We start from the raw sequence: 220,440 nt of genomic DNA on the forward strand, positions 1-220,440 counted from the left end.
TTACAAGTTAATCACTAAAGGGATGTTGCCTATAAGCTTAAATTATACATAATGGCCCCTCTCTGAGAACCCTGCCTCCCAGGTAATGACATTAAGCTCAAATACCTTTGTTTAGCTCACAGGAAACATCCTGACCAGGCCTACCCGTGAATGACTCCAGAGGCTGACTGGAGCCAGGAAATGTTTGACTTTACTCCCTCCCCTTTTAGTATAAAAGAAGCCTGAATTCTAACTCAGGCAAGATGGTTCTTTAGGACACGAGTCCACCACCTTCTTGGTCTGCTGGCTTTCCGAATAAAGTCGCTATTCCTGGCCCCAACGACTTGTCTCTTGATTTATTGTCCTGTCATGCAGTAAGCAGTACCAGCTTGGACTTGGTAACACTTGGATCTGGGATTTGAACTGGGGAGTTACAAAGCTCACTGTCTTCCCACTATCCCACCACCCGACTTGAATTCCTTGAGAGTAGGGATTGTTCCTTCCTGTTCCTTTGTGGACACCAAGAAGGCAGGGAATTCTATCATAGAACCACTGAATTTTGGGGGAATTGAAAGGTCCTGGGAGATTGCTATTCCAACCCCTCACTCTTCAGCTGGGAAGGCTGAGGCCCAGAGAGGGGCGATTCACACTTGAGTGAGTGGCAGGACAGAAACAGGTGTCACAAGCCCTGGGCCTTGACCCTGTGTCCTACTGGCTCCCCCAGAGGCATCTCTCTAGCTGCTCGCCACCCTCTTATCTGACCCATGGCATGGCTGGGCACAGGGAGGCGGATCTGGACTCCAGGTCAGGTGACCAATGTCTGGGTCACAGGGGATGAGCTGTGCCTCCCCAAAGCCTCCTCCAAAACAGACGTCAATCCTGCCTGTGGGCCAGGTGGTTTGAACCTCCCTGACAGGTAGGCGTGGTGGCTAACCTTGAATGGGACCACCAGAGGAGGGCGGGGATCTGGAGGCTCCTGACAACTGGCCAGACTAGCTCTTTCCCCCAGACAACCCCAGTCGTTGTCTCCAAAGGAGACCAGAAGGTCCCGAGGATGGATTCCAGCCCAATGGCAGAGGCTTGCCTCGGCGGCACGGGAGGTGGGGACCGTCTGACTTTGGTAGACCAGGGGATAAAGGGAGGGGTCTGTCCATCCACCATATCGGGGGTGTACAAGTCAAAGGGACAGACTGTGGGGTTAGAGAAAGAATATGGGTTTTGGCTTTTTATGGCCCGAGTTGCAATACTGTCTGGACCACAAATTAGCTGTGTGACGTTTGCAAGTCATTTGAGCTTCCTGGGCCTTGATTTCCTCATCTGTAAAATGGGGATGTGAGCATGTGCTCATAGCATCACATGAGGATTAAATGATTGCCTGTGTGAATAAAGCTGAGGGAAGTAAGTGCCTGATCTTTAACAAGTGCTTGGCAAGGTGAGCTATACTTAATCACCATTTTCTGCCTGATCTTCAGCTGCTCACATTGGGCTGGGAGAAGAGCTAAATGTTAGAGTTATGCCCGAGGTGACCTTTCCTCCCAGTTTAGGCTCTCCTGGGAGAGGTTCTTCCCCTTCCCTCCAAAGCCCCTCTGACCCCTGATTCTCCATCTCTCACTGTTATCTGTGACACCATCACCTTCCTCTTTGCAAAAGGTCGGCAGATGGAAACCAGTGGTGTTCCTGCTCCTGCTGGGGATGTTTTCATTTCAAGAGGTCCTTTAAAACCCCTAACAGCAAGGATCAGGCTCTGATGACTTCGGAAGTCTTTGCAGTGCAAAATAATATTAATAACAATAATGGCCGCTTATGAACCACCTACCATGTGAATCCCTTATGTGCTTTCCCTTATTTAATTGTGCCAACAAAGCATGAGGTTGGGACTTTTATTGTCACCCCACTTTATAGATGAAGAAAGTAAGGCACAGAGAACTTAAGTACGTTTTCCCATGTCACACAGTAAGTGGCAGAGAAGGGGCGCAAACCCAGGCAGCCTGACTTCAGAGCCCACTACAGCCTCTATTTAACCGAGCACTCAGTGTACACCAGGCGTGTTTTCAAGATCCTTTATACACATGATTGTCTCTACTTCCTCTGTCTGGCAATACGTTGGATTTCTCTTTTAACCCTCACACCAGCCCTATGATGTTGGTATTATTGCCTCTGATTTAAAGGTGGGAAAATGGAGGCCTGGAGAGAGAATTGCTTTCTGTTGCCTCTCCTGCTGTTGCGATATTACTTTATAAAGCAAGTTTAGAATCAGAAGCTGCTTTGTCCTGAACACCCCTCCCAGCCAGGAATGGTGGGAGTGTCAGAAGTGGGAGAGAAGGCATTGGCTTTAGAGCCAGAGGTTAGGATCCCATCTCCACTATTGCTAGCTTCACAGCTCTGGGAAAGTCCCAGAGCCTTGTAGAGGCTGGATATTTTCGTGAGTACAACGGCAGAAGTTATGCCCGCCTCAAGGGCCATTGTGAGCCCAAAATGAGATAAGATGCTCAGAAGAGAAGGCACATGGTAGGTGCTAACCAAATTGTTTTGTTGCCCCTGAAGCTACATCTTTTGCTCCGTGTCCTCATAACACTTTGCTTGGTGCCTCTCTTGGTCCCACTTACTAGAGGTGAACTAGTGTCTAGTTATTCAGGGACCTGGGGCTGGAACCTTCTTGATGTCAAAGGCCACATCCCACGCATCTTTAGATCTTCCACCTGGCCCAGTGCCTTTTATGTTATGCAATAACTTTTTTTTCAAAGGAAAATACCTTTTCTATTTTTCTCCTTTTAAAAGTAATAAGTGCTCATTTTAAAATGGGGAAAGAGGGTTTCCCTGATGGCGCAGTGGTTGGGAGTCCGCCTGCCATTGCACGGGACATGGGTTCGTACCCCGGTCTGGGAGGATCCCACGTGCCGCGGAGCGGCTGGGCCTGTGAGCCATGGCCGTTGAGCCTGCGCGTCCAGAGCCCGTGCTCTGCAAGCAGGGGTGGCCACAACAGTGAGAGGCCCACATAACGAAAAAAAAAAAAATGGGGAAAGAATTTGGCTTTGTCAAATGATGTGAGGCTTAAATGAGGTGATGGTGGTGTCGTCCTTACCATTGTGGCTTGCAACTGTTATTACATATGTTTTTTATATATACATATATATATATATGTTATTATTATTCAGAAAACACAGAAAGGTAGGTAAAAGAACAAAAACCATCAGCTGACCTTTTGCATGTCCTTACAGATTTTTTTCCTGTGTCTATACACGTAGACAAACCCACAGACATAAGACGAATACTTAAAAAGTGGGGTTTTATAGCTTTTTCGTTTTCTAACTGAAGTATAGTTGATGTACAATATTACACAAGTTACAGGTGTATAACATAGCGATTCACAGTTTTTAAAGGTTACAGTTACTACAAAATACTGGCTGTATTCCCATGCTGTAGCTTACTTATTTTATACATAATAGTTTATACCTGTTACTCCCCTACACCTGTCTTGTCCCTCCCCGCTTCCCTCTCCCCCACTGGCAGCCACTAGTTTGTTTTCTGTGTCTGTGAGTCTGTTTATTTTTTGTTATATTCACTAGTTTGTTTTATTTTTTAGATTCCACATATAAGTGATACGGTTTTACAGTCTGCTTTTTCACTTCAGTGGTAACTGGAGGACCTCTCTCTAAGCCAATAAAGATAAGTGGGTATTATCCTTAGGATCGCTTGAGTATGACTTCTTATGGATGTGCCATGACATACGTAGTCAATCCCCAGTTGCTGGACACCGAGGTGTTGCCTATCATCTAAGTTGGGCTGGAAGGTGCAGGGCAGGTGTAGACCGAGGAAGCCTCTGGCTGGCTGAGGTCTCTGCAGTTACGAAATAGCCATCGGGGGAGTCACCAAGAAGGCTGACGTGGTGACTTCTGTGGCGAATAATTTCAAACTTGCGTTAAGGACAATTAGGGAGCTGGTCCTGTTACCAGAGCCTGGGATAAGTTCAGACGTATTCCTCCTTTTCATGGCGCTGGAAGTGGCAGGCCTACTGGGAATAAGGGCTTTGACTCACTCCTTGCTGACAGCCGCCTCCTGGGAGGCGGGAGGTGTCCCCACTGCTGGGATGTCTGTTTCAGCAGAAATAGGACCACGAGGTCACAGAGGACCTGCCTGCCTTCCTCTGAGGGATTTCCCTGACACGTGAAAGTCTGTTTGCAAACCAGAAATCAGAGGTAAGGTACGTGGGGATTTACCTAGCTCACCTCCTAATGGAAGCAAAGCAAGCCAGTAGAGAAGCAGAAGCGTCCCCACGGGGTAAGGACTCCCCTGTCAGGCCTGCCTTGTGGTTTCTGGAACTCCCAGGGCCTCCCTGGCAACAATCCACACATCCTGGTCCCTCATGAAGCTGCAGGGCCCTCTCTCACCCTGAGGTTGGTGTGGATTTTGCTGTATCCAAGCAGGACCTGGCTTAAGGTTTTGGACCTTGGATCTCCAGGCCTTGGAACCGGGCAAAGAATCTAGCTTCTCCTCTCCAAGCTTCAGTTTCTCCATCTGTAAAAGGGGAATGAGGTCCTTCCGTCAAATTGACGAGGTTTGGATAGAGTGAGATGATCCACGTGTAGCACTTATACGATGCCTGGCACACAAACTACATCTGCTGGAACTGATCTGAGCAGGACAACGTGAGGAATAAGTGAAATGCCACATGTGAAGCAGAGCGAAGACTCTCAGTACCTGTTGGTTCTTGAGGTCAGGGGCCCATCTCTTTGGACAGAGATGGACATGTCGCATCACGCAGCTGAGCCCTTTGTAGAGCTTTCCGACGAGGAGAAGAATGAGGCCTGAGAGGTCATCTCCTCTGAGAGAGGGCTGTGGGCTTTAGAGTGACCTCAGAGAGCCATCCCCCTCTGCCAGGCTCCCTCCCAGGAACTTAATAGCATTTCACTTAGCCCCTACCACAACCCTATAGGGCAGAGGTTTCATTCCTATTTTATAGATGGGGAAACTGAGGCGCAGAGAGGTCCTGTATCACACATCCAGTAAGGAGTCATCTTGTTAAGCTCTGGGCTCGAAATGGATTAGGGCACATCAAAGAGAGGGGCCGTGCATCCTTGGGGCTGGTCTTCTGGCTACACTGGCAGAGGGTGAGTGGCCTGGGACTGGGGCGACAGGATATTGCTTCTCCTTCCCAAGGAGCTCCGGGTCAGATAGATGGTGTCCTTCCCTCCCGCAAGGAGCCCTCCCTTCTTGAGATGAGGGAGACAAGGAATTGGTGGGAATGCTACAGACAGATGAATCTACAACGGGGAAGAGCAAGAGGCCCCTAGCTATCCTGGTTTTGGGGGTGCAGAGTGGTTCTAGGGGTAAGTGCTACCCTTCACCCTAATCCTAACCCTAACCCTTAAAATAAAAAAGGACTGACTATGCTAAATATTTTTTCTAATGGAAGTATAGTTGATTTACAATATTGTGTTCGTTTCAGGTGTACAGCAATGTGATTTTTTAATGTATTTTTTTCAGATTATTTTCCATTATAGGTTATTACAAGTTATTGAATAGAGTTCCCTGTGTTATTCAGTAAATCCTACTTGTTTATCTCTGACTGTACTAAATATTAGCTGGGATTTGGAGCAATCAGAACTCTCATACGCTGCTGAGGGGGGTGTACATTTACAGAGCCAACCTGGAAAAGTGTTTGGCAGGATCTACTAACTCTAAACATACACATAGCCCGCGACACAGCAATCCCGTCGCTTGATTTCCACCCAAGAAGAACAAGTGTTATGTTCACCTAAAGACAGAGATGAGAAGGCTCACAGCAGCTATACTCCAAATAGCCCCAAACTAGAAACCACCCAAATGTCCAACCGTGGTAGAATGGACAAATACATTGTGACATGTTCATAGCATGTGTTATTACCCAGCAAAGAAGAAGAATACAATGCTGCCACACTCAACGACATGGATGGATCTCTTACAGAGAAGATTGAGCAAAAGAAGTAAAAAAACTTGCTGTCTGATTCTGTGTACATGAGGCTAGAAAGGAATCCATGGTGAGAAGAGTCAGAACCGGATAACCTTTGGGAGGTGTCTCTGAATGGGGTCACCAGGGAGCCTTCTGTGTGTGGGAAATGAGCTGGGTGTGGAGTACCCTGGGGTGTGCATACACAGAAATTCGTTGAGCCATGCACAGAATATTTGCTGAACGTACATTATCCCTTAATGCAAAGTCAAAACAAGACAGCAAATGAAGAAGGAGACTGCTACCAAAACCAAGATCTGGAGGATAAGTAAGTGCTAGCTAGTGAGAAGGGGACCAGTGTCCCTGGAGGCAGAGCCAGCATGTGCAAAGGCCCAGAGGCAGGGTTGCATGGTGTTGCTTCTCATCGTGGCTCTGGGCTCATCTGATGAAGCTCCTGCCCCTCGCTTCTCTGTGCCCCTTTCTACTCACTCGAAGGCCGTCACTGTGGAACAGGGTGGCAGAACTCACTTCAGCGGCTCACTTCTCAGATCAATATCTGACTGTTCCATCTCCGGGTTGTTGAGGAAGAGGCTGGAGCTGGAGCAGGTCGGATGGGACTTGGACTTAAAAGTTGGGTTCAAAGCTCAACTGTGCCATTGATTGTGTGTTTTGGGGTAGGCCCTTCACCCCCTAAGCCTCAGGCTCCCCATCTGTAAGACGGATCTTTAACAGGTAGGGTTTCAGTGACAGAGTCAGGGTAGAGAAGATGTTTAACAGATGCCAGTCATGTGGAAATGAAGGAATAAGGCCTGAAAGCAAGGGCCTCCCCAAATTTGTGGCTCCCCCTAAAATGATCCTGCATGACCCTGCTTAGGCTTCTGCAACCCTCCGCCTTGACTTCCTGCCTCGTGGAGCTCAAACCACTCCCTAGAACGGTGCCTGGCAGGGTGCTGGGGAATGTTGACTCATGACAGCTGGTGCTTGATACACGTCAGGTGCTGCTTTCAGCTCTGTGGACTTGTTTCACCCTCAGGGTAACCCCATGAACTACTACCATCCCATTTTACAGAGGGAGAAACTGAGGCACAGAGCAGTTGAGTAACTTGCCCACAGTCACACAGTTAACTGATTGAGCCTGGACCTGCATCCTCTGCTCGTAACCACACTGCCATACAGCCCAGCTGGCCTTCATGAGAGAGGCCTGCGGAGGCCTGGAGAAGGTGCTGGAAGCCACCAGGGCTCCCCCAAGGCTGCTGACCAAGATCAGGGTTGTCCAGGCAGCCAGGACACTCTGGTGCCCTGACATCAGTGAAACCCACACCCTTTACGAGGAAGGCAAACCTACCCAGAATAATTGTTGAGCCAACAGGCAGCTTAAGCTGTAAGCCTGCAGATGTCCAGGAGGGATGAGGCTGGGCAACATGCTGCCGAAGTCGCCCTTTCTGCCAGAGTTTTTTTTTTTGACTGTTTTTATTGTCATTGTTGTTTTTAGGGAGGTGAGATGGGCCATCTAGAGAATTTCCCTGTGCCTTGTAAGGGATTAATCTTCACCTGTAGCATCATGTGGGACTAATAACCACTCCCTTTCCTCTGTGCCATCATGTTTTATTGCTTTCTTTCATTTCACCATGAAGAAACCTGATGGGAGTATTCTAGAAACTGCAGCCTGGAGTTGGGGATGGGGGACTCAGGGGGAGGGCAGTTCATTCTCCCTGGCAGTAGGACTGGGCTCAGATGCCAGAGAGGGCCACTGGGTGTGGGATCATGGGAGACGCTTATTTTTTCCCCTGCTTCTTAAGACATTTATGGGCTTTTCACACTGGCATAAGCAAAATGAATGAAAAAAAATTATGGTGATAATAGCTAATATTTATTGAGCATTTACTTCATGCTGACTTTATATGCATTAACTCATTTAACCCTTACAACCCCCCACCGGGGTAACTACTCTTATTAGTCCTATTTCCAGATGAGGAACTGATATGCAGAAAAGTAAAGTAAATAAGGTAATGAAAAATTCAAACTACCGAAATTTTAAAAGAGATTGGCAATAGGAAGCAAGGCCCTACCAATGCCATAATGTGGATGAACTTCAAAAACATGATGCTTAGTGAAAGAAGCCAGACACGAGGGATCACATATTGTATGATTCCATTTATAGGGAATGTCCACAAAAGGCAAATCTAAAGAGACAGAAAGTAGATTAGTGGTTGCCCAGGGCAGGAGGTGGAAACAAGGAGTAACAGTAAATGGCGTGAGGGAGAGATCATACTGGGAGAGGTGACATATTCTAAAACTGATTTATAGTGATAGCTGTGCAACTTGGTTAATGCACTAAAAACCGTTGAAGTGGGTGGATTGTATGATATGTAAAAAAATGCCTCAATAAAGTTGTCAAACCAAGAAATGTAATTAAAAAGTGAAAATCTAACCCTTATTGAACACCTCTTAGGCACTTTACAGGAATTTTTTCCAGTGCCAACAGCTCATTCAGTTGTTTACCTAAACTCATCTTTGTTGAGCACCTATTATGTGCCAGGCACCATGCCAGAACATGGGGGTACAGTAGTGAACTGGACCTGTCTTGTTCAAGATCCCTGCCCTGCTGGAAATCACGGTCTAGCAGGTGTTGGGGGGTAGGGCGGGGGTGGGGTGGAGATGACAATGAAAAAGCCAGCAATGGCAAGAGAGTGTATCTGGGGCTGTCATGTTGTAGGCATGGTGCTGGTATAGCCCAGAGGAAGCAACCCCATTCAGACCTGGCAGGTGCTGGGAGGACAGGGAGGCTGGGACCTGAAGGATGAGGGGGTAGTTAGCTGGTGAAATGGCAGAGGGCTAGAGTAGGGAAAATGAAAGTTGTTTGACTATTCTTTCTTTCTTCTTTCTTTCTATCTTTTTCTTTCTCTCTTTCTCTCTTTTTCTTTCTCTCTCTTTCTCTTTCTTTCTTTCTTTCCTTTCTTTCTTTCTTTCTTTCTTTTGTTCATTCATTCAGTAACTGTTTATTGACAGTCTGCCAGGGGCCTGGCACTTTGACAGGGCAGGTGGCAGAGGCAGAGGGTATAAGGGCCTTGTGGGTGAAGTCATACGCATTTCACTGATGGGCCTCAGAGAGGTCAAGTGACTTGCCAGTTTACACAGCTGGAGCAGAGATACAAACCTAAGCCAACTTTTGTTCAAAAGCCCATCTCTGGAAGAAGAGGCCAGGCAGGTCAGACACACTGCTGTGAATCTGAGGGCCATGGGTAGGTATCCTGCTAAGAAAACCCATCCTTGGTCAGCAAGTGGAGGCTGGCATCCTTCCTGGGGATATTCCTTTGTCTGTTGGAACAACTCCTCCCTCCACCTGGTGAGGACCCATCTGTAGCCCCTTTGGATTATTGATGGGGGAGGTGAGGGTACCCAGGGCTGAAGGGAAGGGACCACTGATTTCACTGTCTGGCTTGGGGTGGTACTGAGTATTGGAGAGGGAGTGGGGGCCAGAATTCTAGACCAGGCTTTGCCACTAATTATCTGGGGCTAGTTCCCACCCCTCTCTGGGCTTCAATTCTCTTGTCTCTAAAATGGGAGCATTGGGCTTGCTGCACTCTAAGCTCTGTCTGGCTGACATTGATGACCATGACTTCTGGCTATAGGAGTCTCAGGAACTACATGGGCTGGAAGAAGAGTGACCAACTCATCCCGGTTTGCCTGGAACTTTCTGGGTTTTAGCATTGAAAGCCCCACATCCAGGAAAACTCCTCGATCCTGGGCACATGGGGACAGTTGGTCGCTCTAGCTGCAAGGGCATTAGGCTGGCCTCCCCTCTCATCTCGCCCACAAAGAGCAAGATACCTAGCATCTCGCTTTTGCACCTATGTGGCCACAGAACTACTTTCTAGCCATTTTGTTTGCACAAATCATGCTTCTAGAAAAGCCCTTCAAGTCCAGGTACCACTGCGTCCATTTCCTTTGGATCTCCTGGCCTTGCGCAGCCGTCTCTTCCTGGTCAGGCTTCCCTCCGCTGCACTTCGGCCCCCGTCTCAGGATGGTCCGTTGGGTTGTCTGTCTCCATTAGCTCCCCCAGGGCTCCTGGAGCTCTTGTATTGCTCACGGCTGTTTCTCTAGTGTTAGGGCAGGGTCTGTGCTAAAGCAGGAGCTCAAAAAATAATCTTGGAATGTCTGCATCTCTCCAGGCCCAGGACAGGGCTGGGTGCCTCCCACCCCACCCCGCCCCTCCAGGAGGGCTTCACACTCCAATTCCAGGGCAATGCTGTTGTCAGGGCAGATCCTTCAGAGAAAAGACAGCAGGGAACCACTCCCCAGGTGTGGCTTCTTAACCCTTTCTGTGGGTTGAGGCCCCTTAGGCATCTGGTGAAGCCTGTGGATCCACCTCATAATAAAGGTTTAAAAATTGCATTCGGACAACAGTGAAAACAATTTTACTAAAATACAACTATCAAAGTACTAAAAAAATTTGTGATATAGTAACATGTGTTAATACATTAAGTAAGATTTAGTGGTGAGTCGAATACGATCTTAATTTCAGAGCGTGGTAGCTTAAGTGATACTTTGAGATATATAGAAACTGAAGGTGATGTGAAAATACCTGTGATTTCTATTAGTGACAAAATCACAGGGACTTCTACTTGTTGCCTGCATTCATGATCAAGGGAGGTGCTGAATGCCATTTAGGGATTAATGAAAATAAAGATATAATTTTTGTCCATGGCATGGACCTCTCAGAATTCTATCCTCATCCCCCCCAGGGTCCGTGAACTCCTGTTTTAAGGCAAAGGGTTTTGATTCTTTAGGTTAAACAAGAAAATCACCAAGAGAGGAGAGAACAAAGAGTGAAGAGCAGTGACCACATTGGGTTGGATTAAAAAGAGAAATGTTTCAAGACAGGTGAGTTTCAGCTCTGAGTGTTGGAAAGGTGAGCCTATTTTCAGAAGGGAGCAAGGAACTGGGGGTTGAGGGAAGGAAACTGGGGAGGGTTTGCTCCTGTGACTAAACAGCCGACTAACATCACAGCCACGACCTCACCCCAGAGTATGCCTGTGTCTCCTTTGTGTCTCTTCTGTCACTGAGAACACCAAGCCATTGTCCCTGTGAGACAGGGTACCTGCCCGCAAACTTACACACAAAGAAATGGAACAAACACAAAAATTAATAACAAGACAAAAATTAAATTGCAATTCAAAAAATGCAGCCTGAAGAATGTGGAACATGCCACATATCTGGTTATGTGCACACGGTGCAAGCCGCAGGTGTTCAAAGGTACGGGTTACCTCCCCTCTGAGGTTTTTTTTTTTAGACATCTTTATTGGAGTATAATTGCTTTACAATGGTGTGTTAGTTTCTGCTTTATAACAAAGTGAATCAGTTATACATATACATATGTTCCCATATCTCTTCCCTCTTGCATCTCCCTCACTCCCACCCTCCCTATCCCACCCGTCTAGGTGGTCACAAACCACCGAGCTGATCTCCCTGTGCTATGCGGCTGCTTCCCACTAGCTATCTATTTTACATTTGGTAGTGTATGTATGTCCATGCCACTCTCTCATTTTGTCACAGTTTACCCTTCCTCCTCCCCACATCCTCAAGTCCATGCTCTAGTAGGTCTGTGTCTTTATTCCCGTCTTACCCCTAGGTTCTTCATGACTTTTTTTTTCTTAGATTCCATATATATGTGTTAGCATACGGTATTTGTTTTTCTCTTTCTGACTTACTTCACGCTGTATGACTGACTCTAGGTCCATCTACCTCACTACAAATAGCTCAATTTCGTTTCTTTTTATGGCTGAGTAATATTCCATTGTATATATGTGCCACATCTTCTTTATCCATTCATCCGATGATGGACACTTAGGTTGCTTCCATGTCCTGGCTATTGTAAACAGAGCTGCAATAAACATTTTGGTACATGACTCTTTTTGAATTATGGTTTTCTCAGGGTATGTGCCCAGTAGTGGGATTGCTGGGTCATATGGTAGCTCTATTTTTAGTTTTTTAAGGAACCTCCATACTGTTCTCCATAGTGGCTGTACCAATTTACATTCCCACCAGCAGTGCAAGAGTGTTCCCTTTTCTCCACACCCTCTCCAGCATTTATTGTTTCTAGATTTTTTGATGATGGCCCTCTGAGGTTTGTGGTGAGGATCCAACGGGGAAATGGACAAGAGGCCAGCAGCATCGGTAGGCGGGTTAGAGCATGTGTTTGGGATGGATCGCTGTTTCTCTGGTCTCAGCGACCTCTGTAAAATCGGGATAACAACTATGGCACCTGACGTATACTTAGCACTCAATAATGGGAACTACTATTAGCGTTCAAAAAATTACCATAGATGTTTGCAAACTGGTTTAAGAGACACCAGGAGACTGGAGAACTTCGTCTTTACGGTGGTAAATATGAAAACAGATTTGAATGAATGAGTGAATGAATGAATGAATGCGTCCTCTGGTGGGCTCCGCCCTCTATACCTGTTCTGCCCTCAAGCTGCCCCCCAAGCAGTTCGATGGCCCGCTCTGGGGTCAGCTGCATCTCAGCATATGAGTGTGCGGTGGTGGGGAGGTGGTCATTCAGGGCGGGGGCGCGGCAGCAGCCCAGGCGGAGCTTGCGGGTGTCACATTCCGGGAGGGTCTTCGCTCAGTCTCCCCACTCCTGTCCCCACCATCCGTGCGGCACATCTTTGGACCCGAGGACCAGCGGGCTCGGCATTGCCCAGGCCAGTCTCGGGACGACGAGGCCCGCAGTTAGAGGCGGGGGCAAGCGGTAGAGGAGCGCTCCCGGGTCCACCGCGTGGGGGACCTGCCGCTGGAAACGCTGCCTTATCTTGGGAAGGTCGAACTAGGCCGCCCCAGGCTGGAGTGGGGGTGGGGTGCGGATACACCTTCGGAGGCTCTGGTCCCCCGGCTCTTCCAGGCCGAGGTCTCCCTCACCTCGTGGTAATCTGGGGCCGGGGAGTTGGGGTGGGGTGGAAGAGAAGCGGGGTCTCCTTGACAGAGGACGTGGGGGAGGGGACCTCCTAAAGGGGGAAACGAGCGCTGCCGTGGCTGCTTGTCCCTTTAAGAGGCCGGGCTGGCTCTGCGGCGGTTCCACCTAACCGCGTGCCTGGTGCAGCTCTGCGGTCTGTGTCCCCGGGCAAAGAATCCGAGCCTGGCTGGAGGGCTGGACCCGGCGCAGGGGAGGGAGTGGTCCAGCCCGGAGCTGGGCGGAGCCAAAGCTGCAGACAGCAAGTCCACCGAGCCGAGAAAACGGTGGAGCCCGGGAATGGGAGGAGCCACGGGGCCGTAGGCGGGGCCCGGCGCTGCGGGCCTCGGGGACCCTGCCTCCAGCTTTGGGAGCGCCGCAGAGGAGGGCGGGGTGGGCGGGGCGAGCTTGGGAGCGGGGCCTGTGTCTGCAGTGGGCGGGGCCCGCCGCAGAGGGGCAGTGCAGGCTGAGAGTCTTCTGCGCGCTAATACCGCGGAGGCTCCACAGCGTCTCTGACAGCCCCGGCGCCGGTACCAGCGATCCTCGATACCTCGCGCAAGCCGCCGCGGCCTCCACCACGACCGAAGTCCAGTCCCTCGCCTCGGCGCCCACATCCGGGGGCGGTCCGGCTCGCTGTCTCTGCGGAGGCCGCATCTGGCGCGCATCTGGAACCGACCGGCAGGTCGCGCTGGATCCTGCGCCCTCCCTGGCCCGGCCGCGCCGGGATCCCTGCCTGGAGCTGGAGCCGCACTTGGAGCCGCGGGCTCGGGTCCCTGAGCCGCGTAGCTGGCGCATGGTGAACTCGCTGATATTCGGGGAGATGGCCTTGGCCTCCGGCTGCCCGCCGAGCGGCTCCGGGGGGACCTGCCCTGGCGCGGGTGGCGGCGGCGGGGCCGGGCCAGGGCCATCGCCGGTGACGGCGGCGCTGCGGGACGACCTGGGCTCCAACATCCACCTACTGAAGGGGCTCAACGTGCGCTTCCGCTGCTTCCTGGCCAAAGTGCACGAGCTGGAGCGGCGCAACCGGCTGCTGGAGAAGCAGCTGGAGCAGCAGCAGAGCGAGCGCGAGCGGAGGCTGCGCTACAAGACCTTCTCCCGCGAGCAGGCCGTGCAGACCGGGCCCGAACTGCTGCAGCCACCCGCGCCCGGCGGCGGGCACGGCAGCGGCGCGGCGGCCGGAGCCAACGCCAACGCCGCGGCTCTGGGCGGCCTGCCCCCCGGTGGCGGCTCGCAGCCGCAGCACTACGGCCGCCTGCCCGGGACCATCTGGAGCTACACGCAGGTGCGGCGCACGGGCGGCGGCGGCGTGGAGACCGTGCAGGGCCCTGGCGTGTCGTGGGTGCACCCCGACGGCGTGGGCGTGCAGATCGACACCATCACGCCCGAGATCCGCGCGCTCTACAACGTGCTGGCCAAGGTGAAGCGCGAGCGCGACGAGTACAAGCGGAGGTGAGTGGGGCCCCGCTCCTGCCCCCGCACTCCCGGCCGGGGGGGTCTTCCCTGTCTCCGCGGCCAAGGAATGTGTGCGTTCGGGAGGGGCCGGGGGCGGCAGCTGGTCCTGGCAGGTGGGCTGGAAGCTGTATTTGCAGAACGCCCTACACACGCTTGGAAAACTCAGTTATCTAGTTCCAAGAATGGGAGCGGGTGCTAACTATGGTGGGGGACACCTCCGCTCCGTCACTGGACCAGGCACATTGTTTTCTAGGTGACATAGTGACTATTGGTGTTTTCCGTGATCTCATCTAATCCTCATGGCAACGCAAAGTGTGGGGCATTCTTATCCTTATTTTGTAGATGAGAGAACCGAGGCACAGAGATGCAAGTGACTTGCCTAAGATGGCTTGGCTAATAGGTGGTGAAGCCAGGATGTGAACTACTACCTGGCTAGTCTGTCTTCCAGCTTAGGTATTTTCCCAAGGATGTAGGAGGTGGGCTCTCCTCTGTCAATGGATGAAAAGAAATAACTCTTAAGTAATCCACTGGCTTCTTGTTCCTTGAATTAAAAAGTCATGTGTTTAAGAATGGTCGGATCTGTCCACTGAGGCCAGGGTCTGCTGTCTTGCTCCAGCTCTGTAAGGTCCAGCTGGCTGGGCTGGATAACCAGACCTACATCAGACTGGCCACGAGCTTTTAGAAACAGCTACCTTCACCTCTCTTCTCCCCACCCCCAATTCTCATGGTTTTTTGGACCCCAACAAACTCAGCCCTAAAGGCCCACAGAAGGAGATAACCTTAGGCTGGAAGACTGGGCACCGAATGGACCCAGACCACTGTCTCTGCTGGACTATGGCACAGACTGCCTGCTGAACTGGCTGGCACCTTTCTGCCCAGCCCAGATTCCCTAGCTGGGAAACTGACATTGCTTCCTGCCTGCAGCCTGGCTGACAGTATTGTCAAATCGGCCTTCTGATAAGTGTAGAGGGGTCTGTCTGTAGCATCTCAGGCCTGGATAGGGGCAGGGCCCTCTGCCGTCCCAGGCATGGGCAGCTCTGCCTTGGGAGCTGTGGCTCTGAACTTCAGGGCTTGGAGGATGCACTGAGAAGCTTCTTTCCTCCATTCCTCGAGTCCTAGTGCTCACATGAGCACAGAGAGCTGGGCATGGGTCTCCTTCCTTTTCCTCTACTGGCAGGCTGGCCACTGGGCGGGATTCAAGTTCCAGCTCCATTAGCTGCCTGTGAGAACCACTGGCTGAACCACGTGGTCACGGAACCACTCGGAAGCCTGTTTACTTATCAGAGAAATGGGAATAATAAAATCCATCCACAGTTGCCCAAGGGGTAGGTAGGCTGGTGGTGCTTTTTGGAAGGTATACAGTAATCAACTTGACATTATTAAAGATGATCAGCTCTGTCAAGCTGTCAGGGAGCAGTTGCCTGGAGTCTCAGGTCTCTCATGCAGGGCCTGGCTTCCTGGGGGTAGGTCTTGGACCCTGCGGGGAGCAAGCTACTCTTCTGGGCTGGTTGTTTCTCCTGAGGACTTGAGAATGGCCTGGCGCCTCGCCATGCGGAGGCCACCTCTCTGCCCCTGGTGGGCAGCTTCCTCGGGGTGGGGCAGAGAAACAGGCGCTTGGTCTTGATGGTGAAACTTGGAGGGATGGGCCCTTCTGTCTGCCACTGTTGATTGTGTCGTCATGCCCCAGGCTTGCGCTGTGTTTGTTTTATTGTGTGTGTGCTTTGGGGATCTGGCTACTAAGGAGATGAAAAAACTGTGCCCAGTCTTAGAGGGAGATGGGTCGGCATTGAGCAATGCCCTGTTCAAGTTGCACCCAGGGTGTGGGGTGTGATGTCAGCTTCTGGCACTGGCCTGGAGTGACATGGGCGCTGCTGAGACAGGTGGAGTGTGGGTGTCTCTCTTCCCGCCCTTCTGGGGTGAGTGTGTACCTTCTCTTTCCCCATCTTTTTTCTTTTTTTTGTGAACTGGGGAGATGCATCTTTTCTGAAGTTGATTCAGGGCTCAAGTTGGATTTTTTCAAAGCAAGTTTACTCCCGTCTTTGAGCCTCAGTTTCCCTATCTGTAAAAGCGAGAGGAGGGTGGTCTAGAACTGTCCCTGAAGCCCCAGGCTGCCTCAGAGATACCTTAGGCAGTTCCTTGAATATTAAATAAAAGTTAATATTTTAAAAATGTTAAAATGGTCATAAAAGTGTGCTCAGTCACTTTTAAGTTCTTACTGTTAACTCATGGAAGTCTACTTAACATTGATTTGTTAGTACTTGGCCTCAAGTTAGAGCCTTCCCCTGCCTTCTCTTTGTCAGAAGAGAACTCTGAGATTACAAAGCAAACTGCTTAAAGCTGGTCCCGTTTGTAGCTACTAATCTGTGTGAGTCAGGATTTTCTTAATACTCTGTAGCCAAAACCAGAGATAGAATTAAAGCGAAGGTGGACCTGTCATCCATAATCCCAGTTCTAAATGTTAATGGATCAAAATAGCCTCATCAACCTCATGGATTGAATTTAGAATAGGTAACTGTTATATCATTGAGCCTACAATATAAATTTATACAAGTAACATTCTGTTTTTACTTGTTTCTGTATTTGGGTTTATCATAAGAATTTTCTTTTGGGAAGAGGGCAGGCATATGATCATCTTTTTGAAAAGCTTAAGAACCACTGGGTTAGATGATCTCAAAGGGTCTTCCCAGCCTTGACAATATGTAAATCTGAGTTTGAACTCCCTGCGCACTTCTGATCTCCTGTTCATAAGAGAATGAGACCAAGGTGTTTACCTGGGCTCTTGGCCACTGAAGGCTTCAGATCGTTCCAGGATGTCTAGCATGGAGCCCCAAGCAGTGGCCAACAGAAGGAGCCTGTGCCGGGAAAGGAAAGGTTCCAGGGTTTCCTCTGGTCCACCTGGAGGAACTCGCAGCCTTGGAGATGTTCATTCTGCGTCTCCAAAGGGCAACTTGGGTTGTGTAGCTCAGTGTTCTCCAAGCTGGGGACTTTTGGGGTTCCACCTCCATGAACTGTGGCCATATTCATGTACCACCATCCATATTATTTCTTACGTAAAATATTTTATATAGCCTTATGGGGTATAATTTACATATCATAAAATTCTCCCATTTTACGTGTACAATTCAATGATTTTTAGCCAGTCCACTGAGTTGTGCAACTATCAGCACGATCCAGTTCTAGAACCCTTGCAACACTTCTGCCCTTTTGCAGTGAATCCCTGTTCCCACCCCAGACCAGGCACCACTGATATGCTTCCTATTTCTATAGATTTGCCTTTCCTGGGCATTTCATATAAATGGAGTCATACGGTATGTAGTCTTTTGTGTCTGGCTTCTTTCACTTAGATGATGCTTGTGCAATCCATCCATGCTGTAGCTTATATCAGCAGTACATTCCTTTATAATGCTGCATAATATTCCACTGTATGGGTAGACTACATTTTGTATATCCATTCACATACATAGTCAATAAAATGTAAATTTAACAAGTCACCTGTGTGCTACGTCACATCATCTTGTGTGCTGTCAGCGCTACAGGATCCGTGCTTTGGAAATACCAACCCAAACCAGAGCCCCTGGCCTGGGGGTGACTGGGCCCTGGCCCCGATCACTCCTGCTTTGGTTTCCTTTTGGTCCAATCAGCTCTGAGCTCTTTACCATGAGGGAAATGTGGTCACTGAAACTGTAGCCGACAAGGTTGTCAAGCATTGATTTGAAAACCAAAACAAACATCTCTACCCTGTCACCATGCAGTGCTACCAAAATACCCTGCTCTGAGTTTGCAAGCTGGGGGGCCTTTCCCTGGGAGATTCCTGCTGAAACTAGATAAACTTTAGACAGGCAGAGAGTTTTCTAAATGGGCATCCTAGAGACCCAGACTCCAGGTCTGGCTCTACCATTAGGCGCTGTGTGACTTCAGGCCAATTCCTGCCCTTTCTGAGCCTTAGGTCCCCTACCTATACACAACAGGTTTCCTTTAGGTGATCCCTGCCAGCTCGCTCTACATTTCGGTCTGTGATTTGGAGGGGCCCAGTTCAGGGCTGCTCTTTCTGCCTCCTGAGATGACAGTGTGGCCTTTCTCTTTTCCGGGCCTCCCCCTCTCCTGCCTCAGGCCCCGTGTGGTTTGGAACCAGCTGGTTTTGTTGCCTCCCCTTGCGAGTTGCTGAGTGTCTGTGCCCCTGACTCCAGTCAGCCTGAAAGTCTTGGTTTGTTTTCCCTAGAGATTTGTTTGAGAGCCAGGATGACCACAGTGATCATTTAGCCTAGTGGTTTGCAAGTGGACTCTTTGGAGCCCTGGAGTCTAGAAGAGGGTGATTCTGGGGACAGTCTGGGGGGCTGACCACCTAGGATTCGGCCAACATCAAACACAGCAGCTCCACTTTCATGATTCTCAGATTAATATTCTGAGGGAGATTTGATTGGAAACCAGGGTTTTACAGTTTAGAAGAAAAGAAAGCAAGAAATCGCTGATCCAGCTAAATACTTTCATTTTAGAGTTGGGGAAACTGAGGCCCAGAGGGAGCTGACCCACAAAGCCGAGCCAGGCAGAACTTCTGTCTGCCGTTGAGAGCTTTCTTCCCTGCCCTGAGGGGATGCCCGCATCATTTGCCTTCCACTGGGGCTTGGCAGAATTCTCTCCACCTTTTTATGTGTCTGCCTTTAAGCATTTTTTAAAAAGCCACTTTCAGGGATAGGCGGGACTTTTGTCACGGCTATTTCTGATCATGAGCCGGAAGCGGCTGGGCCCGAATGGAGGGCTCCAAAAAGGGCTGGTGGGTGAGCCAGCTGGAGCGTCCCTTGCCTTTTCCCGTCATGTGCTGGGAGGCCCTTGAGCAGGTGGGTGCTGGCCCCTAAGTGCCCCAAAGCCACAAGACTGCCCCGGAAAGCTGGTCAGAGGGCTCCGTTCCCTGCCACTTCCATTGTTTCCGAAGCTGCTGATACGGATTCTTTATTTCCGATTTTCCTGGGAGGCAGGCTGGGATGGTGGAAAAAGGGATTGAATCCCGGTTCTGCCACTCTCTGTGGGACTATGGGCAATTGCTTGGCCTCTCTGAGCTGCCTGAGACACTGCTTTCTGTAAAAGAGGGAGAATAACTCCCCTAGGGACCGGAAAGGAGTAAATAAGCTCATGTGTTAAGGCACATGAAGCTCCCGGGACGTCCCCCATCCCAGAGCCCTCCCCCCGCCCCTGCAATATCTGTTCCCTTCATTTACAAGGATTTCTCAGCACAGTGCTGGACTGACACATCCATTTCAGGACCCATCGTCGCTCTCTGTCCTGTGGAAGGCGCCAGAGATGGTGCTGGGGGCAGAGGGAGAAAGGGCTACTTCTTTGTCCAGCATCTAAGGAGGCTGTTCTTCCTACTCTTAGTGGTTGATTTGTGCCTCCGGGAATCTCTGGCCACCCTCTGCCCTTTCTCCCAACCTCCTTTAAAAGAAACACGCCCCCCCCGCCCCCAACCCCAACCCCGCCTTCATTTAGCTCCTCAGTATTCCAAGTCTCTTGGGTTAGGCTGGCAGACTCTTTGGGAACAAATTTGGGAGGGCTTTTCAGAGCCTCATGCTAGAAGGAGGGGAATGAGGTCCCAGAAAAGAAAAGGAAACAGGAAGCAGGAAGCAGGGATACAGCTGACACTGAAGATTCCTTCTCCCAGGAATTTGAGGCGGGGCTTTTGCCTTGGCCACCGGATACAGGCCCCTGGGCCCCACCAGCTTACATACACACACACACAGACGCACACACACACACGCACGCACGCACAAGCGCGCTCTCAGACTCTCTCTCCAAGCCCGTGGCTGCATCCCCACACGTGTCGGTATTTGAAAGACATAGAAGGGTAGACCCAGAACCTGCACACATCCTTTGCTGCTAAGAGATGCATGGACTTCCAAGGGAATTGATTTGAACCATGCCATGTGTCAGTGATACCGGAGGCTGCGGACTTTGCATGTGGAGTCCTGGCTTTCGATCACGTTGATGAGATTCAACCGGGTTGGTGCTCCGTTTATTTCCCAGGTCATAGATGGCAGGAGGTCCACAGCAGGGAAGGAGGCAGTCCTATTGTAACCTCAGGGTCAGGATATGTTGCTCTCCCCTGACTTTCTTGCATCGGGCATTCCTGAGCACCCACTGCCTCCCCATCACAGGACCGTACACCCTGAATTGTAATTGCCTGGGATGTATCTGCCCCCTCCACTGACTGTAAGCTCTGTGGGGGCCGGCTCCAGGTCTGTATTCTTCGCCGTGTACACAGAGAACCCATCCAGGGCCTGGGCAGAGTCCATGCTGAGCAAGTATTTGTGCAGTGAGGGGCGCTCTGTGCCCGGCTGCTGCGTGCTGGTAGGCCCCAGTGAGGCTGGGTTGACACAATAACTGACACGCATGGACTCTACATCCGGCGGACTCACAGCGTGTGGAGGGCAGGGTCTGGACCTGGAGTCAGGAGACACGCGCTCCAGTCCTGACACATCAGTTCAACAAATTTGAATGAATACCTGTCTCCTGGTGCCACATGCTGGGCCGCCAGTGCAGGAGTTAAAAGCTGAATGAGCTTGGGCTATCACTTTGCCTCTCTGAGCCTCAGTTTCCTCATCTGGAAAAAGGGGATGCTGAGATCTGTGTCCCAACATTGTGAGAGCAGTAAATGGGCTCACAGAGCTACAGTATGTTGTAGGTGGTGAAGTTCCAAGAGTTACACAGCCAGATTTCACAGGGCAGAAGGGGTGAGCCGTGCTGGCTTTGTGAGTTGGGCAGAAGTCAAGAACGGGGCTTGAACCTGGGGAGAGGATAGTCCATGACCTTGCTGGCAGCATCTGGGGGTTGTGAAGCCTCTTGGCAGGACTGGTGCTTAGAAGATTCCAGGCCAGGTGGGAGGCTGGTGAATACTTCTGATGCTGCCGCCTGCCTGCCAGGGCAGTGCCCTCCCAACCCCAGTGGGCACCCATGCTTGGCTTCCTGGGCAGGATGTAGTTTCTTGCTCTAGTTCTTGGTACAAGAGTAGTTGTCACCCAATAGTAAATCTGGCAAATGCCTCAGGTTCCCTTGAGGGCCTGTGGCCTGGCTGAGCCCCCTGGGGTGTAGCAGGGGCCAGTTAGAGCCCTGTGGAGTCCAGGTCGTGGTCCTGGCTTGCCTGGGGTGTTGCCCACCTGGGCGTGAGGACACTGGGAAGATGGGCTCGCCCAGTGCCCTAGGAACAGTGTTGTCTCTATAACTCTATTGGAGTGATCTGCATTCTGTGCATGCCGTTTAATCTCTTGCACCTTGATGTGTTGCTCTGTAAAGTGGGGATAAGTTTTCTTATGCGTTCTGCTCCCCAGTGTTGTTATAAGAATCAGTTGAGGGGCTTCCCTGGTGGTGCAGTGGTTGAGAATCCGCCTGCCAGTGCAGGGGACACGGGTTCGATCCCTGGTCCGGGAAGATCCCCCATGCTGCGGAGCAACTAAGCCCGTGCACCACAACTACTGAGCCTGTGCTCTAGAGCCTGTGAGCCACAACTACTGAGCCTGCTTGCCAAAACTACTGAAGCCCTGCGAGCCTAGAGCCCGTGCTCCACAACAAGAGAAGCCACCGTGATAACAAGCCTGCGCGCCGTAACTAGGGAAAGCCCGTGCACAGCAACAAAGAAAGACCCAACACAGCCAAAAATAAATAATAAAATAAAATAAATTCATTAAAAAATAATAATAAAGTAAATCATAGTGAGTTCATAGCCACCATTAATTGAGTACCTACTACGTGCTAAGCTCTGTGATGAATTCTTTAAATAAGTGAGATTTAATTATTAGAGCAATTCCAAGAGGTAGGATTGATTCTGTTCATTTTACAGATGAGAGTTTCAGAAGGGTGAAGAACTCTGCCCCAGATCTCCCAACGAGTCCAGCCTGGGTCTCCAGACCCCAAGTTCAGTGCTCTGCCTGGCAGAGGCGCAGGCTGGCTTCGTCTCATGCGGCCTGGAGGCTGGGTGGAGGAAGCAGACGGGAGGCAGGCTGAGGTGTGGGTCTCCCCGGCACCTGTCACAATATTGCCGGGGCGGGTGGCGGAACGGGAGGTGGCCACCATGCAGGGAAGACTTCCTGCTGTGACTTTAGAGTACTTCTGGTGAAGCCGATGAATCACTGGCAATGCAGGCAGATGAGCCTCCTGGGCTGCCATAGAGGGCAGGCCAGCCCCCCTGATCTCTGAGGATTGAGCTCTGGGGAGGGGGAGTTCCTGGGTTGGCAAATCTAGGCTGGGAGACCTGGGGGTGAGGGTGGGGGAAGGGATGGCGAGCTAGGAACACTAATCGTTACCTGTCAGGCACTTTCCATGTGATCTGATTTAAACCTTGTGACAACCCTGCACGATGGAAACCGAGGCTCAGAGAGGAAAATTAACTTGCCCCAAGTCACACAGCAAAGCCAGGACTGGATGTGGGTCTCAGACTCTAAGTTTCAATGCTCCTTTTCACGCCCAGCTCCTGAGCACTCCCAGGGCAGTGGTCAGGGGCTCTCACTGCCTGATGACGAGCAGGAGAGAGCAGTGGACATTCTGGTGGCCAGAGGGAAGCTGGGCTCAGGTCTGACTTTTGCTTTCGGTTGGTGCTGTGAACTTTGCCAGGGTATAGGGAACTTGTTACAGTCATTCTGTGCCTCTTGTTGGGGAAGATGAGGTTGCTGGGTGTGGGTGTCTGAGAAACCAAGGTTCTGTTCTCTGGACAGTGGCTGGGCACCCACCGTGTGCCAGGCCCCATGCTGGGCACCGGGGTGAAGCAGACACAGCCCCTGCCCTCAGGAGCTCAGTGTCTGGGGACACAGACAAATGGGACAATGTCACGTGACAAGTACCTGCCCAAATAGTGCATATGCATACTAGAGGCACAATAAATAGTAATTAATTTTAAAAATATTTATATACCATGTACCCTTTGCCAGGCTCCATTGAAAGCAGTTTACAAATATTTAATTTATATGACCTCATAACAACTCTATGAGTTGGATACTATCATTAGCCCATTTTAGAGATGCTGAAACTGAGCCATAGAGACATTGAGGGAAGCCAGGCCAAGACAGGAAGTGGCGAGCCAAGATTCGAACCCAGGAAGTCAGGCTCCAGATCCAACCTTTTATCCTGTGTGGTACCCGGGAAGGGGCATGTGCATTGCAAGCAGCTTTCCTGCTCTGAGCCTCAGTTTTCCCTTCTGTGTAATGGGGGTAATAAATCTGGCCTCATGAGGCCGTTTGGAAGATTAAACGAAGTGATGCCTGTGGAAGCATCTTATAAACTGTTGAGTGCTGTGCCCATGGTGACTAAGTGATCGGAAGCCCTGGGCCACACCCACACTGCTGTTTCTTCTCCAACTTCTCATGCAACCTGGGGCTACTTGAAGTTCCATGAAAGGTCTTGTCCTCCCCTTGCCTTTATATCACATCTCCCCTAGATCCCAAGTCAAAGGACAAAAACCTTTGGAACTAAACAGCTCGGAGCAGAGCGTTTGTGTGGAACTTGGAAGCTGGGAAGAGAGGAGTCCAAGAGTGTTTCCACTGCTTATCAGCTCTGTGACCTTGAGAGAGTCGTTGCTTCCTTACCTGCAACATGGGGATGGATAGGCATATTGCATGGGTGGCATGAGAAAGGGACTGAGGTGACGGCCCTCAGACACTGGCAGCTGCTGTGATGATTTTTAAATTAATTTTTATTGGAGTATAGTGGCTTTACAATGTTGTGTTAGTTGCTACTGTACAGCAGAGTGAATCAGCTATATGTATACATATATATCCCCTCTTTTTTGGATTTCCTTCCCATTTAGGTCACCACAGAGCCTTGAGTAGAGTTCCCTGAGCTATACAGTAGGTTCTCATTAGTTATCTATTTTATACGTAGTAGTGTATATATGTGCCATGATGATTCTTCAGTGAGGCTGGGGGTCCTGGGGAGAGAAGCAAGGGGGCACTCCGGTGGCACTGGGGCCCTGGCCTGGGCTGTGCTGGGTCGGGGCCGTCTCCAGGGCGGCTCTGAGATGCTTGCTCAGCGCTCTCTGGCCTGCGTGCTCTGACTGCAGGATGTGCAGGTGCACACAGCCCCCTGCTCATCTGCTGCGCGACGGAGAGACGCCCCCACAGTGGAGACACTGCCTTCCACCCTCTTAATTGGCATTTTTATTACTTGGGTTATTTAAGGAGTTTCTTGGCTCGCTGCCACCTGTTTGCCATCTAGGGGGAGGGGAAGAGCTGGGTCTAAGTGGACCTTGTGAAATTCCCCAGCAGACAGGCCTCTCTCTGGGCAGAGTCGGTACATCTTCCCGGGGCCCACTGGCGCCCCCGTTTTGTCCCCGCCTGCTGTGGTTAAATGGGCAGAAGGCCATCCGGGGGCAGGGTGTGGGTGGAGACTGAGACTGGAATAGATGTGGGGAAAGCTTGTTGCAAAGTCAGAACACTGGACCAGAGAGAGAGCCTTGGAGCACTAGGCGGGACCCTGGTGGGACCCTGTAGTGCCTGAAATCCAGGGATTCTGGAAGACAGCTGAGCCAGCTTAGGGCCAGTCAAGGAAGGCTTCCTGGAGGAGATATCAGCTGAGTTGTGTTTTGAAGGTCCAGTAAGAGTGGAAGAGAAGGGGGAAGGGTGCTGCCGGTAGAGAGAACAGCTTGTGCAAAGACCTGTAGCTGAGATTGCCATGCTGGTGCACAGCCCAGGCCCGGGCTGGAGTCAGGACACAGCCAGAACCTGGCCTGCCTGCTCTTTCTTCTCCACCGTTCTGGCCTGCTTCCCTCCTCATGGCCTTCTTGGCTCTCTTTGCTCTGTTTTGCTGTCTCTCCTCCTCTCTCCTTTCCCTCTTTCCCTTCTTTCTTGTTTTGGTCTCTGTTCCCTATGGCTGGAGGCAGGGGAGGGCTGTGAGGGGTCTCTGTCCTCCACCCCCGCCCAATGCCAGGCCTTGGTGGGGGGCTTTTTGTTTGCTGCTGGGCGTTGTGAGCCCGTGCGTGAGCCCATGGGTGTGCGCGTGTGTCTGTGAGTATGGGGCCGAGAGCCTCTTTCTACCCGCTGTGGACTTGGAGGACCTGGGGTCAGGACCCCACCTCTGTCCAAGGCAGACCCCTTGTACTATGGGCCTGGGGTCTTGACATCAGTTTGGGTGACAGGGGAGGTTGCCTGGTGAAAGGGATAGCTGCCAGGTTAGAGGTCAAAGCCGTCATGGGGGCCTCAGCCTCCCCCGCCCCTATCAAGGTCTAGGCCTGTGATTAGACACCGGTTGGGGAGTGAGCTGGGGAGGCTAGGCTGCTCACCTTACCTCTCCCACCTGACTGCCCCACCTGCCCCTTCTCCCTCACACCTGTGCCTTCTTCATACCCTCTGGTGGGCCCAGAGGGTTTGAGGCTCTCTCTGAGGTCATTTAATCTATCCCCCTGCTTCTAGGAGACGTCGTTCCCCTGTCATCCCAGATGACTAAATGTGCCTGGTGTCTTTTGAAGAAGACCTTCTGAGAGTCCGTCCCTCAGTGTTTTATCTTTTTCTCTCTACCCCCACCCACATACCCATGACCATTTTACAGATGAGAAAACTGAGGCCCAGAGAAGGAGAGCAGCTCCCTTGAGGTCACACAGCACAGTAGGGGCTAGAACCCAGGTCCCCTAAACAGGATTCCTTTGAAACCCTTGGGCTAAGGGATCCTTCTGGAGGCTGCTGGTCCTTTAAGGAGGGCTTTGGAAAACTTGCAGAGGCCAGAGAACGTAGAGTGAAGAGGCCTCAGAGCCTGTCAAAGTGGAGCCCACACAGACCGATCCGTGCCCCTTGACCAGACATCTGGGTCCTCAGTGCTGCAGATGAGGCTCTCTTGGCCTACAAAAGAGACACCTGAGGTCACCTTGGGTTTGTCTCCTCGTAACCAGAGGCAGTTTCCTGAGATAGGCCTGGCGTTGGCATCTTGGGGTGTTGACTGAGTGGCCGACTGACCTACTGTCCCTGTCTGCCAGCCGTGTGCTCAGCTGTGCATTTCTCTGTGCCTTGGTTTCCTCTTGTATAAAATGGGATGACGAGACCCACAGGGTTGTTGATGAGCCTGGCCCACTGAGGGCCATTCCCATCCCCTTTTCTCTGGGGTGAGCCCTGGAGTTGGAGGTCTGAGAACTTTGCCCACAGTGAGGAGTTGGGTGAACCACAAAGGCTGATCCCCCAGTCTTTACAAAGACCATGTTTCTTGAGTCCCCAGCCTGGGGCTGGGCCCTAACAAATAGTAGGTTTGGATCTGTACACAGTTTTCTATGGAAAGTCTTGATATTACATTGCAACTGGTTTGACACTTGCCTTTAAAGAAAGCGTTGATGTTTAAAACATCAGGACTTACTCAAGTTGGGAAAACTGGGGTCAGAGCTCACCAGGCTACTGACAGAGCCACGATTAACCTGATGCTGAGTTCAGGGAAGCCCCAACGTGTAGGTTGTTCCTTTCTGGGCCTTAAGGCATAATACATCCATGGGGAAATTAAAAAGAAATTATTTGTTCACTCTTCCTCGGCTGCATTGTCAGCCTGCGATCGGGGCCTTCACTTGGGTGGGAGCTCTGATCCTGGAGTGAGATCGCCTGGGTTCCCATCACCACCCCAGGGATGGGTGTAAAATGGGGATGACATCTGTAAAATGTCTGTAAAATGGGGATGACAGCCTTAGCTCACGGGTAGTAAAGAGGGTTCAGTGCGATGGTGCATGCCGAGGGCTAAGTGGGGTGCCGGCCCCTGAGTTGTTATTGCTCTGTCCCTTCTGTCCCAGCCTGGCCCTCACCAGCCCCCAAGGCCCCACACAGTGAGAACTGCCTCTTCCCTCCCCGTTCCAGCTGCAGAGTGGCCTTTGTGTTCAGAGCACTTCCTTTCCCCAGCAGAGCTGCCTGCTTGGCTGGCAAGGAGGAGGTCACATCCTCTGTCCTCCCCAGCAGACTGTCAGCGCAGGATCACTGGTAGGGCAAGACCTAGCATTCGAGGCTGTGGCCAGCACAGTGTGTCACCTGCAGCCTGTGGCTTCCAGTGGCCTTGCTGGAGAGCGGTCTTGAATGGGGAGTCTGTCTGTGTCCCTGCCTCCCTGGGGAGGGGCCCCCTGAGTCCCAGCATCCTTGTGCGGATACGGAGGCAGCCTTGGGACCCATCCCTGGCCTGAGGTCTCACTGTGAGGCCAGGGCAGAGCTGGGATTTGAACCTGAATCTGGTGGACTCTTCCAGAATAATTCCGGCCACACTCCCAGGCTCAGTCTTTCAGGTTGAGGAATGGGCTGCACGTTCCTGGCCCTGGCCCTTGGGCTGAGATACAGGAGTTCAAGTCCTATCTTACACCTCAGGGATCACCGGGGCAGCTCTTATTCCTGAAGGCCATGGGAATATGGCTCCCGGGTTCTTGTCCAGCCCACTGACTATCGCTGCAAGGCTTTGTGGGTGAAGCACCCGCTCCCAGACCTTGGCAGAGAGGTGACGGACGTTGAAGGCTGTCCTGGCATTGTTTTTCCAGAGTTGATGTCAAGGCAGCTGGTTTAGGGTTTCGCCTCTGAGACAAAGGCTGTTTTGTAGCTTCTGTTGGGTTTTAAGTCCAGGCATGTCACCCTCCCAAGGTGGGAAATGAGGTGGAAGGGATTGCAGAGAAACTCTGGGAGGCTTCACTCACCCTCACCTCCTCCAGGAAGGAAGCCAGGATCTCATAACCCCATTATACTCCTCTAGCCGTTCCCCGAGCACATCCCATGTGCCTGTTGCTGTTCAAAACTTCACGGATGTTTTGAACTGCACAAGACTCTTGAACCTCGCAAGACTCTTGAAGGGTAGCTGTGGTTAATGCCCACTGTACAGATGAGGACACAGTCTCGGCAGGTGAAATGACTTGTTACTTGTCATGGCCAGAAAGTGGCAGAGCTGGCATGTGAACTTGGGTCTTAAAAGATCGTCACTGGGGTTCCATTACTGTCCAGTCTCATTTCAAACCCAGCTTTGGGAGGGTGCTTCAGGAGGTTGAGGCGCCCCAGGGAAAGGCTGGAGCAGATAGCTGATGGGATCCATAGCTTCCCTTCTCAGGATGTTGGGTCACGGTGCTTGGAGCATGTGTTGCATATTTAAGAATGTGTGTATGGGTGTGAGCACAAGTTAGAGAAGGGGGCTGGACGCTGGAAGGTCTATAGTCATGGAAAGGTGATTCCAGGGAGCCCTTGAGGGCAAGTGTAAGGAATCATCCCAGGGGACACCTAGGACCTTCTGCTCTTCTTTTTCAGGAATTACTCCGCTTGATCATTCATTCATCCATCCATCCATCCATCCATCCATCTATTCACTCATTCACCCATCCATCCACCCATCCATCCCTCATTTTTAGGGTGCTTGTGCTTGGCCCTATGCTTGGGCCCTGGGGATGATGCTGCGTGGACTGGAAAGGCAGACTCCTATCCCTAGGCAGCTTGCCAAATGACTGTGAAATCAGACTTGCAAGAGTCCTTAGAGATGTTTGATTTCTCCCCCAGCACACACTTTTCAGAGGAGTAGTGACTTGCTAAAGGTTACACAGCAAGTTGGTGGAAAACCTAGGACTCACAGCCAGGTCTGTGGATCCCAGCCCCGTGTTCTTGCGTCTCTGCTGTGCTGACAGACGGCTCCACTCCTGGCTGGCAGCCCTCTCACCTGGCCCTTCCTTCCTTGGCTATTTTGATGTGTTCTCGGGCTTTTCTGGAGTCCTCTGCAGCCTCTCTCCTGAGAGACATCCAGAGATCCTGGTTGGACCAGCGTACAGGCCCCAGGCTGGAACTGGGCCTGGCTGTGCTGTACCCTGAGATGACACCGTTGTCCACTTGGAATGTCAGGTTGGCTGGGCACCCGAGTGCAGAGACTCTGAGGCCCTGCTTTGCTTGTGGACTCCAGCTTGCTGTCCCCAGAGGGTCTCCAGGGGTCATCTGTTCCTCCCTTGCCTTGAGGGTAGGACCTCTGCAAATCCCACTTAAAGGTTTTACTGCCTGGGAAGGACATTCCAGGGCCTTCTAGTATCCTTGTAGGCTTTCCCATTGGGAAATGCTTCCTGGTCTCTAGCCATAATCCCATACGCTGCATTTCCCCTTGCTTATAGCCTTCCATTGAGTAGGGAAATGGGTGGGCACTGCCTGGTGAAGACCCTTCCTGAGTTCTCCAGGCAGCATCCGTCCCCCACTGAATCTCAGAAGCTTACCTTTTTCCTGCCTGAAGTTCCTCTCGACTCATGCATGCTCTCGTTGGAACATGCTTTTTGTGTAGAAAGGATCTGGCTGGTCCCTCTAGGATTCCACAAGTTCCTGGGGGAGCCGGGGGCGGGGCATGGGGAGGAGGTACATTTCTTCTCCTGGAGTCATGGAGCCCTCTGAGTCGGAAGTGGCCCTGGAGCCCAGGGATCGCCCTGGCCCCACCTTTCCTGATGGGGAAACTGAGGCCCAGAGAGGTGGAGCAAGCATGTCTGCGGCCATTCAGACAGCCTTCACAGGGCAGTGCTGTTTCTGGGGTTTGGGTCGGGGAGTGGGTTTTCCAGCCTGCTAAAGGTAGCTGGTGGCCTTCAGACCTGGCAGTCCCTGCCCCAGATGGGTGTCCTGGAAGCGAGGCAGCTGGCTTCACTGTGCTCCGCGGCCAGGAACCAGTACCCACCCCGCTCACTCTCTGGGTTGGCAGATTCCTGGCGGGCCAGGCCTCCCCTCAGAGCCGGGCAGTGGCACCTCCTCCACTCCCACATGCTCCGTGGTTCCCTCTCACCCCACTGCCTCGCTGACTCCCTTTTGGCCCCTGGGAGGCCTCTTACCTCCAAGGGTGGAGGGCAGGAGGCCTGAGTGTTACGACAGTAAGTAAGTTGCCAGGGGGATGCTAGCTCCCGTGCTGGGGCAGGAAGGGGTTAAGCAGCTCTGTGTGCTGGGGCAGGAGTCCCAGCTGGTGTCCTGGCCCCTCAGGCCAACCAGGCCATCTGGCTTGGCAGACGTCACACCGAGTTTCATCTCTCCCAAGGCAAAGTCACCAGGAGGAAGCCGCCTGCTCCCTTTGTGGGCCTGCTGGGGTGGGCGTGGACCAGCCGTCTGTCCCTAGGAGGCCAGGCAGGTTGGGAAAGGGCCCACCACTGGCAGGCTGCCCAGGGGGGTGGCTGGTGGAGGGAGAGTCTGAGCTCCCAGGGATGGTCAGAGCTTCCTCGTGCAGATGGGTCCCGGGACGGGCTGGAACGCAGGCAGAGCGGGACTTGCACCCGGGCCCTGCTAGCTGCTCCTCCCTGGGGCTTCAGCCCCCAAGCTCATCCATTCGTCCAGTGCATAAATACCAGTTGAGGGCCTGCATGTGCTGGGTACTCGGTATCCAAGAGTACCAGACAGCGCCCCAGTCCCAGTGTGGGCGAGAGGGACGCAGAGAATGAAGCCTCTGAGGGGCAAAATGGCATATCTCAGCCAAGCCCAGGACCCTGGACCCTGGACCCTGGACCAACCCCCTAGCGCCAGCAGCTGGAAGTGGGATCTGCTCACTAAGGTGAGCAGAGTAACATCAGATGCTTGGTACTCATGATCTTGTATAATCTTCACAACCCAGTGAGGTAGGTACTGTTATCCCATTTTACAGATGAGGAAACTGAGACTCAGAGAGGTAAAGTCGCTTTTACCAGGTCACCAGCTGGGGCATGGCCATGGCTGAGTCGCTCTCTCTGACTTACACATCTTTTGAGATAAAGAGGCAGCAGTGGGGCCGTGTGAGTGGCCTCACCCCTTCCCCCAGGCTTCTCCTTCTCATCCCTCTGTCTTGGACCATCTCCTTTTTGGCTTCTTGCTGAGTCCAGGCCAGGGGTTGTGTGGCTGGAGGACCAAGTCTCAGGGGGAGAGAGGCCCCGATTGGGTTTGAGTTGAGAAGGGAATCTGTGCTGGTCCCTTGGCGGGGCTGGGATTGGTGATCGTCTGCCTCCTCCCCCTGGGCTGGGCACCTGGCAGGATCCAGGCAGCTTGGGGACCTTTAGTGTCCGCAGGAAGCCCTGCCCATCTGAGGGTCCTCGGGGCTGGGCCAGGCCTAGGAGAACCTCACTTCAGCAACCCCTCTGTCGGGGCCTCGTGGGGCCCAGGGTAGGGCCTCTGGGCTTCGCTCTTACAGTTTGGAGGTGATGCCACTTGGGGTCTATTCTGACCCCAGGAGACTGAGGTACATGCTCCCTGACCTTCTCCATCATGACGCCACCTGGCACAGAGAAAAGGAGCCTAGGCTTTGGGGTCAGAGAGACCCGTGTTCTACTGCAGCATCTGCTGCTGCATATGGAGAGCAGAGGCAGGCGAGTCTGGTGGTTATGAGTTTGGGCTCTGGAGCCAGACTGCCTGGCTTTAAGTCCTGGCTCCACCACTTCTGAGCTCTGTGACCTTGCGCACGTTGCTTCACTTCCCTGGGCCTCAGTTTCCTCATCTGTAAAATGGGCATAATAATAGCACCTACCTCATAAGGCTGTTGTGAGGATTAAATGAGTTGATAGTGCCTATCACATCCTAACATTTCATATTGTTAACTATTATGATTAGGGAACCTGGACAAGTTGCCTTACCTCTGTGAGCCTCAGTTTCCCCATTGGCAGAATGGGGGTGAGGAAACTAGAGGCTCCAATAAGGTGCGCTGCCAGGGGTGTTACTGTCGCAGAAGGTTCTCTGAGAGTCTGCTATTTTTGACCTCTCTGTCCTCTAGAGGTGTACCCCAGCCCTGTGGATGCATGGGAGGAGCGCTGTGTGTGTGTGTGTGTGTGTGTGTGTGAAGTGCCCTTCCCACTGGTTCACATCATGTTGAATGTCAGGGCTGCATGGTGGCAGGAGGCTGGTATTAAGTCATGAGTCCATCCCCTTGAGCTGTGTGTAGCCACTAATCCCGCTTGGTGCGGTGACCGCATTCTAACTACCTGTCCGGGCTGTGCCTGCAGCCTTCCCAGCCAGTTATGACACTGATGGCGCTCCACATGCAGGTGGTGGCGCCATGACCCGTCCCTTGTTGCACCAGCTGCACATGTAATTGGTTCCTGGGGTCCTTGTCACTCTTCCCTCCTTCCTTCCTGGTGACTGCTCAGGGCTGTCCTCCTCCCTCAGCAGCAGCATGGCAGGACACATACAGGCTCTGGGTTGCAGTCCCTGCTCTGCCGCTGCCTGGCTGTGTGACCTTGGGCACGTCACTTCACCCCTCTGCGCTTCGGGCTTCTCATTTACAAATGGCCTGGGCTTCTGAGCATCCCCTTCTGAGGTCCTGAGGGCTCATGTTCTGTGATTTTTTTCCCCCCGTTACGCCTGGAGCCTGATGTACTTGCCAATCCTCATTTAATCCAAGAGGGGGGTCATTCTCCCCCATTTCACAGGTGAGGAGACTGAGGCACAGACAGGTGACCTGGGGAGGTTTAAACCCAGGATGAGGTGTGTGCCAACCCTTGCCTGGTGGGGTCTGCTTGGTTGCCGACCCCTCATTGGTCCAGGCGTGCTTAGCTCGGAGTGAGTGACATGGCTGTGATGGGGAGATGGCGTCGAGCTGCAGACCCGCAGTGTCGTGCATTTACCTGCAGGACGGCACGGTCACTTGAAATAAACAACAGAGAGATCCAAAGTGCACATTAGGTTTCCAAAATAGCCTTGGGAGTTGCTGTTTTTCCTCAAAGCTATAAACATATCCTTGGGTGGGGCTCCCCCAGCCTCCTGGGCACAGAGCCCCTGGGCCTCCAGCTTCTTGGCCTGGTGTCCAGACCCCCTCCTGGCTTCTGGATTTGAACAAGAGATGGAGTCCCAGAGGCTGAGAGCTGCTGACACCAGGGATGGGGGTTGGGTGGAGGGTCCCTGGGGGCTCGGCCAGGCCTGGGCAGAGAGGCTGAGTCCTGGGGTCGGAGAGCTGTGAGCACTAACCTGCCCATCGGGGGCCCCACGGGAGGCAGGCGCGGGTGTCAAGGTGAGGGAAGGAGATTGTTGGAGGAGATTAGAAGAGCTGGCAGGGACTGTGGAGGTTGTCTGGGAAACTGAGGCTGACGGGGAGGGGCGGGGTGGGCAGGGAGGTCATGTTCAAGGCCACACAGTGAGTTAGTGCTACACTGACTCCAGATAGGGTCTCCTAAGGAAGGCCCTGGAGGGGATATTCCATGGGCCCTTTATCCAGCGAACATTTATTTAGTTTCTACTGTGTACCAGGATCTATACTGCACTCTGGAGTTGCAGCTGGGAGCCAGAGATGGGTCTCATCTTACAAGGGCTGAGTTAAGTAGAGGAAACGAACAGGTGAACAGATAACCTCAGTAGCAAATGACCAGTGCCTTTGGAGTACAGAAGAGGGGCGTTTGACCCTGACTGAGGAGCCAGGGAAGGCTTCCTGGAGGAGGGGTATACAAACTGAGGCCTGAAGTTGGCATAAGCTTCAGAAAAAGCTTCAGAGAAAGAAATGACAAAGTGGCATGTAGAGGGAGCCTTCCAGGCAGAGTATACAGCACAGGCAAAGGCTTGGAGGTGTGATGCAGCTTGTCCGGCCGGGCTGGAGGTGCCCTAGGGGACGCTGTTTTATCTTGCCCCACCCTAGCACGTGGCCACTTGCTCCGGGGCTCATCACACACCAGGTGGGAATGTCTGCCCTTTTGGAAGAGAGGTGACGGGGCCCATTTCTCATATAAGCCTGATCGCACAGCCCTTGCTCCTTGGAGAAGGCAGAGTGCCACCCAATGAGGAAGGACAGTATTTATGGTGGGGTCTTCCTCCACCCATGGGAGAGGCAGCCTTTTGACTAATGGGGAAACTGAGGCACAAAACAATGTTGCTGCTGAGCTGGAGTCAGGACCCAGGGACCCTGCTTTTCCTTGGCTCGCTGGGCGGCTGCTGAGCCCCACGAGAGTACAGCTTTGTCACATCCAGAGCTTTTGAGGTTCACAGAAGCCTCTTCCATGTCCATACCCTTGAGACAGCAACCCACTCCATGGAGGTAACTAGACAAATATGCAGATATGTGTGTACTAAGATCCTCTTACAGTGTTGATTAGATTGCCAGGACTTGGGAATGACACTGCAGGACCCGTTAGATCAGTGGTGCCACGGCCACCCGCTGTATCACCTGCTGGGAAGGGTGCTTGCTGTGTGTTGTTAAGTGGGAAAAGCACACTTGAAAATCGCACATGGTCTGATCCCACTTTCACTCTTAAAAGATCTCACACGAGAACAAAAAAATCTCATAAGAAAGCATTGGGAAGGATGTGCAGCCAGTGTTAATGGCGATTCTCTCAGGGATGGAGGACTGGGTGGGTTTTTCCATTCTTTTTTTGTTTGTTTGGCTTACCTGATTTTTTTTTTTTCTGTTTCTTGTGTAATCGTAAAATACTCAGGCAATTTAAAATAAGGGGAAAACGAATGGGTATTTTTGTCTTAATGGCTTTGGTTTTTTTGACTAGGAGATACATTACATGATTCGAAATTTAAATGATACGGAAGAAATTTGGATGCCTGCTACAACAGGGATGAACCTTGGGGACATTATGCTAAGTGCGATAAGCCGGTCACAAAAAGACGAGTACTGTATGATTTCACTTATAGGAGGAGCCCAGAGCAGTCAGATTTCTGGAGACAGAAAGTATATAGAATGGTGGTTTCCAGGGGCTGGCGGGGAGGGGGAATGGGAAGTTACTGTTTAACGGGGACAGAGTTTCAGCTTTGCAAGATGAAGAGTTCTGGAGTTGGGTGGGGTTTCCATAACAGTGTAAACGTACTTAATGCCACTGAATTGTACACTTAAAAATGGTTAAAATGACACATTTTATATTATGAGAATTTTACTACAATTTAGAAAATGGTACAGAAGGGGACAGAGTAACGAGTCTCCCTCCCACCCTGTCCTCAGCCACAAGGCTCTCCCTCTGGAGGCAACCACTGTTTTCAGTGTCATGGTGGAGACTGCTTGCTTTCCTCCCTCCTGCCCTGGGTACCTTGGGCAGGGGCAACTCGGATGAGGCCCCTTCACTGATGAGCAGAGCAAAGATGCCTTCCACTCCAAGAGCCTGGGATGAGCACCCCCTCCCATCCCCACTTCCAGGGCACGAGGCAGCGGTGCCCAGAGCTTCTAGCCCTGTTGGGTTGGGGGATTGAGGACCGGAGGCTGGGAGGTGGGGCAGAGGTCCTGCCTGGGGAAAGCCCCGGCACTCGCTGTCCCTCTCGCAGTGGGAGGAGAGTGTTCTTAATTCAGTCCTGTGCTTCTAAGTGGGCACTTGGGAAATGTTTGTTGAATCTGTCGTGGGAGAAAGAAGATAGAATCTAAGCCAACAGCCAGAGGGGTTGGGCTGCGGTGGACGCTGAGGCTGCTGGGCTGGGCATCCCAGAAACACCCCACACTCACTTGCTGGGGTGTCCTCGGTGCTGGGTCTCATGCCAGCGCTGGAATGTGGCGCTGGATTGGACACGATGGGGGAGAGACATCCTCCTGAGGTGAGACAAGCCTCCAAAGACTTGTCTGACGGCCCCATGTGTCACCAGGCGTTGAGAGCAGGGAGTCTGGTTTGGTACCCGGGGATGCTGCCTGGTGCCTGGGGCCCTGACCGTCCACTCAGCAGAGCTGCCCCCCCGAGCTGAGCTGCCCATCCTCCATGGCAGGAGAGACAACATAAAGACCACGTTCCGTGGCTAACCGGTGTCCATCTATTGAGCGTTCCTAGGAGCTGAGCTCTGTGCTGAGCGCATAGCGGATGCTGACTCATTGAATACACCAGCCCCACAAGGCAGGTGCTTCCACTGGCCCCCACCGTAAAGATGGGAATCAGGAGCACAGGAGGTTCAGCGCTTTGCCGCAGCCACGTAGGGGTGGGACGGGTGGCAGGGCTGTGGGCAGGTGTGTCTTGGCCAGTGGAGGTGGAACGCTAGGGCGTTTCTCCACCTGGGTTCTGGGGCCCAGGAAGTGAGTAAACAGGCAAAGCAAATGCCTGGCTAAGCGGCTCTCTTCCAAGTCAGTGACTGTGATCCAGGGGTACACATCGGTGCTGACCCTGGCAGGGTAATTTGGGGGTGTTTCCTGAGCAGCGTACTGGGAGGCATGGTAGGCAGTGGGGTTTATGGAACCGATGAGATGCTCTGACTACTGCGAGGCTGCTCAGACATGGGAGTCAGATGGACCTGGGCCTGGAGCAAGTCATTTCACCTGGGCCTCAGTTTTCTCACCCGTAAAGTGGGAAGGATAACGCCTGGTTCACAGAGCTATGGTCGGAGTAAAGTGACTAGACTAGCACAAAATAAGCATTTTACAGTGAAAGCAAGTCCTCCCTTTCTCCAGGAGAGTAGAGTCTGGTGAGAGAGGCAGAGAAGTGAATATTTAACAGCACCTGAATGCCGTGAGGAAGGCATATGCTGGGGCTGGAAATACTAGGATGGGTGTAGTGACTCATCCTGGGGAAGTCCTGAAGGGCTTCCTGGAGGAGGTGATGAAGGTGTCGCAAGCCTAGAAGAGGTTGGAAATGGTGCCCCAGAAACTTCACGGTGGCCTGCACTTTGGGACACAGATTCCTCCTCACCATGAGATGCTCATTGAGCCACTTTCCTTCTCGGAGCGGCCTGCTTGGTGGGGGACAGTGCCCACTTGGGTGTGGTTTCTAGACAGACGCACTGGAAGGACAGCAACCTAACCCTCCCCCCTCCCCGCCCAGAGTTCTGGGTTACCAGCATCCACGGAGCTGCCGGGTCTCCAAAGGGGCTCTCAATAAATGACACCAAAGTGGGAGTGATGCTATGCACCTGGGCAGGTATGGACACTGGGTAACTGGAACGGAAGACTGGTGTAAACAGCTGGAACCTCGGATTGGCATTGGGACAGGCGACCAGGGGCACCTGTTGGCCGGGAGAATGGCCTTCAATGCCTTGTGCCTGCTGGGGTGGCCCCATGAGAACAGCTGGGCTCTGGCTGGAGGGACCCCTCCTGCCTCAGTCTCATCTGCTGTCATGGCAGCCCTTGTCAGGACAGACTTCAAAGCCTGAGCACGTGCCCATTCATTCTTGGGGCACGTGTGGGGGCATGGCGGGCAGAAGCAGGACACTTGCTGGGTTTTGCTGGCAGTGGAATCGGGGGTGTCAGCATCTGGCTTCCTTGGCCACCCCCAGCCCCCTGTGCCCCTGGTCCCCCAGCCAGGTGATGGTGGCATCTAGATCTTTCCCCTCATCATCATCAACATGATGGTTTTGGCAGCATAGAGGCTGTGGGGTCAGCCAGTCCTGGGTTCAGGTCTGGCCCTGTCACTTGCAGTGTGGTCCAGGACCATCTGCCGTTGGGAGGTCACGGGGTTGAGAATGATGTCACTGACTGCACCTGTCATACACGAGTCCACTGACTCTTTGCAAAAACCCCTGTGAGATGGGTGGTCTTACCGAGGCTCAGAGAGGGTTGGCAGCTTGCACCAGGTCACAGAGCTGCAAGATGTACAGTTGGGGTTTGACCCCAGGACCTTGAGGCTCCAGAGCCCCTGCCCATCCCTCCACTACACACACTGGTTGGAACCCAAAGGCTGGTGTCCCAGCTGGCTTTGGCACTCTGTGGTTTATCAGATAGCTTTGCCGTCAGCATGGGGTGTTAATCACACTGTTTATCCAATTTGACACCATTGCATTAAGAATGGGAAAGTGATGCTAGAAGAGGGGAAGGGACTTGCCCGAGGTCGCACAGCAAGTTAGGGGCAGAGACAGGACCAGATACAGGGCTGCCTGCCCAGCGCAGGCTGCCTCGTTGCCTGAGGGCGTGTGGGTCTGGGGAATGCGGTCCAGGGACAGGCTTGCCAGTCTCTCCCTCCCTCCTCTCTCAAGGCCTGGTGGCTCCCCGCAGAGAGCCCCAGAGGCCAGCCAGTTGCCCTGTAAAGGGTACCGGTGGTCACTGAAACAGGTAGGGAGCGTGAGGATTACTCCACGCAGCTCAGCACCGCGGTCCATTGGCCAGACTTGCAATCACCAACTTGCTGGGAAAATTCATTCGCCACCTCTCTCAGTTGCTCCTAGATCCCCAGAGGGTCAGGGCAGGATGGAGAAGTGTCCCTGCTTAGGTGGTCCAGGCCTGACGCACCCACCTGTCCCTGCCTCCCCCAGAAAGGCGTAGGCAGGGCAATGCCAGTGAAGAGAATGGCCATCCAGCAAGGGCACCTGTGTACCTTTGCTCGAGCTCGTTTAATGTCCGTGAGCCCTACAAGGTAGGATTGCTACCCCCGTTTCACAGAGGAGGAAATTGAGGTTTCTAGCTAGTGGTAAGCAGGCCTTCCAGGGACCACACAGTGGCAGACGGCTTTCTCAGTTTCCTGCCCTTCTCAGTGGGGCTGGTAGAGACTCCCGTAGCCTTTGATTCTGTCAGGCCCGAGCAGCTCGTGGCAAGTGCTGCAGAACCAATCATGGAATGAGTGAGTGGACAAACGTTGAATCAGTGCATGCTGCCATCCCACCCCCTGCCTGCTGGTCACTGGTGATGAGGGCAGGGGCCAGCGGCCTGATGCTGTTACCCAGGGTATCTCTGGATGGCGGTGACGTCCCTGAGGCTGTCTCCTCTTTTGGGCTCCAAGGAAGGGCCACATCCAGGGTCTGCACATCATATCCAGAGGGACTCTTAGAGATCATATTACAGATGGGGAGACTGAGGCCCACGTGGAGAAGGGTCTTGCTGGGGTCGTGCAGTGAATTAGCAACAGAGCCAGGACTTGAACCAGGATCTCCTGCCCCCTCGCCCAGAACCCTCTTCCCCACTGGGTACTTCCCCATGGACCCTAGACCCCCACCCACCCCGAGTATCCTTGCACAGACGTCTCCGCTGGGATCCCTGGAGGCGCCTGGTGTTTCAGGTTGAGAGCAAGTCCGCGTGCGTGTGCGCGTGCGTGTGTGTGTGCGCGCGGTGGCAGCATGCGGGGAGAGGTGCCCACCTGATATGGTGGCTGCTCAGCCCGGCCCATCACCAGCTCCCAGCCTGTGCTCTGGCCTGCCCGGGCTGTTACTGCCCGCCTGTAATGGAATCAGCTGGCCTGGTTAAGTGTTCACATTAAATTAATACCTCCTCTGCAGAGACAATCAGCTGACATTTAATTTGTGTTTCCTTCCGAGCAGCAGAGTACAGCTGGGCAGCTGGGCCTCGGATCGGCACGTCTGGGAGGAGTCCCTTGCCCGGATGAGGGGCTGGGTGCCAGTGGGAGCACCAGAGTCCACAGGGAGGGGGCCGGGAGGTACCCGTGAGGGCGGGGCTCGGGGGGATGGAGGGCCTCTCGGCTCACAGGCTGGGCGGCCCGGCCCTCTTTTGACTGGAGAGAGAAGATGCAGCAAAGCAGATGAGAGGAGACAGTCAGGAGATGAGGCTCCACGTGTTTCAGCACTGGGCTGCCCGGAAGGAGGATCTCCCTGAGAAAAGTGGGTTCTCACCGTGTATCCCTGGCTCCACCCCACTCCCACTGCCCTCTTGCTCATCTGTATTTTTTTTTTTTCTGCCACAAACATGAATTGTTTGTGATTTTCAACGAGGGTGGTGGCGTGGAATGAGGAAGTTGACCCAGTTGTGATTTTTAAGCTCTCTAGGGGGGCTCAGCAGAAGCTAAGGGGTGGGGGCCCGCCGCGTGCCCACTCTGATCTGTTACCCATCGGCTTCTGCAAAACTGCATTTGAAGAAGGGTCCCCCTGGTCTGCCTCATCCTCCAGCTCGGATGTAAGTCTAGAGAAGGACCTGCCAGTCAGGGCCCCAGCTCAGCCCCAGCTCTGCAGCGAGGGTGGCTCAAGGCACATCCACGCGGGGAGGGGAAAGGCACCTCTGCACCTGTGGGTGGGCTCGCACAAAAGCCAGGGGCAGCGCAGAGCCCTGGGGACAGGTGCGCGCAGTGGCTCCGGCACACCCCCGGCAGCCTGCAGCCGGCTGTGCTGCTGTGGGGTGAGCTCCCCGTGCCCGGGTGAAAATTACCCTCCGCGCATCTGCCCTCCGCCAGAGGCAAGGCCCATGCTTGGCTCAGAATGAAGTTTTCCACTGACAGCTCTGGCCTAGCCTCACCTGGGTTTGCTTTCCATCACCTGAGTGGGTCGGCCTGGGCGTGCCGGCGGCTGACCTTCCTTGGAAGTGTGCGGCCCATCCCTGTGAGGGCCTCCCAGCTCTCTGTGGTCTGGCCACTGGAGCCAGCTGTGGGAGCATCAGTTGTCTGCTAGGTGCCAGAGGTGGGACTGGGTGTTTTCACCCACACCACCCCACTTCATGTAGTTCTCACAACCCACCCTCGAAAGGGGTGGTGTGCTTCCCATCTCACAGATGAGGCAACTGAGGCCCAGAGAGGGTAATTAATTGACTTTCTCCAAGTCACACAGGGAAGCGGCAGGGGCAGTATTCGAACCCAGTCTCTTGCTGCCCAGGAGTCTCTAGGACTTTCTTTTCAGAAGCCCCAGGGCTATCCCAGGAGCCTAAGTTGTTTTCCTGGGGCTGCAACCACTTTCCTCTGGAGCTAGAGCCCCGGAGCCTCTTTCTGTGAGTGCACAGGAAGTGCAAAATCTGTGAGTCAGTCCCGCTGCCAGTGACTTCAGCTTGGCTTTCCGCCCCTCAGTAGGCCAGGCTTTGTGGCCCCTTTCCGGTGGGTCTGTGTGTCATCCTGAGCTGATGGGGGAGGGGAGACACTGGCCCTGAGTGTCAGCTGGGGGTGGGGACTGGCATTGAAGCTGCCAGTCCCCTCCCCCCAGTGGCTTGCTGAGACTTCCCGTCCATCACGTGGTCCAGCGGTGGTTCCTCAGGAATGCGGGGAGACCACATCTGGCTGAGGCGGGGCAGCTACCTCCCCCTCCTGGCCACCTCTCACACATGTGCTCCTTCTGCTAAGATGGTGACTGAGCCCCGCCGAGATCTCAGCAGCGGTGTAGGGCTGGGGAGTCATTTCCTCTCCCCGCTCATTGCCCTGACATCCCTGCTTTCCCATCCCGGGCCTGGAGCTGTGGGAAGTGGGAGAGGGAAGCTTTCTCCTTCTCCCTGCCCACTTCCTGCCCTGGCCCACCCTCCCGCTGGCCTGGCCTCTCCCAGGGGAAGCTCAGGAGCCAGTGGACAGAGCAGCCGAGTCCCCAAGCTGGGGCTGTGCAGATTGAGGATGTCCAAGGGGCCCTGGCTGGGGAGGGGCAAGCAGTGGGGCTGAGGAGTGATTGCGGCTGGGATCATTCATTCATTCAACAAATCCATTCAATAACTCTTTGACTCCTTACCAAGTGTGGGTGGGTTTAGGTGCAGGGAGAACAGCAGTGAGCACAGAAATGATAATTATAACCAGTTCTCCGGCTGGGGGAGTGGGCAGACCCCCAGCTTTAGACCCGACTCCTCCGATGACTTGTATAGTGGCAGCCCTCCTGTGCCCCTTTTCCCACCTAGAACAGGTGTCTCCCCCATGATTCCTCTGTGCTCCAACAGGCCAGGGCACCTGGCCTGGGCACCAGGGTGCTACCTGTACCCACATTCACATTCCCGATTTGTGGGCTCCCCAGTCTGAGCCCCTGCTTGTCCTTTGCATTGGCACAGAGGCCCCCCAGGACTAACCCTCATCCAGCACTGCCGTGTTGTGGATCACACCCAGTGGGGTTGGACACTGGTAAGCAGGGGGATTGGAGTGACTGAGTCCAGGGGCAGGAGGCTGGGCTGGGGCTGGGAGATGGGCCCTGGGGTCCAGTCCAGCCAGAACCAGCCCGTGACTGGGGGCCAGTCACATGACCGTCAGAGAGTGTGGGAACAGAGTGGCTTTTCTGGAGCGAGCCTGGGGTGTGCTGGGCTCACACTGTGTCTCACTGACAGATGGAGAGATAGAGGCTCTGAGTGGGGGAGGCAGAGCTGGGGTCCAGACTCGTGTCCTTCCACCTCGCTCCTCATGAGCGCCGCTTGGGCTGGGGGAGGGGAGGGCACTCTGCTGTCCACTCCCTGGGCGACCTGCACCTCAGTGTCCTTATCTGTACACTCAGAGGCGTGGCCTAGGGGAACTCTGGTCCCCTTTTCAGCCTCGGCTTCTGGAGCTTCTCTGAGTCTCTCGTTTCTGTAAAATAGAAACAACCCCCCCTTGCTGGCTGTGTGATTTGGGGGGAGGTGCTTCGTGCTTTTGGACTTTAGCTTCTTCATCAACGACACGGAGAAAATAATAACCCGACTTAGAGGTTACTGTGAAACGAAAATGAGGCTCTGCCTGTGAAGCCCCTGAGGACGGTGCCAGGCACATCGTAAGCACTCGGTCTGTGTGAGCTGCCCCATCACATCATCATCATCCTGAGCGTCAAGCAGCGTCAGTATCACCACCGCCATCATCCATCCCACCTGCTTCAGAGGCTGGCGTGAGCGTCCACAGCCTGAGAGCGTTTTGAGGAGCTGGCATGCCTACAAGGCCGTTGTTGAAGGGTGTCTGCAGATGGGGGGAGAGTGAGAGGATGCTGGGGGGAGATGCTGGGGGCGAGAGAAGGTCCCTGTGATGTGGTCGGGGCAGGAGCTAGATCTGGGGCCTGAGCACTCTTTGGAGGTGGAGAAGATGAAGGGTGGTCCATCGCGGTCCCTGGCATCGTGGGCCGGCTCTTTGGGTGAGAGCCATGCTTGAAGACACGCCACAGCCAAGCCGCCTGGGAAAGATGGCCTCCTGAGGTCTGCTGCCTCAAGCCTGAGCTCAAGGAGGGAGAACAATGGAGGTGGCTGCGGAGGCTCCGGGAAGAGATGACATTTGAGACAAGCCTGGGAGAATGGATAGATTTCAGAAGGCTGAAGAGGAGGGAGGGAAAGGGGAATCGAGTTACCTCTGATTCTCTGTTTCCTCATCTGCAAAATGGGGACCATCCTTAGGGGAGGATTAAGTGATATTTTATCTTTTTTTATTATTAATTAATTTATTTATTTTTGGCTGCGTTGGGTCTTCGTTGCTGCGCACGGGCTTTCTCTAGTTGCGGTGAGCAGGGGCTACCCTTCGTTGCGGTGCGCGGGCTTCTCAATGCAGTGGCTTCCGTTTGTTGCGGAGAACCGGCTCTAGGTGCGTGGACTTCAGTAGTTGTGGCACATGGGCTCAGAAGTTGTGGCTCACGGGCTCTAGAGTGCAGGCTCAGTAGTTGTGGCACACGGGCTTAGTAGTTGTGGCTCACGGGCTCTAGAGCGCAGGCTCAGTAGTTGTGGCGCACGGGCTTAGTTGCTCCGCGACATGTGGGATCTTCCCGGACCAGCAAACGAACCCATGTCCCCTGCATTGGCAGGCAGATTCTTAACCACTGCGCCACCAGGAAGTCCCTTATCTTTTATTATGTATATGAAGGCCCAACATGGTGTACACCACCAAGAAGGTGACCAATAAATGTCCCTCTCTCCACTCCCTTCGAGAGAAAAGAATCTGGGGACTTCCCTGGTGGCGCCCACCACCAGGGAAGCCCTCACACCACAATGAGGAGTAGCCCCCGCTCGCCACAACTAGAGAAAGCCCATGCGCAGCAGCAAAGACCTAATGCAGCCAAAAATTAAAAAATAAATTTACAAAGAAAGAAAAGAATTTGGAAGTTTTATGAGCCGGTGGGTCAGGGCGGGCAGGGGTGGATCTAAGTGATTCAGGCTGTCTTGGCCTTGGCTAGAGTTTTCTGTGTGCACTGGGCCTTCATTTTCCCACCTGTAAAATGGGGAGGAGGTTTCTCTGCAGCTTCACAGCTCACTGTGTGAGCTCCTGTGCTCAGCAGTGGGCCACACATGAAAGTCAGGAGGGCAAAGGCTTAAATGACATGACATCCACCAGCCCCTGACCCATAGTAGGTGTGTCCCCTCTTGGTGGCAGCTGGCTACTCCCTGGCCTTCCTGCTGGCCCGTCTTTGCTTATGTTGGTCCTGCTGCCTGAAACTTCCATCCTGCTGAAACCTTACTCCTGTGGGCAGATCCAGGTCAGGAGAGGGGGCTGTGCCTGGGAAGCAGGTTTTGGGATGTCAGAGCCCACAACTTGGTTGACCAGTTTTTGGTTAAGCTGCATGCTCCCTCTCTCTGGGCTGAGTTGCAGTAAATGCAGGGCATCTGGGGTGCCTTAAGAAATATCACTCAACCATCCTTTCACCCCGGTCAGCCAGAGCAGCTGAAGGGCAAAGCTTTTCTGCACTGTCAACATTGAAGCCGGCAAAGCCAAGCTTTCCCGCTGCGGCCGGGAGGGGAGGTCAGCGTAGGCAGCAGGTTTGGTCTGTCAAGCCAGCTGCTGTCAGCACACAGGGGTCCTTCTTGGGTCTGCTGGGGGCAGGTGCACCGGCTGCCCACCTATCCAGCTCTGGTAATAAAAGGCCCATGAAGTCATCTGTGCAAGCTCCACTGGGGTGCAGCTTAGGCGAGGGGGCCACCGAAGTGCCTTCTGCAGAGGAGCTCATTAGAAATGAGCCCCACACCAGACCTGCGGGATCTGGGTCTGCACGTGAACAAGCTCCCTGGGTGATTCCCGTGCATATCACGGCTGGAAACTGGATGCTTTAGAGCATGAGCTTGGCTTGAGTCCCATCCTTGCTTACTAGCTGTGTGACCCTGGACAAGTTACCTCACCTCTCTGAACCTCAGCTCTCTCATCTACAAAATGGGTTTGGGGAAAATTTCTTTACCCGAGAGTGTTAATAATTCGCATGAAAGCCGATGAGATGTGTACAAGGCACTGAGCCCAGTGCGTGGGACTCGGACTGTGCTTACCAATCAGTGGCTGCTGCTATAGCTAATGTGTCTGGAGATCCAAAGACGTGGCTTAAGTTCTCGCTCTGAGTTGACTTGAGACAAGTTGCTTTCCTCTGCTGGGCCTCATTTTTCCCGTCTGTTCAATGGGTCTGTTGACCCCTGCCCCACCTTCCTCACAAGAAGTTTGCGTAAAGGAAAAGTGAGGAGGGGCTGGGCCTTATCCCCAAAAGCCTGTCTTGGAAATGAGTGTGTGTGGAGGAGAGATGTCCCTGGGTGCCCGCATCTTCAACTCACTGCCCACTCCTCTGCTGCCCCTGGCGTTGCTGCAAGATGCAGTAGTGAGACTGGCCTCAGGAGCCAGGCTGCAGCCAGTGCCACACCGGGCTCTCCCTTGTCCCTGCTCTGCTCAGCGGCTTTGGAATTGAGCCCCCTGCCCCCCTCAGGACAGCGTGGCCAGTAGAGATGATTCAGCTTGGGACCTGTGTTCTGGGCCTTGGCCTCCCTTGAGGGGAGCCCCAGATGCCCCATGCTGCTGGGCGAGGTGAGGGCAGCCTTGAACTTCTTCCCACCTGGGATTCCTGTTCCCCACACTGGGCCTGGGGCTGGACTCAGTTTTCCTATTTGTACAACAAGGGTGTTCAGTGAGATGATCCCACCTGGGTTAGACCCTTAGATTCTCTTGCTGCCCCTCCTTAGCTTCCTCTGTGTTCCTCATCCCTGCCAGGACCCCTATCCCAGCCCCACTGCCCACTGGGTTCTGAACTCTGCAGCCCACAGAAGATCTAGGCCTGGCCAGCACCACTGGGGGCTGGTAAAGACCGAGGGGAACGGGGGATGGGGGGTGAGTGGCGAGTGTGTCCTCTGGGAGCCCTGGCCGGGGCCGTCGTGTCTCATGTGGGAAAGAGGAGGAATTTTCCTCTGTGTGTGCAAACAGTATCCGTTTTCTCTTGTTTCCAAAAGCTGGTGACGTAACCCACTCTTCAGCCATCCCTCCCCTCTGGCCTATTTTTAGCTGGCCCCGACAGCATCCTAAAAGGCTTCCAGACCTGCCTGCTCTGAGGCCATGTAGGGAGGCAGCCGTAGGGTGAAGAAAGAGAGAAACTCCTGGTCGGTCTGTCCCAGGATGGGGGTGGGGGGAGAAGGACCTGTCCCTCTGGGGAAGGAGGGGCATCTGGGTGGGGAGCGGGTCAGGGCTCTGATGGGTCCTGGGTCTACAGGAAGCCTGACAGGGTTACAAGCGCTCAATCTGGAGTCTCCAGCCTGGGTTTGAGTCCTGGCCCCACCTGTCCTCACCCTGACCTTGGGTACCTGACTCTTCCTTGCTTCCCCTGTAACGTGGGGATCATGGTGGCACCTAGGCTAGAGGGTTGTTTTGAGGATTGAATTACATCACGTAGAATGGTGTCTGGTACAAAGTAAGCACTCAGTTAAGGTGGGCTGGGGTTGTTGTGGTAACTCTATCATCATCCTGTCCTGCCTCTGGTTAATGCTGGGGGTACACTCAGAGCCCCCATGTGCCTTCTCCCCTTTGTCCTTTCCTGTTCAACTTCAGCCCACAACTATACAAACGAGATGACGTATGTAACACCCCTGGAATAGAGCCTGGCACTTAATAAGCATTAAATAAGGGAGAGTTATATTTATTTTTTTTCTAATGTAGTGAAACAGACCTGGGTTTGAAGTCCAGCCCCACCCCCTAACTAGCTGTCTTTGGGCAAGGTGTTTAACCTCTCTGAGCCTCAGTTTTCTCATCTGTAAGATAGGGATGATAACAGCTAGGTAGGAGATGTCTTTGTTGGTTAGGGTAGGTTGTAGGACAAATGGACTCCGAGATTGCGATGGTTGGCACAATCAAATTTATTTCTTGTGGTTGCAAAGGAGAGCCTGAAAGTGGTGCTGGCTGCAGCCTTGCCCCTGAGCGCAGCTTCAGTACCATGTCTTACAGGAACGGAAGGAGCAGTAGCATTTGTACAGTGCTTTACAGTTTGTGTGGGGGGCTGGCGGTCCCTCCTGCCGTCATCTCCCAGTGGTGCTGTGCTCATGCCCGGAGCCTGGCACCCGTCACCACCACCTGGTATCATGGGTCACCTGGCTGTCCCACACATCTAGCTCCCTAGACTGGGAGCTCCCGAGGGGCAGGCAAGGATAGAGTCGCTGCTGCACCTTCCTTGCCCAGCCCGGGGACAGGCCCAGGGTGGGTGCTGGCATTGTGTCTGAGGCTGGACTGGCCTGGGGAGGCCGCCCTCTGACCACCTGTCCCTCTTGTCTCTTGCAGATGGGAGGAGGAGCTCGCCAAGCGCATGAACCTACAGACCATGGTGGACACGCTGCAGGAGGTGAGAGGTCCCGACCAGGAGAGGCTCACAGGAGAACCACGTGGCCAAGGGGCAAAGCCGGGGGCAGTTCCCAGCACAGCCTCTGTGCTCTGCTACCTCCTGCTGCCTCAGTCTCTCCTCGATGGAGCCGGAGGCCTCTCCCGCCTCCCCTCCTTGGGGCTGGGAAGGCACCAGCACAAGAGTTGCAGAAAAGCTTGGGCACGGGAATCCTGGTGCTGCCCCTGGCGTGCAGGAACAGACTCGGGGCTGAGTGCCCTGCAGAGGGCGGGTGGCCACATCATCAGGTGGGCTCCCAGCCCTGGCAGGTGCTCAGCAGCGGGCATGAGGACATTCTTCTGCTCTTCTGGCTCGGTGGCTCTGTGTTCTGGGTGGGCCTGCTTCTCACTCGCCTGCTGTGTACGCTGGGCAACAAACTTTACCTTCTCGGCCTCTGTTTTCCTCTCGGCCAAATGGGCACAAGAATGGCAACCCCATGAGAAGGCATGGAAGGCTCTTTAACTGCCTTCTGATATCTAAAGTGCTGATCCTCTGAATAAATAAATAATAACCAAAAAAAAAAGAAAGAAAGAAGAAAGAAAGAAAATAAACACTGATCTTCTAAGGAAGTTAGAGACAGATTAAAATAATGTCAATATGCAGAAGGAAAAGGATGAACGTCCCCCCACCCCGCTTTCTTTTATAAGAAAAGTACTTTTTGCTTTATACACATAACATGCTCATGGTCAAATACCTGGAAAATTCAGAAAAGCACAGAGAAGAAAATAAAACTCACCTCCAGTTCTCCCTGCTCCACTGTGGATAGATTGGTGTGTGACCTTCTGGTCTTTTCTGTGCAGACACACACAAGCCCGAGGTGCGCATGCTCAGTTAGGGTGGCACGTGTGACGTTGCCACTCTGGAGATCGGAGATGGTCAGATGTTTTGGCATTTTCACGTGAATTGACCTACTACTGGGATCCCTTTTACATCCACTTTTTCTCTTAACGTCTGCCATGGATTTTTCCATACAATAAATAATCCTTGGAGAAGTGTTTTAGGCTGAGCGATGTCCTGTGCTGAGCGAGGGCTGAGTGGGGACCCAGGCTGGGATGAGGTCCTTGGCACCCCTTTCTTCCCTGGCACAAAGGCACCCGGCTTGGTTGGATGTCAGGTGTCCGGGGCTCTGGACCCAGGTGTCCATCCCCTCCCCTCCAACAGGGAGACCAGCCCCCCTAAAACCTCCCCCATCTTCATCCCCCGTAGGCAGCGCAGGAAGCAGAAGCCATCCAGGAGGAGATGAATGAGAAGATTGAGCGTCTCAAGGCCGAGCTGGTGGTGTTTAAGGGGCTCATGAGTGACGTAAGTGCCACCGACCACCACCCCCAGGCATCATGACTTCCCCCCACAGCCATCATGCAAAACGCTTCATTCACTCCGAGGCTCCAGAGCTCGGCTTCTAGTTAGAATCCTGGCTGGCTGCGTTTGACCCGTGAGGATGACGGATGCATCGGAGACCAGGCCCCCCTCCCTGTCCCCTCCCCACTTCTGCTTCCCTTGGTCTGAGTAGAGATGCATTAATCCGCTGCTTTAACCCATCCCGCCCTCCCTGGGGCTCTTCTGATGGTCTGTGTGTGTTTGCTTCATCTCCTGCCAGCTCACCACGGTGAGGGCGGGTGGTGGCCATGGGCCTCTGTGTCTGGGCGCAGTGGCGGCCAATGGCAGGTTGAAGGAGACCCCGGGTCTGATCTGCGCCGGCCTGAGAGGCTCCCCGGGCCAGCGGCCTTCAGCAGGGTTTGCTTTGTAAAGTCGGGACAGGCCAGTGTGCACATCCTTGGGACGATCGGAGCCCCTCTGAGTAACCATGGGCAGGGGCAGCTGGTGGCAGCAAGGGCCTTCTTCCTACTGGGGACCTGGTTTCCTGCCACCTTCAAGCAGCGGCTAGTATGTAGAGAGAGTCTCCACAAAGGAGAAGGAGCCCAGTCCAGGTGACTCAGCCTGGAGCAGTTCTGGTCCCGAGAGGCGTGGAGCTGGGGTGGCTGGAAGAGGCCATGTGGCTTCCCCTCACCGGGGTCCAGTGGACCCCCCATCCTAGGCAGCCCCAACCATCAGCCGTAGGAGGAATCTCTGTGTGGGGTACAGGTGGAGCAGGCCCGGTGGGAAAGCAGGGGGGTCTTTCAGCAGTGGGACTTGTCTTTCTTTTTTCTCTGCTCTGACAAAATAAACACTGACGCTGTATCTGCTGATAGGATGCCTTCCAGCCCTTAGGGTGACCAGCAAACACACTGTCCACTCGGCGCCGAAGCCCTAGGCTCCCACAGTCCCTCCGCCCCCTGCCCTGAACCCAAGCAGCTGGCCCGACCCTTCAAGTCCAAAAAAGGCTCAAGGACCCCCTCGGACTGCGGGGCCTCCCGCCCGACACCTGGGGGTCTCCCCAACCCTCTGTCCAGTCGGAGCCTGGGAGTGCCTCCCGACCCCCATGCTTGCTCCATCCCTCGCTCACGTAACCCCCTGCTGTCCTCCCTGCAGCCCATGACAGACCTGGACACAAAGATCCAAGAAAAGGCCATGAAGGTGGACATGGACATCTGCCGCCGAATCGATATCACGGCCAAGCTGTGCGATGTCGCACAGCAGCGGAACTCGGAAGACGTGTCCAAGATCTTCCAGGTGACTAGGGCTGCCCTGCTCACCAGCTGCCACTCCCAGCCGCCCACCGCCCTCCGCCCCTGCCTGGCCGCCCACCCCCCGTTTTCCTCGCACCCTGCCCACGCCCCTTCCCCCCGAGGTAGCGTTTGCCCAACCCTCTGGCCTCCCCAGGAGAACGTAGAATCAGGGACGCATAGACTCATAGGCACGTCTGACTCCATCATCAAGGCTGACCGCTTCATCCTATGGCTGAGGACGCCGCTCCCCCGGGCGGGTGGTGGGCGTGACAGGCTCCAGGACGGACATGGCAGAGCTGGGAGTAGGACTCAGGTCTCTGGACCCTCCAGGGCTCAGTCCATCCGTCCACCCTGCGTCCACCGCCCTGCTTCCTGCCTCTTCCTCTGGGAGCCGGAGCTGGCTACAAATGCCATGGTCGGGGAGCCCTGGCCAGGCTATGGGAGCACTGGGTGAGCTGGCCTGAGCCCTGGTCCACGAGCCTCAGAATTCAGAAGAGGAGCTGTTGACTGTTGACTCTTTCAGTCCCACATTGAGACTCACTCCGTACCGTCCCCCCCACCCCGCCTCCAACCGGCAAGGGACTGGGTGTGTCCCAAGGGAAGGCAATGGGTTAGCACTGGCAAATGTCCTCCAGGGAGGGCTTGGGGGCCGGTCCAGCTGCTCAAAGGGCGTGCGTCATTCTCTGAAGGCTGCTGCTTGAGTTTTGGGTTGTGGTTTGGCTTTTGCTTGAGCCCAGGGCAGTATGGCGTGTTGTCGCTTTAAGTATGTGACTTTGGATGTAGTGGGGTGAGGTCTGGGCTTCCCTGGGGCCCATTGTCCACCTCGTGCCTTCTTGCCGCCCCTTTGTGGGGAAGCAAGGGACCATTTCAGCCTTCGTCTGGTTTGTCGTGTCTTGTCTGCTTGGAGTGGAGGGAGCTTGTTGAACCTGGGGCTGCCTGCCTGTCAACTTTGCATGTGAACAGGAGGGCTCTGGGAAGCGCGGAGCCATCTGCGCCTCTGTAAGGGCTTCTCCGTCTCTCTGGCTGCCTCTGAGACATACCAGGCGACTCAGTGCCCCAGTCTGGCCTGCTCTTCACCCCAAATGATGGGGCTGCCTCTCTGGTGAAGGGGTGAGCTGAGCTAGCCCAACCGCCAGGCCTCCCAGGGCAGGGAAGGGTCCAGGCCATCTGCCCCTCCATCCTGCATGCCTCCCCACCTCACGCTTCCTGCGAGCGCCGCCTGCTTCTTAGAGGACCCGGCATCAAGCAGTGGCCGCACCAGCCATGCTCCATCCATCCTATGGGACACCGGCTCCCTTCCCAGTCCACCCCGCCCTCCATCCCAGCAGAGCCTCCCAGTGACCTTGATCTTTTCCTTTCCGGGTCAGGTGGTCCCCAAAAAGAAAGAGCGTAAGGTGGCTTCGGATGATGACATCTCTGAGCAGGACGGGGAGGCGAACCGGTTCTCAGATGACGAGGTCGGCTCCATGAACATCACAGACGAGATGAAACGCATGTTTAACCAGCTGTGAGTATCCCTGCTGCCTGGGGCCTCCTCTCCGTTTCCCCAGGTTGGGCAGGGCAGGGGTGGCAAACCGGAAGTAGCCTGCAGATGTTTTCTCTGGCCAGCACGTGGTCTGAAAGAATTTGGATTCGGAGTTTCACGTTTTCAGAAAGGGTCAAATTGGTAATGGTGGTCCTATTTGTGGGCAGTTCTTTTTTTTTTTTTGTATTGAGATAATATGACTGACGTGTAACATTCTGTTAGTTTCAGATAGGCAACATCATGTTTTGGTATTTGTATATGTTGTAAAATGCTCACCACAATAAGTCTAGTTAACATCCATCACCATACAGAGTTACAATTTTGTTTTCCCTTGGGATGAGCTGCTGCCCGGGTTAGTGGCAGAGTTGGGCTGGGTATTGTCAGTGGTGGGCTGGAGCTGGCTTGTACCAGCTTGTAAAAGCTGACTGTATGCATGTCTGCCCTCTCCAGGTTTAGCGATGGCATATTAGTAGCTTAACATTTGCCACGATGGGAAATGGTCAGGGGCTACCAGTCTGGGCAGCCCTCTCCCACCCCTGTGGACAGCTGACTTACTAGAACCTGGCTGCGTACAGTCATCCGGGGCAGGGATGCATTGTAGCCTTGGTGTACCCAGTGCTATACTTGCAATCCTGATCCATCTTTGGCTCTAATCCGTAGAGTATCCCGGTGTGGGCTTGGGGAGGGTAGGGGTGCAGCTGTGGGCATTGGCTGACTCACCTAAGGGCCTTGAGTCAGAGAGCAGGCTGGGACTGGGTCTCTGGCGTCCACCTTTCCCCCTGCCCCACTGGCCTGCTCTTGCCTGCTCTCTCCCCTGAGCCCTGGGAACTCAGCTTTTGCCCAGGACTGGAGTCCTCCCTCCCCACCCCTCCCTCCCCCACCCCTTGCGTCTGAGTCTCAGGGCCCAGCACACTTTCTGGCCTGATGTCCGTTCTCTGGAGTCCTGAGCTTCCAGCCGCGGGGCTGGCTGGATTCGAGTGCTTGCCTCTGATGAGCCATCACCGACCTTCCAGCCCCTCCAGGAGGGCACCTCCTCTCAGCAGGCGCTCCTGCCATCGTACTTATTTCCAAAGCCAGGGGCACAGGCCTCTCCTAATGCTTCCTGCAATGCTGGAGGCTGGCCTAGCATGGTAGAGTCCCAAGATCGCTCTGCCCAGCCCCTTCATTGCACAGATGAGGCTCAGAGAGGGCCGGGCAAGTCGGGACAGAGCCGGGCCCCTGACTCCCGGTCCAGCACTGTCTTCGTGCTCAGAAGAGATTTCCTCTTCTGTTTCCTTGCCACACCATCCCCACCCTGGTGACTTGTCAGGAAGACGGGAATCGGACCTGGGTGGGATGGGTGTGCCCAGCACTTACCTATACTTGCTGTTCCCTTGAAACAACATGGAGATGGGGCTGTGTTTGGGGCTTTGCTGTTTTGAGGGTGACAAGGAGATTCCTAGACCCTCGATTCATCTTTCACCATCTCCCCCCACACCCAGTTCTCATAGTTTCATCTTTCGCTGATGAGAGGGGCTTTGGAAGAGAACCCTTGGTCGGGTCTAGGTTTTCTGAACGTTGCTGTGGGCATTTCTGAGTGTAGGGCAGGGCTGTATGCCCCAGAGACCCAGGCTGGGTTCATTTGGTTGAATTAAAGGGCTGCTTTGAAGAAAGTGTTGTCCCTGGTTTTCATAAAGTCACCAGGAATCCATAGACTGCCCAGGAAGTGGCGTGAGCTAAAAAGCGGTGCTCCCAGGTGTATGAAAGAGCTTTCTTTCCAATGCTGCTAAAATGGGCACCTGAGCGTTGACAGGTCTGAACTGGGTTCAGTATCCAATTAGGTTGATCTGGTTGTAAAGTTGCCTAGTTCAAAAAAAAAAAAAAACGGCCAACGTCTGATCACCCCTCCACCCTTGTAGTTCTAGCCAATGCCACGCAGAAGGCACCAGGGCAGGGCCCTGGCCCCCTCCCGCCGACATCTCCACGGGCTGCGGGCTGAGACCCAAGCTAGAGCCCCCACTGCCCCGGGCCGGCTCCTCTGAACTCCTTGAATAATGAATGCACCCGTGTCAGGGCTGTTTTGTTTTGATCAAAATCAGTTGCTTGGGCTTCAGGCCCAGGAGAAGGGGAGAAATTTGCTACTTTCTCTGCACTGTGGCCGGCCTTCCTGCTCAGCCCCGCCCTCCAGATCTGGGGGGAGGGGGGCGCCTCTTCCCAGCCCTTTCTCTTGTGCAGGCGGCTTCCTATCCTTTCTAGTTCCCCATTACTCAGCTGGGGTTTCCTTCTTGTCCCAGCTGCTGGGAAGGAAGTGAGGTCAGCAGTCTAGTATGTGAGGTGGCGATGGGTCGACGACGCTCGACCCAGGGGCTCGCCCCGAGCTGTCTTGCTGTGGGGGGCGGGGTGTGGGCAGCGCCTCACCCTGCAGCCCTGCCCCAGCTCTGGTCCTTGGCTGCAGGGAGCCACCTGCAGGCTCCCGCAGGAACCGCTTCTTGGTGGGGAACCTGGCTCCCGGGGGTGCTCTTGGGCTCTGCCCGGTGGTTCCAGCCTGGTCCATTGTCAGCAGGCTGGGAGCAGTGCCCTGTAGGATCCAGAAAGTAGTTGAAGGAGTGAGTGTAGGCAGTGGGGAGAGCCCTGGGATGGGAATCAGGACTTGGGACCCACATCTTCCTCTGCAGCTGATTCACCAGGTCAAGCAATTTAACTCCTGCAGGCCTCAGCCTTCCCATCTGGATAATGGGCATATTGGGCTGAATGATTTTTACAGTCCCCTCCAGTTGGGGTAACCAGTACACCTCCAGAACCCCTTCAGTCCCAGGCACACCTGTATGGTCCATCACCTTACTTCCAGTTCTAGTGAATAGGGAAGGCCAGAAATCGCTCAGGCTTTGCATTCAAGTCTGATTTCCAGCATGTATTATTCTAGAAGTCCACCTAATCCCTCTGAGCCTCAATTTCCTTACCTGTAAAATGGGACTAACAGTCATGCTCACCTCACAGGATTGTTGTGAGGATGGAATGAATTGCATTTTAATACATGCATGGTGGCCTGTCCCGTGCCCAGCACATAATAGGTGCTTGGTGATGTTTTGATGGGCAGGAAGAAGCCGTAGGAAACAGAAAGATCTGGCTTTCAGCCCTAGGTTCCTTTTTTTTGTTTAATTTTTTATCAGAGTATAGTTGATTTACAATGTTGTGTTAGTTTCAGGTACACAGCAAAGTGAATCTGTTATACGTATATCCACTCTTTTAGATTCTTTTCCCATGTAGGCCATTACGAGGTATTGAGTAGAGTTCCCTGTGCTATACAGTAGGTTCTTATTAATGATCTATTTTATATATAGTAGTGTGTATATGTCAATCCCAATCTTCCAATTTATCTCTCCCTCCCTTACCCCCGGTGACCATAGTTTGTTTTCTACATCTGTGACTCTATTTCTGTTTTGTAGAGAAGTCCATTTGTACCCTTTTTTTAGATTCCACATATAAGTGATATCACAGGATATTTGTCTTTCTCTGACTTACTTTACTCAGTATGACAATCTCTAGGTCCATCCATGTTGCTGCAAATGGCATTATTTTGTTCTTTTTTATCAGTCCTAGCTTCTGGTACAGCCTAGCTTAGTGTGGCTTTGGACAAGGGAATTATTCTTTCTGAGCTGCAGTTTCCTCATCTGTAAAATGGGAATAATAATAATACCCACCTTTTCAAGTTGCAGAAAAGGTTATATGAATCACCTCAGGCAGAGCAGGGGCTCCAGGAATGAGTTATTAAATGAAAGGAAAACAGTCACAAGATTGGACTTGGGAGGAAAATATCTTTACTCTCCATTAATGAAAGCCTGGCATCTTTAGGAATATACATTTTAAATTGTATAAATAATATGTAAATACACTCTGCATTTGAAAAGAGTTAAACTCCAAGGAGAAGGCATGCGTCCCCTTTGGCCACCGCCCCTGCCTTTTTGGATGGCCACCTGACAGGAGCCCAGTCATCAGGGCAGTGTCCCTTGCTCTCCCCTGTCCAGGCCTCTGGAGCCTGGCTTTGTTCACTCATGCCCTCCTGTGTCCCCCCCAACAGGCGGGAGACCTTTGATTTCGATGATGACTGTGACAGCCTGACGTGGGAGGAGAACGAAGATACGCTTCTGCTCTGGGAGGACTTCACTAACTGCAATCCGAGCATTGACCTGCAGGGCGAGGTGAGCCGGGCATGGCTTCTTAGAGGCTGGGAGGTAGGCATTGGGAGCACTTCCTTTCCACGATCCCGCATCCCCCGCTCTTTCCCTGCAGCCCTTACCACCCAGCTAAGTTGTTCCCTCTGTTCTGTTTCCCCAGCAAGAGGAAAACCTGGGCAACTTGATCCATGAGACTGAATCCTTCTTCAAGACGAGAGACAAGGAGTACCAGGAGACCATAGGCCAGATCGAGGTGAGGCGTTAGCTGGTTCACATCACCCGGTTGTGACCCCCGAGACTCACGGTGATTAGGTGCCCGTGTGGACAGGGGCTGGGAGAGCGAGGCAGATGCAGGATCGGAAGTCAGGACATCTGCTGATTCCCTGCCTAGTGTTGGGCAAGTCACACCCCTCTTAGGGCCTCAGTTTCCTAATCTGTGAAATGGGGGTGGTGATCCATGTTGGCCCCAGAGAAGTTTTTTTTTTAAGTTATTGACTGAGATGATGATCTCAAAATAATGAGAACTGACATTTGAGTGACATCAAGCGACACTGGGCACTCAGCCCTTTAAAAATACACCCTCCCTGGTATCTGCATACCTTATGTACGTACCTAGAGGGACCTGGGTGCCTCCACGCTATGCAGTACGTACTGTGTGCCCCATTTTACAGAGGAGGAGTTGAGGTTAAAAGAGACCAAGTGACTTGCCCAAGGCCCCCCAGCCAGGAAGCAGCCTGTAAGCCCAGTTCTCCCAGCTCTGGAGCCTGTGTGCTGGGCCACATCTGTCAGTGAGAGTCACTGCTGTTGTCACGCTGGAGAAGGAGAAGGCCAGCTCCTTTCCTGGGGGATGTATCACTTGGTAGAGGAGAAGGGTCAGAAACACGAGGGGCTTCAGGACTTTTCTAATCCAGTCCACAGAAAGGACTGCAGGGATGCTGGACAGGGTGGAGTTGCTAGGGCTGCCCCAGTAGTTGCTAAGCAACCATTCACCTTCCACCAGAAGTGGTTCTAGGGGCCCTGCACCAGTATGTAGAGAGCAGAGAGCGGAGGGAGGGCCCTGAGGGCGTGGTGTCCTGGGGTGGCCCCGATGCTGCCACCACCACTGAGGACGGGAGGTTGCTGAGTGGTCTGCTATGGGGGAGGATGACTTGGCCTCCCCTTTATGCCATGTTGGTTCCTCTCAGCTGGAGCTGGCCACGGCCAAGAGCGACATGAACCGACACTTGCATGAGTACATGGAGATGTGCAGCATGAAGCGGGGCCTGGACGTGCAGATGGAGACCTGCCGCCGGCTCATCAAAGGCTCTGCAGACAGGTACCTGGCCTTGTCCTCCCTGGCAATGCAGTGGTGGCATCCTCGGGGTGGGTGGCGGGATTTGTGGGGCTGCAACTTATAGCCTGGTGGTTTCACCTGCCCAGGCCATTGGTCCATCCGTCCGTCCACCTGTCCATGCATCCGATGACTGTTAGCCTCCTACTATGTGTCAGTGCCTCACACATCTAATCTCACGTGACCACTCACGACAACCCTGCCCCCATTGATTCAACAGCTACTGTTGAAGGCTGGCTCTGTGCAAAGCCATGGGGATACAGTGATGAGCAGAACATTCGCAGCCCTGGCCCTCCTGGAGCCCACGCCCCACTTCCTGCTGAGCTGGTGGGTGGAGGTGGTGGCCGGGGCTCACATGTGTCCTTAGGAAGCCATTTTCCTTCCTTTCCCGTCTTCCGACCCGAGGCCATGTGGGTCTGTCCCCGGGAGACTGACATGCATCAGGCCTCTTTTATTTGCTGGGGGACACCAGAACCAAGACAGAGCCCCTGCCCTCAAGGAACACGCAGCCTTTCGGGGAAGACAGACATGCTAATAATAAAATGAGATAATACACATAAAATGCGTGGCATCAAGCACAGACATATTAATTATAATTGTTCTCTTATCATGACGACATTCTTGCAGGCCGTTGTTTGGGCTGTAAGAGAGGGAGAGGCAGGGGGAGGTTGCGTGTGTGTGGCCCTGGGCTTATTAGCATGTCACCTTTAGCTCATTGATTCCCAGAAGCCACTGTTGTTATTTCCATTGTTGGGATGGAGGAGCGCCCCGTAGGCAGGGAAAATAGCTTGTGCCAGGCCCCCCAGCTCAGCAGTGATAGAGTGAGGATTCAAAACCACTGTCCTGTGTGGCCTCCCTTTGGGCTCTGAGTTAATTGTCCAGACGTGTGTTAGGTGATGGGAGTGTAAAAACTGAGCTTGACCCGTGGTTTCTGCTCCCAAGGAGCTCTCAGGACCAAGCAATTACAGAGGCGGGTGCAGGGCGTCCCAATAGGTCTCTATAGCCATGTTCAGCTCCTGGGCTTTGAAGATTCTAAGGCAAGTGGTGCAAGGGCGGGCCTCGGGGCAGGATCCCCCTCTGAGGCTAGGTTTTCTAGGAATGGCTGCTCCATCTTTCCAGCTCTTTGAATCCCTTCAGAGGTCCTCAGGCTGCCCTCTGATGTCCCCCATTCTCTTGTGCCTTCCAGGAATTCACCGTCGCCTAGCTCCATGGCCAGCAGCGACTCAGGAAGTACAGACGAGATCCAGGATGAGTTTGAGCGGGAGGCGGATGTGGAGCCCATGGTCAGCTGATGACTGAGGTCCCCCAGCCCGTGCCTGGTGGTCTTGGTGATGGGGCCTCTGCCCGCCTCTCCCCACGGGGCCAGGAAGTGGGGCTCCAGCCCTCGCCACGCAGACTTCCTATGCCCTCCCTTCTCTGGAGGCCCCAAGGGACCGCTGCTTCCTTCCTTCCTTCCGCCTACCACCAACCAGTGCCCCTCCTCCATCCACCCACCCAAGGAATGGTGCTGTCAATTTCTATTGTTCTCCACATTACAGATACAGACTTCTGTCCGGACGATGCAGTGTTAACTGTGCCTTTTCCCTTAAGCTGAGCCACTTTGAGCTCCAAAGAATTATTCCTAGCAGGTGTTTTTATACAAAACTCTAAGGTGAGGGCGGGGGGGGGGGGGGGGGGGCCCTGGAGTGGTACAATGCCGTTTTCTACCCTCCCACCTGCTCCTCTGATTGGCCAGAAGCTCTGCCCTCCCTCCTCTGCTGGAGTTGGACTTGGGATGGCCCACCTCCCCCCAGGAAGGAGCTGTTGGCCTTTGCGAGCTCTCCAGGCCTGGGAGCTGAAAGAGAGAAAAGATGGAAGGAGGGAGGGAAGACAAATTTTTCTTTTCTTTCTGGATCGAGTGGCAAAGCAGAGGGACAAGGCACTGTGGGGGAAGGCGGAACCTCACTGTGTTTAAACTACTATGCAAAAAACAAAACAAAACAAAAAAAAGCAGCTTGCCTTATACCATTGTGGAAGGTAGGCCCTCTCCTAGATCCCTGGTTTTCCCCTGGAGCTGGGAGGGAGGAAGCTGGGGCGATCTCTCTCGCAACCTCTGGGGGTGAGCACTGACTTGGGAGGGAGTTTGGTCAAGGTCGTTAGTGAGGCCTGGGCCCCGTAAGGCCCTCGGCCACCTGACTGCTTGCTTTCTTGGGACCTCTGTGGGTTGGGGTTGGGGAGCGGGTCTCTTATTGCCCTGATGACTTGATGTTTTCCCCAGGCAACAGTAAGGGGTTATCGATCTGTAATTTCTCTGTGAGAAAGTCTGGAGGGGGCCAGGCCTGGTATCTAGCCCCTCCACCTCGGAGCTGGGTCGGTACCGTCCGCCGCCATCTTGCTTCTCCACGGTGCCCGCAGTGGCCCACTCTTTGGCCACTGGCAGGCATTGGGAAGGGAAGGGGAGGGAGCTAGCGGGGGCTGCTGGCAGAGGAGGTGGTGAGAGGAGGAGCTCGAGTGAGAGCCGTCCTTGTTCTGCTCATGGACATAAGCTCACCTTTTTCCATAATTCACTGATTGACCAGTTGGGGAGTTCAGCTGAGCCATATCTCCCCAGACTTGAGAGGGCCTGAGTCAAAGGGCACTGTGTGGCGGCCACCCCCAGATCTCAGCTTGGGGCCAGCAGAGCCAGCTTTGCTCGTTTTTTAAATTTCTTTTTGGACCCACTACTGTGGGTGTGATTGCTGATTTTTGTTTTTGTTGGCCCAGGAGCTCCCCCTGGAGGTCAGAGGAGCAAAATGTGCCCAAGGACCAGAGCTCCTTGCTACCCACTGCTTGTGTCTGCAGGCAGAGGGGGAAATCTGGCCTTGTGTAGATCAGGCCCGCTGTCTTTTCTCTCCCAGGGTACCAGTGATCTGTAAGGACTTCCTCTCTCTTCCGTTTTCCCCCACCTGTTTTTCAGTCTTAAAATCGTTGTACATAATATTCATATTATATAAATATATATATATGGAGAGAGAGGAGATTGTTAGTGATTGTGTGTAATTTTATTTATCAGAACTTGGTGGCCTTTATTGTGAGTTTTTTCCTTTTTTGTTGTTGTTGTTGTGGAGGAACCTCCTGCTCTTTCCCTGTGAAAGTCTGGCTGAAAGTCTTCCATTCCCAGAATCTCTTATTAGCCAAATAGTCCCTTGTTGGGTACGTGGAGGGACGAGGTTTCGGAGGAGAGATCACCCCTTCCCCTCCTCCTCACTGACACTTGTTCTCAAGGTTACAGGGTTCAAACATATCAGATTATTATTGTCATTATTGTTATTGTTGTTTTAGTTTTAGTTTTAGTTTAACCAAAGGTTATCAGAGCCAGTTGGGCTTGGACCTCAGCTGCTGAAAAGATTTTCCGTTTCTGGGAGGCTGGGAAACTGGCCGCCTCTCAGGCCTCCTCTGCCCAGGGTGAGGGAGGCATTGAATTCCATGGACAGGTAGGCAGAGTGGAGGCCTGCCCCGGGTTTTTCCTCAAGGTGGTGGGAGGGTGACAGACCTATCTTTAGAGTTAAGACAGTTAGGCAACAATGTAAGTATTGGGAGGTAACTAAGGTTACCATGGTGATTGCTGTCCAATGGTATTATTTTTGCTTTCCCCCTTGGATACATAGGATATTTGTCTTTGGGGACTAGCGTACTCTGAATTTATCTGGGGAGTATGGAAATGGCAGGAGCCAGAGTCAGATGTTGGCCAGAAAGATCCATCTTGCTGGTTTTCAATAGCTGTTCTCACTGGGGAGCAAGGACTTGGGGCTGGTGGATGGGGGGACAACAAGAGTGTTAGTGACCTGCCTTCAGGGTGCGATCCTGGTTTTGGCCTGGCTGCCTCCCTCCCCACCAAGTTCTTTTTTGAGTTAGTTGCCAGTGGGCCCCGCTTGTACCCTTGCCATGGGCCCACAGCTTGCCGAGAAAGACCCCAACGCTCGCTGGGGCAGCACCAGGTCCAGTTGGGATGAACTGGTCCATCCTTTGTAAAGATGTAAATACGTAATTTTGGTTTTCTATTTCTCAGCCCAGTGTCATATTGACATTGGTATTTTAGAATTGGTCTCAGATGGGCTCTCCTGTGCTGCCCTCTCTCACTCTCCTATTTTGGGGGGTTTTATAAAAAGAGAGGATTGGGGAGGGACAGGGAGAGTAGCTTCCTTTGGGCTCCCTGGTTGTGGAGCACACACACACACACACATACACATACTTCTCTGAGACTCTGAACAGGGAAAAAAATGATTTGCAAGTAAACACATTTTGTTTTCTTGTGGCAGTATGTCTAGAGGTATCTGACGGGCCTGTCCATCATGGATTTAGCTCTGTGGATGTAGCTCATATGACCTGTGGAGAATCAGACCACTTTGGCTTGGGATGGGGGAGAGGGTGTGGGGCAGGGGATCATATAAGGTGTAACTTAAGCTAAATGTAATCTATTTATAAAGGAAGAGACTCTCATCTATTTTTATGAACTTTTTTTTAAAATCTAGGGTAGGCAGTTATGGTAGCCCAGCATTTTTCTGTGGACAAGATGCATGTTGCTGCTGGATTTAATATAATCAGTACCCCTCACCTGTCTCCGCATCATCACCACCTACTCATCCACACCCACGAGTGGCTTCAGCAGAGTGTAGGTCACCCCTCACCTCATTTCCTTCTCCCTTGATCCCCCAGCTCCTTGGTCCTTGGAAGTCCAGGGGGCTGGGCACTTGTGGGAGTGGGTGGACAGTGGGGAATTCAGAACGGAGGTGGGTGGTGGGAGGGAAGGGGGGCACTAGGTAGGGGACAAGCTCTGCTTCAGAAGGTGGGCTCCGATTAGTTGCTCAAACTCTGGTCTGCCAAGATCCATTGCCAGGTCGGCTGTATTTGGAGAGAGCTGAGAAGCAGTAGGGTGTGGGTGGCAATGGGCTGTTGGTTCACGGAGCCCACAGCTTCCTTGGGGCCTGGGCCTCCGTGGGTCCAAGGTTGTCAGGCAGCTGGAGCAGGAGTGCAAATGCCATGAGATGCCTACAGCCCAGCCCTGGCTGTGCCAACCCCAGGCCAAGGCCTGGGATGCAGTCCTTGCTGTGCTCTTCCAGGGACCTGGATGAGGAACTAGGGTGCTGGGAGCTTCCTGGGTCCTCCACCTTGAGACACCAAGCTCTGGTTCTAGAGGGCACTCTCCTAGAGTGGGGAGTCTGGAAGCAGCCAGGTGGGTGTCAGTAAAGGCAGATTCTCTCTGGAAGGGAATTTTCCATGAGTGGAAGATTTCCAGGCTCTGGGTGGGCTGCTTGTTAGTCTCAGGCTAAATCCCTCACCATTCCCTCTGCCAAGCCCTCAAAGAGATGAGGCAAAGGCAACCCCACCCACAGACCCCTTCGTGGACATTTTAGCATCTACCTGATTTTTAGCCCCATCCAGGGAGACTTTCTATCCTGAAGTCCCATCCTACCCCACTGTTGCTGTTTGTCTGCCAGCTGGGTCTAGCGTCAAGGGGAACGGGGGGTTTATATTCATTGAAAGACTACTGATCCTACCGGAAACCAACCTGTTTACTGTACTGTTGTAAATATCATGCCCTTTATATCCTGTATATTGGCTTCTTTTAAATAAAGTGAAATGTCTTAGAATTGATGGTGCCTTTATTTTTTAAATTAAGGATAAAAAAAATTAAGGATAAAGAGGTGATGGGGAGGGGCAAGAGGATGGGCCACATAACCACTAAAGTAATTAGCTGATTAGTGATCAAATAGGGAAGTTTCACATCACCTGTTATATTTGCATCTCACAATAAAATCTTCGCAAGTAGTTAAAGCAGAAATTATTATACATATTTTACAGAAGGGGAAGAGAGACAGAGAGATCACAGACTGAATAACTGGCATAGCCTGGTTTGGAGTTGAGGTCCTGTTAATCAATCGACCCCATTTCATAAACCTCCTCACAGTGCCCTTGAAAGGCTACCTCCTAGGCTCTGGATTTGACACTGTCCAATATTCTAGTTTCTTTCTGTTAATGGCTGAATTCAGGGAGACATTGACCTGTGTGAACTGGGCCCATGACTAGGGTTTTCTTCAAGGATGAAGAAAAACAGCCACTGCCAATTCCAATTAACTTTTTACCATCTCTAAGACTTGTGCTTAATGTACAAATGGCTCTCCAAACCTGCAAGTTTCTCATCCTTGGAGAGGGAAGGCTGACTGTACTGTGCCACCTTATGTAAGAGACGTGAGCATCGTGAATTTGGTATCTGCGGGGGCTCCTGGAACCAAGGCCCCACCAAGACCGAGAGACGACTGTAGTTTCCTTTCCCACTCCCCATTCTGTTTAAATTCTCCAAAGTGCCTTAAAGAGTGTGCCCTCCTGGAGAAAGGAGTAGCATGAAATAATGAGGGCGTTCTAAGGTGGGTATTATTATCCCCACTTTACAGGCTTGGAAACTGAAGCCCAGGAAAAATTACGTATTTCGCCCTTGTCATAGGGAGAAACCATGATCAGCAACTGAACTCTGACTCCTAAGCAAGTTCTCGGTACACGCTGCTAGAGGAAATATAAACAGATATATTAGAAGGGAGCGTTAGAAAAGCTGTAACAGTACTTTAGGAATCGAATGGGTCCCTAAGATTCCATCCTCTGGAAGACTTCAGAAACCGAGTTTTAAATAACGTTCACGTGTTCATCAGGCAGAAAACTTCCCCGAAAATTCAAATTTTGGTGCGGGGCGCAAAAATAAAGCACAGGAGCAACTGGTTCCGCGTCCATAGGCTTTGAAGGAAAGCCTGAGCATAGACTGGCTCCGGTTTTATCTTTTATTGATCGTAATCTGCAAAGAAGCAGGCTGATTTATCTAAGCGGTAGGCCTCAGGAAGCTGGGTGGCCCCGCGCCAGGCCGGGAGGTGGAGGGCGGCTGAGTCCCAACCAGGAGGCTAGAGCCAGGGGCAGCAGGCTCATTCCAGGGGCTGCAGCCCCCGAGTTGAGGTGGGGGGCTGGCCGCTATGCAGCCCTGCACGGTCGAATAGTCTAGCAGCCACTGGCCAAAGACAGCGAGAGTGGTAGGGCTGGTACTCTAGCTGTCCCTGACTGGCAGACCCGCTGTCCTTCCGCGCCGCCTCACACGTGCCCTATTCCCGCTCTCTTATTGGCTGCTTCAGCCCCTCTATCCCGGCCTAAGGAGACTGCTACATGACCGCCCCTCTGATTGGTCCAGGAGCTTCCATGTATCATTCTGATTGGTCGATGGAGCTCACTCCCTTTTGCCCTCGGCCCCCTTTGGAGGGCGACTGGGTCATACCATAAAGAGAGGAGGGGGAAGTGTGTACATTTCAAGGCTTCTCTTTCGGGCAATTTTGCCCTATGTCACATAACGTCCTTTATCATGCCCTAAAAAGGTAATTATTTTATTAGCAGAAGGTAAATACAGAGGCGTTTCGGTTGAGCCTGGCTTGGAGGACGGATGGGGTGACGTGTTCCCCCCTCCAGCCGAGGTGGTACGCTCAGGGCGGGGCAGCGCAGTAGAGCCGCTCTGGGGGCGAACGGTCCAGCAAACAGCAGTGCCGAAAGCTCAAGATGCTGCTGCTGTCGCCGCCCGCGCTCCGCCGCGCCCTGCTGACTCGCCCGTGGAGGGCTGCCGGGTGAGTGAGTACCAGGCCTGGGGAGGCCCCTCGCGGCGCCTGCTGCCCCGGGGTCCCGGGAGTCGTTGGGCGCTCCCTCGCCCCCGAGCCGGACTCCCTCCCTGCCAGACCCTCGCCGGGTTTCCTAGGGGCTCCCCTCCGCCGGGGGTCACTTCCTCTGATGCCGCCCGACCCCCACGCAGGCCTTCCTCCCATTGCTATACCCTCGTCTCCCAAAGTTCTTCCTTCAGCTAGGGGGACCCCCTTCCCGAATCCTGCTGCGGGGTGGGGGTGTCTCGGTGCCCTGTTGGCTCCCACGCTTAGAATTAGCCGCTTAATCACTTCTCCTTCTCCTGATGCTGGATCTTCGAAATTTGCCCACCGCCGGAGTGCAGTGCCTTCCTCCCAGGACACCTCTATTTTTAGCACACCCCGCTTCTCACCTCCCCACCCTCGGTCTCACATTCAGGACCCTCCCTGGGTCTTCCCTCTCTTTTGTCTACCGGCATTTCTATTTCTCTCTTTTCTCCTTCCCCTTTTTAAAAGTTGTGTTGGGCAGAGAAAAGGACCCCTTTCTTCTGATAGGTGGAATAATAATACTTACGGAGTGCGTAGAACGTGCCAAACCTGTGCTACGCACTTGGGGTATGTGCCTTATTGTGATGATTAATAAATAAGTTGCTACATGTAAAATGCGTTGAACAGTGCCTGGCACATAGGCAGTGCCCAGTTACTATTAATCATGACCATCATTATCACTCTTATTTAAACTTCTCCTGGGGTAGCTGTTATTCCAAATTACAGATGAAGACACCAAGGTGCAGTTTCAGAGCGGAGCTGCCCTGCAAACCCAGATTTGCAAACCCCCGCACTGTGGAGTTGGGTTCCTGGACCCTTGCCCACTCAGCGACAAATGTTCTCAGAGCCCCTTTCTGCCTCTGGGCTTGGTGGAGAAGGTAGGTAGCACACAGATCCTGCCCCAGAGGGGCTCACAGTCTGGTGAGGCTGCACCCCTATGGACCCGTGTTTCTGTCTATCTCCCTTTCAGAGCTGGGCAGCCCCTGCCCCCAGTGTTTGCCTGACCTCTAGGACTCACCAGTTACGTCTCGCCTGCTGAGCTATGCCCTTTCTGAGTTAATCAGTGTCCTAAGGGATGGTGCAGGGGTGCCCTGGGCATGGATGAGTCCCAGCGCTGCTGTGTATTCTCTATGGGGGAGTGGGACAGGGAAGAGGACATGGCCAGGAAGGGCTCTTTTTCCAAACTGAGGACGGGGGCCATGCTCACTACACCCTCAGCGTGGTCCTGTTTGCAGGCCTCTCCCTGCACTCTGAGACCATCCCTCTCACACCCTAGATGGAAGCCACATAGATTTACCTGTTTACTGAGTACCTGCCGTGTGCACGTGCTTTGCTAAACGCTGCGGGCCGGCGGGGGGGTGGGGGGGTGTACCCAGGGGATTTACACGTGGATGGGAGCCTTCCAAGAGTTTTCAGTGTAATGGGGAAGAAAGCCTTAAACATTAAAAAAACACAAAAACCCCTCTAATATCTGGTAGAAAGAAATCCCTATTCTGAAAAAAAAAAAAAAAGCTCATAACAGCAATAGCTATCAAGCAATCAAGTACCATAGGCCTGATTGTGCAGATAAGCCCTGTATTATTACCATTTTACAGATGGGAAACTTATCTGCCTGTTCAGACAAATGTGAGACTAAAATCGCAGTCAGTCTGACTCCAGACTCATGCTCTTAATTACAAAGCCTCCTGAGCGGAGAAAAAGCATTTTGCAATCCGAGAAAGCGTTTTGCAACCAGATCTGCCAGTTCAGGTTACTTCTTCAGATACAGCAGCTGGCCCGCTGCCCCAGACCGGGTTTCCCACCTCGGCAGTGTTAACATTTGAGTCTGATAATGCTTTGCTGTGGGAGCTGCCCTATCCATTGCAGGGTGTTTAGCAGCGTCTCTGGCCTCCACCCACCAGATGCCAGGGCATCCCCCAGTCGTGACAACAAAATAATGTCTCCAGACATTGCCAGCTGTCACCTGGGGGGCAAAATCACTCCTAGTTGAGAGCCATGGTTCTAGAAGAACAGTTTCGGTGTTTGGTCACTTGTTCATTTAGTCGACAGATACTTAGAACACTCCTGTGGCATGCCGTGTCTGCATGTACGGAGAGACAGCTTCAGGACATGTTTAGTGATATCTCTCAGTGTCCTGTACATGAAGCTGAGAAAAACCATCTCTTGGGGAAGTGGGATGGGTGCTGTTCTCTAGTGTTTCCCTTTCTGCCTGGAGTGCCAGGAATCTCAACCAATTTTTAAACATACTCTTGATTGTACATTTTCTTTTTATTGAATTAGTAGGTGTCCATTGTACAAAGTACAGATAAAGCAAAAAAGGGTTACAAAAAATTGCCTGGCAGCTCACCACACAGAGGTAACCACTGCTGTCACTTTGATTACTAGCCTTTTAATATTCCAGGAGTATATATGCTTTAGAAAAATAACATAAAAATGGGCTCCCCTGCAAATCCATTTTTGTAGCTTGCTTTTTCACTTGAGACTTCTCTACCTTATTATATGTCCCCAGGGCCTAGAACTGTGACTGCCACCTGGTAACCCTCAGCAAACGTTTGGTGAATGAAAGAACGATCACGTGATTCCTTACTTGCCAACAGAGATTTATCACAACCAGTCTGGGAGACAATCATGACAAACACCTGGCCTTTACGGATGGCCCAGGAATGGTCACTACGGGCTACCATTTACCTTTTACGTGGATGATGTTACTTAGCTCCTCAGCAACCTATGATGTGGGTGTTACTATCCCCACTTCACGGATTAAACGGCTGAGGCCTGTGGAAGTTAAGGAAAACTTGTCCAAGGCCTTAAGCTGGTAAACACCAGACCTCCCAATTGATTGCCTTTTGTCTCCTTTGGCCCTGACCTGCCTGCCCTTTTCTCTATTTCATTAACTTTTTCATGGGTGTCCTCTGCAAATTCTCTTTGGAAACAGCCAAGATGCACATTTATATATAAATTTAATAAATAAAAGAACTAACCCGGGGGGCTTCCCTGGTGGCGCAGTGGTTGAGAGAGTCCGCCTGCCGATGCAGGGGACACAGGTTCGTGCCCCGGTCCGGGAAGATCCCACATGCCGTGGAGCGGCTGGGCCCGTGAGCCATGGCCGCTGAGCCTGCACTTCCGGAGGCTGTGCTCTGCAACGGGAGAGGCCACAACAGCGAGAGGCCTGCGTACTGCAAAAAAAAAAAAAAAAAAAAAAAAAAAAAAGAACTAAACCGGGCTCATAGGAAGCTTCCAATAAATGTTAATTTTTGTCCCTTACATACTCTTGTATCAGACCTCGCTGGGTGCCGGGGTCCAGAGGTGACTCCAGTTCAGCACCCCCCCAGTGTCAGGGGGCTTGCGGGCTGGAATTCCCCTGCAGAAATCCTGGTAACTTTGGACCCCTCTCAGCCCACCAGCCTGTCTAATTTTCCCCATTTCAAAACCCCCCAGTGCTTGTCCCAGCCTGCCCGCCCCTGGGATGGGCAGAGGCTGTGCAGGGCGGGGGCCTGGTACCTCCCACCATTCCCTGGACAGACTCTGCCCTTTCACTCCTCCAAGCGGTGGCCAGGGCAGTGCCTCTTGCCTGGAATGTCCTCCCCTGGTGAGCGCATGCTCACCCAGCACTTTGTGGCCGTGCCAAGGCAGCTCTCCTTTGGCCCTTCAATGCCCTGTCTGTAAAATGGGAATAATCCTATTAACAGGCATGGAGCACAAGGGTTAGAGATGACGTGACAAGTGGCTTGGTGGGGGCCTGGGACTCTGTGCGCTCTGTGAATAAGTTGAGTAAAAGAATAAGTAGAACCTACAATGATCATAATACTTGCTTCTAAAGGTGTCAGAATCCCCACTCAGGCAGCAGTCGGCACCAGCACACGGACCCTGGGGAACTTGGCTTCCGGTGCCCAGCACCTGTTTGGGCACACAGCAGGTGCTGAACAGTTGCTGTTGGAATGGCCCACAGGAGAGCCCGGGTGGATCCTGGCTCTACCTCTTAGCAGCTGTGTGGCCCTGGGCAGGTTGCTCAACCTCTCTGTGCTGCCTCTTGTTCCCGCGTGGAAAAGAAAGATAATAGTGGAATTGTCTTGGAGAATAAACGAATTCATATGCGAAAACCACTTTGAAGAGTGGCCAGCACCTAGAACACGTAATGTGTTGCTTCAAGCATTATTTTGATCCCCTCCCCCACTAGCGGGCATTGTTATGCAGTGAAAGCCCTGAGCTTCCCTCCCCACCTCAGGGTGGCCTCTTTGCTCCAGTGGGAAGAGAGGAGGTGCCAGCTGGGCGGTTAGGAGGATGAACCTGTCCCATCGGCAGAGGCCAAAGGTGTCTGAGATGCCCCCCATGCTTCTGCCAAAGCGTGTCTCCTAAGTGAGGGAACCTGGCTTCCGATCCTGCGCCGTCACTCCACCAGCTGTGACCATGAGCCCTTAATCTCTGAACCTCAGCGTCCTCCCTGTACAATAGGTGTAATAAGAGTTTGCAGGGTAATATATTTGTAGGGTGGATTCAATGCGCTCATTACTTAGCACTATGCCAGAGGCATGCCGTAAATGCTTCAGAAAAGTTCTTTGAAGTTTTCCAGGGCAGCTCAGCCTGGGCTTCAGGCCCCTCCCTTCTGGCCCTGCCCTGGGCTCTGTACTTTCTCTCAGCTCACCTCCATCACTGGTGCCTTATCTCAGTGATAAGGAGAATTGGTCTTATCAGGTCCCAGATAACAGCCTGGAAGCTGAATGAAGCAAAGACAATTTCCTTTCTAGTCCTCTCCTTGGCCTTGGCTGCCCTGACCCCAGCCGCTGGGGACCTGCATCCAGCAAAAGAACATTGCCTGGGAGTCCCGTCAGTCCCGGGGGCCTGGCGTCCACTTGTGTGTTAATTGTTTTAAAGGTATTTCTCATATGCTTACTGTGGTCTGGGCAGTGTGGGAGCACAGACAATCAGAGCTCTGTAATGAGGGTTGTCACCTGTGAGATGATCTGATAGGGGTCCCATCCAGGCAGGGTGAGGCTGGTATCCCCTGCAGAGGGAGATGGGAGTGGGGTGGAGTGGGGAGACCAGGGTGGCAGGATTGCAGCAGATGAGGTGGGAGGGGGTGGGGGGTGATGGGAAATGAGTCTGGAGGCCTCAGTAAGGATTCTGATTCTTTTCTTTTTTTGGCCGTGCCACGTGGCATGCGGGATCTTAGTTCCCGGACTAGGGATTGAACCTGTGCCCCCTGCAATGGAAGCGCGGGGTCCTAACCACGGGACCGCCAGGGAAGTCCCAGGATTCTGATTCTTTATTGTAGAAGAAAATGGGAAGCCACTAAGTTACGAGCCGAGCACTTACCCTCCGTCTCTCTGTGTTGATCATGTTTTCATGTTAAGACTATGAAAACCAGTAGCTGCTACCTTTTGACCTTCTGCCCTGGGTGGGACGCAGGACTAAGTTTATTCCAGCAGTTTTGAGAGGAGCTTGGAGTCAGTGGAGCCGGAATGACTGTTGTAGTTGTCCAGGCAAAAGCTGATGGTGCCTTGGACCAGGGTGGAGGCCGAGGGGTGGCCTGGGAGCTCAGCCCCTGGCAGCTCAGCCCCTGGCAGCAGCCCCCTCAGTTTTCCCCTTTGTAAATTTCAGAGCTTGCAGGCTCTAAATTTCACCCACTGCAGGCTATGTTTTGGTGTTGCAGCCTACGTTTTGGCGTTGCAGCCTTTTTAGCTCAGATCCTGGTACCTGCCGAGGGTGAGGAGGGGCAGCTGGGGTCTCAGGCCCAGGCCGTGAAGTCCTCAGGTGAGCAGAAGGGGCACCCCGGGTTGTTAGGGGAAACTGAGTCAAATTCAGACTCTGCTGTATGCTTCTTTCCTGAAGCGGGAGGGCTGAGAGCTGCCCTAAGAAGGTTGGGTTGGATTCACCTCTGTGTCCCAGAGCCAGGCACCTGCCAGGTGTGATGAACACATGGTTTGGGTGAGCTGTTTGACCTCATCTGAGCTATCTCTGCATCCTTGCCATGGGGGATAGATATGTGCTGACTGACTGACTGAATGAATGAATGGGAATACAGTCCTGCCTAGAAGGGCCTCGCAGATCCTTGTAGAGGCCCCAAGTCCTGCAAGTGGTTCACGCTGCCTTTCCCTGAGCCAGTGGAAGGGTGCTCATGTTATCCCAAAGGGCACATGAGCCAAAAAAAAAAAAAAAAAAGAAAGTTTGTCAGGCATCTTTGGATTATTTTTGGCTCTAGTTGACTCAGGCTGATCTTTGAACTAGTCTCTGTTCCCTAAGCTACGTTCAGACTGATGGACAGTGGGGCCGGGGCCTGGAGACTTGCCAGGCAGAGAGAAAGCCACGGGGGCATGTGATCCTGAGGTCACAGTGGACCTCTGCCCTGGGGAAGGTCGGGGGAGACCTGTAGGATTTCTGGTTCTGACGTTGCTTGGGAGGGAACAGGGAGAGGAGGGCTGGTAGCTGCTACCTTTTGAACTTCTGCCCTGGTGGGACACGGGGCTACGTTTATTCCAGCAGTGTTTGCTGAGCCCCCAGGCCAGCCCCTGATCCTCGGAGGGTGTCTGGGAACCATTTTGCCTTTGAAAGCCTGGCCTGGTGGAGTAAACATTCTGGAAGACCTTTACAGTTTCTTAGGAAAACCTAAGAGCAGGAAGGGTGAGGAGAGGCAAGGCTTGTCATCCTTACAGTGACCCTGTGCGGAACATGGTGTCACCCATTCTTCAGGTGAGGAAACAGAGGCCTGTGGAGTTTGTAATAATGTGCTGAGGTCTCGAGCAGGTGTGGGGGTCCATCCGGGCTCTGTCTGCTTCCAGAGCCTTTGCTTTTCACACCCGCCAGGACTTGGGGTCAAGAGGGGGCTTGGGTGGCCCCGCTTCTGGCTCCCAGCCCAGCACGCAGGGGCTCTCTCCTGGCTTGAAGAGGACCAGGTGATATCTGATTCACTGCTTTGTGGTGGTGCGCTGCTACTGAGGCCCAGAGAGAGGCATCTGGAACCTTCCAGGTGGTGGGGGGTGGAGGAGTAGACGCCACCCTCCCCTTTCCTGCCGGGCTGTTGAGACCTGTGGCCGCTGACATTTTCTGGCCTCTGCATTCTTCCCCACCGCAGTAGGTGGAAGGGGGCCGTGTGGATTTTCAGGTTTGGGGCACACGTGTAGCTTTGCATTATTATTTCTTCAGATCTCCAGAATAACCCCAGGAGATGGGTGTCTCCGTGTTATACCGAGGAATCCAGCTGAAGGTCACACAGCTCCACAGAGGGCGAAGGAGCCTCACATTTCTTCCTCTGTTTGGGGAAGGGTGGGGCCTGAGGCTTGCTGGCTTCCTTGGGTGTGGTGGGTAGGGCTGGGGTGTACCTGGAGGGAGGGGCAGGAGAAAGCCCCAAGGCTCAGTTTGCCCTCCTGGGCACCCGGCCCCGCGCCCCACCCCGTCTGTTCCCTCCCCTTCTGCTGCACAGGCCCCTTTCTGCTCTTCCTGACTCATGCTCCCTGTTCTGGGCCTTTCCCCTTGCTTGTCCCTCTGTCTGGAACGCTCTTTCCAGCTCTTTTCAGACCTTCTTCAGGTCTCTGACGGAGGTCGTCTCCTCCGAGAGGCCCTCCCTGACCACCCCCGCTGAAGCAGCCCTGCCCTTCCCGTTCCTCATTTTCCCGTCCCCTTGGTCACCGCTGTGTTCCTTTCTTACCCGCGTCCCCCACTGGAGGTCAGCTGCATGCAACCACAGGCCTTGCTGTCTTGGTCACCGCTGTTGTCTCCAGAGACGGAGCAGGTGCCCAGTAGTAACCTTGTAGAATCAATGAAGGATCTGCCCTCACGGCCCCTGGTTTTGTGTCCTTCCTCCTGGCCTCCCAGGCTGGGTCTTTGAGCCCCCAGACCCGGTCTCAGTGAGTAAGAAAAAAAAGTGACCAGTACTCGTAGCCGTTGTGTTTGGATCTCTTGGGCATAAACAACCTCGCAGAAACCCAGCCTCAGACAAGGTCACCGGAGGCCATGATGAAGTGGACAGAACAGGCCCTCTATAGTTTTGTCTAAGCACAGAGGTCACCATGCCACCCCCAAAGTACCAGGCATCCCCCCCCTCGCCAAGTGAGGAACTGCTACTCTTTCACCCCACCGTAGAATTGCCGAGCTTCCTGATCCAGAGCCAGCCCCAGCTTGCTTAACCCTCCCCAAATTACCCTTCTATAACCCAAATCCTATGACAGGTTCTTTCCAACACCTTCATGTCTGGAGGTCCTATGGTCCCCCAGGTGTGTGTCCTCCCTACCTCGGCGACCAGTTATCCGACTCGTCCACCCACGGGTGCTGCCCGTGGGGTGTTGACACCAGGGGAGATAGATCTGGGTTTTTCTGGATTCAAATCCAGGTTTCTCTTGATCTTAATCTAGTCTTTTTACTTATAGGATCAAAATTACCTGATTTCTATCACCGTGCCACTGGCGAGGCCCTTGGGATGCCACGATGGTGTTATCAAATCTCATGTGCCCCCTGTGCCCTAGGTGGGCTTTGTCCTCACTGTTGTCCTCATTTACAGATGGGCAGACTGAGGCCTGGAGGGGAAGTCCCACCACTGGGGTTCCTCCAGCTCTGGAATGCCTGACTCTTTTGTTTTGTTTTTGAAAAATTTTAAGGCTGTACTTACCACTCTTTTCATTTAAGTGTATGTTATTTTGTTTATATACCGTTTTCACCAGTATTAAGACAATAGAATACTGTGTGGCTTATTTGGGACCACTTGTGAACAATAATTCTTCATTAACAAAAAAATTTTTTAATTGAAGCATTGTTGATTTAGAGTGTTGTGTTAATTTCTGCTGTACAGCAAAGTGATTCAGTTATACATATATATACTTTCTTTTCTTAAATATTCTTTTCCATTATGGTTTATCACAGGATATTGAATATAGTTCCCTGTGCTCTACAGTAGGACCTTGCTATTGTTTATCCGTATATCCGTACGGTAGCTCACATCTAATCCCAACCTCCCACTGCATCCCTCCCTCAACCCCCTCCCCCTTGGCAACCACAAGTCTGTTCTCTACCTCCGTGAGTGGAATGACTGATTCTTACCCACCTGTCCTCCCACTCTGGGACCTCCAGACACATTAGGGGTGGAGGCCACTGGTGGGCACTAATCAGTGAGGTCATACAGGTTAAGGTTGAATGGCATCTGCAGAACAAGTTCTTGGAGCTCAGTACCCAGGAATCAGAGCCCATACCCCAACAGCAGCTCTCCCTGTGTCTGTGAACCGAGCTCAGAGTACTCCTCCAAGTTCACGGCCCACCTCTTGGCCCTTCTTGCCCACCCGGAGCTCAGCTCTTTGTGCCAAGGGAGTCTCAGCTGTTTCACATTCTGATGAGACCGAGCTCTGGAATGCCCTGACTTTCCTGCTGAGAGAAAGAAGTAACTCGGGTCTGTTTGGAAGAAAGTCTGCATTGTGGGGAAATAAAGGGAGAATAAGACTTCTCTATGTGCAAAACACTAAGCCATGGTTTTGCACCTATGAATTTAAACTTCAGGCAACCAGGGACTTCTCTGGTGGTCCAGTGGTTAGGACTCTGCGCTTCCATTGCAGGGGGCACAGGTTCAACCCCGGGTCGCAGAACTAAGATCCCATGTGATGGGCAGTGCGGCCGGGAAACAAAACAAAACAAAAGAAAAGAAAACAAAAAAAACTTCAGGCAACCATGTGAGTTTCTATGATGATTCTCACTTGATAGGTGGAGAAATAGGCTCAGAGGACGCAGGTCACATGCCCGAGGACACAAAGTGACAGGATCTGGACTTGAACTTGGGTTTTGGATCCCAAGGCTGGTTCTCGTCCCCCAGTTCTATAGTTGCCCTGGATTTCAAGATGCTGGGCCAACCTAGGACCCCCTGTCGGAGACAGAAGGGCTGGGGCTGGTGGTGGCCGCTGCTGACCTGTCCACCTCTGTTCCCCACCCTCGCTCCCCAGGCTGTGTTGGAAGCACGTCTCTTCCCTGAAGGTGGCCAATGAGCCCGTCTTGGCATTCACGCAGGGCAGCCCTGAGCGAGAGGCACTGCAGAAGGTAATGGGAGGGTGGGGGGCACCCAGTGGTGTAGGGCCTGGGGCAGAGACGGCCTTCAGCAGCCCCCATGATACCTCTCCGTGCCGACAGCCACCCACGCCCTCCTGCCTCTGCTCCCAGCCACGGGAGGAATCTGGGGAGAGCTGTGCATCTGGAGGGGGGTGGGGGACCTAGGAGCAGCAGAGTGGCAACCTGGGTCTCTTTGGGGTGCCAGGTCAGGGGTCATAAGTCCACAGATATTTTATGCCTAAACACATTTTCCCGGGAATTCCCTGGCAGTCCAGTGGTTAGGACTCTGCGCCTTCACTGATGAGGGCGTGTGTTCAGTCCCTGGTCAGGGAGCTAAGATCCCACAAGACGCAAAGCCGCAAGGTGTGGCCAAAAAAAAAAAAAAAAGAATTCTCCCGTTAATTGCCAGTGTTCTAAAATTGTGAGATTTCACATAAATTTCAGACACGGGTTTTTAAATCTTTTCTGTAATGGGAAGACCTGGCAACACTGGCCTTACCTTCCTGCAGGACAGGAAGTGACAGTGTGGGAGCCGAGTCTGCCCCCGCCCCTGGGGAGCAATCACAGCGTCTCTGACCACAGACCCCGCCCAGCCCCCTCCTCATTTCCATTCCTTCCTGGGCATCCGCCTTGGCAGACTCTGCATCGGTGTTTTAGGCGGGGAGTAGAGGCGAAGGAAGTGCTCATCTGACCTCTCCTCCTCTCCCCAGGCCTTGAAGGAGCTGAAGGGCCGGACGGAAGCCATCCCGTGCGTGGTGGGGGACGAGGAGGTGTGGACTTCGGACGTGCGGTACCAGGTGTCTGTAAGTCCAGTGGGTGGGCAGGGCTCAGCCTCTCCCCTGAATCTGGGGTCTGTCTCGGGCAGCACATAAGCAGGCAACATGGGGTCTCTGCCTCCAAAAGGACTTAGAGTCCCTGCAAGATTTTGAATTCCGTGCACCGGTATAAAACTTCCAAAGGCAGTCTTAGGGGACTCGCGTAAAAGGTGCCAACATTGCGCCTGCCAAGAAGTTAAAAACTGCAGCTGCTCCCAGCTTTGCCATCGCTTTGGAAAAGTTGACCCGCTCACCAGCCTAGGGAGTAGGAAGCAAGGATAGAATGTCAGAATCAAAGAGAATCCTTCCGTCAACAGGTACACACTACTATATATACAGTAGATAAGCAGCAAGGATTCACTGTCTAACACAGGGAACAATATTCAATACCTTGTAATAGCCTGTAATGGAAAATAACCTGAAAAAAAATATGTATAACTGAATCACTTTGCTGTACACCTGAAACTAACACAATATTGTAAATCAACTATACTTTAAAAAAAAAAAAAAAAGATAATCCTTCCAAAGAAAGACAGTCACCAAAGTCCTGGTCTGTATTTGGGAACCAGTGGTCTAGCTGACAATGAGCTCAGCAGAGGTAAGCACCCAGGGCGTGGCCAGGTGTCACCTCCTCCTAGAAGCCCTCCTGTTGGAGCCCAGACTCCAACCACAGACACATCTGTTGAGACCCTGTCCCCTCTGCACAAGCTCCTCCCTCAGTCCCTGCCAACCCCCTTGGAGGCTGGAAGAGCAGGAGGTTAGCTGCCCATTTTGCAGATCAGGGGAGAAGCTCAGAGACAATCAGTGACCCTCCTGGGGTGGCACAGTTAGATACGGAACAGGGACGATGGATGCAGTTTCCCCAGAACCATATCCCCTTGATTCTGATTCAAGTGAATTCATTCACACCCTGACTTTGTCTAAAGGGGATTTCAAAGCAGAGTGTTAATTAGTATATGGCAGGAGGATAATATTCTTGCTGTGACCTGCTGGTCACAAAATCCTGAGGCCCTAGGCACTTGCTGGAGATGGCCACAGACTTGCCTTTAGGCCTCCTGGTCTCCAGTGGAGAGGAGAACACATCATTTGCCCTAGTCAGAGTGTTCCTGAAATAAATCCCCCACTGTGTGGTAGGAGACGCACAGCCATTTCTGATACTGGGCCCAGAGAGAAATTTCTCCTGAAAGTGTCAGAAGGACACAGTGACGTGACAGATCCCCGCAAGAGTCACACGTCTCACGCACGGATGTTTCGTGGGGCTGCTTCTCACACACTGTCGTGTGGGCTGAGGATGTCACCAAAGCCCAGTGCCTGAGGATGCCCAGAGGTCGCCCTGCAGGCCCCATGTCCACTGCTGGGGTGGGCTTTCCATCCAGAGCTCAGGCTGCAAATCGATAGCTGGTAGCTTTGTTTCCAAAACCTAAACATGGGGCGATTTCATGTACAAATTCAAATGTCTGGCTTCTCTTGAGAGAAGGAAGATGTGGCCACACAAGTGGCCTTCCTGTGAGCCCGCATGTGGGGTGACCCTCTAGCGGCTCCAGTCCCCAGCCCAGCCCTCTCCACTCATCCCTCTTGCCTCTCTGGCCCTGGCAGGTCTCTCAGAGCTCCGGCCAGAGCAGTAGCTGGTCTGCGTGTCCCTCCTGCATTCTCCTTAAGTCTTTCTCTCCGCGGGGATTTTGCTGGATAATGGGACAGTGATAAGACAGCCTGCCTTTCCTAGCAAGTCGCTGGGAGGCATCTAGTCTGGCTTGACAGTTAAGAAATGGCACGCATACTGCTGCCAGTCTGTTCAAGAGTGAGACTGGCATTCTTTGGTGACAGTTGGGGATCTTGACGAGGACTCACGGCTGAATGGAAGTCTGTGGTGCTTCCCTACAAGGTGGCCTGAGGGTGAACCCCTGGGTCTGCTCCAACCCCAGGCAGAGGCACCACCCCATCCCTTTTTATCCCTTGTTATGGTCATGACAGTTTTAGCCCAGAAAGGCTTAAAGCAAATAGGCACCTTGGCTATGAACGAAAGGGAAGTGTATGTGTGTCTTTGTGTGTGTACACACATATATACGTTTGTTTTTTTTTTAATTAATTAATTTATTTATTTTTGGCTGTGTTGGGTCTTTGTTGCTGCACACAGGCTTCCTCTAGTTGCAGCGAGCGGGGGCTACTCTTCTTTGCGGTGCAGTCTTCTCACTGCGGTGGCTTCTCTTGTTGCGGAGCATGGGCTCTAGGCGCGTGGGTTTCAGTAGTTGCGACACGCGGGCTCAGTAGTTGTGGCTCACGGGCTCTAGAGCGCAGGCTCAATAGTTGTGGCGCATGGGCTTAATTGCTCTGTGGCATGTGGGATCTTCCCAGACCAGGGATCGAACCCGTGTCCCCTGCATTGGCAGGAGGATTCTCAGCCACTGGGCCGCCAGAGAAGCCCTATATATACGTTTTGATTTTATGGATACATAGGGAGTTTCCAGCTTTGTGCAAATGGAACCAGTTGCAAAATAAATGCCACGGTATGTAAACGAAGTGGTTTACTCTATGGCATTATTAGCTAGAAACCTGTTTGAAGTTGGAAAACAGTTTCCAAAAGGCTGACTTTAGCTCTTTCTAGGAGGCGTACTTGTAAATCATGATAATAAAACCCACCCATCCATCCATTCATCCATCCAAGCCTCCTCGGCCCCAGACCTAGGGCTGGGACACAGCGGTGAGCATGGCACATGGCTCTGCCCTCACGGTGCTGACCTAGGGGAGAGTGAGATTGGTGTACATGTCAGCAAAGAAACAAACAATTCCAGATGGTGAGAGGGGCTGTGGAAGGCACAGGTGAGGGGCTGGAGATGCGAGGCCACGTAAGACGAGGTGGTCCACAGGCCTCTCTGAGGAGGTGACATCTGAGTTGAACCCCAGGGATGAAGATGGGCTGGGGACTCATCGCCAGCAGAGGGGTCTGCGGGTGCAGAGTCAGGAGGGGGCTTGGTGAGCTGCAGAACAGAGAGGAAGCCAGTGGGGCCAGGGGATTTGGGTGTGGTTCTTTTATTTATTTATTTATGTGTTTATTTTTGCCTGCGTCAGTGAGTCAGAGAGCGGGAACTACTCTTTGTTGCAGTGCATGGGCTTCTCACTGTGGTGGCTTCTCTTGTTGCAGAGCACAGGCTCTAGGCTCGTGGGCTTCAGTAGTTGCAGTGCGCGGGCTTCAGTAGTTGCAGCACGCAGGCTCAGTAGTTGTGGCTTGCGGGCTCCAGAGCGCAGGCTCAGTAGTTGTGGTGCACGGGCTTAGTTGCTCCGTGGCATGTGGGATCTTCCCGGACCAGGGCCCGAACCCATGTCCCCGGCATTGGCAGGCGGATTCTTAACCACTGTGCCACCAGGGAAGTCCCACGTGTGGTTCTTGTTGGCTGTGGTTAAGAGCCCAGGGCTAAGGGTTAAGAGCCTGGGCTTCCAAGAGCCCAGGGAGCCATTGGAGGGTGTTAAGGAGGGTGAGACTTTCCGGAAAAGCCCATTGCTCGCTGGAATGCTTTCTGATTTCAGGACAGAGGAGGGATTAGGAGTGTGGGCTTGGCAGAAGAAGTGAGTCCGAACATAGATGTTTGGAGGGCCTGGTTCCCCTGGGCAGCCAGGGAGCTGGGATGGGAAGGTGGGTGGAGGGCCACGATGAGGAGCCCACAGCAGGTGGGTGGCCTGGGAGGCCGGGGAAGGCGTCGTGTACGAAGCCGTGGGAACAGCTTGGAACAAAGCACTGAGGGTTCCATGCGAGGTAGAGAGGCGCAGTGGGCGTCTGGGGGGGCCGTGTCTGCTCAAATTGATGAGCTCCTCGCCTGCCCCCATGCGGTGAGCCAGGGCAACCTTTGAAATCGTGTGGTGCTGCTACCTGAGGGATGCTGGGTCCAGGGATGGGCACCTGACCCCAGCTGGGCCAGTTGGAATTACCTGCCCTGGAAACTTGGAACCAGCCACAAGCATCTTTCTTTGCAGGGCTGGGAGCTGTGGGGAGGGCATTGAACACCTCCCCACAGAGGATGAGAGAAACTAAGGAAGCGGGTCTGTTGAAAGATGCAGGACCCCAACTCTCAGAGGAGCAGAGGCAAAGGAGAAGCCTCAGGGTTTTCAGGCTGGGCCTCTCGGATCTTCCTAAGACCCAGCTGCATCCCACCCTAGTCACCGTGAGGAGGCCCCTTTCTGCCCACTTGCTGGTTATGTATCTTGGAGCTGTTTGACCTCTCTGTGCCTCAGCTTTCTCATATGTAAAATGGGGTAACAATCATGCCACGGAGGGATGTCGTCAGGGTTCAACGGATTAATCCGTGTCAAACACTTGGTGCCTTTGCATGTGGGAAACTGACTAATGTTAGCTTTGACAGTAACTATCAGTGTTCCTTAACCAGGGGCCTGCAGCTAGTTCATGTAAAAAAGAGCTAGTTAAGGGCTTCCCTGGTGGCGCAGTGGTTGAGAGCCCGCCTGCCGATGCAGGGGACACGGGTTCGTGCCCCGGTCCGGGAAGATCCCACATGCCGCGGAGCGGCTGGGCCTGTGAGCCATGGCCGCTGAGCCTGCGCGTCCGGAGCCTGTGCTCCTCAACGGGAGAGGCCACAGCAGTGAGAGGCCCGCATACCGCAAAAAAAAAAAAAAAAAGAGCTAATTAAAAAGAAGTGAGAGGCAGAACTGTTTTTAACCACTGGAAGTTGTTCACTACCTTGTCAAGAGACTTTCTGCTAACCCACCCCAGTTCTCACGCAGGTGCCATGTGGGGTTTTGTGATATCACTGAGTCCTGTCCACAGGCAGGAAAGATCCTGAGGGGTCCACACAGCATCTTCCGTTATTCCTGATGGATTTCTCCACAAGGCGGTTTAGGGGCTAACGGTGGGCTAGGGTGGGAAGCTGGGCTCCAAGCCCCATGATGACGTTGGCCTAAGAAACCCACCTGCTTGGAGTTTATGAAGCCAGGAACTGGCATGTGCTTTGGACGGATCAGGAAACTCACAGGTCTCTGATTTAGGGGAGTGAAGGGCTGGCCCTTTTGCAAATGGGCTGAGCACACATCTGTCCAGATGGAGCTCTGAGCAGCATGTTCAGGGTTAAGGGGGCGGGCCCAGGGCCCCTACTCTGACGGTTCCGAAGATGGCCTGGGGCAGGGGTCACCCACAGAGGCATCCTAGAGCCCCTGCAGCTGGATCAGCAACCAGAGGGCCCACACCTGGAGTGTCAGCACAGCCTGGGGTCTGCAGGCCCTGCAGGTCTGCATGGGTGTGTGCCAGGTGTCAGCCCAGAGCGGCTCCCACGGCCTCGCTCACCTGGTCTCTGTAACTGCCCAGAGCCCGACCTCACCTGCAGCTCCGCCGGCCTCCATGGCCACTGCAGCACCTGAGTATTTTTCCAGACACTGGGATTTTGATAACGCCCTGGTGGGCACTTCCGGTTTTCGTTTCCCAGACCACCTCACTGACCTGGCCACGTGTCATCCTTGGAGCCCTGGCATTTGGGGCCGTGGCGGCGTGAGGGCAGGAGCTCTGTTACCGGGATGTATTGCTGACTTGGGGTGTCCGCAGTCCACTGGGATTGGATGTGCTGAATAGAAGGGCCCGGGTCCCCAGCTTCTCGGCCCCTGAGGCTCACAGGCCAATCTCAGGTATAGACAGGATACAGGTGACCATGCCGGGGAGGCCACTTTGCACTCAGACCAGAGACCAGTGCTGCCCAGTAGAACGTTCTGAGATGACGGTGGAAATGTTCTGAATCTGCTCTGTCCTCTTCGGCAGCCACCGGCCCCACGTGGTTATTGAGCACATGAAACCTGGCTTGTGCCACGTGAGTTGAAGTTCCAGTAGGCATGTGTGACTAGCGGCTGCCTTATTAGACTGGAAGGCCCTAAACAGTCCATTGGAAGACTTATAGGTGGTGAAAGTGCTGATAATTATGGTGTAAAAAATAGCTCGGGAAAGAAGTGGTGTTTCCCCCGCCTTGTTGCCCAGGCTGACATTCAGCACTGCCGGGTTGTTTGTAAACGTCTGTTGGGGTTTCATCCCTTTTAGACGAGTTAATCTGGGTCCCAAGCACGGGGCTCGAGAAGCAGTTGCTCTGTTCCTTTAGGGCCTTGGGGGGGTGGCAGAAATCCTGAGTGTTTCACAACGCAGTGCATCGCCTAGGGCCTCCCGTGGTGACAGCCCACCACCGAGCCTCACGCCAGACCCAGGTGTAAGGGCAGGAGCTATGTTGGAGGACTTTTCACCTGTGACCCCATTTGGTCCTCCTCTCCGTGCTTTCCCTGATGGGGAGACTTGGAGAAGGAAAGTCAGCTTACAGAAAGCTGCACAGCTAGTAGGGGGCAGAGCCGGGATTCGAACCTATGTCTGACCCAAACGTCCATGCTTTCCCTCAAAGACTGTTCTGTTCATACCTTTCTCCTGCACCGTGAACCTTCCAGAGCTCATCAAACAGCAGGTGCCCACTCTCAAGGTGGAGAGGTCAGCATGGACCTGGGCGATTGGAGAAGGCATCATGGGGATTGGAGGGCAGAGAGCAAGTGGCCTGGAATGCCAGCTCTGAGCCCGGCTCCATCCCCACCTGCCCTGGCACCTCCCTCCCGGACAGCGACCTCACTCTTCTCTCTTCTTTCAGCCCTTTAACCATGGACACAAGGTGGCCAAGTTCTGCTATGCAGACAAGGTGAGTCCCTGGCGACTTTGGGGTTGGGGTGCTACCCTGTCTTGTCCGGTTAGTTGCTGCCATGGGGGTAGAGGTCAGTCACTGCTCCCCTCTCGAGCCATGGAGGGTGGGGGTGTCCGGGGGGCGGCTGGCACTGAGGGCGTCCCCGGGCACGTGTCTTTGACTGGGCCAGGCGTGCCGGGGTTAACTTGCGCCTGATGAGAGCTGCCTTGGCCAGGGCTGGGACATCCCCGCACATGCCCCTTGGAGGCTACCCTGATTTAGGGAGGGGGAGGGGGTGCTGGAAGGCTGAGTCAGGGAAATTGGAGGCATCGTGGACGGGAAGCCAGGCAGAGAATTGGCATCAGGGAGGGCCAGCGAGAGGCCACGGGGTCAAGGTGTCACGTGGTGATGAGGGCAGTTGGCAGCTGGGATGCCAGCGGCAGGTGTCTGTCTCTGGCTGCAGTTCTGGCCTGGCAAGGGCAAGGTCAGGCCCGGACCTCAAGGGCTGGAGGCTCTGGACAGCGGGTTCAGGAGCACCAGGGCCCAGGAGTAAGAGGAGGCCCTGATGAGACCACGAGAGAGAATGGAGCAAGTCCTTGGCATGTTGCCCTACCTGGCAGGCCCCTCGGACTCCTCCAGACTGTAGCAGGGCAGGCTCGGAGCCTGGGGCAGCCCAGCTGGCCATGGGACATGGCGTCTGCCGCTGTAGGGGGAGGGGGCTGAGGGCCGAGGGAGCCAGGGGTCTTCCCTGGGTGAAGAGTGACCTCCAGATCTCTCCTCCCTCCCTCGCTCCTCTGGGACCCTTCCTGCTGCAGGAGGAAGCCCCCAACCTTTCCCTCTTCATCAGGCCCTGCTTCACAGAGCCATCGAGGCCGCCTTGGCCGCCAGGAAAGAGTGGGACCTGAAGCCTGTTGCAGACCGGGCCCAGGTCTTCCTAAAGGCAGCAGATATGCTCAGCGGGCCGCGCAGGGCAGAGGTCCTGGCCAAGACCATGGTGGGACAGGTGAGATGCCCACTGGCACAACCGGGGATGTAGGGGAGGCAGTCGTACCCCATCCAATTCAGCAGGCATCAGCTGAGTGACTTCTGGGTGTCCAGACCTGCTCTGCGTGCAGGAGCCCAGGAGGTGTCCTTGACGGACCAGGCCTCGGAGAGGGGACAGACCTATATACTTTGTAGACAAGGTGGATTGAACTACGCTTTGCGTGTCCTACTCTGGAAACGGCCCCTCTCATCCACTTCTGTCCCCGCCCTGGGCCAGGCCCTTGTCGTGCTTTGCCTGGACTGACAGTTGCCCTACGCGGTCCTCCAGGCTCCATCAGACCTCTGCAGCCCTCAGAGCGGTTTCTGTGACACCTCCAGCAGGTCACTCTAGCCTTATGAACCACTGAGATCTCTCTCTCTGGCTGAGGGTCACGTCCCAAGTCCTGAGCCAGCCCCCAGAGCCCTTCCATTCCCACCTCTGTCCAGCTCACCAGCCGCTCTGCCCGTTCCTGCCAGGCCATCCCGCCCATGATGTCACCAGCCTGGACCTAGCAAGGCTCCTGGACACCTCAAGCATCCCATCTCCTGCCTCTGCCCCGGGTCCCCTGCCTGCAATGCTCCCTGTCTTCTCTGCCTCATGAACTCTTAACTGTCAAGGTCTAGCCCAGATAGCGCCTCCTCTGTGAGGCTTCTAGAACCTTCTTAGTTCATAACGATCTGTCCTACCTCTGTGCCCGCCCCCCTTCCCCAACATGCTGTTCCTCTGTCGGTTATAGCTCAGATTCCATTGGGGTGTAATGACTTACTTTGTGTTTGTTTCCCCTTTACAAGTTTTTTGGACATTGTAATCACATGCTAGTGTTCTCTGTCTTACTGCGTCTTGCACCGTGTCTTCCTGGAGTCACAGAAGTGCCTGATAGATGTTTTTTGAGTTGAATGCCTGTTGAGCCAGGGAGTGGCATTAGCAGTTGAGAGAGGGTTAATTTCGCCTTAGGGGGTTTGGGTGACCCCAGCGCTCTTCCGGTTCGCCATCACGTAGTGAGAACGCCCTCTGCTGCACGGAGCTGGTATGACAGCTCCACACCCGGTTAAGTGTCTCCTGATTCAGCAGAGCCCCTGGGGTGGGTGTCGGGCTCCAGAGTGTCCCAGGTGAGGCACACCTGGGCAGAAAGAGGCGCACACACTCCAAGACCAGGTGAAGGTGCCTCTTTATTTGACTTAAGACTCAGGAGCTTGTAGGAAGCATGGTGGCCACACAGAGCAGGAGGCAGTGTGTCTTAGCTCAGCTTCCCCTGCTGTGCGTCCTGAGCAGGGTTAGCAGCTGCCAGTGACCCAAGGAGGGGCCGCCCGACCCGAGAAAGCCCGATTCTTGCTGCCCAGAGTCCTTTCCTCACGGCTCACGTTCGCCGTCAGGAGGAACAGACAGTCTAAGGAAATGTTTACAGTCCTCAGGTCTCCTGGTTCTTGGCCCAAATGCACCTGCAACCCAGTGTCACCATGGGCTCAGGGTCCAGTGTCAGAAGAGGGCTATTGGGAGGCACGTCCTCCACCACTGACCCCCCGGCCCTCCCGCCTCACAGGGGAAGACGGTGATCCAAGCAGAGATCGATGCCGCGGCCGAACTCATTGACTTCTTCCGATTCAACGCCAAGTTTGCCGTGGAGCTGGAGGGGGAGCAGCCCATCAGTGTGCCGCCCAGCACCAACAGCGTGGTGTACCGGGGGCTGGAGGTACCCCCAGGTGGTGGAGCGGGGGTTGGGGGCTGCTGGAAGCCCTGGGCTTGGCCTCACCACCTCCTCCCTCCCCAGGGCTTCGTGGCAGCCATCTCCCCCTTTAACTTCACTGCGATTGGCGGCAACCTGGCGGGGGCGCCGGCCTTGATGGTGAGCTGTGGGCAGCAGGCGGGCGTGGCGGGAACGGGTCATCACTCCCCTGTCAACAGACAGGAGGCCACGTCAGAGCCCCTGGGGTCCCAGCCCTCGTCGCGGGGAGAAGCACAGAAAGTGGAGGGAGCTGGGGACTGTGGAAAAGACTTGGGGGTCAGAGACTGGTCTGGGTCCCAGCTTTGCCCCACTCTGTCTGGGTGACCCCAGGCAAGCCCCGCCCTCGTCTGAGGCAGTTTCCTCACCTACAAAGTGGAAGTAAAAGAAAAGCTTACATTACAGGGTCATGAGGAGCAAAGGAGGCCACGCTTGTGACGCATCTAACGCCAGGCAGGTCTGGCCCGGCGCGGGCTTAGCGTTATACAGGGGCAGCTACTAATGATGATACTTACAGCCCACCTTTGAGTGCCTGCTCTGTGCCTGGCGACTAATTTGTCAAGGTTGCAAGGCTAGCAAATGACGGGACGGGTACGGATCTGGGCTTGGTCTGTCTCTGGGCAGGTGGTCTCGAAGTTGGTGGGCTCCACTGTCGTTATCAGGGTGAAGGTGGCCATCGGCTCCCAATCGATGGGGGAGATGCAGCCCTACCCGCGGAGGTCCTGGGTGGCTCGGGGCACAGCAGGAGGAGGGCTGACAGCTGCCGGGCAGCTGGGTGATCGGGAAGGGTGCTCGTGCACAGGGCCATCCTTGTGCATCTGCACTCAGACAGGCGCACACACACCCGGCACCCACGTGCCCTCGTCCAGGACACGTGCAGACAGAGCCCTGTGAGCACTTGCCCAGCCTCGCCCCGTGAGCACCCACCGAGTTGGAAACACCCAGAACAGACCTGCCCAAGGGGTGCTGGCAGGACCAGTGGGCACAGGCTTCCGGAGGAAGGGAGGCTTTCGTAACCAGAGTGTGGGAGCAGACAGGCAGGGTGTGAGCTCACTGACAAGGGCTTCTAAGGGCCTGGTGTGCAGCACCTGGGCACCTGTAGGAATGGGGCTGGGTAGGGGATATCCTGGCCTGCATGGGGTCCTGGTGGCTCCAGGTGAGGGATGACCATGCTTCAGGGTAGGGTGGGAGTAGGGGCTGGCGGCCCCTGACCTCATGAGTCATCACTGTGCCTCCCGGGCAGGGCAATGTGGTCCTGTGGAAGCCCAGTGACACTGCCATGCTGGCCAGCCATGCCGTCTACCGCATCCTCCGGGAGGCCGGTCTGCCCCCCAACATCATCCAGTTTGTGCCAGCTGACGGGCCCACGTTTGGGGACACTGTCGCCAGCTCGGAGCGCCTGTGTGGCATCAACTTCACAGGCAGCGTGCCGTAAGTCCCCGAGGTGCGGTGGGCAGGGTGGCCTGGGGACGCTTACCAGACCTCGTGACCTCTGTCCGGGAGCTGGGGCTGTGAGCCCAGAGGTCAGGTGCTGTGTGGCCCTGGGTGAGCCACTTCACCTCCCTGAGACTGTTTCTTCACCTGTATGACAGTAGTCATGATTTTTACCTTGCAGAGTAATCGTGAAGGCCAAACTAGTTAATGGACAGGAAGGAGTGTGACAGGCTGGAAGCGGCCTACAGTTGTTTAGTGATATGGATTTCGATGCCACTACCATCCCTGGAAAGGGCACAAGGGAGCTTGGGATAAACTGGAGGAGGAGAGTCAGGAAGGCTTCCTGGAGGAGGTGGCATCTAAGCAGACGAGTAGGCCAGGCAGAGGTGGAGGAGAGCGTTCTAGGAGGGGGAACAGCATATGCAGAGGCATAAGGCTGAAGCTGTTGGACTCTGGGCTGTGGACGTGGTCCCGTGGGGCTGGAGTGTGGAGCTGGGGGCCGAGGGTCAGAGGGTGGGGGCAGGATATGGTTCGATCACAACTGCTCATTCACTCACTCACTCACTCAGCTGGTGTTGATCGAGCCCTCATGTGTACCAGGCTCTGCCGGTGCTAAGACTGGGCAGTGAACACGTGGAGTGGGCAAGGGCCTACCTCTTGGGGGATTTAGTCTTGTGACTATAAGGCCCCATGAGCCTGCTAAAGTGTCTGGACTTTATCCTGAAGATGATGGCAGCCACGGAAAGTTACATGCAGGGGGCGTGGCTTAATCAGACTTCTTTTGTTTCAAACAGGGATTGCAGACCGTAGCTCTCCAGTTTGCCCTGGCAAGTGGCTCTGTGTTCTTTGTCTCCTAATAGGGATGGACCAACCTTGTACCATTGGGACAGTTTCATGTAAAAATCCAAATACTGGGCCTCTCTTAAGAACCTGGTCCCACTGGGCCTGCATTTCCATGTGGCACCACTGGCTGGAGGCGGGTGGGAGGTCTCTGGTTCCCCCCGTCGTGACAGGCCCTGGGCCTCTGCCTACCTGGACGGCCTCGCTCATTCTCTGTCCGGCCCCTCCGGGCCCCTGCGTGTGCAGCCTCTGATCTAGATGATCGCTCTGGCTACTCTGAGCACAGGTCTCCGGTGGGTAGAAGCAGGAGGCAGGTTAGGAGGCGTCCACGTCCGGGGAGGGATGGTGGGCGCCTAAACCCGGGTGGAGTCGTGGGAACGGGGTGAGGTGGGCTGATTCAAGTGAGGAAGTATCAGGGAGACTCGATCACCTGTCTGTGGGGTCAAGGTTGGGGGTGTTCAGTGGGAACATCCAGGCTCGGGGCAGGAGGTGGGCATCGTTCACCAAGGTGGGCAACCCAGATGGCTGGGCACCTGGGAGCCTAGGGAAGAAGATGAATCACATGGTGGTCACTTTGAGTTTGAGGTCCCCATGGGCCATCTGGGTGGAGATGTTGGGGTCTGCACTCCAGGCCTTCCAGGTATCCTAGGGATACCTGCGGTGGCTTCTCGCCCTCTCTGCCTGGCCTCAGGCTCCCTTGCAACAACAACCCCTGCTAAGGTTTGCCGGGTGGCGGTGGCAGCGTTAGAATTGCTGAGGAGGGCTGTTTTCCAAAAGGCCCGCTCTGCCAGCCACGGGCCCCATGGGTCTCTGCCTATTAGCGGGTGGAGCGGGCCTGGCCCCCATTTGCCATGCTCTGATGAGCAGCGGGCTTAAAGGTAGGAAAGTCATAAATTAGTATTAGCTACTGTGTCGCCAGCTCCCTGGTGATTAGCATTTTTATTGTTTTGTGGTGCTGAGGTTGGTCACACTTGGAGCCCAGGGAGGAGGTAGGGGTCTGAGCTGCCTCTCCCGAGACCTCTTTGGTTCTCTGGAGCCTGGGCGTGAGCTCGTGGTGCCCCTCGCAGACCATGGTGGTGCCTGTCCCCATCAGGCACCCATAGCATAGCCAGCACTGTCCCAAGCGCTTGACTCACATTAGAGCCATCACAAAACAGCCCTGCCAGGTGGAATTGTTCTTTCCAGTTCCCAGACGTGGCACGGAATTTGAGGCTCACAGAGGTTAAGCGATGGTCGCAAGATCACACAACCGTGTATGCCTGAGTCAGGACTCAAACCCGGCATCCCCTGGCCTCAAAGCCTGGCCCTTCTCTGCACTATCTTGCCGCCAGGCCTCCCCTTGCTCCCTCCTTGTAAGCCCAGAATGCAGTCCATTTCCAGCTGCTCCCACCTACTCGGTTCCCCATCCCCATCCCCATCACCACCACCACCACCACTGTGACCCCTGCCCGCCTCCTGTGGGGCTGCTGCCCCTAGCGCTCCTCCCTGGGCTTTCCAGCCTCTTCCTCTGCTAGGGCCTGCTCCCTACCCCCCAGGCCTCTCACCCTCTCAGGTGCCTGAGCCCGGCTCCCTAGTCACTGCCCTGTCCTCTGGTTTTAGCACCTTCAAACACCTGTGGAAGCAGGTGGCCCAGAACCTGGACCGGTTCCACACCTTCCCGCGCCTGGCCGGAGGTAAGGGCCCTTCTCCCCATGCCCTGCCCTACAGCCCTAGGGACCCCTCCCTGCCCTGGCCGCCATGCAAGAGAAGGAGGCGGAGGTGATGCCCCCAGAGGTGGGGCGGCCCTGCAAACGCAGAGAACTCCTTCAGGGTGGAGCCCCTGCTCTAGCACTTATACAGAGCATGTATGCCTCAGAGTGTGCAGTTTTTCTTCCATTCATCCATCCATCATTCAGCAAGTAAATTATTAAGTATGTTCACAGGTACTTTTTGGACACTGGGGATGCAAAAGATGATGAGACCCAGAGACCCAGCCGTTACGAACCTCTATTCCAACAGCGGGAGGCAGACAGTAAACAACTAGATAAATGATGTCAGGGAGTGAGAAGGGCTGTGGATAATTAAAGGAGGGCAAAGAGGTGACAGGCAGGGACCCTCAAGGGCTGGGCGTGGTGGGACTGTGACTTAGGGTGGCTGGTGGGGTGGGAGACCTCTTCAGGGAGGGAACATTTGAGCTGAAACCTGAGCAATGGAAAGAAACCAGCTTCGCAAAAGTCCGGAGGATGGGCTGTCATGGGCACCCGCACTGTCCGCTAGAACTTTCTGCAGTAATGGACATGGGCTATATCTGTGCTGTCCAATAGTATAGCCACTCGCCACGTGTGGCCGCAGGGCACTTGAAACGTGGCTGGCATGGCAGAGGAAGTGAAAGTTTTGTTTCATTTAATTTTAATTAATTTGAACTTAAATAGCCACGTGTGGCTGGTGGCTACCCTGTTGCACAGCCCAGATCTAGGCCAAGGAAATGGCAAATGCAGAGGCCATGAGGTGGGAATGAGCTTGTGTTTGAAGAAACAAGGCCAGTGTAGCTGGGGAAGGGAGGGAGGGCGGGTGGCAGGAGATGGGGCTGAGAGGTCAGCAGGGCCAGGTCTTGTCAAAATAATAATTTTCCCACAAAGAAACAGTTTCATGGTCAAGGACATTTGGCGTGCACCATGTTTAAAGTAAAACGGATTCCTCACCTGCAGGACTTCTCAGAGCCTTTAATGCATTAATATATGCATTGCTTATCTTCAAGAGCAAAGGCTGATGTGCAGTGTTTCCCAAACTCTTTGGACTACACAACCCTGTTTTGACAGAGGACCCCCTGGACCATGTTTTTCATGGAACACACTCCGGGAAGATGCTGAGACCTCTCGAGAGGGAGGGCTGTCCAGGCTCACCCAGTGCAGTAATGGCAGAGCTGGAGCTGGTGGTTCAGCATTCTTGCTCCTGGGGGTGAAGTGGGGGGTCACAGGGAGACAGGACCCCACGCCTGAGCGAGCGGGAACTTTGTAAAATTTTATTGTAGTATAGTTGATTTTATAATACTGGGTTAATTTCCACTGTACAGCAAAGTGATTCAGTTATACATATATATACATTCTTTTTCATATTCTTTTCTTTATGGTTTATCACAGGATATTGAATCTAGTTCCTTGTGCTATACAGTAGGACCTTATTGTTTATCCATCCTATATATAATAGTTTGCCTCTTAAGCTGGTGGGAGCTGTGATGGGGGTGTCAGGGCAGGTGACCCTCCTCAGGGCCAGCTGTTGCATCTCCAATTTCCAGTTCCCCAGTGTGCCCCAGTCCAGCCTTCACGAGATGGGGGACAGTGAGTCCCTTGTGTGAGCTGTCCATGCTTTTCTGTTCTGTCTCCTTCCCACCATCTCCCTGAGGGAGAGAGATCGCTACTTACTCTACCGCTTCCCCCCTTGAGTATGAGACTTTAATCTCTCTGTGCCTCAGTTTTCTTGTCTTTAAAATGGGATTATAATGCGAGGTTGCTGTGAGGCTTCAGCGAGACGGAGCTCGAAGTGCTTTGACCCGAGTCTGACAGTTAGTGCTTTGTAACGTGAGCTGCTATTAGCTGATGTTTAACCGAGTGAGGAAACCGAGGCCCGGAGGGTGGAGTGATCTGCCGAGGCTCCGTCATGCCAAGGAGATCGAGGAGGGGTGTCCCCACCGTGGATCAGGAAGAGGGGCCAGCCCTGGCCGTGGACCTGGGGTGGCCCCCTCTCCTCTCGCTGGGTGGGGGTCAGGGGAAGGCTCAAAGGAAGCCACGCCCACTGCAGGGAGCGGACCAGCTTTGGGGAGCCTTGGGTTCTGGTCCTTCCTCTGCCTTTATGTTGGGCAGCAGCCCCAGGGCTCAGTTTTCTCATGTGTGAGTTGGGGGGGCTGGTCCTGATGCCCCCTGGTGCCCTTCGCCCTTGCCTGGGCCTCCGTTTTCTCATCCCTAGGGTGGGAGGACAGGCCTGGCTGATCAGTTTCTGGGAGGTTGTCGGGCTCCGACTCTGCCTTCTTGTGCCCTTGTCCTGCCAGTAGTGGGGCTGGTCGCAGGGCCCTGCGGACGGGTGTAGGCAGTGCGTCGGGCCCCTCGCTGGCCTGGGGAGCCCACCCCCTCCTCATGCTCCTCCACCGCCCCGCCCCACCCCTGAAGAGTGTGGCGGGAAGAACTTCCACTTTGTGCACCGCTCGGCCGACGTGGACAGCGTGGTGAGCGGGACCCTGCGCTCAGCCTTCGAGTACGGCGGCCAGAAGTGCTCGGCCTGCTCCCGCCTCTACGTGCCCCGCTCGCTGTGGTCGCAGATCAAAGGGCGGCTGCTGGAGGAGCGCAGCAGGATCAAAGTGGGCAACGTGAGTGGCGCTGGCCTCCCTGCCACGGCCCAGCGGGGGGCTGATGGGATTGGAGGCTGGTGGGGGGGTGCGGGGAGGGCGCTCCCTTTGTCTCCGACTCTGTCTCCTCCCATGTCTCCCTTGCCTCCAGCCTGCAGAGGATTTTGGGAGCTTCCTCTCCGCCGTGATTGATGCCAAGGTATGAGCAGGAAGCAGGCCGTTCCCGGGGTCCCGTGCCTGGACTGGGTGGGAGGGGAAGGAACAGCTATAGGGGCGACCCAGACCTGCTGCTTCGAGCAGGGCAGCCTGATAGCCACGCATACACCCACACCACCCCTGCCAGCTCTGAAAAGGGTGGAGGCATCCGTACCCAGAGGGCAACTCGCCTCCCGCACACCCTGCCCCAGGCTCGACAAGACCCCTTTAAGTGCCTGTGTTCATACGCACACATACAAATAGGCCTGCGCACCGCATGCATCAACCCGAACGCGCACGTACATGCACAGCCGCGAGCACGTTCATTTCGATCTCTGAGCGGGAGCATGCCTGTAGATTCACCCACGTGCACACGCCCGCCCGCATGCACACATATCCTACACAGAAGCATTCGTGTACAGGTTCCCATGTGTATATAGGCGCCCTTGTGGGTCTGCACGCACAAACACATACACATAACGAACACATCCATGTAACGCAGGCATACGTGTGCCTACGTACGGAAACCTACAAGTTCATGGCCATACGTGTATATGTGTGCTTGTGATGTTTGTAGTTGTGACACACACATACACACACACACAAGCGTGCACATCTGCCCTTGTCTCTGCCCTGGTTCAGCCAGGCCCCGACTTTTGCTGTCAGGGCCCCCTCCCCCCTCCCCCCACTTCAGAATTTGGGCCCTTCAGGGGCAGGTGTTTGGGGTGAGCGTCAGGGGGCTGCTGCTGGGAATGGCCTCCAGCCAGCCCTTGATGCCCCCTACCCCACCCCACCCCCACAGTCCTTCAGCCGCATCAGGAAGTGGCTGGAGCATGCCCACTCCTCGCCCAGCCTCACCGTCCTGGCCGGGGGCCAGTGTGACGACTCCGTGGGCTACTTCGTGGAGCCCTGCATCATCGAGAGCAAGGACCCCCAGGATCCCATCATGAAGGAGGTGATGGGGCGGGCGGCCCGGGGCCGGGAGGAGGCAGCCTCTCCCCCGAGCATGGCACACGCACAGGGCCCTGGTGCTTCACGGGGCGTCACCCCATCTCACAGATGTGGAAAGCGAGGCCCTACGAGGGGACCGTCTCACACCTGGTGAGAGCAGAGCCAGGCCCTGAGCTAGGGCCTCCTGACCCCACATCCAGTGCTCTGTCTTCGACACTGCTGACCCGGGCTGGTGTCATGGCGCTTGCACTGTCCGCAGCCACCAAGGTCCCTGCGGCCGTCTCAGTGGCTGACACTTGTAGACTCTTAACTGTGGGCCGGGCATTTGACAGAGTTGAAGTGGGCATATCGTTCCCATTTTACAGATGAGAAACTGAGTCTCCGAGAGGTCAGGGGGGTCAGGAGGACAGTGCAGGGGGGGGCTCTTCCCCCAGCCCCTCGATGGCAGAGGGGACGGTGATACCATCGGGCAATTCCTGGGCCGGCTGTTGCCAGAAGTCTCTCCTTTCCAAGGGCCTGGGCCCTTGGCTCTGGGTGTGGGTCTGGCTGGCAGGGAGGCCAGAGACTCCTTGGATCTTCTGCCAGGTTGGGGTGGGCTGGGCCGGGTGGAAGCCAAGGGAACCCAGCGGGAGGCAGCGCCTGGCCCTTCCTGCAGGGGCTGAGGAGGGGGATGGGGAGAGGCGGAGGCCAGAGCAGGGAGACGGGAGGCCTCGGGGTGTTGGTCCAGGTGGGGCCTGACCCTGGGGCTTCTCTCCCAGGAGATCTTCGGGCCTGTGCTGACCGTGTACGTCTACCCGGATGACAAGTACAAAGAGACGCTGAGGCTGGTCGACAGCACCACGAGCTATGGCCTCACGGGGGCAGTATTTGCCCAGGATAAGTGAGTGGCCGCAGCCCCTCCACTCTAGTCCTGGTGTCCTGTCCCCACAGGACCCTGCTGTCCCCGGAGACTGCCTCCTGGGCGCTGATCCTAGTAATAACGCTGCCCTTGCTTCTCTCCATTCTCCTCACCTCTGCCCTGACCGGCAGGTAGACACAGGCAGTGGGCTCTTTGTTAAAATGCAGATTCCGGGGCCCCACTCTTGGCTGCTGAATGTAGGTGTCTAGGGGTGGGGCTGGGGAATCAGTGCCTTTGACCTGCTCCCCGGGTCTGATGGGGCTGCAGAGTGGAAGACAGAGGCTCGGGCCCAGGTGCACTGCTTGGCTGGCAGAGGCAGGATTCCAACTTGAGCACTGGGACACCAAACCCGAGGCTTTGCCCTTTCCTTTCTCCGTGGTACTGCCTATCTCCCCGTGTCTGCCTTTAAGAGTAGAGGCGGGGGCTTCCCTGGTGGCGCAGTGGTTAAGAATCCGCCCACCAATGAGAGGGACACAGGTTCAAGCCCTGGTCCGGGAAGATCCCACATGCCGCGGAGCAGCTAAGCCCATGTGCCACAACTACTGAGCCTGCGCTCTAGAGCCCGCGAGCCACAACTACTGAGCCCGCGTGCCACAACTACCAAAGCCCGTGTGCCTAGAGCCTGTGCTCCGCAACGAGAGAAGCCACCGCAATGAGAAGCCCGCGCACCGCAACGAAGAGTAGCCCCTGCTCGACGCAACTAGAGAAAGCCCACGTAAAGCAATGAAGACCCAGCGCAGCCAAAAATAAATAAATAAAATAAATTTAAAAAAAAAGAGAAAAAAGAAAACATTGAATTGTTTAAAAAAAAAAAAAAAGAGTGGAGGCGGGATTGGAACCTGACGGGCAGGCTGGGGGTCTGGAGGTTCCCCAGCTCCCAAAGGCAGGAAAACTGGACCGAGATGGGCCACTCCCTCGAGTACGTACAGCCTGAGCCTCATCCAGCCCTCACAGATGCCCTGCGAGGGAGGCGTGCTAACCCCCTTTTCAGAGGAGGAGGCTGAGGCTCAGAGGCTCCTGGGAGCCTGTCAAGGGCCCATAGCTGGCGGCTGGCCTCATGCTCACCAGGGTGGCCCATGTGGGCTGGGACGGGGGTGTTGGAGGTTGTCCCTGGGTCTGGAACGAGGGTGAGCTCGCCGCCCTCTTACCGCTGCCCTGCCTTGTAGGGATGTTGTCCGGGAGGCCACAGAGATGCTGAGGAACGCTGCCGGCAACTTCTACATCAATGACAAGTCCACTGGCTCGGTGGTGGGCCAGCAGCCCTTCGGGGGGGCCCGAAACTCTGGTGAGTGGGGCCCCCTTTCCAGAGGGGGGCCGAGTTCCCAGCGGGAGACCGTCGGTCCTTCATCTCAAGGGTGTTAAGAGGAACAGCAGTAGCACCATTTACTGAGCACCGTGGGCCGGGCCCTGAGCTAACTCAGTCCTGCCAACAGCCTCCTAAGCCCAGGTGCTGCCGTTCTTCTTCCCATTTTATGGAGGAGGAAACTGAGGCCCAGGGAAGTGAAGTGACTTGCCTAAGGGCACATGGCTAGAGAGTGGTGGAGCCGGGATTTGGGTCTCAGCGCCCACACCTTTTACTGTCATACTCCAGGCTACCAAAGTCCATCCCCCTCCTATTTACAAATAGGGAAACTGAGGGTCGGCGAGGGGCGGTGACTTACCAGAGTTCCCAAGGGCCGGAAACCAGGTCTCCCGACTCCCAGTCCAGTGCCCTCCACGGTGCCCCCCTGCCTCCCAGACACCTCTTGCAGGTGAGGTGCAGGGACCTGGGGAGCACGGGCGTCCTGCCTGCTCGCCAGCTTCTGCCTTGCCCGACCTCTGGCTGAGTGCCCTCCGCACAGATGCGCTTGGGAAACCCTGGCCGCTGTGACTGTGTTAGGGTTACTTTGGCAATTTGCTGCCCGTGCTCTTGCCCCATTTATTCCTCCTCCCCACTCCTTTTCCCTCTGCCCAGAGCCGTTGTATCTTTTTGGAGATAAACAGAGCTGTCTTTTCCACAGGGACTAATGACAAGCCAGGAGGGCCCCACTACATCCTGCGGTGGACGTCACCCCAGGTCATCAAGGAGACCCACAAGCCTCTGGGGGATTGGCGCTACCCATACATGCAGTGAGCCCCGCTCGGCGCCTCTGCTGTCCACCCGTCTGTCTCTCCAAACGACTGACCTCAGTGCACTGACCCCACCCCAGGCCCTCCACCCGCTCCCCACAGGACAACCCTTTTTCTAGGGCCAAGGCCTGCCCCCTGCCCCCCACTGGCCTGGCCTGTCCCACCCTTGGAGTCAGATGCCGGGCTCTGGTTTGAGATTACGCAGTGGGGAGAACAGGGCCGCCACCCTTGACCCCATCGGCTGTCCTAGAAATTCCATCTGGTAGGTGTGACCTTGGTGCCCGGCTGGTTCTCCATCTGTCCCCTTCCCTTTCCTCTACACTGTGGCCCAGTGGCTCAGGGACCTGAGGAATGGTGGTAGAGTAGCTCACGGATCTGTGGAGGAAAAGGAGGCAGCTCGGGGGCCCCTGGCAAACCTCACCACCCACAGAGGCTCCTGGCCTTGGCCCCGGCTTCTCCGGGTGTGCAGGGTCGCGTGTGGCCACAGTGGCCTACAGGGCTGGCAAGTCGTGGCTGCAGGGCATGGGAGCACCAGCTGGCCTTGCCCTCTGTAGTCCGGGCGGCTCACTAGCTCTTTGCCCAGGTGCGCCTGTACCAGCAGGTACCTGTGCCCAACCAAATGCCTTAGACCCCGTGTGCCTTGCTCCAGAGTGCCTGAGCTCACCTGAGACCCACGGATTCCTGGCTATCTCCGTTTGGGGGTCTGGGGGGACTGCTGCAGGCCACCTGCCAAGATGTGGGATGTGCTGGTCCTTCCTGTTTGGGCTGTGAGATTGGCAGACTTTGGGGGGCCCTTCCTGCTGCTTCCCTTAGCTCTCGGGTCCTGCCTCTAGAGCCTGGGGTTTCCTGCAGGAGCTCAGCACCCGCTGGCTGTGGTTGAACAGGCCCGGGTACATGTTGCTCCCACCTTCCCCAGCACCCTGAGACCTCTGCTTGGGTCCCCGTCCAGCCCAGGCTGAGACTTGCCTCTAGAATTATCCCTCCTTTGCATGTTAGTGGCTCTGTGTGGACTGGCCCCTAAGAGGCCTGTTCCTTGACGCAGCCAATCGGTGGACACTTGCAAATGCATCCTGAGTAGATTCTGGGTGGCCAGGGAATGAGAAGTGGTGACTTTGGAGGACAGCTTTTAGGGGGCCCCGAAAGGGCTGGACCCTCCTCAAGCACAGCTGGCAGGGGGCCCCCGTGGGGCTGGGGTGGCCGTTCCCCAAGTGCGCGGTCACACACCTTGGCCCCCGGTCAGGGGTGGGTCCTGATGCTGCCCGGGTTGTTTCCCGCAAGGGGCCAGCTCAGGCGGCGGGGGGCTGGAGGTGCTCCTGATTCTACTGGTCCTACACTGTGAGGTGGCAATAGGAGCTGCCTGATGCCACCTAATAAAATGCCTCTTACTTAACCAAGTCGGTGGTCTTTCTGGTGGGGTTGGTGGGGACTGGTCACCTTCTACATCCGACGGAGTTGCCAGTGTGTCATTAGGTGTCAGGAGGGCAGTGCCCTTGGTGTGATGGAAGGAAGGGTGAGCTCTGATGCCGGGAATCCCTGCTGTGGGTGGCAGGAACTCTGGCGCCGGAGGGCCTGGGTTCAAATCCCGGCTCCAAAAAGTTGTGCAATCTCTCTGACCCTCTGTCTCTTCATGTCTTAAATGGAAATAACCACACACACACACACACACACACACACACGCACGGACGCACATGTGTGCACTCACATGCACACAGGTTGTCTTGAGAATTCAATGAGTTAATTCATATAAGTGCTCAGATAGGTAATGATTCAACAATGTAACCCATTTATCCATTGTTATAACAACCACTGTTATGTACTGTGATAGTTAAGTTTATGGGTCAACTTGGCTGGGCTATGGTGCCCAGATATCTACGTAAGCATTATTCTGGATGTTTCCATGGAGGTGTTTTTTGGATGAGAATAACATTTAAATCAGTGGACTTTGAGGAAAGCAGATTACCCTCTATAATGTGAGTAGGCCACATCCAATCAGTTGAAGGCCTTAACAGAACAGAGACTGGTCTCCCCCAAGCAAGAAGGAATTCTGCCAGTGGCTGCCTTTGGACTCAACTGCAACTTCCTGCGTCTCTGGCCTGCTGGCCGGCACTACAAATTCTGAACTTACCAGCCTCCATGATCACGTGAGCTACTTCCTTACAATAAATCTCTCTCCCTGTGTCTGTCTCTCTACGCCTCATAGAGGTTCTGCTTCTCTTCAGAACCCTGAGTCATACACGTGCCAAAGACTATGCATGTTTTCTTCACTCACAAGTCTTACGAAGTGCTGCTGTGCTCCCATGTTGCAGATGAGGGTACTGGGGTGTAGAAAGGTGAAGGGACTTGCTGAGGGTATGCTATCAGTGGGGTGGAAACCCAGGTCTGTCTGATTCCAAAACCCATTCTCTCTCTTCCACCCAGATGTCCACACATGGCTCGCAAAGATCGGCTCAGTTGGCCAGGTGACATGGCAGGGAGCAACCGTGGCCAGTTAGCTTGAGCCTGGAATCTGTGGGTCTAAACCCACCTGGGCCAGCTGACTTGGAGGGGAAGACATGTGTGTCCTGACTTGTCTCCAACCACAGGTAATGTAAACAGAGCTGGTCCTGAACCACACAGACGCCACCCTGTCCGAGGGTCCATTGGTTAGGGCTGTTGGCTGGAGGCTCTCAGAGCTGTGGGGAGGGAAGGGGACTCAACCCCGGGCAGAACCCCTGCCCTGGCTCGCCCAGGGGCTGCTACTGATTTGTGCCAAAGGGAGCTTGAGTCAGGGACAAAGGGCAGCCCCCAGAGTGCTCTGGCTGGAGCTCACGGAAGGGAAGGGAGGCAACTGCCTTTTGTCGTCGGGGGATACATAGGCCTCGTTAACATTGCTGAATGGAGTGACTTACTCAAGGTCACACTGAGACAGCCGCAGAGTTGGCTGATGACTGGTAGTGTTTTACCTACCTAGTCTCAGAGCCTTGACATTGACCTAGGTAACTATTATTACAGCATTCTATGGAAGGGCTATGGAGGTCAGAGGTAGAATGACAAGCCCAAGGTCACATAGCTGGTTAGTAAAGGGCCGGGTTAGAACCCAGGGCTATGGGTGCCACAGCCCATGGTCCTTGCCACCTGCTTCATCAGTCCCCGACTCCCAGGGACCTATGCCTCCCAGGGGCTATGCCTCTACCAGTGTCACTTTATCCTGGTGCCTCTGACTCCACTGAACGAGGTCAGGGGGTGGCTCAAAGCTATCCTTCACTCCGTTCTGTCTGCCCTCCCTTGTCCCCCAGATTTGGGGCTGGTGGCTTCCAAAGGCCCAGTGCCCACCCGGGTGCCCGAGGCCTCTTTGCATGGTCACTGCAGTAAGTCCCCATGTCCACGGTGGCCCAAGGAGACTCTTCATTTCCCTGCTGTGGCCGGGGGCCCAGCCGCAGGCCTGGGCTGGAGCGTGAACCATTTGACTGAGGCTGGATGTCCCTGCCACCACGGTGCCGCCAGTGGGGTGTGCATGCTAAGGAAATGAGGGGCCACCAGTGCCCCGGTCGCCAGGCAGACCTGGAGCTCCTGGGGGGCAAGAGGAAGCAGCAGGGTGCAGACCCACACTCTTCACAGAGTCACGCCTTCATTTTCATTGATTCCCCTACCGACACATTCATTATCACAGTTCCTGTAGGTCCTCTGTCTAGAGACGGCATAGGAAATAGGAAGAGTCACCATTGCTTGAACGCAGGCTGTGTGCCGGGTGTCGTGCTAAATGCTTTAGACATCACACCCTGGATCGTCATCGCAACCCCCGAAGGTACATTCCGTTAGTCCCATTTTACAGATGAGGAGACTGAGGCACGCATGGGTGAAGTAACCAGTGCACCAGTAGGAGATGACTGCCTGGGTTTCTGTTCCTCGTGTCTGCCTGCCTGGGCACTGAGCACAGCCCTGATGTCCTGCCTTAACCCCTCTTACCTGTGCCTTGGCCTCCCCAATCTCAGAGTTGACGTTTCTGTGGGAGCTGAGGATCGAATGACATGTTTTAGAACAAAATGCCAGGTCCCGTGCCCTGCACAGAGTGAGATGCTCAGTGAATGAGAACTTAACCTTCACCCACCCTCTCAATACCCTCATCCTGGATGCCTGTGCCCAGGAAGGAGATGAAGCTGGGCTTCCCTGAGCACCTGTCCATGGGCAGGTGCTTCTGCTAATTAGCTTGGACCACACCAGCCTGGGAGGGAGGGAGTAGTATTTTGGCCCCATTTCACAGATGAGGAAACTGAGGCTTAGGGAGCCTCAGGGAGACTTGTTCAGTAAGGGGCAGGTACAGGGGCAAGAGCTGGCTCTACAAGCACCCCCTTGTCCTGGTCCCTCGAAGGAATGCAGCAGCTTCTGGGTGGGAGCCATCCAGCAGGTGGATGGGGGTAGGTGTGGCTGACACTGGCTCCAGACATAGCCAGCCTTGTCCCCCTCCCCCGGGTTGTTGACAGCCACCCTGGATGGTGGAGCAGGTACCATATGACCCTAGGTGCCGGGGTACATGAGCATTCTGTTCTGGGGCTCTGCCATGCCCTCCCTCCAGGCCCCAGGTGCCTGGCAGGTACTCCTCAGCCTCGTGAGCATGTGGCGCACAGAGGCCGGGGCGAAACGAGGGAGCTGATGTTCTGCCGGGCACCTGCTTGGTGAGGTGCGTCCGGGCAGGTGTTGTCGGAAGGAGAGTGAGGCTTGTGGAGAGATCTGAGTCGTAGGAAGGAGAGTCATACAGAATCATAGACCCTAGCCCTTTACTGGGCCCAGAACCGAGGGTCCCATGCCAGTTCCGTACTAGGACAAAAGCCATCAACACTGTGACGTCATATTCACTATCACGTATGAGGCAGGTGCTTGATGTATTCATCCCACTTAATCACCCTTGTTTGAGGTGGCTGTGCGCATTTCACAGGCGAGGAAGCTGAGCGGAGTTAGGGCCTGCTGGTCGGCCCCTGTCCAGAGCCCCACAGAACAGGACGAGCGCCCTTCCCCATCCCAGCCCTTTACGCTCCCTTTAGCGACTATCACCTTTTGGGCTCTTATTGGGCTTGTGGTCGTTTGGAATCTTCAGATCTTTTTCTGAATGAGACAAAGCTGGCTTGCGTGGATCTCTGGACTCGAGAAGGTGTCCCAACCACAGCAGAGTCCGTCCTTCAGGCCTTAGCTGACCCCTAGGTCCCCAGCTTCTAGGGGTCACCCTACCCATTACACTTTTGACATCTCAGAGGGGTGACCAATGAGGCTGGGTCCTCTGGTAACCAGCTCTGAGGCCTATCCTGTGCCCTCTTCCAAGGTGTCTCTGAACCAAGCCAGCCGGCTCAGGGGCTGTGCAGCTCCCAGACCCTCCTTGGGGAAGCCCTGCCTGCCTACCCCTGCTCTACCCTCAGCTGGATTGGAGCTAGGTTTCCAGCTGCCCAATTTTGTCCTGGAGGAGGCAGTACTGGTAGGAAAGAGACAGGGGAAATGGTGGGCGGGGGGTGGGGGGTGGGACACAGAAGCAAACAGGATGTACAAAGGTGGGGTAGGGGAGAGGAGCCGATGCAGCCCCCAGTCCCTGGGGTCATGCTACTTTTGGGGGCTCCCCCCTGCGCTCTAGGCCCTTCCAACCACCATGGCAGGGGGAGGAAGGAAGTTCAGGGCGGCCCCCTCCAGCCCAAAGCAAACATGGCCAGTTCCTTTCTGTAAGCACCCAGGGAAGCAGATGTAAGGCAAATGGGCAGCATCTCTCGGGCCCCTATTTCCATGGCTCGCCCCTGCCCCATAAACTTTGCATAAGTCTGTCATGGTTCTCCATCACCTTGGCAACCAGTAGCCACACAGGGGTGATCATGGGGACCTCGGGCGCTGGACTGGGCCTTGAGGATGGCAGTGTGTTCAGCCTGGGCCACCGTGGGGCATGTGCTCTGGGTGCAGCCCTGAAGGAGAACTGCAGGGCCTTGGTGTTCCTGGACATTTGTTCTCAGGGCAGCCAGTGCCCTAGCCTCACCCACTTGCCCTTCTTAGGTGATGTCAAGGCTAGAGGGGACCGCAGAGATCATCCAGCCCAGGGCACCTCAAGGGTCACAGACTGAGCCTTGTGTCATCCTGGATCTGGGCGCACGGCTGCATTTGTCGGTGTGTGTATTAGCGTCCAGGGTTTTCATCAGAATCTCAAAAGGATCCTTGCCCCTGAAATGTTAAGAAGCACCGAGTCCATTTTACAGGTGGGGAGACTGAGGCCCAGAGAATGGAAGCCACTTGTGTGAGGGCAGCCTTCAGGTTGGGGCAGAGCTGAACCAGAAGCCAAGCCTTCTGACTTTCTATCCAGAGCTCCTTCTTCAGATTTTAGTCTTCGGAGAAGATCATCCATCTGGACTAATAGCCCCCCTAAGCAGGGGGACCCCATCATTCCTTCCTCACTGGAGCGCCTTGGTCAACACCATTCCCATGAGCCCCCATTAGGGTCTTGGATTCCTCCAATCCACATACTTGCCATGTGGCTTTGAATAAGTTACTGTCCCTCTCTGAACCTCAGTCTCCTCATCTGAAAAATGGAGAGATGATAACAGCACCTCAAAAGGTAGTGAGAATAAAATGGGACGGCAGCCTGGCGTAGAATGAGCCCTGCAAACGTGTTAATGATAGAAATAACTTGTGCTCATTATCTCCATCCTCCTCCCATTCTTCGTGGCACAGACGCTGCCTCCCCCATGGAGCTCTTGGCTGGCCCACGCCTTCCCTCCTCCTTACCCCTTCTTGGCAGCCAGCACAGCGTGGGTCATCATAGAGCTGTCCTGACATGCTTTTGACTTGATTGGAGTCCAGGGGAAATCCACCTGCTTTTCCGGCCCTTTGGCGACTGGCCATCTCTGGGCCTCAGTTTCCCCATCTGTATAATCGGTAGGTTTGTGGAGCTCTGCAGACCCTCTCAGCTCTGATACAATACGCCACACTATGGATGGCCCTGGTGCCCCTGGCATCTTCCAGCATGTGCTGCCTTCACGAGCACATGGCCCTGATTTCTGTCTCCAGACCGCAAGCCGTATCCCTTGTGTGTCCTGGCTGTGTCCCTTGTGCCCCACCCAGCCCTGGCACATAGTGGGCTCTGCTAGTGCCCTCTGGATGCATGGCTTTCTCAGCCACTCTTGTCCTCCACAACGCCACTCCCAGGGGGCTCCAGTTAACTTAGATGCTCTTTTTCTCTACCAACCCCTTACCCCCAAGCTTTGCTAAATAATCTGACTTGACTGGGAGTCTCCAGAACATTCCAGGGCCACCCAGCAACTGGCATCTTTATTCTCCGTCTTCAAACTGACGCACACACTCATCGTGCCTGGAACTGGTCCTTCACCAACACCTTGGCCTTGAGGTGGGGCCTGCACTGGGAGAGGGCGGCACCAGTCCCCACCCCCGTGGTGGGTGTAGCGGTGACAGCTCCTGAGGGCAGAACACACCCAAATCACACAGTACAGGGTTGAGAGCTTGGCAGCCTGGGTCTAAATTCTAGTGTCATTGGGAATTCCCTGGCGGTCCAGCAGTTAGGACCCGGTGCTTTCACTGCTGTGGGCCCGGGTTCAGTCCCTCGACCGGGAACTAAGATCCCGCAAGCTGTGTGGTGCGGCCAAAAAAATTAAAATAAATAAATAAATAAATTCTAGCGTCACTCCCTATTAAATGTGTGCTTTTCGGCAAGTTGCTTAACTGTTCAGCTTCAGTTTCTTCACTTTAAAAATGAGAGTAATAGGGCTTCCCTGGTGGCGCAGTGGTTGGGAGTCCGCCTACCGATGCAGGGGACACGGGTTTGTGCCCCGGTCCGGGAAGATCCCACATGCCGCGGAGCAGCTAGGCCCGTGAGCCATGGCCGCTGAGCCTGTGGGTTCGGAGCCTGTGCTCTGCAACGGGAGAGGCCACAACAGTGAGAGGCCCACGTACCGCAAAAAAAAAAAAAAAAAAAGGAGTAATAATGGCTGCTTTGCAGGGTAGCTAAACGATATGATGCATGAAAAGTGCTTGGCACTGTGCCTGGCATATAATACATCCCAGAAAAGTGCCATTTAGTTATTGCCTTCACGACCCCCTAAGTATCTGGCAGGGCAGAGGACAGTGGTCTCGGGGGCTCCTAGAACGCCACCAGGGACCGCATTCCAAGGAGGCCAATGTGGCTGTAGTTTGGGGCACACAGCGCAGGAGAGAGCAGGCGGGGAAGGATGGGTGAGCTGGGGCCAAGCTGGGGAGGCCTTGAAAGCCAAGGCTAGCAGCTCGGCTGTGATCCTACAGCAATGGGGAGTCCCAGGGGGTGTTAGAGCCAAGGTGTGGTAGACTCAGAGCTGTCCTTCAGGGAGTTAAACTGTCAACCTGAGGCAGACGGGGAGGTCCAGACAGGAAGTTATAAGGGTCTGAGCTTGGGGTGTGGCAGAAGGGGGAGGGGTCTGGAGAGAACCGATAGACACTGTGAATTAGTGCTGGGGCTTTTGACCTGCTGACACGGACAGTGAATAAGGTCCAGAGAGGACCTCCCCATTGTACAGATGAGGAAACTGAGGTCAGGAGAGGGGAGAGCTAGGACCAGAACCCACACCTCCAGACACCCCGTGCAGGGCTCTTCCTTTCATTCTGTGGAATGGATCTCCCCACGCCCCACTGGTTTACATACACCCAGAGAGGGCCAGGGCCAGGCCCCAAATCCTGCATCTTTCCACAGCACCCAGAGGCCTCTCCCTGTTGTTTTCAATGTCTGTGGGTTGACTCCACCCCAGGGGAGGTCAGGGGCGAGGGAGGGGGTGCTCCCTCTGGAGTTGCTAAAGACACAGCCAGTATCTTTCAGGGTCACTTCGAGAAGATTTGGGCTCTTTCAGCTGGGCTCAGAGCCCGGGGTGCCCCCCGGGGCGGTTCATTTCATTACAAGAAAGGACAATCTCGCACTCTGGCAAATTCACCTTTCTCCAGGGTCTGCCCTGCACCCCGCCGTTCACACATGCCTTTTTATTTAATCCCCACACCGATCTCACGAGGCTAGAATTATTATTCCTATTTCAGTAGCAAACAGAGGCTCAGAGAGGTTAAGTAACCTGCCCATTCTCACACAGCACACAGAGCTGATGTCCAGTCCAGGCCGGCTGGAGTCATGCTGCCTCAATGTTCCTCGAGTGTAGACACACACGTCAGCAGGAGCTGGTCAATGATGTAGGTCTGTTACCAGGGGCGCAGTGCTGATACAGATGGAAGGGTCACTGCAGCGCAAAGCAGAAGCGTTCCCGTGAACTGGCACCAGGAAAGGGTTCTAGGAGGAGGTGAGGCTCCAACTGGCCCTTGGAGGAGGATCAGGGTTTGGCAGGGGCGGGCAGGGGGACAGTACTGAGTTTCCAATCCCCTTATTGTCCCTTGGAGCCTCCTCCCACCATGAGCCTGGGCCCCAGGAGCAGCATTCAAGCCTGTGACATATCCACCTAGGCTGGGCGTTTTACAGCAGGCCCCCAAGGCTCCTGCTAGGCCATATTGTTGGGGCAGGAAAGGACCAAAACAGCGTTCTGTGGACAAAGGTCTTTGCTTAAAACAGGTCCCTGATTTGCTGGAGCCGTCTCCCTCCATCCCACTCCTTGGGGGCAGTCACCTTCAACGCTAGGAATTTTCAACTTTCCTTTCTGCCAACACCCCTGCCCCTGGGTCCTGCATCCAAGGGGGGATACCTAGAGGGGGCTCCCTCTGCAGAGGTGATGGTGGATTATGGGGCTGACAGATGGCCCCCCTCCCCCACTCCCACTTCCCAATCTCTGCCGCTGCTCTGCTACTTTTACCAAAAGCAAGGTGCTCGCGATGTAATGTGGCATGGAGGTTAAGAGCCAGGCCCTGAGGTCTGGCTGTGTGATTTGAATCGCAGCTCTGCTGGTTGTGCAACCGACACTCAGTTTCTTAACTTCTCTGTGCCTCAGTTTCCTCACCTGTGAAATGGGGTTAGTAATAGTCCTAGTTACTGTGAATGTTAAATGAGATGGTGAGTGACAAGCACTCAGCGTGAGGCCTGGTTCTTAGAATCAGTGGCTGCTGTTTTGGAACAACTACTATGGGTCAGGGGCGGGACACACGACCACGTGCCAGCCCCAACGTGGTCAGGCTCTGGAGTGTGGGCGCCCTTTGCCCCCCTACTCTGTCTCCTGATGGGAGCATCTATGTCCTTTACTCCCAAATGCTTGAAACATCAGGGAGATGTGACCTGACCTCATCTAAATGGCAGAAGGTGTAGGTGTGGCCAGGTTAGCAGGACATGCTCTGTCTACTGCCAGATGGGGTTCTCCTGGACCACCCAGGCTCTGCTGTGCCCTAAGAGGGATCATCCTCATTCCAGCCTCCTCCCCTTCCTTCAGAGCCCTCAAACCTCTCTACCTGTCCCAGGTGCTTTCCTGCTCCTTGGACAGTGACAGGACCCATATGTAAATGTCTGCACAAATCCCCTGGGGTTAGATTGCCAGCTCTCCAGGGAGGCAAAGCCACCTCTGGGACCTCCACTTCACAGCCATGGGAGCCCAGGGCAGGGTGGTCTGCTCCCTGATCTTCCTGCTGCGGGCCCTGGCTGAGCTGACTGAAAATTCGGAGTTCTACTTGCTTGAGGATTACCTCCTGGGTGGCCTCTTCACCCTCCATGCCAACGTGAAGGGCACTGTCCACCTCAACTACCTGCAGGTGCCCAAGTGCAATGAGTGAGTCTCCAGTGTGAGGCTGGAAGTGATGGTGGGGGCGGGGTGGGAGCAATGAATGCGTCTCGTCATTCATGGCCAAACCCCCATCCTGGATGCACCCCACTGGCTCTCAGGGAGGCCAGGCACAGTCCGCATTATTAAAATCTATGGCGACTATGTCCTGAAATTTTGAAACCTGGTGTCTCAATGTCACGTCTCTTACTAAAGAGTTATGGGATGTTTGAGCCTAGAGGGGTCTTAGAGACCATCAAACCCAACCCCCTTCCCTCTGGCAGCAGCGGGACTCCCAATGAGTCCGTGCCAAGGCCCGGCTGTTATACCTTTGGGAGGCAGGTTCTCAGACTGGAAGGAAGGTTTATATTTCCCCAGGGCTGTGGTTGGGTGGGCAGGTGTGTTTCCAGGACTGGGGGGGCTTTCCTCTGCACTCCATCCCCTGTGAACCCACTGGGGTGGCAGCATCATTCAGAGATTGAGTGGGCCACCTTCAGGCAGGCATGAAGGCTGGGATACTGGAGCCAGCCTGGGATTATAAAATAGTGATCTTGTGCAGAGAGGGCGAGGCATTCTGAGAAAGAGAGAAGGGAAGGAAGGAGAGTGCAAAGATGATTAAAGCCTGACTATAAGAAATGAACCATTTATAAGATGTTGGGGAAGATTATATGCTGGCTTGAGAATGGTGAGGGTGATGGTACTAAGCCTGATGTTGTATATTTTGATGCTTTTGATGATGGTGGAGAGTCTAGTGAAATGATGGTGGTGATAGAAGTGCTGGTGATGTTGATAATGTTGGTAGTAGTAATACTGGTGATAAGGAAAATGGAGTACAGTAATGATGGTGGCGGCAGTGGTGATGGTGATGGTGGTGGTGGTGGTGATAGTGAAGGTGGTGGTGGTGATGATGGTGACAGTGATGGTGGTGGTGATGGTGAGAGTGATGGTGGTGATTGTGATAGTGATGGTGGTGGTGGTGATGGTGACAGTGATGGTGGTGGTGATGGTGAGAGTGATGGTGGTGATGGTGATGGTGAGAGTGATGGTGGTGATTGTGATGGTGATAGTGATGGTGGTGATGGTGATGGTGACAGTGATAGTGATGGAGGTGATGGTGATGGTGACGGTAGTGGTGGTGGTGATGATGGTAGTGGTATTGATAACGATGGTCACAGACATGGGGTGACTGTGATGGCAGTGGTGATGATACCCATAATAGGAATAGTAGGTGTTGATGGTCACAGTGATGATAGTGATGATGGAGGCTATGGTGGGTAATGGTGGTCACATTGGTGGACATTGATAGAGTGATGACGGAGGTCATAGGGACAGTAGTACTGGTGGCAGTGGTAGTGACTGATGGTGGCCACAGAGATCATAGCGTCAGAGGTGGTCATAGGGACGATGGTGATCTCAGAGCTGTGGGATGGTGAAAATGATGTAAAAATGCCAGAACCCTCTGGAGTGGTTCCTTCTTGGGCGATGCCTTGGCTTTCCTACTGCAGGCAGGAGGGACAGGCTGGCTGTCCCCTCCACTCCCCTCCCCTCACCTCCTCACTCTGGACCCGTTGCCCACTCCACCCTACTGCGGCCTCTCCAGGTACGAGATGAAGGTGCTGGGCTACAACCTCATGCAGGCCATGCGCTTTGCGGCGGAGGAAATCAACAATGACAGCAGCCTGCTGCCCAGTGTGCTGCTGGGCTACGAGATGGTGGACACCCGCTACATGTCCAACAACATCCATCCTGTGCTCTACTTCCTGTCACAGGACGACAATTTCCTGCCCATCCAGGAAGACTACAGCCACTACATACCCCGCATGGTGGCCATCACCGGCCCTGACACCTCCGAGTCCCCTGTGACCGTGGCCCACTTCCTCTCCCTCTTTCTCCTTCCACAGGTGAGGCCCCTGGGCCCTGGGAGAAGGGGCTGGGAAGGAGGGTAGCCGAGCGCTTTTCCTGAGGGCTCACCACCCCCACCCATCCCGGGGGTGTTGGATCGGGGAGCAGAAGCAAGGTCAGGACATCCACCCCAGCCCTGGCAAGGTAGCCAGCCTATTGGTTAAGAGCTCAGGCTTTGGAGGCAGAAAGACCTCAGTGTGCAACTTGCCTCTGAGTCTTGGCCAGTGTGAGGCCTTGAGCCAACCTCTTAACTTTCCCAAGCCTCAGTTTCCCCATCTCTAAAGTGGGATGATAAGAGTCCTATCCTTGGACTGTCTGAAGATTAAAGCGTTCAATTTAGAATTTTTAGTGCACAATAGGTAGTCAATAATGTTACTGTTGTTACGTGAAGCATCTCGTGCGAGGATAAAAACTCAGAAAGCGCACAATATTATCCTATATAATTGCCTAGCGCAGAATCTGCGTCACAGCAGGTCCTCAAAAAAGTGCTATAGAATTACTACTGCTATTCTAACTATTTTCACCATCATGAACAAAAAAGCGTAGTCCAGAACTGGCATAAAATATCTGCTCATTAAAGAGCAGCTAGCACAAGACTTGGCCCACAGTGGGTAGTTACAAATACTGTAATTTTTTTTTTTTTTTTTTGCGGTACACGGGCCTCTCACTGTTGTGGCCTCTCCCATTGTGGAGCACAGGCTCCGGATGCGCAGGCTCAGCGGCCATGGCTCACGGGCCCAGCCGCTCCGCGGCATGTGGGATCTTCCCGGACCGGGGCACGAACCCGTGTCCCCCGCATCGGCAGGCGGACTCTCAACCACTGCGCCACCAGGGAAGCCCCAAATACTGTAATTTTTGCTGTTGTTTTTATTATATCAAGCACCAAGGATCTGACTCAGAGTCGGTGCTCAATCGGTGTTAATATTCTTATGTGAAGAATCTAGTCCGGGACTGAAGTAATTCTTTCATTCATTTAACAAATATTTATGGAGCACCGACTGTGCCAGGTCTTGCTGTAGGTGTTGGGGATGCAGCTGGGGAAATGCACAGAAATTTGCCCTCATAGAGTTTATCTTCCAGTGGGGAGAGACAGACGATCGATGTAAATAAGTATGTGATATAGGATGATAGGAAGTGAGAAGTGAAATGGATAAAAGGAAAAGTCAAGGTTAAGGGAGGTGGGGCACGTCGGCGGGCAGGCGGAGGGGTACAGGGAGATTGGATGGAGGCTTGAAGGGGGTGAAGGAGGAAGAACAGCCTCCACGACAAGGGGTCAGCAGATGCAGAGGCTGGGAGGTGCCTGGTGTGTCCATGGAACTGGGTGAGCATAGCTGGGACTAGTGGGAGAGAAGGAGAGGAAATCAGGGCGGTAAGTGCTGGGGTCAATGATGGAGCCCCTTGGGGACCACTGACGGACTCTGGCTTTTCCTGAGTGGCATTAGGAACTGTTGGAGGGTCTTGAATATGTGACTGGTGTGTGTGTGAGGAGGGTCACCCTGGAACCACGCTAAGTGTAGATTGTAGAGGGGAGAGGGGAGAGGATATCGGGGTAACTCATAGCAGGAATGATGGTGGCTGGACTAGGATGGTGTGGGGAGGTGTAGGCACTGAATGGACACACTTTGAAGGCAGATCCAATGGGATGTGCGGATGGCTTGAAGGTGGCATGTTTGAGAGAGACAAGCCAATGAGGACTCTACAGTTTGGGCCTGAGTAACTGGAAGGATGGATTCACCATCAGGGGAGATGGGGAGATTATAGGTGAAGCAGGTTCAGGGGAGACAGGAGTTCAGTTCTGGCTACATTAAGTTTGAAATGTCAAGGAGGCAGTTGCAGGTATGAGTCTGAAATTCAGCAGACAGGTCCGGGGCAGGGCTATTGGGAGTTGTCAGCATGGATATGGTATTTAAAGCCAGGAGCCTGGATGAGATCACCAAGGGAAGGGGAGCAGATGGAGAAGACACAAGGACTAAAGACTGAGCCCTGGGGTCCTCCAGGGTCAAGAGGTCATAGAGAAGAGGAGAAGAAGCAGCCAGTGAAAGGGGAAGAAAACCGAGACTGTGCCATCCCAGAGGCTGCGGAAGGAAATGTGACTAATCTGAGGAGGAGGATGGTGAGGAGGAAAGCTTTATGCTCAGGGGCACACAGCAGGCACTCAATAAATGTTACTAGATCATGAGAATGATAATGATGGAAATCACCTAGCCTAGGGCCTGGCACACAATAGGTGGTCAACAGCGTTGCTAAAGGCCGAGGTGGGGCTGACGTCGATGAGAAGCATCTTGCCCAGGGCCTGGCATGTGGTGGGTGCCCACTAAAGGCTACCAGGCTGATGACCATCGTGAGATGGTGTACATCACTTAGCCCAGGGCATGGCACACAGTAGGTGCTTGGTAAGTGTTACTACAAGGGTAATCATGATGATGTTAACGTAAAGCACCTAGCCTAGGGCCAGGCACATGATAGATTCTTGTGAAATGTTATTTCAGTGATGACCATGGTGACGATGGAGTAAACCACCTAGTTCAGGGTCCAACACATAGTAGGTCCTCGTTCATTGTCATTACTGTGATGTCCATGATGACGGTGGAGTAAACCACTTAGCCCTGGGCGTGGCTGGCGCTATGTGCTCCTCAAATGCCATAAGGATGACGGCGGTGGGTGGAAACCCCCTGGGGGGGGGACCCTGTGAGGCCCTCGCTAATACCTGCTGGACCCTCCCCTCCGGCAGATCACCTACGGTACCATCAATGACCAGCTGCATTTCCCAGCAGTGCTGCGCATGGCGCCAGGTGTGCATCAGCAAATGGAGGCCATGGTGCCGCTGATGCGCCACTTCCGCTGGAATTGGATCCTTGTGTTGACAAGCAGCGACGACTATGGCCGCGGCAGCAGCCAGCTGCTCAGCGAGTGCCTGGCCCACCGTGACATCTGCATTGCCTTCCGGGAGACGCTGCCCAGGCCGCAGCCCGACCGGACGATGACGCAGCAGGAGCGTGAGCGCCTGGAGGCCATCATGGGCAAGCTGCAGCAGAGCATGGCGCGTGTTGTGGCCGTGTCCTCGCCAGACCTGGCCCTGTTCAACTTCTTCCGCGAGGTTCTGCGCCAGAACTCCACGGGCGCAGTGTGGGTCGCCTCCGAACCCTGGGCCATCGAGCCGGTCCTGCACCACCTCACCCAGCTGCAGCGCACAGGCACCTTCCTGGGCTTCACCACCCTGGGCATCACCACCCAGAGCAGAGCGTGCCCATCCCGGGCTTCAGCGAGTTCCGCATGCACCGCTCCCAGGTCAGCCGGCCCGCGCTCAACAGGAGCAGCCCGGGGGCCACCTGCAACCAGGAGTGTGACACCTGTATGGACACCTCTGAGTCCTTCAACACCATCCTCACGCTCTGGCGAACGCGTGGTCTACAGTGTGTACTCCGCCGTCTACGCCGTGGCTCACGCGCTGCAGAGCCTCCTGGGCTGCAACCAGACCGGCTGCCACAAGGAGGTGGTCTACCCTTGGCAGGTGAGGTCTGGCCTGTGGAGAGCCAGGGCCCCACGGAGCAGGTGCCGAGTCCGTGGTTGCCATGGAGACCGCAGAGCTGCCCACTGCTCTGCTCTATCCTCCCCTTCCCTTGGTGGGTTCTGGGCAAACGGGTGGGAGAGGCCGTGGATCACGCCCTGCCTCCAGACACACAGGAGTCCTTCGTGGTGACAAAACAAAATTCCTTTAAAAAAACAAATTAACTTAATCATCACCACCCATGATAGTCTGTCCTTGGAGATTTGGGTGAAATTCCCTAGAATGAAGCCCCACAGGCTGGAGCCCCAGTTCTCCCCGCAGCCTCTCCAGGGTGGAGGCCCTGGGGATGAGCTCGTGTATTCCCGTCAGCTCTCAGGTTCACGGTCCCAGTTCGGCATCACCTAGATTCAGGCCTGGAACTTAAAGCTGTGTTTTCCTGGTTTAGGCACAGGCGCACACACACCCTACCTCGGGCCTGCGGAAGGTGTAGAAGGTTTTACTGAGGATCCAGAGGAGAAGAGGAGATACACACCAGAGATGTGCGCTTTCTACTCAGCATTAGACATCTCTGCTTAAACACTTCACTGACTTTCCCATAGTTTGGAACCAGCTGCCTACTCTATCGCTCAGCCACCCCACATCCCCATCTTTATCCTCCCCTGATACCCGTCAGGCATCTCTGATACAGCCCATCTGTTAGGAGGCAGGTGGTGATGATCTGAGCAGAGCTTTGGAATCAGGCAGCCTGGGTTCAAGTCCCAGTTCTGCCACCACTAGCTGTGCCACTTTGGGCAAGTTATTTAATATCTCTGAGCCTCGGCTTTCTCATGTATTAAACAGAAGGAGTAATGTGTACGCTGCTGAGTTATTAGGAGGATTAATAATAATGTATGTACATTACCTGGTGCAGAGTAGAAGCTGAGTGTCTCCTCCTCTGTTTCTGACACCAGTGTCTGGCCTTAGGAGAGAGGCTGGGGCTTGGGGGTAGAGCCACTCCTGGGGTTGGAGGTGGGGTAGGTGAGGAAGGGGAAGCAAGGCTCAGACCCAGAAGGGGAGCCCGGAGAGACCCAGGCCCCTGCCAGTAATAGGCCCTGCCCTGCCTACTCAGGAGAATTACAGGGAAATGCTTTCTGGCCCCACGTATTGGACCCCTGGAATCCAGGTTCCTCAGCCCAGCTTGGCCAGCAGATGGTTTATCCCAGGATATGATCTGGGGGAACAGGAGGCTGGGGAGTATTTAACAGGGAAAGAGTCAGTATAAGGGGATGTTCTCAAGCTGGGTGCTGCTGGGAGCCACGGGATCTCAGTCTTACCTGGACCTTCTCAGAAGTCACTTTAGAGCAGTCCCCGAGGGTGGGAAGAGGATCCATTGGCTCCGTATCTCCCAGTGGTCAAGGGTTGTGCCGGGGGTATGAATTCCCTGGCGTTTCCAGGTTGCGCTCGTGTGATACCCAGCAGCTCCCTGCGGGCGTCTCACCCTGCAGCCCCTGGGCAGAGAGCGGCCAGGTTGGTCTCTGCACGAGGGGAGTCGAGTGAACCCAGCCACGGGCCCTGCTGCTGCCCTGTGCCCTGGGTGGACCTGATTCAACCTCTCTTTCTGCCACCGTCCATTCTGGATTCCTTCACCCTCAGCCACGGGCTGCTCTAGGTCATTGGCATGTGGGGTGATCCAGACATTCATCCCCAAGGTGTCAGAGGCTGTTGTCACCTTGTCCGGGCTGGCTTGTGGTCCGGTAGCTGTCTAGTAGCAGTCATCACTGGGCTAGAAACACCAAGTGCCACCTTGGGGAATCGCCTGGATCCCAGTCTTACGCCTTCCTACCCCTAGCAGCACTCTTAGCCCCTCCTGCTAATCCAGGTCATTTACCTCTCCTTTCTTGGCTTTCTCGTTCGCTGGCATGAGACCCCCTAAATGACCAGGTGGTAACCATAAAGCCCTATTGTGTCTGCTGGTGGGAGTATTCCCCCTTTGGAGACCATGCTTTATTCTAGCAGAATCTAAGGTTCTGGAGATGAGAAGCCCTGATTCTACAATGGACCTCTGCAAAGAATGATGAGTGTGGCCAATCCTTTTTCCACCCTGTGGTTGCTGGACCCACGTCTTCTAGAGTGATCAAGTTCCTTGTGGAGCCTGTCATGACAGACAGTAGCAGAGTACACAACTCTGCAACAAGGTAGTGAATGTGATTTGAGGTCTTTCTTTTTAAATGTGGGCATTGACAGCTAGACACTTCCCTCTAAGTACTGCTTTCATTGTATTTCATAAGTTTTGTTACTTGAAAAAATTATCTTTAACTATGGTAAAAAAAACCCATAAATGTTACCATCTTAAAAGATTTTTCCCAATGTTTTAATTGTGGTAAAATACACATAACATAAACTTTACCGTCTTAACCATTTTTAAGTTGACCGTTGAGTAACATTAAGTACATTTATACTGTTGTACAGCCATCACTGCCATTCATCTCCAGAATACTTTCATCTGGCAAAATTGAAACTCTGTGCCCATTAAACAGTAACTCCTCCTTCATTCCTCTCCTCCAGCCCCTAGAAAGCACCATTCTACTTTCTATCTCTGAATTTGACCGCAATAGATACCTCATATAAGTGGAATCATACAGTATTTGTCTTTTTTATTACTGGTTTATTTCACTTAGCATAAGGTCCTCAAAGTTCATCCAAAGTTCAAAGTTCATCCAAAGTTGTAACATGCATCATAATTTCCTTCCTTTTTAAGGCTGAATAATATTCCATTTTATGGATATATAATATTTTGCTCATTCATAAATGGACACTTGGGTTGCTTCCATATTTTAGCTATTGTGAAATTAATACTGTTATGAATAGGAGTATACAAATATCTCTTCAAGACTGCTTTCATTTCTTTTTAAGTATATACCCAGAAACGTAATTGCTGGATCATAGGTTAATTCTATTGTTAATTTTTTGAGGGACTACCATGTTCTCCACAGTGGCTGTACCATTTTACATTTCCAGCAGTGCACAAAAGCTCACTGTTCCAATTCCTCTACATCCTCACCAACACTTGTTATTTTCTGTCTTTTTGATAGCAGCCATCTTAATGGGTGTGAAGTGGTCTCTCATTGTGGTTTAGATTCTTACTTTCCTAATGATTACTGATATTGGGTATCTTCTCATGTGCTTATTATCCATTTGTATATCTTCTTTGAAGAAATGTTTGTTCAAGTCTATCTTTTTCTTTCTTTTTTTTGGCAGTACGCGGGCCTCTCACTGTTGCGGCCTCTCCCGTTGCGGAGCACAGGCTCTGGACGTGCAGGCTCAGTGGCCATGGCCCACGGGCCCAGCCGCTCCGTGGCATGTGGGATCCTCCCGGACCGGGGCATGAACCCATGTCCCCTGCATTGGCAGGTGGACTCTCAACCACTGCGCCACCAGGGAAGCCCCTATTTTTTTCATTTTTGAATCAGGTTGGTTTTTTGGTTGTTGTTGAGTTTTAGGAGTTCGCTGTATTCTGTGTATTAATACCTTGTATATCTTATTTGCAAATATTTTCTCCCACTCTATAGGTTGTCTTTTTACTTGGTTGATAGTATCTTTTGATGCATAAATTTAAAATTTTTCATTATGTCCAATTTGATCACTTTTTTTCTTTTGTTGCCTGTGCCTTTGGTGTCATCTCCAAGAAACCATTGCCAAAGTCAGCGTCGTGAAACTTTTGCCCTTCTAAGAGTTTTTATAGTTTTAGATCTTCCATTTGCCCTTCTAAGAGTTTTTATAGTTTTAGATCTTCCATTTAGGTCATGGATCTGTTTTCAGTTAATTTTTATATATGGTGTTAAGTACAGGCCACTTCATTCTCTTGCCTCTGGGTATCCAGTTTTCCCAGCATCATTGGCTTAAAACACTATCTTTTCCCCATTGAATGGCCTAGAAACCTTTGTCAAAATCATTTGACCAGGGCTTCCCTGGTGGTGCAGTGGTTGAGAGTCCGCCTGCCGATGCAGGGGACATGGGTTCATGCCCCGGTCCGGGAAGATCCCACATGCCGCGGAGCGGCTAGGCCCGTGAGCCATGGCTGCTGAGCCTGCGCGTCTGGAGCCTGTGCTCCACAACGGGAGAGGCCACAACAGTGAGAGGCCTGCGTAGCGCAAAAAAAAAAAAAAAAAAAATCATTTGACCATATATGTGAGGTTTTATTTTTGGACTTTATTTTATTCCATTTGTGTGTCTCTTTAGTCTGGTACCACACTGTTTGATTACTGTCACTCTGTAGAAAGTTTTGAAATCAGGAAATGTGATTCCTCCAGCTTTGCTCTTTTTCAAGATTGTTTTGGCTATTCAGGGTCCCTTGAGATTCCATATGAATTTCAGTTTTTGTATTTCTGCAAAAAAACCTCATTGGAATTTTGATAAGAACTACATTAAATCTGTAGATTGCTTTGGGTAGTATTGACATCAAAACAATATTAAGTCTGCCAATCCGTAAACATGGGATGTCTTTCCATTTATTTATGTCTTCTTTAATTTCTTTTAGAAATGTTTTGTAGTGTTCATTGTACAAGTCTTTCCCTCCTTGGTTAATTCCTAAGTATTTTATTCTTTTTGATGCTATTGTAAATAGAATTATTTTCTTAATTTCCTTTTTGAATTATTCATTGTTAGTGTGTAGAAAACAACTGATTTTTGTGTGTTGACTTTGTGTCTTGATACTTTGCAGAGTTCACTTATTGGTCCTAACAATTTTTTTGCAGAATCTTTAGGATATTTTACATATAAGATATCATCTGTGAGCAGGTAATTTTATTGATTACTTTCCAATTTAGATGACTTTTTTTTTCTTGCCTAATTGCTCTGGCGAGGACCTCCAGTACTGTGTTAATAGAAGGGGTGAAACTGCACATCTTTGCCTTGTTCCTGATTTTAGAGGAAGAGCTTTCAGTCCTCCATTGAATATGATATTCACTGTTGGCTTTTCCCATAGAGCTTTTATTATGTTGAGGTAGTTTTCCTCTACTTCTTGTTTGTTGAGTGTTTTTCTATCATGAAAGAGTCAAATACTTTTCCTTCATCAATTGAGATGATCATGTGTTTTATTAAATTTATTTATTTTTGATTGAAGTATACTTGATGTACAATATTATATAAGTTACAGGGGCACAATATAGTGATTCACAATTTTTAAAGATTATACTCCATTTATAGTTATTATAAAATATTGGCTATATTCCCTATGTTGTACAATGTTTCCTTGTAGCTTATTTTATACATAGTAGTTTGTACCTCTTAATCCCCTACCCCTATATTGACCCTCTTCTCTTCCCCTTTTCCCATTGGTAACCACTAGTTTGTTCTCTATATCTGTGAGTCTGTTTCTTTTTTGTTATATTCACTAGCTTGTTGTATTCTTTAGATTTCACATATAAGTGATACTATACAGTATTTGTCTTTGTCTGACTTATTTCACTAGCATAATACCATCCAAGTCCATCAATGTTGTTGCAAACGGCAAAATTTCATTCTTTCTTATGACTGAGGAACGTGTTTTTTTTCCCTTCATTTTGTTAATGTGGTGTATTACATTGATTGATTTTCATATGTTGAACTATCTTTGTATTACAGGAATAAGTCCCATGTGATCATGGTGTATAATCCTTTTAGTATGCTGCTGAATTCAGTCTGCTAGTATTTTGTTGAGAATTTTTGCATCGATATTCATAAGGGATATTGGTTTGTAGTTTTCTTTTCTTGAAGTCTTTTTGCCTGGCTTTGTTATCAGATTGATGCTGGCCTCATAGAATGAGTGAAGGAGAGTTCCTTCCTCTTTAGTTTTTGGTAGAATTCACCAGTGAAGCCATCAGACCCAGGACTTTTCTTTGTGGGGGGATTTTTTGATTACTGATTCAATCTCCTCATTAGTTATAGGTCTATTCAGATTTTCTATTTCTTCATGATTTAGTATTAGTAGATTTTGTGTTTCCAGGAATTTGTTTCATCTAGTTTATCCAATTTGTTGGTGTATAATTGCTTATAGTACTCTCTTATAATTGTTTTTATTTCTGTAGAATCAGTGGGAATGTCCTCACTTTCATTTCTGATTTTAGTAATTTGAATCCTCTCTTTTTTTCTTAGCCATTTTAGCTAGAGGTTTGTCAATTTTGCTGATCTTTTCAAAGAACCAACTTTTGGCTTAATCGATTTTCTCTAATATTTTTCTATTTTTTAATTCATTTCACTCTGCTTTAATCTTTATTACTTCCTTCCTTCTGCTAGTTTCAGGTTTAGTTTGATCTTCTTTTTCTAGTTCCTTAAGCTGTAAAGTTAGGTTGTTGATTTGAGATCTTTCTTGTTTTCCAATGTAAGTGTTTATAGCTTTAAATTCCCCCCTTAGCACTGCTTTGCTGTATCCCATGTTTTGGTTCATTGTGTTTTCATTTTCATTCATCTTTAAGTATTTTCTAATCCCATTTGTGAGTTCTTTGATTCGTTGGTTGTGTAAGAGCATTGTTTAATTTTCACAAATTTTCCAGTTTTCATTCTGTTATTGATTTTTAACTTCATCCTATTGTGGTCAGAGAAGATACTTTGTGTGATATCTATCTTTTTTAAATTTATTTTTATTTATTTACTTATTATTTTATTTATTTATTTATTTTTGCGGTATGCGGGTCTCTCACTGTTGTGGCCCCCCCTGCTGCGGAGCACAGGCTCCAGACGCGCAGGCTCAGCGGCCATGGCCCACGGGCCCAGCCACTCCACGGCATGCGGGACCCCCCCCCGGACCGGGGCACGAACCCGCGTCCCTTGCATTGGCAGCTGGACTCTCAACCACTGTGCCACCAGGGAAGCCTGATATCTATCTTTTAAAATGTATTCACACTTAATTCATGGTTTAACATAAGGTCTGTCCTTGTCTGGAAAATGTCCCAGGTGCACTTGAGAAGATGTATATTCTGTTGTTGTTGGGTAGAATGTCCTATGTATATCTGTTAAATCCAGTTGGTTTATTGTGTTGTTCAAGTCCTCTATTTCCTTACTTATTTTCTGTCTGGTTGTTCTATCCATTATTGAGAGTGAGGTATGGAAGTCTTCAATTATTACTGGGGAATATTATGTGTTGAATTGTCTTTTCTCCCTTTAATTCTGATGGTCTTTGCTCCATGTGTTTTGTGGCTCTCTAGTTAGGTGCATATCTGTTTATAATTATTATATCTTCTTGATCTTTTGACCCTTTTATTGTCATAAAGGTCCTTCTTTTTCCTTAGTAAACGTTTTTGTTGGTATTCCGCCCGCCCCACCGGCTTCCTTTGAGACTTTATCTTTTTTCTTTTTTTTTACATTTTGAATATTGTATACCTAAGAGTAGTTTTTTAAAAGTATTTATCCCACTTGGTGTTCTCTGAACTTCCTGGATCTGTGATTTGGCATCTGTCATTAATAATTATAAAATTCTCAGCCTATATTCCTTCAAATATTTCTTCTGTTCCTTTCTTTCTTCTCCTTTGAGTGTTCTCATTATATGTATGTTACATATTTTGCAATTGTTCTATAGCTCTTAGATATTCTGTTCTCTTTTTTTCACTTTTTTTTTCACTTTGCTTTTCACTTTGGGATGTTTCTATAGATATATCTTCAAGCTCACTGGCTTTTTCCTCAGCTATGTCCAGTCTACTGATAAGCCCATCAAAGACATTCTTTATTTCTGTTACCATAGGTTTTTTCAAAATGTGTTGCATTTCCTTTTGGTTCTTTCTTTCAGTTTCCAGTTCTCTGCTTACATTACCCATCTTTTCTTGAATGTTGTTCACTTTTTCAGTTACAGCTCTTAGCATATTAATCATAGTTATTTTAAACTTCCTGTCTGATAATTGGAAAATCTCTACCATATATGAGTCTCATTCTGATGTTTGTTTTGTCTCTTCAGACTTTTTTTTTTTTGTCTTTTAACATGCCTTGTAATTTTTTGTTGAAAGCCAGACATGATGTGTTTGTTAAAGGAACTGAGGTAAATAAATTTTAGCATGAGGTTTTATGTTTATTTGGGTAGGAGTGAGGCTATGTTTACTCTTTGCCATAGCTGTGGTGTCAGAGGCTAAAATTTCCTCTTTTGGTCTTCCCTGCTGGCTTTGGGTTTCCCTAGAGACTTCTTCTTAAACAGAATTTGAGCCTTGCAGTTCTTTTGGTTGTAAACCCCTGTTATTATACAGGAGCCTGAATGATGTGGTGGTAAGATGTGGGAGGAGGGGAAGAATTCTGGAATCATCTGTGACCAGGTTTTATTCTTTTGGTAAGCCTGTGCCCTGGGCTGTGCCCTTCACAAGTGCCTCTCAGCTCTCCCCACCTTCGGTGAGACAGGAAGGCCAGAGGGGGGCTGCAGTTGGGTACTTCCTTTCCCCTATGTCAATTCGGCTGTGGTAAAATAGTTTCCCTTGAGGGCAGGCCTTTGTTAAGGAGAACAGAATGCTCTGGGTGTATTTCAGAATGGTTGCTTTTTCCTCTCCCCTTGCTGGAGAGCAGTCTTTACCCTGAGAAGCTGGTGGGGCTCCTGAGGTTAAGGATGCACCCCTAGAGCCCTCTCTCAAGCTAGTCTGAGCTCAGTCCCAGCTCTCTAGCTGCTCCTACCAGTTGCTGCCTCCAGCAGCATTTCCTGCTCCTGCTAAGCTGTGATTCTTTGTGTGCACCTGTCTCCCCAGTTTTGGGATCTGTAGTTTGCCCCATGACCCCAATTCTCTGATGGACCTAAGAAGGGTTGTTGATTTTTAGCCTGTTCAGCCTTTTCCTTGTTGTGTGGATGGAGATGATGACTTCCAAGCTCCTTACATGCCAGACCAGAAACCAGAAGTTCCCCATTCTCTCCTGAATCTACACCAGCAAGGCTTTCCACCACATCACTCTTCTGAAACTGCTTTTGTGAAGGTCACTGATGTCTAGATATTGCCAATCCAACCATCATCATTGTAGTCAACCTGTGAACAGATGTGACACAGCTGATTACTTCCTCTCTTTGGAAACAATATCTTTACTCGAATTCTGAGCCAGTCTCTCTCTTGGTTCCCCTACAGCTATGACTACTCCTTCTAGGTCTCCTTTCCTGGTCCCTCCTTATCCCCTTGACCTTTAAACCCTGGAGGGTACAAGAGGTCAGCCAATGGACTTATTCTCTTCTCTGTCTACAGGGCTGGAAATATGATCCATAGGTTTATAACTTCCAATTTTATATCTTCAGACTGGACTTCTCCCCTCAACTTTAAGTCAAATATTCACCTGCTTATGCAAAGTTGCTCCCCCATGGTCTTCCCATTCCAGTAAAAGGCAACACCATCTTTCTGTTGTTTGACCAAAAGCATTGAGTCATCCTTGACTCCTTTCTTTCTCATCCAACCCAGCAGTAAATCTTGTCCAGCCTACTTTCAAAACACATCCAGAATCTGACCACTTCCCACCTCTTCCACGGCTCTCTCTTTAGTCAGAACCGCCACCATTTCTCAGCTGGGCTATTACAATAACAGCCTGCCTGGTCTCCTGTTGTGCCATTACCCCTCATGATCTATATTCAGACAGGGCAATCCTGTTAAAATGAAGGTCAGATCCTGTCACTCCTCTGCTTGGGATCCTCCAGTAGCTTCTCATTTCATTCAGAGTAAAAGCCAAAGTATTTTGACTCCAACTCTTTTTTTTTTTGCGGTACATGGGCCTCTCACTGTTGTGGCCTCTCCTGTTGCGGAGCACAGGCTCCGGACGCGCAGGCTCAGTGGCCATGGCTCACGGCCCCAGCCGCCCCGCGGCATGTGGGATCTTCCCGGACCGGGGCACGAACCCGTGTCCCCCGCATCGGCAGGCAGACTCTCAACCACTGCGCCACCAGGGAAGCCCGACTCCAACTCTTTGAACAGATCCACTGTTCTTCCTCTTGCTCATTCTGCTAGAGCCACGCTGGCCTTGCTGCTCCTCGACTAAGCCAAGTCTCCCAACCGCAGGACCTTTGCACATGCTGTCCCTGCTGCCTAAACAGATATCTTCATGACCTGCTCCCTCCCAGCCTTTACATCTTTACTCCAATGTCACCTGCTGGATGAGGCCTTCCTTCCCCTCTCACCCAATGTGAAAGTGAAATCAGCTCCTCCATCATTTTCCATATCCCTTGCATGGCTTTATTTTCCTTCACAATATTTATCACCATCTGTTGTATCACAGATTTATATGTGTGTTGTCTCTCTTCCCCATGAAAATATTCATTTCATAAGAACAGAGACTTTGTCTCATTTGGTTCACAGCTATATTTCCAGTGCCTGGCATCGGTATGTACTCAATACCTTTTTGAATGAATGAATGTGTGAATATCAGGTTGAGACTCCATGGGTAAGAGGTAGGATTAATTTGGTTACTTAGGGGCTCAGAGTTAGTGTAGAGATGAATTTGGAGGAGGGGGAGAATACATGGCAAGGGAGTGGTGGGGTGTAAGTCTGGATAAGGTGTGTGCGTGTGTGTGTGTGTGTGTGTGTGTGTGTTGGTGGGCATAGGCCTGCACATGTGTGTGGTCCCACAGGAGGCAGAAAAGACCACAGAGGGAAGGCTGGCAGGGGATCAGACTTAACTTGGCTGGTGGAGAGGCTCTTCCATGAGGTTTCAGGGAGCGAACAAGACATCCAGAAACATCACCTGATGCATGTGCAAGAGAGACTAGAGGGGCAGAACGGGAAAGCAGGTGATCTCTGAGAGGCCAGAAGAGAAGGGCTCTGAGGTCGAGTGGTCCTACCATGGCTCCTCTTGTCTGGCCCTTGGTCCTTTATCTGTGTACTCTTGCAACACCCTCCTCATTGGTTGTCAGAATGATTTCTATACAACCCGAATCTAATCAGGCCACTCCCCACTCAAGAGCCATGGCTGCTTCCCACCACCCCTACATTTTTAGTGTCATAGTTCAGTCTTCCACTCTCTCCCACCCTCTCCCCATGCAGCCTGATTTCAGCCAGGCTCGGACACACCCTCTTCCCAAAAATGCCATCCCCATCCTCTCCTCCACCTCATTGCTCTTACTGTTTCCTCTACTTGTAATTCATTCATTCATTTAATAAACAATCATTGGAGGCCTCCTCTTTGCTGGGCATGCTTCTAGTTTCCAGAAATATAGCAGGGACTTCCCTGGTGACACAATAGTTAAGAATCTGCCTGCCAATGCAAGGGACATGGGTTCGATCCCTGGTCTGGGAAGATCCCACATGCTGTGGAACAACTACTACTACTACTACTATTACTACTACTACATGTGCCACAACTACTGAGCCTGCACTCTAGAGCCCGCGAGCCGCAACTACTGAGCCCACGTGCCACAACTACTGAAGCCCGCGGGCCGCAATTACTGAAGCCCGCATGCTTAGAGCCCATGCTCCGCAACAAGAGAAGCCACTGCAATGAGAAAGAAGCCTGTGCACGCAATGAAGAGTAGCCCCTGCTTACCACAACTAGAGAAAGCCCGCATGCAGCAACGAAGACCCAATGCAGCCAAAAATAAATTTATTTTTAAAAAAAGAAATATAGCAGTAAAAGCAATAGACATGGCCACTGCCTACCTGCTCTTGCTCATCTGAAAACCCCTGCCCCTCCATAAAAGATGTGTTAATTAGGACTCTTGGTGGTAAGCGACAGAAAACAATATAAGCAAAAAGTTAGTTTATTGCCTCACATCATTGAAAATTCCAGGAGTTGACCTGAAGGGGAAGCTTCAGGCAAGGCTGGATCCAGGGTCTCACTCTCTCCATCTCCCAGATCCTTCCTCAGGCATGTTCTCCCCCTGGAAACCAGCGGGCTGCTAGCAGCTCCAGAGTTATATCCTATTCACTCAGCAGCCTCAGAAAGTCTCCGTCTCAACAGCTGGGTGCTGTTACCAGAAGAAGGTGGATTAGGTCTTTGCTGGGTGAAACTAAGAAGGTGCCTACAGAGGTCCAGTTCTAATGGCAATCCCAGCACCCCTCCCCCTCCCAGACAGAAGCCAGTTCCCCTCCCCTGAGCATCCTGCTGCGGATGAGTTAGAGAGGCTAAGGGAGCCCCCAGAGAGTGGGAAAGAGGACTCAGGGTCTTTTGCTCTCCTCCCTCCAGATCGCTGTGTCTGTGTGTTCCAAGGACTGCCATCCTGGGCAAAAGAAGAAGCCAGCTGGCATCCACCCGGGCTGCTTCGAGTGTATTGACTGCCTCTCTGGCACCTTCCTCAACCGAGCTGCAGGTGTGATTCATGGGCCCACATGCTTGCCTTGCCACTGCCCTGCCCTGGGAGGGGGGTGGTCTCCAGGGCCCTTCACCTTCGGCAGGTATGATTCATGGGCCCACATGCTTGCCTTGCCACTGCCCTGCCCTGGGAGGGGGGTGGTCTCCAGGGCCCTTCACCTTCGGCAGGGTCTCTGGGGTCTCCCCCATGGTACGTAAGTGTCCAAAGGCCAAGAATTATGTCTTTCCCACCAGAGGGTGAGGTCTTGGGAGGAAGGAATTATAGTTATTAGACTCTGAGTCAAGGAGTCCTCGGTTCAAATCCTGCCTCTATAACTTCCTGGCTTTGTGACTTTACCTGGCTGAGCCTCAGTTTCCTCATCTGTGAAATGGGGTTGCTGTGAGGAGTTGATGAGTCGGGGGGTGTAAGGGACTCAGTGAGCATTGGTCGCCCTTAGCTCTCTCTCTCTCTTTCTCCTGCCGTGGCCTGGCCCAATGCAGGCCCAGTGGATGTAGATGCTGAGAAGGCAGGTTCAGCTGATGGGAGTTGCTGTGGGCTCTTGCAGGTGAATTCGACTGCCAGCCCTGCCCAAGTTACGAGTGGTCCCGCAGGAAGGACACCTCCTGCTTCAAGCGGCAGCTGGCCTTCCTTGAATGGCATGAGGCACCCACCATCACTGTGGTCGTGCTGGCTGCCCTGGGCTTCCTCGGCACCCTGGCCGTCTTGATAATCTTCTGGAGGCAGTTTCAGACGCCCATGGTTCGCTCGGCCGGGGGCCCGTGTGCTTCCTGATACTGCAGCTGATGGCATACATGGTGGTCCCCGTGTATGTAGGGCCGCCCATGGTCTCCACGTGCCTCTGCCTCCAGGCCTTCCTCACGCTCTGCTTCACCGTCTGCATCTCCTGCATCACGTGCGCTCTTTCCAGATCATCTGCATCTTCAAGATGGCCAGACGCCTCCCACGGGCCTACAGCTTCTGGGTCCGCTACCATGGGCTCTGTGTCTTCGTGGCATTCATCACGGTGCTCAAGACAGTCATCGTGGGGAGCAGCATACTGACCGTGACCACCAACCCCACTGCCCGCACTGACCCCGATGACCCCAAGGTCACGACCCTGTCCTGCAACCCCAGCTACCACCGGGGGCTGCTGATCAACACCAGCCTGGACCTGCTCGTCTCCGTGCTGGGCTTCGGCTTCGCCCACATAGGCAAGGAGCTGCCCACCAACTACTACGAGGCCAAGTTCATCACCTTCTGCATGACCTTCTACTTCACCTCCTCCGTCTTCCTCTGCACCTTCGTGTCTGTCTACGAGGGGGTGCTGGTCACCACCCTGGGCCTCTTGGTCACTGTGCTCTACCTCCTGGGCATCACCCTGGGCTACTTCGGCCCCAAGTGCTACATGATCCTCTTCTACCTGGAGCGCCACACGCCAGCCTACGTCAACAGCATGATTCAGGGCTACACCGTGGGGAGGGGATAGCACTCCTATCATCTGCCCATTGGGATGAGGGCCTCAGCGTTGGGAGATGGAGGCCGGGGGCTTGCTTGTTCAACTCCAGATGTCTGCAAGGAAGCCACCCCCAACGATTACCACCATGCCCTGGTATCTGATTTGGCGTTCCTCCGAGGTTCTCTGCATCCTGGCCATTTTTACCCACCTAGCGATGGATGCCTAGAAACATTTGCCCTTCGTTCCTTTCCCTCGAGCTGTTTAGCTTGCCAGGCAATGCCACCCCATTCTAGAAAAACAATCCAAGCTGACCTATTGGTCTCCAAGGACGGAGTCCAGTTTGGCAGCCTACAGCCGCCATCTGGTGGTCACTGTGGGTACCTGCAGGTTCACGGTGAAGGGACGCCTGCTGGAGGGCTGGGCTGGGGTTGGAGGATGTGAGCTCAAATAATGCTGCCCTGCCTCATTCACTAGCTGCCCGTGTGTCCGCGTCTCATCCCCGAGATTCCCCCAGAGCACGAATCCCCGGCTTCTCTGTTGTCTCTGAGTACGGCTGAGCCCATAAATGCTCGGGAATAAACCTCGCTTGGGTGAAACGAATGAGTTTCCTTCTTGTTTTCCGGAGGTCCCCTGAGAAGATGTGGAATCGGAGACCTCGGTTTCAATCCCAGCATTGCCACTTCTGAGCTGTGTACCTTGGGCCAATTATTTACTGCCCCCGAGCCTACACTTCCGCGTCCCTAAAATGGGAACATTGAAGGATCAGAGATAAGGGGTGCAAAGTGCGTATATTAAGTACTCAGTAAATGCCAACCGTTGCAAATCCACATGTCCCTGGAACCATCAGGGGCAAAATAAGACTGTTTCCTTTTTACACCCTGATGTCCGTGGTATATCTTCTAGCCCATGGTACTAGCCTCTGTTGGAAACTGGCCCCCACCCAGTAAATACTGGGTGTTGTTATGGGGTGCTCGAGCCTCTCACGTGCTCCAGAGCCACTGTGCACCATGGCACTGCCAGACCCGGGAGAGGCTGCTCTGCTGGGTGTGGCCGTGTGCATGCCAACCACCCCCGATGGTGGGCTCCAGCTGCGGGAGGGGCCCTGTCTTCCCTGTTCAGGGGTCAGACCTGGCCTCTGACAGCTCACCAGGGAGCCACAACTTCCGTTCTGAGGCCTCCAAACTGCTGCCTGCCCAGAGAGGTTGAGTGGCCGGCTCAGGTGCACCCAGCTCCAAGTTGGGAGAGGGAGTGTCAGAGCCTCAGTGCGCTCAGGCAGGGAGATGGGGGCTCTGAAGAATCCATAACTGCGGTGACATGGTGGCCTTCTCAGAAATCCCCGGGAGTGATTGAGAGCTTGGCCAGCCCCAGCCCTGGCAGGAACAACTTCCCTAAGCTTATGTGCCGCTGGGAGGGCAGGACTGAGTCCTTGTCCTGAATTTACCTCTTTCATGCTTCAGGGTGGTGGGTGGCAGGATCTTGGCTTGAACCATCTGGGATTTGGGCCGCTTCTCCATGGACGGTCCCTGTTTCTCTTCCCTAAGCCTCTTTCTGGAGCCTGGCACAGAGCAGGTGCTCCGTGGATACTGACGAACCGCTAAGTCACTGTCGGCTTCCTCCACTATCTCCTCCACTGCCCACCGCCCCTTCCCCAAACCATCACATCGTTCATTCAGTTCATCCTTCATGGCCTGGGGTACTGGAAGGACGCAACAAATATTTGTGCTTACAATTGATGAGGACAACAGCTAACGTTTATTGCCCTCCCTAAGAACTGTACTGTAATTTTATCCATTTATTCCTCACCAAACTCTATGAGTTGGGTGCTGTTAGGGTCCTTATCTTACAGATGGGGAAAAAAAGAGACTCAAAAGGGTTATGAAACGTCCCCAGCCCCACACAGCTCACCCCAGGAACCACGGCCCTCTGTGGAGTGAGACCCAGACAGCCCTGCCTGGAAAGCTGGTGCAGGGGAATGGCAATCACGGCTGGGTGGAGGGGGTGCAGTGTCCCCGCCAGGGCCCTGTGGTGTGCTGGGGGGCTTCAGATTTTAGAGAGATGGCTGGTGGATGCAGTGACCAGGGAAGACTTTGGGGGAAGCTGGCATTTGAAAAGAGCCTTGAAGGACAGAGAAGTTTGGGAAGGCAGGAAGTATGAGTGTTTGGGGAGGAGCAGGGGTGGGGGAGGGGCTGGGTGGGTGGGACAGGCAACAGAGCAAAGGCAGAGTGGAGGGAGGCCCCAGGAGCAGGCGGCTGAGGGCGGCTGGGTTGTAGAACCGTGTGTGGAAGGATAGCTGGGGCTACATGTGGGGGACCCTGACCTAGGTATCTAGACCTTGTCTTCCCTGGTGGCCACTGTCGGCATCCCCTGCACAGACTGGCTTGTCCTGCTCCTGGGGTTGCCTGAGGTGCTGTCCCTGGATGTCCCTGACCTCTGTGACCAGCCTCCTCTCTGGCTCCATCCTCTTCCCACAGTCTTGGGTGTTGGCCTGGTGGGCTGGAGACCTGCTGGGACAAGACCCCAAGGACGGACTCTTGGTGTGACCATCCCTTTTCTGTCCCCTCCGCTTGCCTCGCAGGGGAGCCCAGAGCCTCGGCTGAGACCCCATCCAGCCCTGAGTTTCTGGGGAGCAGCTCTGTGCAGTCTGTTCCTGGATGTGCCTGTGTTCCGTGCCCCCCGCCCTTGGGACCAGCTTGTCAGAGGCTCAGGGAGTTTTAAGCTCTTAATTCTCTTTTCTTGCAAGCTTCTGATGCCTTGGTTTAAACATCTTTTTTTTAAGAGATAATGACCTCATTTTCCTGGTTCTGCCTCACAGACCACCATTAGAGAGAGAATCCAGGAATCCCACTGACCTCAGAGGCGTCTGCTCCGCACCGCCTTCTATAGCCACCCCGAGCTGAGCGCTTAATCCCTTCTTGTTCCCCTCCAGTGACAGGAGGCTCACTGAGGACAATGCCAGTTACTATGTTGATAAACTTCTTCTTAGATTGAATCAAAACCTAACTCCCCGGGGTTCTGAAACATCTGTGGCCACTAGTTTTATTTTTGGGGACCACAAATTAAATCTCATTCCTCTTTCTCATGAAGGTCTTTTATATGTAATAACAAAAAGCATATTGCCTTTGAAGGAGCACCTACTGTGTGCCATCTGCTTCATATACATGATCTCTAATCCCCATGATGACCCTGCCTGATGGGTACCTGTGACCCTCGGTGGCCACGTGCTGATACCTCCCAGCATCCCCTTCCTCCCTCCCTCCCTGGCAGCCCCTGGTCTCCCGAGGGAGATCTATGTGGTTATAGGGAAGCTGCCTCCCGTGTCCTGGCTCCAGGGGATGGAGCAGGTGACCCAGGCCAAGCCAATCCACAGACACCCCTCCTTTGGCTGCAGTGATTGGCTCAGGGGTGGGCACGTGACCTGGGTTGGTCCAATCAGAGCGACTCTCAGGATGCTTGCTGGGATAGCTTCTTTCTGAGGAACCAGCAAGGCTGTTGACCCAGGAGCTGGGGGCAGCTCTTGCAGGACCACAAGCCAAGTCAGCCTTAGAGGCAAAGTGGAAGGATGGAAAAACTGGGTCCTTGGAAACCTTTGAGATGATGGATCTTGCGGGCAGGCAGCCCCACCTCTGAAATCTCCCATTTCACGAGTCCATTAACGTCCACTATTGCCCCAGACAGTTTGACTTGGATTTTCTGCCGCTTGCAACCCAATGCATCCTTACCCTAGGGAAGAGGAAACTGAAGCTCAGAGATGCTGATTAACTTGCCCAGGGTCACCAGCTCATAAGTGAGGGAGCTAGGATGTGGGTTCAAGGGATAATTGGGGTGGGGTTCAGCTATTGTGCTCTCCTCGGATCATTTGTTTTTTTTGGTCTAAAGGTTCTCAGTTGCTCTTAGGACCTGATTGTGACCACCGACCCGGAGCTCTCCTTTGGTCCTCTCCTTACTCTCTGACCCGTAACCATCTCTCCTAGAGCACCTCTCCAGCCTTCCTCTCCAAGGCCCCTGTCATCCTGCCAGCATCTGGCCAGCTGATTGACGTCCCCTTATTCCAATCACAGTCACGGGTCTCCCCTGCTCAGAAACCTTCTGTGGCTCCCCAGGGCCTCCACGATCCTGCCCCACCCCCTTCGTGTGCCAATCAGATCCTTCAAAACCTGCACCCTGCTCGTCTCTCCAGCTTCATCTCCAGCAGCCCCCCAGCTAGTCCCCAGACACACTGCTTGGTTTCACACCTTTGCTCAGGCCCTTCTGTCTTTTCCCCAGTGGACTTACATTTGTCCCCTAAGGCCCAGTTCAAATGCCTCCTCCCCTGGGAAGACTTCCCTGCCTTAGGCCGAGGGCTTCCTTTGTGCTCCCATAGCTGCTTGGGCTTAACCTCTGTTGGTCCAGCACTTGTGACATGGCCGCTGCCTTTGTGGTCTGCTACCACCTGCGGGGGAGGGCAGGAACTGTCCTCTGTGCAGCCTTTCTCTCCCCTGTGGTCTCATCTCCAATGCTTTCGTCGCTCAAGGCATTGTTGCCTGAGCAGTGAGATGCGCGGGGCCTTACTCAGGGCTGGAGTGGACCTGGTGGGAGCTGGCTGTGATCTGGGGCCGGGCCAGGAGAGAGGTGCTGCTTTCCCCGGTGGCAGGGGCTGCGGGGGGAATGGAGAGGGTGAGAGAGGGGGGCCAGCAGGCTGGGACTGAGCCCCCCAGGCAAGCACAAATCTCTAGTGCTTCCTGGTCTCCCACAGTTTACTTACCCCAGGTATACTTCATAGAACTCTTAACTTGGAAAGAGAAAATGCCAAAGACTAAATTCTATTGTTTTAAGAAAGAAAAAGCAAATAGCTGTTCCAGTTTCACCAGGTAACCGTTTTACTCGGGAAATTTCATAGAAATAGTAGGATATCTTTCTCTAAATCTCACGTTTTGAAGAAAAAAACAAATACGGCAGCATCTCCATCACTCGGACCAGAACCCTCGGCATCGTCCCGACTTCTCTTTATCTCTCATCCCACATCCTATCTGTCAGCGAAACTGTTGGCTCTACCTTCAGACTATATCCTGGTTTAAACCTACGTTCCAGCAGCAGCCTCCTAATGGCTTCTGCCCTCGTCCCCATAGTGCCCCAAATGGTTCTCTTAAAACCTAAGTCAGTTCATCGCCTTCCTCTGCTCAGTACCCCGTGGCTCCCCAGCACCCTCAGAGGAAGAGCCAAGGTCCTTATGTGGGCGTGTGTCAGACCCACAGGGCTCCCCGCCACCTCCCTCCCACACTCCTCTGCAGCCACAGTGCCCTCCTCACCATCCCCCAGACATGTCATGTTTCTGCCTCAGGGCCTTTGCACTGGCCGTTCCCTCCTCTTTTTTTTTAATTTTACTTTAATTTTATATCTTTGGCCGCGCCGTGCAGCATGCAGGATCTTAGTTCCCCGACCAGGGATCGAATCTGGGCCCCCTGCATTGGAAGAGCAGAGTCTTAACCACTGGACCTCCCAGGAAGACCCTGTTCCCTCTTCTTGAAATGTCCTTCCTGATAGTCCCATGGTTTGTTGTCTCATGCATTTTGTCTTCCTGTTTAAGTTTTTCTCTTTAACACTGGCCACTAACACACTATATATTTTACTTCTTTGTCTTGTTCATTGTGTTTCTTCCCCAATAGACTATACATTGCACAAGGGCAGGGAGTTTTGTCTGTTTTGTTAACGGACGTATCTCAAGCATCTAGGTAAGTGTCTGGTACAGAATAGGTGCCCAACAAATGCTGGTTGAACGAGTGAGTGAAAGAAACAGAACTATAATGGGTTGTGAGGTCAGAAGCCAGAGAAGCAGGGGCAGGTCGGGAAGTGTGGGCGGTGATGGTCAGGCTGAGCAGTTCAGGTCTGTGAGTGAGGTGCATTCACTCGTGCACCCCTTCTCTCACTCCCTCGTTCATTTATTCACTCCACAAATGCTTACAAAACACCACTAGGGTCAGGCGCTGTGCGGCCCCGAGGATACACCACCCCAGACATCAGCCCCTGCTCCCAGGCACTCGTGTTCCAGTGGGGGACCCAGGACTCCATGTGACACTGTGTGAGGGGCAGGCTCCAGGTGCTGCAGGGGCACCCAGAGTAGACGCCTTGCCTTGGGAAGGGGGGGAAGATGCCCCGAGAAGGTGACATTGGGCCAAGACCTGAGGGGTGTGCAGCCGTCGGCCCCGTGAGGGGGGCTCGGAGGGCGCACCAGGCAGGGGCCAGCCTGAGCAGAGGAGGACCCGGTAGGTCCAGAAAATAGAGAGAGGGTGTGGAGCTGAGCTTGGGAGTGGGGGTGAGTTGTGGAGGGGGGAAGGGAGAGGAGGTGGGAGGGAGATGGAGAACGAGAGAGAGGGAGAGGAAACTAAGAGGATAGAAGAAAGGAAGGGAGGAAGGGAGAGAGGGAAGGAGAGAGACAGAGACAGACAGAGACAGAGAGACAGAGACAGAGGGGCAGAGAGAGAGAGAGAGAGAGAGAGAGCACACCTATCCAGCTGTGTGGCTGTGGGAGAGTGAACTCACCCCTCTGCGTTGCGGTTCCCGCTTCTGTGAAATGGGGGGTGGTCACAGGACCGCTGTGAGGATGACATGAGCTGCCCTTGTGAAGCACTCAGCAGGCTTCCTGGCACAGAGTGAGTGCCCGGCAGGGGTAAGCCGCTTGGTCCTAAGAGGGAAGTTTGAAGGCTTTCTGAAGGGAGAAAGCAGGCCGTGTGGTGTGAGACAGGAGGCGGGGAGGCCCCTTGGGCATCAGGTCCAGGTGAGTGAGGACACAGGTGTGGACCTGCGGTGGCCGTGGATGTGGGGTGGCCGTGGACCTGGGGACAGCTTGGCCCTGGAAGGAGGAGGGGGCTCCTGATTTGGGCAGCCGCTGGCTGGGGAAGCTGTCAGGTGGGTGGGTCCGGCCCACTTAAGAGTCAGAAGGGACCCCAGAGGGCATTCACACCACCCCCTTGCTTCTGGGCAGGCCTGGGGCCCAGCCTGGTGGCCAGCGCTGACCCGCTTTATAAAGGTCTCCTGGGCAGGCTTAGAGCACTAGATGCAGAGAACTGGCAGAAAGAAGCTTGTGATATCCGGGAACTTGGGACCACTTGGGTGGGTCCCCATCCTGGCTCACTGCATAACCAGAAGCAATATTTCCTCCATCTCTCTGGGAGCAGGAGATGAGGCGGATTCTCCTTGGGCCTTAGATCTCCCCCATAAGACCCCCAAAGGAGGCCCTCAGAGCACCGACCATGGGGGATGTCCAGGGTGGGCCGGGCCCCTCCTGCCCCTTCTGCAGGGAAGATGGGAGTGTGGGGTTTTCCATACAATAACGCATAGGCCCATCTGCTTCCAGTTAGCAGCTCCGGGGGAGCCTAATTGGCAGATCAAACCATTCGATGTTCCACATTAGATAAGTAGTTAGAAGAGCCCCAGCAGAGTCTGATACTTTTTGGACAGAGCCCAAGCCCTGTGTTGACCACCATGGGGCCTGGGGTGCTAACGCAAACCAGATCCTTGTGCACAGAAGTGGCAGGATATTAACAAGTGTCAAAAGGCTTTGAAGAGCCTGGGCAGATGCGGCTGTGCCTCTGCCCCTGTGCTGAGGAGGGGCGCCTGGGCTCCTGAAACTTAAGCTTGAACTTCAAGGAGGAGGGAAGGGCTCTTGGAGAGTGGCGTCCTGACCCTGGCTGTGGCAGGGATGTCCGAGAGCCAGTGGGGTCCTGCCCTGGCAAAGACACATGGTGGCAGGCTACAGGCTCAAAGAGGGGAGACCTTGGTTCTCATTCCCTGCGTGACTTGCTGTGGGCCACATGACATAAATGGACTGGCTCTAGCTGTGTGACTTTGGGCAGGTGGTGTTACCTCTCAGAGCCTCAGCTTCCCCATCTGTAAAATGGGAGAAAACCGTCTAGGCTTATTCAAGGTGGATGGATTCCATTCAGATCCCAGCTTTGCTCGTTACTACCTTGGACATGATACTTAACCTCTCAGAACTTTACTACCCTTATCTGTAAAACAGGGTTTAATAACTGGAGCCATCTTATCAGGGTTGCTGTGAGGGTCAAATGAGATTTACACGTGTAAAGTACTCAGACTTTGCCTGGCCCATGGTAACTGCTGTATAAATGTTAGCGGTTGTATCAGTCAGCATGTGCTAGGTTATGCTAGCGTGACAAACATCCCCTGGATCTCAATGGTTTACAGAAGCAAAGATTTCTTTCTTTCTTGTGTGGGCTCTCTGCAGCGCTTCTCCATGTGTCTTCTTTCCAGGATCCAGGCTGAAGGAGCTGGCCTGCCTGGAAACACCCTGCTCTCACAGCAGAGGGAACAGAGCGATGGTAAAGGCATCTCATGCCTCTGAGGCTTCTCCTTGGGGTGTCATGTCACTTGTGCTCACATTTCATGGGCCAAAGCAAGTCACATGACCTGGCTTGATGTTGATGGGCAGGGAGAGAAATCCTCTCAGGGGGTGGGGCAGTGAAAGTGAGGACAGGCAATGTGACGGATCACGGTCGTGACTATGGTTAATTCAGGGGCCATGGGGATGTGGAGGCAGGGATTGTCGTTACCCAGATGTTTTATCTCAGTTTGCTTTGAATTGTGGCAAAATGGTGAGTTTTTCAAACTTTATTGTTAGCGTGCCTCCCTTCCCTTGTTGGTACCCACACCCAACCTGTCTGATCCCTCCTGCTGAAGGGAAAACCTCACAGAATAAATTCACAAAAGGTGAAAGTCAGTATTCATCTGAGAGGAACACTGAGGGCAATGCTTGGCATGGTGGAATTAGGCATCAGCCAGAAGGAGGAGAGTTTTGCCAAGGAGGTGTCTCAGCACATGGGCAGAAGAACAAGCCTGAAGAGGATTGATCGGGCCTGGTTACACCAGGCATCTGGCCTTGGAGCTGAGCCATCAGTAACAGTGAGGCCTGATTGGAAGTGTCACCCCCTTGATTTTGCTTTGAACCATGAGCCAGACTGTCCCAACCAGAGACCTTTAAGACCTGCCTTTAGGGGGACCTCTGAAATGCACCTGTGCGTTCTGTAGCTCCTTTCCCTATGGCTGGAATCTCGGGCTCCAGGGGAGGGGCAGACTTGCCCACCCGTGGGCTCTGGACTGTGTTAGTCCTGCCCGGTGCCTGATCCCAGCCCTGGGGCTCCTGCCCAGCAGTGATGTCGGGGCAGGTTCCTTGAGCATGAGTCATGAGCCCCCACGAGTGGGGGTGTCTTGCATCCCGCCCAGCACATTTCCAGCCCCAGGGAGGATCTGGTTCATGGCTTTCTCGTGCTGGTGAACTGAAGGTGTTTGATGAAGGTAAATGGCAACCATGATGGTGACAACAGGTACCATTTATGGTGTTTCCTGTGACCCAAGAGCTGTGTGGAGCATTTTACACCCATCATCCCATTTCATCCTCATAGCCACTACCTGAGGGTTGTTATTATTCCCATTTTACAGATGGGAGAACTGAGGCTCAAGGGAGTCTTGAGTCATTCATTTGATAAAGGATGGAGTTGGGATTGGGATCCAGGTCTTCTGACTGTAAAGTAGAAGTGGAAGTGACGCTTCTAGTGGGTAGGGTGGGGATAACATTGTAGTGGGCTTTGTAATGATGCTGTGTTAACAGGTAATATAACAGCAGTACAAATCACCACCGAGGAGACAGCTCTGGATTCAGAGCTGGTGGGGAAGTGTGGAGGAGGGCAAACCTTGTATGTTAATACATGGGGTTCCTTCACACATACATCATTTTGTTTCATCCTTATGACACCCTTGCAATGTATACAAAATTATATATTATAAATTACATACTTTCTGAAGAGGAAATTGAGGTCCATAAGGGTATAGAGACATGTCCAAGGTCTTAGAGCAAGTGGGCAGCAGACCCAGGGTTGAACCTGGAGTTGAACTTGGTGTTGGTGATGGTGGACACAGTGGTTATACTGTTGTCAGAATGGTAATGTAGGTGGTTGTTACTCAATTGGGGTAAACGAGAGTAGGCTACCACAAAGAGACCCCCTGAATGCTTATACATGGCAGAAGTTGCTTCTCTGCCATGTAACAATCTGGAAGTGTGCGGGTGAGAACTGGTGGGCAACTCTGCCACACTCCACATGTGGATCCAACTCTGGGCCCAGCATGGCTGCTCCAGCTCCCACCATCACATCTGCATCGCAGCCAGTGAGAAGGTAAGTGGGAAGAGGATTACGTGCTCATTCCTTTTCAGGCACAACCTGAAAGTGGCAGACATAATTTTCTCTTACATGGCATTGGTCAGAATTTAGCCATCTAGCCACACCCTGCTACAAGGGAGGGTGGGAATGTGGTATTTAGTGGCATCTTTGGTGGACACGGAATGCATCACCCAGATCCCCTTTCAGGACTGAAGAACTTCTTCCCCCCCGCTTCTGGGAGGGCTACTGGTTGGTAGTCCTCAGTCCTTCCTAGAAATGGCTCTTGGCTGGAGAGAGCTGTCTTGCCTAAAGTTACATCCCCATCCAGTGGGGAGCTTACAGGCAACAACTGTAGGCTGTGGGAATCTCGAGGAATGTCAAGGCCAGTCTCTCAACTGTAGAAAACCATCCAATCTTCAGAGGTCCTTGTGGGATCAGCGGAGGCCTTTGCTGAGCTGCCTCTGCATCCAGCTTCTGCCTCTGCCCACTCCCATTTCTTTTGCTTCCTTTCCACAGGTGTCAACCTCGAGGGCACTCCCCAGTAAACCTGCCCACTAATCTCAGAGTCTGCTTCTGGGAGAACCCAACCTGCATCCGTCAAACATACTTGGGAGCGCTGTTGTAAGGGAAGTAGGGGAGAAGGTCTACTGATGGGCAGCAGAAATCTGCTTTGGGAACGGTGGCGTCATGGCGGGGCTAATTGTGGGTATGTGAGAGTGTCCATAGCTATGATGGTGTCATTCATGAGGCTTGTTGCCATGGTGATGGAGGTCATGGCCATGATAGAGAGTGGGAAGCCATGGTGTTACAATGTTGATATTCATTCACATGGGGGTAGGCTTACCTGCCTGCTGGACCCCAACTCTGAGAAGCTGCTCCCCCCTGGCCTTCACCTCACAAGCGGGCTCCTGTAGGGGCTGCTCTCTTCCTCTCTCTGGCGTTCCATGTAGATGACGGTCATCCTGCTTCCTGGCTCGTCAGACTCCCTAGTCCCTCTTTCTTCTAGCCAGCCTGCCCTGCCCTGGATGGGGCCCTGTCTCCTGCTTCTAATCTCCCGTCCCAGCTCTAGGCCCCTCCAGTCCTCCCAGCTCTGCTTCCCTGGTGACTAACTGAGCCGTTTGGCCCTCTCTGGGGGCTGAGACAGCCTCACTCTCTTAGCTAGATTTCTGAGTTCAGTGTCAGCTGCAGGGGATCCCCTTTCTTCCCTGGGGTAACCCAACCTAGATCTGGCTCAGTGGTGATGGTAGAAAGGTTGGTGAGGTGTGGAAGGTAGTGATGTTGATGATGGTGGTGGTAATGACAGTGATGGCAGTGATAATGTTGGCGGTGGCGCTCTTGGTGGTGATGGTGTTGACGGTGGTAGTTATGGTGATGGTTTGCTTATGATGGTGTTGTTGTTGGTGGTGGTGATGGTGTTGGTTGTATTGGTGATGCTGGTGATGGTGAAGGTAGTGAAGGTGCTGGTGGTGATGGTGGTGGTGGTGACAGTGATAAGGATGTTAATTCTGGTCCTTTCCTTTCCAGCTGAATGCCTTCATCAAGTTTCTTCTTTTGGGGGGGGTACACGGGCCTCTCACTGTTGTGGCCTCTCCCGTTGTGGAGCAACAGGTTCCGGACGTGCAGGCTCAGCGGCCATGGCTCACGGGCCCAGCTGCTCCGCGTCATGTGGGATCTTCCCGGACTGGGGCACGAACCCATGTCGCCTGCATTGGCAGGCGGACTCTCAACCACTGCGCCACCAGGGAAGCCCAAGTCTCTTTTTTTCGAGGCCAAAAGCCAAGATCACTTGTCCTTTCTTACACCAGCAATACGTAGACCTTTCTCTTTGGCAGATCTGGGTCATTAGGGGATCCATCCAGATTCTGGCTGAAGTGGAGCAGACCATGGGCTAGAATCGAGTGGGGATGGAGTCTGGAAGGTAGAGCTATTTTCCTCTTCAGCCCCTCATCGTCCACCCCCTTCTCTAGAAAAGGGTGGGCGGGTCTGACCAGGCTCCTGACCCTCTGTCACCACAGTCCTAAGGGGCAGGCCTTGGGCTTGTTGCACAATATGGGGAGAGCACTGGACAGGGAGTCAGGAGACTGGGTCTGGTTCTGACTCCCTGAGTCACTGCAACTGAGTTTGCTGCTCTGAGCCTCAGTTTCCCCACTTGCATAATGAGGGGGTTGAACAGGAGCTGAGAGTTTCAGCTGTTCTTACAGTGGCACAAGGACTGCTTCTGGGGCCTCAGTGAAGCAGGATGTCCACACCGGGGTCCCTTAGTGACCCGGCCTGGGTGGGTCCAGCTGGCCCCTCACCCTGTGTGCAGTTTCATCACCCAGGGGACCAGGTGCGAGAGCATGAATGGTTTGGTGTAGCTGACTCCTTTACAGCTGAGGGTGGGTTCGCTCACAGCGTCACGTGTGTGTGTGTGTGTGTGTGTGTGTGTGTGTGTGTGTGTGTCTATCTTCAAAACAGATCACAAATATGACCTCTTCCGGCCTGACACACCCTGATCTTACCCTGGGTTCCTGGGAAGCCCCTCCCTGGTCTCCAACCATCTGCCCACGCCGCCTCTGCGGCTTATTAACTACATATTGTCCAAAGTGCCCTTCAAAACTTAAATAAGATCTTGCCACTTCCCTGCTCAAAACGACTCCCATCCCATCAGAGGGAAAGCCACAGTCCTGCCAGGGACCCACATGGCCCTGCCCGGTCTCCTTGTTCCCTCCCTGACCTCCCCCCTCCCCCTCCCCGCTCTGCTCCCTCTGCCCCAACCACACCAGCCACCTCACTGTTTCTCCAACACATTAACCTGCATGGTCCCACCTCAGGGCCTTTGCACAGACTACTGGCTCGGCCTGGAAGACACATCCATGTACCTGGTTCCCTCACCTCCTTCAGGTCTCCGCTCAAACATTCCCTCTCAGTTACACCCCCCAAGCCTCCTTCTGTTCCTAGCCGCACCCTCCATCCCATACACACACGCTCCCTATCCTGCCTCTGTGCTCTCTTTCTCTCCACAGCCTGTACTGAAATCTGGTGAGATGTGTCTTTTGCTAATTCACCTTATTTATCTGTTTCCTCAGTAAAAGGGAGTTTTTTTGTTTTATTCTCTGCTGTATCTTCAGCATTTGGGATGATGCTTGGCCTATAGTAAGTGCTCAGTAAATACTTGTTAATGAACTCCTGGGTGTTTTCGGATCCGTGTTGCTGTGGGCCGTCAACACTGCTGAATGGATTCAAGATGCAAACACTGCCCTGGCCAGTATCTGGTAGTGGGGGCAGAGGAGAGGGGCTTGGGCTGGGGGCCACTGTCCCAGGGGTGAGACCTGGGGCAGTCGCTTGGGGGTGATGTGAAGTTGGGCAAATTAGGGCACTAAGCTGAGCCTTGTTTTCCTCATCCGTAGATGGGATAAGAAGGATCCATCCTGCAGGAGGATGGCCCCAAGCTCCTTAATGAACTGTTAATAGGGGCTTCCCTGGTGGTCAAGTGGTTAAGACTCCACGTTTCTACAGCAGGGGGCACGGGTTCAATCCCTGATTGGGGAGCTAAGATCCCACATGCTGTGTGGCGTGGCCAAAAAACCCCAGAGAAAACCATAATTCAAAAAGACACACTAGGGACTTCCCTGGTGGCGCAGTGGTTAAAAATCCACCAGGCAATTCAGGGCACATGGGTTCGAGCCCTGGTCTGGGAAGATCCCACATGCCACAGAGCAACTAAGCCCATGCACCACAGCTACTGAGCCTGCGCTCTAGAGACCGTGAGCCACAACTACTGAGCCCGTGCCTAGAGCCTGTGCTCCACAAGAGAAGCCACCGCAATGAGAAGCCTGCACACCGCAACGAAGAGTAGCCCCCGCTCACTACAACTAGAGAAAGCCTGCACAGCAACGAAGAACGAACGCAGCCAAAAAAATAGTAATAACTAATTTTAAAAAAGACACACGCACCCCAATGTTCATTGCAGCACTATTTACAATAGCCAGGACATGGAAGCAACCTAAATGTCCATCAACAGAGGAATGGATAAAGAAGATGTGGTGCATATATACAATGGAATATTACTCAGCCATAAAAAGTAAAGAAATTGGGTCATTTGTAGAGACATGGATGGACCTAGAGAGTGTCATACAGAGTGAAGTAAGTCAAAAAGAGAAAAACAAATATGACATATTAACACATACATGTGGAATCTAGAAACATGCTATAGCTGATCTTATTTGCAAAGCAGAAATAGAGACACAGACGCAGAGAACAAATGCATGGATACCAAGAAGGAAAGCGGGGAGGGTGGGATGAATGGGGAGATTGGGACTGACATATATACACGATTGATACTATGTATAAAATAGATAACTAATGAAAACATACTGTACAGCACAGGCAACTCTACTCAGTGCTCTATGGTGACCTAAATGGGAAGGAAGTCCAGAAGAGGGGATATGTATATACGTATAGCCGATTCATCTTGCCGTACAGCAGAAACTAACATGACATTGTAAAGCAACTACACTCCAATAAAAATTAATTAAAAAAAAAAATCTACCTCACTGCAAAAAAAAATAAACAGTAGCTACTAGGGTCTGACCATTACTATTATGAAGATCTATGACGTCCATCACTTAAAAGGAGGGAGGCAGGGGTAGGGGTTGGCCTAGGGCTTGGCTAAGGAACCTGGTAGAAGCCACCTTGTCCCAGGCCTCCTGCGCCTCCTGCACTGCCCTCTGCTCTGGGAGGAAGGCCTGACGGACCCTTTCAAGGCCTAACTCAGCCACATCCACCAGGGATGTGAAAAGAGCCCCCCACCTTAGAAAGGGTAATTCTGGGCCCAAGGGGATGAAGGAGCCGGCCACGGGGAAGACAGGAGTGCTGGGCTGGGACACAGAGGACCTGGAGCAATTCCTAGTTGGCCATTGGCTCCTGTGACCTCGGGGATCCCTCCTCCCTCTGGGCCTCAGTCTCCCCATCTGTAAAATCGTGGACAGGTCACCTCCACTCTGAGGCTGCTTCCCTCCTGCATTCAGCAGGTGTCCGCACGGTGGGATAGGAGCATGTTGCCAGAGCCAGCCAGGGCCACCTTCCCAGCCACCTGCGGTCTCCCTCAAGCCCTCATCCCTTTGTGGTTTCTTGCCTGGGCCTCCCCGCCTCTGCAGCCCCCTTTCACAGCGGGTCAGGTGTGGGCATTCGTGTGGGAGAACACGTGATCTGTACAGTGGGCCTTCCCATCCTGGGCAGGACTCAATGTGTCTCCCATTGCTTCACCCCAAGAATTTGAGAAAAACACTCCATTTGTGACATGGCTGTGCCCCTCTTCCTGGGGCGACAAGTGGATCTCATCACTCCCTGACCTGGGGCGCCAACTTGAGTACCAACCTTCCCAGGAGGTTCTGACCAGGAGCCCCATTCTGGACCACAGGACTGGAGTGTCCCTGGAGTCTCAGCTTGTTCTCAGGATCTCAGGTCCTTCGGGAAAGCCAGCTGAGGGCCAGGCACGCTCTCTGCGGGGCAGTTCCAGAAACCGGCGGCAGGTGGTGCTGTTGACCCCGTTACTGGGCAAGGGGAGGGCCGGGAGTCTCCCGAGCTCCCAGCTCCAGGGCCTGGCAGTGCTGCTGGGGCCTGGGGTCCCCTCTCCTAGGAGGCCGGACTCTCGGGCACACCCTCCATGGCCCATCACTTGCCCTGGGGAAGCGCAGACTCACATAGACACGTGTGCACACCAGACACTCAGAGGCACACACAGGCTGTTCACCTCTGTCTGCCTGGCACCAAATGCCCAGCCTGGCTGTCTTCACGGATCACACGTGTGCTTCCGTGTAGCCCACGTGGCTGGGGGGCCTGCCTGGCTGGGGGTGTGTGAGGGGAGGAGGGCTGCTTGTGTGGGCTCGTGTGGGTGAGCGTGAGTGCACGAGAGCGCGTGTCTGGGGTCTGTGTGTCTGCACGTGCACACGTGAAAGGTGTAGCATGTGAGTGTGGGTGCACACGTGTGTGAGTGGGTGTTGTGTGTGTGTAAGCCCCCCAGCGCCCTGTCCCTCTGGGCACGACTGTTCAGCTGTGTGTGGGGAGACGTGTGTGTCTACAGGTGCCCATACAGGTATCTGTGCACACGTGTTTGGCTGTGTGTGTGCTTGTGTGGGCGAATCTCAAACTCCTGGCAACCTCTGGGCTGGGGTGATGGATGAGAAGGAATAATAAGTGGTTTGAGGAATAGAGAGGGTATAGACAGACAGGCTGCAAAGATGAATTAACCTCTTTGTTGGTGCCCAGAGACCCTGACCCGGCGGGGAGTGAGCCAGCGGTTCTCAGGCTGGGAGCAGGCAGCGCTGCCACCATGATTAAGTGCACAGAGTTATGTGTGACGAAGTGCCAGGCTCTTTCACACACGGCCTCACCTAACACCCTCCTGATGCCCCCCTTTTACAGATGAAGAAACTGAGGATCAGCGAGGTAGAGGAATTTGCCTGTGGTCAGACAGGCCTGGTGGAGCTGGGTCTTGAGCAAAAGTCCAGCCCTAAGACTTGTCACTAAATCTCCTCTACGCCAAGTAGGCCTGGGTGATGGGCTGTGACGCTGATGAGTGTCAGGCCCCAAGCCTGGGATGGGACCGGAGGACATTTTCAGGGTCAAGGGCGAGATGAAGGAAAAGAGCCATGACTCCTGATGTCAAAGGAGGCAACTCAGACAGTGGAAAACTCCCAGCTCTGTGGCAAGAGTGGCCTGGGAGCGTTGGCCTCGGCCTGCAGCGAGGGGTCAGCCTCTGGGAGCCTCAGTTTCGCTGCGTGCTGAGCTCCGACCTGGTGCAAGAAGCCTTGTTGGGTACTGCCCGCCCCCATTCATTCAGCAAAAGTTTACTGAGTGCCTGCTATGTGCCACGCGGGGTTCTAGATGACACAGCTAGGAACGGGAAAGACATGGTCCCTGCGCTCGTGCCACGAGAGACAGGAAAAAAACCAGCATAAACGAGACCTGTTCAGACCGAGGTAAGTGCCAGGAAGAATGGAACTGGCAACGTGACAAGCAGTGGCCGGCCGCTCTGCTCTGCACAGTGTTGTCAGGGAGGGTCTCCAGGGGATGGCCCTGGGGCTGAGGCGGGGGAGGGGCCAGGAGGGGCTGAGCCGAGGCAGCAGCAGGTGCTTGACAGGGGCTGTTGGGATGGTGGCCGGAGGATGGAAAAGGCCTCGCAGGCCATGGCGAGCACTTGAGATTTTATTCTCAGAGCAACGGGGAAGCCGTGGAGGGGTTTAAGCAGGCGAGACCTGATTTGCCCTTTAAAGCTGGTCTGGATGCCATGCAGAGAATGTTCCATGGCGGCTGATGACTCTGCAGAATGGGACCTGCACAGGTGCGGCAGAGACTCCCTAACCCCTTCCCTGGGCCCTCAGGTTTGGAACACAGGAGGCCTGGGAAGTTGTGGTTTGAAATTTGTATCCTGGAGCAAGCCCTCCCCCTGCTCTCTTCCTTCCCATAGGTCCTGTGTGTCCTGTGACTTCCAGCTCTTTCCCTGAGCCGGGAATTTTCTTATGCCTGGAGATGTTTTCTTCACCACTGTGGACCCTGGGAGTGAGGTCTCCAGGTGCAGACTCTCTATCCTGCACAGAGGTCAAATGCCAGCTCGTTTCTGATTGGCAGGATGACTTTGGCCAAGTTACTTCTATGAAAGCCTCAGTCTCCTTGTCTGTAAAATGGGGATGATGATGCTTCTTAGAGTATCAGACAGTGCTGAGGCTTAGACGTGATGGAGCACGCAAAGGGTTCAGTACCGGGCCGGGCACGTGGCCGTCAGAGCTCTGTTAGTGTTCGCTGTTGCTATGGTGGTGATTACTTAGTTACCTGAATGCCTGGCGTGGGCCCCTTAACACTCTGAACTGTAGTTTCTCCACCTGTAGAATCAGACCCACTTTGAAGGTATAGCCAGAAATTCAAATGAGGTGTGGGAAAGTGCGTGGCAGACTAGGTACTTGGAAATGTGGCTTTGAGGTGCTGCCCAAGCTGGCCCAGCCTTCTTTGGGGGGCAGGCACCTGGCCAACTCTGCACATAGGTGGCTTCTGGGGACAGGGGCACGGCCAGGAGGGCTCCACGGGCCCTCCTCTGACTCACCTGGGCTCTTCCTCTATCTGCCCTCCCTCCAGCCCCCTCCTTCATCCTCTAGTGTGTCCCCGGGAGTGAGCCTTCGGCAGTCTCCCTGAGTCCCTTGCCTTCCCCCAATTTGCATGTTTAAAATATATCTGCAGACACATCTTGCAACTAAGGCCCAGCCTCCCTCCCTTCCTCCCTGCCGTGTCTCTGGGAGCTGAGCTATCTGCGTGCACAAGAGCCCAGAAAAGCATATCCACTTGCTTCTCCATGTCAGCATCTTCTGAGATGCCCTGCTTTTATTTGGGGGTGTCAGGTTTTCTTCAATCTCCCCATCTTTGCCTGCACCCGTGGGCCGTGCTCACTCATTGGCTGCTGGGTGATGCTTTCAGATCACAGGCTTGACACTTCAGTGTTTGTGTCTCTGTGCTAGGCAGGCACAAGCCCGAGCAACCGATTCTCCCTGCATAATCGCCAAGCACTGTCCATAACACTTCATCAGCCCCCATCAGCCCTTTGGGCTGCTTCCTCTGGGCCTCACGCTGGGTTGCCCATGCACTCTTTGCTGTGACTGGGTGCTCTCTTTCCAAATTCCAGAAAGAACCACCCCCCTGCTGCCTACTCCATCCTCCTTCTACTCCCCATGAGGCAAGTAGGGATGCCTCAATTTCTGGTCACCTTCACCTTCCTCTGTGTCATCTTGCACCAGCCACATTGTGTTCCCTTTAATTCCTCTAAGAGAAGGTGCCATCCCACCTCAGGGCCTTTGCACATGCTGTGCCCTTCACCAGAACTCCTTCCCAGTAGCCTCAACACAATCTCCTTTCTACCTAGGTCACTGCCACTTGGCATTCAGGTCTCAGCTTAACTGTTACTTCCTTCAGGAAGCCCTCTTGGATTTCCCAGCCTAGGTTAGGTTATTCCATTCCACTCCTTTTTACACTCAGCCCGTTTCTTTCGTGCTCTGTCCCTCCTGTAATGATTTATTTGACATCTGTCCTCCTCACTCCATTTGAGGGGGCCTGGCCTCTGTTTTGTTTGCTTGTGTATCCCTTTGGCTCACATGGTGGTGCTCAATAAATGCTGATTGAATTGAACGAATGATTGAATGAATGCTTATTGAATGCAGTCCAACAAAGGCCTGAATTTTTGGCCAAGAAAAATTTCCTTCCATAATCATGGGGAAAAGGCTGCTCTCCAGGCCATCCTTCATATAATGAGGCGGCAAGCCTGGGGCAGGAAGAAGTGGTCCTGATGATGGATGTGATCCTGGCTCCCAGGGCTTACTCCTCTGTCTTAGGCTAATGTTCCCTGAGCTGAATCTAAAAATGGTGATGTGGCTGGTGGTGATGGTAGAGTCAGTGATGGGGAGGTCAATGGCAATAGCTCTTGGCAGTGATGGTGCTGGCAATGGCAGTAATGATAAGACCCATGCTGCTGTTGGTTACTTTTTTGGTGGTGAAAACAATGACAATTTTGCTGTGGTTTTGGGGTGGTGATACAAAGCATGTTTAAGAAGATGGACTTTGGAGTGAGACAAGCCTGGATTCCTCCCTTATCTCTATCACTTTAGAGATTCAAGAAACCCTTCAGTGTCTTGGTTTCCTCATCTGTTAAATGGGTACAACAAGAGTACCTACCCCATGGGTGCAGGGCTGGTACTAGGGTCGTCATGAGGATTAACTGAGGGGATTGCATGGAAAACTCTTAGCACAGAGCTTGGCCCACGTGAGGTTTTGGGTAAACATGTGTGGAAGGAAATCACGGGGACGAAAGCTCTGTGGTGACAGCCTCTGGACTGTTGCTGTCGCTGACGATGACGATGGTAGCATTTGTGACAAAGACGATGAAGACGGCAGCGTTGGTGCCTTTCCTGCTGCCGGTGTAGTTGATGGTGGTGAGGTGATGGTGGTGGTGGTGACAGAGGGGATTACAATGTATTCATTCAACCTGTCAGTTAAAGAAACAGCGATGTGTTTAGTGCCAGCACATTTCTGGGAAAAAATTAAATAGAAGCCTTGATTTTCAGGCATCATCAATAAAGTAGCAACTATACACACACATACACGCACACGCACACGCACACACACACACCATGGTATAAAACATGTGGCCAGATGTCAAGTGGATGTTTTGCATCAGAGGAAAGCCAGGGGATGGAAGATCAGAGAAGGCACGAAGCAGGAGGTGGTTTCAGGGCAGGAAAGGTGTGGCGCTCAGAGACTCAGGGGACAGTGAGAGGCAGGGAGGAGAGGGAGTGGAGATGGAGAAAGAGAGAGGGCTGGAGAGATAAGAGCCATGGCCAAGTGTGAAGGGTGACAGTGCCTGTGTCCCCACGACATGCCAAGTGCCACGTGAGAACCCCAGTCTCTAGTCTGGAGCCCTGGTTCCAATCCCAGCTCTGCCGTGATCCTCTGTGTGATCCTGGGCCAGCTCTTTCCCTCGAAATAGTCCCTGGGTTCCCTGTGACTCCTAGGGGATTTAGCTCCCATTTTGAAGATGTACACACGAGGTGCATTTGGACTCTTGGTGTAGAAGGCAGGTGGTGACCTTGCAGAAGGCACCCTTGGGGTATCAGGACCACACGTTTCATGGCAGGGTCGAGTCAATTTGTGAGGAATGTCTCAGCATCCATCCCTTCCTCCCATTTGCATGTATGAAGTGTGTCTGCAGATGCATCTTGGGCTGCCAGCCCCCCTCCCGGCTCTGCCTGCCCCTCTGGGTGCTGACCTTTCTGCACACACACACTTCGCTCCTCCGCACCAGCGCCTCCCATTCTGATGTTCGCGTCCAAGGTGTGAGTCACAACCAGAGAGGGCAGTGTCTTGCCCAATGTCACACAGCTAGGGGAGGCAGAACAGTGGCTTAAGGGGCACAGGTGAAAGCCATTGTGTGACTCCCACCTTACCCAGGGCTCTCCCCACACTGGATTGACCACAAGGGTGGGGGGCAGGTGAGAAATGGGGAAATAGGGACGAGGGGAACTAACCGTTATCTACCAGACACTGTAGTGTAATTAAGCCTGTGGACTTTGGAGCCAGAAAGGCCTGGGTTTGAATCCCAGCTTTGAATCCCATGGACTAGCTGTGTGACAATCCACTCAGACTCTCTGTGCCTCAGTTTCCTTGTCTGTAAAATGGAGGTGATGACGATGGGACCTACCTATCTCTGAGGATTCTTGTGAGGATTAAATAAGTTTGTACATAGCCCCTAGGATGGGGCTGCCCGGTGGTGAAGGTGGCTGGCGTTATGTGCCCTGTACTTCCTAGATTCACACCTGCCTCTTTGGATGTCCCCCTCTTTGACTTACCCTCGTCTCTACTTTACAGGTGAGAAAATCGAGGCTCAGAGAAGGGAGGTGGGAGACTCGCCTGGCCAGGATTCATGCCCGGGCCTGACTGGCTCCACGCCCCCTGAGCTGCCTTGGCAGAGGGGCATGCAGGGGTGGGTCTGGAGAGCTGGTGGCGGGTGGAGGGGTCTAGAGAGGGGAGTGGGAAGCATTGAGCCTGACATAAGGCCCTCAAGAATGTAATCCACTTCCTCTGGGGTCCCTGGGAGCCTGGTAATCCTGGGGCGGCTGGGATGTGGGGAAACAGCTGTGCTGGGTAGGGTGGAGGGGGGGAAGCTCGAGGATCGTGGGCCCCGCTTCTCCGCTTTTCCTGCAGGGGTGGAGGCTACGGGACAATTTACTCTGGTAGAGCTAGAGCCAGGAGGTGGGAGAGGAAGCAGGGAGAGGAAGGCTTGAGGTGGTGGGGGAATCAGCCAGGTCTGAACTAGGCCAGTGGTGAGCTCACCCCGGGGAAGCCTGGTCCCAGGTGTGGCCAGCTGGCCCTCCCGGGGAGGCGCTGGGAGACCGAACTTCTGAGCGTGACAAAGGAGGAGGGGAACAGGCTTTTAAGAGTGTCTCAGCTGGAAGGGCCATTGGTAGTCCTCTAGCCCAATCCCCTTGCTTTACTGAAGGGGAAACTGGGGCCCAGAGAGGGACAGCAACTGGCTTCAGGTCACACAGGAGTCAGTGACTGAGCTGGGAATAGGCCCAGGGCCTCCTGGCTCCAAGCTGAGAAATTCTCTGCTGCCCAAGCGGCACCCTGTCCCTCCAACCTGCCGCGGGGCAGGAGGTTAACTGGACGGTGGACGCAGAATCCTTGGGTTCACCTGAGCTACACCAAGGGTGCCTCCTGCAGGGTCACGTGTCCACCACACTGAGCTGAGTCTAGACGGAGGGAAACGTGTGGTCCCGCGGAAGTGGGCAGGGAGGGGATTTCTGGCAGGAGGCTAGGTGAGCCCGGGCAGGGAGGCAGGGAAGAGTAGTCATGACGGTACTGAAAGTATTTTGCTGCCTTTTGATCTTATACATGGTTTCTAGTTTTTCTAGTTTCTATTTTACTGTGTTTTCTAGTTGAGCACGCCCTTCACATCCTTTGTCTCATACAGCCCTCGCCACACTCCGTGTGAGCAGACGTTCTCACTCCCGTTTTACAGGTGTGGACACTGAGCTTCAGAACGGAAGTGCTTTACTCAGTCACACGGCGACTGATAATAGCAGTGAGCCTTTATAGACACTTGCCGAACACAGGCTCGCTCCTGCGAACTCGTCCACAGACCCCGTGGCTCCCGCGGGCCGCGGGCATTTGTCCTCCGTCTCCCCTTCCCTGCGCCCTCACGTCCCATCCAGCAGCCAGGGGATGGTGCCTCCTGCACGTTTCCCAAATCTTGGCCCCGTCTCGTTAGTGCGCCGCATCCTTTCCCCTGGATGACAGCTATGCCCCCCTTGCTGGTCTCTGCCTCTATTCTTGCCCCCTGCGGTCCATCCTCCACAAAGCAGCCAGGGGCAGCTTGCCAGAGTGGGAATTCGATCCTGTTACTCGCCCCCCGCTCCTGCTACAGCCCTTCAGGACTTCCCATCCTCTTAGAAGAAACTCCATTTCCTGAACACGGTCCCCAATGCGGCCCTGCTTCCCGCTGTTCTGATCTCTGACCTCATCTCCCAGGGTTCTCCCCTTCGCTCTCGTCACCCGCTCCTTGCTTCAGACGCAGCGTCCTCCTTCCTCTTCCTTGAACCCGCCAAGGTTGTTCCCACCACAGGACCTTTGCACATGCTCGTCCTCCTGCCTGAACTGCTTTGCCCACATCCAAACATGGTTGTCTCCTTGTCAGTTCAGCCGGCCTTTGCTCACTACCCTGGCTAATGCTGATCTCCAATAGCCTCACTAGGCTTGACTTTCCTAATAGCACTTTCCAGCATCTGAAATCATCTGGCTTGTTTCTTCTGTTTTTAGGTTTATGATCTGTTTCCCTGACTTAGAATGTAAATATTCTGAGAGCAGGGACTTCATCTGTTCTGTTCACTGCTGTAACCCCGCTCCCTAGAGTAAAGCCAGCACACAGTAGGTGCTTGATAAATCCGTGATAATTGACTGACTAGGTGACCAAGGTTGTTGGGACCTGAAATGTAAGACATGTCCTCTCTATCAGCCTATCTGGCTTTCTGACCCTGATTCACTGTTGCTGTCAGAGAGCAGAGGACACTTTGGGCCCAAACCCTGGTGCACTGGGACTCATGCTTCTTTATGTAATATTCAAATTATGGACCCCTTGTTATGCACCGGGTGGCCTGCGAGGCCCAGAGGCAAAAAAGGCAAACAAAAAATAAGACCCTGGGGCTTCCCTGGTGACGCAGTGGTTGAGAGTCCGCCTGCCGATGCAGGGGACGCGGGTTCGTGACCCGGTCCGGGAAGATACCACATGCCGCGGAGCGGCTGGGCCCGTGAGCCATGGCTGCTGACCCTGCGCGTCCGGAGCCTGTGCTCCACAGCGGGAGAGGCCACAACAGTGAGAGGCCCGCGTACCGCAAAAAAAAAAAAAAAAAAAAAAAAAAAAAAAGACCCTCCCTTCAGGGAGCTTAAAACGTAAAGCATAAGATAAGAGAGGTGGACAAAGGATTCTAGCAAGCTGGAGGCCTTTAGTGAGCACGTACTATGTGGTAGGTACATTGCAAACCTTGTTACATTGAATCCTCACGGAATGAATAACTAGTTGTTCGAGGGAGGATGGGATAAATCCTCACAAAATCCCAGCACAGTGGGGACTCGCCTCCGGTGACAGCCGGGGAAGGGGAGGTATGCTGAGGATGGTGACTAGCCCAAAGTCACTCAGCTGGTGAGCGGCAGAGCTGGATTCAAATTCAACTCTACTGAAATCTACTCTGAAACCTATATCTACCAGAGAGCAGTAGGTCAAGCCTGATTGGAATGGGGAGGATGCAATTGAGCGGAGTCTAGGAGGGGAAGGTGTGGGCCAGGGGAAGTGGGCAGGCAGGGGATTTCAGGCAGGGGGCCCAGGAACTGCGGTGGGGAGGCACGGAAGAGCAGGACAGCCATAGCAAAGGGAGTGGCTTTTCTGGGGGCATTCAGGGGAGGAAGGAAGGGAGATGAGGGGGAAGGTGGCCTGGCCAGACCCTTGTCGTTTGTCTTAGCATCATGGTGGCACCGTGGGGTGACAAAGGGAGTGCAGGGTAGAAGTCGAACCCCAGCAAATTGGTCCTGAGGGTCAGATGCTGGTGTGTTGGCGGGATGTCTCCTCTAAACTCAGCTCCACTCCAGGGGTTTGGGGGGATGGGGAGGACAGGAGAGGCCAACGAGAAAACGATGTGATCGGGAGAGAATTTGAGGCTTGGATCTGTAAGGCTGGGAAGCAGTAGCCTAGCTTGGTGCTTTGAACAAGAGGTGGTGGGCGCTCTGGCTTTTGGAGTTGCCAGACCTGAGTTCTGATCCTGCCATTTCTGGACTGTGGTCTTCGTGTGCCAGACGGTCCTGAGTCTGGAATCTTCATCAAGAGAATAACAGGAATTCCCATTGCCTTGAGGACTAAAGACCTTAACAAACGTAATGTGCCCAGAACAATGGCTGGAGCAGCGTTTAAACACTCAATAAAGATTAGTTTCTAAGCCCACCCCCCATCCCCTCCCCTGCCCCGCGGAAAACCCTAAAGGGGTTGCAAACGGACTGACTTGCCTGAGGAGGCCAGGTTGCTCCTGTAAAGGGGCAAAGTGGTTGGGTGGGGCTCTGGGGAACTATGTAGCCTGAACATTTTTTTCAAGAGAGGCTAGAAATATGGATTTTAAACCTCCCACAGCTACAGTGCGAAAACCCCCTCACCTCCCGAAATAAAACACCCATGGTCCCCGAGGCTGCCAGTCTGCAAACCCTCTCTGAGCACCTGGCTGAAGAGACCTGGGGGCACCTTCTGAGATTGGGGTGGGGAGCACGGGGGGTGGGGGCTGGATCAGTCCAGGGTGTTTGAGGCATAGAGGACTGTTAACTGATGACTTAATGAGGGAGAAAAGCTTCATTGACCTGGTCAAGATCACAGTCAGAGCAAGTCACATAGTGAGATTGGGACTGAAAGATGATGAGGTCTGGGAGCAGAAAGCAGGAATCTGGCCTTGGCTCTGGACAAGATTGCTGTGTGACCTTGGGCAAGCCCCTTGCCCTCTCTGAGCTTCTGTGACATGAGCGAAGAGGCTCTATCAACCGTTCTGGCATTCTAGGCTTTGATGGGGTGGGCACCTGGTCTCTACCCCTGAGCGGATGGTAGGGGAGGACTCCGGGGTGAGAGCCCCGCCTCTCTTCTTGGGTCCTGGGAACAGCAGGAGGTCTAATCTGCTGTTGACATTCCGCTGGGTCTAGGGGCTTGGGTTTCTCCTGGCCTGTGTGATCCCCTGGCCCCTCGCAGCAGGCGAATGCTGGGATGGAGCACTTGCTCCGTGTCACTCTGGGGTGGATTAGGGACCCTGGGGCCAGGGGATTGGAGGTGCTGAGAAGAGGGGAGTTGGGGGCAGGGCTGAGGGCCAGCTGCTGGCTGGGGGCTCTTCTTCCTTCTTAGTGTGTTTGTGGGGGATGTGCTCAGGTAACCTGACGGGGCTTTGGAGATAACGATTGATCATACAAGTCAACAGATGCTAAATGAGCACCTACTATGTGCCAGGGTTAGTAGGAACTCAACAGTCCGCACCATCTCCCCATTATTATCGTCATTTGACAGAGGGAGAAAATGAGGCTCAGAGAGGGGAGATGACTCACCCAAGGTTGTTAGGTGATGGTGGGGTTTGAATCCGGGTAGCCAGGCTCTCAAGCCCACACATTTAACTCACGTGTGCTCACGCGGACCAACACCGAAGGCAGAACACAAGAGCAATGGACGCAGCCAGAGGGGCGTGGCCTGGGCTACGAGGTGGCATGTGATGGGGTGGTCGGTGTAGCTCTGAGGGGCCCCCCGGGGAAGCGGCCACTGGTGTCCTGGTGAGCTTCAGCGAGGGGTGGGGGGCACTGAGGGGTCTTCAGGGGGGTCTGGTTTAAACAGCTCTCTCCCAGCGTGGTTCCTCAGAGGCAGACCTGAGTGGGGCTGTTCTGAAAGCCAAGTCTTGCTTTTTCAGGCGCTGACCCAGGTGTCCCCATGCGGGGCTCTGAGCATCGTGGCTGACGTCTACAGGGTGAAAAGAGGACCCGCGTTGCTCTGCAAAGACAGTTTCTCCTTGGGCTGCTGAGCTCCGCGGTGTCCTCCTTTTCTCTTCCCTCCTCCTTTCTCTCTCTTCCTTTCCCTTCATCCCTCCTCTGGTCTTGGAGCTAAATGAGTGACCGGAGGGCCCAGACACAGATGGGCACCACCTCTGTCCCCAGGAAACTCATGATTAGCTGGGAGGGCAAAGACGGGGACTTCAGTTACGGGGATGCTAAGTCTCTAGCTGAGGCACGCAGGAGGCTGTGGAGGCTGCCGAATAGCCTGGGGCACGTCGCTTCCTGAGACAGTTTCTCCGCATCACACCTTCACGGTGGGAGTGAAAGGAGACGTCCTGTAGAGAGCACCTCATGCAGCGCGCACAGCACCTTCATGCGTGCACTCATTCACTCATTCATTCATTCCCATGGAGGGCCAGGCACTCTTCCAGGATCTGAGAGCATCACGGGCAACATTACTTATTTAATTACCCGATGCCAGGCATGATGTTAAGATGTTATATTCGTTACCTCACACCGGTACTCCAAGTGGCAGTACTATTTTCATGCCCATTCTATAGATGGGGCATGGAAAGGTTAGTTCCTAAGAGGCAGAGCTGGGGTTTGAGCCTAGGTCAGCCTGGAGGCAGAGCTCAAGCCCCAGTCCATGCTTCAGCCTTGACCTGGCCCTCAATCCCACATGCCCTGTGTGGGAATGAAATCTCAGAGTTGGTCTTTCCTGGGCCTCTAGATGGAAAGCTCCACGAGGCCCAGGACCATGTCTGGTTCTGCTCACCTCCGGAGGCTCTTGACCAGGTACAGTATGTACTTGAGAAATGAACGGATGGATGGATGAGTGATCGCACAGGCCAAGCCTCTCGGGAGTCCTGGAGGGAACCCTGGGGGCCATTCTCGGGGCAGGCTCTGGGCCCAGGGACCCTCTGCCTTGTGGCTTGGCTGTGGAGGACGATCTGTCTGGCCTCTCCACTCCCCAGCCTCCTGCAGGACCTACGGGGCTTGTGGATATGGGCCCGTGGCGGGATCCAGAGGGCCCCGGATAGAATATCGGTGGCTGAGCCCTTGAAAATCTGATCTCACCCCAGCCCACCTCCTCAAGGTTCCCCCAAGGCCATCAATCAGCAGCAAGACACGATCGTATTTTATAGCCAGGCCGGGGTGGGGGGGGCATGAAACCCAAGCCCCCACTCTGCCTGGGGTCCTGCTTGCCTATAAGGATCAAGGCAAACCCGGGCAGAGCCTTAACCCTTTGGGATCCTGTTCCTACCAGTGGTGGGCACAGCTCTCCCACAAACCCTGCTGAACTAGGTCCTTCGGGGTGATGGAGGGACTTAACGGAAAGCTGGGTAGGTGTTCTGGGGTCTTGGCTGCCCCCAGGGACTTGCAGGAAGGCCTCTGGATTAGAGGATGGCTTCTGGCTTAAGGTCTGCCCATTTGAAGCTGGGTGAACTCAGGTGGATTGCCTCCCCTCTCTGGGCTCACTTGTCAGCTCTAATCTGGGAATCCCAACAGCTTCCTGCTTATCTTATTAGGGGTTATCCTACTGTCTTTTTTTTTTTTTTTTTTTTTTGCGGTACGCGGGCCTCTCACTATTGTGGTCTCTCCCATTGCGGAGCCCAGGCTCCGGACGCGCAGGCTCAGCGGCCATGACTCACAGGCCCAGCCGCTCTGCAGCATGTGGTATCTTCCCGGACTGGGGCACGAACCCGTGTCCCCTGCATCGGCAGGCGGACTCTCAACCACCGCGCTGCCAGGGAAGCCCCTATCCTACTGTCTTTAACAAGGGTGAATATTGATTCTTGGTCTTGGGCCCCACGGTCTTTACAACAGGGTCCTTCCTGGACCCCTGGTGTAGTTTATCCGTAGTAAGAGACTCTTACCTCTCTCAAGGATTGGTATATCCGTTTTACAGACAGGGAAGCTGAGGCCCAGATAACAGTTTCCATTACCCCGGATCACAGCCAGTTGTACAGCTGGTGGACTTGGATTGAGGAAGTAGAGAAGCTTGAAGTTGGCCTGAAGGTGTTGCCCCAGCTCAGAACCCTCAGGAGTGACCTGGGATGAAGATCACATGGGCTTCTGTAGAACCAAGGCTGGTGGGAGAAACCCCAGGGTGAAGGGACTTGTTAACATTACGAAGGAGGTCTGGCGACACCCCCCAGCTTTAGGGTGAGCCAGTCCTCAGCTGGGAACCTTGCCGAGGTGACCTTGGAGCCTAATTTTATCGTCCTTGAATGAGAAGAATAATATCACCTTGCCTAGTTATCTTGAAACTTAAAATAATGACCACTCCCAACTGCTCCCTACTCAATGGACCCTCAGTTATCACGGGGCTACGCCAGTAGGGGCTGAGCACCCTGTCACTGAGGGGTATTCAAGCAGACTATGGTTACGAGGTAGGGAGGCATCTTGGGGAAGGGGTTGAACGAGGTGACCCTGAAGACCCCTTTCAGTCCTGATGGGGGCAGGGGTGTGAGTGGCAGGGGAGGTGTTTTCTCTGGTGTCCAGTAACCAGCTCCTGGAATTGCAGAGGTCATTTTGGCAGCAGGGGGCGGGGAGGGCTCTAGGAACAGTTTCCTCAGGTGGACGAGGCTCTGGGGACGCAAGTGTCATACCAACAGCTGGACGTGCTGGGTTGATGGATGGCTGTTAGAAAATCAATTTTCTGAAGCCCAGTCAGTGGGGTGGGCGGCTGGCCTTGGGGAGACTTGGGCTGGTGTCGGGAGGGGCTCTGTGCCCTGCAGGTGGAGTTCAGCCCCCTCTCCAGCTCCAGAGGCCCTTCTATGGGTCACCTCCCCTGCCTCTTCACTGGGCTGGGCCTCAGGCTTAGAGACCCTCCCCTGCCCCCTTTCTGGGCTCATGGGGAGGAAAAGAAACCAAGTCCTCATGGGAGGGTCAAGCCACCTGGCACCTAGTTCCAGCTCCGCCTCTGATGGGCTGTGTGAGCTCTCTGGGCCTCAGTTTCCCCATGTGTAAGTAGAGGGAATAGGGCTAAATTTCCCCCACTTCCCAGGGACCAGTAAGCCAGATCCTCCTTATGCTTCAGTCTCAGTTTAGACATCATCTCTTCATTTTAATTTAATTTTATTTTATTTTTGGCCACACCGCGCGGCATGCAGGATCTTAGCTCCCCCACCAGGGATTGAACCCACGTCCCCTGCAGTAGAAGTGCAGAGTCTTAGCCCCTGGACCACCAGGGAAGTCCCATAAACATCATCTCTTTAGAGGGATGGCCCCTCCCCTCCAACCACCCTAAGGCAACCATCCTTAGCAGCCTGCTCGCTTTTCCCTGGCTCTCAGCACAGACCCAGGGGCTTTATCCATGCCTGTCCCTCCCATGAGGAGACGAACTCCATAAGGAAAGGAGCTATGCTGGAGGAGATGCTGTTGTGTCTCCAGGGCCTACACTGTTGTGTCTGGCACATAATGGGTCCTCAATCAATGATTGTTGAAGGAATGAATCAGTGGCAGGCGCTCTGCGAAGCGCTCTGGAGGCCCAAGAAAACAATGACAAGTTTCTGTCTTCAAGGAGCTAAGATGGGGGTGGGGGGGTGTTCCCAAAGTGCTTTGATTCTGAAGCAGCGAACAGGCCAAGGAGGGAGGTGACCTGGAGCGTGGTGTGGGATGAGGGCCAAGAGCTGACGGGGATGGGCTGGGGGGGACCGCTGCTTCTCGGCCCCTCGGGTTTTACAGGAGCACGGGCATTGCGATGGCCAAGTGGAAGTTCAGCCCTGGATGCAGGGCCGGGAGTCATAGGTCCCTCCTTCTGGACCAGGCGCTCCTGGTTTTCTTCGGCGTTTGCTCAGAGCCTTTGGCATTGTTTGAGTTCCTTCTTTTGGGAGGCCGCGGGATAGGGCATAGCGTCTGGCCTGAAACGCCCAGGTTTCAATCCCACTCTGGGTGACCCTGGGGCAAGCTGTTAATTTCCCTTTTACACCCCTTCTGTGGCCCCGCAGGGGGTTGTGAACAGAGACCCAGAGATCCGTGTAAACCATGGCAGGCATTGTCTCCGGCACTTAGCACCCAGCGGTCCAGTTCTCAAGGATCAAAAGCACATTCACACCCATATCTCAGCAGGGAAAAGTGAGGCCCAGGAAGAACTCCTGCATGTATGCAATATTTACTTGAATGCCTGACTCAGTGGCACATGAGTTGGGGAAAAGCCCTCCTCCCCCGCTGCCTAATTTCTCTGCTTTTGACTCGGTTTTTCAGCAACTCCACTGGAACCCCGCATCCGCCCTTGATAAAACCAGGCTTGTAGAAAACAGACCTGGAAGGGGCCCATCTTAGAGTTCTGTGGCCCATCGATCCATTTGGCAGATGAGAAAGTAAAGCCCGGAGACTTCCGCCCGGCCAGAAGTGGACAGAGCCCGGGGGAGACAGAGCAGGTCACGATGTACCCTGAGCAGGAAGCCACCCCGGGGAGCTGTGGGTGTCTCCTGACCGTGCCTGGGGACAGGCAAATGAAGGGGGGGGGACAGGCAAACGGAACGGGGGCGGGGGCTGGACAGCACCGTGGAAGGTCTTTTCTTCTCTCTCTCTTTTGTCCTAAAAAAGAAAGAAAAATCCCAGATCTCCCACGACTTGGAAAAATGGCCTGAATCCTGTGTCTGGCTCCGGAACATTTTATGGCCCTTTCCAGCCAGGGATGTGAAGCCCCTGGTGACATGAGCTCCCTTGTTCCACAGCCCTGGCCGGGGAGGGCCCATCCATCTTCCCCAGCTGGCGGCCGCGTGTGGGAAAGGCCCCGCTGGCGGGGATGCCACCTGTTGCTCTCACTCTCCCTAAGCTGGCTGTTTCAGTCCTTCGTGGAGGCCGTGATGGGGGAGGGCCCTGGGGGGACCTCTGTCCCCGTTGCAGACTCTGAGCACCACCAGAATTGCCCGGGTGATGAGGCTGCTATGCGAGTCAAGGTCTGTCCAAGGCCCGGGCTCTTCGGCGGCTGTACCACACTGCATCCCTCCCAGAAAAGGTGGTGGGCCCTGGAGCATGCCCAGAGGGGGAGGGAGCCAGCCCTGGCCGGGTAGGGGAGGCAGACATGTCGGTGGCAGTGACAGTGCAGTGGGAAGCACAGGCAGCGAGGGAAGAGCAAGCTAGGCTGAAGGAACAGCCTCTGCGTAGGCCCAGAGACCCAGCAGGGCAGTATGTGTTTGGGGAACTTTGTACAGGGTGTGAGGCAGGGAGGGACGCAGTCTCGGCCAGGGATGTAGGAATGGCCTTGATTGTGGAGCCAGGACCATGCACTTGGACGAGTCCTGAAGACCATGGGAGTTACTGAGGGTTCTAAGAGCCGGAGAGAGACATGCTCAGATCTGCACCAAGAACTGATCTGCTTCCAGGGTGGAGGAGGGATTGAAGATGGACAACGAGGCAGAGATTGAATGGAGCCAGATGCACACGGGCTCACGCCCAGCCTGGACACCCCTAACCGTTGTCCCCTCGGCCAGCCACCTCTCCTGTTTCCCCACCATTGGAGTGAGGGGGTTGGACAGGCAAGATGTGGAAGACCTTGGACCAATGCAAGCTATCCCCCAGAGGTGCCGTCACTCGGCACTGGGAACAAGTGTCTTGACTCCCTGAGCCTCAGTTTCCCTGTTTATAAAACATCAAATTCACAAGCAAGTTGGAAGCACCAGCTCACTGATTGGAAGGTGCCTAGCACCAGGCTTGGCACATACTAGGGGATCAAGGTTGGAGGATTTCTTCTGCTTTAAGCCCCTCCCAGGTTGAAATTGCTCTATTTCTGTGATGACTGTTATTGGGGCTTTCCTAGGGAAAAAAGGCAGGGGCGTTGAAGGAAAATGGTGCCCCAGGGAGCCCTGAGTGGGGTGGAGGGAGAGGGTCGGAGCTCTGGAAGGGCCACTCAAGTTTCAGAGATCCGGGGACCTGCAGAGCTCCTAGGAATTTTCCCAGGCCAGGAGGCAGGCAGCTGGAAGCCATCCGTCCCAGGGAAGGAGAGAGGATCAGGGGTTCTGCCAAGGTCTTTCGCTGGGAACAAGAACTGGGGAGGGGAGCTGGATTCTCCCGTCCAGCCTGGAAAGACGAAACCCTTCTGCCGGGGCAGCTGCTCGTGGGGCTGCCAAAAACCCAACGGCCGGCCCCTGGGCTCTCCTGGGGCTGTGGCCGAGTTAAGGGGGCTGTTTGGAGCCCTGAAAGCCAGGGGAGCAGACCCGGAATCTGGCGCCTTCTGAGTCTGAACAGCCTCTGGCATAGACCTGGCCTGGGTGGAGGCCCAAGGACGTTGCCCCTGGGGTGCTGAGGTTTCTCTTGGGTAGCCAGGGCACCACAGAGCGGGAGATGGGGAGGTGGGAGACAGTGGGGGTGAGAGTCCCACTTTGGAGCTGGCCAAAGTGGGGAGCCCAAGTTCAAGGTCATCACAGGGTCAGTATTCTCTACTCTGCAAGGTTGTTGTGAAGATTAGAGATAATACATGGGGAGCACCAGCACATAGTAGGTGTTCAGTAGATGCTAATTATATTACTGGAGGAGATACAGACTAGTGATTAAGAGCACAGGCTGACACGGACTTTCTGCGTTCAAATCTCGCCCCTGCCACTTCCTCACTCTGTTAATCAGTTACCATCCCTGAGCCTCAATTTCCTCATGGGATGCACTTGAGACACTGCCTGGCAAGGCAGTGAGCCCTCCATAAGCACTAGCTGTTATTATTATGCTTGTTGCCGCAAACGCCCTATGAATACTTTGGGCCCAGATCTACAGAATGAGCACATTCTTTTTTTTTTTCTTGCCAACCCTAGTAACAATAACAGCTGCTACCCACACCTTGCCTTCTGGGTGCTGGGGGCCCTGCCTGATGACCTACTTACCTTATCGCAGGAGTCTGCTTACCACGCAGGGATATAATGATTTACTGTCGCATTTGGACAGGGGAGGAAAGAGAGATCTTAGGCCTGGAGAGACCCACCTAAGGTCCCACAGCCAGGAAATGCCGGGGAGAAGAGATGTCAGGCCAGCCTCACACAGTACAGGAGCAGGGAGGATTTCCAGGCACAAAGACAGTGGCAAGAGCGCTGGGCTGGGAGTCAGGAGCCAACACTCTTTTTCAAACACACCGTTAACTTTCTTAGTCTCACAGTTAAAGAAGAGGTGATAATAGTAGGTACTGCGTGGAGTCGGGATGAACATTGGCTGAAATCATGTGTGTAGAGGACCTGGCACAGTGCCTGGCACAAAGTGAGTGCTGCCAGGGGTGGCGTGTCGGTAGGGAGTTTGCATTGTTGATGTTAATGGCACTGTTGGCTTTTCTATCAGTGTTGACGTTGTTGCTGCTGGGCTGATGGAGTAGGTGTGGCTGTTGTTGGGATAATCGTCGCTGTTGTTGTTGATGGTGGAGATGGCGTTGGTGGTATAATTGGTGGTAGTGTTGGTAACGGTGACGCTCTTGTTATTGGTGTTGGAGTTGGCGGTGATGGCAGTGTTGACGATGATGGTGTTGGTGTTAATGTTGTTATCGGTGGCAGTGTTGTTAGGAATAGTACTGTTGGTGTCGGCAACATGGAATTGCTTGGTGTTGGTGCTGAGGTTGTCATTGTTGGTGGTGGTGGTGTTAATGTTCTGACTGGTGATACTGGGGTTGTAGGGACTCACTGTAGTTGTAGGTGGCGTTATTGCTATTGGTAATGTTGAAGTGGTTGGTGTTGAGGTTGTTCTTTTTGTTGTTACTGGGAGCGGTCAGGTTCATGTTGGTGATGTCGGTGCCGATGCTGTCTCTGGTGGTATTGGCGTTGTTGGTGGTGATGCCACCATGATCCCTGGTGGTGTTAGTGGCGTCGGTGCTGATGACATTATTAGTGATATTGGTGTTGGAACTGGTGTTAACACTATTGCTGGTGGTATCAGTGTGGACGATGTTAGTCTTGGTAGTGTTGATGGTGGTGATACTAACATGATCACTGGTGCTGGTGTTGGTGGTAGTGGTATTAACATTATTACTGGTGGTGTTGGTGTTGGTCCTGACATGATTTCTGGTGTTAATGGTGGTGGTACTTACGTGATTATTGGTGGTGTCAGTGTTGTTGTTGTTGGTGGTTCTAGAACGATTCCTGGTGTTTTGTTCGTACTCACATTGGTCCTGGTATTGGTGTTGGTGTTGACGATGGTAGTGCTGACATGATTACTGGTAGTGCTGGTGGTGGGATGGTGGTAGTGCTAACATGTGTATTGGTCTGGGTGGTGTTGCTGTTGGTGCTAACATTGTCACTGGTGGTGTTGGTGGTGGGATGGTGGTAGTGCTAACATTGTCACTGGTGGTGGTGGTGGTGGGATGGTGGTAGTGTTAACACGTGTATTGGTCTGGGTGGTGTTGCTGTGTTAACATTGTCACTGGTGGTGCTGGTGGTGGGATGGTGGTAGTGCTAACACGTGTATTGGTCTGGGTGGTGTTGCTGTGCTAACATTGTCACTGGTGGTGGTGGTGGTGGGATGGTGGTAGTGCTAACATGTGTGTTGGTCTGGGTGGTGTTGCTGTGCTAACACTGTCACTGGTGGTGTTGGTGGTGGGATGGTGGTAGTGCTAACATTGTCACTGGTGGTGCTGGTGGTGGGATGGTGGTAGTGCTAACACGTGTATTGGTCTGGGTGGTGTTGCTGTGTTAACATTGTCACTGGTGGTGGTGGTGGTGGGATGGTGGTAGTGCTAACACGTGTATTGGTCTGGGTGGTGTTGCTGTGCTAACATTGTCACTGGTGGTGGTGGTGGTGGGATGGTGGTAGTGCTAACACGTGTATTGGTCTAGGTGGTGTTGCTGTGCTAACATTGTCACTGGTGGTGGTGGTGGTGAGATGGTGGTAGTGCTAACATGTGTGTTGGTCTGGGTGGTGTTGCTGTGCTAACATTGTCACTGGTGGTGGTGGTGGTGGTGCTGTTTGGGGGATGCTGTTGCTTTCTGGGTCCAGCGCTCACCCAGCCAGACTGAGACAATGCCATGGCCCGTGACTCTTCCGCTGCTCCAACCAGACTTGCCTTGAGGAGTCTGTGTCCTGCAGACACACGTGTGTGCTTTGTCATCTGGCTTCCACCGCCTTTCCTTGTTTTCCTTTTGAAAAACTCCAGCCTGGACTGAAAGAGAATCGCTCACTGTTCAGTTGGGTTAGGGAGGGGATCGGGGTATCTGGCAAGGCCTGAAGGAGAAAGGGGGAACAGCGTGGGGTGGGTTTAGACTGGGGGAGGTGGGACCCACAAAGCTTCTCCTACCAGGGCTTTCCTGTTCCCCCACTCCAACCCTCAGACACTCCTTCTTTCCTTCTCTCTTTCTATCTACCCTCCTTCGTTCTCAAATTCACTTATTCAGCAAAGACTCCCTGGGGTCCCTCCATGCCAGGCCCTGGGTGGGCCCCTGATGTACCCTGATGAACAAAACACATTTTAGACCATGAGTCCTGTGAGAGCAGGGAGGCCCTCTAACTTGTTCATCACAGCGTTCCCAGCTCCTGCAGGATGAGGGAATGAATGAATGCACAGATGAATCCCCATTTCTCAGGGGGCTCACAGACTGGCAGAAGATCAGCAAGTATAGTGGGAGTGGCACCCAGGGTTCAGAGCCTGAGGGAAAGAGGGAGGGATTATTTTGCCTGGAGGGGTCTGAGGAAGCTTTACTAAGAGGTGACAATTGATCTGGGTATTAAAGGACCAATAAGATCACCAAGAGGAGGGAAGTGAGAAGCACTCCACAGTTGAAGGTGCGGCCTTTACTGGGGGCCACCCACCCTCACTTCTCTGGCCCTGCCTCCAGAGACCTGGAGGTCTTGTGCCTGACGGCCGGTGAGCTGCCCCTCTGGGATGGAGAGGGGTGGGATCGGGGCTTAGTCAAAGCCTTGCCTGTGGGTGTTAGCATGGGCCATGAGTGCCACTTGGGGATGTCTTAGAATCCTCACGGAGCCTAGAATGTCGGTGAAGGAAGGGCCCTTAGAGGACGGCCAGCCCAGTGGTTCCCAAACTGGGTTTCTTGGAACCCTGGGGTTCCACTGAAGCATCGCTGGGCATGAGAGGGGCACAGAGGGGCACTAGCCTCAGGCCCAGCAGAACTTCTTCCATCGGATCCCTCCACTTGGGTTCTGGGTAGAAACTTTTCAAAATGCGGATCGTATTCCATCTTTACCTTCAGTGGCTCCTGTTCTTAAAGATCAAAATTCTTGCCTTGACCTACAGGGTCGGTATGTTCAGCCCCTGGCATCCTTTGATCATCACCACACACCAGCTGTCCCTGTCTCACTTTGTCCTCGAAGGCGGCGTCCTCTGTCCCACCCCTGCTGCTCCATCCTCGGGACACCTGGCCACCTCCCGCTCCTCCAGGTCTCTGCTTCCCCAGGGAAGCCCGCCCTGGTCCCCAGGGGCGGTGCTGACTCCTGTCACTCGCGCCTTCTCCTCGGTCCTTTTGCTGCTGATCCCACACTTCTCACCGAACTCCTGCGATGTCTGCCTTCCCCGCAGACCGTCAGCTTCCAGAGGGCAGGGAGGGGAGGGGGCCCGTTTCCTGCACTGCTCTGTTTCTGGGGCCCAGCACACAGTAGGTGCTCAGCAAATACCGTGAAGTAAACCATCTTTCCCAACCCTCTTGGGTGGCAGATGGAGGCGTGAGAGGGCTATGCGGGACCTGGGGTCGCACAGCAGGTCAGCGGTGGAGGCTGCCTGTGTCTTCCTTCCTTGCCTGTTCCATTGTTCCCTGCGGCCTCTCCAGGGCTCTCCCCCATCCTTCCTGGCCACATCTCCCCACCCTCCCCCACCGCCCCGCCTTAATCCTCGTGCTTCCCCTGAACACTCCCTTGAACATCTGTAAACCGGGATGGGCATGGGAAGCTGGCAGTGGTCTCATCTCCTCTGTGAGGGCAGGAAGTCTCTCTCGCTGCCAGCGCTGGCTGCTTGGCCCATACCGTGCTCCTCTAAGCCCCAGCCTGGGAAAGGCACTCCTGGCCCCAGTGTGGCATTCCTGGTCCAGCCTTGCCAAGGGCCTCAGCTGGTGAAGGCCAGGATATGGGGTGGGTGGATGGCGTGCTGGCATCCAGACTCACAGCGGGGTGGGGGCATTTACGGGAACCAGCCTTCTGCCCAGCTGCCCTTCCACTTCCAGGCTTCAAATGTAAGAAGCAGTGAGAGGGGAGAGGATTTGGCCAGGAGGTGGCCAGCAGCCAGGGAAAGATGAATAACGACACCAGAGAGGCCAGACTGCTTCTGGGAAACACCCTTGAAAATTGATTCTCAGTGTGGAAAACCAATGGGTGAAGCAGGGTCTTTTGGGGTCTTTTGAGCTTGTGGGCTGTGGCCTGCTCCTCTGAGTCCTCTGGGGCCTGCCATTCCCAGAGAGGCTCCATCCTGCCGGGGTCCACCCAATTCCCAAGGCACCGCGCCCATCTGGATACACAGGGCTGCGGCCAGCTAGACTGAGACAACAACAGTAATAATCCCTGATGTTGTTTGCTTAGCTCTCTCTACCCCATCGTGCCGCAGGCCGGATTTGAGGCAGATCATTGAATCCAGGCTTTCCTTTTCAAACAACTGAGTGCTCTCACATAGTAGGTACACAGTGAGTGGTCATATTCCACTGGGGCTTCATAACAATGCTGAGAAGTGGTAAGTGTTGTTGGTTCCCATTTTGCAGATGAGAAAACTGAGGTTCCCAGGTTAAGGTCTTGCCCAGAGGCTCCTATCTGGGGCAGAGCAGACCTGGGGCTCTGTCTGCAGACCCCACTGTCTCTAATCGGGAGGTGTGTGGGGCTCAGGCCAGGGCATCCCGGGGGTGGGTCTCATTGCGCCAGTGGCCAGGACAGAGTGTCTTTGAGACAGAAATTGTAGACTTGCGGTGTCACAGGCTCCGAACAAGCAGGCAACCCACCAAGGAACACTTTCTAGTGTTTGCTTATTTTTTCTTCTGATTATTGCAGTAAGACACACTTATTAGAGAAAATAAAGAGATGTGTAAAGACGAAAATAAACCCCATCTAAGGTGGAGGCAGTGGGGGGACGTTGAAAGTCAGATATTCTGGGTTCCTATCTCCATTCTGCCCCTGGGACAGGCACTCAAATTCTCTGTGACTCAGTTTCCTCTTTGTAAGATGGGGATAAGAATCCCTTTTACTGTCATGAGAAGATTATGGGAATAAGGTAATGTCTGAGCAGTGGTCAGAGCTCATCAAGTTTACCAGCTCATAGCAGGGTGGCTCCCGCTTCCCCACAGGTATTATTCCATCATGAGGATCATGCTGTATATACTTTGAATCCTGCATTTTAAAAACCTTTCTATTTTGAAATAATTATAGATCCTCAGAAAGTTGTAAAGAGAGTACAGAGAGGTTCTGTGTACCCTTCACCCAGTCTCCCCCACTGGTTACATCTCCCATAGCTTCAGTGGAATACCAAAACCAGGAAACTGACATTGACGTTGAAACTGACACTGAATTGCCTAGTTCTCTGCCATGTTATCATGTGTAGGTGTGCGTAACCACCACTGTAATCAAGATACAGGACACAAGGGTCTCCCTTGTGCTCCACCTATTTTCTTCTCAGCCACCAGCCCTAACCTGACAGCTAGGAATCTGTTCTCCATCTCTATGATTTTGTCATTTCAAGAACGTTATATAAATGGAATCATATAGTATGTGATCTTTTGAGGTCTTTTTTTTTTTTTAAACTCAGCAAAATTCTCTAGAGGTTCATTCCAGCTGTTGAATGTATCGCTAGTTTATTCCTTTTTATCTCTAAGTAGTATTCCATGGTATGGATGTACCACTGTTTGTTTAAATATTCACTTATTGAAGGATATTTTGGTTGTTTTAAACTTTGGGCTATTACACATGAACATTCATGTGCAGGTTTTTGTGTGGACATCAATTTTTATATCTCTGGGATAAATGCTGAGGATGGTAATTGCTAGGTTGTATGGTAAGTATATGCCTAGCTTTTCTGAGAGACTGCCAAACTATTTTCCAGACTGGCTGTATCACTTTACATTCCCACATGAGAGCTCGTTTTTCCTCATCTTCACCAGCATTTGGTGTTGTCACTATTTTTTATTTTAGTTGTTTTAATAGGCACGTGGTGATATCTCATTGTGGTCTTAATTTGCATTTCTCTAATACCTGGTGCTGCTGAACTTCTTTTTATGTGCTTCTGTGCCATCCTGAACCCTGATTTTTTTTACCCAGCACTAAACGTTAGCCCTTGCTGCCTGTGTTATTGCAAACCCTTTATAAACATTATTCGTGATGACTGCATAACCCTTTATCATATTTAATTTCACCATTCTCCTATTCTCTCTGTTATAAATAATGCTGTGATGAACATCATTGTGCATAAATCATGGTCCACATAACACACCACTCACCTAGAACAGATTCCCAGAAGCAGAATTCCTGGATCAAAGAGCGTGGACCACTCTTAAGGCTTTGCTGCACATCACCGACTGTCCTAAGGGAGGTTTCTTCCCACTACCCTCCCCAATGTTCCCATAACTTCTTTGGCAACAACTAAATGTTTTAGAACACAGGGAAGCATATAACATTCTCAAAAGGAGATCATATCTTGTGGCCAGGCTTTTGGAGGTTAAATCCTGGCTCTGCCATCCACTTGTTATGTGACCTTGAGTAAGTTACTTAATTTCTCTGAGCCCCACTTGTCTCCTTTGTACGATGGGAGTAATTAAAGAATCTTCCTTTATAGGGTTATTGTGAAGGTCGAAAGGAATACTCTCATAAAGAACACAACGTAGTGCCTGGCACATAGTAGATGCTCAACAAATCGATGTTTACTACTGTTATCATCATCATCGTCGTCGTCAGGCCCTTTGCCGGGCACTGGGGACACAGAGATGAATGATGTAAAGACTGTGTTGTGCTCATAATAACAGTGAAGAGAAATGTGATGAAGTTACGTGGTTGGTGAAACAAAGTGCTCTAGGGGCCCAGAGTAGGGAGCGATTCTATGTGTCTGGATCTGGGGAGCAGAAGGAAAGCTGAGGGGAGCTGGGGAAAGCATCACAGACAAACTAAGAGTGGAGGTGCTGAGGCGCCCACAGGGAGGAGGAGGGCGTTCCTGGTGGAGGGAAGAGGGGGCACCGGTGGGTTGGTGGTGAGAGACGAGGCAGCAGAGGAGGCAGGTTTTTGACTCTGGCTGCAGGGTGGAGGCTGGGTCAGAGAGACGGGAGAAGAGTCAGGGAGATGGTGGAGGCGCCTGGACATCCAGACAAGGTGTGAATCACAGCCAGACGCAACCCCAGGATCCCTCGGCTGGGAGATCCCCTAAAATGTCCAGGGATTTCCCTCATGGCGCAGTGGTTAAGAATCCGCCTGCCAATGCAGGGGACACGGGTTCGATCCCTCGTCCGGGAAGATCTCACATGCCGCGGAGCAACTAAGCCCGTGCACCACAACTACTGAGGCCTGTGTGCCCTGGAGCCTGCACACTGCAACTACTGAAGCCCGCGCGATTTAGGGCCCGCCTGCCGTAACTACTGAGCCCGCGGGCTGCTGAAGCCTGTGCACCTAGAGCCCGTGCTCCGCAACAAGAGAAGCCACCGCAATGAGAAGCCCGTGCACCGCAACAAAGAGTAGCCCCCGCTCGCCGCAACTAGAGAAAGCCCACGCACAGCAACGAAGACCCAACGCAGCCAAAAATAAGTAAAATAAAATATAAAATAAAATAAAATAAAATATCTAGTCCTCTCACTTTGCAGTCTTGGAGGTTAGGCCCTGAGAAGGCAAGTGACCAGCCCAAGGTCACACAACATGGTGGTGGCAGAGACAGAATTACAGCAGGAAAGGGGGTGGATGAGTGAGCTGCTCACCCTGTGGCAGAAGAGTAGGCGACATCCCAGGCTGTGGACCCCACCTAGCCCCTAACCTTTGTACCCCTTCCCCACACTGCACCCAGCCTTTCCACTGGAGCCCAGACAATCACATCACAGAGACCTCCCAAGCTTCCTCCCCCACTGGCCTCTCTGGAGACCACTTTCTTGGCCATTAGCCAGACTTCGCAGCTAAAATCTGAGCGACTAATAGAAGTTGATGGCTGAAAGGCCTCTCTGCTAATTGGGGCCTAATCAGAGGTGGCTGCAGCCGCAGCTGGGCTGTGGGAAGGGTGCAGCCTGCAGTGCCGGCCCCTGGTATCCCTCCTGCCACCGTCACAGAAGAAGAGGACCAAGTCCCATGCGGCAGGGTCTTCATGGACCCCCATTCATCCATTCATTCCACAAAGATTTATTGGGGCGACTACGTGCCAGGTGCTGATGATATAGCTGCCACCAAGGAGGACATGCGGCAGGCAGCCACGCCCTGCCTTCACCGAGCTAACTGTCCAAAAGCAGAGTCAGATGAGAAGTAGGGAGATAAGACAATGTTGGCTGGTGACAAGTGCACTTGGAAAATAAAGCAGGGAAGGGGCTGGAAATTTCTGGGGAGTGGGGTGGGGCTGTGTTGGAGATGTGTGATCAGGGAAGGTGACAGTTGAACTGAAACCTGAAGGATGAGGAGAAGGGAGCCGAACAGATCTGGGGGAAGAGCATTCCAGGCAGAGGGAACAGCAGGTGCAAAAGTAGAACTTGAAACCAGAGTCAGAAATCCATGACTCGCTGGGTGGCCTTGGGTCAGGCTGTGGCTCTCCAGATAGAGTTGGGCTTGCTTATCCTTCCAAGCCTTAGCTTTTGTATAAGTGGAAACTGTGAGGGCCGCAGAGGGTGGGGGGAGGGTAGAAGAGAAGCTGGGATTTCATATGGGAGCTGGGCAGCTCTGGCAGAGGTGTGGAAAGTCCAGCCGAAGTCTGCTGGGCTGTGATTGCAGGCAGGCTGAAGGCCCCAGCTTCACTCTCCGGCTAACTGAATTAACTCTTTAGCACTTTAGCAGCCAATGCCCCCAGCTCCAGGCTTCTCACATTTGCCCAACTCTGGCAGTAATTTAGGAAAGGGTATTTAATTTCTTCAAGGCGGCTGGAGAAGGTCACCCAGCAGCTGGGGCCCCTGAGGAGGTAGACCAGATGTCTCCAGGAATGACTGGCCCTCAGAAACCGGGGCAATTAAGGACAGTCAGGTGCAAAACTGGGGTGAGAACCAGTGCTCTCCTCCTATCCTCACCCCAGAAACTACCAGAATGATGGGGAGAAATAGTCCCTGTTTTGAGGGACTCCCTGTCTGATGGGAGAGATACAGCACCTGCCCTGGGAAAATTGTCTAATGGGGGAGGCACAGCCCTGACCCCAGAAGAGTTCTTGGTCTGATTTAAAAAACAAATAAACCAACAAATGTAAAAACACATACCAAGAAACTTACAAACGAAATCAGACCTGGTTGCTGAGGACCTCAAAGGAGCACTGCAGGTGCCTTGTTTTACATGAACTTTGTGGCAGGCGTAGGGGTGCCTGGTCATTTGGGCCAGTTGCTTATGGACCTCAGATGTGGCTGGAGGTGAGAGGTGGTGGGGCGCGAGGGGTGAAGAGAGCAGGCTCCAGGGCTTTACACTTGGCTCCAGCACCTGCCACCGTGTGACCTTGAACGTGCTATCTGACCTCTTGCGTCTCAGCTTCTTTCATTTGTAAAATGGGAGGTGGTGGGACTTCCATCATTTTACACCTGTAAAGTGCTTAGACCAGGCTCATAGTAGCAAATAACTCTTATTTTGATGATTTGTATTCTCCCCATTTTGCAGCTGAGCAGACAGGCTCGGGGAGGGGTAGAGATTTGCCCAAAGTTCGTCAGTTAGCTGTGGCTGCCTGGGACTTGAACTCAGACCTCCTGACTCCCTGCTGGGTCTTCTTTCCACTGCTCCCTCAACATGGCCACATGGACAATGTCCCGGGATCCTCACAATTGCCCTGTGAAGTGGTCCAGGGAGATATGGGTGTCCCATTCTGCAGATGAGGAAACTGAGGCCCAGAGAACTTTGACCACCTGGAGGTAGGAACCACGTCTTATTCACTGGAGCATCCCCTGCCCTTGGCCCGCAGTGCATGATCAGACAACATTTGTTGAAATGAAGAAGAAAAGAGGCGGAGATTGGTGGGGCCAGTGGTTGGGAGCTTAACGTTCCCCTGGGCTGGAGCTGAGACTCCAACTCAGATCTTCTGCCTCTCGGGTCAGCGTCTCTCTCTCTCTCTCCATCTCACGGCCCATTCCAGATGCAGACATTTGAATTAGCATCCTGCCCAAGGCCCCTCTTCTGGCTTAATAAGTCTCACTTGCAGCCCATCTACTTGAGCTGGGGGAGGTCTATGTGAGGGCAGCGGTGGTGGCAGGGGCGCCTCTGGGCACAGACGCTGAGACCTCATGTCCAGGGCCTTGGGAAACCTCACACCTGGCTGGGGAAGATGACAAACATAGCAGAACAGTGTCTGTGACATCCTGTGAATTAATCTGAGCATCCTGGGCCTCGGGCAGTACAAGCAGTGGCAGCGGGGGGATCCTGTCTCCAGCCTTGATTAAATCAGAATGTTCTGCCAGCCTGTGCCTGTTAGTACACCCAGGAAGGGCAGTGAAAGTGGAGAAGATGTGGCTGACACGTGAGGGGAGAGGGCTACCAGGGCTGTGGGTGCGGGGCTGGGCCCAGGCTCTGAGCAGCCTGGAGCAGAGAAGGCTTTGGGCCTTGGAATCCCCATCTGGTCAGTGGGGTTGCTCACTCCCACACAGCCTCACCTGGTGATGTGAGCTGCCTCTGGGGCTCCCAGGGGAGCACTGGCTGAGCAGGTCCACTTGGTCTCTGTAGATCCCAGAAGTATTCATTATTCTGTGTGTGCAGAGGGCAACTCTTGAACTGGGCATTGTCGGCTGAGTAGGAGTTTTCTTGGCTCCTTTCCACTACCCTCACCTCTAATCTCCCCATCCCCTGTGGCTGGCTGATTCACGCCTCTATGCCTCTGCACATACTCCTCTCTGAGCCACCCAGCAAACTCCTGCACATGGTGGAAATAAGCAAGTCCAACCAAAGGAGAAAAACAAAGGCTATTTATTCTGACCTCGTTATAGCAAGGAGTCAGCCACTGTCACTTGTGTTTTGGCAGAGACTCAGAGGCAGGCAGAGAAGTGGGGAAGGTTTATAGCGGGAAAAAGTGAAGGCTTCAGGTGTGTCCTGATTGGAGGCCATGGGCACAGGGAATCTGCAGATGAACTAACCAGAAGCAGGGCATCCTATGTCATGGTCAGTGGAGCATATCTGGCTTTCTCTGGTTGCTCCTAAGTTGGAAATGAGGGCAAAAATGAGGGAAGCTGCCAGTTATTAATCATGTCCTGGCCATTTGGGGCCGACTGGTGTAAAGTTCTTGTTTAGTGTCGTGAATCGTCACTCAGGATGGCAGGCTGGCTTCCTGCGAGGCTGACTGATAGCAGGCTGACTTCCCGGGCTGTTTGTTGTAGATAAGGAGTTGATTTCCTGGGCAGGTTGCGGCAGGTTGTGGGTCAATGTTCTATTTTTATGTATGGTGTGGCCATTGTGCATTTGTATAATCAGTCTCTCAGCATCTTTAAGAACAAGATCAAGGGCCACCTCCTCCAGGAAGCCTTCCCTAGACTCCACCATGATCTGTGCAGATGTCCTTCCTCCATGCTTCCAGACTCCCCGACTCACATGGAGACATTGAGGCTCTTAATCCAGACAATTAAGGGTTTGAATCACTCCTTAGCCGTGTCTGCCCTGAGCAAAGTGACTTAATCTCTCAGCTTCCTCATTGGTAAAATGGAAGGTAATGATAGTATTATCAGGAAGGTGAGTTGAGATAATAAATATACAGCGTTTAGAGCACGGCTGTTGTTATTCGTAGTATTAGTATTATTATTACCTCCACTCCAGCAAGACTCAGCGCGGTGGGATCATTTGTTTATGAATCTCTCTCCCCCTTAGATTGTCATTGCCAGGTCCCCCCTCCCCTTCAACCAACCGGCTCCCAGTGCAGCCAGGCACTACGCAGGCATATTTACCTGCTGACCTCCTCCCTACTGAACTGTGAGCACCTTGAGGGCAAATCGATTTCTTATTCATCTCTGTTCTTTTTTTTTAACATCTTTATAATTGCTTTACAATGGTGTGTTAGTTTCTGCTTTATAACAAAGTGAATCAGTTATACATATACATATGTTCCCATATCTCTTCCCTCTTGCATCTCCCTCCCTCCCACCCTCCCTATCCCACCCCTCCAGGCGGTCACAAAGCACCGAGCTGATCTCCCTGTGCTATGAGGCTGCTTCCCACTAGCTGTCTACCTTACGTTTGGTAGTGTATATACGTCCATGCCTCTCTCTCGCTTTGTCCCAGCTTACCCTTCCGCCTCCCCGTGTCCTCAAGTCCATTCTCTAGTAGGTCTGTGTCTTTATTCCTGTCTTACCCCTAGGTTCTTCATAACACTTTTTTTCTTAAATTCCATATATATGTGTTAGCATATGGTATTTGTCTTTCTCTTTCTGACTTACTTCACTCTGTATGACAGACTCTAGGTCCATCCACCTCACTACAAATAGCTCAATTTCGTTTCTTTTTATGGCTGAGTAATATTTCATTGTATATATGTGCCACATCTTCTTTATCCATTCATCCAATGATGGACACATAAGTTGTTTCCATCTCCAGGCTATTGTAAACAGAGCTGCAATGAACATTTTGGTACATGACTCTTTTTGAATTATGGTTTTCTCAGGGTATATGCCCAGTAGTGGGACTGCTGGGTCATCTTTGTTCTTAATGCCTCATTCAGCGTCTAGCCAGGAACGGGAGCCCAGAGGAGGTTTGCTGAATGAGTGACTACATGAGTGAGTGAATGAACACACAACGTGGTCTCTGAAGCACTCTGCCTTCGTTTTCCCACCCACCTGCCTAAGCAAGCCCTCCTCCTCCTTGGTTCTGACAGGTGGTGTGTCTGGGGAGGTGGCTGGGACTCATGCCCCTGGGGGAGGTTTACGTTGGAGGGGGGTTGGGGAAATGGGAGGAGGATGGGGAGAAAGGTGAGGGCTTCAACCCAGGGCAGCCTTCTGACAACCAGAGCTCTGCAGTGGTCAAGCTCTCTCCAGAGGGGATGAGTTCCCACTGGGGGTGTGTAACCAGCATCAGAGGTGCTACGGATGGAGCGTTTGTTTAACTCATTCACTTACTTTTATATGCATGTTTTCACTTACTGAGCACCTCTCTATACCAGGTACTGAGGTGGGCTCTCAGGGCAGAAGGGCAAGTAACACTGGATGGAAAACATCAGATTAGTGATTCCCAAAGTGCTGGATATGTGGAATAAGAGCCCCACTTAACCTTCCTTGGCCAGAAGTGTCCACAGCTTCCCACTGACCCCACGTCACAGGACATTCCTGATGCAGCGCTCCATCTCTCTCTCTCTCTCTTAAAAACCATAGAAAAAAAAAAGAAAGCCATTCCTGGAAAAATATACCCCTAACTACAAAGAAAGCCAGGTCTCGCTAAAAACTCAGCTACTAAGAGTGTTTGGAAAAGTAGATGTCACCTCAGGGTGCCAAGGAGCTGGTGAGCTGAGCCTGGCTGTAAGTGGCCAAATTGTGACTTTAAAGTTAAAAAAAATTTTTTTTATTGACATAGGACATAAATACGGAAAAGAGCAGAATTCGTAAGCATACAGGTAAACACACCTGTGTAGCCAGCACTCAGATCAAGGAACAGAACACCACCAGCTCCCAGAAGCCCCCCTCATGCCTCTGCCAGGCACCACTCCCCCTCCCCCGAAGGTAACCACTTCATAGAAATGGAATCACACAGTGTACACCCTTTCTGTCTGGTTTCCGCAGCTGTACTCTGTTCATTCATTCTCATGGCCCTGCAGTATTCTACCCCGTTGCATGAATAGACCTCAATTTATTTATCTGCTCTACTGTTGATGGACATTTGGAGAGTTTCCAGTTTGGGGCTACTATGAACAGTATTGCCATGAGCATGCAGGCTTTTGGTGACCGTAAACACTCGTGTTGGATGGGTATCACGGAGTAGAAAGGCTGGGTCCTAGGGAAGGCATATGGTCAGCTCCATGGACACTGCCTAACAGTTTTCCAAAGTAGTTTTACCAATTTCCACCCCTGACAGCAGAGTAAGAGCGTCCCAGTTGCTCTGCATCCTCGACAAAGCTTGGTGTCTCCTCCTCACTCCCATTCTGCCCTGGAGTTTGAATTTGCGTTTCCTTAATGATTAATGACATTGAGCACTTTTTATTTCTTTTTTTTTACGGTACGCGGGCCTCTCACTGTTGTGGCCTCTCCTGTTGCGGAGCACAGGCTCCGGATACGCAGGCTCAGCGGCCATGGCTCACGGGCCCAGCCGCTCCGCGGCATGTGGGATCTTCCCGGACTGGGGCACGAACCCGTGTCCCCTGCATCGGCAGGCGGACTCTCAACTACTGCGCCACCAGGGAAGCCCCACTTTTCATATTTTTAATTTAATTTTTATTTTATATTGGAGCACAGTTGATTTACAATGTTGTGTTAGTTTGAGGTGTACAGCAAAGCAATTCAGTTATACATATACATATATCCATTCTTTTTCAGATTCTTTCCCCATATAGGTTATTACAGAATATTGAGTAGAGTTCCCTATGCTATACATTAAGTTCTTGTTGATTATCTATTTTATATATAGTAGTGTGTATACATACATATATATAAATATATACATATATATATATATATATATATATATATATATATTGGCTTTGCCGCACAGCATGTGGGATCTTAGTTCCCTGACCAGGGATTGAACCCATGCGCCTTGCATTGGAAGCGTGGATTCTTAACCACTGGACCACCACGGAAGTCCCAGTAGTGTGTATATGTTAATCCCAAACTCCTAATTTTATCCCTCCCCCCTCACATTTCCCCTTTGGTAACCGTAAATTTGTTTTCAAAAAAACAATATACACTTCCTGGTGGCCATTGCTGAAGTAGGTGTGAGTGTGTGTGTGTGTGTGTGTGTGTGTGTGTGTATGTGTGTCAGAGAGCGACAGAGAGAGAGAGAGAGGTATTGATTGGATCACACAGTGATGGGAGAGGTTGGGGGAAGTTTTCCTGGGTATTAGCCTCCCAGCGTATCTCAGGATTGTTTTTCCACTGAGTGGATTGACAGGGACTGGGTTAAGGGCTAAAGCAGGTCAGAGCTTAGCATTCCTCTTCCTGCATCTTAGCATGTGCCTTTGGTAGCAATGATGAAGTTCAGGGTGAGCACAGACCCAAGTGCTAATTTTATGTGTTTTGCTTCAGTGACACTGTCTATCACGGGGTGGGCTGCAATTACAGGAGGGCTTGGACACTTCACTTGTACTTCACGTAGCAAGCTAATGCTAATTGTCTTTGAATCAGAAACGAATGAGAACTTTTAAAAAGTCTTTAGTAGTGAAAAATATAGCATTTTAATTTAGTCTTTCTGGGAAAAAAAGCAACTACCACTGTCAGGACAGATGGATATTTTCTTTGGTGAAGTGTCTCTTCAAGTCTCTTGACCATTTTTCTATGGGTTTCTCTATTTCTTATTTATTGGTAGAAAAAAAATTTACTATTCTGGACATGAGTCTTTTGTCATATATATGCAAATACCTTCTCCCTCTCTGTGGGTTGCATTTTCACCTTTTAATGATGTCATTTGATGAACAGAAGTTCTTGATTTTAATATAGTCTAGTTTATAATTGTCTTCTTTCATGGTTAGTACTTTCTGGGAACAGTTGAAGAAATTACGTCCAAGTCACAGAGATGGTCTTCCCTTTTCCTGTAAAAGTTTTATTATTTTACCTTTCACACTTAGACCTGCCGTCCATCCAGAATGACTGGATATGGTGTGAGGAAGGGTTTAAGAATCACGTTTTTTCCATGTGGATTTCCAGTGGCCCCAGTGCTATTTATTGTTGTTGGGGAGGGTGATGTGGGTGGAGGAGATGTTTGCAGAGACAGTGGGGTTGGGGGAGCAGGGTGAGCAGGTGGGGGCATCTTTTCCCCAAATTAGCAGAGCAGTTATCTTGGGGCGTCTGTCCCATGATGTCTATCTCCTAGACCGTGGGACTTAGGATTTGTCCTCACGCTACTCCTTGTCAGAAGCCCACGCAAGAGGCTGTTCTCAAGTAGTAACTGCCCCTGCCCCTCCCACATTGGAGGAGCTTGATTGCCCAAGGCTTTGAAGCGCTAGGTGGTTGAATGTCCGCTGTGAACAAGACATGGCTTTTATTCACTCATTCACTCATTTCTTCATTAATTTATTCACCCATTTCTCCCTCCCTCCATCCTTCTCTCTTTTCGTCTCCCTTCCTTTCCTTCCCTTCCTTCCTTCATTCCTCCCTTCCTCCTTTTTTCCTTCCTTCCTTCCACGGACATCCTATGTAAGATCCCAATCTCCCAACCATAATTTCCTTCTTTAGTTTCCTCTTAGCATTGAGAACCATCTGATACCATATTTTTTTCCATACATATATATATTTTATTTATTTTTTACTGAGGCTTAATTTATATACAGTAAAATGTGCAGATCTTACATGCATGGTTGGAAATTTTTTTTTAACATCTTTATTGGAGTATAATTGCTTTACAATGGTGTGTTAGTTTCTGCTTTATACAAAGTGAATCAGTTATACATATACATATGTTCCCATATCTCTTCCCTCTTGTGTCTCCCTCTCTCCCACCCTCCCTATCCCACCCCTCTAGGTGGTCACAAAGCACCGAGCTGATCTCCCTGTGCTATGCAGCTGCTTCGCACTAGCTAGCGATTTTATATTTGGTAGTGTATATATGCCCATGCCACTCTCTCACTTTGTCACAGCTTACCCTTCCCCCTCCCCATATCCTCAAGTCCTTTCTCTAGTAGGTCTGTGTCTTTATTCCTGTCTTACCCCTAGGTTCTTCATGACATTTTTTCCCCCCTAGATTACATATATATGTGTTAGCATACAGTATTTGTCTTTCTCTTTCTGACTTACTTCACTCTGTATGACAGACTCTAGGTCCATCCACCTCACTACACCTCACCTCACCTCACTACAAATAACTCAATTTCTTTTCTTTTTATGGCTGAGTAATATTCCACTGTATATATGTGCCACATCTTCTTTATCCATTCATCCGATGATGGACACTTATGTTGCTTCCATCTCCTGGCTATTGTAAATAGAGCTGCAATGAACATTTTGGTACATGACTCTTTTTGAATTATGGTTTTCTCAGGGTATATGCCCAGTAGTGGGATTGCTGGGTCATATGGTAGTTCTATTTGTAGTTTTTTAAGGAACCTCCATACTGTTCTCCATAGTGTCTGTACCAATTCACATTCCCACCAGCAGTGCAAGAGTGTTCCCTTTTCTCCACACCCTCTCCAGCATTTATCGTTTCTAGATTTTTTGATGATGGCCATTCTTACTGGTGTGAGATGATATCTCATTGTAGTTTTGATTTGCATTTCTCTAATGATTAATGATGTTGAGCATTCTTTCATGTGTTTGTTGGCAATCTGTATATCTTCTTTGGAGAAATGTCTATTTAGGTCTTCTGCCCATTTTTGGATTGGGTTGTTGGTTTTTTTGTTATTGAGCTGCATGTGCTGCTTGTAAACTTTGGAGATTAATCCTTTGTCAGCTGCTTCATTGGCAAATATTTTCTCCCATTCTGAGGGTGGTCTTTTGGTCTTGTTTACGGTTTAATTTGCTGTGCAAAAACTTTTAAGTTTCATTAGGTCCCATTTGTTTATTTTTGCTTTTATTTCCGTTTCTCTAGGAGGTGGGTCAAAAAGGATCTTGCTTTGATTTATGTGATAGAGTGTTCTGCCTATGTTTTTGTTTGTTTGGTTGGTTTTGCGGTACGCAAGCCTCTCACTGTTGTGGCCTCTCCCGTTGCAGAGCACAGGCTCCAGACACGCGGGCTCAGTGGCCATGGCTCACGTGCCCAGCTGCTCTGCGGCATGTGGGATCTTCCCTGACCGGGGCACGAACCCATGTCCCCTTCATTGGCAGGCAGACTCTCAACCACTGCACCACTAGGGAAGTCCTCGCCTATGTTTTCCTCTAAGAGTTTGACAGTTTCTGGCCTTACATTTAGGTCTTTAATCCATTTTAAGCTTATTTTTCTGTATGGTGTTAGGGAGTGTTCTAATTTCATTCTTTTACATGTATCTGTCCAGTTTTCCCAGCACCACATATTGAAGAGGCTGTCCTTTCTCCACTATACATTCCTGCCTCCTTTATCAAAGATAAGGTGACCATATGTGCGTGGGTTTATCTCTGGGCTTTTTATCCTGTACCATTGATCTATATTTCTGTTTTTGTGCCAGTACCATACTGTCTTGATTACTGTAGCTCTGCAGTATAGTCTGAAGTCAGGGAACCTGATTCCTCCAGTTCCGTTTTTCGTTCTCAAGATTGCTTTGGCTATTCGGGGTCTTTTGTGTTTCCATAGAAATTGTGAAATTTTTTGTTGTAGTTCTGTGAAAAATGCCAGTGGTAGTTTGATAGGGATTGCACTGAATCTGTAGATTGCTTTGGGCAGTAGAGTCATTTTCACAATGTTGATTCTTCCAATACAAGAACATGGTATATCTCTCCATCTATTTGTATCATCTTTAATTTCTTTCATCAGTGTCTTATAATTTTCTGCATACAGGTCTTTTGTCTCCTTAGGTAGGTTTATTCCTAGATATTTTATTCTTCTTGTTGCAATGGTAAATGGGAGTGTTTTCTTAATTTCATTTTCAGATTTTTCATCATTAGTGTATAGGAATGCCAGAGATTTCTGTGCATTAATTTTTTATCCTGTTACTTTACCAAATTCATTGATTAGCTCTAGTAGTTTTCTGGTGGCATCCTTTGGATACTCTATGTATAGTATCATGTCATCTGCAAACAGTGACAACTTTACTTCTTTTCTGATTTGGATTCCTTTTATTTCCTTTTTTTTTGATTGCTGTGGCTAAAACTTCCAAAACTATGTTGAATAAGAGTGGTGAGAGTGGGCAACCTTGTCTTGTTCCTGATCTTAGTGGAAATACTTTCAGTTTTTCACCATTGAGGACGATGTTGGCTGTGGGTTTGTCATATATGGCCTTTATTATGTTGAGGAAGGGATCATGCCTACTTTCTGCAGGGTTTTTATCATAAATGGGTGTTGAATTTTGTTGAAAGCTTTCTCTGCATCTATTGAGATGACCATATGGTTTTTCTCCTTCAATTAGTTAATATGGTATATCACGTTGATTGATTTGCATATATTGAAGAATCCTTGCATTCCTGGAATAAACCCCACTTGATCATGGTGTATGATCGTTTTAATGTGCTGTTGGATTCTGTTTGCTAGTATTTTGTTGAGGATTTTTGCATCTATGTTCATCAGGGATATTAGCCTGTAGTTTTCTTTCTTTGTGACATCTTTGTCTGGTTTTGGTATCAGGGTGACGGTGGCCTCGTAGAATGAGTTTGGGAGCATTCCTCCCTCTGCTATATTTTGGAAGAGTTTGAGAAGGTTAGGTGTTAGCTCTTCTCTAAATGTTTGATAGAATTCGCCTGTGAAGCCATCTGGTCCTGGGCTTTTGTTTGTTGGAATATTTTTAATCACAGTTTCAATTTCAGTGCTTGTGATTGGTCTGTTCATATTTTCTATTTCTTCCTGATTCAGTCTTTGCAGGTTGTGCATTTCGAAGAATTTGTCCATTTCTTCCAGGTTGTCCATTTTATTGGCATAGAGTTGCTTGTGGTAATCTCTCATGATCTTTTGTATTTCTGCAGTGTCAGTTGTTACTTCTCCTTTTTCGTTTCTAATCCTATTGATTCGAGTCTTCTCCCTTTTTTTCTTGATGAGTCTGGCTAATGGTTTATCAATTTTGTTTATCTTCTCAAAGAACCAGCTTTTAGTTTTATTGATCTTTGCTATCGTTTCCTTCATTTCTTTTTCATTTATTTCTGATCTGATCTTTATGATTTCTTTCCTTCTGCTAACTTTGGGGTTTTTTTGTTCTTCTTTCTCTAATTGCTTTAGGTGCAAGGTTAGGTTGTTTATTTGAGATGTTTCCTGTTTCTTAAGGTAGGATTGTATTGCTATAAACTTCCCTCTTAGAACTGCTTTTGCTGCATCCCATAGGTTTTGGGTCGTCGTGTCTCCATTGTCATTTGTTTCTAGGTATTTTTTGATTTCCTCTTTGATTTCTTCAGTGATCACTTTGTTATTAAGTAGTGTATTGTTTAGCCTCCATGTGTTTGTATTTTTTACAGATCTTTTCTTATAATTGATATCTAGTCTCATAGCATTGTGGTCAGAAAAGATACTTGGCACAATTTCAATTTTCTTAAATTTACCAAGGCTTGATTTGTGACCCAAGATATGATCTATCCTGGAGACTGTTCCATGAGCACTTGAGAAAAATGTGTATTCTGTTGTTTTGGATGGAATGTCCTATAAATATCAATTAAGTCCATATTGTTTAATGTATCATTTAAAGCTGGTGTTTCCTTATTTATTTTCATTTTGGATGATCTGTCCATTGGTGAAAGTGGGGTGTTAAAGTTCCCTACTATGAATGTGTTACTGTCAATTTCCCCTTTTATGGCTGTTAGTATTTGCCTTATGTATTGAGATGCTCCTATGTTGGGTGAATAAATATTTACTATTGTTATATCTTCTTCTTGGATCGATCCCTTGATCATTATGTAGTGTCCTTCTTTGTCTCTTGTAATAGTCTTTATTTTAAAGTCTATTTTGTCTGATATGAGAATTGCTACTCCAGCTTTCTTTTGATTTCCATTTGCATGGAATATCTTTTTCCATCCCCTCACTTTCAGTCTGTATGTGTCCCTAGGTCTGAAGTGGGTCTCTTGTAGACAGCATATATATGGGTCTTGTTTTTGTATCCATTCAGCCAGTCTATGTCTTTTGGTGGGAGCATTTAATCCATTTATATTTAAGGTAATTATCGATATGTGTGTTCCTATTCACATTTTCTTAATTGTTTCGGGTTCGTTATTGCAGGTCTTTTCCTTCTCTTGTGTTTCTTGCCTAGAGAAGTTCCTTTAGCATTTGTTGTAAAGCTGGTTTGGTGGTGCTGAATTCTCTCAGCTTTTGCTTGTCTGTAAAGTTTTTAATTTCTCCATCAAATCTGAATGAGATCCTTGCTGGGTAGAGTAATCTTGGTTGTAGGTTTTTCTCCTTCATCACTTTAAATATGTCCTGCCACTCCCTTCTGGCTTGCAGAGTTTCTGCTGAAAGATCAGCTGTTAACCTTATGGGGATTCCCTTGTGTGTTATTTGTTGTTTTTCCCTTGCTGCTTTTAATATGTTTTCTTTGTATTTAATTTTTGACAGTTTGATTAATATGTGTCTTAGCATGTTTCTCCTTGGATTTATTCTGTATGGGACTCTCTGTGCTTCCTGGACTTGATTAACTATTTCCTTTCCCATATTAGGGAAGTTTTCAACTATAATTTCTTCAAATATTTTCTCAATCCCTTTCTTTTTCTCTTCTTCTTCTGGGACCCCTATAATTCGAATGTTGTGCATTTACTGTTGTCCCAGAGGTCTCTGAGACTGTCCTCAGTTCTTTTCATTCTTTTATTCTGCTCTGCAGTAGTTATTTCCACTGTTTTATCTTCCAGGTCACTTATCCGTTCTTCTGCCTCAGTTATTCTGCTATTGATCCCTTCTAGAGTATTTTTAATTTCATTTATTGTGCTGTTCATCATTGCTTGTTTCCTCTTTAGTTCTTCTAGGTCCTTGTTAAGTGTTCCTTGTATTTTCCCTATTCTATTTCCAAGATTTTGGATCATCTTTACTATCATTATTCTGAATTCTTTTTCAGGTAGACTGCCTATTTCCTCTTCATTTGTTAGGTCTGGTGGGTTTTCACCTTCGTCCTTCATCTGCTGTGTGTTTTTCTGTCTTCTCATTTTGCTTATCTTACTGTGTTTGGTGTCTCCTTTTTTTAGGCTGCAGGTTCTTAGTTCCGGTTGTTTTTGGTGTTTGCTCCCAGTGGCTAAGGTTGGTTCAGTGGGTTGTGTAGGCTTCCTGGTGGAGGGGTCTAGTGCCTGTGTTCTGGTGGATGAGGCTGGATCTTGTCTTTCTGGTGGGCAGGTCCATGTCTGGTGGTGTGTTTTGGGGTGTCTGTGGCCTTATTATGATTTTAGGCAGCCTCTCAGCTAACGGGTGGGGTTGTGTTCCTGTCTTGCTAGCTGTTTGGCATAGGGTGTCCAGCACTGTAGCTTGCTGTCATTGAGTGAAGCTGGGTGTTGGTGTTGAGATGGAGATCTCTGGGAGATTTTCGCCATTTGATATTACATGGAGCTGGGAAGTCTCTTGTAGACCAGTGTCCTGAAGTTGGCTCTCCCTCGTCAGAGGCACAGCACTGACTCCTGGCTGCAGCACCAAGAGCCTTTCATCCACACGGTAGGCCACTGGTTGATTATAAAAGGATGTAAGTCAGGAACAGGCAGATGGAAGACATGCAGAGGGCAGGTATGGGGAGAGGGTGTGGACCTTCCATGCCCTCTGCAGGAGCCACTCTCCTAGCACCTCCACGTGTTCACAACCTGGAACTGAAAAGTTTTGACAAATGTATACAATCATGTTATCACCTCCCCAGTCAAGATACATAACATTTCTATCACCCCAGAAAGCTCCCTCATGCCCCTTCCAGCCAATCCTCCCTTTAGAGGCAACCATTGTTCTGATTCCTATCGCCATAGATTAGTTTTGCCTGTTCTTGAGCTCCATATAAATGGACTCCTACAGCAACACTATGTGTTTTGCTTATCTTGTTTATTGTCTGTCTCTCTGACTAGACCTGTAGGAGTGGATTTTTGTTTGTCTTGTTCATGGCTGAATTCCCAGCTTCTAGAATAGTGCCTGGCACATACTTGGACATATTTGTTGAATAAATGTATAAATAAAGCTATAGAGTTGCCCTTTCACTCACCCATTTACTCATTTTTTCTCTAATAAGAGTCAGAATGATGTTAGGCAACAGGGCCCCAGAGACAGCCTGCACCCTGGCTCCAGCACCTATCTGCTCTCTGAACTGGGAGAAGTTGCCTCAGCTTGTTCATTTGTGAAATGGGGATACGAATGTTCCTACCTCATAGGATAGGAATCTTACCCATAGGGTAGGGTCGTAGGAGTTGATATATATAAAATGATTTAGTAAGCTTTCATTAAGTGTTAATGATTGTAATTAATTGATTAATCAACTGTTTGTTAACATACACTTAGAGGTCATCCAGGTCATTCATTCATTATTTGTTCAAGAAATATTTATCGATGACTTGACTGGTGACACACACTGGTATTATAACAGTGAATAAGTCTAAGTCCCTTCTTCATGGGAGCTGACATTTTGGTGAGAGAATATTTTAGTATTACATATTAGTATAAGCTACTAGAAAAAATAAACCCAACAATACAGTTTCTTAAACAACTTAGAAGTTTTTTGTTTATTTAATTTCTTTTCACCTTGAGTAATACTCCAGAAATAAGTGGTTCAGCCCTGCTAGGGCAACTCTGCCACACTTAGCATATGGCTTCTACCTCTGGGTCCATAATGGCTGCTGCAGCTCCTGCTATCTCATCTGCAACCCAGCAAACAGGAAGTGGGAAAGGGCAAGAGAAGTGTCTATTGTTTCCTTTTAAGGCATGACCCAGAATGTTCCTATGTCACTTTTATTCACATCCCACTGACCAGAACTTACTCATGTGACCACACCTCATCACAAGGAGGTCTGGGAAATAGAATCTCTAGCTGAAACTTCTAAGAGCTTGGGAATTAGTGGTTTGGAGCACTGACTCATATCCCCAGGTGAGCCAGACCCCTTGTGGGGTAGTTTGGGATATCTCAAAGCTAGGACTGCCAGATTTAGCAAATAAAAATACAGGATACCCAGTCAACTTGAATTTCAGATAAACTATATTTGGGACATATTTATACTAAAAAGTTATTCATTGTTTATTTGAAATACTGTATTTTATCTATCAATCCTGTTCAAAGTTCTTCCTTGGGTAGGGCCCAAACGAGTCTTCTCTGCTCTCCCAGTCCATCCTAGCTCTGCCTCCGAAGCCTATGGAACAATTAAGCCAAGACTTAACTGTGCACCTGAGGGGTGCTAAACACTGCAGAAGGATGCAGAAAACACAGCTGATGGGGCACCTTCTCCTTGGGGCATAGCCGTCAGTACAGGCAGCTGCATCTTTCCCATGAAGGTGCATTAAACAGAAGTCCATGGTTTGTGCCGTGGGGCAGCTGATCCAAGCCAGCCTAGAGGTGCCCATCCCAGGATGGGCTGAGGTCTGCCTGAGAAGGCTTCTTGGAGGAGCTGAGCTTTGAACTTGGGGTTTTCACTTGGTGCCAAGGCAAGGCCCAACTCCTAGAAGCACCCTAGCCCCGGTTCAAATCCCAGGTCTGCTCCTTCCTAGCTGTGTGACCTTGGGCAGGTCCCCTCACCTCTCCAAACCTGGGTTTTCTTTTCTTTTTTTTTTTGCAGTACGCGGGCCTCTCACTGTTGTGGCCTCTCCCATTGCGGAGCACAGGCTCCGGATGCGCAGGCCCAGCGGCCATGGCTCACGGGCCCAGCCACTCCGCGGCATGTGGGATCTTCCCGGACCGGGGCATGAACCCGTGTCCACTGCATCGGCAGGCGGACTCTCAACCACTGCGCCACCAGGGGAGCCCTAAACCTGGGTTTTCTTATCTGTAAAGTGGGGATCAAAAGAGAACCCACCTCAGAGCATGGTGGTGAAGATCAGGTGAGACAGTGTCCATGCAGTGCTCCCGGTACACATTTATCTTGCAAAATAAGATCTGGACTAATGTTCCTTGTCTGGTTGTTGTAACTACTTTCATTGAGGCTTTGAGGGAACAAAGGATTGGGATGGTTATGCAGGGGGCAGCAGGACTCTCACAGCAGGATGGGGGTGGGAGGGAGTGCAAAGGTATATAGGTAAAAGGGGTGGGGTCGTCTTCCTGGCCGCCCAAGGGGATTTGGTACCCCAGGGCTGGGCTTGGTGTCGTGGGTGACCTGGTTGGGGACGGATCAGGGCCAGCAGGACCCCGAAGGCCGGCAGCACTGTCCATCCTCTTGTCCCCAAGCCCCTGCCCCTCGGTACCCCCTCACTCAGTTCAGTGTGCCTCTGGTTCCCATGGCCCGCTGCGTCCTAGCCCACCATAGCCACGGCCACGGCCACGCTGTGGAATTTCCAATTTTCAGCTAATGTGCAGGTCGTGACAGAGGCTCAGAGGCCCTGGTTGGACATAATGGCAGAAGAATTGTAAATGTCGCCCCAGTGAATGGCAATGAGGAAGGGCGGGAAGGAGACGTTTTCCATCGGCCACGCGCAGAGCCCGGGAATACATTTGCTCTCCGAGTGTGTCGCATTAGATTTCCAGAGGTGCTGGGGCTCCAGGTACATGTCATTAGTAACAGTTTGGTTGATAATGAATCCTTTTATTTCTTTTCCTCACAGCTCATGAATACATAACGAGGCCCCGCTCAGGCGCATCTGGCCTGGGCCCCGAGCCTCTGCCACCTAATCTCGTCCTGCTCCAATATCCAAGAAGCCCAGCTGGGGCCTGCCTTAAAGGAGCCATGTGCCCTTTCCTGCCTGGGGAGGACCAGCCAGGCCGGCCGAGGGGCTGAGCCCTAGCTGAGAGTTTAGCACCACTGAATCCCAGGACGTGGAGGAGAGCCGAGCAAGGAAGGGACCCCCAGATCCTGACTCAGCTGTGAGCGTCACACAGTGCATCTAGCAGGCACTCAGCAGTGCTGCTTAGTGCAGTGCCTGCCTGGCTAGGGGTGAACTGTATGAAAGCTTTCTAGAGATCCCCTTGTTGAGCCTGGCCAGCTGTTCTATCAGGTGGGGTTGTGCGGTGGTGATCCCATTTTATAGCTAAAGAAACTGAGGCTTAGAAGGGTGGGGGGCTTCATCTTGGGCTTAGCAAGGCAGGCCAAAGCAGAGCCCAGCTCCTCCCCAGCTGGCCATAATTTAGGGAGGTTCCCAGGGAAGGACATTTTATCAAGTGATTCTTGGTTTTATAAAATGTTCCCTACCAAGAATTTGGTTTCTGTATTCATTGTAAATCTGTGTAGTTTTATCACTTAACTGAGCAAATGCTTCAAGGAAGAACAAAGGGTTAGTTTTTGTTTGTTTGTTTGTTTGTTTTGCTGTACGTGGGCCTCTCACTGTTGTGGCCTCTCCCGCTGCGGAGCACAGGCTCCGGATACGCAGGCTCAGCGGCCATGGCTCACGGGCCCAGCCGCTCCGTGGCATGTGGGATCTTCCCGGACCGGGGCACGATCCCGTGTCCCCTGCATCAGCAGGCAGACTCTCAACCACTGTGCCACCAGGGAAGCCAAGGGTTGGTTTTTTAAAATTGTTTTCCGAGATGTCTACAACGTTCTTTTCCAAAAAACTCCATCCTCCCTCCTCCCCTCTTTGGCCCACCCTATTTCCTTCACTGCACCCCGTCAGGTCCTCACATGCTCTCTTACATCTCACATTATATTTGTTTACTGTCCCATGGGGATGTGAGCCCTGTAAGAGCAGGGACTTTGTTCTCAACTGGATCTTCAGGACCAAGGACAGTGCCCACCACACAGTAGGTGATCAGCCTACAGACACAGAACAACTAACCCATTTGCACCCCAGTCATGTCACCCCAAGGCTGGGCTCTGGACTCCATTGGCTCCAGGAGGAAAGACCTCCATGGTGGCAGGCCTCCAGGTGAGTGTGTGGCCTCGCATCTGAGGCTCTCTGGGACTTTCAGGTGTGGTCAGACCTGGGTGGCCTGGGCACTGTGGAGGGTGGAGAGGCATCAGGCAAGCATGTCTCCTGGGTGCGAGGGTGTGGAGGGAAGGTTCAGACGCTGAGATGACAATGCTTTGTGATGGCCTGGGTCTCAGCTCTCTGATGGTCCCTCCTCAGGCAGGAGGCACCCGCCCCCAGAGCCAAAGGGATCTGATAATGTGAAGGTCACCCTGATGCTGGGACCCAGGCCAGGACATCCATCTACTGAGGGCTTGTTTTCTGCCAGGCAAAATTACAAACACATTAAAAACATTAAAAAACACTTTACAACTTAACTCTTCTGAGAGGCAAGTAGGTATTATCATGCATCCCATTTCCTCGTGTAAGGAAACAGAGGAAATGGGGTGTGTGAGAAACTTAGGCAACTCGCCCAAGGACACACAGCAGTAAACGGCAGAGGCAGGATCTGAACCCAAACCGTTTGGATTCTGCACGCAGGTTCTTAACGACAAGACCATTCTGCTCTTCTGATATGACGTTATCAAAAGGCAGATAGCATTATGAGGACCCTCTCTGCAAAGCCAGCCAACCCGTCTTTCTGGATCCACTGAACGCTGAGAAACTCTCTACTATTCCACTCGTAAATCTGAGCTGTGTTGGCGTGAAGTCCCTAGTGGACCAGGGCCTGGGAGGCAGTGTTACAGTGTTAGGTGTGTGGGCCCTGCCGTCAGACAGACCTGGGCTGGGACCTTGGATCTGCTACTTAGTGCTCTGTGACCTTGAGCAAGCCACTTTGCCTCTCTGTGCCTCAGCTTCCTCATCTGTAAAATGGGAGCGATACAGCACCACCTCGTAGGGATTCTGGGGGGATCAATGTGCCAATACATGTAACACTTTTAGAACAGTGCCCGTGACGCTCAAGGAGTGTTAGGGTTTTCTAGAAAAAGCTTGAGGGGGTGCAGGGGAGGCACTCTGGTTAGGGCTCCACCATGGCGTCCTCGTGGTGATCACCTGTCATGACCTCTCACCTCACCTTTCTTCCATCTTCCCATCTCTGCCTTCTGCCCCTGAACTTCCGCCCCGGCTAAGAAGCCTTCCCAGATTAAAGGACAGAGGGAGAATAAATGCCACCCCCTTGCCATCATCTGTACGCACTTGCCCATGGTCTGAGGTTTCTCTTGCTCAGACTTTGTGCCATAGCTTTCAGGGACATGCCTTAGGGCTGAGTGTCTGCTGGGCAGGCTCGGCCTAGGGAGGCTCAGGAAGGCAGGACACCGAGTGTCAGAGCCTTGGTATCCAGCCCTGCTTCTTATGGTGCCGGAGCCCTTGACCTAAACCTCACCACCAGCTTTGCCATCTCCACCATGCACTTGTGGGGAGGCAGTGTGATCTGGGGAAACTATACCCTGAGCGGAGGGAGAAGGCCTCGATCCCAGCCCCAGCTCAGCCACTTACTAGCTTTGTGACCTTCTGGCCAATGGCCCCTCTGATACTCCGTTTCCTCATTTATAAAATAGGCGCAATAATGCTACTTCCTGTGTAGATATTGCCTGTGCTTGAAACAGTGGTCGGCACTTGGAAGTGCTCGGTAAACGTCAAGCTATAATTATAAGGATTATTTTATTTCCTTCTCTTGGGATGTCTCTGTCCTGGGGCCCATTCATTCAGGGCCCTGCCTACACAGCCCTTGCTTGCCTCCCTTGCTGTGTTCAACTCTTTAACCCATTTTGTGAGAGTTGCCCTGATGAGTCTTCTGAGAACCCCTCTCTGATCATGGCAATGCCACGCCCAGGAATCTTCAGTGGCTCCCTATTGCCTCCAAGACAAAGACCAAAGCACTTACTCTGGCATTCACAGCCCTTCACACACAGTCCTCAGCCTCGCTCACAGGGCCCCAGGCAAAGCCTCCACTCCCCACAGGCACCCACCCCACATGTGGCCAGTGCTGCCTCGTTTGTTGCTGTATCCTCCTCCTGGAACGCATTCCCCCTTCCAGCTCGAGTTTCACCTCCTGCAGTAAGCGGTCCCTTCACCTGACCTCACTGAGCCTCCGTTTTCTCATCCATCAAGTGGATGTCCACCGTGCCCATTTTGGTGGAGTTTCCATGACAACCGAATGTTCTAAAAGCACAGTAAGGACTTTGAAAACTGTCACTATGGGACACCTTCTCGTGATCCCCCCCGGCCCCCTCTCCCGATTCCCCGGTACCCAGCAGGGCGTGCCGAAGCCCGAACAGCAGTGCTGCCCCTCGGATGCTGTCTGGTGAGGACTGCCACCCATGCCCTGTGCAACCTCTCCCGGCCTTGCTGTTGACTTTGGCACACAGCCCTCACCTGAGCTGCCGTGACCAGCCTGGAATTTCAAGCTGAGTTTGATTTGACCTGTTCCGCGGGTCTGGCCCCTAAACCAAACCATATTCCTGCTGAGGCCCCAGTGCCCAGTGTTCCCTAGGGAGCTGGGGATGGAGCCTGGCTGGGCTACCGCCTGGGGCCGCCTTCACCAACCCCTGCCCAGCGCTGCCTCCTGAACTAATTCCATAATCCTACCTCCTGCCTGGCCCCGGCGGCTCAGGAAGGCTTCTCTGGCAGGCTCTGATCCCACCTTCCTGCTCAGCCTGGGCTTGCAGCCCCTCGGCCCCTCGCCAGCCCACACGAGGGCCCTGCTGGGGCTCTGAAACTCATTTAGGCCCTGTGCTCTGCTGCCTTAGCACCCCGCCCTGGACCCCCAGCCAGGCCTTGTAACAGGATCCAGATGTTCCTTCCCCTGTCCCCAGGGTCCCTGGGATAATCCGTGACAGTCGGGGGGCCGGTGGGGGCAGGCACAGCTGCTGGGATAGAGGACAGAAACCGGGTATGAGGCCCAGGGCCCAGGGTCAGTGGAGGGATAAACACACACCCCAACCCAGGCACCCTCGGTCTACACAGCTCCACCCTCCTCCAGAAAGCATCCTCATCTCCCCAGCCGAGGGTGGAAGTGCTGTGTGACCTTGGGTGGCCGGTGGACCTCTCTGTGCCGCATCTGCCTCACCTGTTTGACCAGCTCTGCCCTCACAGCATCGCTCTGCGTAGGTGAAGGGCTGATTTGGTGCAGGAGCCTGGTACATAGCAGGTGCTCACCAAACGGCCTCGGGGAAGCCACCTCATCGCTCGGAACTTCCTTCCTTGCTTCTCAGTGTTTCAGGGAGAACTGGCGCAGAGCAGGGGTTCAGCAAATGGCAGGTGCTCCCCTCCCGCCTTCCAGGGTCTCCGGCCAGCACACATGTGGCAGAAGAAGGGGCCAGACATCTCCTGGAGTCTGCCTTAGAGGCTTAGACTAGCTCGGGGAGCCCCTCATCCAATGGGGAATCCAGGTCAGGAAGACCCGGCTTCCAGTCCGAGGTCCACCCCCAGGTGAGTCCCTTCCCCTGAAGGCCTCAGTTTTCCCATCTGAAACATAAGTCCTTTTCCAAACATCTTCGAAACACAGTTGATGCTCCATGAATATCTGTTGAATATCTGTTCCATCCTTTTCTCTCTTCCACAATTTCTGTGCCCACTGCTGCCCCCGCCCCCCCAAATGGCTGAGGCACCCCTGGGCCTGACCACATTTCTCAGACTTTTACAGCCACCCCTGCTCAGCAGAGGAAGGACTGAGGTCCAGGTGATGGGCCAGGAGGACAGGCCCTGGAGGGACCTCCTGGCCTTCCCAGGCTCCCTATGGAAGACGCTGGGGGGGACAGAGTGGGAGACCAAGCTTTGGGTCGAGGTTGGGGTCTCAGCAAGTCATTCAGCCCTTTTGTGTCACAAATTCTTCCTTGGAAATATAATAAGAGTAGTTACCATGACCTGAGGCATCACAGGGGTCAGGCACCGAATCAGGGCCTTTATGAGTCTGTTCTCCTCCATCCTTAATCTGGATCAGGGATGCTCAAAGTTGTTGGCAGCAGCTGGGAGCTGGTTAGAAATGCAAATTTTTCCGGCTCCATTCTAGACCCGCTGAATCTCCAACTCTGGAGGTAGGGCACAGCAGTCTGTGTTTAACAAGCTCTCCCGATGATGCTTGTTGGGGACTCAGGCAGGAGAGCCACAGATCCACATCCTCCTCCTCTTCCTCGCCCCAGGCCCTTCTTGTCCACAGTTCCTCTGAGGCATCCTTTAACAAGCCCACCCCTTCCCCAACAGGCCATAGGGAACTTCCCCTACTTCTCAGGGGCTCCAGTGTTACGAGCGTGCTCTTCTCTGGTCTGGAATCAGCGGCTTTTTGCCACACACCTGTGAGGTCCCTGCAGGCAGATGCCCTGCTCCTCCCCCAGTGCATCCCCAGCTGCACAGGTACTCCGGTCTTTGAGGTGGGTCCGCTGCCAGCCTACCTCTTTACAATCTTTTTTTTTTTTTTTTTTGGTGGTACGTGGGCCTCTCACTGTTGTGTCCTCTCCCATTGTGGAGCACAGGCTCCAGATGCGCAGGCTCAGCGGCCATGGCTCACGGGCCCAGCCGCTCCGCGGCATGTGGGATCTTCCCAGACCGGGGCACGAACCCGCGTCCCTTGCATCGGCAGGCGGACTCTCAACCACTGCGTCACCAGGGAAGCCCTTGGCCTACCTCTTTATACATGGACAAATGCCTGGCAGCCATCAACAGACCACTCACCCTGTCTCCCTGCCCCATCACTGTGACCTAGTGAAATGAAGTGATTTAAAGCACTCACAGCCTGGGTTTGAACCCTGACTCCTTCACTTCCTAGCAGTGTGTCCTCAAATTAGTTTCTTAACCTCTCTGTGTCTCATTTTCTCATATTTAAGCAGAGATAAGAATACCTATTTCTAGGATGGTTGCAAGAATTAAAGATGATAATATGGGTAACGCTTAGGACAACACCTATCATGTAGCATGTACAGTATACGTGCTAGAAATTATGGTTCACTGGGTCCTGTCCGCACCCGTCCCCCCAGGCTTACCTGCTTGTCCTTCCCTCCATGTACCAGGTTCACCAGCCAGACTGAGCTACTGTGACTCCCTGAACCTGCCGTTCTTTTCCATGCCTCCCTCTGTATACACTGTGATCTCTGTCTGGAGCGTTTCTTCCTCTTCACCTGGAATACTCCTGCTTGCCCACCCTTCCTGTTCCTGGGACCGATGCTTCTCCTTTCACAGCCTGATTGGCTTAGCTGCCTGCCCCACACCACCCCGCACCTCGGCCCCATCAACATACACTCTGATCCTTCCCTCCAAGCCCTCAGTTCCCGGATGCCTAAATGCCTAATTTGATGTTTGGCTTTTCTCCTACCATGTAAGTTCCTTGAAAGCAGAGTCTGGGTCTTATTTATCTCCATATTCTGGCTGGCTTTTAGTGGGTATTTAATAAATGTTTATGGAGTAAAAATTAGAGGTGAATTTACAAAGATGAATTAGAGTTACAGGGACTGACAAAGAAAGATCTTCAAGATATAGCAAGTGAAACTGGCAGAAAAATAACGAACGATATGATCCCATGTGATCACCCACCCCAAACTGCGTATCTGTGTATATATTGAATGCCTAGAAAGGAATCTGGAAGAGTGAACACCAAAGTGACAACAGACATGGACTTGGACAAGGAGACTAATTTCAGTGGTGGGTGAAGGGGTCTCTGTCACCTTGTCTTATCTGAACTATTACAGAGAGAATAAATTGAAGTGTTATCTGTGTCTTAAAAACAAATTAAATAGTTCTCCTCCTGTAAAATGTTGACGGAACCCTTGCCTCACTCTGCTCTAGAGTCAAACTGGACATGCCAAGCCTTTTCTGCCACAGGGCAATTGCACTTGCTGTTCCTTCTGCCCGGAATGCCCTTCCCTAGCTTCTGGGTGGTTGCCTTTTCTGGATCATTCAGGTACCTGTAAATATAGCATCCTCAGAGACATCTAATTCAGCCTGTCATCCTCTGCTCTTTCACCATGCTTAGTACACCTGCAATTATTATTTTCAATCTTTATTTGTTCAGTTGCTTACTATCTGTCTCCTCTTACTAGAACATAAGCCCTCTGAGGTCAGGAACTGTGACCATGTTGTCCCTGCCACACCCCAGTGCCCAACACAGCTCTGGGATATAGTAGGAGCTCATGTAATATTTGTTGAATGAATAAAATCCTCTTTGTCTTTTTTTTTTTGGTCCAGTGTTCTTGAGCTTTTGGGGGGCGTGTGCGTGTCTCTCTCTCTCTCTTTTCGTGTGTGTGATATGTGTCTCTTTTTTCTTAGCTTCTCTAGTTCAAACCTTGACCATCTAATACATTCCCTGCCCTTGGAATTCTGGGGCTCTCACTAACTTAGGCTCCCTTAAAGAACTGCCCAATGGTCCAAATAAGCTTTTCAAGCAACGACAGCGAGGAAATGCAAGCCTAATGCTGTGAAACCCCAAAGCTTCTCAGAAGAGATGGTTCAGAGACTGTTCTGATGAGCACATGGCTGGTGGTGACAGCATATCTGTGCTTTCAAGACCAATGCGTCCTTTGTTTTCCTTAAGTGTCAAAGTTTTTAGCTATTGACTCATACATCCACATGATTCAAAAGGACAAAGGCATCTCTCCCTGTCCCCCTTTCCACACGACGACCCATGTAACCAGCTTCTCACGGAGCTGCCAGAGGTTTTATATATGTTCAAGCAAGCACATGTATACATGTTCTGTTTTCCCTCTTTCATACACATACAAATGGTGATATACTATACATGCAGTTCTGCATTTTTTTAACCTAACTGGATCTCTTGGAGACCTTTCCGTGATTAATAACTAAAGGGCATCCACATATTTCCTCTGTCTAGTTCCAGTTTTAGTATATGTGCTGCCGAAGCGAGCACCACACATTTCCTTATGGCAGCAGAGAGACAAATGCTTTCTTACATGCAGGGGTCCAGCTGACGTTCACCAGGCTCCTGCCTAGTGAGCCGAGCCTGGTGGTAAAGGTCAAGAAACCAGGGTTTGGGGCTTCCCTGGTGGCGCAGTGGTTGAGAGTCCACCTGCCGATGCAGGGGACACGGGTTCGTGCCCCGGTCCGGGAAGATTCCCACATGCCACGGAGCGGCTGGGCCCGTGAGCCATGGCCACTGAGCCTGCGCGTCTGGAGCCTGTGCTCCGCAATGGGAAAGGCCACAACAGTGAGAGGCCTGCGTACCACAAAAAAAAGAAACCAGGGTTGGAGTCCCAGCTCTGCCATTGGCCCTTGAGTGAGCAGCTTAAGTGGAACCTCCGTGCAGATCTGCAAAGGGGACAATCCCAGCACCTGCCTCATGAGTAGTGGCCAGGATTAAGTAAGGTCATGCGTGTCGGAGTCTTAGTTCTTACACATAAGGTGCTCAATAAATGGGGGCTGCTTTGACAAGTATTATTAATTATAAAATAAGTATTATTGTTCAGTCCCAGTCGCTCAGCCAGGGGGTGAGGACTGTGCATACTGTGACATGAGTGTCCTGTTGAAACTGGAACCCTCTGTTTATTACTATTTTTTTAAAATTATTTATTTATTTATTTATGGCTGTGTTGGGTCTTCATTTCTGTGCGAGGGCTTTCTCTAGTTGTGGCAAGTGGGGGCCACTCTTCATCGTGGTGCGCGGGCCTCTCACTGTCGCCTCTCTTGTTGCGGAGCACAGGCTCCAGACATGCAGGCTCAGTAATTGTGGCTCACGGGGCTAGTTGCTCCACGGCATGTGGGATCTTCCCAGACCAGGGCTTGAACCCGTGTCCCCTGCATTGGCAGGCAGATTCTCAGTCACTGCGCCACGAGGGAAGCCCTATTACTATTTTTTTAATCGAAGTGTAGTTGATTTACAATGTTCTGTTAGTTTCTGGTGTACAGCAAAGTGATTCAGTTATACACACACACACACACATATACACACACACACACACATATTCTTTTTTCATATTCTTTTCCATTGTGGTTTATTATAAGATATCAAATATAGCTCTCTGTGCTATACAGTAGGACATTGTTGTTTATCTATTTAATATTTTATATATACTTGTGTGTGTCTGCTAATCCCAAACTTCTAATTTATCCCTCCTCCACCCCCTTGCCCCTTTGGTAACCATAAATTTGTTTTCTATGTCTGTGAGTCTGTTTCTGTTTTGTAAATAAGTTCATTTGCGTCATATTTTAGATTCCAAGTATAAGTGATATCACATGGTATTTGTCTTTCTCTGTCTGGCTTACTTCACTTAGTATGTTCCTCTCTAGGTCCATCCATGCTGCTGCAAATGGCATTATTTCATTCTTTTTTGCAGCTGAGTACCATGGACTCCTCTGTTTGGAAGAAGCCATGCTGACGGCTCATGGGAGGCGGCCTTGGTGCATCTGGGCAAGAAGGGCCCTGGAAGGCCATCCACACTCCACCCCTTTCATGTGAGAATGGGACGAGGAGCAGAGGCCACCAGCCCAGGAGTCCTCCTTGTGCATCGGGAGACAAAGGGCTGAGAGCTTTCCTTTGCAGCCTCACAGCCTTTTTTGTTTCTTAGTCACTGGACACATTTAGGCTTGAAGCTTTTTGGATTTTGTTAAATTCCTTCACTCCATTTTCCTTTCCCGTGTAGAGGCAACTTCTGCTCATTAACAAGAGGTGATAACCAGAAAGAGGGCATTTTTTTCCTCCTTTCTCCCACTTACTCGTTGTCTGTCTTTTGTTTTATGAATTTCTAGTTATCAGAGTAATAGAGCGTCTTTTGGAGAGTAAAAAGCGACTCCCCACAATCCTGTCCTCAATGGCAATTTCTATGAACAGTTTCATACTGTGCCTTCCGGTCTACCTTCTACGCACTTCAACACACTCGAGATCACATCAGAAAGCCAGTTTTCTATTCTAAATTATGTGGATCATTGTTGGGGCATCACCTTTCCCCGTGTGGTTAAAAATGTCATAAATGTCCATTGTAATGGCTACAGGATAGCTTATTGAGTGGAAATACCATATTTCCCATAATTATCTTCCTATTGTTGGACCTTTGCGTTGTTCTCGTTTTATTTCAGTTTCCTGAGCATTCACTTAAAAGAGCTTTGCCCCCATCACAGGTTTTTTTCTCTGAGGCTTGGATTCCCGGGGGTGGAATCCCTTGGCCAATGATTATGAAGGAGTTTAAGGATCTTGATTCTCCCCCATTATCCCCAATCAGTTTTATTTTAATATGTGGCTTAGCAATTCCTGCTTCCATAACAGACAGGGCTCTGATCTGAGTGACATAAATTTCACATTTGTTTCCCCGAAAGCATCTCTGAGGTCCCTGAATCCAAAACCATTAGAACTTGGTGGAAACGACTTTCCAAGGCATCCATGATGGCCCTGCCCAACTGTCAAAGCAGCTGAGTTAAGGACAGAAAATTCTGCCACGTGCAGCAGACCTGTGTTCCAACCATTCCCACCTACCACCCCATCCCTGTCACTTTGTAGCTGTGTGATTTTGCAAAAAAGCTTAGCCACTCTGAGCACCTGTCATCTTTAAAACAGAGTTAATCCTCCACTCATCTGAGTCTTAGCTGGTGATTTCCTAAGGTCACTACAGTTCTAAGAGGACTGAACATTCACTCATTCGTTTACTAAATACGTATTTAATTAATGTTGTGTCAGGCTCTGGATTTGATTCCTCATTCCCCACAGTTCCATCTATACTCATTGGGTCAACAGAGGCATGAGCTGAGGTCAGACAGTCAGCGGTGTGGTACTTGGGCAAGTCATTGAACTTCTCTGAGTATCCATTTTCTTACCTATGAACTGGGAACAATAATGGTACCTGTAAGGTGGTTGTGAGGATTAAATGATGTACTGCATGGACTTAGAAAGCATCCAGCGAATGTTAGCTATAATAACAATTGTTAACCTGCTATTACATTGCGTAAGAGCGTTTCAAACAACTTATAAGATAGTCACTTTGCTCCATATTCAGGATGACCAATTGTTTTGTTTTTTACTGTACGCGGGCCTCTCACCGTTGTGACCTCTCCCGTTGCGGAGCACAGGCTCCGGACGCGCAGGCTCAGCGGCCATGGCTCACGGGCCCAGCCGCTCCGCGGCATGTGGGATCTTCCCGGACCGGGGCACGAACCCGTGTCCCCTGCATCGGCAGGCGGACTCTCAACCACTGCGCCACCAGGGAAGTCCCAGGATGACCAATTGCCTTAACTCTGTTCCACTTGTGTGGCGGAAGAGGGAGGGGAGAGGCTGATATTGCCTGGGTACCTACCAGAAGGTTCTCCAGGGCTTGTTCATGGGGCTTGTTTGCACCGTCCCACCGAGGGTCTGGCCACCACCCTGTCCATGACAGAATCAGATACAGGTGAATTGAGGATTAGAGGGCTTCAGTGGAGACCAGACAGATTGAATGTTTGAACGAGGCAGCGCCTGCATGTTCGAATAATGTTATAATCAAGGGTGACGGTGTCATAACGTTAGGATGTTAAAATGACTCAATGTGTGGATATTATAATAACTGACAGAACGTTATACTAGAAGAACTTTGTCTTTGGAGGGGCTTATTGAAGAGGATCTTGTCTTTTGCTGAATCTGTAGATAGGCAAAGCCATAGCAAAAAGGCAGTGTAACTTTTGGGGGGCTTGGTAGTAGTAATTATAGACAGGATTGTGAGGGGAAAATTCAGAAGGGAACTGGCACCATCTTTACGTTACAGCATGCACGTGGGAACGGAATGCACACTTAGAATGCACTTTTAAAATTAGCTCTTTATTTGGTTCCACTGTGTCTTAGTTGCGGCTCACTGGCTCCTTAGTTGCGGCACTCGGGCTCCTTAGTGGTGGCATGCGAAATCTTAGCTGCGGCATGCATGTGGGATCTAGTTCCCTGACAAGGCATTGAACCCAGGCCCCTCGCATTGGGAGTGTGGAGTCTTATCCACTGTGCCACCAGAGAGGTCCCTAGAATGCATTTTTAAGATTAAAAAATGTGACCATTTAAACGAATGTTGGTTTGGGGTGGGCTGTTTGGGGTTATTCGCCTTCTCCAAATGCCCTGGGCACAGCACCCATGGTCCCTCTTCTGTACCTTGGGAGGCTTGTGGAAATATGGGCAGACCATTGATTTCAGGTCAGACCTTCATTCTACAGATGAAGATGAAGAGGCCTAGGGATACCCTGTGATCTGGTCAAGCCACATGGGAGGCTGTGCAGAACCACAAGTGGAATCTGACCTCCCCCTAACTATGCATCCCCTGTCCCCCCACACCTACTGCCTCAGCTGCTCCCTGGGTCATGGTCTGACCAGAGTGCCGCAGGGGTGCTTGGTAACACTGCCTCCTATACTAGGCATCAGTGAATTCTGTCTTGGAATAAAGCTAATTGCGCACATGTCATTCTCAACCCACTAGCTGTTGACATGCCTTTGTTTCCTGGGACAACCACAATGTTCATTGCAGCTCTATTTACAATAGCCAGGACATGGAAGCACCCTAAGTGTCCATCGACAGATGAATGGATAAAGAAGATGTGGCACATAGATACAATGGAATATTACTCAGCCGTAAAAAGAAACGAAACTGAGTTGTTTGTGGTGAGGTGGATGGCCATAGAGCCTGTCATACAGAGTGAAGTAAGTCAGAAAGAGAAAAACAAATACTGTATGCTAACACATATATATGGAATCTAAAAAAAAAACAAAGGATATTTGCTCATATCTTTTTACTGACAAAAATAAATAGTTGGGAAAATACAGTCATCTGGTCTACCTAGAACACTTGACTATGGCAGTTTTCAAGAGCCAGGTCTCCAGTTCTGCCACTTCCTAGCTGTGTGATCTTAGGCAAGTAACATAACCTCTCTGTGACTCCGTTTTTCCATTTTGTTAAATGGGGCTAAAAGTAGCCTCATAATATTTTTGTGCAGATTAAATGACAAAATGACCCTTGCTCAGTGCCTGTAACAGAGAGCAGATACTTAATAAACATTATTCTATTATAGCAATAATTTGTAATAATTTAAAATAATAATCTTTCCTTTCTGCTTCCCCTCAGCTCCTACCACCCCTCCCTGGACCTTCACACATTCATCTTTCAATACCCTGGTGTCTGCTTCACGCATAGTAACTTGACTCACTCCCAAATTCCAACATGTTTCTAAGTGATAGACATTATGGGGCTTGGGGTTTCTTGATGAACTGGAAAGATTTTTTTTTAATATCTCAAAATCCCTTAGCAAGCTGGGAGCCACTGCATGAGGGGAGGAAGTTCACACCTGCTGAAAGCCTGCCACATGCTCTCAAAGTTAGTTCTCACGGCCTCCATGTAGAAGTATCATTACCTCCATCTTCTAGGTGAGAAAACAGAGGCACAGAAACCAATTTCTTTGGCCAATGTCAGAGAGCAAGAAACAGATGGAGGTTAGATTCTGAGACTCTGAATGCTCGACCCTAAAACCCATTCTGTTTCCACTAGGACAGCCCATTCTGCTTTCTGAGCTGGAGTATGACCCAGTTTTCATCTGGCCCTGGGGTCAGAAGGTAGGTGAGTGGGTGGAGCATAAGGTAGGAGGGAGTCAGAGGGAGAGGATATGGTCCAAGTTCACAAAGCTCCATGAAGTATCTTCCAGACAAACAGCTGGAAACCATGGCAATGGGTATGGAATTGCTTTGGCAATTTCCCGCATGGGTCTAGAATACCTGGTTACTTCCCCGGTAACACACTCTGTGTGTTCCTTGTGGGTGAGGTCCTCCACGCAGGGCAGTTGCAAGATGGGATGGAGCTGAAGCAAGCGAAAGTGCTTGGAAAACAAAAGCAAACACGCTAAGAAAAAGCCAGGGGCTCTAAGCCCGGCATCTTATGATCTGGGTTTCTCCTCAGGCTCCTTTTACATCTCAAAGAGAAGGTAGAAGGCTGACCATGCTGAATGGAGGACACCCGGGCCAGGCTCTTGACTAGCCCAGGATGGACTGCTGCTGAGCCTGAAGTACCATCAAGAAGGGAAAGGCAGGACGCAGCTGGCAGAGAGAGTGAAGTGAGAACACACAACTGATAGGAACCAAGTCTTGAGGGCGGCGGCGGGGGGTTTGGGGGTGCTGAGGCCCCCACAGCAGACGATGGGTCAGGGCAGGAGGCTCAGAACCAAGACCGAGAACCAGGTGAAAGGTTGGAGGTCTGCTCTTAGGTGATTTGGATGGTCCAAGAGGTCCATCCACCCAAAGCTCAGACCAAAGGGATGGGTTGTTCAAGATGGCGGGCTTACAGACACAGGGAAAAGACGGATTAGCGTAGGAATGACCTTCATCAAAGTTACCCAGCTTGGGCATGGAACAGAGAGCCCCACCCAGGAACTAAGACCCACTGGCCGCCTGCTTCCCCCACCCCTGCTGAACCCCACAGTTCTTTATCTAACCCATGGGGGCTGGAGCAAGCCACAGGCAGCGGCTTCTCATCCTTTCGTCTTCAGCCATAAAGAGACAACAGGATGGAAAAATAATTAAAAAATAAGACTGGAGGTTGCAGAGGGGGGTGCATTGGTATGGGAGAGCGGGGGGCTGGGGAAGCGATTTCCAGAGAAGAGAGAGATGGAGGGTCGGAGTGGCTGGCGTTAAGATAACCAACAGATGCGATTCTTCAGATAAGCGTAGCAATTTAGATAAATCTCAGGCTTTGGAGCGGGTCGCCTGTGTCCCCTCTCCTCCGTCTGCCTTTTTTCAATTTTATCTCTGAGCCAAGGCAGGGGGAGGGGGAGGGCAGGGAACTCTGAGGGGTGAGGAGATGGGAGATGGGGGGGCAGCGAGGGGGGCCAACTTCATCTTCGGGGACTTTGGCTTTTCTTTTTAATGTGTTTTTCCCAGAAGGTGGGAAATGCCAACACACACTCGGAGACCTAGAAGGCGGCCTATGTTTTTTAAAAAGCGGCGGACAAAAATCAAAATATTTGAAAATGTATTTCATGGTAATTATGTCATATTTCATGGGCTGGTGCCACTACTGAAAGAGAGGCTGAATGCCTTAATTTGTATAGAAATTGTAATCATTTGTTCATTTCAAGGTGAAAATTGCATTTTTTAATTTAAATTGTATCCTGCATGATAGTCTATTATCTAGTAAAATTGTCTCCATGTCTGAATGCCTTATATGCGGCTGCAATGCTTGTTACAAATCCACTTATATTCATAAAAGCAGGTGGACATCTCAGGAAATGGAAGCCGTTGTGTGTGCGTGCGTGTGGATGTGTGTGGATGCGTGTGGATGCCGTAGCGCCTCTTGTCCATCTCACTTCTGCCCCCTCCCGCCCCCCCCGCCCCCACCTACGACTCTCATGTCAGCATTTCCAGATCTGCTTAATAAATGATAATTAATTGGAATAAATGAAGAAGCTATACAATGTGGAGGAACAAGCCCGGGACTGAGTCAGGGGGCCGGACAGGGCTCTCTCTCCACCTAACTTTGCACCCCTGAGCAGGTTGCAGCCTTGATCCCCACTCTGGGCCTCAGTTTCCCCGTCTGTAAAATCGGAAGCTTGACTTCCCCCGAGTGAAGTTTCTGTGCTCACATGGCAGCAGGGCGGTTAAGAGTCTGGTTGTCTTTGCCGGATTGTCTTTGTCACTAGCAAGCTGTGTGACCTGACACAAATTCTTTAACCTCTCTGAAACTCAGTTTCCTTATCTTTAAAATGGGATAAAAACCAAATCTACTTCATCTGGTTGTTATCAACAAACGACGGCCGGTGGACCAAATCCGTCCATCACTTGTCTACACAGCCTGCCGGCTTAGAATGGTTTCTGCATTTTTTAATGGTTGAAAAATAAATCAAAAACAGAATAATATATTGTGACATAAGATTATATAGATTCAAATTTTTGTCTATAAATAAAGTTTTACTGGAACACAGACACGCTCCTGGGTTTATGTATGGCTGCTGTCACCCTTCGTCAGATTGAGTAGTTGCGACAAAGCCCACAGGGCCTGCAAAGGCTAAAATATTTACTGTTGGCCCTTTATAGGAAAAGTTTGCCAACCCTTGAAACAGCGTAGGTAAAGCGCTCAGCCCAGTGTCTGGGGTGTCAGAAGCACCAATTCTTGGTAGCAGTTACTACAGGGTGGGAGATTTAAGGAAGTTTGGGTGTCAGGAAGAAAACCAATCAACCAGTATTTATACAATAGTTGCCAACAGTTTACCATCTGCCTTATAGACACAGAATTTCTCATTGGGGCCAAAACCATAACTGGGGCCTTGTTTTTTCAGAGGAATTTTACCCAGAGTTACCAAAAAAAAAAAAATTATATAGCATTTAAAATAAAAAACGGAAGTGTCAGAAGGGGCTCTGGACCAGAAGTTAGATGCTCTTTTCCATTCACCTACTCTGGGCCTTAATTTTCCACGTAAAATGGATCCCTTCTAGCAGAGGTACAACTTCAAGTGCCCCATGTCACGTGTAAAGGGTTAGTATGTTCCTGGGCATATAGTAGTTGCCCAGGTGGTTAATTCCTTGCTCTCCTTTCACTGGGACATATTCCTTGGTCATTGGAGGACCCTGTTTAGAAGCACCTACTCCCATCTTTTAGCCCAGCTCCTTCCCTCCCTCCCTCCTCCCCTCCCACCTTCCCTATTTTCCTCCCTCCTTCCCTTCCTTCCTTCCTTCCTTCCTTCCTTCCTTCCATCCTTCATCCAACAATTTCCAAGCATCTCTATGTTCCAGGCACTGTCTTGGAGGAGACTATATGTGGTTCCTCTTAATTCCAGGCTCCCTTTGGCAAAGGAGAAAGACACCTGCACTCAAACCCAAGCTGAGTGTCTTTGGTGAGTGACTTTGTCTCTGAACCTTGTTTCCCCAACCAGAAAATGGAACTAATAATTTCCCTCTCCCTCACAGGATTATGGGGGAGAATTCAAGGAGATTGTGTGTGTCAAAATGCGTGTCAACTGTAAAGAGTCATGCAATTGCTATTTAAGGATTTACCTTTTCTAGGACTCAGGTTGGGGATGACTTGCCCAAGGCCACACAGCTAAAAATTAACCTAGTTGGGCTTTTCATCAATGCTTCAGTTACGGACTGAACGTTTTTGTGTCCCCCCAAATTCATATGCTGAAGTCCTAACTCCCAATGTGATGGTATTTGGAGATGGGGTCTTTGGATAATTAGGGTTAGATGAGGTCATGAGGGTGGGGTCCCATGATGGGATTAGTGCCCTTATAAGTAGAGGAAGAGACCAGAGCTCCAAGTGCACAGGGGACAGGCCATGTGAGCACACATTCAGGAGGCAGCCATCTGCAAGCCAGGAAGAGAGTCCTCACCAGAACCTGACCATGCTGGCACCCTGACCTCAGACTCCCAGCTTTCGGAACTGCGTGCAAGTAAATGTCTATTGTTAAAGCCCCAGTCTATAGTAATTTGTTATAGCAGCCTGAGCAAATGAAGTCTCTTGGGCTCTCACCACCCAGCACACTTCTTCCCTGGACATTAATTTATGAAGGGAAGAGAATGCCATCCTTCTGTTTGTAGCCTGGGGGAATTTCAGGTAGGAGAGATTTAGGGTTAGAGTTCCAGGGTCTCAGTTTCCCCATTGATTGTCAATATTGGCTGTGTGACAGAATCAACTGGGGAGCTAAAAAAAAAAATCATCATAACAGCAGCAGTAGTAGTGGTAATAACGATGCCTGAGCTTCATTCCCAGAGGTCCTGATTTAGTGGGTCTGGGGGGGCCTAGACATTGGTATGTTTTGTCACCCCACCCCACTCACCCATCCCTCTGTGATCCACACAGAATAGTTGTTGGGTGGAGGCCCTTCCCCAAGCAGCAGCCGTCTGAACATATGATGATCCTCATACTCTCTCATCGGCCCAGGGGAAGTGAACAGGTGCTGGGGTGGTGGGACCTGTTCGCATGGCAAGTCCATCCATGCCTCATACACACCCAGAATTCCTGTAGGGCTCCCAACGCTCTGTGCCAACTCCTGGGAGTCCGAGAATGTTGAAATGATTCAACCAGAGTGGATCCCGGGGCTGGAGGGCTGGGGCCTCAAGCCTGCCTGCCTGGCTGGGGAGAATCTGCATCGTTGAAGAGGGGCTAATAGTGGACTGATGGGCAGTGGCGAGGAGTTTGCAGGTGGGGTGCTTTCTTGGCAATCTTCCAAGCATGTTTAAGCATTAATGATGGTATTTACCAATTACTGCTGGCCTAGAATCTTCTAGACGCTTTGCTTATGTCATCTCACTGAGGACCTACTATGTGCCAGTGTTTTGCCTGGTCCCCTGCCTCTCCTCTTGGCTTCCGGCACCATCCTCCCCTGCTTGTCCTCTTGTCCCCAGCTGCTCCTTCACTGATTCTTTCCCTGAATTCTTCTTCTTCTTTTTTTTTTTAACTCTAAAGGCTGGAGTAACTGCAGCCCAGTCCTTGGCTCTCTTTTATGTTCTTTTCTACCTCACTCACTCCCTAAGTGGTCTCAGCTAAACTTTAATACCAGCCAAACTTCCATAGTCACCCGTGGAGCATCACCCTCCCCTCCAGATACAAGATTGTCAGGCGGCGTTTTCTCCACCTGGGAATTCTCGGCTCTAGCGTGGCTGAACAGTCCTGTTGAATCTCTACTCCATAATTTATTAAAATAAAATCCAAACTCTTTGCCAGAGTCTACAAGGCTTCCCATTATCTGGCCCCAGCCCATTTCACCCGATTGGCGGACTGAACAAATGAATGAATGAATTTTTTGGGAAGGACCTGGACTGAGATTTAAGACATGGACTCAAGCTCTGGTTACTCTGGAACTTTGGACAACCACCCTTGTCCTCTCTGGACCTTTGCTTTTGATATTTGTTGGAATAAATTCTCCTATGAAGTAGGTATTGTTACACCTATTTTATAGATGGAAACAAATCATCTTGGAGGGGTTAAGTCCCATTTCAAGGTCACCCAGTGGTAACTGAGAGGGCTAGGATTTGAACACAGGTCCATCTGGTTCCAAAGCCCATGCACAATTTTCACCGCGCTTCTGCTCTGATTGGGCCTCCCATCCCAGACCCCTCCCCTGGTCTCCAGGTTGGGACCAGAGACACATACAGCTGCTAATGGAACTTCTCCTCCCCGTTCCTTCCGGCTGGGAGCTGGGACCCCTCATTTTGCAGCATCCTCCATCCTCCAGGACCTGGCCACCCCCAGACCAGCTGCACAAGCGTGGAGAAGACACTTTATTAGCCACAGCATACCCGACTGAAAATGGACACGTAGCCCCATCCATCTGCCTTCCGGAAAGGACCAGATCAGCTGCTACTCTGTCTGATAAAGATGGAAAAATTCCGTTAATTTAGTGAGTCTGGGCACAGTGTGGGACGACTGAAGTCTCAGTCTCCCAGCCTCTGTGTGATGGAGCTAACCCCCTCTTGATCTTCCTCTAATCCTGAATTTCTCAACTTTGGCACTATTGACATTTGGGTCAGATAATTCTTTGCTGCAGGGGCTGTGTGCATTGTAGGAGGTTTAGCAGCTTCCCTGGTCTCCACTCACTAGATGCCAGGAGCAGGCCACTCACCCAATTGTGGCAACCAAAATGATCTCCAGGCTGCTAAACGCCTCCTGGGCGGACCCAAATTGCCCCTGGTTGAGAATCACTAATCCTCAGCATAGCCTGTTCCTTACCTGTTCTATCTTACAGCATGAAAACCATTATCCTAATTGGTTATTGTCCATGCATCAGGCTTCTAATGCTTAATAGCTCATGTTGAGCACCTACTAAGTGCTAGGCATAGATAAACTCAATCCTCACAGCAGCCCTTTGGAATGGGTATTATTATTATCCCATTTCACAGATGACGAGACAGGCACAGAGAAATTAGGTGAGTCACTTGACCTCTGTTCCTGCAGACCACCCGCTTCAGCTAGGCTGTCTGCTGGGCATGTGCCCATATTCATGTTCTCGTTCACGCCTTGCAACTTTGCAAGTCACGGTGTCATGATGCTCAGATTCCGAGGAGGAAACTGAAGTTCACGTGGTGTCCGTGAGCTCACCCAGTGTCCCATAGCCATTGCAATGGACAGAGCCGGGTCTGAACCCAAACTTTATGGTAAAGCCCATTATCTTCCCACCTCTCCCGGCTGCCTTTTAGAGACTTGTAGATATATTTTCAGCTTGATGGGCCCTTAGATATCATTCACTTACTCAACAAATATTTATTGATGTCCATTCCGTGCCAGGCCCTGTGGTTAAGAATGTGGGCTCTTCCTCATCTATTAGAGACACTTCCTAAAATATCTAAGGATAAGATGAGGTGGGATCTGGGATTTGCTCCAAAGCATGGATGTGGAGGGGAAGTGGGCGAGGGTACAGATGAAATGAGCTTGGTGGTGAGTTGATAATTATTGAAGCCAGGTGATGGCTACATCTTTACTCTTGTAGGATTTCCCATCATACAATGCGTTTAGAAGTGTGGATACTGATTCGTTGTCTGGGTTCAAATCCCAGCTTCACTACCTTTGGTATGATCTTGGGTAATTTTCTTTGCCTCTCTAGACCTCAGTTTCCTCATCTGCAAAGTGAGGGGATAATAATTTGTAGCTTGCAGGGTTGTTGTGAGGATTGAATGAGATAATACCGAGTATATGTGATAGTTCCTGAACAGAGTAAGGACCTGGCTGAGAGCAGGGCTCCTCTGGGGTCATAGCAGCTTGTCTTTCTTCACTGCAAGGACCTCAGTGTCTGCAAGGGGATGGGGAGACCCAGCTTCACCACAGAACTCCTCCTAGCAGTATCCTTTGTCCACCTCCAGCCCTGGTCACCAGCGAAGCTCTACGCCCTATGGTGGCCTGGAGGGACTCTAACCCCAGGTTGCCCACAGAGCTAGGTGAGGACAAAACTCCTAATCCCCATGAAGGACTCTGAGTCCATGCAAGTGCCCTCTTGGCCTCAGCTGTGACAAAGCCTCATCTGGAATTCCTAATGGCCAAACTGCTAGCAAGATCCTTGCAGAAGCCACAGTTGAAAGGCCGCTCCTGCCCATTCAGCCCTCTCCCTCACTCCCTCTGTTCTCCTGGGGGGACAGCCCCGTTCCTTCATCATCAACTGTCTGCGCTGGTTGAATTATTTCGATGTTCTCAGCCTCTCAGGAGTTGGCACGGGGTGTTGGGAGCTCTCCAGGAATTCTGGCCGGTTACAGGGCATGGATGGACTGACTCCATGAGAACTGTTTCCCAATCAGTGCCCATCTACTTCCCCTGGGTTGATGGGAAAGGATGGGGATCATCTCATGCTCAGAAGGCTGCTGCTTGGGGAAGGGCCACCACTCAACAAATATCCCACGGGTGGCCCTACATCTCCCAGACTGCCTTACAGCAGTGAGTTGGAGCCATGCGGCCAATTCCAGGAGAGGAGATGATGGGTAGCTTCTGGGCTGAGGCAATTAAGAGCCAGTGTGCCTCAGCCCCACTTCCCTTCTCAGCTACAGTGACCTGGGGGCCCAAGCATTCCAAATGGTGTAGGAACACGAAGGAGAAAACCAACCTTTATTGTGTAGGGCCACCAACCTCTGGGGACTGTCTGCCTCTGCACAGAGCCATGTCTCTCCTGGAAGATATAACAGGGGCTGTCTAAAGGATCAGCCTTTAGTGTCTGGAGACTGCAGGTAAGCCACGTGGGCAGTCAACCTCGGCTTCCCCAAAGAAACTCTGCACAGCAAGGCTCGGGTGAGCTTTCCTGGTTGGCAATAGCCTGTGTGCACAGGTATTGTCATACCTATTTTCCGGAAGGAGGTAACATGATCTGTGACTCCACAGGGCAAGAAGCTCTGTGTTTGGAGCCCTCCTGGATTCTGTTCGAGCATCTCTTTTCTAGGCTGTTTTTAATCTGCATCCTCGAGCTGTCCTAAACCATAACCGTGGATGGAACCACTTTCAATGAGTTCTGTGAGTCCTTCCAGCAAAGTATTGAACCTAAGCATGGCCTTGACCCCCAAAGACTGAAAGAAGTGAGAGTCAAAAGCAAGGGTGATCTTGGGGACTATACCCCTACCTTCACAGTGTTTGTTCTTCTGTCATGGAGGAACTATAGTTGAATGTGACACTGTGTGAATGGACTTTGTGTGCTCTGGAGATGGGATTCATGGGCCAATCTGTCCTCCTGGGACAGAACCACCAATGTGGAAAATGGCAATGAGATCCCCCTAGGGCAGCCTTGGGCTATCCGGCCGTGCCTGATGGCCTCACAGTTCCACTGCTAGGTGCTAGGCCAGGTCTGCAAGGGGGCTGGAGCTGCGATGTTCATTTAGCACTGTCTGTGGAGTTGTGGGGTGTGTGGAGCTGGAGGCCACCCGGGCGTGCACCCCTCAGGGGTTGGAGAGGTAACATCTGATGGAAGGCTACACAGCACACAGAGCTGATGCTCCAGCACAGTCACGTGGATGAAGTTCAGTGTCACCTGAGGACGGAAGAAATGGAAGACAATCCGCAGCACAAAGATATTTATGTACATTCGTAACGCACACAGAGCCATTTTTCAAAACTCTGCTGAAGGATGTACATTCAACATGGAGGATGCTAATGGATGAAGAGAATGATAAAATAAGACAATGAGAATTAACATCTGATTGGAGATTATAGAACTGTAAACCATAGTTTACAAAACTACTCTTGCAACTTTGTGGCTTATTTGTCTTGGTCTCTTTGGGGGTCTTTGCATTGCACTGCCCCCTTTTTCTTGACTTTCATTTCAAGCACGCATGGCAGCCAGCATGGATTTCAATGAAGTTCCTATGTCTTATGTTTCCCTGGTTTCCCACCTTCCTTCAGCACCCCATGAGCCTAGATACACTGTTGGGTAGACCTCAAGCCTCCTCCCAGAGAGTCGGGGGTCTCAGTCCTGATCGCAACTCAGAATCGCTTGGGACACTTCGAAAATTACCCACCCCACCCCACTACAGTGTTGATGTAATTGGCTGGGGTGGGGTCTGGTATTGGCCCTTTAAATGGCCTCCAGGTTGCACCCAGGCATGGGAACCACTCATCCCCGGGCTTCCCTCGGTCAGAGCCCCACTCATTGCCAGTGAAGTTTTCTATGTGTCTCTTCCCAACTTCCCAACTGTTTCTGAACCACCTTGAACAGGACCTGCCATAGACCAGCCTCTCAGGAAAATGCTTCTTTGAGATGAACTGTTTTTAAGTTGCTCAAACAGATGGGACACATATGTCCTTCTTCAGTTCAGCCTGGCACTGCACTCATAATTTTTTTCAGCCACCCCAGATTCAGCTTCTAATTCCCACTGGGATCCTGGTTCTCTTTCTGACAGAGAAAGAAATGTCTTCTCTTTTGTTTTAAAAGTTTTAAACAGCTGGGATCCACTGCCTTGTCAGTCCACTGCTTCATGGGGAGGCTATGGCTTTGAAGTGGTAAACCCAGTGGTTCAGGGCAGGCTCTGGGATCCTTTGGGCCTGGGCTTAACGCTGCTCCACTACTCCCTAGGGATGAGACTCAGAGCAGCACCCCAACCTCTCATCATAAAACGGGCTGCCTCGAGAATGAAGAGCGATAGTATATGCAGAATGCTTAGTGCAGTATCCAACACATATAAATGTGTCATTAGCACAATTCATTAAAATATTGAGTCACTATGTTGTACACCTGAACCTAATACAATATTTTAAATCAACTATACTTCAATTTAAAAAAAGCTATATGAGCCCCCAATCCCCCCCCGAAAAGCATCATTAAAAACCCACTATTTTTAGCAGCTTCTTTTGGTGATGTTAGGCACTTCCAAGCATTAAAACTGCCTGCAGAACTTGAGGTCCAAGAAGGCACAGAAGCCTGGGGTCCATGGGCAGAAAGGTTATGGACCAGTGGCCACCCGGACCCCATTCACCTGCAGGTGGAAAGCTCTAAAACCTTGTCTTTCTGGCCATAGGACCAGGAAAAAATGTCCCTGTGAGCCAGAGGTTATGAGAGAAATCTCTATTTTCTTCTTATTGTTTTAAAAAGCTATGCCCTGAGGCCAACCCTTGCAGAGTTGCTGCACCACCATGAGGGCAGTGGTGGCAAGCGGATGCCTAAGAGTAGGGAAAATCTACCCCTCTGGACAGAGAAAGCAGGCAAAGGGGCCTCATGTTGCGAAGAGTGTGGAAAAATCCCAGGGTTTTATTATTTTAAAATCTTTTGTGCTGTCTCCCTGAAGGTGGGTGAAGTCACATGCAGCTATGTGACATCCTGGGAGGCTAAAACACTGAGAGAACCCTGTTTTTCTGGCCGGAAGGACCAGAAAAGGGGGCCCCTGGGAGTTAGAAGATATGGCGGAAATCTCCAAGAGGAGAGAAATGGGGACGGGGAAAACCTAATTCTGCGTGTGAACTGACGCAAGCACCTGTTCAGGCTGCGTGTGCATGGAACACAGATGAAAACACAAAACAACATGAAAACACACAAAACAACAAGGACCTACTGTATAGCACAAGGAACTATATTCAATATCTTGTAATAACTTATAATGGAAAAGAATCTGAAAAAGAATATATGTATATCTAGATAGATAGATACTTATAGATATATCTGAATCACTTTTCTGTACACCTGAAACTAACACAACTTGTAAATTAACAACACTTCAATTTAAAAAATGGTTAAAAAACCTACAAAAAGGTATGCTTTTCAATTTGTTCAAATCTTATTCTGTCTTCCAGTAAGACTTCAGTTTTCTTCACATAACTTCTGTGGCTTTCTTTTAAAATTTATTCCTAAATAATTTTTTTCATTACTGTGAATGGAATATGTGTTCCTACTTCTGCTTTTAGGCAATCACTGCTTAGAATAAAGAAAATCTACTGTCTGTTGTATAGTTACCTTATACGTAGCCACCTTAACGAATTGTTTTTAAGTCTAGTTGATTTTTTATTAGACTGTGACTTTTTAGATTTTTCTATCAGCAACCAAAATACAGTTTTATGTTCAATTTTCTCATCTTTATAGTAAGTCTTTTCTCAGTGCTTTCATTAGCATTTGCTTAATAATAAAAAACATAGTTCTGACTTTAAAAATAAACAAAATATAGCAAAGGCTTTGAAGACTGATATAAACCACTATTCAAGACCCAGACCAACCCCTGAATGGCACGTGAACAGGGCAGACCCAAACAACATAGCAAAGGCTTTGAACACTGGAGTGAGGTTGAAACCACCATTCACAGAAGACAAGACAGACATTGAGATCTGAATTTAAATGGGTTGATTGTCTGCTAAATTAAAACAGCAAAACAAACAAACAAACAATTCTTCAGAGGATTTTTAACAGATCCAGAGACTCAGAATGTAATATTCAAAAAGTTCAAAATTACTTGGTGTATCAAGAACCGGAAAACTCTAAACCAGTTCTCAAGGGAAAAGACATCAGATGCTAACTTCTAGATGACCCAGATATCAGAATTATTGAAGACTTTATATTTATTATCATACCTCATGAGGTAAAGTAAACATTCTTGAAATAAAGGGAAAGGTACAATAGAAATTCTAAGCAGAGAAATAGAAACTACAGAAACAACCAAGTGGAAATTTTATAAAATACAATATCAGAAAAAATTAAAAAAGTCACTGGGTGAGTTTAATAGCAGAATAAAGATAACAGAGAAAACAGTCATTGAGGTTGAGAACAGATCAATAGAAATTATCTAATCCAAAGAACAGAGAAAAAAATTTTTAAAAATTAACAGAGCCTCAAAGACCTGTGGGACTATAAGAAAGGATCTAATATCTATCATTGGAATCCCTGAATGAGAGGAGTAAGAGACAATAGGAAAAATATGAAATAAAATTTAATGGCTGAAAATTTCCCAAACTTAAGTGAAAAACATACATTTACAGGTTCAAGAGGTTAGTGAGTCCCAAAGAGGATAAGCCCAAAGAAAACCATGCCCAAATACAACCTAATCAAACCTCTGCAAGTAAAAGATAAAGTCATTAAAACAGTGATAGAAAAACTACATGTTACGTAAAAGAGAACAGCAGTTCAAGGAACTGTGAGTGTTCCATCAGAAATCATAGAGACCAGAAGACATTGAGACAACATCTTTACAGAAAGAAAATAACCATCAATCCAGAATTCTATATCTAGCAAAAATATCCTTCAGATATGAAGATGAATTAAAGATATTAGATGAAGGAAAACTAAGAGAATTCTTAACCAGCAGACATGCGCTAAAAGAAAGACTAAAGGAAGTCCTGGCTGAAGGAAACTGATATAAGAGGGAAACCTGGAACTTCAGGAATAAAGGAAGAGCAGCAGACATGGTAGATATCTGGGTAAACATAACAGACCATTTTTTTCCGCTTAAGTTCTTTAAAATATATGCTTGTTTTAAAAAAGTATTACATTATTTGGGAAGGTTCGATTATGTACATGTAACACATACAACTATAATATCAAGGGTTGTAGGCGTCTATGTTTTATAAGAAGTTGTGAGGGGCTTCCCTGGTGGCGCAGTGGTTGGGAATCCGCCTGCTCATGCAGGCGACACAGGTTTGTGCCCTGGTCTGGGAGGATCCCACATGCCGCGGAGCAGCTGGGCCCGTGAGCCATGGCTGCTGCGCCTGCGTGTCCGGAGCCTGGGCTCTGCAATGGGAGAGGCCACAACACTGAGAGGCCCGCATGCCGCAAAAAAAAAAAAAAAAAAAAAAGTTGTGAAATATTAATGCTAAGTAGACTGTGACGATGTTAGGTATGTATATTATAATCCCTAGACCATTCACTAAGAACTAATATAAAGAGATAGAGGGACTTCCCTGGTGGTCCAGTGGTTGAGACTCTGTGCTTCCAATGCTGGGGCAAGGGTTCGATCCTTGGTCAGGGAACTAGGATCCCAAATGCTGCACAGCACAGCCAAAATATTTTTTTTAAATGAACCTTTTGAATAAACACTTCGATGTGTGGGGAAATGCCATGAAAAAAAAGAGAGAGAGAGCCAAAAAGCCAAGAGATAAACGAAAGTGAAATACTAAAATATATTTTAAAAATCCAAAATAAGGCAGGAAAAAAGGAACAGAGGAATTAAAAATGAGGTTACAGGGCTTCCCTGGTGGCGCAGTGGTTGGGAGTCCGCCTGCCGATGCAGGGGACGCGGGTTCGTGCCCCGGTCCGGGAAGACCCCACATGCCGCGGAGCAGCTGGGCCCGTGAGCCATGGCCGCTGAGCCTGCGCGTCCGGAGCCTGTGCTCCGCAACGGGAGAGGCCACAACAGTGAGAGGCCCGCGTTCCGCCAAAAAAAAAAAAAAAAAATGAGGTTACAAGCAGAAAAATAATGAAATAGCAGACCTAAATCCAACTACATCAATCATTACATTAAATGCATTTCAGGAGTTTATTCTTGAGTTGTTATTTATTATATCACCCTGTCCTATTTAGGAAGATACCAGGGAGCACCTTCCTTTAGCAAGTTTCTTAGTTCTCATTGACATTGGTACTTGGGTAACTTACCGGGTTTCCCATGTTCCACTGGCTGTTAGGAAGCTACAGGAACCTCCCCATAATGTTAATAAGCACCCCTACGATAAAAGACTCTGTGGTCACTTAAGTCTGTGAAACACAGGGCTAAAGAAATTAAATACATTTCTTTATTCTGTCTCATTTAATCTTCGTAACTACCTTGGGAGTTGATATCATCATCATGCCAGTTTTATAAATGACAAGAAAACTGAGTCTTCAGAGAAGTTTAGACTACTTGCCCAAGATTAGCTGGTTGTGACATTAGGATGGGAACATAGGATGTCTGACTTCAGAGTCTGCCCTCTTAAAAATGTAGGAAAAAAATGATGTACGTAAAGTCCCTGGCACGTAGGAAATGCTTATCCTTATGGCATGGGTAGCTCAAGGGCTGGCCTCAAGCCTGACTTCACAAGAGGAGGAAGTTCTATAGGGTCAGACAGGTGTGGCCCAGCCCAGAGAATCAAGGAATCCAGCCATCCCTACCCCACCACTTACCTAAGTCCTTCTGCTTGGGGATGCTCGTGCCAACACCAGTCTTATCCAAAGCTGCTCCTGATACACACAAACCTCATACTGATCCCCTAATCCTCACCCTAACTTCTCCTAGATCCCACTTGCCTCTCTTTGAGACTTTCTTCAAGAGATAGATTTGCAGGGCTGGAGAAGGGGGCTTCACGGACTTCAAATACATGGAGGTAACTGCTTATTGGTCACCTGTGTACCCATGGAAGTAGAGGAGGTAGAACTAAGCAGACAATTTTTTTATTTTGCTAAATTTCTTGTATAACGGGTCCCAGTCCTTAACTCCCCTGTGATAGAATTCGACATCCATACCCTTTCTGTGCTTCAAGATGTGTGGAATGGACCTCCCCAGCCCTTGACTTTGGGCTTGCCCATGAAACTTGCCGTGGCCAGTGGGTTGTTAGTAGATCTGATAAGAAAGAAGCTTGAAGTGGGGCTTGAAACGGGACCACCGCACACCCACAATGCCCTTAGAACTCTGGTGATCTGTAATCATGGCCCAGTATCTTCCTTCTTCATGGTCCTCTCAGAAAAGTTATTGTCGGTAGAGCCTAAAGCCCAGCTGCCCATTTGTATTATTTTTCTACTGTTGCATAAAAAATTACTACAAACTTAATGGCTTAAGGCAACTCATTTATTATCTCATAGTTTCTGTAGGTGAGAAATTTGGGCACAGCATAGCTGGGTCCTCTGCTTAGGATCTCACCAGGCTGAAGTCGAGGTGTTGGCAGGGGCTGTGATCTCAGCTGAAGGCTTGATGGGAAAGAATCTGTTTTCAAGCCCATTCAGGGTGTTGGCAGAATTCAGTTCCTTGTGTAGGACTGAAGTCCCCACTTTCTTGTTGGCCGTCAGTCAAGGGTCACTCTCAGCTCCTAGAGGGTGACCTCATATCCTAGCAATGGCCCTCTCATAACATAGCATCTCATTTCTTTAAAGGCAGTAGGAAAACCTCACTCCACTCTGCTGTGATGGAGTCTTATGTAATGTAGTGTAACCACATGAGTGACTATCCCATCACCTTTGCCAGATAATATAACCATGTCATGATAGTGACCATCTCATCATCTTCACAGATCCCAGCCACACTCAAGGGCAGGGGACTATATAGGGCATGTACAACAAGAGGCAGGAGTCTTGGTGGAGAACAGAGAGTTATGCCTACCACACCATCCAAGCCAAAATTAGCCAGACCATGGTCAACCTCCCCACAGGTGAAGGTGAGAATGAATGCTTGTTGCAAGCCACTGGATTCTGAGGCAGCTCATTATGCAGCATTATTGTGGCAGTGGCTAGCTGATACACTTCTTTTCAAGAAGCATTGCCCTCCTAGGTCATATTTCCATTCCGGGGAGGCAGCTGGCTATGACGGGCAGGGCACTGGACCAGAGAGGTCTGGGCTTGAATCTGTGCTCCTCACCCTCCTGGTTGGGGGGCTTTGAGACAGTTGCTTCACTTCTGTGGATTCATTTCCTTACCTGAATAGTGGGACCCACAGTGCCTACCTCATCTGGATGCTGGGAGGGTTAACTAGAACAATAGATGAAGATCACCTGGCACATAGTAGGCGCCATAAATGTTAGTGTCTTATCTCTCTAAAGCTCATAGCCAACGTGCCCCTATTTTCAGAGGATGAATATGATACGGATTCTGGGAGGGGCCACTGCATTGCTGATACCTGTGCATTGCCTGGGTGCTGTCTCATCACCAGATGAGGGGCTGACCTGCCGGGCTCTTTGACCTTGAAAGGACTCTCCGTTTGAGCCAGATTGTAGAAGGCAGCTCTCCCTGGTTTCTGTGGGGTAGGGACCCCGGGCATCCACCCTCAGACGAGACCCCAGCTCTTTCTCTCCTGCACTTTAATTTTAAATTATTTTGAAATGTGACATGGAAGCCTTCTTTTGGAGAGCTCGGTTTCTTCCACTAACAAACAGTGTGAGCTTGGGCAAGTGATCTTAACTTTCTGACACTTGGTTTCTTCCCCAAACATTAAGGGTGAGATCCCCACCTCACAAGGGTTTTATGCTGATGATATGACAAAAATTGTGTGCCTGGGCACATCACAGAAGCTTCGTAGACTGTGTACCCATTCCCACAGAGCAGAGACTGTCTATGTCTGTGCTTTTAGTGTTACTCCCTGGCCCTCCCTACTTGCAGGAGAAGAGCACAGAGCAGGTGCTTAAGGAGATGTTTGCTTTCATTTTCTCATCTTTAGCCTCATGTGATCCTAGTGTAAACCCTCTGTGGCAGGTGGAGGTGGTGGTCCTGAGGGTTGCTTCCAATAGTTCCACTTCCCACCTCCCAGGCACAGGGTGGGCTAGGTTTCCCTGCTCCCTTTCAAGTCCATGTGGACATAGGACTTGCTTCATCAATGGAGGGTGAGCAGAAGTGTCCTGTGTCACTTGGGTGGAAGCTTTAGGAGGCAGAGCATGATTCAATACCTCTCTCTTTCCTTCTGGTACCAGCCATAAGTAACACTCAGGATGATGCCCATTCTCTAGCAGGCTGACTCATCAGAGTCTTGAACGTGAATACGAACAAGAAAAAAAGTAAACCTTTGGTATTTTAAGCCACCGAGATTTGGGGTCGTTGGTTACTGCCTTCCAACCTGATACAGTGGGACAGACTTTATCTCTGTTCAAAGGATGATGGGAAGTGGCTTGCCTGCAGTCACACAGAGGGCATCTGGGACCAAGGGCAGGGCTTTACCTGAGAAAGCACATTTGACTCATTCCAGGGGAGAGAGTGGAGGTGACTGGAGGCTTGAATGCTCTCTCCCTGGTGCCTCTGGGAAGTGACTCTCTGCTCCCTGCCATAGCTGTTTACATGATCAGAAGCAGGAGTGGTTCTCTGCTCAGAGTGAGTCAATGACAGCCTGGGGAGTGGACAGGACAGAGTTCTGGAAGCTGAATTCTTGGGAGGACTAGACGTTCTAGACTTAACTTTGTAACAGACAGGACTATACTCAGAAGCCCCAGTCTCTGTTCTGTTTCCCTCCTCATCTCAATGGCTCCATTTATCTCCTGTCTCAGGAGACTCTTTCCTTCACTAGTAAATTTTCTCAAGGAAAGGCAGTGAAACTCACCCACCATAAGGTGTGCCTGACAAATGAGACCAGGAACAGAGATGGCTATGTTATGTAGCATTGCTGTGGCAGTAGCTGACTGATACACTTATCTGATTAATATCCATTCTTCTCTTTTCTCTTAGGTACAGAAACCTGACTTTATTCTGGATAGTAGTGTGCCTGGGCAGGGGACTACATTTCTCAGTTTTCCTTGGAGTTATAAACAAAGGTTGTTGCGTGGGATCCATAGGAAAGCTCCCTAAGAGGGGGTCAGAGAACTCTCTGGGGTCCCCAAGGGCAGGTCTGTGTCTGGAGCAACTTGGCGTCCTACATTCAGCACTCATGGTGTTGCTTCCCTAGCACCGGTGATGGACAGCTCCAAGCCACTCTCTGGACACTCTCTGGGCTGCTCCAAGACCAGCCTTTGGCTCAGTTTATTGTCTTGGTAAACTGGAAGATCCTTAGATATCATCTAGCCTGCTTTTTTTTTTTTTTTTTTTTTGCGGTACGCGGGCCTCTCACTGCTGTGGCCTCTTCCATTGCGGAGCACAGGCTCCGGACGCGCAGGTTCAGCGGCCATGGCTCACGGGCCCAGCCGCTCCGCGGCATGTGGGATCTTCCCGGACCGGGGCACGAACCCGTGTCCCCTGCATCGGCAGGCGGACTCCCAACCACTGCGCCACCAGGGAAGCCCCCTAGCCTGCTTTTTAAAAAGTATACTGAAATAAGGCCTGAGAAGGGAAGAAAATTGTCTCAGGACCCACAGAGAGTCATATGCAGAGGTCAGGATGGAACTTGACTAGTTCTTGACTCTCCCCCGTCTCTTCCTGATTTACTGAATGACAATTGCTTGGTCGGGGTGGTAGGTAGGGAGACAGACCTGGGGTGAAACGTAGTTGGGAGCCCTGGTTCTGACATAAACTGCCTGATTCCATAGGGGGCTGGTACAGAGCTCATCACACTGCAGGGATTCTATGTGGAGAAGGGCGCGTGGCAGCCTTCCGATCAGTCTGAACTTGGGAAGAGAACTTGGCTGGATTGGATGGACTCAGGTCCTTCCTTCCCATCCGCCTTACCAATGTTTCATCTACACTTTCTCCCCAAAACTCTTCCACCTCACTGCTGCCCCGTTCAGATTACCCACTGGAATGACACAGGTGCCCTGGTGTAGAGCCAGGGGAACACATGTGGAGTAGATGGTGCTGGTCCTGCCCAGAGGCCCTTTCACTGGGCCAGCGCACCTGTCCCCTAACTGATATGAATGTTGTTGCTAAGGGCTCACTTCCACACCTTTCTCTGGAGAACTGCCCTCAGCCCATAGGAGCCACTTTAACCAGAGGTGCTTAGCCACATGAGCCCTTTACCCACCATCCACATCCCCAGAGACAGCCAGCAGCCAATGAATGACTGACTTGTGCAACGAGAGTCCCCTGGTCTTAAGGTGAGACTAACTCCATGCTACGATTCACACTCCAGCGCTCCCTGCAGTATCAGGTGGGGCTAGACACCAAGTAAGACCTCCTCTTTGCCAGCTCCTTCCCCAGCCCTATCTTGCTTCCTTTACTCCCTTACGGATTCCTCTTGAGGGCTTTCCCTCAATAATTCACCTGCCCAGAATCTCCACATCAGGCCCTGTTTCTACGGCAACAGGTAAGCTTCTGAGCTCTCTCCCACCTTTCAAATTTTATATACTGGGACATGACCACAGAGGGTTCTAAGTTTAGTGGCAGGAAAATTTTTCCTGGTGAAGAGAACTGAGGTTTTCCCAGAGAGGTACTTGAGAATGGCATCCATTAATGAAATACTGCTGAGGCTTTCGCTACATGTCCAGCATCTGCTTAGCACTGGGGGGCCAGGTGGGGTGCAAGAGAAATGCAGTTCTAACTCCTCCACACCCAATAAACTAGGTCAAAGCTCTTGACGGCCCCCAGCCCCTTTTAAGGGCAGCCGCACCATGACGATCAATTGAGTACACGGAATCTCGGAGATGCTTTTAATTTCTCTTTAATGTATATGTAACAGTTACGCCTGAGTTACAGAGGAAGCGCTTACAAGCAGGTAGTTAAAGCGAATGCCAGTTTCTCTTTCTAGTCTACTACTTCATATAGCTGAATAAATTATGGTGCGATTATATTTAAACACACACCTTCGCGCCCACACACGCCCACGCGGACACACCACTCACACTCTCATGCACCCACACTCACTCCCACATGGAGGAAAATGGCTGTGAGTCAAACACGGAAGCAACCAGTTACTAGGAAGAAGGAATGATCTAGAGTGCTATGCAGATAGTTCCCAGGTAGGGGATTGGCCTCGTTAGAGCTGGCAGAGAAAGCATTCGATATACAGATATCTTTGAGCATTTCAAGACGGCAGCTGAAGGACCCCCATTTGGCCTTGGTTCGGTGCCTCTGCAGGAGGGGAGAAGATCTGTCAACCTCAGAAAGCATCCAATAGTGAAGGGCAAATTCGGGAGCCTGAGGAGAATATCAGCCTGAGAGAGGCCCCAGAGCGTGTCTTTTGGGGGCCATCAGGGAGTTTCCCAAGTCCCAGGATCCAAATCTCAGAATTCTTCACCCGTTCCATCGCAAACAGCATAGAATTTCGGTGGAGTGCTCGATGTCTGGGACCCACGGTGTTCTCAAGCCATTGTCAGATTGGAAACCTGACCTTCTCGTTTTTCTTCTGGGCAAACCTCTCTCGATTCTTCTCTCATTCCTCTAGCTCTCTTCTCCTTCATGTTCCTCTGGCAAAAGAACGGCAAATGTAAATCAAGGAAAACGTAAGAGTATAAAAGCATAGCTTGGTTCTTACATATCACTTCTTTTTTTTTTTTTTCCAATAGCAAGAGAGAAATACCAAATGAAAAACAAAGCAATAAAAATGAAAGAACCCAAGAGAGACCGGAATGTATAATTTGAAACACACGATATGCAGATATATCCCTACAGATGGTCCCTGGCACTAGCATGACACGCACTGTGGGGGGTTTAGTTCCATTGTGTGTGTGTGTGTGTGTGTGTGTGTGTGTGTGTGTGTGTGTATATATATATATATATATATATATATAAAGTCAACTTCCTATAAACGAACAGCACATCACCACATTTCCAACTAATGTACAATGAGTTCAGAAGAGGGGGCCCCCATAGGTAGGACCAACAGCTACTTGTGATAAGTTGGGGGAAATATCTTTTATTTTGCTATGGAATCTATTTACAGGGATGGATGGGGATTGTTCCGGGCTGGCCTAGCCACTGGGATTCAGGCCTTCTTCCTCAGCCTGTGATCAACCCTCAAGAGTTTGAGGCCTTGTAACTCTCACCCAAGATCATCTTTCTGGTGAAGTTGCAAGCTGCCAACACAAGACTGAATTTTATAGACTGAGCTGGCTAGACACATTAATACACTGGGTTTTAGGAAAACCTGTCAGGGTCAGGGTCTATTTCCGAGGAGCGTGGAGCCCCTGGGGGAGTAAGACCCATTTTCTACCAAGATGGTGGCTTGGGAGAACTCCAGAGACAGTGGACGTAATGAGAAATCATTTGGTTTATTCCCATTTCGCCATGGGGGGCAGATACCTGTCATTGGTCCTAGCATTGGAATGTCACTTCCTGGGGGTAGGGCTGGGTGGTTTTGATGTCACCTGCCTGAGATCCCTGCTCCTGGGTAACCTAAGGCGGCTCAAAGGATTTCTGAGACAGGCCTCCGGGGGAAAGATTGGCCACTTAAGGAATGTGGATGAAGATTGTGGTTGGTCTTAAGGAAGAACTGCTTCCTGGCTGTGACAGCTACGAAAGCCTGGACCGGGTCACCCACACACAACACGCCCTTCCTTTTTGTCCAGAGCGTGAAGAACCCGAAGTCTCCTGCCGTGGACGCTCCCACTGAAACCTTGGCTCAACTTGATGGGCCACACACGTCTGGGTGTCCGTGGCTACCAGAGTCTGTTCGTCCCCAATTAACAATAGGTTCCTCAGAACCAGAGATACAAGCCACCTTGGTCACGGTCCAGGACAGGCTTGGTATTACTGAGTCTGAAGCTGAGAAGCAGGTGAGCATTTGTCACAGAGGTGATGTCCATGCAGGAAAGTGTCCTAGTATCTTGCCAACCCAGCTCCCCAGTAGGGAGGAACTCAGGTTGATTCTCAAAGCAGCAGCCCTTCCCTCTGGGAGTGTCTTGTTGGCTGAGGGCAAGAGGCATGGGTTGAGCAAAGAGGTGGCCTCAGGTGCCCAGGTAGGGCCAAGCAATTTGGTCCGGTCTTCATGGATTCAGTGCTGTGTCTCCCATCTCAAGTGCCTTTGACCCAGCAACACTTGATACAGGTGATCTAAGTGTAGATTATAATGATGGCGATGGAGAAGATGAATATAATTTTGCTCAACAGGTGAAGGTGGTGAAAAGTTCAAGGGAGGCCACAGTCAGGGGCTGGAACCATTCCCCAAAGGTCTCAACTTGTAAAGAGAGGGGAGCTTGGGAGAGCAACCGGAGTGGCCAAGGCAGGCAACTTTGCCCTCTCCTCCGGAACCTTTGGTGTCCCCCTCTGCCCAGGGGTGGTGGCTCAAAGACTGGCCACATCTCTTCACCCAGCTGTGCTGGATCAGAAGACAGAGGCATCTTGGCTGAATGTGTCAACACTGAAAGATGCACCTCTGGGTGGGACAGGGACATGCCTCCCCCGCAAATGCCAAGGAGAATCTGTGGTCTTGTCTGTGGGGCAGCCAGTCCCTGATGATCCAAGAACCCTCCTCCAGAGCCCCAAGGGAAGCTCTCTGCACCCCCAGCAGCTTAAAGGGATTCCCAGACCAATGGAGGCCCCGTTCCTAGAGGGTAGGGCATGCAGGGGATAGGCCTGGGTCTCTGAGGGAGGCTCTGCGAGAAATCGAAGCTCCATGGGCTGTGGACTTGGAGGCAT

At 51.9% G+C, this 220,440-nt stretch overlaps 3 protein-coding genes across 3 annotated transcripts; all 3 read left to right on the forward strand.

Annotated features, from left to right (window-relative positions):
- Nucleotides 1-13,347: 13,347 nt before the first annotated feature.
- IFFO2 (intermediate filament family orphan 2) lies at nt 13,348-62,454 on the forward strand. Its single transcript, XM_060141266.1, has 9 exons — nt 13,348-14,306; nt 47,134-47,194; nt 48,437-48,532; nt 49,700-49,840; nt 51,204-51,343; nt 55,419-55,539; nt 55,676-55,768; nt 56,700-56,830; nt 58,032-62,454. The coding sequence occupies exons 1-9, from the start codon at nt 13,651-13,653 to the stop codon at nt 58,135-58,137; spliced, it is 1,545 nt and encodes a 514-aa protein (XP_059997249.1). The 5' UTR covers nt 13,348-13,650; the 3' UTR covers nt 58,138-62,454.
- A 1,873-nt stretch (nt 62,455-64,327) lies between these two features.
- Nucleotides 64,328-96,865, forward strand: ALDH4A1 (aldehyde dehydrogenase 4 family member A1). The gene is made up of 15 exons (XM_060141267.1): nt 64,328-64,455; nt 74,427-74,520; nt 75,240-75,332; nt 81,953-82,000; nt 82,830-82,985; nt 84,547-84,696; nt 84,775-84,849; nt 85,970-86,157; nt 88,600-88,673; nt 91,143-91,339; nt 91,470-91,517; nt 92,316-92,468; nt 93,223-93,344; nt 94,529-94,647; nt 95,363-96,865. Exons 1-15 carry the CDS (start codon nt 64,391-64,393, stop codon nt 95,473-95,475), a joined length of 1,695 nt encoding a protein of 564 aa, XP_059997250.1. The 5' UTR covers nt 64,328-64,390; the 3' UTR covers nt 95,476-96,865.
- A 9,097-nt stretch (nt 96,866-105,962) lies between these two features.
- On the forward strand, nt 105,963-125,737 carry TAS1R2 (taste 1 receptor member 2). Its single transcript, XM_060142788.1, is given in 9 exon segments — nt 105,963-106,144; nt 107,736-108,036; nt 110,769-111,254; nt 111,257-111,426; nt 111,428-111,548; nt 123,621-123,744; nt 124,292-124,504; nt 124,507-124,635; nt 124,638-125,737. Coding segments are annotated over 9 exon segments (2,301 nt in total). The 3' UTR covers nt 125,213-125,737.
- The last annotated feature ends 94,703 nt before the right edge of the window (nt 125,738-220,440 follow it).

Source organism: Lagenorhynchus albirostris, chromosome 2, assembly GCF_949774975.1.
Source record: "Lagenorhynchus albirostris chromosome 2, mLagAlb1.1, whole genome shotgun sequence".
Classification (NCBI taxonomy): Eukaryota; Metazoa; Chordata; class Mammalia; order Artiodactyla; family Delphinidae; genus Lagenorhynchus; species Lagenorhynchus albirostris.

Bases quoted from the DNA above. Each gene is read 5' to 3' on its own strand.
- IFFO2 (XM_060141266.1), top strand. From the start codon at position 13,651: ATGGTGAACTCGCTGATATTCGGGGAGATGGCCTTGGCCTCCGGCTGC. The intron at 55,769-56,699 runs GTGAGGCGTTAG...GGTTCCTCTCAG, and splicing joins AGACCATAGGCCAGATCGAG to CTGGAGCTGGCCACGGCCAA. The intron at 56,831-58,031 runs GTACCTGGCCTT...TGTGCCTTCCAG, and splicing joins ATCAAAGGCTCTGCAGACAG to GAATTCACCGTCGCCTAGCT.
- ALDH4A1 (XM_060141267.1), top strand. From the start codon at position 64,391: ATGCTGCTGCTGTCGCCGCCCGCGCTCCGCCGCGCCCTGCTGACTCGC. The intron at 82,986-84,546 runs GTGAGATGCCCA...CCCGCCTCACAG, and splicing joins CCAAGACCATGGTGGGACAG to GGGAAGACGGTGATCCAAGC. The intron at 84,850-85,969 runs GTGAGCTGTGGG...CCTCCCGGGCAG, and splicing joins CGGGGGCGCCGGCCTTGATG to GGCAATGTGGTCCTGTGGAA.